The 255,323-nt window shown below is 36.0% G+C and overlaps 1 protein-coding gene across 2 annotated transcripts; it reads left to right on the top strand.

The window, feature by feature from the left end:
* The first annotated feature begins 31,108 nt into the window (after positions 1–31,108).
* On the top strand, positions 31,109–241,739 carry SEMA3D (semaphorin 3D). Of its 2 annotated transcripts, XM_081244740.1 has the most exons (20): positions 31,109–31,541; positions 58,567–58,661; positions 101,770–101,795; positions 103,465–103,655; positions 126,276–126,436; positions 152,113–152,175; positions 160,956–161,075; positions 165,762–165,855; positions 168,457–168,585; positions 179,972–180,114; positions 194,493–194,607; positions 195,799–195,868; positions 198,870–199,014; positions 212,050–212,272; positions 214,338–214,426; positions 216,265–216,306; positions 218,638–218,795; positions 221,559–221,623; positions 230,261–230,400; positions 237,374–241,739. In XM_081244740.1, exons 4-20 carry the CDS (start codon positions 103,505–103,507, stop codon positions 237,797–237,799), a joined length of 2,334 nt encoding a protein of 777 aa, XP_081100866.1. In that variant the 5' UTR covers positions 31,109–31,541; positions 58,567–58,661; positions 101,770–101,795; positions 103,465–103,504; the 3' UTR covers positions 237,800–241,739. The 2 variants fall into 2 exon arrangements, with proteins under 2 accessions (XP_081100866.1, XP_081100867.1); XM_081244741.1 differs by lacking the exon at positions 101,770–101,795.
* The last annotated feature ends 13,584 nt before the right edge of the window (positions 241,740–255,323 follow it).

Genomic DNA, 255,323 nt, shown 5'->3' with positions numbered 1-255,323 from the left:
TCACCATAAAAGCCTGGATCTACAGAGGATGTGGCCTTCTAAGCTGTATACCCCTTGAGAAGTGAACGTGGACCCTATTCTACTTACAGTTATACAATTAATCATGATTAAGAAGTATAGAGGAGAATTTCCAAAGTAAGTGCATAGACAGTTCTAGAATCCATATATTCTACTTCTCAATTTCAAGTGTATTTTAGAATCACTTCATGAGTATTTTAAAAATGTACATCATGGGGTCCACCCAGGACCTATTGAATCAAATCTATCGTAGTGAGGGCCTGGGAATTCCCATATTTTAAACAAGTCTCCTGAGGGATAAAATCTTTAAAATCTCATATAGTCTCTAACTGCAGATGGTAAATAAAATTCTAGGACGTTGGTCTTTAAAGTAGGGTCCTTAAACCCTACTTGTTCATGACAGGAATACAGTATTCCAACTTTTATGTATATCTAAAGTAAATTGACCATTAAATTATTTCTTTAAAGCTGATTTTGAAGATTATAGCACTAATAGAAACACAAAATGAAATACAGAAAATGTAGCAAAGCTGACATAACTTCCCCAAGTGTAAAACCTTTGAACTGCAAATCATGAAGTAAAATCAATGATGATCTCATCAGATATGTCAAGGAATCATATAAAAGTATCCAAAATTTTCAAGACTATGTGAAATATGGAGTCAAATCATAGAGAGTTAATGGTATGCTTCCAATGAAAAAGTAAAAATTACATTAAAATGTTTAATAATTATTTTATTCCTAATTCCTATTTTATGAATGTTTTATTCATACTGCATAGTGTATTAATACAGTAGTAAATGTATATCATTTATTAATATATATGTGTTGGGATATTTTCAGATTGTCTTTACTCAGAAGTATGCAGTATCATCATCAAAAAGCCTGCAAACAATAAATGCTGGAGAGGGTGTGGAGAAAAGTTAACACTTCTATACTGTTGGTGGGAATGTAAATTGGTACAACCACTATGGAGAACAGTATGGAGGGTCCTTAAAAAACTAAAAATAGAACTACTATATGATCCAGCAATCTCACTTCTGGGTATATAATCTGAAAAACCATAATCCAAAAGGCTACATGTACCCCAATGTTCATTGCAGCACTGTTTACAATAGCCAAGACATGGAAGCCACCTAAATGTCCATTGACAGAGGAATGGATAAAGAAGATGTGGTACATACATAAATAAAATGGAATATTACTCAGCCATAAAAAATGAAATAATGACATCTGCAGCAACATGGATGGACCTAGGGATTATCATACTAAGTGAAGTGAAGTAAGGTAGGGAAAGCCAAATATCATATGATATCGCTTATAGAATCTAAAAAAAATGGTACAATGTACTTATTTACAAAACAGAAGTAGAGTCACAGATGTAGAAAACAAACTTGTGATTATCAGGGGGGACAAAGGGAGAAGGGATAAATTGGGAGATTGGGATTGACATATACACACTACTATATATAAAATAAATAACTAATAAGGACATATTGTATACCACAGGGAATTCTATTCAATACTCTGTAATGATCTATATGGGAAAAGAATCTAAAAAAGTGGATATATGTATATGTATAACTGATTCACTTTGCTGTACAGCAGAAACTAACACTACATTGTAAACAAACTATACTCCAATAAAAATTAAAAATAAATACCTTACGTTTCAATTTAAAAAAAAAAGTGTGCAGTCAGAAAAGTCTAAAGACCAAATCTATAGACCTCTTCATTTATCCAATTAAAGGATTTTTTTTTTCACAAACTCTCCACTTTTCATGCAGGAAAGTCAATCAAAGGAGAATCTCTGAATGCCCTTTTACTGTAAGTGAAAACTTTGTCTTTCTTTGGGACTCCTACCCAGGTGGCACTATTTGGGCACTCAGCCATGCCCAGGAATGGCTTCTTTTTTCGTGGACAAATCTGTAAATGGCAAAATAATTAGCTAACTAACGATTATTATTAAAGCATACAATGCTATGAATGATATGGCTTATTGCTGAAAATGGTGAGACCACAGATTAGTAGTAGTAAATGATAACAATAATAATTAATGACAGCTTTATGGAAGTCATTTCCTCCATGTATAAATGAAGAAACACCTATATCAGGGAAACTAATTGCTTGGCAGAGTTATAAGAGACTTCGTAAGAGATAATATTTTTACTGGTCCTTGGCAAATAAATGGGTATTTGCTTAGGCACCTCTTGGCAAAGGACATTTCTGGGTAAAGTACCACCACAACAAAAGAGTCCTCACATATTAGTTCCTGGGAGTTAGAACACTCTCATTCACCCATCCTCTATTTTACTGGCTAGGTCTTACCCTTCTTTATGATATTAACTTTTCTCCACTTATCAGATTTCCTTGTCTACTAAATTCTCTGTTGAATTCAGTGTCCCAGAACACATATTGTAATTTCTCATTTAATTATTTGTCTGTAATCTCCAAACATTATTATTATTTTTTTTATTGTTCCCATATCCCCTCCCTTTTGGGTCTCCCTCCCACCCTCCCTATCCCACTCCTCCAGGCGGTCACAAAGCAACGAGCTGATCTCCCTGTGCTATGCGGCTGTTTCCCACTAGCTATCTACCTTACGTTTGGTAGTGTATATATGTCCATGCCACTCTTTCACTTTGTCACAGCTTACACTTCCCCCTCCCCATATCCTCAAGTCCATTCTCTAGTAGGTCTGTGTCTTTATTCCTGTCTTACCCCTATGCTCTTCATGACATTTTTTTTTCTTAAACTCCATATATATGTGTCAGCATACAGTATTTGTCTTTCTCTTTCTGACTTACTTCACTCTGTATGACAGACTCTAGGTCCATCCACCTCATTACAAAGAGCTCAATTTCATTTCTTTTTATGGCTGAGTAATATTCCATTGTATATATGTGCCACATCTTCTTTACCCATTCATCCGATGATGGACACTTAGGTTGTTTCCATCTTCGGGCTATTGTAAATAGGGCTGCTATGACCATTTTGGTACATGTCTCCTTTTGAATTATAGTTTTCTCAGGGTATATGCCCAGTAGTGGGATTGCTGGGTCATATGGTAGTTCTATTTGTAGTTTTTTAAGGAACCTCCATACCGTTCTCCATAGTGGTGGTACCAATTCACATTCCCACCAGCAGTGCAAGAGTGTTCCCTTTTTCCACACCCTCTCCAGCATTTACTGTTTCTAGATTTTTTGATGATGGCCATTCTGACCGGTGTGAGATGATATCTCATTGTAGTTTTGATTTGCATTTCTCTAATGAGTAAAGATGTTGAGCATCCTTTCATGTGTTTGTTGCCAGTCTGTATATCTTCTGTGGAGAAATGTCTATTTAGGTCTTCTGCCCATTTTTGGATTGGGTTGTTTGTTTTTTTGTTATTGAGCTGCATGAGCTGCTTATAAATTTTGGAAATTAATCCTTTGTCAGTTGCTTCACTTGTAAATACTTTATCCCATTCTGAGGGTTGTCTTTTGGTCTTGTTTATGGTTTCCTTTGCTGTGCAAAAGCTTTTAAGTTTCATTAGGTCCCATGTGTTTATTTTTGTCTTTATTTCCATTTCTCTAGGAGGTGGGTCAAAAAGGATCTTGCTGTGATTTATGTCATAGGGTGTTCTGCCTATGTTTTCCTCTAAGGGTTTGATAGTGTCTGGCCTTACATTTAGGTCTTTAATCCATTTTGAGCTTATTTTTGTGTATGGTGTTAGGGAGTGATCTAATCTCATACTTTTACAAGTCCCTATCCAGTTTTCCCAGCACCACTTATTGAAGAGACTGTCCTTTCTCCACTGTACATTCCTGCCTCCTTTATCAAAGATAAGGTGACCATATGTGCATGGGTTTATCTCTGGGCTTTCTATCCTGTTTCATTGATCTATCTTTCTGTTTTTGTACCAGTATCATACTGTCTTGATTACTGTAGCTTTGTAGTATAGTCTGAAGTCAGGGAGCCTGATTCCTCCAGCTCCATTTTTCGTTCTCAAGATTGCTTTGGCTATTCGGGGTCTTTTGTGTTTCCATACAAATTGTGAAATTTTTTGTTCTAGTTCTGTGAAAAATGCCAGTGGTAGTTTGATAGGGATTGCATTGGATCTGTAGATTGCTTTGGGTAGTAGAGTCATTTTCACAATGTTGATTCTTCCAATCCAAGAACATGGTACATCTCTCCATCTATTTGTATCATCTTTAATTTCTTTCATGAATGTCTTATACATTTCTGCATACAGGTCTTTTGTCTCCTTAGGTAGGTTTATTCCTAGATATTTTATTATTTTTGTTGCAATGGTAAATGGGAGTGTTTCCTTGATTTCACTTTCAGATTTTTCATCATTAGTATATAGGAATGCCAGAGATTTCTGTGCATTAATTTTGTATCCTGCTACTTTACCAAATTCATTGATTAGCTCTAGCAGTTTTCTGGTAGCATCTTTAGGATTCTCTATGTATAGTATCATGTCATCTGCAAACAGTGACAGCTTTACTTCTTTTTTTCTGATTTGGATTCCTTTTATTTCGTTTTCTTCTCTGATTGCTGTGGCTAAAACTTCCAAAACTATGCTGAATGATAGTGGTGAGAGTGGGCAACCTTGTCTTGTTCCTGATCTTAGCGGAAATGATTTCAGTTTTTCACCATTGAGGACGATGCTGGCTGTGGGTTTGTCATATATGGCCTTTATTATGTTGAGGAAAGTTCCCTCTATGCCTACTTTCTGCAGGGTTTTTATCATAAATGAGTGTTGAATTTTGTCGAAAGCATTCTCTGCATCTATTGAGATGATCATATGGTTTTTCTCATTCAATTTGTTAATATGGTGTATCACATTGATTGATGTGTGTATATTGAAGAATCCTTGCATTCCTGGAATAAACCCCACTTGATCATGGTGTATGATCCTTTTAATGTGCTGTTGGATTCTGTTTGCTAGTATTTTGTTGAGGATTTTTGCATCTATGTTCATAGTGATATTGGCCTGTAGTTTTCTTTCTTTGTGACATCCTTGTCTGGCTTTGGTATCAATGTGATGGTGGCCTCGTAGAATGAGTTTGGGAGTGTTCCTCCCTCTGCTATATTTTGGAAGAGTTTGAGAAGGATAGGTGTTAGCTTTTCTCTAAATGCTTGATAGAATTCGCCTGTGAAGCCATCTGGTCCTGGGCTTCTGTTTGTTGGAAGATTTTTTGTCACAGTTTCAATTTCAGTGCTTGTGATTGGTCTGTTCATATGTTCTATTTCTTCCTGAGTCAGTCTTGGCAGGTTGTGCATTTCTAAGAATGTGTCCATTTCTTCCAGGTTGTCCATTTTATTGGCATAGAGTTGCTTATAGTAATCTCTCATGATCTTTTGTATTTCTGCAGTGTCAGTTGTTATTTCTCCTTTTTCATTTCTAATTCTATTGATTTGAGTCTTCTCCCTTTTTTTCTTGATGAGTCTGGCTAATGGTTTATCAATTTTGTTTATCTACTCAAAGAACCAGCTTTTAGTTTTATTGATCTTTGCTATCGTTTCCTTCATTTCTTTTTCATTTATTTCTGATCTGATTTTTATGATTTCTTTCCTTCTGCTAACTTTGGGATGTTTTTGTCCTTCTTTCTCTAATTGCTTTAGGTGCAAGGTTAGGTTGTTTATTCGAGATGTTTCCTGTTTCTTAAGGTGGGATTGTATTGCTATAAACTTCCCTCTTAGAACTGTTTTGCTGCATCCCATAGGTTTTGGGTCGTCGTGTCTCCATTGTCATTTGTTTCTAGGTATTTTTTAATTTCATCTTTGATTTCTTCAGTGATCACTTCGTTATTATGTAGTGTATTGTTTAGCCTCCATGTGTTTGTATTTTTTACAGATCTTTTCCTGTAATTGATATCTAGTCTCATAGTGTTGTGGTCGGAAAAGATACTTGATACAATTTCAATTTTCTTAAATTTACCAAGGCTTGATTTGTGACCAAGATATGATCTATCCTGGAGAATGTTCCATGAGCACTTGAGAAAAATGTGTATTCTGTTGTTTTTGGATGGAATGTCCTATAAATATCAATTAAGTCCATCTTGTTTAATGTATCATTTAAAGCTTGTGTTTCCTTATTTATTTTCATTTTGGATGATCTGTCCATTGGTGAAAGTGGGGTGTTAAAGTCCCCTACTATGATTGTGTTACTGTCGATTTCTCCTTTTATGGCTGTTAGTATTCGCCTTATGTATTGAGGTGCTCCTATGTTGGGTGCATAAATATTTACAATTGTTATATCTTCTTCTTGGATCGATCCCTTGATCATTATGTAGTGTCCTTCTTTGTCTCTTCTAGTAGTCTTTATTTTAAAGTCTCTTTTGTCTGACATGAGAATTGCTACTCCAGCTTTCTTTTGGTTTCCATTTGCATGGAATATCTTTTTCCATCCCCTTACTTTCAGTCTGTATGTGTCTCTAGGTCTGAAGTGGGTCTCTTGTAGACAGCATATATATGGGTCTTGTTTTTGTATCCATTCAGCCAATCTGTGTCTTTTGGTGGGAGCATTTAGTCCATTTACATTTAAGGTAATTATCGATATGTATGTTCCTATTCCCATTTTCTTAATTGTTTTGGGTTCGTTATTGTAGGTCTTTTCCTTCTGTTGTGTTTCTTGCCTAGAGAAGTTCCTTTAGCATTTGTTGTAAAGCTGGTTTGGTGGTGCTGAACTCTCTCAGCTTTTGCTTGTCTGTAAACGTTTTAATTTCTCCATCAAATCTGAATGAGATCCTTGCTGGGTAAAGTAATCTTGGTTGCAGGTTTTTCTTCTTCATCACTTTAATTATGTCCTGCCACTCCCTTTTGGCTTGTAGAGTTTCTGCTGAGAGATCAGCTGTTATCCTGATGGGGATTCCCTTGTGTGTTATTTGTTGTTTTTGCCTTGCTGCTTTTAATATGATTTCTTTGTGTTTAATTTTTGACAGTTTGATTAATATGTGTCTTGGCGTATTTCTCCTTGGATTTATTCTGTATGGGACTCTCTGTGCCTCCTGGACTTGATTAACTATTTCCTTTCCCATATTAGGGAAGTTTTCAACTATAATCTCTTCAAATATTTTCTCAGTCCCTTTCTTTCTCTCTTCTTCTTCTCGAACCCCTATAATTCGAATGTTGGTGCGTTTAATGTTGTCCCAGAGGTCTCTGAGACTGTCCTCTGTTCTTTTCATTCTTTTTTCTTTATTTTGCTCTGCAGCAGTTATTTCCACTATTTTATCTTCCACCTCACTTATCCGTTCTTCTGCCTCAGTTATTCTGCTATTGATCCCATCTAGAGTATTTTTTATTTCATTTATTGTGTTTTTAATCGATGCTTGATTCATCTTTAGTTCTTCTAGGTCCTTGTTAACTGTTTCTTGCATTTTGTCTATTCTATTTCCAAGATTTTAGATCTGGGAAATAGAATCTTGGATCATCTTTACCATCATTATTCTGAATTCTTTTTCAGGTAGACTGCCTATTACCTCTTCATTTGTTAGGTCTGGTGGGTTTTTATCTTGCTCCTTCTCCTGCTGTGTGTTTTTCTGTCTTCTCATTTTGCTTATGCTACTGGGTTGGGGGGTCTCCTTTTTGCAGGCTGCAGGTTCGTAGTTCCCGTTGTTTTTGGTGTCTGTCCCCAGTGGCTAAGGTTGGTTTAGTGGGTTGTGTAGGCTTCCTGATGGAGGGGACTAGTGCCTGTGTTCTGGTGGATGAGGCTGGATCTTGTCTTTCTGGTGGGCAGGTCCACGTCTGGTGGTGTGTTTTGGGGTGTCTGCGGACTTTTTATGATTTTAGGCCACCTCTCTGCTAATGGGTGGCGTTGTGTTCCTGTCTTGCTAGTTGTTTGGCATAGGGTGTCCAGCACTGTAGCTTGCTGGTCGTTGAGTGAAGCTGGGTGCTGGTGTTGAGATGGAGATCTCTGGAGATTTTTGCCGTTTGATATTATGTGGAGCTGGGAGGTCTCTTGTGGACCAGTGTCCTGAAGTTGGCTCTCCCACCTCTGAGGCACAGCACTGACTCCTGGCTCCTCAATTTGGGATGATGTGTTGTCTATTCATGTATTCCACAGATGCAGGGTACATCAAGTTGATTGTGGAGCTTTAATCCGCTGCTTCTGAGGCTGCTGGGAGAGGTTTCCCTTTCTCTTCTTTTTTCTCACAGCTCCTGGGTCTCAGCTTTGGATTTGGCCCCGCCTCTGCGTGTAGGTCGCCGGAGGGCGTCTGTTCTTCACTCAGACAGGACAGGGTTAAAGGAGCAGCCTCTTCGGGGACTCTGGCTCACTCAGGCTGGGCGGGAGGGAGGGGCACAGAGTGCGGGGCGAGCCTTTTGGGAGGTCTCGGGTCTTCTGCTAGCGCTCAGTAGGTGTTCTGTAGGAGTTGTTCCACGTGTAGCTGTATTTCTGGTGTATCCGTGTGGAGTAAGGTGATCTCCGCGTCTTACTCTTCCGCCATCTTACCCGGAAGTCTCCAAACATTATTTTCACTAGGCTATAAGATCTGTGAGAACAAGGACCATATCTCTCTCACTCATTTTTTATCTCTCCACGGCCTAGGAGTATGTAAACATATAGTAAGTATCAAATATATTTGATGAATGAATTACTGAATATATTAGTCTGGCTTGATAACTATCTCCTAGTGGTATCTAGACAGAGTAAAAATAAATACTAGTTTGGCCTAAGTTTTAAAGGCCTGTAAGTAAACAGGAATCACAGCACTATGGCTAAAGAGTATAGATAACTGGGGGAGAATAAAAAGATACATATCAGATTAAACAAATTGGCCCTGAATCCAAGATGCTCCATGTTACTTGATCTGTGATAGTAGCAGGCAATTTCTTATGCTTCTAAACCTCAGTGTCTTTATTTCTAATATGTGAATAACAATAACATCCCTTTCATGGGATCTTCACAGAGGTAGATGTAATATGAAATTAATGAAGCTTATGCTTCAAGGCCTATGATTTGCACAGGTACCTTTCAAGCTCTAGTTAATGAGTGTAGGACAATTGGGAATAGTTACTATTCACTGTTAAAGAAAATCTGAAATGTCCTAAAACCTTACAGCTTTTATATGAAAAAAAATTTCGTAGAATTTCCTGCAATAATCCGAAATGTTTATATGACCTTGGCTATAAAAAGTTAGAAAGCTAAAAGGATCTTTCCTAAATTATCAATAACATACAAATTTTAATAACCTCGATAGAGAAAAGACTGATTTTTTTCATTCTTTCCATTGAAAAAATTACAAAATTATTGTCATATGAACAGGCCCAAAAAGAATCATAGGAAGGGACTTCCCTGGTGGTCCAGTGGGTAAGACTCCATACTCATAATGCAGGGGCCCCGGGTTCAATCCCTGGTCAGGGAACTAGATCCCACAAGCCTGCTGCAACTTAGACTCCACATGCCAAAACTAAGAAGCCCGCATGCCACAGCTAAGACCCGGTGTGGCCAAAATAAATAAATATATATAAAAAAAAATCATAGGAAAATGTGTATATGTGCATTGTCTGACCAGTTCTTAGAATGCTGTATTTGGGTTTATATGCAGAAATAACTATTTAAATCATGATTATTAAAAAATAGATGTTAAATTGAAAGAATTTAACAGAGGAACAATCATCTTATTCTCACCAGACTAAAATTAAATAACATCTTTCTCTTTATTTGTCATTTGTTTCTTCCCATCCCTAACAAATGATACTAGAGAAGTCACCCTAGGTACACTTAACAAAACAGTGCAAACATTTTATTATAAAATGTATACAACTAAAGCATATTTACCAATGATGACCAATGTTGGAATGTGAAAAATGTCCTGTTGTTATCAATCTACAATGCTGAATCAGTGATTTTACTGTAAAGAGCTGATCATGTTTGTTAGAGGAAGAAAGTGCCAACTAACCGAAACAATGTGTGTATTCTATTACTCTTCCCATTTGATGTTTGACAAAATAAAATGGTACCTACCCAAACCACAATATCAGGGTTATGTATCCAACCGAGTTTTGTTTATTTGAATCAATATACAGGATTATGCACGTTTATGGGTTTATATTACCACAGCCACAGATGGTAGCCACTGAATGTATGACATTTTTACATGGATGCACATGTTTTCAATGATGTTAAACTTAATAATTTATGTATTTTTTTATATAGCCCATGAGACTGAAAGGCAGCCAAAGAGAGCCACATCTAGAAATGTTGCTGATGTAAACTAAATTAAGTTGAGCATAATGTTGTGCAAAACAAAATGAAAATTAAAAATAAAACATATGTATCGTATGCAATTTTAGTACTAATCAAGTACTATGGGTCAAAAGGTGATAGACATCATGTGCTTATATTAAATGATTAAAGGGAGAACATCTTCTGTTTAATGCCCCAGAATACTGTCCTCTCTGGCCTTCTTAAAACATTACACAGCACTAAAGGGAAGAACATTCTTTATCCATCTGTGAAGAAATACAGACTGTGGCGGATGCTGGGGAGCCTGAATACATTGAATAATTAGAAAATAGTTCCCTAGAGATACAGAATTTAAAGGGTTACTGTTTAAAAAACAAACACATGCTCTGGAAGTAAAATAAAAATAAAAAACCTTACCTGAAACTTATTGGAAAGTAATTTTTTTCTTGCAATTAATATTTAGGTCAGCTGATAGCATATAAGTGAAGTGAAAAATGTCATATTGGAATTTAGCAGACTATACTTTCAAAGGAATTTCAACTGTTAAAGCTTAGTATCTCCTTGGTTACTTTCAGCATTTGTAGAAATTATTCAAAAGTCTGGTAAAGTCTTTTCCCATGCTACTATTGCTAACAAAAACACTTTTTAATTATTTATATGTATGTTTATAAATTAAGCACACTATGTAAATGTATTCTAATATGTTTTGCTATAAACTGATAATTTATAACTTCTAGGATAAATTTGCAAGAATAGAAAACAGTTCTTTTAATAGTTCACAAAATAAGCTTTCTTATGGGCAAAATTTAGGCAAGTCATGATTCTGCCTAATACACTGTACACACCATTATTTCATGAAGTTTCATTTAACAGATATTTTGCCTGAAATGCAATCATATGGTATAAATTTGATATAAATTGAGTGGAAATGAAAAATACCTAAGAACTAATAATAAATAGTGAATGTTTGAAAGTAATAATACAAATTTATGATTAGGTTTTGGAAGAAAATCTTGTTAACAAAGCTGAAGTTTTAAAATCAAAAATGTTATCTTTGATAAATCATTGAACAAAGGTTAATTTACTCCAAATGTACAAATTTTGATATTAAAAGGAGGGATATTTTTCAAATGTGTAATTACACAAACACACTCACACATGCACATACATACAATTCACAGACTTTTCTTTGTCTTTTAAAGCTTAGCCCATAACAAAGCTGAAAAGTGGAAGAGACCACACAGGTACCATATTTCTAGAAGAAGAAACAATTAGCTCCGAAGTCTGCTTCAGGAAAAGTACTAGTTTAATAGGTACACACTGCTGGTCTGAGGCTGGGGGTTTTCCAGCAAACACCGTTTTTGCTCTTTTGAAGTGTTTTGATGTTAAAAATCCATCTATTGGGCTTCCCTGCTGGTGTAGTGGTTAAGAATCTGCCTGCCAATGCAGGGGGCACGGGTTCAAGCCCTGGTCCGGGAAGATCCCACATGCCACGGAGCGGCTAGGCCCGTGAGCCACAACTACTGAGCCTGCGCGTCTGGAGCCTGTGCTCTGCGACGTAAGGCCGCGACAGTGAGAGGCCCGCGCACCACGATGAAGAGTGGCCCCCACTCGCCGCAACTGGAGAAAGCCCTCGCATAGAAACGAAGACTCAACACAGCTATAAATAAATAAATAAATAAATAAATAAATAAATAAAAATAGAATCCATCTATTATATGAAAGTAAATGCTCAGGCTTTCTATCTTCACCTAAAGGTGTGGGCTACATGAATCCTCTCTATAAAGATATCAACAAAGAAAAAGATAGAGGGAAAATTGTGAATTCAATCCGAAAAGGCCTTCAAAAGAGATTAGCAAGCAGCGGCGGAGAATTAGATAATAGAAACAGTCTAACAGATGTTTAGAATTGGGTCCCATTTCTCTTTATATTTTCATCCATTTTTAGAAACTCATCTTAGTGGTTCAATTTTTCAGAAATTCCTTAAACTTGCTTTAAGCCTATTCATCCTCCTTGGTTGAACAGCACTGATGATTGCTGTGCATAAGATTCTGAGAGGGGACAGTAGAGAATCATGGAATCCCATACTTAATTTTTCTTAGCATCATAAACCTTGCTTCCCAACACTTATCACAGTTCTAGTTTTACATTTATTTGAGAGGTAATTTGATAGTATCTGTCTCTCAACTAAACCAACTGTTGGGAAATTGTTTTAACTCACCATTTATCTCTAGCATATGCAGTACTGTCTGAGTCATAGTAGGCATTCAACATAACATTTGATGAATGAATAAGTAAATAAAAGTGGAGGTGACTCTCGTAAAAATCCTTTGGTCTAATCCTACTGAAGACCACGGTAAGCAGTAAGCCTAATAGCTCTGCAGATCATATGTTGATGCATAACTTACAGTATTGGCAGAGCAAACAAATTAGATGGAGTAACGCTAGGCATAAGTTAAATTAGCAGCTTTTTAAAAAAAAATTTTTGCCCTCTGTTATTTTAGGAAAATTTTCCATCTCTAAATACGGTTTCTTTCAAAATAATCTTTAATCCTATTGAATGTTTATTTTTGTATCTATTGTAGATGTTCTAATTAACTCCTCAAACTGGTTACTAATGTAAAAGAAGGTATAGTCAATGATATAATTTTATTCATTTCAGACTTATGCTTTGCATCTACTTACCTGGAATCTTTCATCACTGTACCTTTCCTGTGTGAACTCTTAATGATCCTAAAATACTTATGCACATATGGATGATTTCCAATTAATTTTGGAATGTCATATGACAGTGATTTGAGGAATTTACTAAAAGCATAAACTGAATAAAAGAGGAGTAAGCCTATCTTGTATAGTTAAGGTAGTTTAAAAATAAATTTTCGTTTTAGAAATCATATATGTTATAACCACATAATTATTATTATTTTTTTTTAAATTATTTAATTAATTAATTAATTTATGGCTGTGTTGGGTCTTCATTGCTGCGCGCGGGCTTTCTCTAGTTGCAGTGAGCGGGGGCTACCCTTTGTTGTGGTGTGCAGGCTTCTCATTGCAGTGGCTTCTCTTGTTGCGGAGCACGGGCTCTAGGCGCATGGACTTCAGTAGTTGTGGCACACGGGCTCTAGAGCGCAGGCTCAGTGGTTGTGGCACACGGGCTTAGTTGCTCCACGGCCTGTGGGATCTTCCCGGACCAGGGCTCGAACCTATGTCCCCTGCATTGGCAGGCGGATTCTTAACCACTGCACCACCAGGGAAGCCCAACCACATAATTATTAACCAATGTTTTGATAGATGAAATAAAGGAGAATTATTTTCCTATGTGTAGAAATATATGTTTTATTGTCAAAAGAAAAGTTTATGAAGATATTAATCAGCATTTACTAAGAGAGGTTGTGGTATGTGATAGCATTAGCACAAAATGGATTCTAGTTCAAGATCATCCAATTAGCTAATGGTGCAACCTTGGGCAAACCATTCTGACCCTCAGTTTATTGTCCATAAATAAGCAGCTTGGATCAATAAATGCCAAACCTAAAGTTCCACAATTTTCTATAGCAACCTCAAGAGTTATCATTCTAGTTCTGATATTCTTGCAAATTTTTGAATGGAGAATTTGAATACATTGTAAATAGCTTGCCAGGTTTCATAACTAAGACAAAGATTGAGAAACTCAGCAAAGAGTAGTTTTTTGTTGTTTTAAAGAAAACATATTTTAGTTGACCTTGATGAGGATTAAGTATGTAGACACTGCATGAAAAATGTTTAGAGCCTTAGAGCTCAAAAAGTAGTTGAGCATTTATTATTGAAAAGAATCTTAACATATTGAATTGAACAGTGAGTTTTAGAGTGTGTACTGGTTGGTAGTTTGATATTAAATTTTTATTTTGGGGAAAAAAGGAGTAAGTCATTAGAAAATGTCAAAGGAGAGGTGGGATAAGGAAAATAAGATGGAGAGACGATCAATAAAGAATGAGAACTCTTTTTGCTCATAAAATCTTTTCAATAATTGGTTGGTGTGAAACAGCGCATATACTCAGCGGCGACGCATTCTGATGTGTCCGCCTCTCCCGCTTCCTCTCCCTCCTCCTTTCAGAGGCCTTCTCCTCCTCCTGATTGACAAATGCCTAACTAGCACCTACCCAGGGGACAGAACGTGTATGTAAACTATGATGACTGTAATGTGCCCAAAGCTTTAGTACCATCACACCAGTTGTACGTATGTACAGTGTACTTAACGTGTGTGTGTATTATACTTAAAATCTACTTTTATACAGTACACTTTTACACAGTACAAAAAATAAGTGGTATTCTCACAGGCTCAGTTTTGCCATCAATCATATCAGCAGATATATTTTGAGTTCGTTCTGTTAAAGAAAGGTAATGCTCAGACTACTCTATACACTCATTGATTGATATATTTTGTTGTTACTACTTATTAAATTGAAAAGTGGACCACATATAGTGTTGCTCTGGGGTTAAATAAGACTAGCAGAGTATAAAGAAGTCTGATGGAGAGAAATAGTCCGGTAGGGGTGTAAAAGAGTCAATTGCCCTTGACTATATTCGATTAGTATGTTCACATAACTTATACTTGTCTTTCCTCAGATGAACTGATCTCCCAAAGTCCAAAACAAAATTTCCCTCTTCCAAGTAACGTATCTACGTGTTGTAATGATGTGTGGATTTTCTTTGCTGGTTAAAGCTGTGTGTGTGTGTGTGTGTGTGTGTGAGAGAGAGAGAGAGAGAGAAGGATATAGTTTATAAGTGCCTTGGCTTACTTACTTTCTTTGCCACCCTTCTCTTCTCACATTTCCCAGTGGCAGTATAGGGTGAGACGTGATGGAATAGGTGAGAGTAAGGGGAGGTTATCACCTTCTCAAAGTCACCACTGTTGTTTCTCCAGGCTCAGATTTCCAATGTTTTTTTTTTTTTTTTTTTGCTGTACGCGGGCCTCTCACTGCTGTGGCCTCTCCCGTTGCGGAGCACAGGCTCCGGACACACAGGCTCCGCGGCCATGGCTCGCGGGCCCAGCCGCTGCGCGGCATGTGGGATCTTCCGGGATAGGGGCACGAACCCGTGTCCCCTGCATCGGCAGGCAGACTCTCAACCACTGCGCCACCAGGGAAGCCCCGATTTCCAATGTTTTTGATCCTGTACAAAGGATATGCTGAAATTATATTTTGGAAAATGCCAAATAAACAAGTAGCAAAACCAAAATTAGGCCTAACCTAAGGCAAATCCAAATCTCACCATCATAGAATGAACTAGAAAACAAGAAAAACTGAAACATTTAAAAATTAATTATTTACCCCCTCAAAATGTTTAATTTTTTTTTAAAGTTTGGCATTATAATGTACTACTTTTTAAGCATGGTCTATAACTTCTTTGTGCCAGTATTCTATCATAAGTTTGCAATATCATATGGATGCTCAAATATGACACTTGTTTGGTTGCTATGATGATCATAATACAATGATTAAAGCAAGGAGGGTCTCAACTTGTTTTGACATATCTATACGTTAAATTTTTTAAATTAAGTGATGTTTTACAATTGCTGTAGTTACTTGGTAAATGTAATTATGTGAATTAAATATTTATGATGTTTTGTAATTAATACTTACCAAACTTTCTTTTATAAGTTAGTGTGTGTAAGTTTGAAAATTGAATCTGAGTAAATTAGTATTCATTTAGCATATTACTTAAATAAATGAAACTTCAATTTTGAAAGACAAAATACTCATTCTATTCTGAGGTCAGTGAAAGATGCAAAGATATTTTCATCTAACTCAGATGGTGATGCTATGACTAAGTTATTATTTTCCTTCCTGTAGTGAATGACCGAGATAAAGACCTATCTCCATGTTAGTTCCAGAACTCAAAGACTGGTAAAGATGAATTTCATTGAGGCAATCCACAACCTAAATAATTTTTTTTTTTTTCGATATGCGGGCCTCTCACTGTTGTGGCCTCTCCCACTGCGGAGCACAGGCTCCGGACGTGCAGGCCCAGTGGCCATGGCTCACAGGCCCAGCCACTCCACGGCATGTGGGATCCTCCTGGACCGGAGCACGAACCCATGTCCCCTGCATCGGTAGGCAGACTCTCAACCACTGTGCCACCAGGGAAGCCTCTTAAATAATTTTTTAATGCTTAAAGAAAATACTTACTGAATATTTTCACAAAATTAACATGATTGCCCTAACTTGTGTTTTTATTTATAAATGCACGTGTCTGCTGCTTCACAAAGTCACCTGAAAACAAATCCTTAATCCTTGGATCTACATTTGGGCAAAAAATCAATGTAATTGGTAGGCAAAACAAAAATAACATTTCTGGGGCTTCCCTGGTGGCACAGTGGTTGAGAGTCCGCCTGCCGATGCAGGGGACACAGGTTCGTGCCCCGGTCCGGGAAGATCCCACATGCCACGGAGCGGCTGGGCCCATGAGCCATGGCCACTGGGCCTGTGCGTCCAGAGCCTGTGCTCCGCAAAGGGAGAGGCCACAACAGTCAGAGGCCTGCGTACCAAAAAAAAAAAAAAATTTCTGAATTTTCACCTGGATCTCTACTTTCACTGAATATACACTTTGTTCAAGACCTTTCTTGGAACAGAATGTTTAGTAGAGTCTTCACAGCAGATAACACAAGAAACATTTGCATTCTGAAAGAATACAATTTGGATTTCTTCTACAGCTGGTTTCAGCTAACTATTTTCTCTGCAAGCAATCATTGGATGTTATTAAGTATAGGTTATCTGAAAAGTACTGCATTAAAACATTCATTGCAGCAGTCTTTTCAACATGAGAGCTGCTATTCTACCTTGTTGGAACATCTTGCATAAATAAATGCCAAGGAAGTTATAAAACCTCTCCTCTTTTATGGAATTTGGGTGAAGGAGAATGATAAAAACATGCCATTATCTTTCTGCTTATGACCAGTAATTATGTCATGTCACTTTAACCACTTTCTAAACATATAAAGAATGTGAAAAAAAATGGTTAAAGGAAGAAAATACTGAGTGAGACTTGGGGGCTGAACCTGGTTCCCATGATCTCCTTACTTTCAAAAGCCTCTATTCAGGACACAGCCTCCTCTTAGCCTCACCCCTGTGCACAAAGCCTCTTCTCCCAGATCATATTAACAATCAACCATATGGAAGGGAGAAATGACTGGAACCCATCACTGCTAGGAGCCCTCTCCTTATACCATAGTGAGAGAGCTAAATATGCCTTCTCCATAGAAATGTTATATATTACACAGTAGGTTTAGGTTACATTGCACTGGCTTAGGTCTGGGGGCTACTTCTAGGAAAAATTAACTTCTAAATCTAACCAAATCAATAAATGACTTTAGAAGGCGATTTTTTTTTTTTTTTTTTTGCGTTACTCGGGCCTCTCACTGCTGTGGCCTCTCCCCTGCAGAGCACAGGCTCAGCGGCCATGGCTCACGGGCCCAGCCGCTCCACGGCATGTGGGATCTTCCCAGACCGGGGCACGAACCCATGTCCCCTGCGTTGGCAGGCAGACTATCAACCACTGCGCCACCAGGGAAGCCCTAGAAGGCGATTTTGAAGTGGCTGACAGTCTGTTTTTTTATCATAGTAGATCTATAGCTGTCATTTGAAAGGGGTATTCATTCAAGTGCTTTGGAGTAATAGTTTCAAATGCCTTTAGCAAGTTGGAAAAGTCACTGCTCTCGGATGACTAACACAGGAAAGGTCAATTAAGTAATAGTCTGTTCTAATCTACCAAGCTTCTTCCCCGCCAATGCCAAAATATAAATTTATTTTTCAAGAGCTCAAAGGTTTTAAGAAGTGTTCTGTATTATGTATTAGTTATATTTTTAAAGCTACTTTTTCTGTTTAATCTAGATTACATAAGGCATATAATTTTCACCTATTTCTCACACCTGAACCTTCTTCCCTTGATTCTATGGGTCATTCCTTGAGTTCTGATCCTTATTATCCTGGAATATTGTAATTATCTTTCAGAAGGACTTTTGGCTTCTAGTTTTCCCCACTTCTAACACACGCTATTGGCAGACTAGGTTTCTCAATTTAAGGAGAACTGATTATCACTACTGTGTTCAAAGATTTTTATTTGTTTGTTTGATTTGTTTTGTTTTTTTTCCAGTATCTTTCCTGTTCAATTTGTGAAGTCCTAACTTTCTTAGTCGGGCATCCAAAACCTGCTTTGGTATCTTGCATATCTACGTTTTCATTCTCGTTTCTTACTTTCCAGTTTTATAGATACTTATTTCAGGAAAGTTGGACATTTTCATATTCTCCTTTACACGCTGCCCACATTCCCACGTCAGGACTTTGTTAACATGGTTTCCTCATGAAACAGACTCACTTTGCAGCCTCTCCCACTTACAGCCCCACACTTTCCAGGTGCTTATGTTCTGCTCCACCTGGAAAGACCTTTCTCAAAAGCTATCTTAACTACAGTCTATCCATACGCTTAATTTATAATCTCTTCTGCATAATTTTAGGCTGTATCTTTTCTCTGAACTCCAATAAAACTTTTTTAGTCTTTTTTTAAAAAAGTATTTGTTTTATTTACTTATTTGGTTGTGCCGGGTCTTAGTTGTGGCTTGTGGGCTCCTTAGTTGCGGCATGTGTGTGGGATCTAGTTCCCTGATCAGGGATTGAACCCAGGTCCCCTGCATTGGGAGCATGGAGTCTTAAGCACTGCACCACCAGGGAAGTCCCCTAGAACTCTTTTAGTCTTTTTTGAAACATCCCTTTCTGTCTTCAAAGTGTTAGGCAAAACTACAGTTTTGGTTCATTTAATCAGCCCATGAAAACAAATGTTATATGAACATATTCATATTTCCAAAATAAATTAAGCTAAAACATACACCATGCTGTTTTTCTAACTAGCACACTCCCACTCTTCTGGGTATCTATTGCATACTTTCACTCTCTCCTCATTATACCCACCCCAATCTTCACTTCAGCTACTGGTCTTAGTCCTACATTACTAAGAAGAGAGGCAATAAGAAAACTTCCTTCCAGCAACATAGATAGACCTAGAAATTATCACACTAAGTGAAGTAAGTGAAAGACAAATATCACATGATATAGCTCACATGTGGAATCTAAAAAAAATTATACAAATAAACTTATTTACAAAACAGAATCAGACTTACAGACATGGAAAACAAATTTATGGTTACCAAAGGGGAAAGGGGGGAGGGATAAATTAGGAATTTGGGATTAACAGATATACACTACCAGGGCTTCCCTGATGGCGCAGTGGTTAGGAATCCACCTGCAATTGCAGGGGACACGGGTTTGAGCCCTGGTCTGGGAAGAGCCTACACGCCGTGGAGAAACTAAGCCTGTGCTCCGCAACAAGAGAAGCCACCACAATGAGAAGCCCACGCACCGAAACGAAGAGTAGCTCCCGCTTGTTGCAACTAGAGAAAGCCCGTGCACAGCAATGAAGACCCAACGCAGCCAATAAATTAATTAATAAATTAATTTTAAAAACAGATATACACTACCATATATAAAATAGAGAAACAAGGTCCTACTGTATAGCACAGGCAACCATATTCAATACCTTCTAATAACCTATAATGGAAAAGAATCTGAAAAAGAATATATATATATTCTTTATATATATATATATATATATATATATATATATATATCTACACATATATATAAAACTGAATCGCTCTGCTGTACATCAGAAACTAACACAATATTTTAGATCAACTAAACTTCAATGAAAATAAGAAGAGACTTCCACAAGCTCACAACAAGTCTTCTGCCCATTAACCTGCTTCTCAGTATACAGAACTCTGCCCTGTCTCATTTCACCACAAACTCTCCTTGCTCTTATTAAGAGTAACTTTTTACCGTGGGTACTAGACCTAATTCCCTCTTGCCTCTATGCCAGGATATCATTCCAAAGGTCTCTCCTAATTCTTTCTATCTATACTATATAATTTCAATTGGTATAAAACCATAATGTAATTGATTTTTATGAAAAAAAGGAAAACCTTCTGGGTTTCTGTAGAATAATGACAACCACCTACACTGGAATCTTTCCTCACAGTCTCTAGAAAACCCATATAGAACAAGAAGGAACGCACATGAAACCACCCTTAACTCATTCCTAGATGTTAACTAGGAGACAGAAAATACCATGATCCTTAATTTACATAGAAGTAAGGAAACAAACATCCAAAAATAAGTAGGGCCAGATCTGTAAGCCAAGAGTGGGGAGGAGACTGAACAGAAACAAGGAGAAGGTGGTAGAGGCCAAGCAATGGCAGAAAACGTAAAAGGACCCCTGAGAGAGAGAGTTCTACACTTAGATACTGAGAAGAGGTCACAGCATGGACATAAAAGGATCCCTGAGAGAGACAGTTCTACACTTACATACTGAGAAGAGGTCACAGCATGGACATAAAGGGACCCCTGAGAGAGAGTTCTACACTTAGATACTGAGAAGAGGTCACATCATGGACATAACAGGACCCCTGAGAGAGAGATTTCTACACTTAGATACTGAGAAGAGGTCACAGCATGGACATAACAGGACCCCTGAGAGAGAGATTTCTACACTTAGATACTGAGAAGAGGTCACAGCATGGATATAAAAGGACCCCTGAGAGAGAGAGTTCTACACTTAGATACTGAGAAGAGGTCACAGCACGGACATAAAAGGACCCCCGAGAGAGAGAGTTCTATACTTACATACTGAGAAGAGGTCACAGCATGGACATAAAAGGACCCCTGAGAGAGAGAGTTCTACACTTAGATACTGAGAATAGGTCACAGCATGGACTGCTGGGGAATTATAAAGGACTTAAAAATGCAGGATCAAAACTAGCAGTTTTAGAAAGGCAAGGCATAGCTTCTGGGAGAAAGGGAGGCATTCCTTGGGGCATTGGTGCTGGTGGGAGAGAACAAACAAGTGGTAGAAACTAAGCATTCTATGGAAAGAGAATTCAAAATCAGACTTACCAACCCTTCTCTTCCCCTGAATTAAAAGGAGACATCTATGAATAAAACTGCCTTTAATTGTACCAAAATAATTTAGAAACTAAGTAACTTAAGAATCCACACCCAAACTCCTCATAGAGAATTACCTGTTTTTTGTTGGTCTAGGAAAATCTGTTCTTTCAGAAGGAACAGACATTAGCAAAAAAGTACATATATAACTTAGTGAAAAAAAAGCAGAAAATGAGAATCAAAAACATTTCAGCTGATGAAAATTACTCTCATTTAAAATAAAAATATCAAAAGAAATAAAAGGAAGGGCAAAACAAAGTTAGACAATATAAAGAAAAAAACTACAAATATGTAACTATATATATAGTGCATGACACACAAAATAATATGAGTTTTGTCAAAATAAATTAATCATATTAAATATAATGAACTTAATCCACCTATTAAAAGATAAACATTTTCAAACTGACTTACAAAGTAAAAGTCAACTATATGCTGAATTAAGGAAATAAACCTAAAATGATGTTATTCAGAAAGCTAAAAGTGAAAGGATATGCAAAGATGTATCAGAAAATATAAATAATAAGAAAGCATGGGTTGTAATCCTGGTAAACAAGGTAGAGTAGGTAAAAAAAGCATTAAAGGAGACAGTTTATAATACTAAAGACCACAATACACGATGGAGATGTTATGGTTATCTATGGACCAAATATCACTTTATAAAGTAGAAACTACAGGTAAGGCAGAGGAAACAGACAGAAAACCACTAAAAGCAAGCAATTACCACTCTCAGTGCAACAGAAATCAACTGGATGAAAAACAAATTAAGGCTAAAGAAGAATTAAGCAACATCATGTAGAGGATAGACCATATGAAAATATACAGAATAACAGAGAAAGTGACTTCAAGTCAAGTGCACAAAAAACAGTCATGAAAACTGACCATATATTTGGTCCCTCAAATGCCCCAAATTTCTGTAAAGTATAAATATTATAAACAACATTATCTTACATGGATATGATAGTTTTAGAAAATAACACAATTTAAAACTAAGCAAGAACAACAATAACAATATCTCTTCATCCTAGAATTAAAAAAAAAAACAACTCTATTAATTCATTGGAGAAAGAGGAAATAGGAAATTATATGATAATAATGATAATTCAACACTGCATATCAGACACTCTTGGCTCTAATTAAAGTGATAATCAAAAGAAAATGTATAGCTTTATCTATTTATATTAATAAAAATCAAAGAGTGAAAATAATTTAATTAAATTCTCAAAGCAAAAGTTAAAAAAAAAAAGGAAACCCTAAAAAAACAGCAGGAAGCAAATAATTAATGCATGGAAAAAATTAATGAATTTAAAAATAGAAAACAGTAAAACCAATTAATAAAGGAAAAAGTTGTTTTTTGACAAAAATGAAGATAATAACTAGCCCATCTAATCAAAACATAAAAGAAAGAAAGCATAAACACAACAATAAATTATAACTGGTAAAAATCATTGAAATAAAAAAAATTAAAAATTAAGTGACTATTGGCCCAGCTCTATGCAGATAAATTTGTAAACTTAAATGAAATAGATAACATTCTAGGAAAATACAATTTACCTATATTTAACCCAGTAGAGATAAAGGTTAAATTTCTATAGAAGAAAAATGTCATTACAGATATCCACCAAACCTTCATAGACCAGATATTAAGAATTATATGACAGTATTCATGAATAATCTGAGATAACCCATGATGAAACTTAAGGAAACAATAAAAAATTCAGAAAATTAGCAAAATATAAAATTAATATACAGAGAGCAATAGTTTCTACATATATTAACAATACCCAGTTAAAAGATTTAATGAAAGGGAAACCTAATTTACAATATCAGCAATAATATAAAATATTTAGGAGTAACATTAAGGAATGTACTTGGCAGTTCCCTGGCAGTCCATTGGTTAGAACTTGGCACTTTCACTGCCCCGGGTTCAATCCCTGGTTGGAGAACTAAGATTCTGCAAGCCGTGAGTGAGGCCAAAAACAAAAAAACAAAAAAACAAAAAAAAAAAGAAAGAAACAAATGTACAAAACCATTATGAGAAAAGCTGTAAAACATTATGGAAAGACAAAGAAGTAAACCTGAATGGATAAAATGATGTTGTTTGTTATTGGTTTGCAAGAGTCAAGATCATAAATAGTCAATTCTCCTCATCTTGCATGATTATTTTCTATATGAATCTTAAAATCAATTTGTTTAACTCTATGAAAAAAAGATTAACTATGAATCATACTATGTGTGTCTGTCTTCTTTCACTAATTATTGGTTTTCTGAAGCTAATGTACATTGCTGCTATAGTTGTAGTTTACTTTATTGCTGTATAGCCTTCCTTTGTGTGAATTGTCCACAGTATATTATCCATCCTATTGTTGAGGATAGTTTGCATGGTTTCCAATGTAAGACATTAATTCAAATAATTTTGCCATGAATATTATTGTACATTTACTTTGATTAACATATTTATACATTTTTCTTGGGCTCAGTCTATGCATATAATTGCTGGTCATAGAGTATGCATACATTTAGTGTTTGGTAGATAATGCTAAAGACTTTTCCAATGTGGTTGTAAAAATTTACACTTCCACCCACAGTGTATGAGAGTTCTGATCCTTCCATCTTTAGCAACTATTGGCATTTTGTCCTTTCATTTTGGTCATTCTGGTAGGTACGTAGTGGAATTACATTGTGATTTTAATTTGCATTTCCCTCGTAGCTACAGAAGTTATTGGTCCTCTTTTATGAAAAGTCTGCTCAAGTCGTTAGACCATTTCATACTACTTTGCCATCTGGCCCTTGGTTAGAATAAGTCAAGAGAAAAATTTGCAGAAGATCAATAGCCGAGAAAAGGAAATGCTTTATGCTTCTGCATCTCAAAAGGAAGCAGGTCCTGGTAGTTTCTGGTAGTTGCAGGTGAAAAAATAACAGGATCAAAGTGTTTCTAACTCCAGCTTTGCAGAGATAACACCTTTCAGCAGCCCGGTCCTGGTCAAGGCAGCACATCTTATCAGATCCAATATGTACCAGAAGATCACGCCCAAAAGAGATTGCAGCTTTGGAGCATTAGTATCTAATCTCTGATTATCATTCTTCTTTTCCTTTTACTCTTCCAGACCCTCTCCTTCTCTCTTTTGCTGCTCCTTCCAACGTTTTCAACCATTTCCCTATATTCCAGTTCCCTATCTTAAATGCCTTTGGCTTGACAATTAAATGCTTGGATTGGTTTCTGTGTTCATAACTGGCTCATAAAGGGCCTGAGAAACAGAAAAATCAAGTGATATATTCAAGCATGTTCATGAAGCATTGTTTGTAATAGTAAAATACTAGAAAAAAACTCAACTGGCTATCAATATGAGAATGGATAACTCATGATGTATTCACAATATAATTCAAAGCAATGAAAATGAACAAAGCAACAGCATACATAATAGGGAAGATGAATCTTAGATACTGCTAAGTAAAGAAAGTCACAGAAAATTACTATTTTTAGGAAGCTGTTATTATTTATATAAAGTTAGTAAGAACAATACATCATATTATATGTTGTTTAGAGCCATATACATAAGTGCATCAAAAAGACAGAGAAAATGGAATCAGGGAGGAACACAAAGAAAACTTCAAAGATAGCTGTAATTTTCTAATTCTTAGGTTGGGTGGCGTATTCTTCAACGTGAGTTCCATTTTATTGTGTCTATGTGTGTATGCTATTTGTTTTGTATTTCAAGTGCCACAAAACAAAAGTAATTTTTAGAAAAGAAGGCATTTATTGTCCACTCAAGTTTGGAGCCAGAAAACAAAATTCTCATTATATACATAATTATATAACTAAGCCTATTTTCTGGACTTCTAATTTGTTTATTTATTTGTTTATCTGTTCTCTAACTAATACCTTACTATTTTAATATCATGTTTACAATGTTTTTATAGCTAATATTTGCAGGTCACCATTTTTAATGTTAGACATGCTATCAATCATATCATACTTACAATAATGACCTTCATTATTGTGGACCACTTGTCTTTTATTCTTAACTAGTGAAATACTACTTTCTTGATACATTTTTAAATGGTCAAATTTTTGTCTTTTAAAATTAGCTCCATTCTTAGAACTGGAAATTTTAAATATAGTAAAATTAGAGATAATTTTTAAAATACACATATTATCATAGACTTTTAATGTATTGATAGACTCTTTTGGCAAACACATGAATAAACTTTGGAAAGTAAAACTTTGCTTGACATAGGGAAAGATAATTTTATTGAAATGTCAAGTATAAAGAGAATGCGATTTGTTAATAATATTATAGTGGTTCATTATTATTCACTAAATAGACAAAATTTAAAACCTTCAACTATTTTATGAATGAATTTTCCTTGCAACTGACAATTCCAATAAAGTATATCTGTGCTTCAAAGGTCAGAATGATCATTGAACTAGATAAACTTAAAGCTATTTTAAGCTTGTAATTTAGAAAAACAATAGCTCCATGTTAAACTGGGCATTTTGGAAAACTGTATTTATTCCTTCTGGTAAGTGAGATGCAATTCAGTCTATTTCAGCAGCAACTTGCTAAAGTAAGCCTGCAGATTAGGAAATGGTCCGCCGGCCTACTTAATACACAAGCAGATCCAGTCAAATGGAAAATGTGTGATTTAAGTCATTTTTTGTATATAAAATAATAACAGTGTTAATCATAATTATTAATATTATTATTATAAGGTTGGACTAAGGATTTAGCATTCTGACCTGTTTTAAACCTTTGACATTCACTTAGTTACTAAGTTATTTAAATGACAGTTACATGAAAGTCACTCTCTTGATCAGCAGAGGTCATTTCCCATTAAGCCTATCTCCACCGTGCTGTTTTAGGACAACTTGGTGGGCATTTTTTTTTTGTAGTGAAATTAATTATATCTGTAAATCATCGGATGTAACACATTTGTGCTATTTTTATTTCTGAAGAAACAAGAGGAAAGGAGAGAAAAAATATGCAGAGAATGAAAATCAGGATTCTATTAACTGCTTTATTATACATTTTACTTTTTTAATGGAAAAATAAGCATCATCCCACAGCTAAAGAAATCTTAGAGGCATAAATACAGTAGGAAAGGAAATCATGAATTTTCTCCTATTTGTGGAAACTGATGGTTTAAGTTTGTCCAACATAAACCTCACTATTTAGGAAAGAAATTCTATCTAATGCATTTATTTGGAAGGTATTTTTATAATATCTGTAAGAATCTGTGGGTTATTTTGGAAAATCTTCCCCCGTTTTTAGGGATACTGATTTTGTTGTGGCTAAGCTGCTGCTTATTACCTTGAACAAAGCAGAAGTCTTGGAATGCCTTCCTGCTGTCTGCACAGACCTGTTCTCTCTAGTTACTGCACAAAGGAATAGTTTAATTCCACTCGGAATATAGGTATGTTTGAGTTTCAGGAAATAATGGAGCACTGTTGATTAGTTGTGAACTAGAACAAATAAGCCACAAGAGGGCATATTTTTCTTGGTTTCATCACCCTTAAATAAATAAGGCTTGCCTCGATTAGGTACCATAGGAATCCCTCCCCCTCCCATTTTCTTAGAAGAATACACTGTGTCTAAAACACGTTCTAAGGGTGGCGTGGTGGTACGAGGTATTAAGAAAAGCAAATTTAAAGATTTTTTCTCTTATATGATATATAGAAAAGTTGTTTATTTTTCCTTAAAATCTTTCCTTGGGGATGGTTTGTTGCTATAAGAACATTGTTAAAAATAAGAAACAGAGTCATTTATTTGATTTTAAACTCCCCCATTCTGCAATAACTCTGTGGAGTCCTATATCAGACACAAAAAGCCTTTCCAGCCTCTAGTGAATGTTCATAGTCAAGGAGGTGCTCTCTTCTGAGGTCTCAGGACTTGGGCCAAAGGGGTTGGGCTATGTTTTTATTTTTATTTTGAAGTGCATTCCTGCTGAATTTAATTATTCACCACACCCCAACACAGCTAAGTAAATATAACCTTAAGATTCTGGCTTGGAAAGGTTTTGAAAAATAGCTGATTTTTTTTCAAAAAAAGGCTCTATAGCAGGGTGCTATTTTGCAGAGGGCATTGAGGCAGGAGTCTGAAGGAGCTAGGTGATCACTCCACCTTCTTGGCCTTCTTTTCCTCATGTATAACATGAGGGCTAGAAGGGCTTTGAGGTCTCTCCTAACTGAAAGTTTATGATTATTTATGATGTTATAAGAGTTTAAAACACAAAGACATTACAATTTCACATTCCGGTTAACTAACCTAAACTATCTTCTGTCTTTATTTGATGATGAGAAACAGGGATCCATTTACTTCTAAGAGTTCTATGCATGTATAATTAATACTGCATTAAAGATAGAAGTCAGGAGTGTTCTTTTCCACTACTAAACATGATATAATGATGCTAATATGTAACTAGCTAGTGATCAAGTGATGAGTGAATTGTCATGATCAAATGAATCAGATGGGAAAAACAAAATCTGCAGTTTATAAGGGAAAATATCTGATAGAAGAGTAGGAGGTGGGTAGGCTGATTTCACCTCATGCCATCACTTGTTTCAGTCAGACATAAACTAACATATATCCCAGTTTTCTCATATGAGTATAACAACATTTTTATCTGTTGGTACTGATATGTTAATATGTGGGAAAACATTCATAAGGCAGTATTTATTATAAGGCAGAGAGGTTTTATGTCTGACCAAGGTATGATTAGTTTTATAGAAGTGAACACTAAATGGCTTGGGCTTCATTTCCATTTTCTTGTCTCTGTGCACAGAACTTTGCAATCTCTTTTATCTGTCTTTTTTTTCCTTTCAAATTCACCAAATTTCCATATGCTTTGTGAATAGAAGACTGCACAGAAAAGCACCTTCTGCAGAAAGTGTAGTCAAATCCTCTGAGATCCTGCTAGATTTAAATTCTGGACCCAGTAATTATCTTTCTCCTGTCTTCTGGGCAGAGGTAGCTATATGTGGAGTTGGAAAAGCCTAGAATATAACTATTCTACTCTTTCCCATCCCTGCTACCTTCCTTTATGCCTCCCAACATAGATTGATGATTCTTGAAATTCTACAATTAGAACTTTATTCCTTGGTTTCACTCAGTATAACAATGTAATCCTTTGAGAAACAGTGTATTTCATATTATCTAACATAAATCTACTACCATACAGTAAGAATGACTTACATTCAATCTGTGAGCCCTAATGAAGATGAGTGAGGGGTGGTATGCCACAGAGGAAGAACCTGGACCCTCAAGACAAGTTTACTTATTCAACAATGTTTCCAAGCACCTGGAAAGTATTTTGTGTTTCCCTTTTCTTTCTTTTTTCCCCCTCAGACCAGAACAGGCAGAGCAGCAACAATTAGGTAGTTCTAACTGATGATACACACATCTCTTTCAGTGTAATTAAGGATCATTTACTGAATCTTGAATAGTCACCCTTGAAGATAAGCTACACTATATAATACACATTACATTTTAACAAAACTTAAAGTAAAATAGACTTTTCCTACTGGGTGTTATTTCAAGGATTCAGATAGGGTATTAAGCAACACTATAAGACAGATTACCGAATTGCTTTTGGTAACAGTAAATTTCAAACACTTAAAAAGGGTTATAAAACCATACTGGTGGGATCCTGTAGAGTTAGCCGAAATTTCAGAAATAATTCAGTGACTAATTATTGTCATCAGATCCACTGTTTTCATTAATTCATTTAACCCCCAAATATTTGTTAAACACCCACCATATGCAAGACACTCAGAGAAGTATCGTGAGGATTACAAAGCCCTGAACACAGCTGAGGCCATTCATCACAACTGAGCTGTGTGGTTGACTCTGCCTGCTGCGTGCTCAGAGTAATTAAAAGGAAAGAAAGCACAGAACCCAGTTTCCAGATGTTCTTCTCATGGTATGTTCAGGATGCCCTAGTAAATACAGTCTAAATTTGAAGTCAGGGTACTTCAAACCAAATCAGTTCAATACAAATTCATAGGCACTGTTTTAGGAGCTGGGGAAACAAGAACACAAAACAGGCAATACGCCTGTATGGGATGCAGACCAATGCATAATTTATTATGATATAACATGAAAGGGACTTATTTAGTAGTGAAATCAAAGTGCTTTGGAAAAACAGGAGGGAGTGATTAATCCTGTGGGGGCTTTGTGGAAAAGGCTGAGACAGTAGCAAAAGGGAGATGTCATTTCCCTTGAGTATATTAAGTTAGGATTTTAGGAAGGAAAAAGGGAAAATCCAGAGTTAACCACAACTCTAATTAAATACAATATTCTGGCCAATAAACTGACAAAATTATTAGAAAATTAATAAATAGGGTAAAAATCTAAAAGTACTTATCATGAACCCACCATGTGCAAAACCCTAAGCTATATTCTGGGAGACAAAAGAGGTATTTTGTCCTCACAATGAACTTGCAATTTGGACTGGGGGCAATGGCATAAACAAAAATAATATAAAAATATTTCAAAATGCAACAAACACATCACGTGTGTGGTTAATTATAAAATGAGTGGTATAACACTGAATATAAAGCATTCAGAAAAAATGTGGCTATAGATTGGAATAGTCTGTAGGGCTTTAAATTGTCCTGTATCCAAAGAGGAAAATTATGGGGTTGGTTGGTTGACAGTCAAAACCAAGGTTACAGCGATGGGGCAGTATGAGACACAGGAAAGAAACTTGGTCAGAGTTAGGAAACTTGAGTCCCTCCTGAGCTGGCTCTGCTACCAACCATCTGTAACTTAAAATGACTCATTTAGCTTTGGTGGCCCTCAGCTCTCTGCTGCAGAGGGAAGGCTGAATGAAGAGCCTCCTCCCCCAGACCAGTTCTTCCACTGTTGCCACTGTCTGCTCACTGTCCCCAAACCAACCCCCCCCTGGTCATTTGCCAAGGGAACTCTGGGACCTTACGAGCACAGCTCTGAAGTCAACCTGACAAATGCAGGACCCCATGGCTGCTTTTTTCTATGGCTCCACCCCAAGTTAGTTTTATGTTTGGGACTAATAAGTGCAAGGTGTGTGACCACAGACCTAGAGTTCCAATCATAGAAGGATTTACCATGTAGCCAATAAGGCTCCAGTTCAGGACTCATCCCTTGCAGAGGCCCTTTCCATGTCCCTGTGGTCAGCCAATGAGTTCATATGTCATATGTTTTTCTAAAATCTGCATATTTAAGCTATTTCTGTATTAGTTTTCTTCAAGAGGGTCCCACTTCCAAATAGTGTGAGTTCCAGGCTCCACAAAATGTGAATCCACCCTGGTCCCCATACACTTCCAAGTTTTCTATTGCGTGAGCAAGGTGTGTACAAATCTACAAGGAAATCTAGCACAGGAATAAGTGATGTAACCCTGCTGGCCTGGTATGAGGTAGAGAGGGAAAAAAGACTTACATCGTGTGTGTGTGTGTGTGTGTGTGTGTGTGTGTGTGTGTGTTTGTTTTTTGTTTACCTCCTGCTTGGTCCTTCCTCGGTGCCAGCCCCGTAGTGGAGGGCTGATTGTCGCTCATCCTCCACACCTGCTCTTTCGAGGCCAGTAACAGTGGATAGGGGTTTTACGTACTGGAACACAGCTCCTCTTTTTGAGGCTTAGAGTTTTTGAGACAGTGTTCGTCCTGTTTTTTTCGGCAGGGAGTCCTTGGAGACGTTATGGTATAGAATAAACAGGCCCAAAAGCCACCCGGGCGCGGGCTCAAACGTCAGAAATTCCTTTACATACAGAGTGCCCTGTCCGGAAAAACATCCCCCAGCGCGGCCGGAGCTACATTTAATCCACGCTGCTGACAGCCTGCGCGCCGACTGGGATGGACTTTTGCACGCTGGGGAGGACTGGCGTGCGCACAGGGAAGGGGGGCCGAGGGCTGGGGGAGGAGATCGGAAGGGGAGAGGTAATCCCCGGCGTTCTGAGCATCCCCTTTTTAGAAAGACTGAGTCTCTCTCGGGACAGCTGCTGCGGTCACACCACAAACTTAAAAGCCGCCCTCCCGCTCCGAGCGTGCCTTTCCTCGCCACGCTCGCCTCCCCACAGCTCCAGCTGGTGCCTGGCTCCGCGCCGCTCCCGGCAGGGCGCTCGGGGGGCAGCAGCGCCCCCTGCCTCCCGGCCTGGCCTCTGCGGCCGCAGCCTCCACGCTCCGTCAGGGCCGCCGGCGGCTCCGCGGCTCAGCCAGGGCTGCCGCTCAGAGGAGGTCGCGCCAGTGTCCCGGGTCGCCGTCTCGCAAGCCCACCGCCTGCATCCCCTTCCTCTCTCCCGGAAAAGACAGCGGGCACAGAGAGAGGGCCAGAAGAGTTCGAGGCAGGTAAGGCTGGTTTCGGGTCACCTGCTGCTCCGGTGGGAGGACCGCGGTGGCCAGTAGGGGTGACTGGATTTGGGGGTGGTAATGGGTCCGAAGTGAGGATGCCGAGCGGCCGGGAGATAAGGCAACGTTCTGGGGCGGAAAGAGCGCTCCGGAGGTGACGGGAGTGGGCACGCGGGGGGGCCAGACGGGGAACGGGGCGCCGAGGCGCTGACGGTCCGGGCGCGCGGCGCGGGGACAGCGTGGCGGCGGGCGCAGTCTCCGCTCGCCGCCGCCGCTTCCTCAGCACGAGCTTTCCGCGCCGCGCAAAGTTTTCCTCCCGAGACGCGCCCGGGAACTTCGCTCTCTCTCTCGCCCCCTCCAGGGCCCCGGCGGCCGCGAGCGCGTCTGAACGTGCCCCGTGGCTCCTCTGGCTGCAGGTTCATTCGCAGACGCGTCGGTGGGGACAATCTGACGAGGATTTGACAAGGGCGTCTGCGCCCTCACTCGCTCCTTTTCCCGACGGGCTGGGGGGAGGGGACGGGGAGACCGTGGCGGCTGTTTGTGTTGTGGTGCTTTTGGGGAGGGATGGGCAACGCCTTTTTCCCTGTGAGGGAACCGCGACGCTCCGTCTGACGGGAGCGTGCATCCTCCCAGACTCTGAGGGCAAAGTTGGAAGCAGACACCAGCCTCAGAGCTGGCTGACTGGGGAAGGCGGCTCCTGCAAAACGTACTCTTGTGGGAGCCGGGCATCCCTCCGTAGCCTCGGCTTGGCTCGCTCCGAAAAGGCCCGGATTTGACTCCTGTTGGGAATTTAACCGGGTGGATTTAACCCCGCCGGTGTTTTCCCCCTGCTCCCTCATCACGCGCCTGGAGTTGACGCGTTAATGGGCCGCCCTGGCAGCGCCCGGGCCGTTTTCGGCACCGGCTCATTTTCCTTCCCTCACGACTTGAGTTCAACCTCGTGGGCTGAGTTGCTTTGCTTCCGTCCCAGCGCGCGGGGGGTACTTGACAGGAGGAGGAGGCGCCGCGCTCCCGCCACCAGGCCGGACTCGAGGGGACTGGACGGGAGCTGCGCAGCCAGCAGCTGGGGCCGCTGAGGTCCCCAATTCCGAGTTACGGAGATTGGAGTTAAGTAGGCGAACTTTTCGCCGTTTAGCCCCGAGCGAAGCCGTAATGAAAGGCAAATGTCTCTCCGAGAGCTCTTCTTTCCCCACCAAAGCCCCTCCCATCCTCCCTTAGCTTGTCAGTGCCGTCTGCAAGAGAAGAAGAGGGGGCGGGAACTGAAAGTCTCAAATTTAGCTGAAAAGGTTCTCCTCCCCTGGGGGGGGGCGCGGCGGGGGGGCGTGCTCATTAAAGGATGGAAAGGGTTGAGGGGGAGGTAGAGGAGACGGGACGAGACCCCTCCTGAGTCTGGTGCTGCTGTTGTGTAACCATGGCAACCGCCAGGGCAAGAGCGGTCAGAGGCTTCCGGGTTCTGCACGTGGAAAGAAAAATGTGAGGGGTGGGGAAGGGAGAGAATCACATGTCATCACTCCAGTGTTGCCGTCGCTTTTCCCCCTGTTCTGAGGCCAGAGAGCCAAGAGGATGAGCAGGAATGGTCTGGGCTGGATGTGAGCAGCCCCAGACAGGAGTTGCTTTAACTCTGTCCCGCCTCCGAGTCACTGAGGCTCAACCGAGTAGTTAAGCTGGCCAGAGGGACATCGTTGATAGGCTACAAAGTGATGGTTCAGGTCAGGAAGATGGGAAAAGGCCTTGGCCTTTGAAAGAGAAGAGGCCAGGAAATACAGGAAGGTAATGTGGGAAGAGATATGAATAGCGTCAAGAGGTAGCTGAGAGACAGTAAAATGGTACTGATTTGGACTGCCAACATTTCAAATGGAATTTGCCCATTATGAAATGAAAAATTGGTGGAGAAGGGAAGGGACATTTATCAAATACTTATTGCATCCTAGGTACTTTGTACATTATCATGATTAATATTCTCAGCAACACGATATGAAGTTTCATTATTTTTTGTTTGTTTTTTAGATTGAAAAAAAAAAAGCAGAGACAGAGTTAGAAATGTGTGCTGTTCCATTTTGGCTTTTGCAATTTTAAGAAAAATCATAGTTCTTAAAAGTGGTATCGGTGGTTACGGGAGTAGACAAAGCAATTATTCTCATTTTAGAGGTGAGAATAATGAGATGTAAAGGTGTTAGCTGATGTGTTCAAATATAAGCTAGTAAGGGGCAGAGCTGAGACTGGAACTGTTTTACCTGGATTCAGGTCACCTTTTAAGGACTTCAGGCAGCTTTCCATGACCCCACTTAAAGGGAGGACCTTTCTAAGATCAGTTGATGAATTATCTGTATATTATAATTTACAGGGTAAGAACCCCGAGAATTTAAATGGGAGCCAGGGTTGAGGATGGGTATGGGTCACATCAAGTCTGTAGGTCAAGGATCTTATGTACATGATATTAGTAATCTATATTTTTAAAGGTCTTATTGTACCTATAGGAATTATTAGTGGCTTTGATAATGTTTATAAATGAAAACAAAAGAAACATTTTTCAAATAGTAACTCCATGGCCGAGTTGAGAAAATTTCCTGAGATTAGTGAAGTTTTCCTTAGTCTACTTACTGCCTTCATGACCTGAATATCTACGAAGTTACTTCATCTTTTGGCACCACTATTTCACCTTTGTAAGAGTCTGTGGCCCATTCACTTGGGAGGAGAAATAATTTGACTCCTGTTACCCTCCTGCTGACTCTCTGAGAGGGGAGGTCAAGGAAAAAATGTCTGGCAGTGCAAAGTGTTTTGGAATTATCAGGAAACTATAACCAACACTAGCAGAAACTAAGGGTAAAAGGTAAAGAAATAATTATGTATCCTTTCTTTTACCTTTTTGCAGAATTTGCCTTTATAGTTACATCTTAGTTAATGAATTTGCTTTACAATTTTGCATGGGAAAAATGCACAAAGTTAAACTGTATTTTTAATCTCTTTTGTGTGTGTGTGGGGAAGGGCTGGTAAGGGTGGGAGTGTGAATTATTTTTGGTGTCAGGGAAGGTCAGGAATATAAACAATTACAAAGGCAGAGGAAGCACATGTACTGTTTCCAGTGACAGGGTAACAGATCAAATATAGGTTTGAACTTGAGTCACCAAGCTGAATTACTCTCACATCTTTTCTTTTCCAAAGCTAGGAAATATATTGTTTGGGGTTGGAGTTAAATTAAGACAGGATGTTTCGTGGTGCTCAGTTCTTATTCCTCATACTGTGTTCTCGTTCCATTGGATGGGTATTTGTTAACTATCAAAAGGTTTATCACAGACCTGAAAGTGTCTCTGAAGGTGTCCTCCGGAATTGGTAGGTATCTCTGTGGCCCAGTGTTTGTTTTCTGCTTAGACAGAGTACTGGGTGAAGTCATCCCCATTTTTATTAGGTATTTGGAATATCAACTTCTCAGTCTCAAGGGGAAAACATTCCAGTTGGTGCCGACTTAATGAATATTAGTATGTCTTCAGACTGTTTGTTATAGCTTCATTATTTTAGAAAAAAATAAAAAACGTGACTGAACTTTACTGTTCTGTCTGGGAGTTGTAATGCTTTGATGACATATGTTCTTTGGGGAATATTCTTATCAATTAATAAACGATTTATTTAATAAACATGAGTAGCCATAGTTCTGTTTGAAAAGTTATTCTTTCTGTGTATACCTGGAGCTATATAGATAACCTAGGTAAAGTAGTAAATATTTCGACTCAATAACATAGTCCTTAAAGGAAAAAGAAACATTCGCATTTGTGAAATAAGTAGTAATAACAACAATAGCAATGACTGACCGTCGTGGGCAACACTTGTTAATCACATACCTTGCTACCTCAAAGCTTAGTTAAAAAATACTTTCTTACTCTGGGAAATCTTGGCCAAAATTCCTTTCTATTTTTATATCTTCATCCTGCCTTTCAAGCTAATATTCTAAGTTTTCAGTCATTTGCTTTCTTATATTGTTGTTTATGATTCCTAACTAGATCTTAAGAGCCTTGAAGGAAGGACTTGTCTTCTCTAACTTTTTACACCTTCAAGTTAGTACAATGCTAAACATATTTAGATACCTAACAAATATTGAGGTCTAATTACTTACCAAGCAGTTAAGAGAGTGATTTTGAGTCTCTTTGTTGCCTATCAAAGATCAGCTTAAAGACCTTTGGTTTTATACTTTACTTTCTCTGAGATTTTAGAAAGGAGAGTTTTTTCTCTTATATGAGTTTTACCCTTTCATAGAAAAAAATGTTGAGAAGCTGACTGTTTTATCATGATGCATAACATAGAGCAATGTAATGATCATGTGAAATAGGGTTTATAGGAATACATAGTAAAAAGAGGCATATTACAAAAAGTTACATTTTATTTTTGAATTTCTTGTATTTTTTAGAAGGATCTAAATTAAGAAATGAGAATCTGCATCATCTGTGTCTGCATTGTTTCACCTTAACTTTAAGTACCTAAATAATAATTAGAAAGAAGCATAAAGCTAAATTAAATTCACTGCAAGCAAGAAATACACTGAGAAGAAACTGCAACACCTTGAAATTATTTTGAAATTTAAGTAATAATAATGAGGTGTACTTAAATTATTAGACATTTACAAATATAAATTATTAAAGACAGTTAAGTGCTTGAAAAAGTTGCAGTATGTAATAAGATATACTGTTTAGATTTTAAATGATTTTGGTGAACTTTAATCTATCATCATTAATATTTGATCATTTATTTCCATGTTAATGATGATATTTAATAATTTCTAATAGTCATATCTTTAACTAGCCTGCTAATCTTTTGCTGATAAATTTTGACAGTTTGCTCATTCTTTTGCCATACTCAATAAGCCACAAATATTACCCTCCCATAGAAATGTATAAAATAAATAGAATTAAGTTACCAAGTGTTCACAGAAGAGTTTGTGTCTCTCTGAATCTGGTATCCTTTTAAATGTATGGTGTCTTCTGCTTCAGAGATTAGAAATGACATACTTTATGTCCCTTGTTTCTTCTATAGGGCATTTAACAATATAACTTCAACATTTTATGTTTTTAAGTATGTTCTACTAGAAAATCACAGGAAAAATGGGAACATTTGCTGTATTTTTCTAATTAAATAGAATCAAGCATTATTAAATGGGACTATAACTACAAAGAACAAAGTCAAATAAAAAAAAGCAAAAAAGTCTAGATTATTGAGCATCTTAAAAGAAATACAGTATTATTACTTTCACGGAAAATAAATTAAATTGTATAGACATATAGATGTGACATTATTAATCTACCATCAGGTAAATGTCCAATTTATTTTTCCTATACTAATTATGCATTTTACTTGGTCTTTTGTATATCTTAAACTGCTTTTAAGGATTATATTGTTATATTTGGTCCTGAAATGAGCCTATATAGCTGGTACCTAATAACTGAGTTAAATATATAGAGTTTCAAGCACATTATATTAGCAGAAATTAGACTAATAAAATTGCTCAGTAGAGATATTGTCTGGATTTACGTTAGTGAAGAGACAGAGAAGTAGTATAGTCTATGCATTTAATATCAGCATGTATGAACTGCTTAAAAACAATGTCCACAAAAAAGTACCCTCTTAAGTTGCTTACATAGTCCCATAGAAGCCTTTTTAAAAACATGTCATATTGACCGCTGAAGCCATGCCTCATGATGTCATAATCTCAAGTTATGTCTAAATAATCTGTTGGCTTTTTTTTTTTTGATGGAATGTATAAAATCAGTGTTAGGCTTTTACTCCTCCTTTTTTTGTTTTTTATACTTATCACAAAAAGCAGTCCATACATATGACATTCAGGCATTTCTTGTGTTTTGGTATTTGCTGTTGTTGCTTTCAGATAAATCTTTGCTTTTTACATCTGAAATGGTTGTTCTATGAAAGAAAGAAGTGTTTTCTAAGGTAAAAAATGAATATCATTTTTACTTGGAGGAACACTTTCAATTTTGAAATATAACACTTCATTTCAAAGATAACTACTTGGAACTCTCAGAATTCTCAGTTTACTTGTAATACTAAATATGAGGTCAGTAGAAGTTGATACCATTGGGTGGGCCAAAACGTTTGTTCGTTTTTTCCCATAAGATGGCTCTAGTAGCACTTAGTTGTCTTTAACTTCATTCAAAACAATTTTGTTAGATTGTATGTGACAGCTGTCATATCAGCGTGCATTTAGAAAAAGACATCAAAATTGGTGAATTTTGCGTAGCTATTTTAATATTGAAGACGGAAGAAGAAAAGCAACATTTTTGGCATATTATTCTTTACCATTTTAAGAAAGGTAAAAACGCAACTGAAACGCACAAAAAGATTTGTGCAGTGTATGGAGAAGGTGCTGTGACTGATCGTGTCAAAAGTGGTTTGCGAAGTTGCGTGCTGGAGATTTCTTGCTGGACAATGCTCCATGGTCGGGTAGCCCAGTTGAAGTTAATAGTGATCAAATCGAAACAATAATTGAGAACAATCAACGTTATACCACGCTGGAGATAGCCGACATGCTCAAAATATCCAAATCAAGCGTTGAAAATCATTTGCACCAGCTTGGTTATGTGAATCTCTTTGATGTCTGGGTTCCACATTAAGCTGAGCGAAAAAAACCTTCTTGACCATATTTTTGCATGTGATTCTCTACTGAAACGTAATGAAAACATTCCGTTTTTAAAACAAATTGTGACGGGTGATGGAAAGTAGATACTGTACAACAATGTGGAATGGAAGAGATCATGGGACAAGTGAAATGAACCACCACCAACTACACCAAAGCCTGGTCTTCATCCAAAGAAGGCAATGTTGTGTATATGGTGGGATTGGAAGGGAGTCCTCTATTGTGAGCTGCTTCCGGAAAACCAAATGGTTAATTTCAACAAGTACTGCTCCCAATTAGACCAACTGAAAGCGGCATTTGACGAAAAGCATCCAGAATTAGTCAACAGAAAATGCATAATCTTGCATCAGGAGAATGCAAGACTGCATGTTTCTTTTATGACCAGACAAAAACTGTTACAGCTTGGCTGGGAAGTTCTGATTCATCTGCCATATTCACCAGACATTGCACCTTCAGATTTCCATTTATTTAGCTCTTTACAAAATTTTCTTAATGGAAAAAATTTCAATTCCCTGGAAGACTGTAAAAGGGACCAGAAACAGTTCTTTGCTCAAAAAGATAAAAAGTTTTGGGAAGATGGAATTATGAAGTTGCCTGAAAAATGGCAGAAGGTAGTGGAACAAAAGGGTGAATACGTTGTTCAATAAAGTTCTTGGTGAAAATGAAAAATGTGTCTTTTATTTTTACTTAAAAAGCCGAAGGCACTTTTTGGCCCACCAAATAATTTGCATTTTCTTGTTGAAATGGGGTGTACATTCTTTTAGAGCTTTTATTTTTATAGTAATGATTTTCATTACAGATATAATTCATGATCATTGCTGAAAAACTAGTAAACACAGATAAGCATGGAGTAAGGGTTAGTAAGAATTTATCCATAAATGTACTACACACATATATATATATTAATTCTTAGCTTTAACATGAAATTTATTTTAAAAATAAGTTTTGTATGTGACAGCTAGTGCCTAGATCTCATTTTCTAACATTATTCTCCAGTGAAAGGAACCAGGGGTCCTCAGAGAAAAGGCTGATTCTAGGACTGGGGCAGGAAATGTATGTGAGCCTGGATCATCTTGTGCCAAAAAATAAGTGTTCCAAACACCCACATACACTCAGCACACCACATATGCACAATGACAGAGGTATGTCAAAGTGTCATAGGAGCCAATTGAAAAAAGCTCCCAATGGCCAAAGCTGGAATAATTTGAGCAAAAAAAAAAAAAGTATTATTGATTATAACCCAAGATATAAAATAAATATCCACGAGACCATGCTGCTATAAATAAATGATGAATAAATTAATAAACAAAGGAGAAGAGACAAATCTCCCATCCAGTAGAATTTCAAACAATTTATGTAGATACTCTGCCCTCAAGGAAGGGGAACATAAAACTCCTTACTTTTGAAATGAGTTGAGCATGGTCGCTTCCTCCAAAGAGTACTCAGTATGGTAAGGAGGGAGAGAATACTTTACAGTGAATAAACCTAGCAGAGACTGTCTCAGCCAGGTGATCAGGGTCAACCTCAATAGTCCTAAAGCATGTTGATAATATGTGCCCTTGATATGAGGGATGAAAAGAACACTCTCCCTCTCAATCTCTCTCCCAAAAACTTATAACCCCCATAAAACCATGTGAAAAACATCAGACAAATTCCAGTAGAGGGACAGTCTATAATACACTTGACCAGTACTCCTCAAACCTATCAAGATCATCAAAACCAAAGTGAGTCTGAGGAACTGTTGGAAGCAAGAAGGAGCCAGAGAGACACGAACTAAATGTAATATGGTGTCCTGGATGGTATCCATGAAAAGAAAAAGAACATTAGATAAACACTAAGGAAATCAGAATAAATTATGGAGTTTAGTTAATAATAAAATGTCAATATTGGTTTATTCAGTGTAACAAATGTCCATACTAATGTAAGATGTAAAAATAATAGGGGAAACTGGATGTGGGTTCTCGGGGAGCTCTTTGTACTATCTTCTCAATGTTTTTGTAAATCTAAAACTGTTCTGAAAAATAGTCTATTTTTAAAACTTGTATGTGAAAGCATGTAGATTAACCATGGTGAGAAACTATATAAAAGGTGAACCATTCTCTGGTCAGAAAGGTTAATGTCATTCAATTTATTCTCCTAGTTCAAGGTGCAACTATCTTACCTTTTTTTTTTCTGTTGATACTAAACATAATAGTTCTCATTATAATAAACATGTATTTTGAATGAGTTGTTCTCATAATTACTTATTTTTCAAAGTAAAATGTATTACTTGGATTAATAAAAATTTTCAGATCACCACTGTGGTACGTTCTCATGCAAAGAAAGCTATGTATCAGTCATGTCTTATAAATCAATCTTAAATATTAAAAGAGAAGGCACACTTTTTTTTACTTCAGTCTTTGCTATTTTATTGATATTGACAAGATCCATCCTCTGCGCCAGATGTCTTCAGTTCTACATGATGATTGTGCTTTCAAAATTCTTGCCAAAATGGCTCAATGACTATGTATTCTTGTTTCTCCTCTTTGAATCCCAAGGACATCTACATTAAGTATGTTAAAGATTATTTCCTATCAAATGTTATATGTATAACACACTTATCATTGCTATTTTGAAAATTAAAAATATACCTAGGAGGCTTCTACATCCCCTCAAATTCCTAGAAGCTGAGACTTAGATGTGTTCTAGAAAGGTAGATACGGGCTGCCATTTCCCTTTCTACGTGTGTGTGTGTATGTGTGTGTGTGTGTGTGTGTGTGTTTTCAATGCTTTCCCTCACTTTATGTATATACTTTCTCTCTATATATAAAAATCACATATTATTCCTTCTATTCCCTGTGTTACAAATCGTTGCATATTTTTTTTAAATCTGAGTTTTATTCTCTTTTAGTAATAAGCTCTCTTGCTTACTGTTGGACCAAAAGTCCTGTCATTTCACCTTTCTTATTGAAGCTTTTATACATGCTGATGTCATTTTTTTACTGTAATCTCATACTGTTATCTCATATTTATAATTATTTAACAATTATCTGACTCTGTGCTTTACACTTAACTGCTTTTTGTTGAATTTGTGCTGTACTGTGGCAGTTGTTGAAAAGTTTAAACTTGCTTCCCCCCCAATCTCCGTTTTTAGTTTGTGAATCATAGCACACAAAAAACACATTTCAACAACTTGTTCGGGAAAAGCCATGGAATTCAATCCCAGAATATGTGACTAAAGGCCCTCTTTTTTGGTGATACCCCAGTGACCTTCCTGAAATAACAAGTGTAATAATAATAATAATAAGTATCTTAAAAAGACTCAGATCAATACAACTAATATGTTCTGGGCTGTCATTGGAATCTTAGATACAAGGTTTTCATTTTCGTTACACAGGAGAATTGAGTACAATTTTGAAAAGAGAGATCCTGCCTGTGATAATTTAATTCATTCAAAAAAAGGAACGAAGAAATATAAAATTCTGACCAAAACCTTTAGAAATGCACATACCTAATTTGTATAGTAGAGATACGTGTGATTTACATTTTTGCAGGGACTACCATTGTCTCCTTTTTTACTTCATATCAACATATTTTCAAGTAATTGATGACTTATGAATACATAATTATAACTAGAGTATTATTTTTTTAAAATCGTTTCAGATGAAAATAATCATCTCAAATCTCATCAGTTTTGAGGTTTGACTCTCCTTATCAGGAGACAAGTTTAAAATAGTAGTGAAATTGTATACCTATTAACTTTACCCTTGACGTATGTTCTGATTCAAAATTCATTCTTTTGGCCACACTAGCTTCTGTCTTGTAGCTTCAGATATTTCCTTATCATAATCAAATTAGGGTGTTATAAGTTGCTTTCCGAGCAGGTTGGTAGAAGGTTAAAGTAGTCAGACTATTCTGTCTGCAAAAGTATTTTCATGATGAAATAGCATAAGATGAGTTATGTATAATTTTAAAATGGAAAATTGATATAAATCAAGAAATTATTGTATCAACTTATGAAGACTTTTATCACCTGCAAAGTAGCTGTTCAAAAGCATTTGTACTGGATATACAGATGAGAGAATAACATTTCCCTTTCTTTGACTTGATTCACATTTCACAGAGCCCTGGGGATTGTTGTCAGAGACTACACTGTGATGAGGTTTGGCAGAGAGTGTTCACTGTTCAGGTTTTAAAAAGGGCAAGTTGGACTTCCCTGGGGGCACAGTGGTTAAGAATCCACCTGCCAATGCAGGGGACATGGGTTCAAGCCCTGGTCCGGGAAGATCCCACATGCCGTGGAGCAACTGAGTCCGCGAGCCACAACTACTGAAGCCCGTGCACCTAGAGCCAGTGCTCTGCAACAAAGAGAAGCTACCTCAGTGAGAAGCCCGCACACAGCAACGAAGACCCAATGCAGCCCAAAATAAATAAATTAATTAAATAAATTTAAAAAGGGCAAGTTTTTGGCAGAAGTAACTTACATAGAAGAGGAATGCTATGTTTACACATGTGCACTCAATAAAACCCTTCAAAGAGCTTGGGCTGAGATATTAGGATTCCTCACTTGACCCTACTCCCAGTCTCTGAGTGTTGATTGTTTGGAGCCCTTCTTTGGTTGTGTCATTATCACATAGCCTTTTCATATTCCAGAAAATGGTACTTTTGATCCATATATCAAAAGTTATTAGAGTACAGTGAATAGTCATTCATATCCTGTGCACTTTCACTTGAGACTTATTAAGAATAAGAATTGCATTCAGGTCTGCTTTCCCCTAGTATTTATCGAACACATAACCATCATCTTCATGATAGCCACCAATCATTCTTTTATATATTTGTAATCCTTGGTTACATCTGTTAATCGGAAATGACAATTTAGACTTTCCCTTTTTTCATTTATTGTGTACAAGTGGTGTTAAAAAGTGTGCTTTAAGTGGATAATGTATTAGGATGAGCCAAAACTAAGTCTCATAAATTCCCCAAATTAATAAACAGGACAAACTAGCATCGACCACATGGGCCTACCATTTCTGTACTCTTTCCTCATGGGGCTTTGCAGTGATTTCTCCTTTCACTTGGATAGTTTTGTCTTTTACTGCCATCACTTCTCCTGGCCCCCAACCAATGCCCACTCCCCTAGCCACCCTCACATATGTCCACTAAATCTTGCTTGGAAAAGTGTTTTTCACTCAAATTCTGCCCTCCTCTTTGTAAGATCTTTTTCAGTTTCAATAACTATTACTCTCTCTCTCTTAGTTAGACTAAGTTTCTCAAGAATAAGGATCAAATGGTTGCTACCTTGACAGCTTTCTTCATACTTCCATGCATATCACCTAATCTTGTATATAATAAGTACACCATCTCTAATACATGAATATAAATTAACCTGTTCAGTATCCCTTACCTGTGTTTTCCTCTTGTAACTACTTTAGATGTGTAATTCATCATAAAGTTTATTTTGCATGTGCATTCCTTTTTTGTAAATGTTATTTCACACATATTCATCTTATTCTTGATGCCTTCCTATCCTGAATTCCCTTTTCATTTTTTCTTTAATTCATGAAGTATTTGTTGAGTGCCTGCCATGTACTGGGCACTGTAAGAGTCACTGACGACATACAGATGAGAAACCTTGGCTGCAATCATGAAGTAGATGATTGTAAAGGAACTCATTATCATCCTGGGTCAAATCAAATCTCTTTAAAGCCAAAAACAAAGGGTCCTATTCATAGTCTTGGCCTTTTCTCTCTGCAGCCTTTCCATTATGTCATCTTCTTCCCTAACCTCTACTTTTATCTATGTGGAGATTATGCTTAGAGTATTGTCTCCATCCCTGACTTCTCTCTTGGGTCCCAGGTATGTCACCACACCACTACAACCCCTGTGGGCTAGTGTTCATTGCTCAACAATGTATACTTATAAAAGAGGTCACTCTGGTAACTGAAAGAATCTTTGATTACTGTAACTTTAAACTGAGGCTTTCAAGTGCGGGGGGAAATGTGGTACAATGGTTAAGACTATGACATACACACCCTACTATATATAAAATAGATGACTAACAAGGACCTACTGTATAGCACAGGAACTCTACTCAATACTCTGTAATGACCTATGTAGGAAAAGAATATAAAGAAGAGTGGATATATGTATATGTGTAACTGATTCACTTTGCTGTACACCTGAAACTAACAACATTGTAAATCAAGTATACTCCAATCAAAATTAACGAAAAAAAAAAAAAAGACTATGCCCTAAGAAAGAAGACAGCTTGGATTCAGATCCTAGCTCTGTCACCTCTGAGCTGTGTGGTTTAGACAAGTTACTTGACCTTTCTATATCTGTCTCCTGTGTTTTAACTGGGGGTTCATGAAGGCACTAACCTCATAGGGTTATTGTGAGAAATAAATAGGTTAATATAGGTTAACAATCAAAATCTGTGGGGCGCGTTACATTATCTGTGTGTTATCTTTCTGTTATCCTTTACACAGACGATGCAAATTACACATAGGTCAGATTCTCACACCACCTACCCACTGTTCTACTGCCTTCTTTATCTGCTGAGTTACATTCACCTCATTCAAAAAAACTCTTTTGGTGACCTCCTTCAGGTATATTCCTGGGTAAGAGAATGACATTTTAGGATTGGCTATTACCACCTTTTAAAGATACATCATTTGGGGGCACAGTGCAACAGACCATGCTATAGGGACGTGAGGGACAATACAGGACAAAGGAACCCTTCAATACCAGCTGTCTCAGAAGCAGCAGCTACTTATAGAGGCTAAACAGCAAGTAATAAAATCCTTTGAGGCCCCATCTAAATTTCCAGGTTTATTTGGTAGCATCCCACCGTTCCTTAGCTATCTACTACTGGATTTGTAACACTGCATATTTCCTTAATGAAGTTCTCTGTCCCCAAATAAACCATACAGATATGTTCAACAGCTTGCACATCCCCCTGCCCCTGACTTTTTTCACCCAATGCACAAATACTTCTCTAGCCCTCCAGTGTGGGCCTACTGTCCTTCTAATCCCCTTGCCCACAGATTACTTCCACTGTTTGATCACCACCTTGTCCCTGTACCTCTGCTAACCAGTTATTGCTCTTGAAACCTCTTATTAAATGCTCTCACTATTGTGTGGTTTCAGAATATTCTATGTTGGTCCCATTTATAAGGAGTGAAGGGAAACACAGTGACATGATTTGCTATCCATCCACTAGAGGATGTGGAAATTGGCCCAGTGACAGTCTCTTGTAGTGCAGTCTCATGCCCAGGGACTACACTTTTTCTAGACTCTATACCAGTGCTGAACTTGGTGCCCTCATCCAGCTACAAAGAGGTCCCTGGATTTTTGCTCCCTAAATGTTGTGCTTCAGGGGACCTTGCAGGAACCTGCAGTACAGCACTTATGGAATCAAGTTCCATAAGTGAGGCATCTCTCAAGGAGGAAATTTTGGAAGAGCCCAGAGATAAATGGGTAGCTCCTTCATCTAGATATAAGCAATCTAATACACAAAGAACACCTTTGTCCCATGCTGCCTCACCTTCTCGGCAGTTCTCTGCAATATAACTAGTGGCAGCAGAAAGTATGTTAATCAGTGATATTTTCCAGAAATTGAACTTAAAGGTCACTTCAGCTTCTGAGCAAGTGGAAGTGAAACTGAATAATCTTCTAGTTATTTTATGGGAAAATACTTTTCTAATGCCATTCTTGGTATTGTTTCAAATTAGTCTGTTCCCGTAATCGCCACTTTTGCTTATGAATGTTCATCAATATACTTTATATGAATAATAATTTACAAATTGTTTTATATATCTTAAATTAATTATGTATGTTATATATATCATATTAATAACAATATGTAATACCCTATGTCTATTTCACAGAAAGTGAAATGTTTCAGAAACAGGATAAATAAGATTTACTTGAAATAATTTCTAAATATTTTCTAAATAATTATAAAGCCTCTCACAGTGCTCATCCCCGGAATATTAAATATTTTCCTATGGTTGCAAATAGATTGATGTAAATGGATGTAAAATGTTTCATCTCTACCTATCTGTCTATATAGATAGATAGATATATCTTTAGTATGTGGCATTTTCTATTCCATGAGTTCTTAAGGATGATTTTATTAGAGCACATTAAGAGAAGGAAACAATTTTAAAAACTAGAACCCAGAGTCAATTTAGTTTGTTTGTTTTGCTTTTGTCAATTCACTCTTACTCCTGTCGGTTTTTTATTTCTTTCGTGAGTATTTATAAATCTCCTGGCTTGTCTCTTGATGAGATTTTAAGTAAGGGAGATTATTTATATTACTTTTCTAAATAAGTATTTTGCTGGGGCAGGGGAGCCTTTTTTTCAAATGATTGCTTTTAAGTGTCATTTATGGGGACCAGCCAGGCTAATTTTTTGGTTTTCTGGGTAGATCCAAGGTCATTAAAAAAGTGTGACCCGGGCCAAGGTAGCACCTCCTCTTCCAGGTCCGTAGCTCAGGACTGAAGACAGGGAAGGTGGAACAGTCCTGAGGTTCTCGTGCGTGTTCTTCTTTGGGGGCCCCTATAATTCCTGGGTTGTATCTGATGGCTTGCTCCTTCTCTAGCTCCGTCACTTGTTCCCCTTTCTCTTCCTCCCACTAATTGCAGTTTGCCTACAGTTCTGTTCTTTTCTCTCTACAGACTTTCCTCCCTGATCTATTCGCTGTCCTCATTTTCGTTATTATTTAAATGAGAAAGACGCATAAATTATTAATCCTGACCTCTCTCATGGTCTTGATCCCTCTGCCAGTGCTTTTTCCAGTAAACCCCAGTCTAAGGCAATTGATCATCCACTTAACAAGCAGTTTAAATTCTTATTATGATCTCATCATGTACTTTCTTCTATTATGGATGTGATTTTATACACACAAGTGTTTACACTATCTCGTGGTGGAAAAGGAGCACACTTTGGAGTCACAATTTATTATTTGGGAAAATTCGTTGTTATTTAACTCTATCAGCTTTGGTATACTCATATATTGAAGTGGGGTAAATGACAGCGTTGTATTCAAAACACATGTGAGTATTAAATGAGAAAATGTAAATAAAGAATCTCTCCCAGTGCCTGACACCATTGTTATTTAATAAATCAACACTAATAGTTTTATTTCTTCTCACCAATATTCATTAAGCGTGTTTTACTGTTTACAAAAGCCTTGAAATGCCAGGATACAGACTTTGGATTTTATTCTGCAGGCAACTGGGAGCCACTAAAAGTTTTTGAACCATGAAATAACCCAAGAATTAATATTTTAAGAAGATGAACTTAGGAATAATTTCCAGGGAGACCAGCTAAGAGACTCTTTATACATAAAATAAGGTCTGGACTAACACGCCGGTGATGAGAATAGAAAATAAGGGTACTAGAGAAATACAAGGCTATCATATCAGACTTTTACTGTTTGTTATTTATGTATTTCACGATTTTTCCCTGTATAGTCAAAGCATTATTATTATGATGGGAAATTTGCTCTCAGCCTGACTCAGGACTGTTTTATATTCCTCTCAGAGCATAGATGTGTTAGCATTAAAACTTTCTCATTGATGTTATGCTTTTTGAAACCAATGTATATTGTTTCCAGAATTCACAATATCTTCCCACGTATAAGGTCTGAGGTCACACTTGATCTCAGCAGGATATAAAATATCTCATGAATTTTTTCCTGCTAAAGGAAGTTTTAAATATTTCAGGTTGCGAAAATAGTCTTTAGATACAGAGGATGGAGAGTTTGTGTAGACAGCAACTTTCAGGCAGATATCACGGAACTGGAAATATAAGCCAATGACTATCTTAACTAAATATTTAGTTTGTGAAATAAAATAGTGAATCCTTATTTTGTTGTCATGTATATTTAACATTTAGCATCCGGTATTTCTCATGCTGTTCATCCTTTTGTCTTTTTTTTTTTTTTTTTAGTCTTTTGGTATCCTGTCTCTTTTTCGAAAGCTAATGCAAATCTCACGTTCTTCATCAGAATAACAATTCATGAAACATAAATCAGTTCGGTAACTTATTTTCCCTGTCACACATATTCACATTTTATAATAAATTATTTTAATTTAAAATACATTTTGTACCTCTAGCAAACCATCCACTCCTAGGGTGGAGATGTATGTCCACATCTGGTTCATTCTCCTTGACACCTAGCATAGCAATCAGTCTTTGTTGATTTGTAACTATAAGTGAAAAAAAAAATCAAAGTAGACCTGTGAGAGTCAAAAATAAGATCCTGAGTCAGATGTAGCATCAGCAAACTATTATTTTGTTTAAATAAATAATGAAATAGATACTTCAGCTATTCTTTTTAGTTTTAGAAAGAATCTGAAAATCATAGAATGATTATTCTTCTCTTAATCAAAGACATCTAAAATAAGTCTCGTAGATAGCAGTAGTTATTTAATTAAAAAAATGTTAGGTAGTAGTTGAACTTTGTGTACCATTTAGTCAATAAGCTATGGAAATGGTTTAAGTACTCTATTTTGCCTCCCTACTATCTGTTTATTTTGGCTTTAGATTACCTGCATTTTAAAGACTGTTAAGAACAAAAATTACTATGTGAAAGTAGCAGAGAACCTGTTAGTTTAGGAAATAGTACTCCTAAAGTTCAGTTTTACCTTCTAATAAGTATATTGAATTTGTGCATATCCAATACGGAATTTTGGAATTTCTGCAATATGGGTGTATTTTGTTAAAACGTATTTAAGAGAACTAGTACCTGAGGGCTTTTGTTTGTTTGTGTGTTTGTTTGTTTTAATTCCAGCCTGGGGAATAGAGGGTAAGCCTGATAAATGGTCAGTCTCAGGATACCTATTTTGAAATGCCTGTAATTAAAAAAATGATAAATAGTAAAATAATTTTTTGTCTCATAGACTTGTGATATTTCAGAATAAAAAAAAAACAACTTGAGAGAATGTCTAGTCCAACTGTTTAATTTTACAGAGAGGACTGAGGATGAAGTAATGTGAGTTCTTCCTTCCCTCCCTCTCTCCCTTCCTTCCTTCCTTAAACATGAAAGAACAACTTCTATATTCAAAATTGGTGCTGAATGTTTGGAGAGGAATGGCCCCAGGCTTGAGTAATTCATGGTCCACATCTATAAGACACTGGTTGTAGTGTGTTCAGAGGCACACAACCGAGTCATCACAAAGCTGAGTTTATAGCTGACGTCTCTTGGCTCCTAGAGGAGCAGACATCCTACTTTTTACAGATGTCGACAGATGATTTGGAAAATAAATTTAATGCGTTCTGTGCGAGTTGTCGACACTTAGATCCAGGCAAGGTGATGACTGCTAGTCATATAATGATGACCATTTCTGAAAGAATATATTAATTTTCTTATGTGATAATCAAAAGCTCTGTTCTGGTTATGATCACCAATGCTATAGAGCTGCTCTTGACCTGATCTCTGTCTACTTTCATTATTTAAAAAAGGGTACATTTATCAATGTACGCCTTATATTAGCACTATAGAATTTTTAAGCTATATATTCATGTATACACACTCTTATATATACATATATATGCATATATCTGAAGGGGCGCAAATATGTCACCCTCTGAAACTGCCTCTTTAGCATAAGGCTTATCTTGCTCTGGTTCTTTTTAAGAGACAACGGGTGTAAGAGAAGCTCTGAAAATCTAGTAGAATTTACCCTCTTGTAAGAGAAATTTACATTTATGAAGGAAATATCCATTTGTAAGGGTGTCTTTCACTCCTACCAGGAAGAGGAGGATAACCGAATCTTAAACTCTTTTTGCTGGAGAAGGCCACAGACTTATATCTGCATAACAACCACGCCCTTGTTTGTTAAGGACTGGTGTCTAACTGCACATACCCCTTCCCCCCACCAAAATGCTAAGTAATAGGTAGATTATGCTGGCAGAGATGGGTCTTTTCCACATTTTTAAAATATGAAACTCTGGTACAAAATTCTGTCAAGCCATTCAACTGTAGTGTAGACTTTAATCCAAAATAAATGTCCTTATCAAAAGTATTCATGTTAATAGTATCCTCTGTAGTTACTGGTTTGTTGTTTATAGTTCTTTGTCTGTAGGAGGTAACCTTATGTAAAATGTTGCCACTTTCCAGTCATCATTTGGGTGTGAACGAAGAAAAAGAGATAACATTTTTACACAATATCATGCTTTCTGGATGTGGTCACCTTTAATAATAGAAACCAAAAGAAACATTTCCCAATGTATTCATCAAAGTTCTACCAGGAAGCAGATGTGCAGTCTTATTTTTCTCTTAATCATGTATTTATTTATTGCGTTACATCTTTCAGTTGTGGATATTTTCCTGTAGAGGGAAATTCCATCCTTCCTGGAATAATAATTCCCCAATTTTTATATGTATTTTTTTTTAACTGATGAGTTGATGTGAAAATACAGTCTCCCTTCTTAAATGTATTGGTCTTTTGATCATATCTCTATATAGGGAGAGCTTGAGTGCTTATAACTCTTTCTGAGGATATTTCTGTGGTATCAAAAAAAAAATTCAGGGAATTTTAGAGGAAAGTAATCATATTTCTACTAAAATTCAAACAAATGGCTCTCCAACAATAGAAGCAGTTTCATGGAAAATTTTAGTAACATCTAAAGGTGAAAATTTATAGTAACTCAACCTCCTATCATTCTAGCTTTTTCACTTCTTTTCTTCACTCCTGCTGAAATGATTTGTGTCCATCAGAACATCCCAGCCTTGGTTGTCCTCCATCTTTCCAGAATCCTTGGTTTCACTTATCTATGTATCCAGCCTAGATCTCCAGATCAGGCATTTCAAACAAAAAATTTCAGCCTACTGTAACATCTCATATGCTGATGTAGTTGATGTAGTTTCCTACATAATGATGCATATACTTGTCTGAGCTCTTTGATCTTCACATGGGTTTCTATTCGTCTGGGTCTAATGAATTACCTGCTGCTTCACCAGCCCATCCTTACTGGTGGATCTTACTCTGGACCAAATAATTTGTGTTGATCTCAGAACAGTGTTCAGACAACTTTTGACAAATTTGATAATTTATACTCACCTTTGCAACACCTATACACCATCATTCAGACTACTGTTTGATCACTTGTTGTGGCCACAGTCTGTTATGTGTTACACCCTCCTGTATAAAACCTCCAACTCATGTTTCTTTATATCTTCCTGGCCTTCAAACATAAAATGTGTAAAATAAAACAGGATTTTGTTTTCTTAACCTCTTTATTTCTTTTGTCACAATTCAACTAGTAATCTGAATTTAATTAACAATCATCCCTAGTGCAATGTAGAGCATGTGTTTTGGGCTTAGTCTACCTGGGTTCCCATCCTGACTGTGTCACTTATTGAATTGTAGCTTTGGGCATCTAATTTCATCTTTCTGTTTTAGTTTCCAGAACTGTAAAATGGAGTAATAAGAATATTTAACAGGTTAATGTGGAGATTAAATAAATCAATGAGTTCTCAGCTTAGAATAGTGTCTGTTCTTTAGTTATCCCTGCATAAATGTTAGCTGCTGTTATTATCACGTTCCTTTGCTCTTTATTTCCAGTTAGTTCAGCAAGTTTTCTTAAAATTTCCCTTCTTTTTATTCTCACTGCCTACACCATGATTCAAACCTTCATGGTCTTTTGCCTGTATTATTTTAATAGTCTCCTAATTCATATTCCTGTTCTCATTTAATCATAAGCTCTAACTAACTTAGAATGTTGCATTCTGAAACCTTTATCTTGGTTAGGAACACTGTATTTGGCAAGGTAAAGGTTTTATAGAAAAACACATAATCGAAGCAAAACTAAAAATGGCATTAAGTATCATGAGTATGTATATACATGTGTGTGTATGTGTAAGAAACCTTGTACTAAATAAAAGTGAAAGCAGCCTCCTTCTAACCAAATTAGATACTCATGGTTATTAAACCTCCTGTGTTGCTAATCATCTTGTTGGTACCTTCCTTGTTGATTAAAAAACTACTGAGGGGGCTTCCCTGGTGGCGCAGTGGTTGAGAGTCCGCCTGCCGATGCAGGGGACACGCGTTTGTGCCCCGGTCCGGGAAGATCCCACATGCCGCAGGGCGGCTGGGCCCGTGAGTCATGGCCATTGAGCCTATGCGTCCGGAGCCTGTGCTCCGCAACGGGGGAGGCCACAACAGTGAGAGGCCCGTGTACCGCAAAAAAAAAAAAAAACCCAAAAAACAAACAAACAAATAAACTACTGAAGCATGTGATATGCTTGGGTATATATTTATATAATTTTCTGTTAGGGAGACCATATAACTTTGAAAATTTGTGAAGCAGTTTGTATTTTCTCTTGATTTATATATCTATTTTCTCTACCATATCTTCTCTCCATAAAATGGGACTCCTTATAACACACTTATTCCTGTTTTATATGAGAGAGATCAGGAATAGTTGATGCTCTTTTGTTTAAAGGGAATGACTAGAAGTGGACTTAAATGTGAATTTTAAAAAATTGTTGTACATATGCATCAAGTTACTGAAAAATCACAAGTAATGAAACCATTGTGGGTAAGGCACGATTTTCTCTGATAATCGTGTTCCTTTCATCATCAACTGTACTCTAACGCCACTGTTGTCATCCATTCCCTGTCCAGAGTGATGGCAGAATCCAGTTTAAGTGCTTTAAATTGGTATGACCTGGGTTTAATCTAACTTTGCAGCTTAGATCACACTTATTTTACCCACACGAAATAATAACATCACCTCTTTTCTCATACCATATCTTTTGTTTTGTTTTGTTTTTGCGGTACGCAGGGCTCTTCTGTTGCGGAGCACAGGCTCTGGACACGCAGGCTCAGCGGCCATGGCTCACGGGCCTAGCCGCTCCGCGGTATGTGCGATCTTCCCGGACAGGGGCACGAACCCGTGTCCCCTGCCTCGGTAGAAGGACTCTCAACCACTACGCCACCAGGGAAGCCCCTCTCATACCATATCTTATGTGTCTCTTGAAATATTACCCACTCTCAAATTCCAGCTTAAATGCTATCCCGACTATGAAATTTCCACTCCATTCCCCTCCCATCTCAATCAAGAAATAATTTTTAACAATTTAGTTCATATTTTATACCTCTTTTATAGCACTTACATTATGTCTAAATTATAGCTGTTTGTATACATGTTTTTTTTAAGTACACTGTTATCCCCTTTAGTAAAGGACCACATTTTGTTGACCAACTACAAACAGAGTACAGTGGAGTTGAATCTTATACAGGTTCTAAGTTCAATATTTAAAGTTAAAATTTCATCTTTTTAATATTATCCTGAAAAGTCACTAAAGTAATAGATAAAATGTATTATACAGCATTTGTGTGCCAGGTTAGGAGCTGACATTCAGTATCTCAAAAATACATAGCAGTGAAAGTTTTCCTTCTACATTGAATCAAGTCACTGTCTTTTTACTTCAGCACAGATGAAGTAATTGGCTTGTATTTAGAGGCTGTGTTGTATGAAAAAAATCCATGCCTCTTTAAACATGCAAATCAAATACAGCTTGAGGAGATGTTTAGACTGTGAGAACTGAGAATGCCTAAATGGATTTCTTTTTTTTCCCCTCAAAATTATTTTTAGAAAGCTAAGTGGTCTAAAAATTCTTTCTATCTTCTTGGTTTTCATGAAATTTGGTTACCTACTTTCAAAAGGGTTTGGATAAGTAAGTAGGTAGATAGATCAACAGATAGATGGATAGAGAGGTAGAGGTTTGGGTAAACATATACTAGTTTGGAGGACTATATCAAATTTTAAAACTTCTGTGCATCAGAACCAACAACAGAGTGAAAAGACAACTTATGACATAGAAGAAATAATTGCAAATCATATATCTGAAAAGGGTTAATATCCAGAATATATAAAGGACTCCTACAACTCAATAACGTCAACAACAACAAAAAACTGATTGAAAAATGAGCAAAGGATTAAATAGATATTTATTCAAAGAACACTTAAAAATAGCCAATAAGCATATGAAAAGATGCTCAATATCACTAATCATTAGAGAAATGCAAATCAAAACCACGATGAGTTATATCACTTCACGTCTATTAAGATGGCTACTGTCCAAACAATAGAAAATAATAAGGGTTGGTGAGGATACAGAGAAATTGAAATCCTTGTGCACTGTTAATGGGAATGTAAAATGATCCACCCGCTTAGGAAAACAGTCCGGAGTTTCCATTAAAAAATCGAAAATAGGGCTTCCCTGGTGGCGCAGTGGTTGAGAGTCCGCCTGCCGATGCAGGGGACACTGGTTCGTGCCCCGGTCCGGGAAGATCCCACACGCCACGGAGCGGCTGGGCCCGTGAGCCATGGCCGCTGAGCCTGCGCGTCCGGAGCCTGTGCTCCGCAACGGGAGAGGCCACAACAGTGAGAGGCCCGCGTACCGCAAAAAAAAAAAAAAAAAAAAAAAAAAATCGAAAATATAATTACCACATGATCCAGCAATGCCACTTCTGGGTATATATCCCAAAGACCTGAAAGCAGGCTATCAAAGAAATATTTGCACACCCAAATTTATTGTGGCATTATTCATAATAGCCATGAGATGGAAACCACCGAAATGTCTATCAGTGGATAAATGGACAAACAAAATATGGTGTGTATATACAGTGGAAAGTGATTCAGCCTTAAAAAAGAAGGAAATCCTGTCACATGCCACAGCATGGATAAACCTTGAAGACATTATGTTAAGTGAAATAATCCAGTCACAAAAAAACACATGGTGTATGATTTCACTTCTATGAGGTGTTTAAGTAGCCAAACTCATAGAAATAAGAAATTAGAATGGTGGTTTCAGGGACTGAGGGGAGGGAGAAATGGGGGGTTATTCAATGAGTGTAGAGTTTCAGTTTTGTAAGATGAGAAAGTTCTGGAGATCTGTTGCACAACAATGTGAATATACACAACAATACTAAGTTGCACACTTAAAAATGGTTAAGATGATAAATTTCATGTTACATGGGTTTTTGTTTACCAAAATTAAAAATGATTTAAGAACACTAGTTGAGGGCTTCCCTGGTGGTGCACTGGTTAAGAATCCGCCTGCCAATTCAGGGGACATGGGTTTGAGCCCTGGTCTGCGAAGATCCCACATGCCACAGAGCAACTAAGCCCGCGCACCACAACTGCACTCTAGAGCCCATGTGCCATAACTACTGAGGCCATGTGCCACAACTGCTGAAGCCCACGCACCTAGAGCCTGTGCTCTGCAACAAGAGAAGCCACAGCAGTGAGAAGCACGAGCACCGCAACGAAGAGTAGCCCCCGTTTGCAGCAACTAGAGAAAGCCCGCGTGCATCAATGAAGACCCAACACAGCCAAAAATAAATTAAATAAATTTTTTTTAAAAAAGGAATACTAGTTTAAATAACTAGTTTAAATCTAGGATGCGTGGCATTATACAATGTAGTTGCTCAGTTCAAATTATCATTCAAGAAAGGCTTTGCAATAGAAACATTGTTAAAAGAGCAAACTTTTACTCAGAGAGACCTTCGTTCAAATCCATGCTCTGCTACTGACTGACTATGTGACCTGAAACACTAGTTTAACTTTTCTGAGCATCAGTTTCATCACAAGCTAATTTGGATTAAAAATATCTACCTGCAGCAGCTTGAAATGAAAATCATTGAGTTTAGCACATAGTAAGCGTGCAAAAAAGGTTGTTTATTATCATTACTATTGATGGTTCCATTTAAAAAAGGTTTATAACTTATAGTGCAAGTTCAAACCTTCTTTGTTAGAACAGGCATCTGTGACTTTACTCATTTCAATTTATATTTGGAAGATAGGCAGGACTTACTTTTTTTTTCCTACTGTTTTTGAAAGGGCATTCAGACATGAAATGCTTGATTATTTACTTGAATCAGGATTGAAACACTTGGCTAGTTGAAGGCAATTCTGGGAATTAGAAAAAAGGGCCCCTCTCTGAATGACTGAAGCTGGATTTCTGAATTGGGTCTTTCAAACATAATAGGGTTCTTTGCCCATTTTCCATGAATTTACATTTCTCATAGAACATTGCTTTGGATCAGATAAAATTTAAGTAACATCTCTCATTTTTTTCATTACTTTATTAATCGTTCTCACTCTCCTTACATCCTTTCTGTTGGACACTGGACTCTTTCTTTCCTTATTTATTTTCCTATCATGTGTACTCTCTTTATATAGCCTTTGTTTTTTTCAGATTCCAGTTCTTATTTTTCAAGTGTGACAAATATACTCTCATGAATTTTTAGAAATTTAGCTTTATTTTACTCTTCACTTTCTCACAAGCACTAAGTTCTTTGCTTTGCAAGAGTTTTCTTACTAAATTATGATTCTGTTGTGTGGTGAGTGATATTATTTTCTACCTTACACAGATGAGGAAACTGAGGCACAGAGAGATTACATAACTTGCCCAAGTTCCCGCCTACTAAGTGTGAAGAGTGGGATGTGGACCCAGGAGGTTTGATTCCAAGGCTCAGGCTCTCCAGTGCTACACAAATATTACCTCATTTTCTTGAAGAGGCACTTTCAAAGACTGCCTTTTTTTCCCTTTCCTTTACTCTCTCTATGTTTTACATTCCTACTCATTTCTTTTAGGAATTTCCCCCTTCCCTTCAAAATGTAGATTAACATTTTAGAATATAGTGCTTTCCCTCTCTTGTTCTGCCTTTCTTACCGCACCTCTGTCCTTCCAGGTCACTAGCGCACTGCTGGGGATGTCCTTGGCCTCTGAACCTTTGCCCTGTGACATTCATTTGCTGACTCAGTTCCTTTACTTCTGTCTTCCAAGGACTCTGAGCATTTTAAATGTTACTTTCCTCTCAGTCAGTTCCAAGATGATGTTTGCCTCTGCTAAGTGTATTTCCTCTAAGCTACTGGGACCTTCTGTTCTGCAGATTGCTTTTTGGTGCAATTTGGAATGAAGTTGCCAAGTTTCTTTTTGTGCATATGCTCGCTTTTCACTTCCTGGAACCTTGACAGAGCTTCCACTCTTTTTCTACATTGTTCTCTCTTCACTCTGCTAGTATACCTCTGCCATATTGTTTTCTCTCCACCCCAGTTCCCTTCAGAATCCCTTGTCCTGAATGCTTCAATCTACCAGAAACTTCCACTGTCTTTTTTATTGTGGCAAGAGTTGTATTTTAATTAACTACAATATGTCAGTCTGTGAAAACAAATGGCTATACATTCTGGAAACTTCAGCAACTAAGTTTTGTTATTATATTTTTACCTGATCTACTCCATCTGCTTCTTTCATTTCTCTTATAAGAATTGTGCTTTAATGATTCCCAAGAAACTCATAATGAGGATGTGGCTTTACACAGTAATCACTGTATGTGAACTATGAGTGCTTATTGGTGCTGTGATTGAGGACACAAATCATGTAAGAAATCCAGGGCAGTGGAAAGACCACAGGGCATGCAGTCAGAAGATGCCAGTTCTTGCTGTTAGTGGTTCTTAATGTCAACTTTATTTTAGCTTCTACAGTATCTCCTCTTATTCTCAGCTTTGTTATTTGTAAAATGGAGGATTAATAATACCTAACTCCAAAGGTGAGGTTCAAATGAGACAAAAAGCACACGTGTTTTCCAGTTTGGAAATAGCTATACAACAGGTACAGATTATTATTAGATTGACTCTCAAAGCACAGAGATGAAAGTTTGTCAAGCACATAAAAATTTAAATGAAAACCAGTGGAAAATATGACCAGAAATGTATAAGAATTTGATTTATTTAGTTTTCTATCGAGTATCAGGAGTTTTCTTAAAATATTGAAATCTGCACTTTGGGTTTTATTTAATGGAAGAAAACTTCAGCATAACCCTATAAATATTTGAGTATGTGAGGGTGATGGTAACATGTTTTTCTGACCCAAATATCATAATCCAAAAATGATACTATGTGGGTAGTTCACAGTTTCTTCATATGATAAGGTGGCTATTCCAGTGTGATTCATAGGGAGAACACAGCCTACAAAGACATGGAGCAGCATGTGTTATGATGGCTGAAGTTCCACCTGAGAATCCTTTGCTTCCTTCTGTGAGGAGTCATGTCACTCCCACAGGAATGGTGATTTCAGGGTTTTATATCTCCCCACATGTCTAGTTACATAAGTGATTCATTTACATTTTAATCTTTAAAAATACCATATTGCAAGTGAACACATAGAATCACTGGAAGCCACATTAAAAGGATTTATTATCCCATTTTATTCCCTTCTGAAAACTGCTGAATTACTATACCATTTCAAGCCATTAATTAATGAAGACATTTGTATGAACAAAATATGGAGGATAAAGCTAAATTTTTCAGTTCTTTTGAAAATTGAGCTTGAACTGTTAACATGATTCCAATTTTTTTTATTCTGTTGATTGCTTTGTCCTCTAGAATCGTGGTAACCATCTGAGTGGTCAAGTTGCTTGTATCTTGTGTGTACAGACTGATACCAGCTGTTTCCCAGGACGTGCCTCGCTCCATACCAGGTGAAGAGATTTTTCACTTGTATGTTTATACTTCCCTTCCTAATTCTAGGGTTGTCTTCTTTTCTGCCTTATTGCAATTATTCTCTATAAACCTCTCCCCTTGGTACCAGATTAAATAATAATGTTTTTCCTCTAGATTATTTATGTCCTTTGCCTATTTGTAGATAGCTACTTTGCCCATCCACTTGTTGCTCTGCCAAGATGTGCTCGTTCAGTGCTTTAATCTTGTATCATCAGTCATTTTTCTCTGCATCTTAATCCTGTTCCATCGTGTCCCTGAACTCCTTCCAGCTTCTCTGCACCTTTTAGGTAATGAGGTACCTGGATCTGAGCACCGGGTACGGTCCCATCAGTCCTGTCTAGGAGGGTCCCATTGCCTCCAGGCTGCTGTGATGCCTTCTTGTTCCCTGAGGTGCTCATTAGAAAGACGATGCCTGTCTGTACAGGCAGAGTCAAGCATGGCTTCATCGCCCCCGTTCTCCTGTAGCTCCCTTCTGGCTAATCCTTTTTTCAGAGTGACAATTCCAATTTCTCTCCTCCCCCCTCATTTTCTTGCTCTCTAGCTCTCACTGTAAGTTTGTCCCTGTTGCTCTCTACTGCTTTTATTTTACTTATCCTGCCTGACTCATGATCTAATTCATCTGTTTATCTCCCCATTTCTCTCTTTTTCTTGATCTAACGCAACATCTTGCCAGTTCCACCATTTTCTACTTGGTGCTGGTAACAATCTCTGCCACTCTGATTGTACACGCATCTATCTCTTAACCAAATCGACTTCTTTCACTCCTCCATGGGAAAAGATACTCTTATTCCCTTATGTTTATCTAATATATTACCTTGTCATTTTTTAATGAAACAATAACTAGTTTGACATTATTCTGTTAGGCTTGAAAATTTAGTTTTATCGCAGTTCCTTAGAGAAATGAGCTATACATTATGTTTAATACTACTGTTTGCAACTTAATAAAATGACATTTAGTTCAGTTTTTAATCCATAAATTATATATTTTGGGGAAAGACATGGTAGGTATAATGTCTCTGAAATAGTTACAATGTAAATCATGGTTTGTGTTTCTTAAATACTTGTTAATTTCTTCCTTCTTTCACTCCATTCTTTCTTCCTTCACTCCATTCTTCCCTGTCTTTCCTGCTGCCTTCCTCCCATCACATAATGGTCCTGAAATCCTGGCACCTGCAGGATAGTGTGAGGGAGAGAATGCAGCATCTGTGATCCTAGACCCTGCTCTAAAAGTGACGAACTGTGCAGCTACATCAAATCACTTATATTGTCACTTGTGTTCTCATACATAACAAGAGCTGGCTTCAAAAAAGTGATGATTAAGTGAGAATAAGACAGCATTTTATTCACAATTTATAGGAATATGAGAGATAACTCCTAAGTAAGTTTTGGGTCAAATTAAGGAGGATCTTGACAACTGGAAAAGTTTTATGTGAAACAACAGAAGGCTTCCCATTGCTTGTCAAATGAATTTTATCAAAACCTTCAAGAGTATGAATGTGGTTTGAGTAAAAATGGAGAACTGAAGTGAGGGAGGCTGGAAAAGTTGCTAGGAAAATGTTATAACAGTTCAGGAATTAGGTAGTAAAGACAGATAAAGATTAGAGCTTGGAGGAAAAGTTGAATCTAGTATTATGGATTTGGGAACCAACTTTAAAATCAGTGGCTGGTCAAAAGTGGTTGGATTGAGTCCTACCACCTGGAGTGTTTTTTATTTATTAATTTATTATTATTATTATTTTTAACATCTTTATTGGAGCATAATTGATTTACAATGGTGTGTTAGTTTCTGCTTTATAACAAAATGAATCAGCTATACATATACATATATTCCCATGTCTCCTTCCTCTTGCTTCTCCCTCCCTCCCTCCCTCCCTATCCCACCCCTCTAGGTGGTCACAAAGCATGGAGCTGATCTCCCTGTGCTATGTGGCTGCTTCCCACTAGCTATCTATTTTACATTTGGTAGTGTATATATGTTCGTGCCACTCTCTCGCTTTGTCACAGCTTACCCTTCCCCCTCCCCGTGTCCTGAAGTCCATTCTCTAAGTCTGCCTCTTTATTCCTGTCCTGCCTGAGCCATTTTTTCTTTTCTTTTTTTTTAGATTCCATATATATGTGTTAGCATACGATATTTGTTTTTCTCTATCTGACTTACTTCACTCTGTATGACAGACTCTAGGTCCATCCACCTCACTACAAATAACTAAATTTTGTTTCTTTTTATGGCTGAGTAATATTCTATTGTATCTATGTGCCACATCTTCTTTATCCATTCATCTGTCAATGGACACTTAGGTTGCTTCCATGTCCTGGCTATTGTAAATAGAGCTGTAGTGAATATTTTGGTACATGACTCTTTTTGAATTATGCTTTTCTCAGGGTATATGCCCAGTAGTGGGATTGCTGGGTCACATGGCAGTTCTATTTTTAGTATTTTAAGTAACCTCCATTATGTTCTCCACAGTGGCTCTATCAGTTTACATTCCCACCAACAGTGCAAGAGGGTTCCCTTTCCTCTACACCCTCTCCAGCATTTATTGTTTGTAGATTTTATGATGATGGCCATTCTGACTGGTGTGAGGTGATACCTCATTGTAGTTTTGATTTGCATTTCTCTAATGATTAGTGATGTTGAGCATTCTTTCATGTGTTTGTTGGCAATCTGTATATCTTCTTTGGAGAAATGTCTATTTAGGTCTTCTGCCCATTTTTGGATTGGGTTGTTTGTTTTTTTGTTATTGAGCTGCATGAGCTGCTTGTAAATTTTGGAGATTAATCCTTTGTCAGTTGCTTCATTGGCAAATATTTTCTCCCATTCTGAGGGTTGTCTTTTCATCTTGTTTATGGTTTCCTTTGCTCTGCAAAAACTTTTGAGTTTCATTAGGTCCCATTTGTTTATTTTTGTTTTTATTTCCATTTCTCTAGGAGGTGGGTCAAAAAGGATCTTGCTGTGATTTATGTCATAGAGTGTTCTGCCTATGTTTTCCTCTAAGAGTTTGATGGTGTCTGGCCTTACATTTAGGTTGTTAATCCATTTTGAGTTTATTTTTGTGTATGGTGTTAGGGAGTGTTCTAATTTCAATCTTTTACATGTCGCTGTCCAGTTTTCCCAGCACCGCTTATTGAAGAGGCTGTCTTTTCTCCATTGTGTATTCTTGCCTCCTTTATCAAAGAAAGGGTGACCATATGTGTGTGGGTTTATCTCTGAGCTTTCTGTCCTGTTCCATCACCTGGAGTGTATTCATGGCTAATCCAGACTCCAGAATACCCCTCTGTGGCTTGCTGAAATGGAGCATTTGGAGATGGCGGCATGGAAACTGTAATTGTTACAAGCCCCTCAGTTACTTCGTATGCTCATAACTGGTTACAGAATTTTCAGAGAAAAGAGTTGTCACTGTCACAATAAGTTAATTTTAGGGTCTAGTGTGATGAGGAAAAGAAGGAGAAACTAAAGGGGGTTAATGGACCAAGAGACTAGGATCATGGAGGGAAAAACCTGGGCCTGCAATGAGGGAGTGATGTGGTTAACCAATCAGGTAGACACGATAGGCACTGTTGGTGGGAATGGGTGAGGAAGTTCAATTGAGAAATTTGTGAGACACCTAGGAATTCTGATCTTTTGTTCTTAGTAGAATAGAAAAACTTCCGAATGGTATTGCAAATCAGTGTGCTTTAGGTGACTAAAGTGAAAAGTTGAGAACAGAATATTGTTGGGGAAGGGAACCACACCTCTGGCCAGCAGAGATTTGGTTGTTTAGTTCTCTTTTGTTTTCCCCAAATAGTGGTGATGCATGTGAAGCTATAAATTAATGCTTTTCATTTACTTATATGTATTGGGAAAGCAAAATTAAAAAGTAAATGGCTAATCATCTTCGGGCACAGTGCATAGGACCCAGACATCAGAGTGTTAGTGTGAGCACTTAAGATAAAATGTATAGAGTTTAGGAAAGGGTCAAATAGTGGAGAAAAGATGCATAAATTGTACAGTGGGGGCCTGTTTAGGGATACCAAATTGTAACTTCTTTGTAGAAGCATTTTTTAGGAACTTAGTCTAACTTGGGAAAATGAATGAAAAAATCTTTCTGTTAATATTTTGAAAATAACCAGTCTTTTATTCAAGTTATCTTCATTTAGTATACTACACCAGTATTTCAACATTAACATCAAAATTGTTACCTTGTTTGAGATTAGTGTTCTTTATTTACTGCCACGTTTTTAGTATTGACTTTCTTTAGCCATCGAAGCAAATAAGAATGAATCTTTATTTCATAAAATGAAGAAAGAGAATCAAAACACAGATCTTTGTAAAAAAAAAAATCTGACTTAAAAAAGTAGGCTTGTGTTGGAGATAGTAAGACTTTCTATATCTGAAAGTGGCATTTATTTCTGAAGCATGTCAGCCTCCCTGCACAGTGACTTACTGTGTTTATCTATAGAGAGAAAAGTAAACTATTATGCAAACTCACTTCCATTTGGAAACTGTAGTGCCAAGCGTTAATGGCATCATTATTTCAAACAAAATCTGTTAGAACCATTACTTTTTGTCATAGGTTTCATGTAGGAATTTCCATGAAGAGTTTGTAGTCTACAAGATATTCACATGGCATAACTATTTTCTTCTTACTATCTATTATGCTAATGATTTTCTGGGTAGACAGAGTGGTCCTTTTATTTTAAAAAAAGTCAATTTCTTAGCCTTTGCTAGCTGTCTTTCTGAATGTATCCCTTATACCAATTGAATATGGGTGATATATTGGTGATATCTTTGGAGGGAAATATAAACAACACATGAGGGGATGGAGTTTGCCCATAAGTTGGTAAGCATCTTAAAATTTTTCAATATTGAATTAAAATGTCATCAAGATCATAAGGATTAAAGAGAGACTTGTTTCTCTCAAGAGAGAATTTTGGAACTTTGTTAGCTCTTGAAAGTACACTTGTTCTTTCAGGTTGGTAGAATCAAGCTCTAGCATTCTATGAAATACATAAAAGTTGAAGGCTGCTTTGTTATATTAAGAGTTACTTATCTTATGGCATAATATAAGATATAAATATAGTAACACCTTATTTTGTCTACATGTAGCACTTCTAAGCTAATATAGATAAAATATACATGTCAGAAGTAGGTGATTAAAAACTACCAATTTTCAGAAGAAAAATCACCATAATTGAATAAATGCAGATAAATTTGGACTTAAAAGCATATCAGGTAAAATAAAGGGAATTGTATACATGTGATGAGTCATATTGTTTTTTCATGATTTCAAAAGCTCAGTGTTAAATTGTTGTTGATTAAGGTACCTCAATGACTGAGAAATCAAAGACTGTTTACTTGTTGTTCTATGATAGGTGCAAAGTCCACTATGGTAATATAAGATGCTTTAATAATTTGCATTCTATTAAAGAGCTAACCTTCATTAGAAATAAATATCTAAAATAAAATAAGGCATTCATATATGTAAATGTGATACACCTAGAAGGTAAAAAAAGCTATAATTATATTATTATGCTTTTTCAAATGATAAATGTTTCACAGTCACTAAATATATAAATGAATCATTTATGAAGTGTCTTTAATAAGCACCATCACTAGGGGCTGCTCACTGATTTGTCTATAATTAAGGATTCATGTACTCTTTCATATTACCTCCTTGTTGAAAACACATTAAGTTTCGCTATGACCACGTGTTACCAGAGATTTAATATGTACCCATGGAAAAGAAATAACTAGTTGACCCATCAGGGAGATTAAAACTAACGCCATTGCCTCATGAGTACTAAGCTCTAATGGACAAGTTAACTAGCCTCCTAGTGATTTAGTGCACAGTAAGAAATGTATTTTATTAAGTATTACTATCTCTTAGGAACATTTTTTAAATTACAAGAGAAAATAAAAATATTTATATCATGCTTAAGTGTTTAGAGGTTAAGTGTATTGATAGCGTCATCTCACATTTAAAAATATTTTTTAAAAAAGTCAGATGGATTGGCAGGATGTATAGATAAAGTGAATTTAGAAAACTGTTAATCATTGAATCCGGGTGTGAGTATATGGATGTTTGCTGTATACTTTATGTTTTATAAATATTAAAAATATTAAAATATTAAAAAAATTTATAATAAAAGTTTGGAAAAACATTTGCAACATAGACTATTACATCATTTTTGAAAGCAATCAATGTGATAAAATATGAAAGGAGCTGCCAATAATAACATGATATAATTCCTTATAAGTAGAAAGACAAGCTATGCTATATTTTAAAATATGAAGTATATTTTTAAAGTAAATTTGAACTTTCGCTAAATTCCTTTCAGATGTATGTATTTTTTGAAAAAGGATTTTACTCTTTTCTCTTTAGATTATGTGTTTAAACCTAATTATTTTTTATGGTTGTTTATTATTCAGAGATAAACTAAAGTTATCACCTTGTGTTGTATTTTCATCAATGGGCTTATTCAGTTTTATGGTCCTCTCTGGTACATTTACAAAGTGCACTTTATGCTGCACTTCTACTTTACTATAAACAAGGAAACAATCTGTACTACTGTATTTCAAATCATTGCCATCCCAGCCATTACTTCATTTGCAGTGAAAAGCACAAATAAACTGGGCAAGTACATTTTATACATGTTCATTTCTAAAGTGTTAATAAGTAAATGCCTGTCAGCCTTTGCACAGAGGAAGTGGGACCCCCCACACACACATGGTGGGATTTGTGTACTTCTCTGTCCATTCACCTCACATCTATTAGTCCTTCTGGGTTTTGTTCCATCTTTTTAAAAATAAAATATTTAAGCAGTCTATTAAAATGTACGTGTTGTCAGCCCCTATGAGTTACGGATATCTGAGCTTTAATTACTGTATATCCTAGACAGTCCTAAGAAAATGGGGCATAGGGAGAGTTTGGAACTTAGACATTCTCTGATGTCAGTAACATCTGAACATTTCTCAGTTTAGCAGGCACGGGAGTAAGAGGCCAGGCAGGCAGGAGCAAGCTAAGACACTGTGTGGTAGAGAACAGGAGCAAGATAGGGCCTCTTTGGGCTGAGCTGAAGAGGGAGAGGAGACAGTCTGCGTGATGGTTTGCCAGGACTAGCAGTCTTTGGATAATCTATGTCCATACCACGTGCAATGTTCTTTATAGATATGATCAGTACAAAAAGACCATGGATTACTAATGATGATTGAATCTCTGGCATATAATTTTACTGATATTTTTCATTGAAACAAATACAGTGTAAAGTCATTATGATGCCTCCGGTCCTACTAGTCATTTACTTTTGAATGTCGTCAAGATTAGAAATTACCTGCCAATAGTTATTTATCTCTCTCAGAGTCAGGGTCACAGGTTTCTGTTAATTGCCGGTAGGAACAAGTGCACGTGTCCCAGTTTCTAGGCTACTTGCATTTGATATGCATGGGTGCCAGGAGCAAAAGATTGACAACTATGCTAGGGCTTTCAACTATCTTATTAGATTTACAGAATAACAAAATTTACCATATGGGTGACAAGCAGTTTTTCAATTTCTCATCTGGATCAATATTTGTATTTGTTTTCTAAACTATACTTTTTATAGAAATTATTTTGATAATGAGGTTATCAATATGTATTTGAAGGCATATCACTAGTACTAATCTTAGCAATGCTCTTTTGTTATTAAATTATTACTAGCTCTGTTAATGCTCTTATTGTTCCACTGTTTTCCAAGCATTATCAATAGCTCTGTTTTCTTTTACTATAAGATGTTACTAACCTTTTACACCCTTGTTCAGTCTGAGGTCGTTTTCATCCTTACCAACTTCTCTTCTCCACAACCCAACGTAGGTTTATGTTGTGCACTTATTGCGCTACTACTACTTTTTAGGCAAGAATACAGATGTCTTTGGGCTACCAAACCATCTAATTTGTTCATCTGAGATCAAATTTAGTTGTAAATGTTGATAGCTCTTTCACTTGCTTATGATTAACAATGATCCTTCCATACGCAGCTTTGGCTTAGCTTAATTATCAGCAAGAGGTCGATCCAGTCATTACTTACTTGCACATTTCAGTGAAGTTTGTCCAGCAGGTGTTTGAAATAATCAAAGCCTATGATCAAAAAGCATCCTCTCTGTAAACAAATACTTTTCTGCAAGTAAGTGTAGGTGTAAAATAAAACATTAAATTGTATCAAGGAAGAAGTCAAGGTGAGAGAAGCAGGAAATTTTACAGTGATGATATTTTCCTATAAATCAGGCCATAGCAAACATAAAATAATGAACATTTGATATAATTAGAAAGTAAATAAAACCATTCTGGACATATAACACATCTGTAACAGATCTTCCTTGCAAATTAGTTTTCTGGACGTTTTCGTTGTTTTAATCCAAGTGGGCTTAGAAAACTTGACTCTTTTTAGATAGGATCTATAATTTGTGAATATATAATATGAATTACAAGTTATGTAATATCTTTTAGGAAAAGGCTAACATAAAACCTCGAGATGGCCTAGAACCTTCAGTTCAATATAATCGAATATGAAATACTAATGCAAAAAGCATGTGAGATGCTTTGAGGATGTAGAAAGAATGGTATTCCAATAAACTATAATAATTAAATTAAAAACTGCATGCTTGAATGATCATCACACATACACACAAATCGATAGTAAAGCTTAATTTTAACCAATATTGAAATATATTCTAGTCTGATTATTAAATCTTCTGATGAAGAACTACATACTTTCTGGAGTTGATTTTGAAAATAATCTATTACTGTTTGTTAAGAACATCACACTGTTTTGTTTGTTGTATGTTTGCTTTGTCCAGTTTTCCTTTTGTTTGGGATTGGAAGATTTCCAGAAATTGTTTATATGTGTGTAAACATAGAGAAGTTTACCTAGTTTTATTGAAGATTTCTGAAGTTAAGAATGAAGGAAGGAAAGAAGACAGACTGTTCAGAACTAAGAGAGGGAAGGAGAAAATGAACAAACTTCATAAATAGTCATTTATTTTCTGTATTCAGTTTTTGCATAGGTTTTCTGCGGCAAATCCCTTATGTTGCTTTACTTGCCTTTTAGTCTCAGTAATATCAGATAACTTCTAATTTCCTGGTGTGGTGTGTGTGTGTGTGTGTGTGTATTTCTTTGTGTGCAGGTAACAGTGCTATTTATTTATTTTTTAATTTTTATTTTATATTGGAGTATAGTTGGTTAATAATGTGTTAGTTTCAGGTGTAGAGCAAAGTGATTCAGTTATATACATATATAAAGAATATATATATTCCTTTTCAAATTCTTTTCCTATTTAGGTTATTACAGAATATTAAGCAGAGTTCCCTGTGCTATACAGTAGGTCCTATATCTATTATAAATATAGCAGTGTGTACATGTCAATTCCAAACTCCCAGTCTATCCCCTGGTAACCATAAATTTGTTCTCTAAGTCTGTGAATCTGTTTCTGTTTTGTAAGTCAGTTCATTTGTATCATTTTTTTTTTTTTAGATTCCACATGTAAGTGGTATCACATGGTATTTGTCTTTCTCTGTCTGACTTCACTTATATGATAATCTCCAGGTCCATCCATGTTGCTGCAAATGGAGTTATTTCATTCTTTTTAATGGCTGAGTAATATTGCATTGTATACATGTACCACATCTTCTTTATCCATTCATCTGTCGATGGACATTTAGGTTGCTTCCATGTCTTGGCTGTTGTAAACAGCGCTGCAATGGAGGTTTCTTAAAAAAACTAAAAATAGGGGGCTTCCCTGGTGGCGCAGTGGTTGAGGGTCCGCCTGCCGATGCAGGGGACTTGGGTTCGTGCCCCGGTCCAGGAAGATCTCACATGCCCAGAGCAGCTAGGCCCGTGAGCCATGGCCATTGAGCCTGCGCGTCCAGAGCCTGTGCTTCGCAACAGGAGAGGCCACAACAGTGAGAGGCCCACATACCGCAAAAAAAAAGAAAAAAAAAAAACCTAAAAATAGAGATACCATATGATCCAGCAATCCCACTCCTTGGCATGTATCTGGAGAAAAACATGGTTCGAAAGGATACGTGCACCCCAATGTTCATTGCAGCAGTGCTATTTATTTTTTATTTTTAAAAAATATTTATTTATTTATTTGGCTGCACCTGGTCTTAGTTGTGGCATGAGGAATCTTTGTTGCCACGGGAGGGATCTTTGTTGTGGCATGCGGGCTCCTTTAGTTGCAGCATGCAGGATCTAGTTCCCAGACCAGGGATCGAACCCAGGCCCCCTGCATTGGGAGCATGGAGTCTTAACCACTGGACCACCAGCCAAGTCCCAACAGTTCTATTTTTTATATTGCTTAGCATTTGAAGAAAGTTCAAGGTGATATTAAGCATTTAAATATTATAACTAGGTTAAATTATTTTTAAAACTCTAGAACATTGTAAAGCAATTATACTCCAATAAAGGTGTTTAAGAAAAAAACACAAAACTCTAGAAACACTGTTTTGAAATATTATTTTGTTTTTCCCACATTTACAATGAAAGAAACTCACAGGAAACAAAAAAATAACACACAGGGAAGTCAGTGTGAAGAAATTCAGCTTTGGACTGTCTCCAGCGGGGCTTGATTTTGGTATCACAATGAAGATGTTGTTATACCAGGCTTCTACCTACTTGGTGAACTTAGACATAAACTCGGAAGACAGAAACATAGAAAAGCTTCAGTGACTGTAGTCTTCTGGCTATAAATCTGGAAGAGCTGGAAAAGACAGAAGAGTGAAGGAGATATTAAAATGAAGCTTGAAGAGTCAAGCAGTAAATTGATTAGTATGTTGCATTAGCAAATTCTCCTGCAGATATGATTTGGTGGGTGATGCTACTTGCATTGATACATTTTTAAATTTCCTAGAAAAGCACTTAGAATGGAAATTTCCAAAGCTTTTCAGTACCTTAGCTCAGTAACATTTCCATGGTACCACTAGGCCAACAAATAAACAAAAACCAAGAATTCTCTTTAATAAATAATTGTAGCCAAACAGCTTATTAGTTCCAGCTGAACAACTTAATAAGTATTTATGTCCTGACGGCCTAAATTGAAAGAAAAAATAAAATTAGTATTTTTATTTTATTCTAAAATAACCGCAATTACTTCTTGGTGGGTGTGTGAGTGTACGTTGGGCACTGCACAACTTCTCAAACCTTGGAAACAGATCGAACACTGCCATCTTTGTTACCTGTTCCACATGCATTTTCAGGAGGTACTTGCTTTTGATCTCACGACCTGATGAAAACCCAGCTTGGCGCAGCTATGATGCCATTGAAAGGAATGTTGCACTCTCTAATGTTGAAACTGTGAAATACCTTGACTAGTAATTTGTAACGATACAACATCTGTGTCTGACAGATGTTGAATACAGTTGTGTTTACCTTGACATTTTAAAATATCCCACAGAATGCCCTGTGAGTTCACTTAGCACTCCAGGGTGCCTTGGCACACGGTCTTGGAATCATGTAAACTATTAGTTGCTAAAGTGAATCATAGACCCTGAATCTTAAAACTGAGAAGTCAAAAAGCCTCTGCCAGAGTGAAAGTAAATGGAAAGCACTGTAAAGCAAGTATTCTTTATTCTTTAACATGTCTTATTCTTTAATCTCAGTGTTTTCTAGTTTTCTCAGTCTAGTTATTGCAAATATTTATCAGGATTCACAGTATAATTTTCTGTGGCTTTGGAAATTTGATGTTAGCATACACAGTGGTTGTTTGACACAAATGTTAGTTGTATATTTTAAGAAAATAATATTATCACTGTCTATTAGGACATTTTCAATTTTGACATGGCATTTTAAGAGTTGGACTGTTTTTCAAAGTTTCCAACTATACGTTTTTCCAACTACCTTTTTTCAACGGTCCATGAGATGTACGAGAGGAGACTTTCTATCTTCTCATGTGTATATCCTAACTGCAAATAAACCCTGGGGTGCTGTAAGTCAGGGGATTTGAACTAATTTTCCATTTTATCTAATTTTGCATTTCAGTAACCCAGTTAACTCTATAAACATTGTTTCCTTTTAAAAACAAATATATTATAGAAATGTGTATTTACTCTCAGCTAAGGAACTCAGTGGATCTTATCTGGATTATTAGAAGAAACCAAATATGAGAATTTTTAAACTAGATGATGTTATTCATTTCCTGAACAATAAACTATGAGAACCATCAGTGTCCCCAACTGAAGGCTCAGAACCAAAAACTAAAGCAAGTTATGTTAAAGTGAATCATTAAGAATATAAATCAATTTTTAAGTGAAAAGTAAAACAGAAAATATAATAATGTAGAGCTCTTCTTACATATCTCAGGCAGGGCTAAGTAATATTGATCATTCGTGGGGATACCTCATTCCTGTCACTGACATTCTTATGATTTTGAATTAAAATTTTGAGTCATTTATTTTTTTCCCATCTGTTCAGTTTTAATCTTAATTTCCCTACCACCTACTTTGTTAATAAAGTTTCCGTACCTTTAAATAGATAAAGTCATCATAATCTCTGGCTGTGGTAACAAATTAGCTGACTTTCATAACAGGGATAACTGGTTTAAATTTTACTCACTGATTGAAATCATTTCTCATCTACTAGACAACCGGTGTTTGAAGGAATGAAGCCCAGAACTGGTGCTGGTCAGGCTGGTTGATCTGGGATCTTGTGAATTCTCTCAGCTAAAAAACTCTTAAAAATCCAAAGGGAGAAGTAGCAGGGAGTTGGTCATATGAATGAAGCCTGTATGGAGGTAACGGGAAGGGCATTTCACCTATGTTGTATGTGCAAGATTGACTCTGGTTGTTTCATATCCAACTACAAGAGCAGAAACCAATAACTTAGCCTATGTTGTGATGGGCAATATCTAGTAAGTGAAACATTAGGAGAAAATAATAATATGTAAATAATATGGTACTACAAGAAAAATAATTTGATTTTTTTTTTTTTTTTTTTTGCGGTACACGGGCCTCTCACTGTTGTGGGCTCTCCCCTTGCGGAGCACAGGCTCTGGACGCACAGGCTCAGAGGCCATGGCTCACGGACCCAGATGCTCCATGGCATGTGGGATCTTCCCGGACCGGGGCACGAACCCATGTCCCCTGCATCAGCAGGCAGACTCTCAACCACTGCGCCACCAGGGAAGCCCAATAATTTGATATTTTTAAATTCATAAAATCCTATCACCTAAGTGTTAGAAATATGTGTGTATATGTATATGTACATACACGTGTGTGTGTGTGTGCATGTGTGTTTTTGGATGTTGCCTGTAAATAGATTGTGATGTTATGTTTTTCATGATTGGTATTGAATTGCTTTCTAGCCAGATAGCTAGTCACAGGTCTGTAGATAGAGGCATATTTACAGGTAGTTAGAAATAAGGATGATTAGAAAGATGGACAGAAACTCTACCCCTGTGCCTACTACTGTGAGTGAATAATGTTTAAATTGTGGCACGCAACATAATAAACCTCTTCCCTGAAGGAATGAAAATGTTTGCCTAGTTCACTCACTTCATCCTAATTGCTATACCAAAGTGCCTTCTTCTGGACTTACTATTCCTGAGGCTCTTTCCTTGCAGTATGCATGTTAAATTTGCTACTCCTCTGAGCACCCATACTGATTTGCAGCATACTTTTTTAGCCTGCTTCAAAAGTCTGCTGCCATGTTATCAAAAGTATCTGGAGATTTTGCTGTGCAAATATATATGTATATATGCACATATATATTATATATATTTATATATACACATACACAAATGTACAACACGTGAAGAGACTGGTTCTTGCCACTCCTCCATTTCTTTTATCTATGAAACCAGCCACTATGCTATTTTTTCTTTTGAAAATATGACTAATTTCTTTTTATAAATACAATGACATGCTATCTTAAATGCAAAATTAAGTAAAGGATTTAAAAATAGTATGTGTGAAATGTGATGTCTTGTGTGTGTACATATATATATTGCAAAATGAGAAAATACTATACAAATATAAGGTGTATTGAATTGTCCTTTTATACCAACAAGTTTTTCTTTATGTGTATATGTTTTGAGTCTCTCTTTAAGTTTTGTATTTGAGTCATCGAAAATAAGTTTTTTTTAATTGGAGTATAATTGCTTTACAATGTTGTGTTAGTTTCTGCTGTACAACGAAGTGAATCAGCTATATGCATACATATAGCCCCATATCCCCTCCCTCTGTGACCTACCTCCCACCCCTCCCCATCCCACCCCTCTGGGTCATCACAGAGCACTGAGCTGAGCTCCCTGTGCTATATGGCAGGTTCCCACTATCTGTTTTACACATGGCAGTGTATATATGTCAACCCTAATCTCCCAATTCGTCCCACCCTCCCCATTCCCCCCACCATGTCCACATGTCCATTCTCTATGTCTACATTTCTATTCCTGCCCTGGAGACAGGTTCATCTGTACCATTTTTCTAGATTCCACATATATGCATTAATATATGATATTTGTTTTCCTCTTTCTGACTTACTTCACTCTGTATGACAGACTCTAGGTCCATCAACATCTCTACAAATGACCTAATTTCATTCCTTTTTTTGGCTCAGTAATATTCCATTGTACATATGTACCACGTCTTCTTTATCCATTTATCTGTCGTTGAATATTTAGGTTGTTTCCATGTCCTGGCTATTGTAAATAGTGCTGCAATGAACATTGGGGTACATGCGTCATTTTGAATTATGGTTTTCTCAGGGTATATGCCCAGTAGTGGGATTGCTGGGTCATATGGTAGTTCTATTTTTAGTTTTTTAAGGAACGTCCATACTGTCCTCCACATTGGCTGTATCAATTTACATTCTCACCAACAGTGCAAGAGGGTTCCCTTTTCTCCACACCCTCTCCAGCATTTACTGTAGATTTTTTAATGGTGGACATTCTGACTGGTGTGAGGTGATATACCTCATTGTAGTTTTGATTTGTATTTCTCTAATAATTTGTGATGTTGAGCATCTTTTCTTGTGACTCTTGGCCATCTGTATGTCTCCTTTGGAGAAATGTCTATTAAAGTCTTCCACCTATTTTTTGATTGGGTTGTTTGTTTCTTTGATATTTAGCTCCATGAGCTGTCTGTATAATTTGGAGAAATGTCTATTAAAGTCTTCCACCTATTTTTTGATTGGGTTGTTTGTTTCTTTGATATTTAGCTCCATGAGCTGTCTGTATAATTTGGAGAAATGTCTATTAAAGTCTTCCACCTATTTTTTTATTGGGTTGGGGTTTTTTGTTCTTTTGTTTGTTTTGCGGTATGCGGGTCTCCCACTGTTGTGGCCTCTCCCGTTGTGGAGCACAGGCTCTGGACGCACAGGCTCAGTGGCCATGGCTCACGGGCCCAGTGCTCTGCGGTATGTGGAATCTTCCCAGACCGGGGCACGAACTCGTGTCCCCTGCATCGGCAGGCGGACTCTCAACCACTTCGCCACCAGGGAAGCCCTGTTTTTTTTTTTTTTTAATTAATTAATTTATTTTTGGCTGTGTTGGGCCTTCGTTTCTGTGCGAGGGCTTTCTCCAATTGCGGTGAGCGGGGCCACTCTTCATCATGGTGCATGGGCCTCTCACTGTCACGGCCTCTCCCGTTGTGGAGCACAGGCTCCAGATGCACAGGCTCAGTAGTTGTGGCTCACGGGCTTATTTGCTCCGAGTCATGTGGGATCTTCCCAGACCAGGGCTCAAACCTGTGTCCCCTGCATTGTCAGGCAGATTCTTAACCACTGCACCACCAGGGAAGCCCAGGTGTTTTTTTTTGATATTTAGCTCCATGAGCTGTCTGTATATTTTGGAGATTAATCCTTTGTCTGTTGCTTCATTGCAAATATTTTCTCCCATTCTGAGGGTTGTCGTTTCCTCTTATTTATGGTGTTCCTTTGCTGTGCAAAAGCTTTTAAGTTTCATTAGGTCCCATTTGTTTATTTTTGTTTTTATTTTCATTACTCTAGGAGGTGGGTCAAAAAAAGATCTTGCTGTGGTTTATGTCAAAGAGTGTTTTCTTGTGTTTTCCTCTAAGAGTTTGATAGTGTCTGCCCTTACATTTTGATCTTTAATCTATTTTGAGTTTATTTGTGTGTATGGTGTTACGGAGTGTGCTAATTTCACTCTTTTACATGTAGCTGTCCACTTTTCCCAGCACCACTTATTGAAGAGACTGTCTTTTCTCCCCTGTATATTCTTATGTCCTTTGTCATATATTAGGTGACCATAGGTACATGGGTTTACTTCTGGGCTTTCTATCCTGTACCATTGATCTATATTTCTGTTTTTGTGCCAGTACCATACTGTCTTGATTAATGTAGCTTTGTAGTATAGTCTCCCCAGTATAGGTCCTTCTCTCTAGCAGATATTTTATGATTTTTTATTATTAAACACACTGTATTATCTTGCTTAGTGTGAAGGTTGAGTCATGATAATTTCCTGTTCCTTTTATTCGAGTTCTTTCCTATGAGTTGTATTTTCAGTACTCTAAGTGTCCAGCAAGGTAGCCAAGGTAGTTTTTGCAATGCCAAGTTTCTCTGATATTTTGGATAGATTGAGTTTAAAAGTGTCTGTAAAATGGTGGGGGAGAAATGCAGTTTCTTAACTTGTCATTCAGTTCTTAAATACCTTTAGAACTAAAAATTAAATAACAACAGCAGCATAAAATATATCAATATCTTCTGATTATATTATTATTTGATTTAAGAAATGTACTTTTTTCTATCCCCTCCAAAAACAATAATATGTTGTTTAGATCATCACATCTATGTCAATACTTCACAATTTATATTTGGCTTCATCATTCACTTACTCATGGTTTCTTTCATTCTCCATAATAAGTTGAACATGTATTATATACTAAGCATTATGCCAGAATAAAATAAAGGATAAATAGTAAAAGTCTCTATCCTCATGATTCCTATACTTAAATGGAACCATTCCAGGAAGAGGTTAAAAATTCAGAAGATAGGTTAGAGTGATACTGTCATTTATATTCAACAATTCAGAGTCTTGAAGACTCCTAATGAGGTTTCAAGGATTATATTTTTCCTCCTTGCCTTATAAACAAATAAACCAAACTAAACACTACTAAAAGCCAAGTTAGAACTGTGTATATTATCCAGCTGCTCCAGGATTTCCCTCCAAAACTGATTTGTTCTCCTTAGTTAAGTACAGTGGCCACCAAAGCCAGATTGATTTGTAGTGACAATTTGCCCATCTTTGGGATGTTAATCAATGGATTGGCATTAAAGTAAGAATCCATGGTAAATCCTAAGCAAATTCTGTAAGGTATTAATATATGCTTTATATTAATCAGATGTTTCAAAGTAGTGGTGAAGGGCATAAGGACGATAAGAACAAGCACAGTTTAATTTTGGGCTCTAGACTCACTTTAAAGTGTTGGATATTGCAGACTAGCTCTTAAAAAAAAAAGTCTCTGTATAAATGCTTGGAAATCTTGCTAAAGATCCTCACAGAAATTCTGGTGTTTCTGTAAATTGTGTGCATTTTTCTGTCACGTCAAGTCTGAGGTGAAAAATATATCTCCACGCCAGGAATCCCTTCCCCTCTGTCTCACAGCAAAGTATGATGTTTTCTACCTCTGGGGACAAGAATAAAAGGTTCAGATTTCTGCATCTTACAGAAGTTTCAAAGCTAGTTTTAATTTCACCTTTTATTTTGTGTAATTTTAATTAATCTAAATTTTAAAAGTGGTACTCGATACAGTTATTGGAAAACTTTTAAGTTTGTCTGAAACATCTATGGTATATTCAGTCTCCTTTTGCAATTGTAAATTTTATGAAATCTGAATACAGACCAAGTATTTTGAATGAAAATCTAACATTCAAATAGAGAAATGCTGAAAGTGTAAATTGCGCAGCTGATTTGGAAGACTTAGAATGAAAAGCATAAAGCGTCTGACTAGTACTTTATCTATTGATCAAATGTTAAAATGATGGTATTTTAATATATTGGATTAAATAGAATATAAAAATTGGTTTCGGGCTTCCCTGGTAGTGCAGTGGTTGAGAGTCCGCCTGCCGATGCAGGGGACACGGGCTCGTGCCCCAGTCCAGGAAGATCCCACATGCTGCGGAGCGGCTGGGCCCGTGAGCCATGGCCACTGAGCCTGCACGTCCGGAGCCTGTGCTCCGCAACGGGAGAGGCCGCGACAGTGAGAGGCCCGCGTACCGCAAAAAAAAAAATGAAAAAAAAAATTGGTTTCACCTGTTACTTTCTACTTATGTGGCTACAAAAATTTTTTAAAGTGTGTGTCTTGCATTATATTTCTATTGGACAGAACTAGTATATATTTTAGAAATGATATTAAATATAATATTACATACTTTTATGTTATTATATGTAATAACATACTTTTATGTTATTTTTATCTCTGATCATTTTGAATTACTGTGATAATAAAATTATGAACATTTACCTTAGAACTTATATGTCAGGTACTCTAGTAATCATTTCACTTCTCTAGCTGACTGTATATGAGTGTGCCATGTCATCTCATTTCCATATCTAATTACATGTAGCATCATGATTGGTATGTAGTGCGTATCCATTATCATTCTTGTAAATTTTAAGATGCTCTTATTGGAAGTAATTTTTGCCTCATGGTTAAAGGTATGAGAGGCAGGGTTATTGAAGAGAGAAGAAAAGTTTTAGCAAACTGTTTGAGGTAGACTTCCTCTTGATGTTACTTTTCCTAATTAAGGTGGCAATGTCTTAGCATTTGGAATTCCCAGAGAAGCTCTTTCACTTCATGGCTCAAGAGAGAGATATTCAGGAAAAAAATGTATAAGATGGGTTATATTTATTTTGAGAAACTATCACTCAGCCAAAAAGAGAAAAGGTTATTACATTCACATCATATTGCTTGTCTGGGAATCTTTCTAGTGAGAAAATGAACGGAGCCATAAAATTAAAGAAAATATTGACAGGGTTTTCAGACACTAGGAAATGGCAGCCCCTCTTTCCTTTCTTATGAAAAATCTCTTTCTGGGATCTCTGAAACCAAACAAATATCAAAGGGTCTTATTCTTCTTTCTAAAAGTTGTCTACATCCTGTTCTCTGAGATCCATGGCGAATGCAAATTGGGAAAATGCTGTATTACCATGGAGAACGATTAAATAAAAATAGGACCACCATGAGACAGTTAGATTCCTTATTCCCTGATGTAGTCTGTGTCTTTTATAAATAAATTACAACATCTTCAGAAAGTTTTTATTGTGGAGTTTTAAATAAGGTTGTAATTTCATGTCTTGAAATAAATTTTGACTTTTAAAATAATAAAATTCATATGAAAGTAACTCTAGCTGCTACTGAAGTTGTAGATGAAACTAACCACTTTCTCAACATTTTACTAGGCGTTTTTGGCTCAAAAGTCTGTTATGATGGTAAAGAAATGACTCCTTAAGCTTTAACTAAACCATTGAATAATTTAAAAATTGGGGGAGAAACACCCAGCAAATTGTGTTTTTTAGTGATATTGATATCTCATTGCTTAGAAATTCTTATACACCCAAACCAACTAAAATTCATTGCCAACTTCCATATAGTTCACAGAAACACATTGTTTTTCTTTTCTTTCTTTTGGGGGAGTGGGTGTTAAATTTAAATAGTACATTAATGTATTAAAGCTCTGTTTAAATGCATTTTTTAACTCTTTTCCTATTCTCTGTTTTTGAGTGCAAAGTGCATTGCACACATCATAAATTAATACTGAGAAACCCAAATTTACCCCAATAGGGTCTCTCAGTGACGACTTTATAAACTAGGCCCTTGTTTATTCTGTGTGTGGCCACTTTGGTTATTAGTAGGAGTTACACTGACTGCCTTTTTGCAGATTTATGAGACTTGGCAAAAACCTTGAGAAAACAGAGCCCTGCTTCTCTCAATAGAAAACATTATTAGATACTAAATAAACATTAATTTAGGTAAACTGGTACTACTCAGTCCAACAGGAATACAGTCTTAGTTAGATTTCATTGTAATGGGTGAAAGTATACAGGAGGGGAAATTTCTCTATAGCGATCGCAAAGAAGGGACGTTTATTTAAGTGATGGCTAAGACATTGTTCTTAGAACACCTTCATGCTCATTCATGAGGGCCAGTGCTCCTCTGTCCGGGAGGCATGCATCATGTCCTGCTCCCACTGGAGAAGAATCAGGAGAACACTCAGTCTTTTTAAAATTAGCTCAGAATCCCTGATAACACAGTGTTTAATTTTCTCTGAATTCCAACAAAAGCTTTGGGAAATAGGCATCCTGTGTAGTTAGTTAACACGTGGTTTTCCAATAATAACTCTTGAAAACACTGAAGTTTATGAAGAGGTTAAAGCATTTTTAAAAGGATAACTTGAACCTATCTCTATCTTTTGTCAATAAGTTAATGTCATGAAAAAAAGGGATGATTTGTATGCTAGATTAAAAATGAGAGCAACACAACTAGGTACAATATGTCACACTGAATTGGATCCTGAGTTGGACAAACCAATTGTAAAGAACAATTTGGGGACAATCGTGAAAAATTTAATATGGACTGGATATTAAATAAAATGAAAATTTATTGACAGGCAAAATAGAGGTAATTAACTTATAAATATACAAAATAGAATATTTGATATGATCCTGTGATAAGAAAATATATATGGAAGAATATGGAAAGATAAGCAAGATTTTAACAGTGGTAATCTCTGAGTGGAGTGTGAATAGAAGTTTGATGTTTTTATTTTCTTCTTTTTGCTTGTCTGTGGTTTAACTGTGCAGAGTGCAAATATACTACTTCTATAATAATTACAATCTATTATTAATAAAATAATTAACCAGTGGTAAAATTTACTTTGACGTTTACACTAAAATATTGTATATTGTGAAAGAATGTAAAGAACCGCTAGACTTTATTCAGTGCATTGGGTTATGTCTTTGTTTTGTGGTGTAGAATCCCATAGATTGTTTTTTTTTGTTTTTGTTTTTGTGTGTGGTATGCCGGCCTCTCACTGTTGTGGCCTCTCCCGTTGTGGAGCACAGGCTCCGGACGCGCAGGCTCAGCGGCCATGGCTCACTGGCCCAGCCGCTCCGCGGCAGCATGTGGGATCTTCCCAGACCAGGGCACGAACCCGTGTCCCCTGCATCGGCAGGCGGACTCTCAACCACTGCGCCACCAGGGAAGCCCCCATAGGTTGTTTTAATGATACTAAATTTGTTTTTCTTGATAATAAACTAGTTGGTACAAAAACAACACTGGAACTTTGCTAAGAAATATCAAGTCTCGCTACAATAAGAAGATTAAAGCAGATTTTTCTTCTTTTGAGAATTCTAAATGCATTTTGAAGTTTTAGGGTAACAAAACAGAGAATATTGCTCTAATAAAAGAGTTTTTCAAACTCCTTTCACTCCCATCACTTGTCATGTTATGCATTCATTCATTCATTCAGCATGAGGCCATTCCCTCACAAAAATTTCTGGAAACTTGGATTAAGCAGTCCTTATTCTCTTAATAAGGACTCTGTGGTAATCAGAAACTGTTAATAATGTGTTCATGTCTTGCAAGTTGCAGACTATAGATTATACAGAGTAAATGACATATGACAGAGTCAGGAAATAATAAATAAGAAGAACTCTAACAGGTAGGACTGAATTGTGTGTGCTGATGTTTGGAATAACATCATGATGAAGAATGTCTCAACTTTTTTCTTATAATGTAAGTGATCTTGTACACATTAGAACAGTAAGACACCTTAAAGACCATCTTCACTAATCCCTTCATTTAAAGATGAGGAAACCGCAATTCACAAAGATAGAATAATTTGCCAACAGTCACACTGAGATTTATTGGCAGAGCTGAAACCAGAACTTAAGTTATGTGATTTCTAATATTGTGCATTTTTACTCTGTCACATTAAAAAGTTCTCCCTATTTGAGGAAGGAGAGAAAATGCAGAAGTCTTATTTAATAAATTAATATGCATTATAGAAAATCATATTGAACTTAAAAATGAAAGCTTGATGTTAAGCTGATTTCTCTTAGATGACCAAATATCACCCTCTAAAATTTAAGAACAGTAATCTTAAACACATTGGTTCATTTCCATTGATTCTATGTGTTTATTTTAGCCCAATATATAATATATAGTATCATATAATATCATTCAATTTAATTAGTTCTTATGTTCAGAGAACATGTAACTATGGTAAGAATTACAAGTCCAAGAAGTCACATATTACTCATCTCAAGATTGATTGAATATGAGTAGGCTGATTATATTTTTACTCTGATTTGGATTTCAAAAAGGAGCAATTCTGTTATATTGTTCAAAAACTTGTTTTGAACTTCTCTCTTCAGTTTTCATGTCAACTGAGATGTTAACAGTTTGCAACCACATCATGAAAATACATTTGGACATTTTTACTATCGTACCTGGTATGTCTAGAGAGGAAGAATACCAGGTAAAAAAGAGAGGTCAGAGGCTATTGCTTTACAGTTCAGAAAGAAAATCATTCTCCTTCTAGTTAAGGTGGAGGAAACAAGACATTTTTGTAACCCTCTATGCCCAGTAAGTACAAAGCTCCAAATGAGAATTGTCATTGCTTTGAATGCAGTAACTGTTTAAAGAGTAGAAATGTTTGAAATGTTCACAGTAAGCATACTTAATGTCACTTAAGTAAGTTGTCCTATTTAGATGGCAGCTTCCCCATCCCACCTTTTAATCTTGTCCGTTTTATTCCATAGCAGTTTCCACATTCTGACACATTATATTTCCTTTGTGTTTGGTTTCTGTTCCTTTTTCTAAAATACAAGCTGCTTGAAAAGATTCTTTTTTCTGTGTTCACTCAGTATGTGCAGTGCCTGGAAAGGTGCTTGACACTTTGACATTTAGAAGGTGCTCAGTAAATATTCTCTTGAATGAATAAATCAATTAATAGTCATCCACAGTTCTGGTTCAATTATTATCTTAAATCAGATAAAATAAGAATATTTGTCTCCTTATGTTAACAAAGATTATATTTTAGAAATGTTGTCTTATAAATCATCTTACAAATTTAATTTTACTAATATATCAGAAATATTTTTCATATATATACATTAAAAATTATAGGACACATTAATAGTAGCATGTAGTAATATTTTAAGTACTCAATAATTTCAGCGTACACAGAGAGTTTAACTCTGTGGCTTTGACCTTTACCCCGGGAGGAAAAAAAGGTAGTGATTAAGTGTGTTTGTTATTATTATTCCATTGTGGGAATAATTGCTTATTCTGCAAAAGTACTATAAGTTACAGTGTTTACTGTCTTATTTTTTGATAAAGAAATAGAATGTGTGTCTTAGTCTAGCCACAAAAAGGGGATGATTCTGTAGCATTTCCTGAATTCAAAGATGAGTATTTTTTCCTGTTTTAACATCTGTGAAAATAGGATGGATCTTACAAACAATGGTATATCATGGTTTGGCGACATTTTTTTCTTGGTGAGACCTAACATGAGTATGTACAGGATAATATATTAGCATCTTAGGTTAGCTTAAATAAGGTATAATAAATATTAACTCACTTTCTTAGAAATGTTTTCACAATATACTTAAAAGCTTTATTCTTAAAAAACAGCAGTCATCTACAGACTCTGTGGGAAATTTCGGCAGAAATATTGTCTTGTTACATTGATTTCAGGTTGCTTTAAGCCTTAGATTTAAAGCATTTGCTGAGGTAAAAATGATATTTTCATTATTAAAAGCATATAAATAAATATCTGTTTGGATTACAGTTGACATTTTTATGTGTTGCCTTACTCTTAGTACCATTTACATCTAATAGTTAATTCTCAGATCTCACTTGTTGCCATATTTAACACAGTGGCTCTCTTGATCACTCATCTTCCTCTAAGGATCACACGTGGATCCAGAGCCCCACACACTTTGCTTTTCCTCCCCTCTCACTAGCAGCTTTTTCCTAGTCTTAGTTGGTGATTCTGCCTCATCTCCCTGACTTTTGAACATGGAACATGCCTGGGATCAGTGCGTGCACCTGTCCTTTCCTCTACCTGCACTCCCGCCCTTGGCGATATCATCTCTCATAAATGCCATGTACATGTTGGAGACTATTAAAGGTGTACTTCTACCCCTGACTGCTCCCCTCACCTTCTGACTTTAATTCGCTCTTGTCTTCTCAGTGTTGCCAGGTGGATGTCCAGTAGGCAAATTTAACGTATTCAACACCCAAATCTGGGTCTCCCAGCAAGCCTCCTCTTGAGCACCCTCTCTCACATTCTGTATCTAGTCTCTCCGTTAATGGTGTTAGCTCCATTTCAGGTCGCATGCAGAATCCGACCATCACTTTTTGCCACCTCCACAGCTAAAATTCTGTGTGTTTCATTCACCGAATTTTGACCTTTTCCAGATCTTTGCTTCAGTTTAACTTTTCTTTGAGGCCTTCTGTAAGCATCCTCTTTAAAACTGCAAACCTCAACCAGGGGCATTCTCCATTCTTCTCTTTTTCATATTTTTTTTTTTCTGTAGCCCTTGTCATGGCCTGTGTGATATGTGTATTGACTACTCTCTGTCACTCTGTACCCATTCATCCTTAATAGAATGTAAGCTCCATTGGGAGAAGGAACATATCTATTTGTTTCTGTGTTTGAGCCCCAACACCTAGAAGAGCATCTGTCACATTGCAGATGCTCTATAAGTAATAACTGAATGAATTTAAAACTATCAGCATTACCACCATAGGAAATACTCCTTCATTCTGGCTCTCTTCCCCTCCCTCCCTCCCTCCCTCCCTCCCTCTCTCTCTCTCTCCCTTCCAGGAAAACATATCACTTGATGTATGTTTCATACCTATGACTCATAGAGCATACACTTTAGTTAGCTGTGCATCCAAACTTAGGACAGCTCTTTATAAAAAACAATTTTTTAATTCTCTTTGCTCATATTATAGTTCAGCAGTTTTTCCACAAATATGAATTATTATATAGAAAATTATTGTATATTATGTTGAATACTTTTTAAAGTAATTTAATATATTGTTTATACAAATCAATTAAATGACAATGGCTACAAAGTAGTTCTTTAATAATGTAAAACTATCCCCTTAAGAAAAAATATTTAAACCTAAATTTCCTTTCATTCTTGAAATTCTAAAGACTCCAAAGAAATTCTGCACTTTCAGAGAAAGTGGAGATTTGCAATAACTATTAATTATATAACAAAAAGCTTGTAAAATAGTTGCTCATCTGAACTTAAGTAAATTTAATTAATGTTGAAATTTTTATACATATTTTGCATTGTCTAAGCCCTTCTTGATTTTCCTCTTCTTTATATTTCGCCAAATAAGCTATGGTGAAAACATTAATGTGTATAACGTTATTACTACATTGCTATTTATGATAATATCAGAATATTATTTACTTATAACAGTATAATTGATAAATACTGTGAACAAATATAATCCATTTTTAAAATATAGTCCTGATCATTTTGCTAATGGTTTCTCAGATTGACAAAAATGATAAATCATGTTAGATATTATGTCTAACTTTTTAAGGAATGAAACTCCAATTACTTAGATTAATAAATTTCTTTCTCTTATTCATTTCACAATTGCTTAATGTCCTCTAACAGAAATATACCACGTTTGAGCATATCATTTTCTGGTAACTAGATTTTCTAATAACTGACACTGCTGTATTACTAAATTCTATTGTTCATTTCAATTACACGTTTATGTTGTGGCATTTAATAATGTCAAACAAATAAATATATTCCCTTGCCATAAATAAATTTATTACAAATTTCTCTAACATTCTTGTTTATATTTATGGTATGTTTCAACCAAAGCAGCCTAGCTATTTCAAGATGTACTTTCATCTTCTTTTCTACAAATGTCCAACCATTTCATATGATTAGAGATTTTGCTGACAATAGTAATTATAAAAATGAATTGCTATATTTTGACTTTGCATCCTATAGTCTTTCTTTGCAAGAAAAACAAAAATATTTTCAAAATGCAAGTAATATAGATATCTTGTTATATCAGTGTCATGTCTCTGTAGCTTTAAGTTTAAAGCATTTGGTGAAGTAAAATGTTTTCATTTTTTAAAATTTTAAAGAAAAGCAGTTAAGTTGAATAGCAGTTTTTCATATTTTATACATCTGTATTGAAACTTTTCATGGGCCTTTGTTCCTACCTGTCTTGGAATTCTGGAATGATTATGTCTGTGATACTCTTGGTTTTTCTTGAGTAAACCTGATTGTTTAAATCACTCTGAATCATTTTTGCAAAATCAAACTCAATACTATACTTAGTATATGTTATGAATATGGGGGTAAAATCTAAAAATAAAGGTTAGCACTCTTATTGCTAATATTATACTTAGAAAAGACCTTAAAGTTGCAATAGTTCGAGCTTTCATGTTTTAAAGGAAAGGACAGTAAAACCTAGAGAGGTCTTGAACCGCTATAACAAAATGCTACCAACTGTGTAACTTATAAATAACAGAAATTTATTGCTCACCGTTTTGGAGGCTTGAAGTCCAGGATCAAGGCGTCAACATGGTTGTCTTCTGGTGAGAGCCTTCTTCCTGGTTCGTAGCTAGTGCCTTCTTCTTGTGTCCTTACATGGTGGAAAGAGCTAGGGGGTCTCTCTGGAGCCTCTTTTTATAAGGTGCTAATCCTATTCATGTTGGTTCACGCTCATGACTTAACCATCTATCAAAGGCTCCATCTACGAATGCCATCATCTTTGGACGTGAAGATTTCAACATATGAATTTTAGGTGGGTGGGAGGCGGAAACATTCAGACCATAGCAAAGCCACATAAATTATCTGAGGCAAAAAAGCTTGCTGGTGGCAGAAGCTGGCCTCAAATTAGTATCGGGAATCCATGATGATACTACTTTCTTCCAAATGGTAGTCAAATATTTGTTTATATCATGATGTTTTCCATTAAAGACCAATCCATTATTACAAGAAGATGTTGCTCAGTTATGGTTGCTGTTAAAAAGAATGAAAAATTCTAGGAGGCTGAAAATGAAGTATGTTGGTTTTGCCCTTTGTATGAGGACTGTGTTGATTACACTAAGTATAATTTAAAGTAATGGAGTCATTCAAAGAATGTGAGTGTTACCATATAGTTGATATTAACTTCCCATATATTTCATTGTTAAACGCTTTATACATCAGTTTACGTATTTACTCCATATTCTTTACATATTACATAGGTCTTCTAACCTGATATCATCTGTATAAATAAGTGAACATGAAATGAAAATACTATAACTGCTGTGATATCCTGTATTTTTAAGAACATGAGTATTGTTATCTCAAGTTAACTCATAAAATAACTCCATGATGTACTTTTCTTGTGCCTGAGTAGAGTTACGCTGCATTTGTCATGTTTACAGATACATTGTCTGTCAGCCATGAAATGAAATCATGTTTTATGTTGGCCCATTCTTTCTTTTTTAACTTCTAATCAATTCCATGTTGATTATCATTATCAGACTTTTCATCCACCTTTGTTAACAGCTTATTAACTAGTACTTAAGGGGTAGCATTATGTTTCTTCATCTACACCTCAATATTTTCTTTTATTCATAAAGCATAACCTAGCTACCTTTCTAATTCCTTACAATATTGGGTTGGCAAAAAAGTTCGTTCGGGTTCTTGGTACGATATGGGGGAACCCGAACGAATTTTTTGGCCAGCCCAATACTTAGGTTCTCTATCACAAATTTACATGTGATTTTCAAGTTATTAAAGAATCTCATTTATTTCTTTTAGAAAATTTATAGAGCGTCGTACTGCCCAAATTCATTTAGAGTTTAATAAGTCAGAAGCTCCAGAGAATAAGTTTTCTATGTGTAGGAAGACAATAATCTTATAACACCTGCTATTAATCAGGTCACTGAGCTACTAATACATTATATCACGATTTATTTTCACACTGAGTTTTCCACTTCAACAAAGTACAAGTAGTTGTTATCATACCAATTCTGAGTACTTAATCATTCCTGAAACAAGGAACCATCTTCATATTAATATTTCTTTGTTATGGTGTTTAGTCTTGATATCATTAAGCACAATGAATTTTACTTAATGAATATGGATGAATTAAGGCAAAAGGACATAACCTAGTCCCCTCAATAAGTTATCCTCTACCTTTTAAAAAACTGTTGTTGAGGCTATACAAATTACAGATCTACTGGCTGGAAAGACACAACTTCTCCCTTAGACCAACATTCAGTATTTTGAACACGAGGTTAAAGTCATGGTGTTCATGGCATGTTCCCTTGTTCTACCATTATGGCCGTTCCTCACCTGTACCCACAATACTGATTTTCAAATGATACTGTTCACTTCCTATGCGTCCTGGCTGTAGATTATTTTCCTTGATTAAAAATATTTAATAATTGGGCAAAAAAAGAAAGTAAGTCAGAAGAACAGATTTTTTTTAATGTTTTCCCTTTAATTTGTTCATTTCTTACCTATCTAAAAAACATTTATTAGACTTCTACTTTGAGCCTAGTCAACTTCTATGGGCTATTTAAGGGAGATTTAAAAGAATATACGTTTTCTATGTTTAATCACCTTCCAATATTTTTGGAGAGACAGGAGGCATGTACAGTTCAGGCAATATACAAGATAATTTGACTGTAAGTTAGTGTGGTAGATAAAAATGTGATCATGATAGAGAGTGAATATTTTGAATTGGAATTTATCCATAAATGCTTTTTGGATGCGATTGGATCTGGGAGAGTAAGATGTCATGCACAGGGAGAAGGAACTGAACATGATTTGGATGGCATGTGTTAGTTGACCATCTTGACTGGAACAGGGAGCACACACTGAGGAATAGAGAGAGAAAGTAATTTATGTGAGGAAGGAACTGGCATACCATACAAGGGAGTTTATATTTTAATTAGAGATGGCATTATGAAAGCAAACACTTTATGAAAACAAACAAATCTGGAAACATCAGGCACTCCCCAAGATTGTAGTCTACAGCTGGAGTCCAGAATACCAATTGTACTAACCCAGGCATATAGTAACAGCCACTCAAGGCTCCCTTAGTGACCTTGAAAATGAAGTAAAAAAATTAATCCTACACATAAAGTAACATGTATATTACTAAATGACATGACTGACACAGATGACAGCCTTGTTTAGTAGTTAAAGAAGAGATACCGCCTTTTCTTCCCATACGTATGTTACTTCTCTATTTGATAGAGAGAAATAAGAATAGATCTGAAAGCAGGCTTTCTGATAACTGACTCTGCACTAGATACGATCCCATAACACTGATCCTTTAGAAAGCAAGATTGAAGTAAGTTGAAAAAATTAACCTCTTTTAAGAAATAGGTTTATGTATGTTGCCTGTTAATTATTTTCAGAATATTTATGTGCACTTTACTAGAACTACATAATATCCCTGTTAGGTTGATGACATATTAACATACTAAATTTACATAAAAGAACTCTAACACTCTGAGTGGTTAATTAAATTCCTGAAGATAAGATGTCCTGTAGGAGGCAAAGCCAGGACTTCCATCAAGCCTTAGGGCTTTATTGCTCTTTCCACTACAGCATGATTCTTCCCTGTTCATATTTCTCTGTGTCCTTTATAAAATAATTGCTGGAGAAGTTGACATATATTAAAAAGTCAGATTTTAATAGTAGAAGTTATATGACAGAAATCTACAAATAGCAAAATATCAAAAGTGTTTCCCCCAGTTGAAAATCTTCTCCCAGTTGATGCACATTCATTTTTAGCAACGATAAGGCATAATTTATCTTCCAATGGTAATTATTTTAATCCTTTTTACAGATTTGAAGTTAAAAACATTATAGACAGTTGTATAATTTAATTGCTTTAAACCTTATCATAAAATACCATTTATAGAATATAATAAGTTTTCTTAAAATATATGAATTTACAAATTTTCCCTAGGTGGGTGGATGATATATGTGCCTGTTTCAAATGGTTCAAATGCAATATCTGAGAAATCAAATTTGCATGCCTACTTTACACTGATGCTTATCACAGTCCCTGGCAGTCATCCCTTTTTGAGTGAGTAAGTAAAATAGTACTTATTTCACTTAAACTTAAAATAGTAAGTTACATAGTAACGTTCAAAAAGAGAACCCTTTATTAGAGTAATGCAATACAAGAATTTTATTGAAGAGTGCCTGAAAAACGGATTTTTTTGAAGTTCCAAGGATAGGAAGATATCTTTTTCTCTCATCATTTTATAATCAAGAATTTTTTCCTGTTGTTTGACATTCCAAAATATGCATGCATGCACTATTACAATTGAACTTCACATTCTTTCTTGGCCAAGACAGCAATAACCTTTACATTTCTACTTTTCTCTAAGTGGCTTGCATATTTTACCACTTCGACACTGCTCTCCTACCCCGTTTGAATCCGGGTATGTGTTTACTTAGGAAAACATTTGTGCTGTGAATGTTTTAGGACTATGGTGGTTGTAAAGACAGGATGAGTATTTAAATATGTGCTTAATTTCTGCTAAGTTCAATTTTGTACTTTGTCTTCTAGATAAAAGTCAGCAATTAACAGAAGGAGACAAAGGGGAAGTATAAAGAAAGAATCACATTAAAATATTTTCTTATTATAAAACTTTCTTATTATAAAAAACTTTCTTATTATAAAACTTATAAAACTTTCTTATAAAACTTTCTTATTATAAAACTTTCTCCACTGAGACCAACGGGGATATAGGGAGAGTGAAACTTAACAAAATTTCCCAAATTACTGATGGGCATTCGCTCAGTTCCCAATAGGTACCAACAGGATTCGTTGGCAGATGACACCCAGTTGGGGGAACGGAACTATCTTAATCTGTATTAAGGAATAATCATCGTAATGGCTAATGTTTATTTTACACATACTATGTGGAGAGGGAATTTAATGTGTACTATTTCAAATCAAATAACATATCAAATTTGCCTTTTTTCCTAAATTTTGAAGAAATTCTTGTCTAGAAAGTGGTAAAACTAGAGCTCATGCCCAAGCCCACCTGACTCCAGATTTCAAACTTTTTATGATTTCATGGCCCCTCTACATACAGGGGTTTTCTGCAACATTCTCAAGTGAGGTGAGAAAAATGTGATTCTGAAAACTCTTGGAAAAAGATACCCAGAAATACCAAGAATGTTCCTGACCCACTCAGTCATTCCTCCTATTTTCTGTGGATATGAATCTTTGTAGCAGATATGGGGTCATTCTATTTTGATCCAAAGTTTCCCTATGTTTCTGGTAGTCTTAAGGCTACACAGGCTTTTAAAGTCTTCATGATAGCACACAGAGGTGACATATGGAGATTTTTGGCTGCTTCATCACCATACATCATATAAGTGGGCTGGTGAAGGAAAAAGGAAGAGATCAACTGCTTCTTTCATTTATTTAACACATATATGCTCATTGCCTACTCCATGCCAGACACTGTGCTAGACTTTGGGGATACAGTGGTGAATGTGATTCATGTCTGCTTTCATGTGGTTTAAAAGAAGTACATGTGTCTGCAGATGGAGACTACACTTGTTCTGGAAGGTACAAATGAAAATCTTATGAGGTGTAGGGAATAGCCTAAATATTATTTGGAAACATCTTTTAAACTGTGATTTTACCATACTATAACAATTTACTCTTTTGAATACTTTGAAAAAGCACAGCAGTTATAATTTAAAGCTACAGTTCTTTATGTGTATAAAGTCTTTTGGCTCTTACAATATCCAAATAAGCTTTCAGAAGTAACTTTAGGTTGGCTTACCCTCAAAACTGTTTCTAAATATTAATCTCAGTTCCAAGACTTTTGTCAAACACATTTAGTAACCCCAAATTGAATATTCTAATATAAAAAGCATTTGTTTTTCACTTGGCCTTTATTATTATTTTTTAACAATTTCCATGTCCAATAAAGCAAGTGTATTCTTTTGGTTAGGATTTCATTTTGGCAGCTCATGTTGCAGTGCTCAACAAACTGGAGGTACAGAGAAAATAATGTATTATTATTCCTGCAGCATGGGATCTTATCTTATCTACTTGTGCGTGGAAAAAACTTACATTGTGGGATGAAAGTTGGGAACTTTAATGCCAAATTACACAAACACATTTGCAAGCATGATAGGAGAACATGGGAGTTTCCAGGTTTCCTTTTAAGTTTCATACCCACTTAATATCTTTGGAAAAATAGTTGCTATCATAATTCATGGAAAAATGGCAGAATGTTAAGTTAACATTTTTTGAGAGCTACCTATATGCCACACCAGGTCGTAAGTGCTTTCCATGCATTATCTCATTTTATTCTTGTAACAACCATATTTAATAAGAACTGACAATCCTGTTTTACAGATGAGGAAACTAGACTTAGAGAAATTAAGTGAATTCTTTCAGGATGTAAAGCTGATAAGTAGCAAAACGGGGATTACAATCCAAACCATCGCAGAGCCAGCGCCTAAGCCCTTAAGGCTGTGTTACCCCTGGGAGATTCAAGAATTTTATAGTAGTTGCTATAACACATGGTAAAAATAAATGAGGTTAATTATTGAGGATTTTGAGAGATTACCTAAAGTGAATTCTGTATTTTAAAATCCAGACCACAGTGCTAGTTTCACTTATGAGTTAACTTCAGAGGTTATATCGTAGGAAGTGATATGATATTTTCTCTAAGAGAGAAATATGTAAAAAATAAAAATGAGCACACATCTGTAGCTGCGTGCTCAACTCAGGAATCTCCTGCTTATTCTAATTGAGGGAGAAAGATTTGGGATGGTCATTTATTTTTTATCTCTTTACTTATTTATTTATATACAGTCAGCAGTCTTTTATTTGTGTACAAGGTGTTCTGCCACTAATTTCTGTGAGATCTCAGGGAATCACTGCGCTTGGTTGCTTAAGCTTAAAAATGAATGGGTTGCAAATGAGGAACATTCTACAAAATAAGGAATCAGTACAATTAAAAAATATCAGCATCGTGAAGGACAAAGAAACTGAGGAACTGCCCCCAATTAAAGAAGGTTTTAGAAACAAGGAGACAAAAGGTGTGATCCTGGATTGGATCCTAAACCAGGAAAAAGACATTAGTGGATCAGTTGGCAAAATATAAATAAGGTCTATAAATCGGTTGACAGTATTATATCACATTTAATTTTCTGGGATGGGCATTTAAATCCACTTTTTCAGATACAGCTAGTAAGGATGGGATTAAACACAACCCAGAAACTGATATTAAATTTACACAATGCTATATGTCAATTATATCTCAATAAAAAAGAAAAAGAAAAAAAGAAACTGATACTGGTAGCTAAGGAACTAGATAAGGATGGCAAGGAGGGTGGAAGGGAAAATTGGATAGCCAAATATTCAGCACACGACTTTAACAGAACAATCATCCAAAAAAAAAAAAAAAAAGCAAAATATATTTACATAAGAAAGAGTTTTAGAAATAACAGGCTACCTGATATAGAGGTTGAAATTTCTGGTACCTTATCAGTCTCACTTCATAAGACAGCAGCCCAGTCCATTCTTCACACAGCCATATGGCTCATGCCCTGGGCAATTGCAAGTTACTTTTAAAATATAAATGTGTTAGTCTAGGACCTACTCTCTTATATGTATTAAGAGAATGTAGGTAAAAGGGATGAATTCACCTTTACCCATGAGCTTGTTAACAAGGTCCACACTATACTTCCATATTGCATATCTGGTATAACTAATAGTGTTTCTGAAAGAAAGTGTTATAGAGTGATATTCGAAAATATGATATCTTTATATGAAGGTATATATAAAGTTTAAAACTTGTGTTAATTATAAAACAATACTCTATCATTTTACAATAATGCTATTTGGTGTATACATTATATTTATTTTTAGTTTTATTAGTGTCTGACCCACATGAATTGAAATATGCATTTTGAAGACAGTAAAGCTTATGTTATACAAACATTAAATGCTTATGCAAATATGTATTTGAATAATAATTGAATATGGAAGGAATTTTTTAATATATGCTTTTAATATTCCATCTTAGGGCTAGTAGATATATGAAGATGTTCTAACATGCACGATAGCTCTTTGAATATGTGGGAGAGATAACCTCAAATCTGGTATGCTATAAATACAGCAATTTTGTAAGCTGTTGTAAATAATACTTGGCATGTTTGCAGATCTGGAATGGTTTAAATGTAATTGATTTTTTAACTTTTTAACTTACCTAAACCTAATTCAGTATTAACATAAGATCTAATTTTGTTCTGCTTTCAGTCAAGAGATATTGCTTTCCTATTTTCTGGGTTATTATACTCAATAAGCTAAAAATTATTTTTGAGCTCCTGCTATATATCAATGTTTTGCTGTGTTATGATAATCATAGGACATTAATAATGAAGTTAGATCAACCACATTTTGTAAGCTGTTATGAATTTCAAAATATACTTTATAATAAAATAACAATTTTAAGGTTAGTAAAAAAATGTAAAAAATTGAGCTTGGATAAAATATAACTTTTTAAACATGACTATTTTTTCATGCAAGAAAATTCTTTTAATTAATGATTTAATACTTTACATATGTCAAAGGATGTCAGCAACTTATAAAATATAAAGTACGTAAACTTCTTAAGTAGCATCATAACTAGAAAGGGTAATTTGTTTAAAGAAAGTGAAATGTAAAGAACACTGATAAGAGTTTGTGAAAGATCTTTTTACACATTTTAAAAATAAAGGTGAGGGGTAGGAATGGAAACAGTACACTGAATTAAATAGGATAGATGGATAGGATAGATGCAAAAAAATTAAAATGTGTATGTAATGTATTACGATCCAATATAAAGGATATATTGAATTGTAGCATATGTCATTACTATATTTTGAATACACCATTGAGTATAGTATATCCTTCAATTCTACATAGCCCGCAAGGTTATTTAAAATTCCCTGTTTTCCCCTTTGAAGCTAGTATCCTTTCTGGAAAAGACACCAAAAGAAGCCTGATCCTTTTAATCTTTTAATACAAGTGAAAATCTTAAAGTCAAGCATTATACATATTCACCAGTGTTTATTCTATTTTGATTCTATTTCTTATATTAAGTTGTTATTTGATTGGATATTTAGTTATTTTCTCTTTCTTAAAGAACTACATCATTTAATTTATTTTTTCATTGAAGTATAGTTGATTTACAATGTTGTGTTAATTACTGCTGTACAGCAAAGTGATTCAGTTATACATATATATATATATATATATATACATTTTAAAAAATATTATTTTCCATTATGATTTATCATAGGATATTGAATATAATTCTCTGTGCTGTACAGCAGGACCTTGTTGTTTATCCATTCTATATATAATAGCTTACATCTGCTGACCCCAACCTCCTACTCCACCCCTCCCAAATCCCCTCCCCCTTGGCAACCACCAGTCTATTCTCTATGTCTGTGATTCTGTTTCTGTTTCATAGATAGATTCATTTGTGTCATATTTTAGATTCCACATATAAATGATATAATATGGTATTTATCTTTCTATTTCTGACTTACTTCACTTAGTATGATAATCTCTAGTTGCATCCATGTTGCTGCAAATGGCATTATTTCATTCTTTTTTATGGCTGAGTAGTATTCCATGGTATATATATACCACATCTTCTTTATCTGTTCATCTGTTGATAGACATTTAGGTTGTTTCCATGTCTTGGCTATTGTGAATAGTGCTGCTATGAACATAGGGGCACATGTATCTTTTTGAATTACAGTTCTGTCCAGTCATATGCCCAGGAGTGAGATTGTTGGATCATATGGTAGTTCTATTTTTAGTTTTGTGAGGAACCTCCATACTGTTCTCCATAGTGGCTCTATCAATTTACATTCCCACCAACAGTGTAGGAGGGTTCCCTTTTCTCCACATCCTCTCCAGCATTTGTTATTTGTAGACTTTTTGATGATGGCCATTCTGACTGGTGTGAGGTGATACCTCATTGTAGTTTTGTACATCATTTAATTTGAATGAGTAGCACTGGAAGCACTCCAGATACAATTGTATCTTATCCTTCATGACAAAATTCAGACCATCACTGATTGTCCCAGCTTAAGCCATAGAAATGGAGTTTGTTTATTTACTTGCATGGTCATTTGTTTGTTTTGGTGGTAACCTGTGATTATTTTCTTCATTTATCTTCATACTTCTGGAAATCATATAATAGTTCCCTGAGAACTCTTTATTTTACAGCCCTTATAAACTCTAGGCATATGTTCAGGTCATTATTAAATGTCTTTAAAACCATAATTTGCTTTTGTACTTAAAGAGAATCTTAATAGAAAATTAAATCAAATGCAGTAATTAAAAAATGGCTAATACACATTGATCACTTACTATGTATTGGGCATGGTGTAGTGCTTTACCTCATGGTTTATAATCCTTACAACAAATGAGTTAAATACTGGTATAATCTACTATTTCAGATGTGATAAGTGAGACACAGTGAAGTTAAGTAACTTTCCCATCAATAAACAGGAGGTCAGCGGCAGACCTGGGCTTTGTGCCTGCGTGCTCAAGCATCATGCCACTCTACTTCTGACATGTCCTGGAGGAGTTATGGAAGGTATAACTGGGCATGTTTAGAAGTATAGGTAGAAGAAATTTAACAATGCAATCATATAAGTGTACAAAAATGAAAATTATAATATTAGTTTATATATAATAGTTACAACTTTATTTTCAAATTATTTTTAGTGTTTTTATAGCAGAACTAAACCAAATGTGAGAGTATTGACTGGGTTATAGTCTTGAGAACTTTTGAATTTCTGGTAATAGCTGGTAGATCATCTGTGACAAAATTCAGAGTTCTATTACAGATGACTGTCTTCAGAGACCCAGCCCTTTTCTGGGCTAGCAGCCCCTACAAAGAGCACGTGCAAACTTATCTTGTAATATTTGCCTAAGAAAGACAATAGTCATCAGTTGTTGAATTCCATTTGCTAAAGATAAATTTTAAAATATTAATGACCTTCACATTTAATTACATTAAAATTATTTTATTTATTTATCTATCTATTTACTTATCTATTTAATTTATTTATAGCAGAGTAGGGTCGATTATCATAAAATTCAAATCTGATGTGAAGACTGAGTTTCTAAATTCTGCATATGACACTTACTTCCCTTCACATGCTGCCTATTTTTATTACCAGATAGTTTTATGTTTATGAAGTGAATTATTTAAACTCTTCTTGCTATGCATATGGAATCCTTACATTGCTAGAAATGTTTATTTCCCTTAGGCATTTCATTAAATAGTGAAGAAAGAAATAAATTGTGTTCATGTGTTTTAGCACATCCTTTTGCTTTTTAAAAAAGTCATTTAACTTATCATAAGTGTTTTGGTCTCAGAAGTACCTGCATTCCTGGAGAATTTATGGGAATATGAAGTTCAGGGTCACATTTTTTCTGCTCTATGCTGTTTTTCAGATTAAGAAGTTTGCTTTTAGATACTGGAGTTGCTGGTAATTTGATTGGATTTCTTGGTCTGTTGATTTAAAAGTGTTAGGAGTTTTAAAGAGAATCCTTATAATTTTTCTATATCACATGCCTTAAAAACGTAATTTAATTAGTTCATTATTATTTACTAGTTTCCAATAGTTACAACCTTTAGATCTTAAGTTAAATATAGTGTGAACCCATGTTATAATTTAGTTTTACTATAGGAACTTACTTTACTATTTCCTATACATAAGTAGTTTTATACAATAGGTTGATATCATTTTTATAGCTTGGCAACTAATAACCTCTGTATATTGTTTTTGAGGATATGATGAATCTCTTATCTTACAGTCCTGTGAAGTATCCACTAAGCAATAAAAAAAAACTTTGTTTCCTTCTTGTAGCGTAACTAATCTTTTCAATAAATATTTTTAATTGGAAAAGATAACATACATGTGAAAATTGTAAAAAACAGCACCACCACACAGGTCAGGAAATAAAAAGAAATTCTTAACTGTACATGCTTGTCTATCATTCCTATGCTGGTGCTGTGCTCTTCTCTTTGCATGTCTTTGCACTGCTCCATCCTTGTTGTAAGCACTGCCGAAGTAAAAGCACCATGAGAATATCTTTAAGTGTAATAAGATACCTATGTTGCTTTGAAAGACAAGCTACATGAGGTGCACAATTATTTCTGCTGATACAGAGACCATGGGGCCAATAAATTAATTTGTATATAGAAAATTTGTATATTCGATCACTGAAGAGTCAATTTTTTTAAAGATGTAAATCCATTTATTGCCCACATAACAGAAATAGTAGATCAGTATTATAAAGTCTGGGAAAATTTTTATTGGGCATATAACTCAATGTCTAAATTAATAGCTAAATGTGTGCTTTAGGAAAGAAAGTTAAAACTTTTGGATATTTACCAGAACATGATTCTCTTTTGATGCTAATGATATTCCTAAAAGATAAAAGGAATAAAATAGAGAAACTTCTCAATAACAGACACATGGTTAACTCTTTTTATTTCAAGAAAATATGATTGTTCTGCCTTCTTAATTACAGTAATTCCTACTCTGCTTTATTCAACATTTCATTGACTTAAAAATCTCTTTTTAAACTGCAGAGGGCACGTATTTGAATATTTGAGTGTAGGATGTTAAGTTTTAAAAAACAATCAGTTTAAATAATATACATTTATATTTTGAATACAAAAGGCAGACATTAAAATTTGACAAGATATAATTCTCAAAAAGTATATCAGAATTCCAAAGCGTGAAGGATAAGATTATCTTGGTCATGAAAAGATGCATGGATCAAAATGCTCTCTAAAAAATGAGAATTTGGAAAGAAAAACCTTAAACCTTTGAATTGTGGATTAATCAAATTTAAAGAGAAACAAACTATGATTATGCTGTTGTTGCTTTCTCTGACCCAACAAATTGATAACCATTAGTGATCTGCTTTGAGTAGCCAATTAATATGAGATATAGGCAAAAGAAGATGGCTAGAAAAGTCATTTATAGTCATGTCTTATTAATTTTTTCTAACTGTATTAATTATTTGAGCAGTTTGGGCTTCGGAGGCACTTGATTTCTTTAGGACTTCTTTACAATGTAAGCATGGTTTTGCTGTTACTGTCATGTTCAGGAAAAAAATGTAACCCACGATATTAAATCTAATATGTTACACATGTATGTTCTGAAATCTCATTATTCTATTATTTTTTATTGAGCTGGATTCATTAGAGGTAAGATCGTGGATAATTTGATCTGACTCTAAGTACAAGGCTATAAGTCTTCCAAACTCAAGTAACATGTAACAGTGGTTCTTTGGTGAGCAGGGATTTATACAACAATATACTTTCAGTGTATTTTAGAAATACAAACGTGTTTAAACCACTGCGAAATAAAAATGGACTTACTGTAATTTATTCTTACTGACATAGAGTTTAGCATGTAAGTCTCTTTTTTCATGATCTCTGAAAAATCAGATGGTCTGACAGACTCCTTTGGAATATATCAATTGATGAAGAATTCATGACATCTGAAGGCAATGAAGTCTATTAATGGACAGTTAAAATTCATCAACCAAAAGTTCCTACCCTATAAATTCCATCCATTGGTAATAATACTGTACACTTGAGCAGTGATTGCATACCCTCGATGGTACTAAAGTAGTAGAATATCATGTGTATTAGAAAACACAGAAAGAAAAATTGGAAAAGGATGACATAAAATAAATGTAAATGACAATTTTAGTGTTCCAAGCACCATTCCAGTGAGCCTTCATTCATCCCACTTGCATTCTGCTTTGATGTCACTGCACTTGATCAATGGAATATAAGATATCTCTCTGCAAACATAAAGTTTCTCCTTGTTTGCCTATGTTGTCTCTTTGTTGTTCAAGTTTATTCTATAATTTCTGTTTGGTTCTTTGTTGCAATGTTCCATATCCCTGCCAGGAAATAATGTTACTAAATTGATCAGTCTATGTACTCTATAGGAAAACCAACTGATCAAACAATAACTCAAAAATATGAGTTACAGTTAGGCTAAAGTGAGTTTATACTGGTAGTACCTTTAATTTGGGGATGGTCATAGCTCTTTGTGTCTCGTGAGTTAGATAAAAAATTCTCGAGTGACCTAATGTGCACCAAAAAGCTATGAAGAACAAGTAACTCTTTATAAATTAAGAAATCAAGGATTCTTTTTCTCCCTTCTCCAACCTACACACACACACACACACACACACACACAAGCACACACATACCTGAGAAATGATCCTACGTCTAAGTTCAAGGTTTTCAGGTGTGAAGACTTATCATGTATTTTCTTTTCCTATGCATATGGTCTATTTTTTTCACTATAATTATACGTTCTTGCAACAAATAGATATAAATAAGAGAAATCAATGAAGTTCACATGTAAAATTTTATATTCCTTGCTCCTCAAATAATATTTTTGATGATTTACCATCCATCTAATAAGTTCTGGACTCTTTGTATTCCTTTGGGAAATGGCACAAGGCCTTGAGTGTGAGATTATGCATTTGGAGCTCTGATTTAGTGGAACAGTGTGTAAAAATCTCTCATAATCACAACACTCCCTATTGGCTCCACATCTGAAGATCCCCAAGGGTGCTGTTTGTCCCAGTGAACATGTGGAACAGATTATGTGCAGTTAATTGGCTCCAGGTCGAGCTTGTTACAGACAGTAGCATGCAGTATAACCTATGCAATTCACCAAATCCACCCACTTTAGGTTAAATCACACCTACTTCTCTCTATAATTCCTCCCAGATGCGGAACACACACACGTGTAGGTACAAAAAACACACACAGACACACACACCCACTGACGTGCACTGGAAGATAGCAAAATACCAATAGATTATTGGAGAGGTTGTGGGCAATACATTTAACCCATAAATTATCTCAATTAAAAGATTAACTGTTGAATTCAAAGGATTGTTGGGAGGAAAAACAAAGAATCAGGAGCAGCAGGTTATAGAGTGATTGTTTTATAGGAGAAAAATACATAAAGTTTAAAAAAAAGTTCCAGGAGTTTCAGAATTTTTGTTTTATTTTGTCCCTCACCCTTAACACATGGTTCAGCACGTGTGGACACTTATCGGAATGTCATACGAGCAAGGAAAGCAGTGCTTTGATTTTTAAGTTATTTAACAATATTAATGAGTTAGGTAACAAGGAACAGTGTGACTACTGTTCATTGGAAACCAAAACATCAATCTTCTTAACTTATAGTGTTGGACCACAGGGCATGTCTTAGCGATTAATGACCAGTTGGAGGAGTAGATATCTCAATATATAGCTAAGGGCCATTAACCTCAACTGGTCATTAATTCACAGGAAATGTCCTGTACTGAGGTCATTATTGCTAATAAAATGAACACACGGAAAGTTTCCTCTCTTTTGCATGTGTACCTAAACATACATTCACATTACATGCATTGTTACATGTCATAAAAAAAGTAGTATTACATATGTCCAGAAGCTCAGAAAAACTAAACCTAATGAGAAATTTAATATACTTAATCTCTATATTCAACTAACCTTTCACTCGTTTTGGAGGGTATGGGTAGGTGGAAGGATACATGTTTGTGTGGCAAAGCTGTGGAGCTGCTGTGATCAGATACCCATTTTCTGCTAACATGTGGACATAGGGAAAAGTAAAAGAAACAGGCAAGTGGGATTAGAGAAGCACTGATGAATATGGATGCAACTAGCACATATGATCTAAGACCAAAGGCAGTGTGGAATAACAGCATCGTTTGAGTCCTAATATTGTATATTAGCTACCAGAACAGGCATGAGGCACATTTAAGCATTAGTCCGAATCCCTCTTTGGTTTCCTCTCTCTTTCACTCCACTGGATTATGCTACATTGTCTCGCCCTTTCCAGGCCTATCATGCTTCCATCTTTTCAGGAACCCTTAACTAGGTATCGTTGTTACCTGGAAATGTCTCTTTTTGCTTCTTATTCTCCTTTCTCTGTCCTCTATGAAGCTATCCTTGTCTTATTTAAACCTATATGATACTCCTTTGAGCTGCCTTCCATAGCATCTTAGAAATATCTCGATTTTAGCAATTATTTCATGATACTTTATTTGTGTATAATCAACTGCTCCTTTCAAATAAGAATCTTATCTTTCTTCTCACTTTAATAAATCATTGGAGATGAGTTATGTTGTTAATGACCATAAGTATATGTGTATTATATATTCTTAAATGCATATTCTTATTTGCAAAAAAACAGTAAGTTTTTAAGGAGAATCTGTAACTCAAAGAATGCATCTGTGTTTTACTGGTGTAAATGTAAAATTGAAAATTTGCAAACATGCATTTCTTAAGACAATGAGTAAATTAAAACTCACATAACTTAAAACTAATCCTGATAAATTTTTCTGTAGACCAGTTAAGTGACTCTGTTTTTTGCCAATAGCATATGCGTTTTCCTACTAGTTTTGAAATAATACAACTCTTTATTTTTTAAGAGTTTGTTTTAAATATGTTATTTACAGAAGGGTTTTATTAGTGTTTTATTTTAAAGTATATATTACTGAACTTTTTAAAACTAGAATTTCCATTAAGGACTGCTAATAGTGTAGATCTTTTTGGTCAGACAGACATTCCTGTTTTCTCTTAAATTATGTCATTAGGTGAAATCATCAAGAAATGTCAAGTAAATGTGAATAAAATACGTTATATGTGGCAAATGTGAATAAAATATGTTATGTGTGACACATTCACATATGTCAAGTAAATGTGAATGAAATATGTTATGTGTGGCCTACGATATTCTTAAATGAGTACCTAAATCAACTTGATTCTTTTCATTTGTAGTAATCTTCTAAATCAAAGAAGTAAATATGCATGGATTACACACAAAGAGAATAGTTTGGTACTTTCTACGGGTAATTAAAGTAACTGAGAAAATATACTTTATTAAGCATTCATATTCAACGTTTCATGAAGAAACAACATACAATTTATAGTCTATTCTTAGAATGTTTGTCTTGTATAAAAAATTAATACATCCTTATATTTTATTTTATTTTACATTCCCAGATTGATCTTAACTTCTGAGATTTAAGGTAAGTTTAAGGAACCTTGATTCAAAGTCATTGAGGCATTTTAGTAAAGAGTTGATCTACCATAAGAAAAATACTCTTATTTAGACATTCTCTTAAAACTAAGCCATATAGACATAAAATATTTATTTTGATATTAAATAATTACAAAAATACTAAAGTATAATACTTTTTTATTATGGCTAAAGCTGTTACCAAGGAATTATTGGCACTTGAAGCAGGTACCACATCTGGAATCCTCCCAGAAAGTACTCATAGCAAGATACTTTCTGTGGGATATTTATTAGAAGATGTCGAGGAGAAAGAAGAGAAGTTGAAGACTGCATCAAGAGTTGAAGGTCACTTGATTCTGCCATAATGAAAAGCACCTAAAGACTTAAGGGCTAAGGAGGCTGATTCAAGCTGAAGTCCAGAACAAATGTTTTAAGCCATCTCTTATTTGCCGCATGATCTTGAGAGAATTATCAAACCCTGTACCTCCGTTTCCACATCTGTAAAATGAGGAAAATAATTACCTATCTTTCTTGACTGTCATTAGAATTGATTAAAAAATAAACGGAGGCATATTAAAATTTTTAAGAGTTTATTTGAGCAAAACTCAGTTTGAATTGCGTGGCACCAAACTGGAAGTTGTTAGGAGCACTCCACTGATAGGATATTAGGGGGAAGACTTACACAAAGAAAATTTTGGAGACAAAGAAAGGAAATTATTTTATTAGCTATAGCTTAAAGCCTAGTTAACTGGTTGTTCTTAGAGTTCTGAGTTCATAGCTTTGAGGCATTTATAGGCTGAGATTCTGTTTTATTAGGTAGGCTACCATGGCATTAGAGCCACCTCAGTCTAATGACCTACTTGTTTAATTAATTTAACAGCATTAAGTGATTTAATTTATGTAACACACTTCTTAAAAAGTATCTGGTTCATGTAAATACTCAACGAATATTATTTGTAATTATTATTACCAGGCTTAGTTTGAAATATGTGTGTTTTGATTTACTCCGTGTCTTAACAAAGACAACCAAGGCAGCTTGTTTATGGCAACCTAGTTAAAAACCGCCTCCTCTTATAAACCCTTTTATTTTACAGTTTGTTTTTATATTCAGTGCTGCCCTGTGTGGAGTAGTATAGGGTGCAGGTAAAATTGCCTTGTCCCAGGCCTAAAATCTATACTGGTGGCCCTGACCTGATATGTCCAGTTGTCCCAATTTTAGGTGAACTGTTAAAATATTTTTTTGTCAGAAACGAACTCTCTCAAAATGACAGCTTTTATTAAATTTTGCTTAAGGATCTTTTCCTTTGAGGATGGTATGGGGAAAGTGTAGGCTTCTACCAGTATTCTTATCTGATCAAGAATTCATCAAGTTACAGAAAGAATTGGTCACTCCTATATTTGCATGAAACAAAACAAAACAAAAACTTTAGTAGAAGAATAGTTGCTAATTAACATAAGTAGTTGAATTTTTAGTTCTGTACTCATGTCCTCTGAGTAAAGCCAGATCTGAATTTTACTACTCAGTTCTGATTCGTTTCCCTTGCAACAATTTCTAAGAGCAGAACAAGAGAGAAGGAGCAAGTATTTTTTTAAATCTACATACATTCAGAAAATTATCATTTAGTAAGTGTAGGAAAATCTGCAAACTGCTATATTAATAGTTCTTTTCTTCTTTTTAGATTAAATTAACGCTGTTTGGAACAGAACATTGTTTTCATCATGATTGTTACTAAAGATGAGAGACCAAAGTCCAGAAACCATGATTTTTACCTTTTTCGTGCCCTGATGATGCTAAGCATGACCATGCTGTTTCTTCCAGTCATTGGAACGTCTAAGCAAAATATTCCACGACTCAAGCTAACCTACAAAGGTAAATGTGTCAGTGTTTTTCAGGTTGCCTTCTTTTATTTAGAAATGCATACTGACTTCAGTGAAATGTTTGTAGTATTGGCATCAGTTAATAATAAGATTATTATAGAATGCAAAGCCCACTGGTTCATTATTCTTGGTGAAGAAGATAGACACCAAAACTGTTCATGTGTGCTTTTCAGTTCATTATTTACAATTTTTAACTACTGATTAGCATAATTAGGAAATTTTGGTCAGCAAGTTGTAGTCAGTTTTTTTGGGCTATGCTGCGCAGCATGTGGGATCTTAGCTCCTCCACCGCAGATGGAACCCACGCCCCCTGCATTGGAAGCATGGAGTCTTAACCACTGGACTGCCAGGGAAGTCCCTGTAGTCAGTTTTATATTAAAATAAATCAATACCTATGTATGGTCAGGCCACTCAAGATAGCTGTTCTCTTGCTCTCTGTAAGTCGCGAGTTCAACCTGTGCCTGCTTCACCTATACCGTACTCACCTGACAGACCTTCCTACGTGCTTGCCCCATGCCCCAGCTAATGATTGTTCTAATTTTAGCCACCATGATAGCCTATCAAAGGGGCAGTTAGGGGCGGGCCCCTCTGCTGGTTTCCCTGGTAACTGATGAGCCAAACTGCCGTCAATTTCCCTTATAAGTGGTAACCTCCCCCTGCCCGTGGGAGTGAAGCCTGCCCGCTTTGTCCTGCTTCTCCATGAGCCGCATACGTCGTGGGGTGTTGCTCCAGAACCTTGCTTCAGACATGTAAGATTTCCCATCCATTAAACCTTTGATGTCTCTGTCGCTGACTCTGGGCTCTTTGGTCTTGAAGCTGGACAAGCACAAGCCTTGTAGGCCTGTGGTGTGCAGCTCAACAGCCTAAAAATAGAAAAATCGTTAATTCTATACAGCTGCTACTAATTTGTTGATCCTTAGTATTTTTTAAAACAGTAAGCTATCTTCAAAAATATTAAAAAACTAAAATACCTTTAATATCTCAAGCATATACATATTTTATTGTTTAAAAAATAGTCTGTGTGAAAAGCTTAAAATACAGAGGAGAAAACATTTAAGAAATGAAATCTACTAAGCTAATTGTTTTTAAATGTTTAAATTAGTATGAAAGCAAAGTTTATATGCTAATATGTGTTTATATGTAAGTGTAATATATCTATATATATCGAGAGAGAGAGAACAAGCCAAATTTCATGCTCAAAGATTTCTTTTTTTTTTCTTTCTGTAATATCCCCTTGGTTTCTTTAATACCTAAATAATGAGAGGAATGTAGGGGACTCAAACTCCTTTATTCTGAACTTGGCGGGTAAAAATTATGCTGGCAGTTTTAATCTTTAAGACAACTTATTTTCAGCTCAAATTAAATATAAAAAATAAAAGCAAATTTGATGTCTAATGTAAGCTTAAGTGGAATTGTCTTACTTGACTCATTACACATTTCATGTTGGTATTTGTTTGGAATTTCTACCTCATGAATTAAAGAGTTAAGGTAACATTATTTTTGAGTTTTTATATTCTCGAATTTCTAGAGCAGAGACAACTAATCTATGGTTAAAAAAATTCAGGACATTGCCTTTGTGCAGTTGAGGGAAGGATCGAAAGGAAAGGGATATGAGAGGAAACTTTCTGGGCTTATGGAAATGTTCTCTATCCTGATAGAGATATGGATCACCCAAGTATATAATATGGACTTTTCACAACCCATCATATTACACAAGTCAGATTTGTTTGCCTGTTTTCAAAATTTATCTTAAGAACAGAACAGAAAACAAGTATGAAAAGCCAAACAATAAAAAAAAAAAAAAGAGAGAAAGTTTGAAAATAGATTGAACGGAAAAAAAAGGAAATACTACCTGGTTTCTGTGATATAGTGAATAACACAAGAGCATTGCATTGATGAGGGTGGACAATGCAAAATAAATTAGACTTGGAAAAAAAGTTTAATCATAGTTAATCATTACTCACTGAGGATTCATCATGAGCAAAGCATTGGTATAAGGAATGTGTGTGAATTATGTCCTTTTACCCTCATCACCACCCTGTGAGGTGGGGATTATTATCACCTGCCTATAAATGAGGTTAATGAGGTACTGAGAAATTAAGAAATTAAGGTCTCAAATTAGTTGGTGGCTCAGCTCCTGAGTCAGCCCCATGTTTTGGAGAGCCTGGGTGCCTAATCATATTTCTCACACCGTAGACAAGAGCAGCAGTTCTTCCCTGAGGCACTTACCTACGGAAGTGAACTTTAAAGTTGACAGAAGCATCATGCTGATATTTGACTAACTGATTATATGATTTCAGTTGTCAAAATTAAATGGAGTTGAAGAAGACCACACGCTTTTGGTAGCCAAAAGAGATTTACAGATTTTGATAATCTTATGGGAAAAAGGAAGATTGTCATTGTGCTAATTTGTGTTCATAATCAAAATTTTATATGAGTGACTGTAAAATATTAACTCAAATGTGATAACTTGATCATTAGAAAATAACAAATCAGTTCCTAAAAATAAAAAAATTAAAAAACTAATTGTATGTAGCTGCTGCTAATTAGTTTATCCCTAGTTAGAGGGGTTTTTATTGGTATGAATCTAGGTTTTTGTATTAATACTTGGAATCAACCATATAAGAGTTCAAAATCCTGTTTTATTTATCTCTATAGATTTTCACTCTTTCTAGCACCTAGTACTTATATAAAAGGAGAACTGGTATAAATGTTGGATTAAATGCAATAAGAACTATTTTTGGATGGTTCTTATATTTAGTATACTTTCCAAATGTTATATTTTTTAGACATTTATCTACACGTAGATTATCTACTGATACCTGTCAAAAGTAGTAACAAAGACTGAATGCAGGGAAGGAATTTTAAAAATCTCTCAACTCACCCTCAGTACACACACACACACACGCGCGCGCGCGCACACACACACACACACGCGCGCGCGCACACACTCACTCCCTCCTCACCCCCTCTACCCCTTGTCTCCCCTTTCTCCTCTCCTCCCTCCTCCTCCCTTTCTCCTATAGCGTCCTGTGGCTGCTGTTAGCCATTCATTGCCAGATTGTATGCTAATAATAGAGTAACGATCTTGGCTAGGAGAATTACTGACAATGCTTACAGAATATTTCTCTTTCCACCTATAAGAATTTGGGGGCTTTTCTTCGGAAATCATCAGTTCAGCACTATGAAGTAAGTATGCATTAACCATACACTTGGGAGAATTTCAGCAGTTTCCCTAGCCACCTGTTCTCTGCCATATCTGAGAGCGTTAAAGGAAAGTAGTTCAAATCCTGATGTAATAGTTTTTAAAAGTAGCCTATTCCTGAATAAATGAAGTTATAGCATAAAAATCACTGCTAACTTGGGGTTATGATGAGGAAAATTCTTACCTCTGTGAGTTAGGAATTATTACCCTGTGAGGTAATAATCACAACTCTCCTTTGGCATTTTCTCTTCCTCTTATGACTGACTAATGAGTGAAGATCACCTAGTATCACCCATTGCTTAGTTTTGAGGGAGTCTAAAACTTCATGCTTGGCATTAAAATACTGCCAGAATGTGAGGTTAGAAAAATCAGTCAAAATGAAAAATTAACTGTATTTTCAAAAATAATTCATTTTTATGGGCACAAAATCAGCTTTGCTTTCCATAACTCAAGCTTCCTTAGGTGCAGACCAGAGACACAGCCAGTATCAGTAGAGTTAGCTACTTTAAACAGCTGCAAGATTATTTTGAGGGATTTCTTAAAGGCCAACAGAAATATAATAACCATTTTATCCAAAGAATGCTCTTTGATAAAGACTTAGCTTTGAACCTCTGAATCCACAGGAGCTTGTTTGGTTCTATTGTTGTGTAAAGAGATTTCCCCTCAGTTGCATATTTTGAATTCTTGCACATTTATGCATACTAAATCAGTTTCTTGAGTAACAAGTAAGGAAACTTAGAGGTCAGGATGTTCTGTATTTCTGGGTTTTGTTTTATAAGGGTAATATGTATATACGGCCTTACAAGGTGAGCTTCTCACAGTGACTTGTATGTTTTATACTGCAGATGTAGTAAATACAACTTTTGAAAAATGACCAACTTCAGTCTTGCAATTACTGTAAACATTTTTTTGTATTATAAATCATCATGAAGGAACTCATGAGGGTTAAGGATATTTATACTCAGGAATCATTAGTACCTGCAATGGTATTTGTTTGGAAAACTCCTAAAGATGAGATAGGTAACATAGCTAAAGAGGGAATGGGCAAAAACTTTGAAAAAGGAAGAGAAAAGTCACTGTCCCCCTTGAATCTCTTTACCAGATAAGGAGGCAAACAATAAACAGGTAAACAGATGAAGGTTATTTCAAATAGTGGGAAGTTCTATCAGGAACATCAAACAGGAGACTGCATCCAGGACCCTACTTAGACTTTAGGACACTATGAAGAACCATCATTTTTATACCCATTTTATAGATAAGAAACATGAGGTTAGAACCTGAAGGCCTTGCCCCAAAGCTAGAAGCTGTTAAGTGGCAGAACTAACTTGTGTGTTTTCATCTCTCTAGTTCCAGGCCCATGTTCTTGTCACCTTGTGCCCTTGAGGGAGACATTGCATGTTCAGGAACACAAATATCAAGATATATATAAAAAAAAAAATACAAGGTTTCATTATTACATCTTTGGCAGTATGCTCTTCTCAGTAACTACCAATAGTACTAATTATTTTTTGCTCCTCCAAAACTTACATCTTTTCGTAGAAAACTGGAAATCATCTTTAAAATTTTTATCTGTTATTGTATAACTAAACATTAGTGCATTTGATAGAATAGTTCTTTATCTTGTTTGAGTCTTCTGAGGAATGAGTGGATAAGTCTATATATTTTTCATTATTTACAAATGACTCTATTTAGCTGTGAAATGTGGCATGCCTCAAGTAGAGATTCATGGCAATGTGACTCATCTAACTTGTTTGATTTGACTAGTTTTGTATAAGTTCTGTTATCTCGATTGAGTATAGCAGTGAAGAAGGCAGGTTCTGAAGCCAAACTGCTTATTAGGTCTTACCTGCTGTTACTAGTTGTGGGATATACGGATGTTTATTTTATGTACTGCAGTTTTCCAAGTGCATTAATTTATTTAATTCTAATGAGGTAGTTGTGAAGATGTCTTGATCCGTGTAAAGCACGTAAAACAGTGTTTGGCATAGTAAACATTTAATAAATGCTGTCAGTTATTAATTTTTGTGAAACACTATTATCTTGCTAGATATTAATGGTTGTTCCCAGACCAGAGTTTCCCCTATATAACCAAGTTTGAAAAATATTACATAGTTTCCTCCTGGGGATTTACAACATATATTAAAATTGCTTCTGTTTACTCTCAAACATTTTCTACTAGGGTTAGTTTCCCTCAGTCCAGTACCACCCACAGATTGTGAATTTATTGAAGGTACTTTCCAGTATTTTTATCTTCATGGTCTTCTAGTAGTTAACAAGCCATTAGGTCGTTATTGACTTTGATAAGAGTAGTGTCTTTGAGTGGTTGGTAGCCTTCAGGGTGGGTTAAAAGGAATCATAAAATCATTCATTCAGGAGTTCCTTTCTAAAGTGGACATTTTTGTTGTCAAATCAATGAGAAAAGAAGATGACTTGCTCTGAATATCTCTCCTTAAGTACATAGTAAAGAAGCATTATCAATCTAATAGTAAGAATTCCCATATATTTTCTTCTATAGAGAAAGTCATTGCTGATTTAATTTTTAATGGACTCACTTGTTTTCCCAGATGTATTTTCTCTAAACTGAGGCTGTGTGTGGGACTGGGCCTTCGTAGGTTTAAGAGCTCAAGGATAATATTATTGTGTATTTGATATTCAGCTCTCAGTGGTTAATCACAATAGTTTCTGATGCCCACTGTTTCCAGCCCCATGCTGGCAACAAGGGGATATATTAGCAAGTAGAAGAGGCAAAACTCCCTGGCATCATGTAGTTTATATTCTGATACAGAAAGGTAGACCATACATAAGTACGTTACACAGCAAGATGGAAGATGATATGTGCTATGGAGAAAAATGAATCAGGAAAGTTGATTGGTGGGGGTGTAGTAGTCAAATATGGTGCTCAAGAAAGAGCTCACCCAGAGAGTGATGTTTTCACAGATACTTCAAGAAATTTTTGTTGCAAGTCATGCAGCTACTCAGGAAAGGAATATTTTTGGCAAAAGGAATAGCAAGTGCAAAAGTCCTGAGGTGGAAAGGTGTCTGGCATGTTCAAGGATCTTAAAGAAGACAGTATGGCAAAAAAAAACAATGGAATGGGAGAAAGAAGAAAATTGATTAAATCAGAGAGTTAATAGGAGGGAAGAAGGATTAGATCCTGTCACTGTTGCCATTGTTAAAACGTTGGTTTTTAGTCTGAGTATTATGGGAATTCATTGGAGAATTTTGAGCACAGAGGTGACATGGTCTGACTTTCATTACTATAGGATCACTCTGGTTTCTGTACTGTGTGTGCACTGAAAGGGAGAGATCAGGGAAATAGGGAGCCAGATCTGAGAGGACTGTAATAATCCAGGTGAGAAATGATGGTCTATGAGCCAGACTAGTTGCAGTGGAGGTAGGAGAAGATATGAAGGTAGAGCCAACAGAATTTGTTGATGGATTGGATATGAAGTAAGAGAGAAGTCAAATCTGACTCCATGGTTTTTTTGTTTGTTTGTTTTTGATCTAAGGATGGGGTTACTATTAATTGAGATGGCAGAGATTGTGAAAGAATGTTGTGTGGGAAGATCAAGTAGACATATTCATTTGAGAAGGCTATTAGATATCTAAGTAAGATGCCTAGAAAGCACTGGAGTATATCATTTTTGGAGTTTATAGGTGATGTCAATTGGAGATATGAATTTGGCAGTTAGCATAGAGAAAATTTTAAATCCGTGAAATTCTGTGAGATGACTAAGGGATATAGAAAATTTAGAGGATTGAGTTCTGGGATACTCTTAAGTCAGGAAATTAGTGAAAGGAGGACTGAGCATCTAAGTGAACTAAGAGAGGTGCCCAGGTATGTAGGAGAAAAATCAGAAGTTGTGGTGTAGAGAAAGTTAAATGAAGAAAGTAAGGAAAGGGACTATCAGCAGTGTCATATTCAGCTAAAGTGTCACGAAAGATAAGGAAAAATTAACATTAAATTTAACAACAGAAGTCTATTGTTGACCTTGATAAGAGCAGTGTCTTTAAGCGTGGGAGCCAGAGCACAACTAGGATGGATTCTGAAGAGCATGGGCTCGGGGGAACTGGAGGCAAGTGTAGACAATTCTTTCAAGGAGTTTTCCCATAATAGAGACATGGGCAGTAGTAGCTGGAAGGACAATGAGATCAAGAGACTTGTTTTTTTCATGAGCTAAACAACAGCATATTTATTTGTTAATTGAAATAATCTAGGAGAGGAATAATTAATGATTCAGGAGAAATAATTCATACACTCTTGAAGAAAATAATGATTTTTTCCCCTCTAAAATCAGACTACTTTTAGAACATATGTTAATAAAACTGGCTTATTTTGCATAATAAACTATTGTCTGGTTCATTATCAGTGTCAACTGTTGTGTAGGTGGAAAGAGAGGTTAAACAGATATAAAAATATATTCAGTTTGATATATTGATATAGGTTTGTAAGTACTACCTATGTTTAGAAAATTGTTATGTAAGGATTTAGAAATAAAACTTCAGAAAGATTAAATAATAACCTCAGAGTCACATAAGTAGATAATTAAAAAGCTGATCCAAGCCTTCTGCATTTCAGTACAATAGTGTTTGTACTACAACTTGCCTGTATCCAACACTGTGATTTAGTAATGATTAAAATCTATTTAACACTATGTAGAGCATTCTTCTAAACATGATTGATCTGTAGAGGTTTACAGAGTGGTAGAAGTTACCTAATGATATATGGTAACATATGATGTAATATTGCCATACAAAAGTATAATATAAAAAGTGTCCCTGGAATTAGGAACATACATAAAAATCACTGAGGCCTATGTGGTCAGCAGTGTCCTCCTGGCAGGGTGAAGGAGAGCTACATCATGAGACACTTGAATTGCATCCTTGTTACGCATAAATATGGAAGGAACTTATAAGGGCATAATTTAAGTAAAGGCAGATTTTTCTGGGATTAAACCCAGTCCACTATTTTTTGGTTAAAATAGGTTTCTTTGGATAGGTCATATATTGTATATAGTTGGTTTACTATTCTGTAAATTATTGAGGAGATAAAATTTTTTATATACAATTTCTTGTTCTATGACTTCACTTACCTAAAATTTGGCTCTAATTTCTTGGGTCTTATTAAAGGAATTTTTACAGTGAGATTCTTTCAGTATAAATGTAAAAGTATAAGTTTACAGATATTTTTAAAATGAATGTCATTGGGTCTTTTTAACAGAAAATTTGGCAAATGCCTCTCTCTTAAGAACTTGTAATATACATTTTGCATATTTCTGAGTCCTTTCAACATGCTGTTTTAATCCTATTAATTCAAAAGAGGCATAAATTAAAGCTAAAGTGCTTTTTACTTAGAAAGAAAGATACTCATAAAGAGGTTTATTTCACTAAAGCCAAAGTGAGCCAGACACAGTCTAGAAAATAAGATAAATATTTCAGTAATCCCAATGGAATGGTAAAGTGGAGGAAGCAATAGAAGTGAACTTGTCTGTGGGTATGTTCCATAAAAACAGTAAGTAGAATTGTTTTGAAAAAAAAAACCCTTGCTTTTCTAAGTAATGGTAAATCTTAAAATATAAAATACAGCTGTAATGGGTGATAGGGCTTAGAGTTAGAAGACCTCGATAGGTTTTAGCTTTCTCTGCCATGTACTGTTCTTGTACCATTAGAACAGTTGTTTGCCCTTTCTGAATCTAGGTTTTCTCATCTGGAAATTAATGCTAATCCTTTGGTTAAGGATCAAATGAAATAATACAGAAAAAGCTCCTTGGAAGTTATAAAGCACAAATGGATATTATGATAGGCTTCAAAGAGAGACCAGACATAATATATTACTGAATTAATTGAAGTAGGATGTGAAGAAAATTCAAGGTCTTTAAAAATATATTTAGGCATCTTGGATACAATTTCTCCTGCCACACATAACAGGACATTTACTTGAAAGTCAATTAATAAATCATAACTTGTCATCTTTACATTTTCCTTCCAGGTTAATGCATATTAAATGAATGTACTTCTCTTCTTTGTATGAGAAAATGGAGGGGAAAATGTTTTATATGTCATTGGTTGAAACTAAGTAGGTTATTTATCACTTACAGCAATTAAGTTAGTTATAAGTTAATCACATTGGTCACAGCTGTACATCCCTAACTTATTCTAACAATGTAGTATTGTAGAGGAAAAATAATAATAATTTGGCTATTTTTCATAAATTAACACATCATCATATAAGGGTTTGAGATAAACTGTAGTGTGGAGAAGAAAGAGAGTGCAGCACTTCAAGGCAATTGGGGCCACAGTGTTCTTTAGCTTTTCTACTCCAGCTTTGGTTCAAGGACCAGTAGCACCAGCATAATTTGAGAGCTTGTTAGAAATGCAGAATCTCAGGCCCCCTCACAGACTTCTCAGTGAGAGTCCATTTTTTAGCAAGAATCCCAGCTGATCTGAATGCATGTTAATCCTGAGAAGCACTGCTTTTAGAGTGTTTTATTTCCAACTCCCTCCTCTTCCCACCGCCCTCTCCTCCATCCTCCCACCCCTAACACACACAGGAGCATTTGGATATCACAACAGGAATCTCTTATGATTGCAAAGCATTAGAGCCACGATTGGGTCTCCAAATGGCACATTAACCTCTCTGAATTATTAATAAGCCTGTAATAAATCCTGGCTTAGATGGAAGGTAGATAAACCAACATAAACAAGAATCACTAGAGTTTGAAAAATCATCAGTTAAATGTTTGTTAGACTTCTTATGTGAAAGAAGAGATGATGAATTTCAGCAATGATTTAGACATTATTCTTGTCTGCAAGGGCTTCTAGTCTTTTTAAGGGACAAAATAACTACAAAAAGATTGATGCCATAGGATTAGGGTAAATAAAACCATACATTTCAAAGAATTTTGGAGGAGGATGGGTGTGAAATTGAACTTTGAACATTGGAAGAAATTTAGAGTTTATTGAATAAAGTATATGTTGGCATTGGAGGATTTTGATCATGAAATTCTATCTTAATTCTAATTTAAGGGAAAAAAACAGAATAGATAGCATCATGTGGGAGAGATTGGGGGAGCAGGGAACAAGGTTGTTTAGGAGCCTGTTATAGTAGTTTTGAGAAGCAGTAATATGGCTCTTAGCCTGGCTGATGATAAGAATAAATGTTTGAGGAAAAAGAATAGATAGTTTGCAGAGGAAATCTATAAGGCTTTAAATTTACCTGGAAGTTGATGTGAGGAAAATGCAATATACTTACAGGTAGCAATTATTTAAATAGGGGAATAAAGGGTAAGGAAATAGGGAAGATGAACTAAAAACGATTCTGTTATCTTGAGCCTGGGAACTAGGTCATGTCATTAAAGTCATTATAGTCAGTAGGACCAGGTGGTTGGGGGGAAAATGAGAGTACCAAGCAGGCTACTGGAAATTCTGAGCTGTGACTTGCGAGAGGCAGTGGGGTTTTAGGTGTCTATTTTGAATTCATCAGCAGAGAACCAACAATTTATAGGAAACTATAAATGGAAAACATGACCTCATTGTTTATGCCCTGTAATGCTGACTGAAATTAAGGAAGACATTATTCTGTGACTGTATTTTGAATATCCCTCTTGGAAGTCCATAAGCATATTCTGATGCAAATTCTCTGCACACCTCTACAGCATTATCTTCCTTGGGTAAGCTAGAGGACCCTTTCTGGAGAAAACCTAGAGAAAAGTTGCACAGATAACTGACATCTGTTTGTTCTGAATGAAAAGCCAAAAGGAAATTTTCCTGAATCAGTGGAAATTAATTTTCAGCTCAGATGTCACACTGAGTGCCCAGCATGATAAGTGAAAAACAAAACAAGACATATTCAGGCCAATTATTTTAAGTTTTATAATAGCAAGAGTGAGGAGGTAAAAGGAAAAACAGAAGACATTCAAAAGCTTGGGACACTGATGGCATGAGACTTCTAAAGCATAACTTTGGAAGCCGGAGGATAGTATATAAATGCCTCAGCTCTCTGAGGGTGAAAGCTGTTCAGCCCAGAATTCTATAGTTAGCCCAATTATCAACAAAGGTAAATTAAAGACATTTTCACACATGGAAAATTTCAAAAATATGTCACAGTCACTCTTTTTTAGGAAACTTCTGGAGATGTGCTCACCAAAATAAGAAAATAAATCAAAGAGGAAAGACATGGGATCCAGGAAAAGTGAGTTTCATACAAGGAGAGTGGTAGAAGGAAGTTTGAGGAAGCTATTCCTCAGGCCAGAGAATAGACAGTCCAGATTGGAGCAGGAGGAAGAAAGGGCCAAGAGGGGATGTTTCCTGGAGGAAAACAAAAAACAATCTGACAGAATTTGATTTGAAAATTTTATGGAGGCATTTTTCAGAAGGTGTGGATAGTTTTGATCATGATCTTAAGGAAGTCTAAGCAAATGTCACAATTGGGAAATTATTAACAAAAGCAACATTTTTTTTCAAGAAAGTATAATCAGAGAACAATTACTTTTTTTTAACATCTTTATTGGAGTATAATTGCTTTACCATGGTGTGTTAGTTTCTGCTTTATAGCAAAGTGAATCAGCTATACATATACATATATCCCCATATCTCTTCCCTCTTGCATCTCCCTCCCTCCTACCCGACCCCTCTAGGTGGTCACAAAGCACCGAGCTAATCTCCCTGTGCTATGTGGCTGCTTCCCACTAGCTATCAATTTTACATTTGGTAGTGTATATATGTCCATGCCAATCTCTCACTTTGTCCCAGCTTACCCTTCCCCCTCCCTGTGTCCTCAAGTCCATTCTCTAGTAGGTCTGTGTCTCTATTCCCATCTTGCCCCTAGGTTCTTCATGACCATTTTTTTTTTTGATTCCATATATATGTGTTAGCATATGGTATTTTTTTTTTTTTTCTAACTCTGTATGACAGACTCTAGGTCTATCCACCTCACTACAAATAACTCAATTTCATTTCTTTTTATGGCTGAGTAATATTCCATTGTATATATGTGTCACATCTTCTTTATCCATTCATCTGTCGATGGACACTTAGGTTGCTTCCATATCCTGGCTATTGTAAATAGAGCTGCAATGAACATTGTGGTACATGTCTCTTTTTGAATTATGGTTTTCTCAGGGTATATGCCCAGTAGTGGGATTGCTGCGTCATATGGTAGTTCTATTTTTAGTTTTTTCAGGAACCTCCCTACTGTTCTCCATAGTGGCTGTATCAATTTACATTCCCACCAACAGTGCAAAGTCCATCTGGTCCTGGGCTTTTGTTGTTAGAAGATTTTTAATCACGGTTTCAGTTTCAGTGCTTGTGATTGGTCTGTTCATATTTTCTATTTCTTTCTGGTTCAGTCTTGGAAGGTTGTGCATTTCTAAGAATTTGTCCATTTCTTCCAGGTTGTCCATTTTATTGGCATAGAGTTGCTTGTAGTAATCTCTCATGATCTTTTGTATTTCTGCAGTGTCAGTTGTTACTTCTCCTGTTTCATTTCTAATCCTATTGATTTGAGTCTTCTCCCTTTTTTTCTTGATGAGTCTGGCTAATGGTTTATCAATTTTGTTTACCTTCTCAAAGAACCAGCTTTTAGTTTGATTGATCTTTGCTATCATTTCCTTCATTTCTTTTTCATTTGTTCCTGATCTGATCTTTATGATTTCTTTCCTTTTGCTAACTTTGGGGTTTCTTTGTTCTTCTTTCTCTAATTGCTTTAGGTGTAAGGTTAGATTGTTTATTTGAGATGTTTCTTGTTTCTTAAGGTAGGATCGTATTGCTATAAACTTCCCTTTTAGAACTGATTTTGCTGCATCCCATAGGTTTTTGGTTGTCGTGTTTTCATTGTCAGTTGTTTCTAGGTATTTTTTGATTTCCTCTTTGATTTCTTCAGTGATCTCTTGGTTATTAAGTGGCTTATTGTTTAGCCTCCCTGTGTTTGTATTTTTTACAGATTTTTTCCTGTAATTGATGTCTAGTCTCATAGCGTTGTGATCGGAAAAGATACTTCATACCATTTCAATTTTCTTAAATTTACCAAGGCTTGATTTGTGAAACAAGATATGATCTATCCTGGAGAATGTTCCATGAACACTTGAGATGAAAGTGTATTCTGCTGTTTTTGGATAGAATGTCCTATAAATATCAATTAACTCCATCTTGTTTAATGTATCATTTAAAGCTTGTGTTTCATTTTTTATTTTCATTTTGGATGATCTGTCCATTGGTGAAAGTGGGGTGTTAAAGTCCTCTACTATGATTGTGTTATTGTCGATTTCCCCTTTTATGGCTGTTAGTGTTTGCCTTATGTATTGAGGTGTTCCTATGTTGGGTGCATAAATATGTACAATTGTTATATCTCCTTCTTGGATTGATCCCTTGATCATTATGTAGTGTCCTTCTTTGTCTCTTGTAATAGTCTTTGTTTAGAGAACACTACTTTTCAAAGTAGGGAAGAATATTTACCTTGTGATAGTAATGGAATGATTAAATATTGCTTTTATAAGAATGGACATATCGTAATGTTAGGAGCTTGGTTGGAGGGAAAGAGTTGGCATAAGAAAGCTAGAACTCTCAACTTCTATAAACAGGAATTCAGTGGAAATGTCTGAAAATGATGTTTTAAAAGGTAGTAGTACATACATATTATTTGTATATATGAAAATAAATAGCAAATAAACTACTAAATGTGTTAATATGGAGTCTAGATTAGAAGTGGACAGAGGATCGGAGAAGAGGCAGATAGACTTATATACACCTTTTAACTTTGCTTTTTGATATGTGTATATTTAACTTCAATTAATATAGTTAATTTAAAAAGTAATATCGTTATAAACTATTGTTTTATTTTAAGTTATTGTCACAACTCCTTGCCCCGTACATTAACTTGTGGTGATCTTAGCTTGAGGAATTATTTGCTCTTGTCATATTTGTCTTGCTATTTAGAATCAGTAATAGATGGTGTATTAAGGTATGACTTTTCTAAGTTTTTTAAAACTTAAATACACATACTAGATTGAAAACAAACTCATATTCACTTGTGACATGGTGTTTTGATTTTAAATATACCTTGAAATTTGAAAAGGGAGGAATTCTCAATACCTTGAAGGGAATTAAGAAAATAATTGTCAAAGTAGAATCTGTCTTTCCCAGAATTACCCTCTCAACTATTTCTGAGGCAGTTTATTCTATTATTGAATTGTACTTCTGGAAATGTATCAGTTGTTTATAATGTTAGCCATTTTATAGGTCAGTAGGAAAATTTATCATGGCCAAGCTTTTGAGAATTTAAAACAATTCATTCTTACTCAAAGTAAGAATTTAAAAGGGACCCATAATTGTAAATTATGAATCTCACATGTGATGGATTATATAAAGTGTCTACTGTTGAAAGCTAGCCAAAGAAGAAGAAACCTGTGAGTTAACTGCATGGATGTAGTTGAAAATGTGATGGTGTAAAATTACCACACTCCTATTCCATCCACATCCTGTCCTGGAAAGAATGTAGCTTGATGATTAATAGGCTTTATTTGTTCCTAATTTATGTTTCCCTATGTGGCATCATCTGATTTATTATTGATATAGATAATGTTCTGTCTAAGACCTAATGAATAGAATGATTTCCAACATTCCATTGCAGATGAGCAAATGAGAATTTCATTTTTTTTTTCTTTCTGATTTGAACTTGCATTTGCAAGGTAGGGTTAGACTTTTCACCTAGGAAAATATAACGATAATATAATATACGCCTATAATTTAGTCTTTTGTCGGCAGTTTAGCTTTGAATAACATTCTTTATACATTTGATATTGTTTGAGCAGTTAGCTATGGAGACTAAAGGTACTTAAATAGAGAATAAGTGGTATGTTTGATAGGTGGAAGTGAGCCATCTTGGTGACCAAGGTCTTTTCATATGATCTCAAACCTCAGAAAACCAATTGAAAGTCAGGTAGGGCCAATTTAAGATGAGTTCACTTTCCAAAGGTTAAATCCAAGAAAGAATTCTTCCCTTGCCTCAGACCAAAAGCGGGAGAGACAAATACAGGTTCACAGAGAGCCAAAGGGACTCAGTGAGCCACAGCATTAGGGACTAATTTTCATTTTGCGATGAGCAGTTTGCTCCCTTTACTCAATTCCGGACCCAAACTGAGAACAGACTTTGGGAGTTGGGGGATGGTAAGGGTGTTTTGGTAGCCAAAACATTTATGGGAACTATGGGATGAAGGAGTTCCTTAGAAAGAATCTTGGGAGACTGACGGTTGGCATGGAAGCCCAGGGAATTCAGAGATCAAGGGGGAGAAGCTGAATTTATGGGGAAGGCAGGAAAAAAAACTCCTTTCCTTCTTTTGTTTTTTTTTTGCGGGGGGGGTTCGTCTTTGTTTTTGGGTGGTTCGCGGGCCTCTCACTGTTGTAGCCTCTCCCGTTGCGGAGCACAGGCTCCGGACGCGCAGGCTCAGCGGCCATGGCTCACGGGTCCAGCCGCTCCACGGCATGTGGGATCTTCCTGGAATGGGGCACAAACCCGTGTCCCCTGCATCGGCAGGCGGACTCTCAACCACTGCACCACCAGGGAAGCCCTCTTTTCCTTCTTTATTTAGACAGTTTTGCAGAGAAAACACTGGAGATGTGACTCTATTCAAGAACCCTCAGAACAGCCCTACTGATATAATGGCTATTTCCTTGAGGAAAAAGGGGGGGCAGGTGGGGCAAGAATTTGTGCTTTTGTGCTGAATATTCTGAGATGGTAGAGAAAGGTGACAGGGTATTTTTTTTGGGGGGGGTTGTTTGTTTCTTTTGCTTTGTTTTTTTTTTTTTGGCAAGTGCCGAGTCCTAACCACTGGACCACCAGGGAATCCCCAAGGTGACAGGGTTTTGGTCGGATTCATTGTTGGTTGTAAACTTTCTCTGCTGAGAAATTCTACTGGAAATTGACTTTTCTCAAAGGTGATTTTATTTTTACCCCATGAAATTGTGCCTTTAATAACTTTGATTTTCTTCTTTAAAAAAAGGTCTTCCTGTGAAGTGTTCTTTAAAGGATGTGGGAAGCCATTTTTTAGCTATGTAGTCTTCTTGTGAGAGAGATTGTCAACTCCACCCAGTTTAGAATTTCTGTCAATAAATGCAGGAATTCAAGGGTTTGGGATTTTATTCATTTAACAGTGAAACATTGAGGAAGTCTGTGCTGCTTAATCCTAAATTTATTAGATTCAGTGTGACTGACCACTCCTTTCCTCTCTGGGGTAGCGAGGAAGACTGTAGAGCATCAGGTCAAATGTTTCTTCAGGCTGAATGAACAATTATATGAAGGGACACTAAAAGGGAGATACAAAGAATTCTTTTCAGAACAAGCACTTATTTCAAATAGGAGCAGGAACTGTGGGATCTTCAGCCTTGCCCTCACATGGAAGGGCATGTGGCTGTAGGTGAGGGGATTCATTGCTGCTGTATTTTGCCATGAAGAGAAAACTGGTTTTGTGAAGCCCACTTAACCATTTTGGACTTCACTGAATTGGTAACAGAGGAGTCAAACAGGTTTATTGAGAAGATCTCCCTTTAGCTCTAATTGCTGTATACCCTATTTCTGTTCTTCCCAAAGGTTAGAGACTACCTGCTCCAAAGAACAGAGCAATGGCCTGGAGTCAATACATGAATGACAGTTTGTTACTTGATACGTTGTCCATTTTAACAAAGTTCAATGTTAGGTTCTAATGCCCTAGAACTCCAGGATTGGAAGGTGATCAGGGACCATTTAGTTTCTCTACCCACTGTACTGGCGAGAATTATGTTATTTGGCTTTTGCTAATGGAGACACAGAGAGGAAGTTCTTTCTATTTTACTATTAAAAATATTTAACAGTCTACTACTTTAAGTACTGTTGTCCTTTGTCACAAGTATATTCTTGGGACTTCCCTGGTGGTCTAGTGGTTAAGACTCTGTGCTCCCAATGCACGGAATTAACCCCAGGGCATGGGTTTGATCCCTGGTCTCGGAACTAGGTCCTGCATCCCGCGTGCCACAAGGCTTGGCCTAAATAAATAAATAACTAGATAAAGTCTCCAGCCACTGGAAAAAAATGTATATTCTCATTTTTGTTGTGAATGAGCATATTCTCTCCACTAGGCTGTGAGGTCCACGAGAGTGGAACTTGTTATCAGTCGTTGGAGCATGTGCACAGTACCCGGCGATCTTAGATGAGTCAGTTGTTTGCTTTCAAAAATCTAGTTTTATGAGGGTAGAGACTTACTTTGTTGTATTAGAAATGAGAAATTATTCTAAATATGTTATTAACTGTATGTGGGAGACATAATTTACCTGTGACTTCTGGTAAGATAGCAGGAGATGTTGATGAACTCTGGACATACTCTACAGCAATGAACACATACATACAAATATAGGAAAATACCATGCTGTTTATAGGAGTTTTGAACCTCAGAACCGTCCCATTGCTCTGCAGTGGTTTATTGATCATGGATTATGAACATCTGGTCTGTGTCATCCTTCAATTAAAATCCATGATGTGAATGATTTCCATAGTTAAACTAGTGGAGTAAATGATGAATCATAACTTTGCTGCGTTTATTTCAGAAATAATCAGCTGTAGATTTTTCAAGAATGTATTGAGAAAAAGAGTGGGAATTTGAGGGCCTGGGTGGTTGAGTGAGATTACAAACTGAGAACAAGGTGATAGGACAATGAATTGCTAAAAGAACAGCTAGAAGGAGTGATTATGGTAGTTTTGGTCAAAGGTTTAGGTAGATAGAACAAAGAATGCATTTAGGACCTAGAAGTCTGAGGAAAGGTGGGGCTGGGTAAGTAAGTACAGAGCAGGCCCTATCTGAATGGCATTTGTGAAGCCATTCACCCCACCACCAAAGGGGGAAAAAAAACAAGACGGAATTTCTGTTTAAAAGGATTATAAACTGTGGACAGTCTTAAAAATCACGTGCCTGAGACTTGCCAGTTTAAGAAAAGAAAAAATAAAGCTTTGAAATATATTGCCAAATTGTTAGTCTTTAACTTGCATGAGTTTGCAGCCTGCACAGCTAGTATCCATATCTGGTTCCTGAAACCCTGGGAGTGTATCAGCTTTAGGTGTTAAGATTCAGACTCTGGATTTAACTTTCTTTTTCTAGGCTTTTGTTGATGATCCCGTGGAAACAAAAATGACTTTGCTTGGTTTGGCAGAAATGCAAGAAAGATAAACTGTTGGGGGAAGAGGGAACCTGTTCCAATCCCTGTCCCAAGGTCTTTTCAGAATGTGTGCATCAGCCTGAGAAATTTTCATATGTAATGCCTAAGTCTAGTTATTTAGTTTGGCTACAAAGCATCTGGGAAGAATGCTTTAATCGTTCTGATGCTAACATTGTTACAAGGCAACGTTAAATCATTTTGAAGTGATAATGCTTCAGGTTAGTCACTATTTTTGCAGCTGTTTTTCCTTGTCAAATTTGTTTGAAACTAAAACCAATAGAATTAATTACGGTAAAAGAAAATAAAGCAAATGATGACCTCAACTTTATTTTTCTCACTGTTTGCATAGAGACGGAAAATGAGACACAAGATTCTTAAATGTCGTCCTCTTCCCGTTAGCACTGCCATAATTCAGGGACTCACCACGTTTCAGAAACTTCTGGGGAGCCTCTCTGCCCCCATCTTTCCTGATTCTCATCCATCCTGAACACTGCAGCCAGACTTATTTTTGTAATACTCAGCTATAGTCTCTGTCACTTTTCCTGCACAAAATACTTTAGTGGCTTTCAGTTACCTACATAATACCCGACCTCCGCAGCCTGCCATCTTATGCCCTAATTACCTGGAGGCATCCTCACTTCTCACCACCGCTACCACTTCTCTCTGTTCCAGCATACTGAACTACTGCATTTCCCCAAATTTATTAAAGTGCTTAATTTGTCTCAGACTCTGAGATACGTGCTGGGGTTTCCAAGATAAGTAAGGCCTGGTCTTGGCCCTGAAGGAACTCATACCCCATAGTAGGAGATAGCATTAAACATTCAGTATGTAAGTATAATATATGATGGTGTGTACCCTTGTACATTCTTGTACTCTTCTGCTTGGAATAAACTTTTCTTTATGTTTTTCCTGTAAAGCTTCTGTCTGTCCTTCAAGACTGTTCACAAGTATCACCTTTTGTAAGGTGATGCACGATCAATTACATGAAAGATTTGTTAACATTTTGTATACACTTGTATTATAATTTATTGTGCTTATGTTGTATCGTCTATGCATAAGTTGTATTGTCTATGCGTATCTATTTTCTCAGGGATCTGTGAGCTCCTTGATGGTAGGACTCAGCCATTCCACAACCTTAAGCAGCATGTTCAATACTTGACACGTACTAGAAGTTTATAAATATTTGTGGACAGAGTAGCTTTTTAATGTTATTCCAATATTACTTTAAAAAAACATAGAGCTGTTCTAATCTTCATAAGTCAGATTTAATGGAAGATGAGAATACTTGTTAATAGAACTCATTTGGCCCAAACCAGAGTTTAATATTCAAAGTAACTGTTAATTTGTTGTTGTTATTGTTTTTTGTGGTACACGGGCCTCTCACTGTTGTGGACTCTCCTGTTGCGGAGCACAGGCTCCGGACGCGCAGGCTCAGCGGCCATGGCTCACAGGCCCAGCCGCTCCGCGGCATGTGGGATCCTCCCAGACTGGGGCACGAACCCATGTCCCCTGCATCGGCAGGTGGACTCTCAACCACTGCGCCACCAGGGAAGCCCACAGTTAATGTTTTTTGAACTTTTCCTATTTTCAAGGCATTGTTCTAAGAACTTTATATAAATTACCTCCTTTAATCATCATGAGAATTATGAGTTGGAAAATATGACTTCTTTTTATAGACTTTAAATAGAGTTTAAAAAATACATCATTATTATAATAGCTGATAGTTACATAGCACTTCCTTTGTGCTAGGCACTATTCTAATGCCTATGTTTACTCATTATTCCTCACACCTATGTGATTTATTACATAGTTTCTATTAATTATTATCCCCACTTTATACATGAGAAAACCAAGGCACAGAGAGTTTAAATTTGTTGTCCTCGATCACACAGCCAGAGTCGCAAAACTAGGATATGATGCAGCTGATCTGGGCCTAAAGCTCACACTCTCACTTATTAGGCTTAGCCATGTTTCATTTTGTAATTAACATTACAATGCATATTTCAAAATAGTTGATTATAGTCTATGGACACTTGAAATAGTATGGATTTATAACCTAAAACCTACTTTCCTCTATTAGTTGGGTCAAGATATCCTCTTGGAAATCCCTTTACATACTTTCCATTTTGCCCATTTCATTCTTAGTTAAACAAGGGAAAATCCCATGGACGATACAGAATTGCCTGATTGAATAAAGGTTTGTGTGAAATGTTTTCCCTTTTTAAGGCTTTACATCGTTTCTGTCTTGTCTGTTCTCTTGGTTCCATTCTTTTCCCTTCTGTTCTACTTTGCGATCAATATGGAATATTTACTGAATATCAGCCCTGCAAAAGTAGGCTTATTACTACATTTGAAGATGCTAAAATATATTATCCCATTGTGTCTCTGGTCTGAAAAACGATTAATGTTTTATTTAACTTTAGTAGAAAAATAATTCGTGTAGAGTTAAGACTTCGATCCAGGGTCCACAAAGCATGATTCATAAATATTAATAAGACATTTATGTTTGGTAAAGCCACACTCACTTGAGAATTCAAATAGTATCGTGTCTTCTTCAGCATATGACCTTTTAGTTTGTCAAAACTAAGACAAAAAATCTATCTCAGTGACTAAAAGAAGTAACATTTAACCATTGTAAATTAGAAAAGTAGAGTGACAGGAATTCTCAAAAACATGAAATAGTAATAAAGCCCACAGTTGATGGATGGAATATATAGGCTTTAAATTTAAGGGACTCAAATATCCATTTTACAGAGATTGAAAACTGCCATTACACATTTTGGAAGCATCTTGATGCCTATTTCTAAGACATCATCTCTTTTTACTTTTCTCATCAATTGATAATGAATTGCTTGAACGTAATGATTTAGTTTTAAAGTCCAGTAACATATAATGGACTTTAATAAAAGTGATGAGTGATATTATTATCTTATTGGTATTTAATAGTCTAGGGTTGTAGAAAATTAGAGGGTATGTTTTGTACTTGGGGTGAAACATATTGAAAAGATTTGGGCTCCTGTAAACTCAGACCTAAATTTATTTATTTATTTTGTTTGGTTTTTTTTGTTTGTTTGTTTGTTTTGGCCATGCCACATGGCTTGCGGGATCTTAGTTCCTTGACCAGAGATTGAACCTGGGCCCTCAGCAGTGAGAGTACGGAGTCCTAACCACTAACCCTCAGACCTAAATTTAAATAGGAATCTGTTCATATCACAATTATAACTGAAACAAAGAATTAGGCCTGGTAACAAACCAAAGATAAATGGAGACTGGGACTGAGGCTATTTTATCAGCTTTGCCACCATAGTTTTGTGACTTTAGGGCATGTGGCTTCATCTTGATGGAATTAAACACCTCCATTTATAACATCATGAATTTGCATTAATTGATTTTTAAGGTCCCTTCTTGCTTTATAATTCTGATTCCATCACTGGTTCAGGATCACATCTCCTTCAGAATCCATGGCTTCTTTGTTTACATCTTGCTGTATATGTGAAATAGGCACTGTGTAATCTTCCAGACACGGGGTCAATCTGAACACTATCAAAAGTAGAAGGGAAAAAAAAATGCCTGAGATTTATCACACACTTAGTTTGCTGCTTACTTTGCATACATTGATAATTTGATCACTTTGCAAATCTTACTGTAGGTAGGTAGATGCTTTAATTTATAACTTAAGAAGGCAGGGACTTCCCTGGTGGCACAGTGGTTAAGACTCTGCTTGCCAATACAGGGGACACAGGTTCAAGCCCTGGTCCAGGAAGATCCCACATTCCGTAGAGCAACTAAGCCCATGCACCACAGCTACCTGGACACCACAATGAAGAGTAGCCCCCGCTCACCTGCCACAACTAGAGAAAGCCCATGTGCAGCAATTGAAGACCCAATGCACCCAAAAATAGATATAGATTTACTTTAAAAAAAGGTATTTTGAAAAAAGGTAAACAGCGTTGTGAGAAATTTTGCATTTATGCTTTTGTATTAACATGTTTTATATTCATTTTTGATAATATAAACATTATGTCAATAAAATACAAATATGATAAGTTGAATCTCTTGCTAAATGAGTATGTGCTAAAAACTGTATATTGTTTTCATATACCGAAATTGGAGCTTTCATGCTGTGTATATGCATTTACAAAGTGGACCAGTGTGTGTATGGAGGCAAATAAAGATTTTGCTTATTCAGAATTTTTTATTTCTTTTTATCCTTCTTTTACTTCCCCGTAGACTTGCTGCTTTCAAATAGCTGTATTCCCTTTTTGGGCTCATCAGAAGGACTGGATTTCCAAACCACTTTGTTAGATGAGGAGAGGGGCAGGCTGCTGCTGGGAGCCAAGGACCACATCTTCCTGCTCAGTCTGGTTGACTTAAACAAAAATTTTAAGAAGGTCAGTTTATTTCTATATAGTTGACTGGATGCATTTATTTTCATTTATGCCCTTTTCCTTTTGTTTTAAATGATTCAGTGTCAAATGCAGTAGGTCATTTACATGTCAAAAAAGAACATGTTAGGGCTTCCCTGGTGGCGCAGTGGTTGGGAGTCCGCTTGCCGATGCGGGGGGCGCGGGTTCGTGCCCCGGTCCGGGAGGATCCCACGTGCCGCGGAGCGGCTGGGCCCGTGAGCCATGGCCGCTGGGCCTGTGCGTCCGGAGCCTGTGCTCTGCAGCGGGAGAGGCCACAGCGGTGAGAGGCTCGCGTACCGCAAAAAAAAAAAAAAAAAAAAAGAACATGTTAACAGGACTTATTGCCTCTGATGCCTGTTTTTGGATTTTTATGGATTTAAGTACAAGAGTGAGTGTAATACTAAAACCTTTGAAAATCTGAATGAAAGGCATAAAAAGTTAGTAAATGGATAATACTTTACATAACAGAAATGCAAGGTTTTGGATTTAAAAGCTGCAAAATGAGTTATTCATGAAATATTAACATTTATATCTATAGCAATTATTGTAAAATTAAATTTTTATTAATTTTCAGTGAATAAGCATACTTAATGATAGTGTGACTCTGGTAGCATTTTAGCACCACACTGGTTTCTCCACACTCTCCTTTTATATCTGAGCAAGTTTCTTCTATGGCCCAGTCACATTCAGATAGTGAAGATGAATAATGCCTCACTTGTGGGCTCATTAAGAACAATCTCAGCACTTAAAAGAAATATATACTAGTTATTCAAAACCGAAAAAGCAATTGCTGTTGTGTCCTACATTTCCAACTAGCACTGTGATACCCAAAGAAAAGACTGTCACACTGTTTTATCAATTATTGTTAGCCAGTAATTTAGTAAATATCAATATGTATGCAAACAAAAATGGATACCAAGACTAGAAGAGTTGAATGACTGATGAGAGGACATAATATATGACCTATTCTGCATCTATGAGGTATCTTTGATCGTTTTTTCTTTCTCTTCTTTGGCAGAAGGAATACTACTGCAAAAGAAATACTAGGAGCCATTTCAAGCTTTCAGGTCAATTAGTTCCCAACAGTGAGTTAATAGAGACTTCTTCCCATTCAGTTATTTGTAGGTCATTCTTGGACTTTGAAGCTTCATATGGCTTTCACCTACAATGACCACTTTAACTTAACCCTCTAATTTTGAGTTATTAAAATAACTAAATATCAGTTGTTCAGTTATTTGAATATTATCAGCACTCAGGGCTTCAGTCTACATAAGCAAAATATTTGTCACCATATGTGTTACTATCACTTAATGAACACATGCATTAGAAACAATGTTTTTGCTCTTCTAATCATTTAATTTTTAAGTAGTACTTCCACACATTTTTGAGGTCCACCAAAGGAAAAGGAATACTGTTTCATGAACGCTCAGGTATGATAAAGAAATAATCTTTGAATGCAAATGTATAGGCATGCATTCCATGTAATCTTTGTTTCTAGAAGAAGAAGAATGCGGACTAAGATATTCCCAGTAGTTGTTCTTGACTTATTGTGTTATTCCAAACACACAAACTCAAAAACTTATCTTATTTTTTTTGGAATTAATATTATTCTGCGGCCTAGATATTGTTTACAGTAAGGTGCAATAAACAGCTGATTATGTGCTAGAATTTGAAAAACTTGTCGTTTCATTCTGCCATTATAGCTCCATTCCATTTATTCTTTTTTTTTTAACATCTTTATTGGAGTATAATTGCTTTACAATGGTGTGTTAGTTTCTGCTTTATAACAAAGTGAATCAGTTATACATATGTTCCCATATCTCTTCCCTCTTTCATCTCCCTCCCTCCCACCCTCCCTATCCCACCCCTCTAGGTGGTTACAAAACACTGAGCTGCTCTCCCTGTGCTATGCAGCTGCTTCCCACTAGCTATCTATTTTACGTTTGGTAGTGTATATATGTCCATGACACTCTCTCACTTTGTCCCAGCTTACCCTTCCCCCTCCCCATATCCTCAAGTCCATTCTCTAGTAGGTCTGTGTCTTTATTCCCGTCTTGCCCCTAGGTTCTTCAAAATCTTTTTTTTTTCCTTCTTCTTAGATTCCATATATATGTGTTAGCATACGGTATTTGTTTTTCTTTCTCTTCTTTCACCTCACTACAAATAATTCAATTTTGTTTCTTTTTATGGCTGAGTAACATTCCATTGTATATATGTGCCACATCTTCTTTATCCATTCATCTGTCAGTGGACACTTAGGTTGCTTCCATGTAATGGCTATTGTAAATAGAGCTGCAATGAACATTTTGGCACATGACTCTTTTTGAATTATGGTTTTCTCAGGATATATGCCCAGTAGTGGGATTGCTGGGTTGTGTGGTAATTTTTTCACATTTTGAAGGAACCTCCATACTGTTCTCCATAGTGGCTGTATCAATTTACATTCCCACCAACAGTGCAAGAGGGTTCCCTTTTCTCCACACCCTCTCCAGCATTTATTGTTTGTAGATTTTTTGATGATGGCCATTCTGACTGGTGTGAGGTGATATCTCATTGTACTTTTTCTTTTTCTTTATTTTTTTTACATCTTTATTGGAGTATAATTGCTTTACAATGATGTGTTACTTTCTGCTTTATAACAAAGTGAATCAGTTATACATATACATATGTTCCCATATCTCTTCCCTCTTGCGTCTCCCTCCCTCCCACCCTCCCTATCCCACCACTCTAGGTGGTCACAAAGCACCGAGCTGATCTCCCTGTGCTAGGCGGCTGCTTCCCACTTGCTATCTGTTTTATGTTTGGTAGTGTATATATGTCCATGCCTCTCTCTCACTTTGTCCCAGCTTACCCTTCCCCCTCCCCATATCCTCAAGTCCATTCTCTAGTAGGTCTGTGTCTTTATTCCTGTCTTACTCCTAGGTTCTTCATGACATTTTTTCCCCTTAAATTCCATATATATGTGTTAGCATACGGTATTTGTCTTTCTCTTTCTGATTTACTTCACTCTGAATGACAGACTCTAGGTCTATCCACCTCATTACAAATAGCTCAATTTCGTTTCTTTTTATGGCTGAATAATATTCCATTGTATATATGTGCCACATCTTCTTTATCCATTCATCCAATGATGGATACTTAGGTTGTTTCCATCTCCGGGCTATTGTAAATAGAGTTGCAATGAACATTTTGGTACATGACTCTTTTTGAATTATGGTTTTCTCAGGGTATATGCCCAGTAGTGGGATTGCTGGGTCATATGGTAGCTCTATTTGCAGTTTTTTAAGGAACCTCCATACTGTTCTCCATAGTGGCTGTACCAATTCACATTCCCACCAGCAGTGCAAGAATGTTCCCTTTTTTCCACACCCTCTCCAGCATTTATTGTTTCTAGATTTTTTGATGATGGCCATTCTGACTGGTGTGAGATGATATCTCATTGTAGTTTTGATTTGCATTTCTCTAATGATTAATAATGTTGAGCATTCTTTCAAGAGTTTGTTGGCAATCTGTATATCTTCTTTGGAGAAAAGTCTATTTAGATCTTCTGCCCATTTTTGGATTGGGTTGTTTGTTTTTTTGATATTGAGCTGCATGAGCTGCTTGTAATTTTTGGAGATTAATCCTTTGTCAGTTGCTTCATTTGCAAATATTTTCTCCCATTCTGAGGGTTGTCTTTTGTTCTTGTTTATGGTTTCCTTTGCTGTGCAAAAGCTTTTAAGTTTCATTGGGTCCCATTTGTTTATATTTGATTTTATTTCCATTTCTCTAGGAGGTGGGTCAAAAAGGATCTTGCTGTGATTTATGTCAGAGTGTTCTGCCTATGTCTTCCTCTAAGAGTTTGATAGTATCTGGCCTTATATTTAGGTCTTTAATCCATTTTGAGATTATTTTTGTGTATGGTGTTAGGGAGTGTTCTAATTTCAATCTTTTACATGTAGCTGTCCAGTTTTCCCAGCACCACTTATTGAAGAGTCTGTCTTTTCTCCACTGTATATTCTTGCCTCCTTTATCAAAGATAAGGTGACCATATGTGCATGGGTTTATCTCTGGGCTTTCTATCCTGTTCCATTGTTCTATATTTCTGTTTTTGTGCCAGTACCATACTGCCTTGATTACTGTAGCATTGTTGTATAGTCTGAAGTCAGGGAGCCTGATTCCTCCAGCTCCGTTTTTCTTTCTCAAGATTGCTTTGGCTATTCAGGGTCTTTTGTGTTTCCATACAAATTGTGAACTTTTTTGTTCTAGTTCTGTGAAAAATGCCATTGATAGTTTGATAGGGATTGCATTGAATCTGTAGATTGCTTTGGGTAGTAGAGTCATTTTCACAATATTGATTCTTCCAATCCAAGAACATGGTATACCTCTCCATCTGTTTGTATCATCTTTAATTTCTTTCATCATTGTCTTATAATTTTCTGCATACAGGGGTTTTGTCTCCTTCAGTAGGTTTATTCCTAGATATTTTATTCTTTTTGTTGCAATCGTAAATGGGAGTGTTTTCTTAATTTCCCTTTCAGATTTTTCATCATTAGTGTATAGGAATGCCAGAGATTTCTGTGCATTAATTTTGTATTCTGCTACTTTACCAAATTCATTGATTAGCTCTAGTATTTTTCTGGTAGCATCTTTAGCATTCTCTATGCATAGTATCATGTCATCTGCAAATAGTGACAGCTTTACTTCTTCTTTTCTGATTTGGATTCCTTTTATTTCTGATTCTTCTCTGATTGCTGTGGCTAAAACTTCCAAAACTATGTTGAATAATAGTGGTGAGAGTAGGCAACCTTGTCTTGTTCCTGATCTTAGTGGAAAGGGTTTCAGTTTTTCACCATTGAGGACCATGTTGGGTGTGGGTTTTTCTCCTTCAGTTTGTTAATATGGTGTATCACATTGATTGATTGATTTGCATATACTGAAGAATCCTTGCATTCCTGGGATAAAACCCACTTGATCATGGTGTATGATCCTTTTAATGTGCTGTTGGATTCTGTTTGCTAGTATTTTGTTGAGGATTTTTGAATCTATGTTCATCAGTGATATTGTCCTGTAGTTTCCTTTCTTTCTGACATCTTTGTCTAGTTTTTGTATCAGGGTGATGGTGGCCTCGTAGAATGAGTTTGGGAGTGTTCCTCCCTCTGCTATATTTTGGAAGAGTTTGAGAAGGATAGGTGTTAGCTCTTCTCTAAATGTTTGACAGAATTCGCCTGTGAAGCCATCTGGTCCTGGGCTTTTGTTTGTTGGAAGATTTTTAATCACAGTTTCAGTTTCAGTGCTTTTATTGGTCTGTTCATATTTTCTATTTCTTCCTGATTCAGTCTCGGAAGGTTGTGCATTTCTAAGAATTTGTCCATTTCTTCCAGGTTGTCCATTTTATTGGCATAGAGTTGCTTGTAGTAATCTCTCATGATCTTTTGTATTTTTGCAGTGTCAGTTGTTACTTCTCCTGTTTCATTTCTAATTCTATTGATTTGAGTCTTCTCCCTTTTTTTCTTGATGAGTCTGGCTAATGGTTTATCAATTTTGTTTATCTCCTCAAAGAACCAGCTTTTAGTTTGATTGATCTTTGCTCTCATTTCCTTCATTTCTTTTTCATTTGTTTCTGATCTGATCTTTATGATTTCTTTCCTTCTGCTAACTTTGGGCGGTTTTTGTTCTTGTTTTTCTAATTGCTGTAGGTGTAAGGTTAGGTTGTTTATTTGAGATGGTTCTTGTTTTTTAAGGTAGGATTGTATTGCTATAAACGTCTGTCTTAGAACTGCTTTTGCTGCATCCCATAGGTTGTGGGTCGTCATGTTTTCATTGTCATTTGCTTCTAGGTATTTTTTGATTTCCTCTTTGATTTCTTCAGTGATCTCTTGGTTATTAAGTAGTGTATTATTTAGCCTCCATGTGTTTGTATTTTTTTACAGATTATTTCCTGTAATTGATATCTAGTCTCATAGTGTTGTGGTCGGAAAAGATACTTGATAAAATTTCAATTTTCTTAAATTTACCAAGGCTTGATTTGTGAACCAAGATATGATCTATCCTGGAGAATGTTCCATGAGCACTTGAGAAGAATGTGTATTCTGTTGTTTTTGGATGGAATGTCCTATAAATATCAATTAAGTCCATGTTGTTTAATGTATCATTTAAAGCTTGTGTTTCCTTATTTATTTTCATTTTGGATGATCTGTCCATTGGTGAAAGTGTAGTGTAAAGTACCCTAATATGATTGTGTTACTGTCGATTTCCCCTTTTATGGCTGTTAGTATTTGCCTTATATATTGAGGTGCTCATTGTTGGGTGCATAATTATTCATAATTGTTATATCTTCTTCTTGGATCAATCCCTTGATCATTATGTAATGTCCTTCTTTGTCTCTTGTCTTCTTTATTTTAAAGTCTATTTTGTCTGGTATGAGAATTGCTACTCCATCTTTCTTTTGATTTCCATTTGCATGGAATATCTTTTTCCATCCCCTCACTTTCAATCTGTATGTGTACCTAGGTCTGAAGTGGCTCTCTTGTAGAAAGCATATATACAGGTCTTGTTTTTGTATCCATTCAGCCAGTCTATGTCATTTGGTGGGAGCATTTAATCTATTTACATTTAAGGTAATTATCAATATGAATGCTCCTATTCCCATTTTCTTAATTGTTTTGGGTTTGTTATTGTAGGTCTTTTCCTTCTCTTGTGTTTCCTGCCTAGAGAAGTTCCTTTAGCATTTGTTGTAAAGCTGGTTTGGTGGTGCTGAATTCTCTTAGGTTTTGCTTGTCTGTAAAGGTTTTAATTTCTCCATCAAATCTTAATGAGGGCTTCCCTGGTGGCGCAGTGGTTGAGAGTCCGCCTGCCAATGCAGGGGACACGGGTTCGTGCCCCAGTCTGGGAAGATCCCACATGCCATGGAGCGGCTGGGCATGCGTTGGCTGGGCCCGAGTTGTTGAGCCTGCGCATACGGAGCCTGTGCTCAGCAACGGGAGAGCCCACAACAGTGAGAGGCCCGCGTATCAGAAAAAAAAAAAATCTGAATGAGATCCTTGCTGGGTAGAGTAATCTTGGTTGTAGGTTTTTCTCCTTCATCACTTTAAATTACTTTAAATATGTCCTTCATCACTTTAAATATGTCCCTCTGGGTTTCAGAGTTTCTGCTGTAAGATCAGCTGTTAACCTTATGGGGATTCCCATGTGTGTTATTTCTTGTTTTTCCCTTGCTGCTTTTAATATGTTTTCTTTGTATTCAATTTTTGACAGTTTGATTAATATGTGTCTTGGTGTGTTTGTCCTTGGATGTATCCTGTATGGGACTCTCTGTGCTTCCTGGCCTTGATTCACTATTTTCTTTCCCATATTAGGGAAGTTTTCAACTATAATCTCTTCAAATATTTTCTCAGTGCCTTTCTTTTTCTCTTCTTCTTCTGGGAGTCCTATAATTCGAATGTTTGTGTATTTAATGTTGTCCCAGAGGCCTCTGAGACTGTCCTCAGTTCTTTTCATTCTTTTTTCTTTATTGTGCTCTGCAGTAGTTATTTCCACTGTTTTAACTTCCAGGTCACTTATCCATTCTTCTGCCTCAGTTATTCTTCTATTGTTTCCTTCTAGAGAATTTTTAATTGCATTTATTGTGTTGTTCATCATTGTTTGTTTGCTCTTTAGTTCTTCTAGGTCCTTGTTAAACGTTTCTTATATTTTCTCTATACTATTTCCAAGATTTTTGATCATCTTTACTATCATTATTCTGAATTATTTTTCAGGTAGACTGCCTATTTCCTCTTCATTTGCTAGGTCTGGTGGGTTTTTACCTTGCTCCTTCATCTGCTGTGTGTTTCTCTGTCATCTCGTTTTGCTTAACTTACTGTGTTTGGGGTCTCCTTTTCGCAGGCTGCAGGTTCGTAGTTGCCGTTGTTTTTGGTGTCTGTCCCCAGTGGCTAAGGTTGGTTCAGCGGGTTGTGTAGGTTTCGTGGTGTAGGGGACTAGTGCCTGTGTTCTGGTGGATGAGGCTGGATCTTGTCTTTCTGGTGGACAGGTCCACATCTGGTGGTGTGTTTTGGGGTGTCTGTGGCCTTATTATGATTTTAGGCAGCCTCTCTGCTAATGGGTGGGGCTGTGTTCCTGTCTTGCTAGTTGTTTGGCATAGGGTGTCCAGCACTGTAGCTTGCTGGTCGTTGAGTGAAGCTGTGTCTTGGCGTTGAGATGGAGATCTCTGGGAGATTTTCACCGTTTGGTATTACGTGGAGCTGGGGGGTCTCTTGTGGACCAGTGTCCTGAAGTTGGCTCTCACACCTCAGAGGCACAGCACTGACTCCTGGCTGGAGCACCAAGAGCCTTTCAACCACACGGTTCAGAATAAAAGGGGAAAAAATAGAAAGAAAGAAAGAAAGAGGATAAAGTAAAATAAAGTAAAGTTATTAAAATAAAAAATTATTATTTAGAAAAAAAAATTTTAAAGTCAAAAAACAAAAAACAAACAAAGAAAAGGGACAGAACCCTAGGACAAATGGTAAAAGCAAAGCTATACAGACAAAATCACACACAGAAGCGTACATATACGCACTCACAAAAAGAGAGAAAGGGTACAAAAAATTGTATATATATAATAAAAGTCCACCTCCTCAATTTGGGTTGATTCACTGTCTCTTCAGGTATTCCACAGATGCAGGGTACATCAGGTTTATTGTGGAGATTTAATCCGCTGCTTCTGAGGCTGCTGGGAGAGATTTCCCTTTCTCTTCTTTATTCTCACAGCTCCCAGGGCTCAGCTTTGGATTTGGCTCCGCCTCTGCCTGTAGGTCGCTGGAGGGCGTCTGTTCTTCGCTCAGACAGGACGGGGTTAAAGGAGCCGCTGATTCGGGGACTCTTTCTCACTCAGGCCGGGGGGGAGGGAGGGGCATGGAGTGCGGGGCGAGCCTGCGGCGGCAGAGGCCGGCGTGACATTGCACCAGCCCGAGGTGCGCTGTGCGTTCTCCCAGGGAAGTTGTCCCTGGATCCCAGGACCCTGGCAGTGGCGGGCTGCACAGGCTCCCGGGAGGGGAGGTGTGGAGAGTGACCTGTGCTCGCACACAGCCTTCTTGGTGGCGGCAGCCACAGCCTTAGCGTCTCATGCCCGTCTCTGGGGTCCGCGCTGTTAGCCTTGGCTCGCGCCTGTCTCTGGAGCTCCTTTAAGCAGCGCTCTTAATCCCCTCTCCTTGCGCACCGGGCAACAAAGAGGCAAGAAAAAATCTGTTGCCTCTTCGGCAGCTCCAGACTTTTCCCCGGACTCCCTCCCAGCTAGCCGTGGTGCACTGACCCCCTGCACGCTGTGTTCACGCCGCCTACCTCAGTCCTCTCCCTGGGATCCGACCGAAGCCCGAGCCTCAGCTCCCAGCCCCGCCTGCCCCAGCCGGGTGAGCAGACAAGCCTCTCGGGCTGCTGAGTGCTGGTCGGCACCTATCCTCTGTGCGGGAATCTCTCCACTTTGCCCTCCGCACCCCTGTTGCTGCGCTCTCCTCCGCGGCTCCGAAGCTTCCCCCCGTCCGCCACCCGCAGTCTCTGCCCGCGAAGGGGCTTCCTAGTATGTGGACAGCTTTCCTCCTTCACAGCTCCCTCCCACTGGTGCAGGTCCCGTCCCAGTTCTTTTGTTTCTGTTTTTCCTTTTTTCTTTTGCGCTACCCAGGTACGTGGGGAGTTTCTTGCCGTTTGGGAGGTCTGAGGTCTTCTGCCAGTGTTCAGTAGGTGTTCTGTAGGAGCTGTTCCACATGTAGATGTATTTTTGATGTATCTGTGGGGAGGAAGGTGACCTCTATGTCTTACTCTTCCGCCATCTTGAAGCTCCTTCCCTTTTATTCTTAAGGGTGTATTTTTTCCTTAGGAATTTTTTTTTAAGTACTCATATTCCTAGTAGAGCCTCTAGATGGTATCAACTAATATCTTAATCATCAGTAAATATCTTAGTAGGGGATGACTCTTTTTATGAAAGAGGCCAAAGAAAATCCTATTCAACTTTTCAGTTTTGCTTTAAAAGACACTACATAGCTAACAAAGCATTTTTCCAAATATGCCTCAGTCTTAGAAAATAGCAAAAATCAATTCATACTTTTAAGGGAATTTATTCTTGTGCTGTTCTCTGCCTTCAGGGATTGGAAGAAAAAGTCCATTTATCTGAACTGAGTGTATTAGATCATTGCTTAAAATAAATTCTGATAGCTAACTTCCTTCTGTGGCTATTTTAAGCAAATCTCTCTTTGGCCATATTCCATGCTTGAAATGTGCTAATATTTAATAAAATAAATGTTTGTGAAATATTGGTTTCCCATATGATGTTATTGAAATAGATGGTCATTTGAACACATTATAAAATTAGGGTCTGTACTAGAGATTTTCTGCCTAACTGATTTTTCTTTATCTTTGTAAAATGAACCATTCATAAAGGGATTATGCAAGTAAAGGTAAGAATTTATGTTTATGTAGGTATCCACCTTTAAAATTGATATAAATCACACCAGTGCTAAAAGGTACTTACTCCACAGTAGCAAGTAAGTGTCAAGATGTAGTCGTTTAGCAGTGTTTAGACCTACGTGGTTTGCGTTGGCTCAGTGCCCCTCCGCAAAAATCCAGACTCCTCTGTGGAAGAAACCACACATGTTGGGACTCTGGGGCTGAAGGATGTCCGTTGTATTCTTTAGAGTTAAAGCAATCTACAACACATAATTGAGTTATGAGTGACTGGTTAGGAATTTTTTCCTCTGGGAAATTAAAAAATTCTGTAGAGAGTATTTGAAGTATCAAAATTTAGGATGTATGTTTATTTTAAATGCCTATTGAAAAATAGCCATTGTCATTTCATATTTGTCACAAGCCTTTAGAGTGGAATCACCAGAAGTAATAGCAAAATCGTTTACAAAAGTATTTTCATAATAAATATTTAATAATATCCTCGTTATTATCTTTACTCTGTTCAGACTAGATCTTGAGTCTTCTGAATGAATGGGGCAGGTATATGATCAATAAACTTTGATGAGTAAATGGCTGTCGAGGGAGAAAGTCAAAATTAGACCTTTCAGGGCATTTCTTCCATCTAGAAAGTAAAAATTAAGTAGACTGAATTTTTTTTTAACTCTCTGACATTTTGATAAGAGAGATAAGATTCTTATCTTTTTTAAAAACATATTTCTACAGGAACTTAATAGACCTAAGGGCAAGTATAAGCATCACCAGGGATGTGATGCCTCAGTATTTAAATAGGATTTTTCTAGAGTTGCTCCCTAAGGCCTCTCTTTAGTTCAGGTACCCTGTGGATTCCTCTCTGGGACAGGTTTGGGACAGATAATGCACATTGATTCAACATTCCGTTCCCGCAACACTAGATCAAAATGGAGTAATCAGATGCAGACATAAGTGATCCCATTTCAAGGACAAAGATCTGGAACTGTATTTAACCACTCCCAACAGTTTTATTGTAGGTTGAGTTCCCCCAGAGGCCAACTATGATATGAAGATAAGCTTATAGTAGTTTATTTGTAAGGGAGTGTTCTTGGGATCAGCGCTTGTGAGGGCATCACTAAGGAAGTAGCATTAGACAAGGGGAGAACCAAGCTGTGACGCAGTCCCAATAAAAGCCTCAGCCGATAGGCCACGCTGAGAAGGTGGCAAGCCCTTCAATATTTTTCTCTAGTATGAGCGATAATACCATTATTCATCTGGGTTTATCTTGTGAAAGAGAATCTCCTTTTTCTTCCCATCTCATCCATTAACCATGACCATCATATTATCTCTTAAAAAACAAAAATCTGATCATATTTCTTGCCTGTTTACACGCTTCTGGGAGTTCTTGATTTCCAAGGAACTTGAATAAACTTCAAGGCCCTTCCCACCCATTTCTGCTCTGTTTCCAGTCTATTGACTTTTAAGTCCCTTCCCACCCATTTCTGCTCTGTTTCCAGTCTCATTTTTATCCACTCTTCCTCGTTCCCTCACTAGTACTTTACTTTCTGCTTTCCTCTTTCTCTCTTTCTTTTACTCTAACTGCCATGTTACAAAATGAATAACTTTCAGGTTTTGTGCTTTTGCTACAACGTTGTGAAATTGACATTCACTTTCTTGCTCATCTCACTCTTTGTTTTTGAAGGCACTGACCTAATAATACTGCTCTTTTTTTTTTTTTTTTTTTTTTTGCGGTACGCGGGCCTCTCACTGTTGTGGCCTCTCCCGTTGCGGAGCACAGGCTCCGGACGCGCAGGCTCAGTGGCCATGGCTCACAGGCCCAGCCGTTCCACGGCATGTGGGATCTTCCCGGACCGGGGCGTGAACCCATGTCCCCTGTATCGGCAGGTGGACTCTCAACCACTGTGCCACCAGGGAAGCCCAATACTGCCTCTTGCTCCCCAAGACTTCCTTATCCTCAGGAGACATAACTACTCTTTGTGTTTACTAGAGCATTTTATATATTTATACCAGTGTCAGATGTCCTATCTGATAGAGCTATTATTATCCATTTGTGTAAATATATGACCTTCTTAATTATATACTCCATGAATAGGGGAACTATTTTTTCTGCACTTCTGATTCTCCTTTAGTACATAGTACAGTGTCTTACACATAAAGGATACTAAATAATGTTCATTTTTTTTTTGAGTTGGTAATTTTGTTATCTTTTCCTCTCTTGAGTGTGAGACCAATATACTACTCTTTAATCAATTAGTGTGCTGTCAGCTTAAAAGACATCTTACTTGGGCTGGTAAAAAATACGGAAATTTGTTATATTATAGAATAAGAATAATATACAGAGTTTGATTGGCTATGTAAATGGTAATATCATCTACTTAACAATGTTGTAAATGATCCAGTTCTTTCTGTCTCTTCTGTCTGCCATTGTTGGTGTTGGCATTATCCTTAGGTTGGTAGCAAAGTGGCTATAACAGTTTCATGGGTCACATCAGAGAAGGAAATGTAAAGGAATAAAAAGACCGTTACTCATCCTTAGGAGCAAGGAAGCCTTTTAAAGAACTCTCCCTCACACCTCATTGGCCAGAAACATGTCAATTCCAATTCTTATACTTACTTGAAAAAGTGGCGGGGAAACTATGATTTGCTTATATCAATCAACTGCTTTAGGTGGAAGAAGTGTTCAGGGATCAATCACGTTGATCACTACACTTAAAGAGAGTGAGTAGAAAACAAGTTTTCTGAAAAAAAATAATTTGCTTAGGGGACTTTTTTTTCTAATTAATGTAGATTTCCTGAGGCAATCATAAAAGTTTTCTCAGATAATCAAAAAGAAGAGTGTATATTTTCTCTTCACAGAAAATTATAAAGATTAGCTAGTTCTACAAGGAAATTATCTGGAAGGATTTATTTTTCTTTCAGGAGATATCTTGGAAAGTATTAATTGCAAGTAAAAATCCTTGAAATAATTTTTCTCCACACTGCATTGTGAAGATTGAAAAATCTGCTAACATGTACAAATATTTCTCTTGCTTATGTAAGAGTTCATTTGCCTCTATAAAACTTCTCTATGATTCTTTATTTAATCTAAGCTTTGTAAAATCTAATCTGCTACAGATTTCTTCACATTTGCTGATACTCTGTCAGTTTTCTCCCTTCAGTATTAACTGTTGTTGAGGGTGACATCGTCAGGAGGGAATACATTACAATTCAGAGAATTAAAGACTACATCATTATTCTGTAATACTAGTATTTAGCATTATCCACTAAATATTTAATGTACAGAGAACATATTTTAAAAAAATCAAATAACTAAATATGACTTAAGCATCATTGAAAGTATTTTCTAGAAGAATTATGTCTAAAATAATGCTGCTCTGAATGATTTCATTTTGTCAGTCTCTGGGATTGAAACTTATTGTATGTGTTTGTAGAAGTAAAACTTGGAATAGTTTTTAGTAACTGAAATTTGAATAATTTTCTTTATTTTGTCCTACTTTAGTCAGGGTTTTTTGTTTGTTTATTTTTTTCATAGAAAAATTTGAGTATCTACTCTTGGTGCTAAGAACGTCTAACAGAATATAAAACTCAGGTCTTGTCATTGCTCACACCCTACTTAGGAAGATAAGACATAACACAGTTAAAATAAGACAAGTCAGAAATTTTTTAAATGTCCAAAATAATGGGACAAATCACATAGTAGGAATTCAGGGAGGGGGAAAAAAGATCACATGTTGTACATGGGATTTTAATTAGTCCAAAATGGATGAGTAAATGTAAATTAACTAGTTTGTATTTGGATTTGGGCCACAAGGTTTATTATTCCCTTGTCCAGCTAGGATGGGGGAAAACATGTAGAAGAGAGTCATTTCTCCCCTCCATGTGTAAATTTCTCATAGTTTAAGTTAAAGAAACTAGGTTTCCCTGCCCTTAACCTACCCCATCTCTAGAGTCAGAGGAATTTTAGTAGTCCTTGAAAAATGTGGTCAACTGTAGACATTTATATCCATTTATCATTAATTTATAAGTGATGTATGAGAAACCTGTTCAGTGTAGACATCATAATAATGAAAGTGTTTGACACTTGTACAATATGATTTAAGGACCTATGGTTTCTAAACAAATTATCCTAAACTACATGGCATCTGTCACTGACTACAAGTGAACATTCTCCACCTCAGCTGGACTTAAGTAGTCCTAGCAATAACTCATGTAAATCCAGAGCCCTCTGTATGTAAACTTTAGGAGTAATACATGCAAGCTGAAAGTCTCTCCCTCTCTCCTTCTCTCCCTTTTTTTTTAGTGGAGTCCTGGTTGACAGTAAAAAAAAAAAAAAAAAAAAAAAAAAAAAAAAAAAAAAGTCCAATCCTCTCTGGTTATGCTACTTAGTTGGCTTCTTGAGTTAATGAATTGTTGGGATCCTTCCATCTGAAAATATTACTTATTTTGGAATCAGCTCAAACCATGCTTAGGTGGAGTGAGCCTCTAAACCAGGATGTAAGCAAACAGGTCACAAAGGGAATGATTTATTAAGCTAAGTACTGCTTTTGTATCTATTAATGAAGCATTTGTTTCTTGGTTTTCTTTCTTTTGTCTTCTCTTGTTTTTCAAGTGGGTTATAGAGGCAGATGAGTAGACCAGTGAGAAATAAACTTATTCTGAGACTACAGTTGTTATTTATTTTACCTACTAATCCAGCAGCAACTGTTATGTCAACTCATGGGGTATAATAATAAACAACTTTATTTTACCTCCCACAGTGCCTTTCAATCTGCTCTGTGGGACTGGGTCTTCTCCCTGGACCTGTTTGATGACTCCAGCAGACCCCATGGCTTTCAAGGTCACTCTTAGATAGTACAGACAGTTGTTTTCCAGCAATTAAAAGGTCCAGTCTAATGTAACAGAGTGTCCAACCTCAGTTAATATTGTCTACCTGTCCCCATTTGGGCACGCCATGGGAGGGAGGGCAGGTTCCTGAGAAGGGAGATGTTCAGAGGCTTCTTCTCTCCTGACCCTGACTGCGCTCCTCCTCTTCTCTAAGCTGTTACAGCCAGTGTCTGACCCTATGGTGTCGTATCAGGAGAAGAGAAGAGGAGAGGGGTTCAGGAAAATGTCTTTTGCCATTGTCAGAGGGACCTCACTTCTCAACTTTCTGGTCTTGTCAGACGTTTAAAGAAGGGTGACTTTTCTTTCATTGGCCTCTCTGTGAGTTTCTGGAATTTCCTCTTTCTGGAGTTCTTTCCCTTGCAATTTTCTGGATAAGCGTGACTGCATTTCTCCTCTGACTGGTGTGTCCTCATTCTTTATCTGAGACAGGTTGTAGTTCCACCAGGTGTTAACTTCTGAAGTCTTTTCACTCAGCCTTCTTGAACAGGACCTGAGGTGACCTCATGCCATCGCATTTTTGCGTGACCATGTCTCCCATCTGTTCCATAGGAAGCTGTCTTGTGTATTTTCCTGGATACACTCTAGAAATTCAGGTTGATATCAGTATAGCCACTGAGCCTGGCCTCTGTGTCCACTGAAACCTGTCAGTCTGTCTCACCCTTTAGACATTTGTCCACAATGTCCCACAAATGGCATGTTCAACAGTAAGTGCTTCTCGAGGTCCCATCGAAACCCCTTCCCTGGCACCTGCTTCTCACCCTGGGGCTTGTAAGATACATGACACAACTGTCTCAGACAAAATATCCTTCTCAAGGGAAAGGAAAAAACTTTGTAAGTTCCAGTGTCCAACTATTGTATAGCTTGAACATAGGTGAAATCATCTAAATGATTCTTGGCCACCTACTTTGAAGATTTTTGCATCCTCAGCTACCATCTCATTTTAAATTTTTTCCCAGCTAAAATTTCTTTTTTTAACATCTTGCTCTACTATCTAAGCCATAAAATGAGCTCTCAAAAGAATGTTGCTTTACCTCCAAATATAACAGGCAAGCTCATTGTATATCATTCCTGATGTATACACTCTAGAATCATAGGAGTAACCAAATGGGGAATGTCAGTATCCTTATTAGTATTATTTGCATTTTGGATATTAATAGCCTTATTCAAAACATTTGCTGTTTTACATCTTGTTTCCCATGTTTTTCAATAGTATTTCTGTTGGGTTCTAGCAAAGCTAAGCCATAACCGAGAATCTAATAAACAAGAGTGTAGGACATGCAATGATCCATTTTTAAATAATCTAACAATTAGTCTTCAAATAGTTTACTTTCATTTTGAGACAATACTTAATTATCTTTTTTCTTTTTATTTAATTAAAAATATTTTCTCTTGAAACTGATATGTGTCAAAATTAAATGTTTTACATGAAATGTTCAAAGAATTGCCATGTTAGCTACACAAAGGTGAAGATTATTAACAGGGCCCCAACAAAAACCTATTAGCTAAATTTACAGTGTTGAAGGCAAAAGCAGTATAATACTTAAAATTTTTATGTTTAATGTAATTGATGTTTGTTTTTAAGGTAAAAAGCACTAAATACGTTTCTGGCAGAAAACAAGGAAGTTTTCCTATGGGTTTTAAAATGAGAAAACAATGTATCAAAGCAATATAAACTTATAACCTACCTAAAAGAGAACTCCATATTTTTATGGAATAACTTGAGATAATTTCATTTCACCTTGCTAATAAAATTTAGGTCCTCACATTTACGAACTTTAATTCTTTTGTTTATTAACCAAAAACCAATCAGAACTATTTAAAAGGAAACATTGGTAAACTTAAAACACTTAAAAGCTAGAACTCAGACACTCTTAAGAAGATTGACTTTCTTTTTGAGCAGATTGTCACATTTATAAACATGGAATGACTATATTAACGTTTTTTTCTTCTTCCCAGCAATTGTAATGTAATTTCGTATTATTTTTCTCCTTATTTAACATGAAAATGAGGTATGTAATTATAAAAATTAGTCAGTTTACTTGAAATTCAAAATATTCTCTTATTTTAATCATTGTTATTAGAAAAATCACTAATCGAAATGAGTTTATAATTTTAACTATAATAATTTTCAGTGGCATATTTAAACACCCTTTTTTTGTGTAGCATGAAAAGGACTTTGTTATTTCCCTTTCCTTACGGAAGTCTAAAACAAGAGGGTTTTCATACACGGGGATCCTGTACTTGCTTGCTTTATATTGAGTATAAGCAGAAATGCTTTTATAAATCAGAATGACCTTCTGACTCTAGTTCATTAACTCATTTCATGGCTGCATAAGACGTTCTCATCTAACGCGTGACCCTGGAAGTCTATTATTTAGGCGAAAAGACTGAGAATAAATAACTTCTCATTTGAAATCAAGTTATTGATAAAGGAAAATTGCCACTCTTTATTCTTAGTTAATACTTGAAATAAAGAAAATATAAACCCTTGGAAACCCTGTGGGCTCCCCAATAAATTAAGTTTTGGTATAAGGCACCCTGCTTAGTTTCACGGTGATTAATCTGCTCCTATTGTCTGCGGAGCACATGCTGTCTAGTAATCACAGAGGTGAAACAATTGCCTCGTTCATGGATGGGCGGGCTCCCCCGCCCGGGTGCTGATGTGCAGGTCCCATCTGGTCACTGTAATGGACTGTCAGGATGTTGTCAGACTGCTCAGACTTCTGCCGGAACTCGACAAGGACTCTGTCTCTGTCTCCAGTTTTAAAGGAAACTTTGCAGATCACTTTTCAATAATTTCCGAGTACTTTTTATGTATGTGGGCTGTTCCAGGTGCTAAAGAGGGTAGGAAGAAAACATAATGTCCCTTGTCACTTAGTATCAGTGGCCACTCAGCTTCAATGAGTCATATACTTCCTGTAAGAAGAGAAGGGAGACTGTGACTTGTATTCCTCACAAAATTTTGAAATTTATCCACAAGTGTAATTGCACCACAAGTTCAAAATCACCAACCCATTTGTGGATTTCTTAAATTTCATTTTAATTTGCATGATACAGTAGCATTTCTCTCATTTTCATGCAGTATGTTTATTGAGCTCCTGCCATTCCAGGTAGAACAAGCTCATTCTGCGGATAATGCTAAGATGATATCTGGCAGTGCAGCATTCGCTGCTAACAAGTGGTGCAGTAGAGACTCGAACCCACGTCTTCCAGTTCCACTGCAGTTCATTGCGCTTTATGCCAGGAAAAGGTCCCATACTAAATCTACTTGCAAAAAGAAGGGAGCAGATGGTTGTGGTAGACGCGAATGTACTGGAATTCGGAGCTGGTTGACGGAAGAAAGCTAAATGTCAAAGAGGCTTTGGGCTGAGTCCTAAAACAGGAACGGGAGAGACAGTTCTCACCCAAGACTTCATGAACGAAGCTATGTGGGCGATTAGACGCAAACCTTGAGAACTGAAACTTCCCTTCTGTAAGTCTCTACCCCAGCCGCTTTCAGTTTTACCCGCTTTACCGCTGGCTCTCCTGTCCTTTTTCCCCAGTACTTCGGTCTTTGAGCTTAGATCTCCTACCTCTCTCTGTCCTTGGAACTGAGACTCTGGAGTAGTCACTGCTCCCTTTGTTGTTCAAATCCTTGTATCATATTGCATCTAGAGCAGCATTTTCCCAACCTTTTTACAACCAGTCAAAAACTTGAATCCTGTTTGTTGACAGAGATGGCCACTTGCATTTTTAAGTCTGTGAGTTTCTGTCTTAGGTTTTATGAACAAGTTGTAACTTCCTCTTGTGTATTCCATTCAGTTGTCTTGGCATCTCTGAATTAGGCCAAAGGGCATTTGACTGACCTTGCACTTGTTAACTTGAGTCAATTAAATTGCTTTTCCAAAGATGAAACAAAGAGCAGATATAATTAGAATTTCCTTAGGATGTTGTTATAAGGCCTTATCATTATTTGAATGTTTCTGTAACTTGCCTAAGATTAAATAATTAAAAATAAAGTGCCTGACATTTCACATTATGAAATGATAACTGTTAATGAATTATATAACTTATAAATGAAACAGTAATTGTTAGAGACATTGCAGCATTTTACTGTGAGTTCCTCCTGCCTATTTGTCTTCAAAGTGAAGTAAATATGCTTCAAAAAACAAATCATTTTGGATTTTGGATAGAGATAAGCAAATAAAATCAATATAAGATAACTAGATCATAGGTTGTATTTTTTTTTTTTTTTTTTTTTTTTTTTCTTTTTGCGGTACGTGGGCCTCTCACTGCTGTGGCCTCTCCCGTTGCGGAGCACAGGCTCCGGACGTGCAGGCTCAGCGGCTATGGCTCACGGGCCCAGCCGCTCCGCGGCATGTGGGATCCTCCCAGACCGGGGCACGAACCCGCGTCCCCTGCATCGGCAGGCGGACTCTCAACCACTGCACCACCAGAGAGGCCCTTATAGGTTGTATTTTTAAATGCATACAGCTCCTGCTATCGTTTCATAAGGAAATTAATATTAAATCTCTTTTGAAAAATGTGCTTAAAATTTAACTTTATAGCATATAAGCTTATGTAAAGTGACAGTGAAGACAATGTTTATTTCATCAGAATGATCTCTTCATACTAGTAATCTACATTCTATAACTCTGAAGGAAACATATGTACATATTTTTACTCATTCTTTTTTTTTTAAATATGTAACCCTTTATGAATTTGCATGTCATCCTTGTGCAGGGGCCAGGCTAATCTTCTCTATGTCATTCCAATTTTAGTATAGGTGCTGCCAAAGTGAGCACTACATATATATTATTAGAGGTTAGTATTTGATCCTTCCAAGTGTAACAGGCAAAAATTAATTTTTTTGGAAATGATCAATTTCAATTATGAAATACTATGAAAACAACATAAACATACTAACATGGTTAAGTCAGTAAATTACTGAATATGGAAACTGACTTATCAGCCATACGTGTTTTAAAACTTTAACCCATAAATTATCATCTTCAAGTGGGGACATTTTGTAAACTTACTTCTCTTCTTTCCCATGTAGTTTTCTGTTACCAACTTGATTTCTAAAATTAGCACTCAAATTAAAACCAATTTGCAGCCCCTAATTATTTTTTAGTGGATCAACTAGTGGTTACACAGTAGATAACTATGTTGAGAGAAATTCTTGGGCTTATCAGGATCCACAGAAAGGATCTGTTTGATTTCTGATGTCTGTCCTACATGTGGGTGGAGAGAGCAGCTTTGTACATATTTGAGATCCTTGATGTCTAGGCTCCAAGGTCCTGAAGACTACTCCCACCAAAATGATAGCTTAAAAGCTGTATCTGGTACATCAGACAATGTTAAGAACCAGCATTCTGTGGGAATATTTCAGGACAATTAAAATATGGCAATTATGCAAGTAGCACCTCTGCTTCTGGTATGCCTCTCTTTGATAAGTGAAAGAAAAATGTCTGTGGGTAACTTTCTAAAGGAGTAATACGGCTGCATCAACTTTTAGAAATAGTGGTATGTGTTTTGCTTGTCTTGCTTAATGGAACTTTTAATATGGCGTGATGCTGTGTGTTCACAGCACCAAAGTGCAAGAAAATGTGTATGTCATCTTACTTTTGACAAATTCAGCAAGCAAAGAGAGTAGTAATAATCACTACCTCAAAACTTTCCTATTACCTAATTAATGTTCAAGAGGGCCTTTTATAGATATTGTGGACTTTGTATTTTTAAGTGTGGGGTGTGATTTCTGTCTGAGAGTGAGGCAGTCTCAAAGTGTACTACCTGGGCTACTAAATAATTTCAAGATCTCAGGTACCTCTTGGGCTTTTGTGTAAATGATGCTGAAACTTGATACTATATATGAAATACTCTATACCCAATCAGAGTTAACATCTCTCTCTCCCTCTATGTATCTGTCTATCTCTCTTTGTTTCTTACTCTTTTCCCCCTCTGTAACCATCTACACACGTACACACGTTTGACTAGAAATATATGGAAGTGGTGGAATGCTTTTATACAGATAGAGATAGAGATATATATATGTCACATTATATATGTCACTTCAAAAGATTATTGAAAAACAAGTATGTTACTTGAACATATTTCTGCCAATCCTATGTAAGTATAAGAGTGTGTGGAAATCTTGGTTGTTTTTTGTTTTGCTTTATTTTTAGATTGAGTTATGTGAAATTTTATCTTTTTACATTGTTTACCAAAAGGGATCAAAAGGAATATTTTTTAAAAAAAAAACCTTATTCTAGTGACTAGAATGGGCAAGTAAAAGAAAATCTCACCATAAATCATAATTAAAATGATAGCTTTTAAATATTGGCACAACTACAATGATTTTTTTTTCCTTTTAAGTAAATGTTTACAGTCTGGAAGACAATCAGATGTCTCCTACATTGTTATTATTATGATAATTCTATTTGTGATTCCTAAATTCTTGACAGCACTATGTCAAAATAAGCCAGTATATAACCTCAATAACTTTATTTTTAAGGCTTAAATGTTTCCTTAAGAAGTAAAATTGTCTTTGTGATACTATCTTAGAATTCCTATGCTATAACAATAATGATCCAAGGATAATTTTTGTTTTTAACAGGTTTTAGACTTTATGGGATTGAAGGTGAATGATGAAAAGTGAGATAACATTTTGGGGAAAAAAAATCTGCTTTGTAAACAGACATTAGAAGATATATTTAAATTGGTTTTTGGAGTCCAACAAATTCTCAGTGCTTGAATATCTTTGTATAACATTTACCCACTAATCAAAAACCCAGTTGTTGGAAGCTTGTCCTTTTAGTTTTATGGCTTCATATACTAGGATGACACAATTCAATTTACAGTTGTATGACTTAAAATTAATAACTGAAAATGTACAACAAAACCATTAAAACATCTTTTAGAAATTTATATCCCTTTGCAAAGAGAAAAAAGAATCTGCAATTACTATTGTAGTATCAAGTCTTTAAGACAAAATTAGAGTTGAAACTATTAAGCTAAGCTAAACTGTTACATTAGAGTTGAAACTATTAAAAGCAAGTAATTTAAAACAATGGCTCAGAAGTCAGGACTGGTAGGGACTTCATTTCCCACTCAGTGCTCCTTAGGGCTCCCTGAGCATAGTGGCTCCATCCTCTTTGCTCTCTTCTTATAGTGTTTATATCTCCTATGCAAGTGCACTTACCCTATCTGTTTACAGAACTGTCTTCCTGACTCACATCTTAGCATCTCAGTGCCACACCTTGCCAGGTATACAGAAGCCCTTTCATAATTATGTGTCTAATGAACAAATGGTTAATGAACAATAACTACTCTGTGCTAACCTTGGAACTTCCATTTAGGTTTCAAAAATGATAAAGACGATTGCTTCCACGTTTTATCAATCTTTAAATAACTCCCTCCATTTTGAAGCTCCTATAAATACATTCAAAATTAATTTTAGAAACATCATTCGTCTCATAATTTACTTCAACTCAAATCACCCAATACACTGGTTAAAGGTAAAAGAATAGAACCCAGTGGGCTTCCCTGGTGGCCCAGTGGTTGAGAGTCCGCCTGCCAATGCAGGGGACCCGGGTTCGTGTCCCGGTCCGGGAAGATCCCACATGCCACGGAGAGGCTAGGCCCGTGAGCCATGGCCACTGAGCCTGCACATCCGGAGCCTGTGCTCCGCAACGGGAGAGGCCACAACAGTGAGAGGCCCGTGTACCCCCCCCAAAAAAAAAAGAACCCAGTGATGTTCTTTTTTCTTTTTAAGTCACACTTCATGTGAAAGAGTCCTGTATTTCCTTTTCTTTCTTTTTTTGTATAGTACTAATACCAATAAAATATTCGTGTCTGAACAAATCTACAAATATTTATTCTAAATTTATTTCTGAAATGTGACTAAATCTGACCATCATATAAAACAGAAAAGAACAAATCTGACATATTGAAAGGATTCAAAGAAACATTAATCTAGAGTAGAGACCAAATAAAATGAACTAGTGATTAAACCAGTTGACACATCATGGACATGCTTTCTGTGTACCATTTATTTTCATTCCAATGATACAAAGTTATCCTTTGTAAAATCACTGTAATATTCAAGAATCAGCAAGTATAGAGTTGCAGTTTTGCAAAATGAAAGAATTCTTGAGATTGGTTGCACAAAATGAATATACTTAACAATACTGTAATGGCTAAGATGGTATTATGTTATGGATATTTTACCACAATTAAAAATAATTTAAAAAATCAGCAAGAAAAAAGTGAGAGGATACCTTGAGTTCATAAGTTCAAATATGAAGCAAAGTTTTCAAAAATTCAGGATGTTATTTTTAAAGGAGCAAAAAAGAACACTCAATTCAGTATTTTTGCTACCAGTGATTAAAAACAAAAACAAACAATAAAAAACAATGTGAAGAAACTGTCAAATTTCCTGACAGCTAAGGTATTTTATTTTTGCTATTCATATATTCATTTATTTAGGACTTCATGATTCCAGGTCGATGACCGACTAATATCATTTGGCCTGTGCATGGCCCATTTTGATTTATTTACTAACTTACATTACTTAGTTGTTTTTAATTATGTAGTAAACACTTGAAATTGCACCATCCAGAACAAAAGCTAAAAATCTGTTAAATAACCTGTTTATTACTGCTAGTATAATCTTTTTATCAGTCTTGGGTAACCATCTTTCTGAGTCCTGTATTCATCACTCTGTTGCTTTTCTTTTTACATATTTATTGTATCTACATATATACCTAAAAAGTGTCTTTTATCTTAGTTGTTTTAAACATTATTCTACGGAGATCATGCTGTTTGTCATTTTGGGAAATATACTTTTTTCACCTAATAATGAATTACTAAGGTCCATTCATATTGCTTTTCATTGCTGTAATCCATTCATGTTTTATTGCTGGCTACTATTCAAAATTATGTGAAAGTATAATTGCAGTGATTTAAACCATTCTTTATAAATAGCATCTTTAGGTCTTCATTGTGAACCACATCCAGGTTAGCTGGTCACCTGAGCCTGCTGTTGGCACTCAAAGACCCTATCTATGTACACCCTTTGATTGTAATTTATAGTTGTTAAAATGTGCTCTAAATGAACAACCTTACTTTATTTAAAAATCTCAGTAATTTAATCGTATTTGTCTGTTCAGAGACTGTAAGTGCTAGTCTATGTTCTTCTTTATTCAGAGACATAAAACCCTAAAATTTCACTATGAGAATAATATCATATAAACATTAGTGACTTCTAAATCATTTGTTCATTCCAGGTTTAACAAGTCTCTTTCAGTGTATTCCCTCAGGATATTTTCCTTTTCCCCCACCTATTAAAATATTTTCTGCTAACATTGGTGAGAAACATAATAAAGGTTTGTCAGGAACTCTTGGAACATGTAAGCTACTCAGAGCTTGACTTTCTTGTTGCTTCTTGTCTATAGCTTAACAAAGAGCATTTCTTTCTGTAAGCTAATGGAGTAATGCAACTGTTTGGGGCCTTATTTTGAAAAACTTCCTGGAAGAATTTCTAAAGTTTGTTAAAAAAACAAAACAATTTGTGATAAGTTCAAGACTGATAAAGCATGATTAAAAGTGACCAATCAAGGAGCCTTCTCCCTTTGTCCTTAATGCATTTGCCCTTAATGCATTTGCCCAAATGATATTTATTATGTAGTGGTTGAGACCCCCCCAGGTCAAGGGGCAGACTTTGGGTCATATTTTGGCTCTGTTGTGAACCAGCTTCATGGCCCTTGACTTGTTTAATGACTGTATGAAGAAATTTTCTGACCTGAAAACGGAGAGAGTAAGTACAGCTATCTCATAGGGTCATTGTGAGATTGAAATAAGATAATGCTTATTGTCTTACTTAATGTTTAACTAAATGACAGGTGCATCTCAACTCTATTTGTGTTAAATATTGTCAACAAGTCCACACTGGTCTTTGACTTGGAGTGATAACTTATGCTTGTGACAAAGAGCTGTTTCTCACACCTCATTGCACGTGTTTATAATGCACTACCACTCAGAGAAAACACAGAAAAACAGGGTAAAAAGAATCTCTTACCTAAGCAAATGCTAACCTGAAATTCCGTTGACATCACAATAAGAAGTTATGGCCTACTCAACATGGTTTATCTATTATTAAATACATTTAAAAAGAAGTTAGAAGATTAACAAGTGGACGATTCTGCCCAGTGTTTTCTTATAAGCTTTTTAGGGTGGCTTTGGAAAATATTTAAATCTCAAAATTCCTACATCCTATCTAACAGCATGCTTTTGTCTTGATAGCCACTCTTTAATTTCACACACTCACTTTCCTAATTAGAATTGTGTGGTGTTTTAGATATTCAGATTCTAACACACCTTGAAATGTTTTACAGATTTATTGGCCTGCTGCAAAGGAACGGGTGGAATTGTGTAAATTAGCTGGGAAAGATGCCAATGTAAGTATGAGACTTTAAAAAACATCTTTGTTAAACTGGTGCTGATATGATAGCAAATATTTATATTGGGATTTATTGAATTAATGACATTAGTATATTATTTTTAAGACTACACTAATATTCTGTGTAAAGATTAATATGGTATAAAATGTTTCTACCTTGCCAAAAGGAATGACATTATTCTCAGAAATTTAGAAATACTACCCTTTCTAAAGTGTTAATTCTAACTGTATTTTCTTCACAAAAAAAATCTCAGAAATACATTTAAAATATTTAAAAGTAAACCATCAGAAAATACTGTATTTCTAGGGTTGTGTGTTTTTCATCTAATGCATGTATTTTGTGAATGTACACAAAATCATCAGTGGTTTTAGCATTACAAACACACACTTGACATTTTACTTAATTTGGAGTGAACTTAAACTTAGAACATCTACAGGAATTTTTGCAAAAGTAGACATTATAGAGCTATTAAGAAACATTGGTTGAAAATGAATAATACAACATTCTGGAATAAGAACTAGAAATAATTTACTCCAAAATTTATGTAAGTATAACTATAGGAAATAACTTGTAAAGGATAAATAGTGGGGTCCTAGTATAAACTTCTAGTTTAAGCTCCCTTAAGGGCCAGAGAACCCCCTTTGACAGGTATAACTGCCCTCATCATCTTTGGGGTGTCTTGTCTGGATTGCTTTTGCACTGTCCAAGCTGTCTTACATGCTTCCCCAAATTGTGTTGCCTTTTTTTATCTCCAGCAATGCTGTGGCTCTAACTGCCTCTTCTCATCTGAATGTTCTGATTCAGGCCAGATGCTCTGTGTTCTGCCCTGACTTCTTGCCCTGTAATGATAGGGAGAATTGCTCTTCTTTGGCAAAAGAAATCACTTCCTGAATGTAACACAAGATGAAAAAGTTCTAACTTTGGGCAAAAGCATGGATATCATGAGGCTTCCTTTGCAGTATCTTGGAATGTTCCCTCTAACCACTATAACCCAGGAGTATTAAACTGAGCAGTGCCCTCATATTTAATAACAACAAATAGTATGTGTTGTATGAAAGCATAATTAGATTTAACAATTCTCACTTTATTATTGTGATAAAGGTAAAGCAACATGACATATGTTGCCTAATGAATTTAAGGGGAAGCTTAGAAGACTTTATTCACTCATTTGTTCATTCATTTATCCAACAAATATTTATTAAGAGCCTAAATATGTGCATTAATAGTGTATGGAAGCTCTCATGGATCTTTTAATCTAATGAGGGCTATAGATATTACACAAATGATTACTTATATGTAGCCACTGTACAGCTGGCCACAGGTTCTACGTCTATAAATTCAACCAACTGTGCATCAAAAATATTCCCAAAAAAAAAATTCCAGAAAGTTCAAAAAGCAAACTTGAACTTATTGCTTACTGGCAACTATTTACATAGTGTTTACATTGTATTTACAATTGTTTACATAGCATTTACATTGTATTAAGTATTAGAAGTAATCTAGAGATAAAGTATATGGGAGGCTGTGTGTTTGCCATTTTATATAAGGGACTTGAGCATCCTCAGATTTTGATATATGTCAAGGTCCTGGAACCAATCCGCCGAGGATACTGAAGGATGACTGTCCTGCAAAACAAAATAATCAAAACAAAGTAAAAGAAAGAAACTTTTGGTTATGCCTCATTCTGTATTCAGTTAGTGTTAAATGTGACTTTTGGGGCACATTTGTTAGCAGAAATATATCAGAGAGTGTATGCTTCAAATGCAACAGGAAAAAGTTTTTACATTTATTTTGCTAGAAATGAAAGAGTGTCAACTAATGTAGAATATATTCTTCCTTTCATGTCTCTAATCTCTCCACCCTGTTCAATGTCAGATGCCCTGTGAGCAGGTGCCCCAGTCTGCAAAAGCAACAGTACTTTTTTGAACTCATGGGAAAGAAAGATGCTTTGGTTGTGATTTTTCAAATTTACTTTGTTGCGTAACAGTAGAAGCATGTCATAAACAGTGTGAACACTTTTGTGTTTCATCAGTATTGAGTGTATGATAAGGAGGCAAGTAGGAAAAAGGTGTTTTAAATTTACTCCAACAGAGTAGTGTCAATTTTCCCATGGAATAGGTGAGGGATAAGCACTCAAGGTCAATCAATGAAGTTTTAATTGTGACAGTATTCTCATTTCAGTATGTTCACTAATTCCAGTTGTAGAGTAACTCAGTTGCCCCTCTTATCAAGCTAAAACAAAGGGTGATAAACTTGCTTGAAGGTGGTATCCCAGAGAGTACATAAGATCCAGTATATGGAACCTATTCTTCCAATTCAATTGTATTTGAGAGCTTGTAGTCACCTCTAACTTTAAGTACACTTTAAAGTACACTGTGTACTTTAAGTACACTGTTAACCTAGGATTAGAGATTTAGGGAGCTTCTCTCTTTTTACTGAAGTCTATCAAGTTTGCTGTTGAATTATGTAGGTATAATGCAAGTCTTTGTTTCTTTCTTTTCAATTTGCCCCTTTAAAATAATACTGTATTTTAGAGTTACTAAGAATAGCTAACATTTTTATAGCACTTACCATGTTCCAGGAACTGCTTTCAAAGCTTTATACCTATAATCTCGTTTAATCCTTACAACAATACGGTATGTTAGATTTTATTTTTATTGCTCATTTTCCAGATGAGAAGACTGAGGCCAGAACGATTAAATGACTTGCCCAATATTACATACCTAGTAAATATTGAAGCCAGGAATTGAATCCAGAAGGCTTGCCCCACGATCTATGCTCTTATAATACACTATAATCTACACATCAAGGTCTGAGTTCTATCTGTAAGGTCTACAAACTGTATCCCTCAAATCATTTCTCTCTTCACGATAACCATAATGCAGATCCTCATTTTACAGCATTACATAGATTTTGGCCAACAGAAAACTGAGGCAAGTGCGTGGTTTTATTAACATCTTTTATTGCCTTTGGCATTACCCTCTCTCCTCCCTTCTCTCTAGTAATTTTTACCTACTTCCCAAGAGTGTGTTTAGAATTAACAAGTGTTTGGAAAGACTGTCCCTTTACACAAAGGTACTATATAACTGAAAAATAGTGAATTATTTACCATAATGAAAGTTAGCTAATTGGTGTGGGAAGGGAGTGGAAGGAGAGGAAACAAAAGAGAGCTATTCCACTTTCTTGAGCACCATCCCCAGTTTAACCCAAGGAAGGGAAGAGGTGACAGGAAGCTATTTGGTTGCATTTTGTGTCTGCTTCGAATATTATTCAAAAGAAAGTCACTAAAGAAATGTCTGGTCCTGCTCTAAAAGAGTGGGGTAAACTGCTCAGTCCAGGCAAAAGAATGCACAGGGTGTGGGCAGCCTGAGTCGTCGGCTTAAGTGTAGGGGCGCACAACCTTGTCAATGGAGACATTACATAGGGTTAAAGGGTCTTCCATCTCTAAAGTTTTCTGATTACATTCTTTTTTTTAAAGAACATCTAAAGTAAAACAAAGTGTTCATTGTAGAAAGTTTGCAAATTATATAGAATTCATCTGTAAATAGTTCTTCCCCCATGAACATTACCCAGAGATAGCTGGTGACATTTTGATGTTTATTCTTCTATCTTATCTATTTACTATTTTTCAGAATGAAATCATTGTATACATAGTCCCTTAAAACATTTTTTTTCACTTCGCAGACTGCCATGAGCATTTTCCCATGTCATTAAATTCCTTTTTTATAACACTACTTTTAATAGCTGCACTGCATTCCTTTATATATTATTTCATCAATCTCCTATTGTTAGAGTTTTGGTAGATATCCAGTTTTTACTATTGTGAATGATGCTGCACATGAAAAGCCTTATATATAAATATTGTGAACATCTTAGGTTATTGAGTACAATTACTGGTCAAAGGATATAAAATCTTTTATATACATTGTAAAATGGCCCCCCAGAAAGTTTATGCTTCTTATGCTTTATCCAGCAGTGCATGCTCTTAAGAGGGTATATTTCCCCATACCCTTGCTAATGTTGGATACAATATATAGTTAATGTTTAATACTAATACATTAATGAATGAAATAAATATATTTAATTTTTGTCAACAAAAAGAAAATTATTTTTGTTGCTTTAGCTTGACATTCTTTCATTACTATAAATTCTAAATATTTTATATAGTTGTAAAATTAGGATTTATATTCGTATATTATTACTTTCTGATCCACTCACATAAAAAATATTCTTTCCTAGTTATCCTACTTGATATATAGATTTTTATAGGCATATCTCTCAATTTTTTCTTTTAAAATGTTTTTCTTTGCCCTTCTACCACAACTGGTTTTGCTCTGTAGAAATCCTCCCATGTGAGATGTTTGTTTGTTTGTTTATTTAGTGGTACGCGGGCCTCTAACTGTTGTAGCCCCTCCCGTTGCGGACGTGCTCCGGACGTTCAGGCTCAGCGGCCATGGCTCACGGGCCCAGCTGCTCCGTGGCATGTGGGATCTTCCCGGACAGGGGCACGAACCCGTGTCCCCTGCATCGGCAGATGGACTCTCAACCACTGCGCCCCCAGGGAAGCCCAGACCACATTCTTAATCATAAATGCCTTTTCATATATAACCTAAATAAATTAAAATTAGTGATTATAAGTCAGTTATCAGAAATACATATAAAGCTGTATTGGATTTAACTGTACTATATGTAACGTTAGAGAATTACAAGTAGTTCTGTTTTGCTAATATTTTTCTAGGTATTGGGGGAAACAAAAATTCTGAGTGTTGATATATAAACATATTTACTTGTCTTTTCTCTAAGTATTAATTGTTTCATATTTGTTTTATTTATTTCATTGTATATCTCTTTAGATATATGTAAGGATGTGTACGAGAGGTAAAAATTGAAACAAATAATCTTACTTGAGAGAATTAGAAAGTTGATACTTGTTTTGAGCTCTGTCTCTCTCTCTTTCTTCCAGTGGAGAGTTGGGGAGGTGGGAAGCATGGGGAAGGAAGGAGAAATTCAGTTCTTTTCCCAGGTTGAGTACGTTACTGGCTGAATTGAATTGTTTGGTGTCATGCCCCAACCCTTGCCATTGTGGGCAATAGCTGATAAATTAGCCAGCTTTCAGGGAAAGTTAAAACAGCTGCTTCCCGAATTTATCTTCTTTATGCCTCACAGAATTACACCACCATTAATAGCCATGTCGGTCACTAAGTGAATTAAATCAAGTTAATTATTGCTCGTGCTGTTGAAGCAAATCTTGGAACCTTTATAAATTAAAAGAGAAGTCATTGTAAAGGCTTTTGCTTTGCTTCCAGTGTTTGGCTGAAATGTCCACCCCAGGCAAAATTTAAAATGAGACCTTCTCTTTTAGAATCTCTGTCCCTGGTTTCTTCCCCTCACTGCCTGTCATTGCCTCCAGGCTTCCCAGAGAACTGCCCTCCATCAACTTCACCACAGAAAACTTTGAGCATAACTGACTTTTTTTGTAAACTGTGTCAGATAACTCGGGATACGTGGTTCTATTCCATGGCAGCCCAATCTGAGAGAAGAGAGGAATTTCAGAAATACATCCTTGGTGACATCTCACTAAAGTAAAAACTAGCATAATAGGTTACTTTCCAGGGCTGGCTGCATTTTAATAAAGTAACTCCCAGGAAAGTTAAAGGATGGGAAATGTTTTAGGTGTGATTCAGAGCTTTTTCTTTATCATCACTCAAATTTTATCTCCTATGTGTGTAAAACTTCACTCTGGGCCTTATTTGCCTTTTTAAACAGTGCTGTGTCTCTCACAGTCCCTAGTCTTTCTGACTTTATAATTTATAATCTGGAAAGGCAGTTGTTTTATTTCTTTATACAAATATTGAATTCAGAATCTTGTAAAATTACTGTGTTACTGGGCTTGGGCTACCATAACAAAATACCATAAACTAAGCTGCTTAAACAACAGATATTTATTTCTCACAGTTCTGGAGGCTGGGAAATCCAAGGTCAAAGTGCAGGCCGACTTGGTCTCTGGTGAAAATTCTCTTCTTGGCTTGCAGGTGGCTATCTTCCTGTGATATCTGCACAGGGCAGAGAGAGTGAGAGCAAGTGCCCTGGTCTCTTCTTAGAAAGGCACTAATCCTATCATGAGGATCTCACTCTCCAAACCTCTTCTAAAGCTAATTATCTCCTAAAGGCCTCACCTCCTAATACCATCACCCTGGGAGGTTTAGGGTTTCAACCCATGAATTTTGGGAGGACACAGATGTTCACTCCATAACAATTACCCTCTAAATTCTATGATTCTTTTGTAACACTGAGCTTTTGAAAAAATGGTGAAATCACTGGCAGTGAGTGAATCCCACCTTACTGCAGGCATATAACTCTACTCTTGCCCTCCCTGTGTACTGTTCCATGTGTAGATTTCACCCTGCATAAATCTCTTCATGGGGAAAAGACCAATAAATAAAAGTCCCTTCAGTGAGCATGAGTGAGCAAAATGAAAGCTAGAGGATATTGAAATCTCTTACCCTAGCAGTGAAGCCATCATTGCAATTTATCTGCTGATTGCATATATTTTTCCTCTTTTTTTGCCTTGGCTTATCTCATATTACTGTGTCATTTGTTCAAAACTATTAGTAGGGCATTTTACTCTTTGAATTAGGTTTTCATTTGCGATTGTCAAGCATAATATAAAAGAACATGAAACTAGTTCTCTACGGTGCCTTTGTGTCAATAGAAAATAAATTCTCTTCATCAAACACCTTGATGGAAGGGTGGAAAACACATAATATGATTTTGTTAAGCAAGATGATCTGACAGAAAATTGTCTTAATGAATATAAAATTTTCCTTTCTTAGGAGGCTACATATAATAATTATATGCGAACATATACTAAACATATGAAAATATTCAAGGTAACAAAGATGTCTTCAGTGTGATTTGCACTTTCTCAGATATGACTTTTTTCACAGCATACAACCTGTGTAACTATATGCAGTGGCCCTTCTGCTGTTAGAAAGTGCCCACTCTTCCTACCTGATAAAGAAACATCCTTCCCTTGCTTGGTTAACTGAGGGATTGGACTGTCCTTTCATATAGTCTTAAGCAACTGCTTTGTTTATAAGAAAGCAGAGAGCAGAAAACTCAAATAAGTAAGTTCTTTACAACATTTTTCTGCAGTAGAATGTGCAGATCTTATTCGCTGGGATCTACAAATTCTTGAGACATAAGATTGCCAGGCTAGCTGGACAGAGGAAGAAGTAGGTACTAGGAACTCTGTGCCACAGATATGGAGACATAGCTAGTCATTCTAAAATCAGAACAGCCACTGGGATATTGATTATTTTGTATAGATCAAAATCAGGGTAAGTGATAAACAATTATTAAATGTTATATTCTTTAGTCCACATAACAGTCATCATCCTATCAGCTAAGTTGTTGTCTGCCTTTTAAAAATTTTACTTAATTTAAAAAATCATCCTACCAGTTAGGTCATTATCTTTTTTATTTTTATTTATTTATTTATTTATTTGCGATACGCGGGCCTGTCACTGTTGTGGCCTCTCCAGTTGTGGAGCACAGGCTCTGGACGCGCAGGCCCAGCAGCCATGGCTCACGAGCCCAGCCGTTCCGTGGCATGTGGGATCTTCCCAGACTGGGGCACGAACCCGTGTCCCCTGTATCTGCAGGTGGACTTTCAACCACTGCGCCACCAGGGAAGCCCTATTTTTATTTTTTAATATTCTCCTCCTAACGACCCTAACAACAACAGTGACCTGACAGTTGAAGGACCTGTGGCCACTCAGGCAGGGAGAAAATGGACTTTTTCTCTGAATCTCAGTTGTTTCATAGATTTCCAACCTCCTTGGTAAACACTTGCCCACCTCCTGGGTAGAGTTGATCTAGAATAAAAGTAGACTACTGCCCAGTGTTTTCTCAGGATTCTTTGGGCCCGGGAATCATGAAGCCATGGTTAACAAATTGTTGCCAATAATTGTGTAAAGATAAGGGATGACTTACAGGAGATGAATTGAAAATAATATATAATAACAAGAATGACTACTCTGAAAAATTGAGTCACTATTTACAAGTAATTGGGGGATAGAAAATAATTAAGTTATAAAGATATACATTGGAAAGAAAAATTTTTAGGCTTAAGCATTTGCAAAAGAGGCAGAAATATGTCTCTTAAGATTTTGACTTGGTGTAAAAAAATATTTATGGAAAAAACAGAAGAGATTCTTGAAATAAGCAGGAATTAAGCTCAGTCTTAAAGGCTCTGTAACATTGAAAATAAATGGAAATAAAGTGGTAGGCAATTCTGGAAAATAAGAACGGGGTAATATATAGGAAGACACATCTGTGTTGAGTGTTTTGTTTAGTGTAGCTGAGACAGTTGAAGTTGCACACAGTAGGTTCTATATGGGATAGACAGTGTGGGAACATCAGAGCATTATGGGTTTGGTTCTGTAGGAAATCCTTGAAAGAAAGTATGGATACCTCATTCACATTATGTTCATTCTCTAGGCCCCATTGATTCCCACTATAGAGATGTGCATTCTAGCACTGTGATTAGTTCAAAGCCTTAAACCTTCAAAAAGCTTCAGTCACTCATTAAAGCCATAGTTTCTAATTTGTTTTGCCTCCTTTGCTAAGTCAGGTGTTAAACATTTCTCATGAGTCTTTTTTATTTTAGTTCTTATTTTTGATAATTAATCTACTTGGGAAACAGGTGGTATGAATGATAATCTTTCAAATACCTGAATTGTATGCTAATGCTTTTATTTTTTTATGCCCAATAGACAGAATGTGCAAATTTCATCCGGGTACTTCAACCCTATAACAAAACTCATGTTTATGTATGTGGAACTGGAGCATTTCATCCAATATGTGGATATATTGATCTTGGAATCTACAAGGAGGTAATATAATGAAATAGCACAAAAACAATTTATTATAATAACTTGTTACTTAATGCCTATGACATAAAATAGTTAGACTTGAATAGAAAGATTGAATCGTATTCTGTATGAACTGAATAAGAACTTACATTCCAAACCACTTTATGGATTGTCATTTTGATTGTACACTTTATCCACCTAATAAAAATTTCTTCTATTAAAAGTTTTTTTAGTGATATGATTAAAATAAATGGTATACAATGTTGAAAGTGCTTGTTTTCTAGGCTCTATATACAGCTTTATTTTCTCTTGAGTTTCCTTTATAACTAAATCTATTTAGTATGTTGCTGTTGGTAAAAATTTGTTTCCCATGAGACCTTGCAATGAAATGATACCTTATAAATAATTTAATTTTTCCCATCCAACAAATTTGACCTGTTACTTATGTTTACAATAGTAGACACTAAATACAGATAATTTTAATAATTTTCTTAAAATTGTATGCATAGTTGTTATCACACTGGACTTATTATTTCTGCCAGACCAAAGTGACATAGTGGAAATGTGGGATGTATTAATTAGGAGTAATGTATTCCAGCAATCAATGAGCATTTCAGTAAATGAGAAACATGCAGATTACAATAATTTAATCAACAACTAACACGTTAGCCTACTTTCTTTGTGTCATGGACTGTGCCAGGCACTTTACATGGATTGTTTTTGTAATTTCACAATACTGTTAATGAAGTTGGTATCTAAATAACTTCCAGTTTGCAAGTTAGTAAAAACTGAGTCTCAGTAGAATGAAATAACATTCCTAAGTCACCCAACTAATAAATGGTCTAGCAAGGAATTGAACCAAAGTAGTCTATCCCTAGAGCAAGTGTGCCCAACTGAGCTTTAGAATATGTACTCTAAATCATTCCTTTGTGTGGGTTGAGGGGTTACACTGTCATCCTTATGTTTATGTATATACTTCTTGTGAATAACCACACATATTTGCAGGGTAATTGGCTGCGTGTTTGAAAGTAAAGTCTGGGCTCATGGTACAGGTTTCTTTACACTGATTTAACTGATCCAAGCAGAGATCAAACCCACAACTGTGGCCGGATAAATTTTTCTCTCTAACCAACTTGTCTAACCAGCCCAGACTCAATGGTTTGAAAGTAAAGCAACCCTGATAGTTAAATCTCTGAACCACTAGGAGACTTGGCAACTTGAATCCATCATACTTTGTTGCTGGTGTAATGTTCTCTTGCCTAGCTTTGATGAAGGGTAATATATAACAGTGGCTTATAGCATAGGCTGCAATTACATGAGATAGCCCCACATCTTGGATGTGTTTTGAGGCCTGGGGCTAAAGGCCAAACTCACAACCTGCTGAGGGATGCAAATAGTGTTCCTTAACTCCTAAAAGTCACAAGTGCTGAAAGGGAATTTAGAAGGCGCTAATTACTTAGCTTGAGACTGTCAAAAAGCCCTGGGTCAGTCAAATTTACAAGTTCTGTGAATAAGAGAATTATGAGTGAACAGGGATATTGAGCCTTGTGAGTTTTCCACTAGTCAGGAGTACAGGTAATTGTATGGCAGCCCTGCTTGAAGATCCTTCTCTTCGAAAATGAATTATTAGTCCCAGCATTCACTGTCCATTCAGAGGGAAGGCACTTCCATTTTCAAATAGATAAGATTGCTTCTCAGGTGGCTGGGAAGAGGGAAGAGCAACAGATAACAGGGATGGAGGAGAGAAGTGTGCGAAGCCCTCTTCCTGGGGACCACTGTTCTGTGCCTGGGGCAATGGGGAGAAAGAGGAAACAGCTAAAATGAATCCCAGATTTCTATCTTTGGCAGTGAGTTGGAGAGGGGTGTTATTTATTGAGATGAGAAGAGTAACAGATTTGTGGGGGAAATGGTGAGTTAGTTTTGTACATTCTGCATTTGAGAAATGTTCCGTAGGTCATACCAAGTGGGCGGTTGGATCCGGATTTCAGGATAGAAGTCAGGGCTGTTGACAACAGCTAAGAGCTAAACAGGGGGAGCCAGAGTTTGAATTATGGCCCGGATCATTTACCATGGCTCCATGGTCTTCTGCATAAACTTTCTAAGCTTCTGTTTATTCAGCAAAATGATGACAATAATAATAGTAACTCAGAGTTATTTTAAGAATAAAATGAGAAAATGATCGTGCATAGGCTTTGGTATAGCCCTTGCTCTATTCCGGTCACTTAATTCGCAGCCGTATTAGGTAACAAGGACACAGAAAGGCAGAGGCAAATATTTCAAAAGTATGTATATAAACTTTATTTCAAAATAGTGTCTGCAGTCTCTATCTATCTATTAATCTATCTACCTGTGTATCTACTCTGCAATACTGGGGGTGCCTGATAGTTGTTTCATAATTAGATTAGAAGTATGTTCTTTCCTCTGGAATCTCCCTTCTGCTGCAAATCTCATCTTTAAATATTAATAGTATTAATAATATTCATAATAATTTTTCCTAATGTGATAGTTAAACATTTCCTACTCTTATCCTCTTATGTCTTTACTTCAACAGTATTTCTCTGTGTGCAGTTTAGACAGGTACTTTTTTGCATGATTAATTAGACTTAAGGAATTTAATGGGGAAAATCTTATAAAATTGAAGTTGTCCCAAAAGTTAAAGTGTCATGTCCTTCAGTTTGTCTCAGGAAGTCCATTTAATCAGCCATTATTTTTTACATCATTTTCCTGTTGGTATCCTTGACTCTGGCACAAGGAAACTTGCTTTCCTGCTGTCTCCTTTCTCCAGGAGATTATAAGGGAGACCTTGTCCTTAGCCTCTGCAAATACCAATTCTATGGGCTTCTCTTGAGAATTTAATGAAATGCTGCGTTTTGACAACAGAAGTCTGTACAATTATAAGGGTTTATCTAGGACTTTGTATCAACTATGACATTCTCCCAGATGTTTTCTTGGTTTTTCTTTTTTAGCTTTTCACTATAATCTTCTGGCACACCAGGATTCAGTTTACTTTTTCCCTTTACAACGTCCCATTATAGGCTTTAGAGTCAACAGTTCTGTTTGACCTGTGGAGAATAATGTGCCCTTAATATTTAAACATTCTTAAGAGCTGTGATCTGTAGGTGTTTTTTCCTGACATATCTCTAGCCCCATCCACAGTTGGGAAACATGCCCTAAATGTGTTCTCACTGGACTTTTTTCATGCCTAGGCGCCACTATCACAACTTGTCATTAGCTGAACTGTTCTAACTAAACATACTTGGGCTTGATCATGTTACATGGTCATGGTGAGTCTATAAATTAATTTCAACACATTTCTAAATCCATGAGTTTGAAATCCTGAGACTAGATTAGTTAAGAAAATGAACTTTGGAGACAGCCCTAAGTTCAACCTACTGCTCTCCCTCTTATTCACTATGTGATGCTGAACAAGATACTTACTCCCTTTTATGCTCAATATTCCTCTTGTAAAGCTGGAATTAAAGTAGCTACATCTTTAGGTTAGTGGTGAAGATTCAGTGAGACAATGTACATGAAGTTCCTGGCCCATGGTTAGTATGTATTAATTGTCAAGTACCATTACTCTTAGTATTAAAGTGCATTACTTAAAACTATAAAATGGCAAATGTTAATCATGCTATTTAAATTGGTATTACTATTTTTTAATAAGGTGGTAATTACTGTTGATCCTGTTAATAAGAAAAAGATCTGAAATGACACATCATACAATAATAATAATCCAAATAATCCAATTTCCTCTATCCCTTTTGCTTCTTTACTTGCTTTCTAGATAAGTGGCACTGAATGATCCCTTTTTATTGCATGTGTGCTCTGATATAACTTTGTAGGTATGCCATCTAGAGAGAATATCTGAAACTCTGAATTTCTCTAACTAGTGCATTTGCAGCCTGAGTCATCAGTCTTTTACTGGACGGTAGTGTTGTCATTGTTATGAAACACTCAAACTCATGGGGCCATATTCATTATACATTCATATTTTTCTTGGAAAGTTCAACTTAAGATGTTTTTTTTCCCTGAATGTTAAAAGTCTGCCAATGCCATTCTGTCTGTGGCCACTATTATAAAAATAGATGTTTCAGCCAAAATAACTATGTGGCTTTAATGTGCATAGTGTTTTTGTAATAGTGAAAATACTACAACAGGATTTTTTTTGCCCACATGTATCAACAGCTCTGAAAATGAACTGCCTGCCTTACAACGCTTTTAAGTCACTAAAATTACAAAATATCATGAAGCTTAAGTAATTTGGTATAGTTGTAGATGCTTAGGTAGATAGACCATAATAGTTATGAAAGTATAATTATTATAGTAAATTTTTTCCTTAGAGGAGGAACTTGACTTATTAGGCTCAGTAAATTAGTTATTAGGCTTAAGAAATAGGAGTGTTTGATGATGATTTTGATTATGATAGTGGTCCAGGCTAAATGAATCGAGGATATTGCTACTTCCAGCTGAAAAATTCATTCATTATTATCATCACTACTTTGGGCAAATGGAGACCAAAACATGGGAATTGAGTCTTGCCAGAAATAATATTTGTGGAAGAGTTAAGAAGCACAGCATGATGTGCATGCTATATGCTCAGGTTTTGTTGAATTAATGAATTAGAATTTCATTCTTATCTCCTACGTTCTTGCTGATTCGGACATTTAAAAAAAATCTCACTTGTGTTAATATTTCTCATAACAGGAAGTTATGTTCAAACTAGACACACATCATTTGGAGTCTGGCAGACTGAAATGTCCTTTTGATCCTCAGCAGCCTTTTGCTTCAGTAATGACAGGTAAGATCAGTGATGGATAGTTCTAGCTTTTAGGTGTTTTTCTAAAAAGGTGTGTGTAGATTCAACCACATTTTCTCAATGAGTTAAAGATTATTCTGGATTAATCATCCACTGGCTGTTTGGTTGTAGTTTTTTAGTGTCATGTCTCTCTATACTTAGCTCCTTATCCGTAAAGTGAGGCTCCAGTAATCCCTAACGTCAGCACAGTTACATTTTAAATGAACTTCAGGTTGAATTCTTTTTAATACAAATGACACACACGCAATTGTACTATAATTCTACATGTAGCTGTCCCAGATTTTCTTATATTTAGCTATGCCCCATTTGGTTCACTATGGCAGTTAAATTTAGCAATTCCTTGGACATAATATGTTACAAAATATTTTGAAGGTTTGAGTGGGGGGATTAATAATAAGATGTAAGTGGATAAATTAATAAAACAAATAAACTATAGAATACAGATAAAAGAATGGTATAACACCTCTCACCCCAGTTTCACCATAACCTGATTATAATAATGGCAATGTGAAAGTTTTGCTAGCACATTCAGTCTTCTCTTGCTTTGTATACATCTTAAATTCTCTTATGGGAGGGCCGTCCTGTTTAAAGAAGGCAGTACTGTGTGGTCTGAAGTCTTTTCTGAGGAATGTCGGCACGACCTCTGAATTTGAACCATTATAAGGACTCCTTTTGTCTTGGTTTGGTTCATGACTTCAGTCTCTTTTTATTTAACTTGTCCATCAGATGTTTGAATAGACTATCAGAGTGACGCACCATGACATTTTAATTTTCACTTAGTGAGAACTAGTGCTCTTCCTTTGAAGTGAAAGTGTGTGTGTTTTTTGAAAATTATGTGACTAATGTTCAGTCATTATCCTCAGAAAATGAGACTGATGATTTGTGATTCTGATCTGTCAAGTGGGGTTGACACACCCTTAATAAAAAAACAATAGATTGTAGGTGTTGGTGACCCCTCGTAGGAACCCCTGAGTAATTTAAATACAAAGAAGACAGTTTTAAAGCCTGGATATACAGATCCAACTTTTATGTTGAAATACACCATTTTTTTCTGGCAAAATGTTTGAATATTTGTAATTTTATGTTTCAAATTGATGGTGTGTTTCCTTTACTCTTACCAAACTTTTTTCATAATGTCTTTATGGATGTTGTTATTGTTATTCTTCTACTTTTTAAAACTTGCCCCATAATGAAATACTGCCTTCCACCATATATATTTAAGAGATGGAATCAGTACCACGTCTATATTTACTTTATGTAACTGGATTTCTCTCTTTTATATGTATGTGTGTGTGTTTCCCCCTTTTGGAAGTCGACTATTGTCATGAGTATTTAGGTTGGTTGTCTCAGATAGTTCAGGAAAAGTCTTATTTCAGTGGATGTAATCGGAGGGTTTTGAAAGTATCTGAATCATTTATGCAAAGGCAGAATTTTCAAGATATGTTTCTGAGGAAAATTGAATTTTAGTGATAAAACAGTGTCTGTAGTTGTTACTCTATTTAGGCATTTTAAAAATCTAAATGCTCTGTAGAGATTAGCTATTTTTTTAAAATTTTAGTCTATTAAGTGTAACCCCAAGTAGTTGAATATAAAGATTTCTTGAAACAGAGGCTTATCTCTCAAAGGGGTAATGCATGCTACTGTAGGGACCGTATTCTTCCTGCCTCAGCCCACTCTCCCACTACATGCTAACCAGCATTAGGGAACATGGACCACCATTCCCCTCTTTTCCAGCCCCCATCCTTTTCTCCCCCCGCCTCCCACTCCTCTCCCTTCTATCCTTTCTTCCTCTCCTCTCTCCCATCTTCCACTCCTCCCCTTTCCCTTCTTCCTCATTTCTTTCCTCCCTCCTTCCCCTTCTCCACCTCTTTCTACCTCTCTCACCCCCTTTCTCCTCTTTTCTTCTCTTCTCTCTCTCTCCTTCTGTCTCTGGTAAACATGGATATTCACTTTACATAAATAACAGGACAGAGAAGTTTGGTATGCAGTAATGGCAACATCTTTCCTTTTTCAGAAATGCCTGTTTATCAGAACTATTAGAGACATGATTAGCTACAAAGAATGCAACATGTTATAATTACAAAGTATGACTTCAGTGCTGAAAGCTCCCTTTCAGCAGAGGTTAGGCAAAGAAAAGTTGTGGTCACTGAGGTTGTGTCGGTTAAGTAAATACTAATTGCACAATTCATTCCTCATTATGGCGTTTACTTTCTAAATATTTTTTTTTGCGTTATTACAAAGAAAGACTCCTAATTATGATATGTCCTTGAATTATTTGTGGGGAGAAGGGAAAGAAGAGGAACTTATTCATAACAGAAGCTAAATGCATGTGCAATTATTAATTCGGAAGACATTGGCCTTTTTTATATTCAAGTAGTTAGCATTGGCTTACCAAAGTTCACTGAGTTATCTTTTCTTCAACTAAGCAGATTTTTCAAACTCTGAAGGGGAAATTTATGAAACAATATATTTCTGATGTTAAGCAATAAACATCATTGGTTTCATGCTGTGAAATTAGTCTATTTTCAGTAGTGTCTGCTGGTAAACTCTTAGAAGTCCTGGGTATTCGTTTCTCCCTTGCAGATGAGTACCTCTACTCTGGAACAGCTTCTGATTTCCTTGGCAAGGATACTGCATTCACGCGGTCCCTTGGGCCTACTCACGACCACCATTACATCAGAACTGATATTTCGGAGCACCACTGGCTCAACGGTTAGTGATTTTCACACTTTTGATCGTTTTGCCTTTGCTTTTGGGTAGATAAGAAACTCATGATTATTCATTCAGATGTGTTTTGGAAGTGACTTAGCTCAACATATAAAATACATTTAAAATAGTTCCTCAGTGCGTTAGACAAAATCTCCAGAACCTACTATGTATATAATAATAATAGTTGACATTTATTGTGTGTGTGTTATTGTCCTTGACATATTTCCATGCTCTACTTGATTTTTAAAATATTCACAATGATGTAATATGAGAGATGTGTTATTATTACTATGTGCTTTTTTTTTTTTTTTTTTTTTTTTTTTTTGCGGTACGCGGGCCTCTCACTGTTGTGGTCTCTCCCGTTGCGGAGCACAGGCTCTGGATGCGCAGGCTCAGCAGCCACAGCTCACGGGCCCAGCCACTCCGCGGCATGTGGGATCTTCCCTGACCGGGGCACGAACCAGTGTCCCCTGCATCGGCAGGTGGACTCTCAACCACTGCGCCACCAGGGAAGCCCTGTGCTTTTTAAAGATGAATAAACTGAGGTAGAGAGAAGTGGAGTAATTTGGTCAAGGCCTTACAACTTGTCAGTTGCAGAGCCGGGATTCAAGTTGGCAAGCTTTCTCCTGCAATCTGTTTTTTAATGACTAAGCCAAATACTGTCTGTGAGCATAATAGAAAGGGGTTATTGTAATGTTAACTTCTTTTATTTAAAAAATAATTCCTATTTTGGTTAAAACATGTCCCTTCAAAATTTTAAGCATATTGATATTGACATGAGTTTGTCTGATTACTTTTGTGTTTAGCGGTCATACAGTATTCCGAGTTTTCAACAACAATAAAAAGACTTCCTAAATGAATTTATTTAATGGAAGGAATAGCGAAAGGCTTTTTTTTTTCTTTTGCCCCACTGCCTTCCAACAGGTTAGGCTTCATCATGATTTTCTAAAGTTTTCTGATTAACATAGGACTTTAGTTCACCGCATGGCACACAGCATTTCTCATTCCCACCATAAATACTGGGTTTTAGTGGAGGAGGCCTGGGTAGAGATTTCCTAGGGGCTATCTCTGTATCTCTCAGTATCATTCAAGCAGTGACAACATAAACAAAAGGGAAAACCACTTTTAAAACATTTCTTTAGTCAAAACCTCCAGATCCATCTGTTTACACAACAATGCGATCTCTGTTGACCAAAAGAGAACCCTATTAACAGAGTAAACAAATTTAGAATATCCCCAACTAAGTGATTAGTGTTCATTTCTTAACATTTGTGCAAGGCAGGCCGATCTTGTGAATATTGTGAAGGTTTCGCAGGAATTACTTGGTTTGAGAGTGAATCCATAGATTTTACCAGTAGAAAAGCTTAGTTATCTGTTTAGGTAACAAGATATTATGGCTTTATTTTATTTATTTATTTTTTTAAAGAGTTTGCTGTTTTGAATAATGTTCAGTTCACTTTTTAATTAATTAATTAATTATTTTGGCTGCATTGGGTCTTCGTTGCTACGCGCGGGCATCCTCTCGTTGCGGTGAGCAGGGGCTACTCTTCGTCGTGGTGTGCGGGCTTCTCACTATGGTGGCTTCTCTTGTCGTGAAGCATGGGCTCTAGGTGCACAAACTGCAGTAGTTGTGGCTCACGGGCTCTAGAGTGCAGGCTCAGTAGTTGTGGTGCACGGGCTTAGTTACTCCGTGGCATGTGGGATCTTCCTGGACCAGCACTCGAACCTGTGTCCCCTGCGTTGGCAGGCAGATTTTTAGTCACTGTGCCACCAGGGAAGTCCCGATATTATCGCTTTAAAATGAAGTATAGATTTCATTTCCCAGTCTTGGGATGGCAAATATCATCATGTTGCCACTCATTTAAGAGATTAGTCTATTTTTTCCTTATCTGTGACATGTCCGAAAGAAGTCAACAGTATTGCTAAAACAGTAAATGTGGGAAATATTTATTCAACTATTATTTGCCTAACATGCTCTTCTTAGTGCTGTGTGAAGAGAATTACAATGTAAGAAACCTTTGCGTTGGTTTAGCATTCTCTTAATAAACAGCATTTAAGGGCCTGTGGCATACTGAATGCTCTTCTGTCCACTGGGCCTGCTGAGATTATAGGTGAGGGTCACTAACCTCATGGATGATAAATGCCTGGAGCATAGGAGAGTGGGTGATGGAGCCAGAAAGCTGTAAATATTTTCCTGAAACTACTGTGAAGTTATCTATTATTTAATTCTTTATTTTTATTTTATTGAAGTATAATTGATTTAGTGTTCTGTTAATTTCTGCTGTATAGCAAAATAACTCAGTTATATTATATATATATATATATATATATATATATATATATATTCTTTTTCATATTCTTTTCCATTACACTTTATCACAGGATATCACATGTATTTCCCTGTGCTATATAGTAGGACCTTGTCATTTATCCATCCTATATATACTGGTTTGCATCTGCTGATCCCAAACTCCCAGTCCTTTTCTCCCCCATCCCTCCTCCATCTTGGCAACCAGGGGTCTGTTCTCTATGTCTTGGAGTCTATTTCTGTTTCATGGATATGTTCATTTGTGTCATATTTTAGATTCCACATATAAGTGATATCATGTGGTATTTGTCTTTCTCTTTCTGGCTTACTGCGCTTAGTATGATAATCTCTAGGTCCATCCACCTTGCTGCAAATGACATTATTTCATTCTTTTTTATGGCTAATATTCCATTGTATATATTTATCACATCTTCTTTAGCCATTCATCTGTTAATGTATTTAATTCTTTTTTGTGTGTCTTTTTTTGTAAGGGATAATTGACATATAACATTATATTAGTTTCAGGTGTACAACATGATTTGATACTTGTATATATTGGAAAATGGTCATGACAATAAGTCTAGTTAACTTCCATCACCACATATAGTCATAGAATTTTTTTCTTGTGATGAGAACTTTTAAGATCCACTCTCTTAGCAACTTCCAAATATTCAATACAACATTATTAATTATAGTCACCATAATGTACATTACATCCCCAGGACTTATTTATTTTGTAATTTGAAATTTGTACCTTTTGGACCCCCTTCACCAATTCCCTAATTTTAACCAGAAAATCAGATCTATGTTGTTTATAGAGGTAACTGATAATAGCAGGAAGGGAAAACTAAAGGAGGAGGAGAACAGAGAGAGAAGGGACCATTGCACTAAAAAACAGGAAAATGAGGGTGGGACAGGAACAAAGGTAGTGGCAGTGGAGGTGGACATGAGAATATACAGCAACAAATAATTGAAATAGAAGATATCTGTTTGGGAATAGAGGAATCCAAGGATACGAGGAAAAATTCAAGAGAAGATTTTGGGTACTGGGAAAACTTTGCAATGAAAGAAGTCAGTAGAAAGGAAGAAACTGAAGGAGGGAGGCAGGATACACAGTAGAAGTCTCAGTGGATTGAATGCAGGAAAATGATTAAGAATTAGGAGACCTACTATTTATGGCTGTAGGACATTTAACGCAGATTGCTTAGTGGTTAATAACCAGAGGGACCATATAACCTGGTCTGCCCTGGACATTTCCAGTTTACCTTTGCTGTTCTTTAACTCTCTGAAGTGTCCCAATTTAGACAAAAATTACAGCTGTTTTTTGTGGAACTTAATTACCTAAGTTTAAATCCTGACTCTCACTTATTTGTGACCTTGGTGAAACCTTTCTGTGCATTTAAACTCTTTGTCTAAAAACATGGCATAATAATAGTATCTGTTCCCAGGGTGTTACAAGAATGAAATCTTATAGGAAAGTCTGATGGAAGGCAATTGTAAAAGCAGTTCAGTGTCAATATTATCATCACCATCATTATCCTTATTCCTGAAGGTGAGAGAGGTAACACGGTGGGACTAAAGCTCCGGATGCTCTGATTCTCTGACATCTACTTAGCATTTTTAAGTACTGACCACCTTTTCCTTCTCTCTCTCTACATTTCATAATTCTGTGAGCTCATCCATTCTAATAGTTTTCTGTGTTCTTGTTTCCTAAAACTGTATTTCCAACTTTTCCTGTAACTAAGTGACCTTAAAAATATTTATTTCTATGTCTTATATTGTCATCTCAGATTAAACAAAAGGAACTAGTTGCTTAATATGGGAGTAAAGATATCTAAGCCTTGGCCTTGATTGTACTACTAAAGTGCTTTGAGATTTATCCAAGTTGTCTAGTGATCTTTTGCTTTAGTTTCTTCAAATAGATATATAGATATAGATATATAAAATACTAATTGGATCTAAAATCTAAAATCCTGGAGTCTAACTCAAAATTATCTTGTTTCCCCTTTCTAACCTGCCCTTCAATACCCGTTTCCTGATTTTTATCTATCTTAACTTTCTTAACTTCATCCACTCAGTTACCTTGAAGTTATCTTTAATTTCTTCCTCTCCTTTATCTCCCTTTATCTGTCACAAAGAGCCTTTATTTCCTTCAGAATATCTGTTGACTTTGTTCTTTCCATGGCCACCATCTTTCTTTAGGTCTCCATCACCTTGTCTCTGGTTTACTGCTACGATTTTATTGTTTGTTAACTCACTTCCCTATGTCTGGTCTCTTCTACTTCAAATTTATTTTATATAGCATCCTTCCTAGTCACTGTATTAGGCACTTTTAGAGTATTATCTTATTTAGTGGTATAATTTTGAGAGAATTACTATTTCCACTTAATAGTTGGGGATAGATTAGAAGTCAGATAAATAGTCCCTGGTTAAACAGTTATTGGAAATGAGATTGAAATTCTGGTATGTCTCTCTAGCTCTACACACTTTATTCTTCTCATTGTATGCTACAGACCATCAACCTAAATTCTGTTATTGTGATTTCCCATCCTCTGCTCTTGCAGCCTCACTACAAATAGGGTCCACATCATAATGCCATTTTGAGCAACAGCAAACTGAGGATGTGGGTCTGGATATGGAGACCGTGGCAGACAGAGAAAGTGTGGTTAGGCAATCAATGTGGAAGACCTAGACAGTCAGCTGTAGTCATTATTGTGAACATTTGCTGAGGGATGGGCTGGCCAGAATCAGAATAGCATGATGCTTCAGGAGACCCAGTCAGTCAGGAGCTTCTTGGTCCATGGAAACTAGGGCAAAGCAAGGGAGAAATAATAGATACTACATGAGATTGTTATGAGGAAGTACCCAACATGCTAAGGGAAAAGATTGGCTTTTGGGGGGAGCATTTCTGTTCTCCACTCAGAGAAGTGGCCATTTTCCAGATATAGTTAGCCTAGGGTCCAAAGATAGAGGTCAAATAGGTCATCTGGCTAGTGTCAGGAATGTGGGGAGACAAAAAGCAGTGATTGCTGGGCTTCCCTGGTGGCGCAGTGGTTGGGAGTCCGCCTGCCGATGCAGGGGACACGGGTTCATGCCCTGGTCTGGGAAGATCCCACATTCCTCAGAGCAGCTGGGCCCGTGAGCCATGGCCGCTGAGAGCCTGCATGTCCGGAGCCTGTGCTCCACAACGGGAGAGGCCACAACAGTGAGAGGCCTGGGTACTGCAAAAAAAAAAAAAAAAAAAAAAAAAAAAAAAGCAGTGATTGCTAAAGGAACTGTGGTGATTTGGGGAATATTAGACATTATCTTATTTGACCTAACATTCCTCAAATTGAGACTCAGTATGAAGAAGGGACATGTTCAGGTCTCCTAACTGCCAGACCCATCCTTCCATTACAATACCAAACTTCTGACAAGAGTATCATACCATGTCTCCTGCATCTGGGAGCTTGACTGCCATTTTAGTGGCAATTATGGGGGTAAAGGCTCTGTTTCTTCCTTAAACTGGACCTGACACAGCACAGTAGCTGATGCAGGCTACTTGCTCTAAAGCTGCACTGTCCGATATGGTAGACACTAGCCACATGTGGCTATTTAAATTTAAATTAAGTAAAATTAAATAAACTTAAAATTTGGTTTCTCAGACACACTGATTATATTTCAAGTGCTCAAAAGCCACATGGTCTAGAGGCTACCTTATTGGACAGCACAGATATAAAACATTTCCATCTTCACAGAAATTTCTATTGGACAGCACTGGTCTGAAGTGTACTTTTTATTATTTACGTACAATAGCATAATCACACAGTATAATACATACTACATATCACAGTGCAATCCACAATCACATAATGCAACAGATGTAAATTTTCTTTACGGTAGCATGTAGATGTGAAGCTCACTCCCAGATTTTGTACAGTTATTGCCAGGTTGAAACAACTGACAGATACTTGATATTTCAAATAATGGGGTCAATGTCTAATTAATTTCTCCTATACATATTATTCCATCATTGTATTATTTATTTCTGGTTAGAGAGTTTGAGAATTTTTTTCTGTTAAATTTTTCTTTCTGTACTTTGATTTTTAGTTAAAAACCCTACTTTTCCATGTCTGTAATAAACTCTTGTAAATGTAAACAGATATTATGTTTAGATTAAGTGGGATACAAAAATTAAATTAAATTTGCAATTGAGTATTTAACTCTTAAGATGCAGGTTTTAAATAATTAACCTTTTAAAAAATATGATTCTACATGAATCATTTTTATCACTGAACCACTTAGGCAGTTTAAAATCTTTGATGCTTGTGTGTATGCCCTCTTTTGTTCTTTGCCCTGCCTGGATTTAACCGGTGAGATCAGCTAATCTCTTCAGTTACTAGCCCTAGGATCCTAGTCAGAGTTTCTGTGGGACTTTGTCTAACCCAGTGCCAAAAGACATAGAAGTATGAATCTTGATTTCTTCTTTGAGAAATTAACCCACCTATTAAATACCTCACCAAGAGAGACAAAAATTGCAAAGATGAAGTCCGATGGCAGTTTTAGACGAAGACTTAGATAGTTCCACACTTTTATCAGCTTAATCGTAGAATATAGCAGGAAATGGGAATACAGATACACGTCAGAGCAGTTACTCAAACACAGTTGAGCTTTTATGAGAATTTGGGGATAAAACTAAGAAGTATGACCATTTGGAAAATGAAAACAAACAATGATGCCTTAGATGCATATGTTTTTGTTTTCTTTCCTGGAGTAGATGAGAACTTTTGTTTCAAATTTTCATTTCTAACATGTGGAGGCAGTTTTCATTTGAAGTTTCTCTTGGAGTTCTGTTGTCTATAAATTCTTCTTCCACACAGAAGGATAACATTTTTCAAAAGTGGTAGAAAAAAGATATTACAAGAAGAAATAAATGAAAGTAAAGAACTCACTATGTATTAAGTCATGGTGTAGGTGTGCTCATCTGGGTGAAAAGAGGTTCTAAGGAGAAACGAAAGTGATGTGCATTTCAGGCCATGAGGATTTATGTCATTTTCATTTGGCAGTGTCTCCTGGGGTCATGCTAAAAGTTCATTTGTGAAAATGCACGATTTCAAACTCCATCCCTATTAAGTCGTGTGTTTCAAATGCCACAGGGGGAAAATGTGCTATAAATAAAGCCCAGGTGTCCCTTGGTATGATTTTAAATTACTTAATTCAACTATGCATGTCATATACTGATGAAATGATATCTATTTTTATACAAACTTGGCAGCAAGTCAAAAAGGAGTTTCTATCATAAAATACTAACATCAGTGTTCTAAGACACAGGACCACAGTTGAGTCTGGAAGAAAGAAAACTCTCTATTCCTGAAACAAGTATTTATTTTTAACTCAAAATTACTTATTATTTAAATCACAGAATAGAGTACTATGGGATACTCTATTTTTCATAATTAGATTCCTTCACATAATAAATATTTGTCTTAAACACTTCTACCATTTAATTTTCTTACAGTACTCCAGAATAATTTCCTTAGAGTACTTGAAAAAGAACCGACATTTAAAAAAGTGTCCAGTAAAACCAACAGTCACTGAATAAACACAAGACCATCTATGTTATGTATTAGTTGAAAGTTAAAAGAAATGTAACTTGGAAAAGTATTCTATTTTGCCCCACTGATATTATAATGAAATTCCTGGAATGGGGACTGGTGTCATACTCTAAGTTTTGACCATTTCAAATGGCAGTGCCTGGCAACAACACCTGGATAATGTTTCACGTAGCCAAAGTGGGGCTGTTCTGTGTATTTGTACAACAGACTGTGTATTACCATATTTATTTGTTTAACTTTTAGGCTGAGTACATTCTGCTGTGTAGTAGAGCTATGTTTCTCTTGTCGAACTCTGCAAGTGAGAGACCACCAATCAGTTCACGTAACTGCTTCTCCTATCTGTGTGTCTGAGAAAAGCTTTACAAGCAGCTCTCTCCCTCACACTGGAATCCTTTTTACCTGTAATGATTTTCTGTTTCAAATAACTGAGATCTTATTTTCTCTCTGGGGAGAGAAGACTGCAAATTTTGTACCACTATGTTATTTTTAAAAGTATAAATTCAACTTAATCATGAAGTAGTTCTGATACTAAAATTACAAGGGTCATTGTGCTCTGTGGATAACTTCTACTTAAGTTATATTTAAGTGCTGTGATAAATTCTACTTGTGTCACCCCCATTTTAAGCTCATATATTAAGATAAAACAAGGCAATCATATTCCTGTAATTTCTGTATAGTTTCAGTTTTATCCCTTTTTTGTCCCACTCTAATTATGAAGAATTTGTATTTATTATCAGTCTTCACTCCTCCTGTCCATACACACATCTGCATTACTGACCTAGCGTTAATGAGTCTTGTCTATGTCCTTTTCCCGTATACGAAATGGTAATCTATTGCAGTGACTCTTAAACTCAGATTCTTGTAAGAATCACCTATAAGGTTTTATTTCTTTATTTTTATTTATATATTTTAAAAATTCACATGCTAGTGCCACTGGAGATTTGCATCCAGGTCAATGGCATTGAATTCAGGCATCTGTAAATTCAAAAAACGTGCTATAGATTATTATTAATGCCTGATCTGTGTCGGTGGGAACCCACAGTTGTCTTTTTCTCTACTCATTGTTGGCAATCTCCTTTCAAGTCATTGGAAACATCAAGACTGGGACTTCTTCTTAGCCATATCTTGGCCATATGTTAATATTTTCTTAATCCAGATTGTAATTGGTTTGAAGCGAAGAGTCCATTCTTATTCACTTTTGTATTCTTTATCCTAGCAGTTTTCTTGTTCTAAGTGCCTTGAATATAGTAGTAATTAGATATATTCTTTGTTTTCATGAATTTGCTAAAATCCTAATGCTACATTTGTAGGAAATTTTATTTCCACAGAGAGTTTTTTTTTTTAAAGAAAACATGATATATTTAAGTCAAAAATTAGAAGTGTTAATTTGTGACTACAAAAGAATTTTAACCTTGCTTAGGGATTCAAAACTAAGTGATGTATAAACAATTTATAAGAGGGGCTGGGGGGAAAAACAAAAACAAAAACAAAAACAAAAAGCCTTGAGTGGAATTGTTAATAGACCTTACTAATTTAAGATTAATTAGAAAAGAACTTTTTAAAAATCCTGTATGATTTTCTAAAATTTAATTTTTATGTGATTTAGGACCATATCAAAATGAGATTATTGAGGGCATAAAAATCCACTGGAGTTCTAAGTTCCAGAGAAAGAACAGGGAAATAATAAAGAACAAAAAGGAAAAAGATCATGCACATATTTCCCCCCTCTCTTTTCCTCTTAAGGTTTCCCATTTAAGCAGAGAATAGACTGCATGAGAGACCCAGGGTTGACCCAGAGAGGCTGGGATGATAAAGACTGAACTACTCATCACTTGGAATCAAACATTAACTTTTCTCTATTGAAGAGTCTATTGTGAAGTCTTGTTTACTGGGCTACTGACCAACTGTTCTACATTTGCAGGGGAATAGTTGTCAGTACTCCTGGAGTATCCAGCAATCGGGGCCTTGGTCAAAACTCTAGAGAAGGCAATGTTAACTTTTTTTTCACCTCCTACTTATTATATTTATTTATTTTGGGGGAAACTTTTTGTCTTCTCTTGCTTCCTGCTTCTGCTTCCTAAAGAGTGCTCTGTGCTTTCTTTCAGGCGTCTTGTATTTTCTACTTAATTGAAGTCCTTCATTCCTCTATAACCACTCTTTGTCTTCTTTGCTTTAATCAAAATGATTGTTTCTGAACTAGTATCACCCAATTACAAATCTGTTACCTGATTAACTCCCAGTTATATAAAACCAAGACTTAAAAGGTCCAGTACTTTTTTTTTTTTTTTTTTTTTTTTTTGCGGTACGCGGGCCTCTCACTGTTGTGGCCTCTCCCGTTGCGGAGCACAGGCTCCAGACGCGCAGGCTCAGCGGCCATGGCTCACGGGCCCAGCCGCTCCACGGTATGTGGGATCTTCCCGGACCGGGGCATTAACCCACGTTCCCTGCATCAGCAGGCAGACTCTCAAATACTGCGCCACCAGGGAAGCCCGAGGTCCAATACTTTTTAAACAAGGCATTAGTAACCCAAATTGACTTGTCATTGATGCAATGCAAAGGAGTTAATTGTATTGTCATTATTTTTTCATTTGATTTGTATCATGGACATCTTCCCATGACAGTACATTTAGAACTACTTCATTTTTAATAACTACATATTATTGTAACAATTGTATGAATGTGCTCAGTTTTCCATCATTCTCTTGTTTGTGGTCCTAATAATTATTATTATCATCCCAGACATCCTTTTAATAATGAATAACATTTATTAAACCCTTATTATGTGTCAGGCACTACCAGATAGTAAGCGCATTACATATATCAATTCACTTATTATCATATCAGTTACCCTACTAGGTAGATGATATTGGTAGACTCATATTAGGTATGAGAAAATTGAGGCATAGAGAAGATAAACAATTTGCCCAAAGTCACTTTTCCAGTAAGCAGCAGAAACAGGATATCAAATTGGAAAGAGTGTCTTCAGAGCCAACACTGGACTTGACCCAAGCATTACTGGTTGTTTCAATTTTTTTTGGCAGTTACACAAAGTGCAACAAATAACATCATAATATATCAAAATTTGGGATATGTTTATAGTTTTTCCTAAGCTCTTCATAATGGACATTTTGGTTTAGAAGCAGTGACTGCAATCATAAAAAAGGAAAATATAAAATCATAGAATCTCCAGGTTTGAAAGAAGGACTTTTCTATGTAATTTAGTTGAATTGAAACAATTTTGAATCTCAGCCAGTCGTGTTCTCACCTGATGTCCAGAGTCCTAAAGAACTTGTTCAGGACCTCTTTGTGCTAATACATGTTCCTGCTTTGTGTCATGTTTACTTGTGTATATGTCTCATTTCCCCCATTTCATTCTTGTTTTTATTTCTAATTCTGCTGCTAATTGTTTTACATACAAAAGACACCAGTACTACTGTGGCTGAATTATTTCAGTATTTTAATGTATAGTTTCTTTTCTTCCAAACAGGAGCAAAATTTATTGGAACTTTCCCCATCCCAGACACCTATAATCCAGATGATGATAAAATATATTTCTTCTTTCGTGAATCATCTCAAGAAGGGAGTACTTCTGATAAGACCATCCTTTCTCGAGTTGGAAGAGTTTGTAAGGCAAGATATATTTATTCCACTTAAGGCATATGTGTATGTGTATGAATAATTAATCATGTAATGTTGAAGTTAATTCCATTATTCATAACTGGTAGAATAAATTCATATTATCTTACAAGTATAATTTTTGAGATCCAAAAGTAAAAAGAAAAAAGGATGCAAAATTTTCCAATATTACAAATTATTTTTTCCAATCCCTGAGCTATTCCCCAGGTTTGAGTTAGATCTCTTGGGCAGCTTGCTCCTTTTATTGGTGGGCTATCCCTCTGCCAGTTATTACTGTTCCCAGTAAGATCACTGCATTGTCCTGATTCAGGGAAGTTAAAATGTTTTGTACATTAAATAATTTTATTTTGAAATTGAAAGTAACTTAGCATACTCACTAGAGTTCCTTAAACACTAACAGAATCACATCCCATATTTTTATCAAAACACATCACATGTAAAATTATATATCTTTACATGAATCAAATAAGTTGAAAATGCAGTTATATAGTCTTATTATTAAAATACTTTCTAGAGCATTAACCTAGATTAGGTTCTGAGAGAAAAATGGGATAGGAAGGAAAAAAAAAATCCAAAAGGCAAAACATTTATCTTGAAGAACAATGAAATTTGCTTTTTAATATTGCCATTTTGTGTAAATTACAGGAAAAGAGCAACTCTATGAAACACTCCCATTTTTTTTTTTTTTTTTTTTTTTTTTTGCGGTATGCAGGCCTCTCACTGCTGTGGCCTCTCCCGCTGCGGAGCACAGGCTCCGGACGCGCAGGCCCAGCGGCCATGGCTCACGGGCCCAGCCACTCCGCGGCATGTGGGATCCTCCCAGACCGGGACACGAACCCGCGTCCCCTGCATCGGCAGGCGGACTCCCAACCACTGCACCACCAGGGAAGCCCAAACACTCCCATTTTGTGCCATCAAAGTTCTCATTTGAGTCAATACAAGCTTTATAGAATAAAAATGCTACTGGAATCATACTTTTCAGTATATTCTTTTGTTAGTTGGATTTATCTTCACTGAAATCACTTTTCTGAAATGGCCAGACACCTTCAGCATTAACTCAGTTATTAAGAGGAAGAGCTGTTAACTTAATAAATACTCTCAGCGGGACGCTTTCTTTGGTCTTGTACAAACTTTTCATTTTCTTCCATCTGAGCCTATCACTTTTTTTTTTTCTCAATCTGTGCCCTCAGGCTTTTGAACACTTCCAGGGACAGAAATATAAACCGTCATTGCACTTAAGAGTGCTAATGATAACATGGCTTTTGAATGAGACCAAACTTGTGAGCGCAGATCATTCTTTACCTAGTGTCCTAGCCAGTAATGCCGTCTCCCACTGATCCCTTCACCCCCAGGGGACAGATTCTCTAAAAAGCATCCTCATTCTTTCACAGTCTAAGAATTCACAGTCATTCCTCTTGAAGCCTCTCGCGGAGAGATGAATGGCCATTGCTTGGAGTAGTCGTAGCGTGTGAGTGTACTGAAGCATGCCTTAGAACAACAGTACGCCAGCCGGAAAGCTGTGCTGTGGATGGACATCATTTGTATAAATGAGCCACGTTAAGTATGTCAAAAGAGATTTACAATCAATTAAATGTATTTTAAGAGTCACTTTGTGATGAGCACATGTATAACAAGTGTGGGTTTTGTGAAGCAGTTCAATACTTATTTCTTGATAGGTCAAATCCATTTGATAGAAATTCATTTATAACAAAGTAATGTTTTTACGCTCATACTAAATATACTGAAAGTTAACTTTAGAGGTGGGGAAACATATTAAAGAAAAATTTAGCTGCCCCATTTATAAATTTGTGTCATAAAAATATAATCTAGATTTTAAGTATCAGCCATGGGATATTTTATTTATGAACAAACTCCTATAGAACTGAAAAGACAGAATTGTAGTGCATAAGTCTTCCCACCACAAAAAAACTCTGAGGCCACACAGCAAGATTTTGTCATGCTATTGTGTTTGGATAAAAAGCTAACAAATTGTGATATCAAATATGGACTTGTGATGGATGAATTTCCTTAAAAAAAAGAGATAATAGAGGTTCTTCTTAAATTGATGTATCTCTTTACTCAATCCCTGTCTTCAATTAGCACCCTCTTTAGCATTTCCCACTACACATATGATCCACTGGTCAATGTTTACAATATTTGGTTCTAAATGCATCTTTGTAATTTCTTAATTGCATCCCACCCTGCCCAAGTTACTAACTTTATTTATTAATTTAGGATTAAAGTGCGGTAAAAAGTGAGCACTCATAAGTGGAGATTTCACTGTCGAGATTAAAAATGACTTGAAGTCTTTAAAAAAAAATGTCCTGCAAAACAATAACAAGTTTAAATTAAAAAATAGCTTTTCAGCATCATTGCTGCTGTTATACATTATTTTCACATAAAAAATGTCCTTGTGACATTTGGGGGAACATATTTATTCCTCTCTGTTTCAATTTTTTTATCCCATGAGGTTATTATAATATTGTTTTTCTGTTTTCAACAGGTAGTAACGTAATGTACATCTATGCTGTGAAACAAAATTAAGTTCAGTAGATATAAACAAAGCTAAGAAGGAAGAGAGCATGCTAGAGAGAGTTAAGAGTAACTGTACTGAATTTACATAGCTTTTCAGTAACATGAGAGTCCTTTGTACTATTTGTTCCACCAGGATATTTCCACACTACCTATTTATTTGGAAATATTAAGGTTTTGTTGTTCTTGTTATTATTGTTTGTTTTCATTTTTACCTGATAACCTTCAGGCCAATGAAAAACTGTTGACAGTTTAAGAGCTCCCTATGTCTTCAGCTACTAAACTAAAGTAAAAGTTGTTTTATTGACCTGTCAAAGACATTACTGTTAGAGTGAGTAATATATAGTGATTGGTGGGGAGGAGCTTTTGGAAATAAGCAAAATTTACATAAAATGAACAAAGATTTTTTTACAGGATAAGGGTGAATCTCTTCAATTTTGTAACCCATTCCTTCATTATGTTATCATTTCATTATTTCAACAACAAGAAAATATAAGTTCTGTGCAAAGTGCAGTACACTAGACACTGGGAGGTAAGTAAACCACTGTCCCTTTTCTTTAAAACCTTAGAGTACAGTAAGGGTAATAGAGACGTAAACAGATAATCACAATATAATGTGATTGAGGTCAGACTGAGAACTCTGTGCATTCAGTGAAGGTCCAAAATTGAGTCCTACAGGGGTAGGAGGACTACACCAAGGACAGGAAAGGAGGATAGGCATTTCAGGCAGCATTGTGACAGCGTGTATTTTGTTTAAAAAACAGGGAAATCTTGTTGTCAGTGGAACCTGAGGGGTAGGGGGGAGCAATGTTATCCCATAAATTCTGGTAAATTGGAAGATAAGCAGTATTATTTTCATGTTAAGGAGTTTCAACTCTGTTGTGTAGACAATGAGAAGTTATAAATGTTTTTAGGAAGAGAAGTGACTTGATAGGTGTTTAGCAATTAATTATTTCAAGAATACATCTGGATTGAGAAATATGTGTGACTGGGAGACCTGTTAGGTTGTTCTCTAAAGAAAGTAGGAATGAAGAGATACATATAAGTTCAAGAGATATTTCTAAGATAGAATGTATGTGTCAATTTCTAAAAGGTCCTTAATTTATTACCACTCTTTTATTAATTGCTCGGTGTAGACAAGTGCTGTCTAAGATAGAATTTTCTGCAATGATGGGAATGTTCTGTGTCTGTTCTCTACAGCATAGTAGCCATGTTGACATGTTAGTGTTGACATATGACTAGTATGACTAAGGAACTGAATTTTTGATGTTATTTAACTTTAATTAATTGTAATTTAAGTAGCCTCGTGTGGCTAGTGGCTACATTATAAATATAGACTATCAAAACATTCATTTACTTAACACATCTATGGGTAACTAACCCTGTACATGGCATTGCTAAGCAGTAGTCTTATAGAAGTTTTTTTTTTAAAAAGACATCATACTTGTACTTACTGAGTTTATAACCTAGTGCATTATATATGCATTAAACAAGAAAGCACACAGATTAACATACAACTGGAAGGTGTGATAATTGCTATAATGGAAAAATCACAGGGTCAATTAGGAAGAATAGGTGGGCTTTAGACTGTATATGGAAGGTCTCTCTGAGAAAGTGACTTTTGAATCAGATGATAAAAATGATGAGGAAATTGCAGGGCAAAGGTGACAGGGATAGGGAAGAATATTCCAGGCAGAAGGAAAAGCACATGTGAAATCTCAGAGGTGGGAAAAAGCACTTAAGGAATAAAAAGAGGTTTACTGTGACTGGAGCAAAACAAACAAATGGAAAATTAGCAGGATAGTGATTGTTTCCTTTTAAAACATGCACGAAAGTTCAACGGAAGTCTTCAGAAGTCTTATCTCTCCTGTTCATAATTAGGACTGATTAATAACTGCAGGTATTGATTCCACGATGTACATAAAAGGCTGCAACAACTTCCTGTCCTATTACCTCCTCCATGCATTTTAATTCTCCCTCACTCCCATTCCAAAGACCTTGATACTATCCCTGTAGACAAAAGACTCCTATACTGTTAGTAACTGTGCTTTCCAGAAGATAAGGCAGAAATTAGGAAAATGCACAAAGAGATACATTCTGATATTTAAGAAACACCAGAAAAAGTTTATGGGCATAGATTTTATATTTGAACATATTGAACTTGATGTAGTTCTGGATTATGCTGTCATAATAACCAGTTAAAAATATAAACCTGAGACTCAATAGGGTCTAGACTCAGGAATGTAGAAATCACCAGTGTATTGGTAGTTCTTGAAGTCATGGAAATGTCTGAAATTGCCCAGGAAGATGTGTAGTACAAGATCAAACAGCAAAGACAGAATCCTGAGGGACAATGACGTTTAAGAAAAAGCAGAGGAAAATGTCCACAAAGGCAATTGAGAAGAAATAGTTTGATAGCAGGTAGAGACCTGGATGAGAGTACTGTCACAAGTCAGGGATAAAAACGGTTTCAAGAAGAAGGCAGTTATCAGTAATGTCACACACCAAAAGGAAGTCAGGTAAGATTATGACTAAAAGTCACATATTAGTTTTGGCAGTAAGGATATAATCAACAACTTTTGCCCAAATGATATGAATGTTAACTTGAAGTCAAATCTAGACTTACATCTCTGCTTTACTTTTTTTTTTTTAACATCTTTATTGGAGTATAATTGCTTTACAATGGTGTGTTAGTTTCTGCTTTATAACAAAGTGAATCAGCTATACATATACATACATTCCCATATCTCCTCCCTCTTGTGTCTCCCTCCCACCCTCCCTATCCCACCTCCCCTATCCCACCCCTCTAGATGGTCACAAAGCACCGAGCTGATCTCCCTGTGCTATGCGGCTGCTTCCCACTAGCTATCTATTTTATGTTTGGTAGTGTATACATGTCCATGCCACTCTCTCACTTTGTCCCAGCTTACCCTTCCCTGTGTCCTCAAGTCCATTCTCTAGTAGGTCTGCATCTTTATTCCCGTCCTGCCCCTAAGCTCTTCATAAACTTTTTTTTTTTTTTTAGATTCCATATATATGTGTTAGCATACAGTATTTGTTTTTCTCTTTCTGACTTATTTCATTCTGTATGACAGACTCTAGGTCCATCCACCTCACTACAAATAACTCAATTTTGTTTCTTTTTATGGCTGAGTAATATTCCATTGTATATATATATGCCACATGTTCATAATTCATTCATCTGTCGATGGACACTTAGTTTGCTTCCATGTCCTGGCTATTTTAAATAAAGCTGCAGTGAACATTGTGGTACATGACTAGGATTAATCTCCAAAACTTACAAGCAGCTCATGCAGCTCAATATCAAAAGAACAAACAACCCAATCCAAAAATGGGCAGAAGTCCTAAATAGACATTTCTCCAAAGAAGATATACAGATTGCCAACAAACACATGAAACTAATGTGATGTTTCAACATCACTAATCATTAGTGAAATGCAAATCAAAAGTACAGTGAGGTATCACCTCACACCAGTCAGAAAGGCCATCATCAAAAAGTCTACAAACAATAAATGCTGGAGAGGGTGTGGAGAAGGGGGAACCCTCTTGCACTGTTGGTGGGAATGTAAATTGATAGAGCCACTATGGAGAACAGTATGGAGGTTCCTTAAAAAACTAAAAATACAACTACCATATGACCCAGCAATCCCACTACTGGGCATATACCCTGAGAAAACCATAATTCAAAAAGAGACATGTATCTGCTTTACTTTTTTCTAGCTCAGTTTCTCAACCTAGAAAATGTGGACACCCATCTCTTCTATGACTATTTTACCAGGCAAATGAAAGGCTTAAATGAGATCATATGAATTTGGATATTGACAGATACAGAGGAAAGTACTGGAAAACAAGGGCTACTTAGATAGATTTCTGTTTTCAAGCAGTTAACCATCTAAGAGATTGACATGTGAATAATGTGAGTATGTGATCATACCACCCTAAGTTACATGGCAAAAATCATGTCCACACATATACACGTCATACGTACACACTTTTGGAGTCAGCTCAATTAACTGCTTAGGAGTAAAAGAGTGGTAGTATGTGTATATTTGGGGAGCTGGGGGGTGGTGAGAGGCAGGTTAGTTACCAAAGTTTACTGAGAAGAGATGGTATTTCATTCGTTTTAAAGGTTAAAATGATTATTATTACTTTGCCCTCATTTTTAGCGATATTTGTACTTTGAGGATAGAACTTATTTCTGGATAGAGTCAGAAGAATTTGGAGACATCTCTGGTGAAAATTATGTGAACAATTTGAACAATGCAAATTTTGGACAAGAGATAGGAACAGAGAGATTCACTAAATAGTAAAGAAACTGACCTAGAAGATAATTGACAGCCTCAGGATAATAAGTGCCTTCATCCAAAGAATCTCTTTCAAACTCAGTGTGTTTATCATTACAAATGGGAGAACACATTTACTAATGAATTATTTTTCAGTAGTGTCACTACTTTCCCGTCAAACAACTTCTTCAATTTTCTCATTTTTAAAATAAGGTGTTTAGCCTAGAATGCTTTCTAAAGTCTTTGCCAGGCTATATAATTCTTTGAACAGTCAATATTTTCAAGCACTAAATGGTGCACCTTACACCCTGGACTGCTCTCATAGATGGTAAATTACACAAGTCTTCGTGGAGAGGTAATAAATGCTGACTGAAAGGGTAGGTGAAACAGCATGAAATAAGCCCTCTGAAAAGATTTGTGTCTATTTATTTTGCAAGTTAGTCCTTTCTGATACTATTATTTATGATTGTGTGATGTTTATTACTGTGTGTGTGTGTCTGTGTGTATTTCCTTTCAAAACCCACCCCGTAAGTTAATGTGTGTAAATACCAGTCACTTCAGTGGGGCTTGCTTGCAACTTTCTGCCTCAAGTTTGTTTTGCATTATTTTTGGATTCTATTCATTTTTGGAAGCATTGTCCATTAGGTTACTTATGCTAGCCCACTCCAGATTACAGCTGCAGGTTATGCCTGTTCTCTTTTTGTTCTGCAGTATTTCCTTTTGTCTATGCCAGGAATTCAGTTTGGTTGGACCTTTCACATAACTTGCCTGGGGATCTAATTAATAGCCCTTTGCTTTGATTCTACTTGCACTGTCTATTTTGATATATGATCCTATTTGGACAATTACTGCCTTTGAAGATTTGTGTTTTTAGGCTGATGACACTTTCCGTATTTATTGATTTCGCCCGAGTTGTGTTTTTTTTGCTTGCTTTCAGCTTGTTGCTTACAACCTAAATGAGAGATTTAGAGCCCACAAGTTACAGATGTGCTTTTGCTTCACTTCCATCTGTTTTCCTGTCAGAAATTCCTAGGCAAGGATTAATACTGTTGGCCGTAGATTTTAAAACTTTTTTTTAATTTAATGAACTCTGATCCTACCTGAAAAAGACCACTGAATATGTCTAGATTTGCCTAAATTTAATCTGTTAAATCTTAGACACTGAATTCTTTAGCACAGTGTATTACCCAAGTCCTCCATTTCTAATAATCTTTACAAGTTTTTGAAGAAGTTAGAAAAACATGTTCTCCATTTCGATTCTCCAGTGGCAAATCAAAAACAGTCATGTCTAAACACTAGAGTTCTTTTTAAGAAAAAAAAAATTTTTGCCTTGAAAGTCTATTCAGAAATTATCCCTTAAAAACCACTGTGTGCAATACCTGCCATACAAGCTTTTTGTTTGTTTTTTCTTCTCCCTTTTGAGATGTTTGAGTTTGCCTAGTTTTGTTTCTTCTACTGCTAAGGTATTTCAAGATTATTAATAGATAAGTAGAAGACTCGTTATTATTTTCCTTTTATGTTTTTATTTTTAGTGATCATCTTTTTTTTGCATCTCAAAGAATTAAATGAAATATAGTTATGACGTATTGCTGAAGAAGATTCATAGGCTGAAAAAGAAAGTACAACATAGTTCTCTCGTTTGATTCAGTGGGTTTAACTTCACTGTCTTTCATGAGTTCATTTAATGTATTAAAATATCCTCACTTAAGCTCTCCCTCTCAGTATAACAGCATATTATATATATATATATATATATATATATATATATATATATATATATATATATATGACTTTTATTTTAATATATATACATGTCCTTCTAATGAGCCTCCTGGGAATCTTATTCTGGGTTTGACTTTTTGTTTCTACCACATGATGATAATAGTTTCAAGCTTCTAAATAGGCCATCCTGCATTTGGATTATCCTTATCATTATTATTGACTTATACAGCCCATATAGACCATCTGTATTAAGTTTACAGAGTTTCTAAATTCTGTCCCTAGAAATAACTCAGTGAAAATTGAGGCAGAGAGAAGAAGTACATTGAACAATTGCTCTGAAATGTCAGTTGCTGTGATCTTACTTCAGAATTTCCTGGTGCAAATGGGTCTTTAGGTGATTTGAAGATATATTTCAACACAAGATTATTTAAAACCTGCAAGGTACAGCAGTTATTCTAAATAACAAATCAGATAAAGAGTATGAATGATGTATTGAAATACAACAGGCATTAAATCAAAGAAAAGTATTTAATTGCCCTAATCTTTTTTTAATTTGTAAAAAAGATCAGTAGAAAGCCTGTGTGTTTGTCTCATGTGATAGCTTCAGTTATGGAAAAACAAATGTTTTGTATTGTGATATTTGGATCACACTTCACAAGAAAGTGGGTAGTGTTAGTTCAAGATAAAATCTTTGAGATTAAATGTTATTGATGGTTAGAATGTGGGAGAGGGGTGCACAAACATGCATAGATTATGGTTTCTAAAGTGCTTCAGGGAATTCCCTTCTCTTGTCTGCACAAAGATGCAGAAGAGCTCCATTAGGCAAAATAACTAAATTTCAAGCAAAAGAGAATTTGTAACCTCTGACTTCACCATCAAGCTTTTTTTCTTTTTATAAGTGCTTAAGGTGTACTTATTTATTTGAAAAGCCTGGTGTCCTTCGACTTAAACTAATTAATATGGCTACAAATTTCTGAACGCACATCTCTATTTTAATAGAATATACCAAGTTCACAAATGTCTTAGAGGTTTCATTGATTTATAAAATGTTCATGATTTAAGAGCATAGGAGCTAAATGTCAATTATTACACTTCCAAGACCTTCTGTTTCTCAATATAAAGGTGAAAATGACAATATTTATAAAGTGCTGAGAGATCCTTGGAGAGGATGGTATATAGAGATAAAATCACATTTAACAGATGAACTCAGCATAGTGACCCAAAGGTCAAAAGATACACTCAATAAAAGTTCACGTGTCACAGCTTGTAGCTACTCTACATGTCTCTGTAAGATTTATAAGGACTTGAGTTTGCTATGACAGTAGAAGGAAAATGGAATCACCATTAACCTGCCTCCTGACTGATCGCCCCATTAGGAGATAGCAGGATTAGAAGATCACAGTATTTCATAATATGTTACCATCACCCAATCCAATGATTCACAGTTAACTCTATTTTAAAGCTGCACAAAGATTTTAACTTGTGTTTTGTTTTTCATTTTAAAAATTTTCTGTTTTCATTAATCACTTAAAAATGAAGAAATATTGCAAACATATAAAAAGCTATAAAGAATGGGAAAACAGGCACCCTCTGCACTCACCACCCAGATTGCACACATGTGGTCGGGCTTGTTTACATTTAATTTCTTTGCTACTTTCATCTGCATCTTTGTGTAGAGGATGGCAAGGCTTTTGGCAATCTGACCACAAAGAAGCTGTGATAAAGTGGAGACACACAAAAGTGACCAGTGACTAAAAGCTGCTGATTTTGACATCTCAATAATAAATCTATAGTGTTAGTGAGACAGTTGTGTTCTTTAGAATTTCACAAAAATAAGCAAGGAGGTGAGAGTTTAGTACAAAAGTGGTTACTTCCCTTTCAGCCCTCTTCTGGGCTTAAAGTACTCAGGGGGGATTTTGTGGATTTGCAAACAAATCCAGGGACTGAGAGCTGGTCCACAAAGTCAGTCAACTGACACTTCCCTGCAGGAGAAATACAACTCCTTGTGAATTGAACTTTGCCATCCCAGGTCATGCTTCTGGATGTCTGTAAGAGTTACTATCCAGTCATTAAATGCTTATAATCCATTCCTGAGAGCTATTATCCCAGAAACTATACTTGTTTTCCTGTTGACAGCAGGTGGCTTTCATCTTTGACCTGGATTTTTGTGCTTGTTTTTATCTTTTTATTTCTTGAGAGGCCACGCACAGCAGCTAGATGGGTAGGTGAGAGCATTTAAAGATTCTTTTGTTCAAAGGATTGCAACTTCCATTTGTCAGGCTGAAAAAAATATGCAGGTACAGTATAAACCTCTTTTCAGCAAATTTGGAGCTAATAGAATAGAGTTTTTTCATGGTTTGTCTTAAATATGGTGATAATTGCAAATAGAAAGAGGGACGGTGTTTGAAAATGAGCCATTTCTTGTCACTTTTATCTAATAATGTGTTGAAAAGAGAATGTGATTGTTCGTTTTTATGATGAAGTAGTAATATGTACAATCGTTAAAGGGATGTTATGGAGCAAATATTTGATATTATCTGTTTATTCACTTAGCAAAATAATTTGAATAACTGCTCTGTGCTAGGGGTAAAGCAGTAAAACAAACATGGGCCCTGGTATTATATTCATGATAGTTGATATATTTCTTTATGAATATTGAATCAACACTATTTTTTAGTATTTATTACTGACTCAAAATATACAAATATAAGCAATGAAAATTTTATAAATATTATAAATACGTAAGAAGATGCCTTAAAATAGACTTTAGAGTTCTGCTTAGTACAACTAGGGCTCTGCTAAAATAAAAACATATAGAGGCTAGGTATGATAATTTAAAAAGATATAAATGAAGGGTCAAGAGAAAGATGAGGAGATAACTTATCTTGTATTTTTAAATTTATTTAAAAATCTCTTTCTTTCTGAATAATACCAGATAACACATTTTGTTACTGGGATCTTTCTGTACATTAACATAGAATTCATGATTACATTAGGAGGAAGCATCAGTATTAACATCTGGATTTATATTTATTAACTGATCTGAGGATATTAGCAGTAGAAATAAAAGTCATGTCTAGAAAAGTCTGCCTTTTGCATTTGCAGACATAGGAAATCATTTAATAGCTAGCTGAAATATTATTTTTATTATTGAGCAATGATAAATAATAGAGGCACCATATACAAAATATAAATTTAAGAGCAGTTACAGACATGTTTGTTTCTAAAGGGTTATTATATAAAATATATATTCATTTTCTTCACTTCTTTGCTAATTACTAAATCTTTTAGTAATTCTTCATTGTGTACTAAATTACATGCAGACACTTTGACCTGGTATCAAACCCTTCCTTGATCTTACCCCAGTTTACTTTTCTGAATTGTTTCACCAGTTGTTCTTTCCCCAGTCTTTCAAGCGTCTAGAATATTTCCTGAACCAATTTCTGCATGTGTGAATCCACCTGTAATTTTAGACAGTATTAAACCTTGTAGGTCTGTCCTCATTTTCCCAACAAAGAAATTTCAGAGAAGACTCAGTTTATTGGGCATTTATCTATACTTTTATCTATATTTTTCTAAAGACTTTTGTCAATTTTATTTTGCATTTTTAGCTATTCATTAATTATTAAATATGATCTTAATAAATACCTGACAAGCAGGATGTTAGTGGCATATCTGAAGTAGATTCTGCATAAAAGGAATAAGAATGCATTTTCTGCTAAGAATTGAAAACTATTAGAAATCCAACTAGATGTTACTTTGCTTTCTATTATCACCATGTATTAGCAATTCTAAACAGTATCCCTGACAGAGTACTACTGCCAGAAAAGTCTTTTGTTTATCCAAGTTCTAAACAATTGCTGTGGTTACCATTGTGTTTCTATTATGTATATTTATGTGTACATGTATATATATAGTCAGTCTTCAACACACATGAACTCAGCTACACAGGTTTCAAGGGTAAGTTCACATTGAGTTGGAGTTATTTAAAACTTGCAACACTGAGACATAGTGCAAATTATGAGGTGTGATTATTTTGTTCGTTAAATGCAAATGTGAGTTCGTGCTAATTATTGAATTTGAATGTATTTAAAATTTTAAATTATTCTTCTATTTAAATTGTTTGTTATAAACCTAAAGAACAACTCAAGCAAGTAATAATTATTACTCATTTATACAGAGCTATTACTTAAAATACTTCTGTTGTTTAGCAGAGAGGGATGTTAAACACCATTCACTCTGGGTGTCACGGTACACCCTTGGTGTGAGGTGTTAAGGCTATAAAGACAGCTATGGTCTCCATTCTCAATGACCTTGCATGCCCTCCCTTCTCTCTCCTCCTCCCCATTTCTTTCTTCAAGAGCCACTATTTATACGACTTTGAATTCTCCTGTCTTGAGTGGTCATGTAGATGCTTTTCTTTAATTTTCATAGATAAAAGAATCACAGGGAAGCTAGTCCCTAGATATTCAGACCTGAAATTTGACAGCAAACTGTTTATTAACTTTATGGAACACAGACTGCATGAAAGACAAAACTTTTTATAGAATTTAGATTTAAATGGAAATATATTAATGGAAATAGTGGCTTCGTACGTAATTTTTGAAAATCAAAATTAAGTACTTAATGTATTTATACCATGAAACATCCTTATTTATTTATCATAAGTATAGCAGATCTAGTTGAGTCAAACAGAAAATCGTATTAATTTAGTGTTCACAGGGACATATTAAATTAAAAATAAGAAAAATATCTCTTTATGGTGAATTATTGAACAGCATAACCCTGTTTATTCTACCTAATTGGTATAAATGCTTATGTTTTGCTAAATGTCTAAAGAATACCTTTTTTTTTTTCATTTTTTTAAGGTATAATGGGCATACAACATTAGTTACAGTTGTACACCATAATGATTTTATATTTGTATATATTGCAAAAGGGTCACCACAATGTCTAGTTAATGTCCATTACCATACATGGCTGCAAATTTATCTTTTTACTCTCTTAGCAACTTTCAAATATGCGATACAATATTATTTACTATACTCACCATGCTGTATGTTACATCTCCATGACTTATTTATTTTATGTATTTATTTTTTTAAATTTAATTAATTAATTAATTTTTATTCATTTATTTTTTTGCGGTACGTGGGCCTCTCACTGCTGTGGCCTCTCCCGTTGCGGAGCACAGGCTCTGGATGCGCAGGCTCAGCGGCCATGGCTCACGGGCCCAGCCTCTCCGCGGCATGTGGGATCTTCCTGGACCGGGGCACGAACCCGTGTCCCCTGCATCGGCAGGCGGACTCTCAACCACTGCGCCACCAGGGAAGCCCGTAACATTTTTTTTAACACAAGTTGCCTGGCCTTTGCTAAGCACTTGACAAAAATTTTCCATTTAATAATCAAAATACCCATATTTCAAGGCATTAATCATATTTTGTCAATAAGAAAACAGAGACTTGAAGAATTAAACAATCTTTTGTAAGTCATAGAGCAAAACTTGGCAGAAATGGGAGTCGATTCCAAGCCTGCCTTATTTACTGTTGGCTTGCACGCATCTGCTCATTCAGCAGAGCTATGGTGTTATACATTGCACATTTAACTGTGAGAAAAGCGTTTAATCTTGAAGGACAAAACTGCCTTTTCCCTCCTTCGAAAATTCAAGGACTTAAATATTCAAGCTCTCTGTCTTTGTAAAAGCAATGACATTAATAACACTGCCTTTGATAACCAGCAGTTTTAGTTGGTGATGGAATCATTGGTAAATCTGTATCTTTATTTTGTTTTCTTTCTTTTTTTTTCCCCCCCCAGAATGATGTAGGAGGACAACGCAGCCTGATAAACAAATGGACCACTTTTCTCAAGGCCAGACTGATTTGCTCAATTCCTGGAAGTGATGGGGCAGATACTCATTTTGATGAGCTTCGTAAGTCACGTTTCTTTTTTCTTAAAAAAGTCTTACTAATTAAGTAATTCAGCATTTAATTTATTTTAGCCCCAAATGCCTGATTATAAAGCCCAGGACAGTTTGCAGAAGTGGTGCTTACTAAGTTCCCACACGCAAAGAACTTGGAGGTGCTCTAGGTCTGGGTGTTAATCGTAATGAAGAAGTTCCGCTTTTGTGAGTGTCCTCAAAGTTACGAGGGAAACAAAACTGCAGCAAGAGACAGAAAGATACTAGCTCTGGGACTACAAATCCCATCCATTCTTCATGTGGTCTTTTATTTGGAAGGAGCCACTGGCTATAGGTAGCAAGAACTTGGGTTCCTTTTTCTGTAGAGGCCCTCTGCTGGATAGCCCTGGAGATCTGGTGAACTCTGTCGCTCTGACTCGTTAATAAAAAGAATACTCTGAGAAGCGTTAGATTCTCCTCTTTTGTTTCCCCTTTTTACTCCTCTCAAAGCTAATTCTAGAAGGAATTTTTCAGTTGTAAATAAAGTTAGTATCATTAGCTTTTACTTTTTGAACTTTTTTTTGGTTTTGCCATGCCGTATAAAAATGATGATATCATTGAATGATTTGTGTCAGTATTGTATTTGCAGTATTAAATTATATATTCAGTATTCATGGATGATTTCTCATGCTGTATATAAATATGCTCACCTCTTAAATGATGTTTTAAAGAATATTATTTACATATACTTTAGTATCAGTGTTGCACAAGTAATTAAATACACAATACCACACAAGGAATGAACTAGTCTAGCTATTTTCATATTATTACCAAATAGGTAATTGAATTACTAACAAGTTGACACAATTACAGGACAACACTTTTTTAACACTGGAGGGTAAAAATAACCTGTTTTTAGTTTCTGTTCTATATGAAATCACATACTCCTAATTGGAAACAGTCATGGAGATCATCAAGTGAACCATCCCATTTATAGGTGATTGAAGTAAACACCTTCGAGGGTGAATGTTCAATTCAGTGTCACACAGCTAGTGAGAACTTGTCTTTTCCCCTTACTTCTTATGTCATAGTGTAATGACTTTCACTGTTATCTTAATTTTATATACTGTTTAGAATCTCAGGAATATTTCATTATTAAAGAAAAAGCAAACGTGTTACTGAAAAATACAAATGTAGAATCATTTATTTTTTTCCCATTAATAGAAGACATTTACTTACTCCCCACAAGAGATGAAAGAAATCCTGTAGTATATGGAGTCTTTACCACAACCAGGTAAGTTAAAAAAAAATGCCTGTAATCCTTCTAGAGAATTGTTGTATCTATGTAAGAAAATACTTATATGTTCTTTTTGTCCCTTCCTTTTGTGTGAAAAACACACATTTAAAAAATTTTACTTTTTCATTGATTGGTTCCTAGAAATCTTTTAATATCAGTACATAAAAATGTCTCTGTTCTCTTTACACCAGCAAAGTATCCCCTATATGGATTAACACAATTTATTTAACTAGTCCTCTGTACCTAGGCATTTGCATCATTTCCAGTCCTTTGCTAGTACACATAATGCTTCAATGACTAACCTTGCACATACGCTGTTCCCTGTAGGAGTAAGTATATCTGTGAGCTAAATTCCTAGCCTACAATTACTGGATACAAGGGCACATACATATGTTATTCATAATAAATAGGTTGAGCTGCATGACAGAGAAGTAATACCAACAAAATACATGTCTTAGTCATTGTCTAGGCTGTAATCATGAGATGAGTCTTGACTTTTAAAATGTCTTCAAATGCTCTTATTTGCACTTCTCCATTACTCTGCAAAGATGGAAGTGTGACTGTTATTATCACCATATCACCACTGCTCTATTAACTTAGGCAAAGGAAGTTTGTATTACATGTACTTGTCCAAAGAAGAGTAGCCAATTAGTAGTAATACTGGGACTAGGACTAAAAGTATCTTCCTAATTTCTACGCCTGTATTCTTGTCTTCTTTCTGCATAATACTGTCCTGTACTTGTCACTGAGGCTCTGTGACTTCCTTAAAAGTTGTCCTAGCAGCCATGAAGCTTTCTCAAAGAATATTTGGACCCCCACTTAATCTTATTTAATATTAATTTTATTTAATTCATTAACTTACATTTGACTCTGTTCCAAGTGCACTTTTATTCTTTTTTTTCTTTTTCTTTTTCGTTTTTTTTTTTTTTTTTTTTTTTTTTTTTTTTTTTTTTTTGCGGTACGCGGGCCTCTCACTGTTGTGGCCTCTCCCATTGCGGAGCACAGGCTCCGGATGCGCAGGCTCAGCAGCCATGGCTCACAGGCCTAGCCGCTCCGCGGCATGTGGGATCTTCCCGGACCAGGGCACGAACCCGTGTCCCCTGCATCGGCAGGCAGACTCTCAGCCACTGTGCCACCAGGGAAGCCCTGCACTTTTATTCTTGTTACCTACTACTGCCTGTGTTACGTTCTTTGAAATACTTTTCACTTTTTCCATAGCGCTCCTATCGGTCATTATCAATGTATATTGCTATCAGTATTGGAGGAATTGGCAGTATTGGTATTAATATTAGACAAATGGTCTTACTGCCTCCTTTTGAATAAATTATTAAAATATTTTGTGGGAAAATTATAGTTCATTTTCTGAGATATTACTGTCACTTAGTTCACAATACCTTATGGATAAAGTCAAATGTACTATTGGTTCAGAATGTATCAAAAACAAAATATTATTTGGTTAAGTATAAAATTAGAGTGGAAATATTTAAATATGAGACTGGAGAAGATATCCTAAGAAGCTGCTATTTTGAACTCCATGTTTCTGCTCATTTATATCTGAACTAAAAAGGTGCAGGAAGAGCACGTGCCTGTAGTTACTCAAGTCAGGTATCTCAGCCCTGGTTCTCTTGGCATCTTTCCATTCACAGAATTTTCTTTAAAGTCACTGTGTGTTTCACTCACAAGACATAGATGTGTGCCAGAGAAATGTAGCCCCAAGATAGTTCTTTTTTTCTCTTATCGAGTTTTTGCCCACCCAGAGTGTGAAGTTACAAGTCAGCTCTTTGTTCTTGGTGTACTTTATTTTATTTTTTATGCTGCCCTGAAGACTGAGGTAATGTCAGGATGCAAGTCACATCCTTGGTCCAATGAGAAGATGTAATTAATCTGCAATAACACCATGATGCAATTAATCTGCAATAACACCATGATGCATCGTTCCTTTAAAGTATCATAGGCAGGTCATATGATTTTTATGGGGCCATCATTTCCCTTCTTAGCAGCTAGTTTTCTCCCAGCTGCCTATTTACCATCAGCTCCTGATGCTTTGCATTAATGTCATTCCAAGAATGATTAATGATTGAGTTACTCATGTTAGTGAATCCTAAACTCATTTGTGTAGTGTTAAGTCTCTTAGAGTGTAAAGTGTGATCTTGTTTTTAAGAACAGGAATCACTGAAAATTTTAGATTCAGAGAAAATGTCTTTTAATTTCTGGAAATAAAACCAAGATGAAATATCTGATGCTGCTGCTAACAATTTCCATCATTAGTTTGCAAAAATTTGTTGAATTCCCATGGAGCTTTGCTGCTTCTTAATTAGATGTGCCCCGTTCCTGTGTAATCATGATTAATTTTAAGCATCACATAAGTTATATACATAAACTCAGAAATTCATAAAGGAGCAAAAAGATTATTTCAGCGTTTTTAAAATTAATAAAAATTATATGAGGAAATCATTAATAGCCAATATTTATGGATATTCACTCACTTTAAGAAAACAGATAAATATTTATTATTTATATATCTAAATATTCCTTTTTTAAAAAAGTAGGTAATGTAACTTCTGATTTTGTAAGTTCTTTAGAAGGCATTATGCTATAATAACTTCAAATAAAATTCAAGAGCATGTGAATAAATATAATACTCTTTCCTGCATACTCCTGTCTATCCTCCAATTTTTCCAGGTAATTCCTATTTGTCTATCAGATGTCAATTTAGATGCTGCCTACTCCCTGAAAACTTACCAGACAGCCTTGTATTGGGTACCCATATGTGTGCTTGCTTAGTTTACTATAATTACCTGTAATATAAGTGTTATCAAAACTTATTCAAGATTACTTGGCTGTAAGCTCCTTGAGGACATACACACATTTTGTCTGCCGCACCTGTCAGATAGAATGTCCAGAATAAATGTGTCCACAGCACCTGGTTATAGCATGTGCTCAGTGAATGTCCACTAAATGGACCAGTGAATGACTGAATCATGTTGTTTTCTTTCAGCTCCATCTTCAAAGGCTCTGCTGTATGTGTGTATAGCATGGCCGACATCAGAGCAGTTTTCAATGGTCCATATGCGCATAAGGAAAGTGCAGATCATCGTTGGGTGCAGTATGATGGAAGAATTCCTTATCCCCGACCTGGTACAGTATGTATCCATACTTAGTAATCAAAGTATTTTAAGTCCATATTCTCTTCCTAATCCTATTATAATAAACTATGCTATTCACCACAGCAACATGCACTGTGGTTTTAAAATAACTGTTTATTTACAGTGATGTGTTAGTATGTCTGACCTTCACTGGAACTTAACATTTTTCATTTGAGTAAGAATTTTAAATACTACAGGAAACAATGGGCTATATCGTAAGGAACAGACTACTCTGAGAATATAGTGTTTATCCTCAACATGTCTATAGAATCATCAAAATGATTTAGTATCTAGAATGACAAATATTCCAAGTTAGAAGGAAATGCTAATAAGTATTTATTCATCACATACAGCTCTGCATGTAGTTAAGAGTCTTCTAGTCCCCACATCTACCTTTAAAAGACTACATCTGCTATAATCGTTCACTTAAATGATCTGTTCTCTTGTTCTGCATTTATCTTTTCTTTATTATGTTGCACCTTGGAATTATATGCATATTTTAGATGTGGAAAAGACATAGAAAGCTCTGAGTCCAAAATTCTATTCAAATAGCATAAGCCATGTTTAGAGCAGAAATGAAACAGTTAAGAAATGTGTTTCAGAGTTTCTGCATCTGTTTTGAAAGAACTTTGCAACTTAAAATCTGTATGTGCATTATAAATGGAAGCCTTTTGTTTTGTTGATGTGATTAAAACAGTTTGTTATTTAAATATTTTAGAATTAGTTAATTGGCCTAATATAAAGGTAAAATGCCTCTTTTAAAAAGTTAGGATTCATTATGAATATTTCTACTAAGAGCTCAAAATAGTCATCAAAATCCCAGAAAAATCGTTGATGTAACCCATCTAATTCTACTGAGTTTTATCTTATGTTTGTTCTTGAAGAGAAAACAGCTGGTAGCCAAGCTTTTTGAATTCTCTTTTCATCTTCCTGTTATGTAACCTAATTAAATTTGGGAACCACACTTAGCCATGAAATAGCCATGTCTATTTTCCCTTTCATAATTCCTCAATATGTTTCAGGGATGTTTCTGAACTGATTATAGGATAATCTCAACTTTGGTGGAAAAAACTTTCTGCAAGTAATATTATGATTTTCAATATTCACTTTTTAATTTTCTTTGAACATCAAAGCTGTACTTGCTTGTTCTGTTATTTTTTTTAAACAGTAACATAAGGTGTAGGTATTCTTCTAAAGGCCTTATGCATCTTAATGTAATCTTTATAATGACTCTATAAAGCAAATGCTATTATTATTAATGCCATTTTACAGATGAGCTATCTCAGGCACAGGTAAGTGCAGTAACTTGCCCATGGTCACAAAGCTAGTGAGTGATGCAACTGAGTTTTAAACCCAGATATCTTGTTGGTAGAGTCCAAGCTCTGAGTCCTTGTTCTTTGATACTACATTAAAAACTTTTTATGTTAAATTATATCTATTTTTCCCTTCCATGGAAGATTTTTTACTGAATATACACAGTATATATAATGATTATATATGTGAAGGTTGTTTGAGTTTCTTTTGTTTGTTTGTTTTTTGTTTGAGGAGGATGGTAAAACTTCAGAGGGCTCTCTAGCTAGGGAAATTTTACCATACTAGGATTCTGGGGTTAACTGTCAGAGACTATCATACTCTGAGTTGTTTCTACATATGTTTATTCTAAAAAATAAAGACTGTGACCATTCAGGCCATTAAAAACAAATCTTTAATTATCTGGATGTTACAGGAGAAAGAATTTGGGGTTGAAATCACCCACATTCATTACAGAAATTTATTTCCCTACCTATATACAGCAGTTGATTCTTATAATACTAGGAAGTTGATTATCATAATACTAGGAAGTTGATTATCAAAATGACCACCTGCTGATACATCCAGATCACATCTGACAGTGTAGACTGGAGATGCTGCAGAGGTGGCTGCTGTCACCACTTCCCTGCTTCTCCCTGAGAGACCTGTGAATTTCATGGGAGCCTAAAGGCAACTCCCACCTTACATGTCTCTGCTCAGAAGCACACCGGCACTTCTCTGATATGTGACCCCTGAATAGTAAAACATACATGTCAGTGAGGAGGGTTTTCATCAGTAAGGAAAGAAGCACCTCCTTATGTTAAACAGAGCAGCCTTTGCTGTGGGAGTACTCAAAATACAAAGTGTTTACACTGTAGATATTTTCTTGAAGAGTTCAGAATTATCTAGGGAATAAGTTGTATCCAAACTACGAAAAATACTTTTTTTTTCTTTTTAATAATTTAGATAAAAGGAAAAATATCATCAGGCATAAGGAAACGCCATTTAACAAAATGATTCTTTTATCCTTTCTAAACATCGTTATTTTCCTATGCTTTTGTAAATGTATAAACACATTCGCATCTGAAGCTAAGCTTTGAGAATTATACCTCGTAACTAATCTTTAGCCCATATTCGGGCCACTGTTGGTAACTGAGACAGAAAGACAAAGTCTCCCTTAGGAAGACTCTGTTAGAACACTCTCTTTGATCAGGTACATTATGTTCTTTTATAGAATTTAGGGGAAAAAATATATCCTAGTTACTGTCAGGGATTATTTATCTTGATTTATAGTTTCAGTTAAAAGCGGCATTCTTTCTTGTTCTGAACTAAACTCAGAATGTGTCTACACTGGTTTTAGATGGGGAGCAACCAGATAAGCCAGTTAAAAAAATTTATTTATGGAAAATAATATTACTGAGATATTAAAAATTTTTTTTATTTACCATCTTTTTCCAATTGATTCTCTGTCAGAATAATGATAACCACTCCCCCTGAAAGGTTTGCAAGAGTATCGAGAAAGCTACTGTAACTAAAGGGTATCAGTTATTTCAAAGTAACTAGCTACTTTTATACTCTCTTTGAAATCTCTGTGACCACATTTGAAAATGTCTAAAAGTGTATGTAAATGTGTAACCTTTGGCTTCCTTAATTCTTTGTTTATGTTTTCAGTGATATCTTACCTTTTAGTTGCATACAATGCTTAGTCAGATTTTCCACATTATATTTTATATTTGGCGGGCTGGTGTTGAAGTTAGGAATATCATCTATCTGATATGAAAATCTGCTATACAAGTAAGCTTTCCATAAACTAAGGTTACCATTTAAATAACTCTGTCATTTAATCATTGAAATTATATTTCACAGTGTATCAAGTAATGACTTGTTAAGTCTGAGAATCTAAGAACCGGAATGGATGAGAGACACAGCATAATTCACTCTCATTTTACAGAGGAGGAAACTTATGCCCATAATAATAATTTTCTCAATATCATATCACCAAACATGGCAGAGTGACTAGGGATGTTGAAGTTTTCTGACCAGTCTTTTTTCCTTTATTCTTTGATATTCTCTAATACTCACCTATCCCCTAAATTCACCTATTAATATGCTACTGAATGCTCTACCTAAAATTAACTGCATTTATTTTTACATATTCTCCTGACATACTTGCTCATTTGTTTTGTCTTTTTTAAGCAGCCTAATTGTAGTAATTTTTGTTTAAGTGAAGCTATGAGTCTTATTTTCTACAAACCTCCAGCTCAGAAATTTTAGTCAAAACCCATTATTGAACCCGTCTTATGATCCAGACGCAGTAATAAGGACTCATGTTATCCGTACATTCTTACAGACAACTTAATGGTGTAGATATTATTATCCCAACTTTATGGATAAGAAAAAGCCCAGTGAACCTAAATGTCCATCAACAGATGAATGGATATAGAAGATGTGGGATTTATATTATATGTATAGTGGAATATTACTCAGCCATAAAAAATGAAATAATGCCATTTGCAGCAACATGGATGGACCTAGAGATTATAATCCTAAGTGAAGTAAGTCAGACAGAGAAAGACAAATATCATATGATAACACTTGCATGTGGAATCTAAAGAAATGATACAAATGAACTTATTTACAAAACAGAAATAGACTCACAGACATAGAAAACAAATTTATAGTTACCGAAAGAGAAAGAGGGGGGAGGGATAAATTAGGAGTTTGGATTAACAGATACACACTACTATATATAAAATAGATAAACAATAAGGTACTACTGTATAGCATAGGGAACTATATTCAATATCTTGTAATAACCTATAATGGATTCTGAGAAAAGAATATATATATATATGAATATAAATGAATCTCTTTGCTGTACACCGGAAACAAACACAACATTGTAAATTAACTATTCTTCAATTTAAAAAAATAAATAGAAAAAGCCAGTGAGGGTAAGCACATGCTCATGGTCTCATAGTTTTTAAAGTGGTGAGACTAGGATTAAATTTAGAGCCATGTAACTCCAAATCAAATGCCATTAACCCCCATGCCATTCTGCCTTCAAAGTGATAAAATCAAACAACCAAACAGAACCTTACATTGTTTCTCCAGAAATCAGTCTGTTCTCTACAAAAGTAATAGTGAAGTGTTGAAGCCTTATTGCACTTGTCATTTCTTTTATTGTAATTCAGGGGAACACATCTTACTTTAATCAAAGCATTGCTGAATAATTGGCTTTCTATGAAATGTCAGGATCTTTACTCTAAAAGCCTCTTTCCACTTATGTTAAAAATTTTAAATAGATTATTTTAAAAACCACCTTTGCACTTACATTTTCTCAGCCATGTTGCTATTGAGGTTGAATTCTAAGTTGTTCTCCCAGCAGTGCCTTCTGTTGACATTATCACTCCGGTAAATAAACATTAGAACTTTCTGTGTGCCATAGCTACTTAATTTTTTTAGTTTGACAGACTGCTGTACTTCCTGTGATAAAAAGTCAAACCTAAACTCCTAGCCTTACAATGATATCACTATTCTACAATGTTAATAAGCCTGGAAATTCAAGAATGCACAAGATTCGCTTACAGAATTCCTTCACTTCAAGTGATTCTTCTGCCCTCTGGTGTCGAAATAGAGTCTCTGAACAAATTATATTTCGTTCAGATGGGCCTTACTGAACTGCTGGGTCTTGGTAATAAGTTCCAAGTGAAATGCAGTATAGAAGAATCTACCATACAATGAGTGATAACAGGTCAGATATAGAAACCAAACTGAAATCAGGCAAAAAAATCTAGGGAAGATTTGTAAAGGCAGAAGATTTTATTTTTGTCATTTGATTTATTATTAAAAATTTACTCTGTAGTTTCATTCTGTGTTGATAAGGAGTTTTTATGATTTGTGCATAAATGTAAATATTAATACATGTTTACTTGAAAGTGAGCTTTAGTTTTTAAACTATTCTCTTATCAGAAAGGTGAGAAGAGAGGACTTTTTGAAAAAAATTTATTGTGGTGAGGACACTTATCGTGAGATCTACCCACTTACCAGATTTCTAAGTGTACAGTAATGTATTATTATCTACAGGCTGTAATGTTGTATAGCAGCTCTCTAGAACTTACCCAGTGTAACTGAAATTTTATACCCACTGATTGATGACTTCCCATTTTCCACTCCCCCGAGCCCCTGGCAGCCACAGTTCTATTCTCTGCTTCTATGAGTTTGACTATGTTTTATATATATATAAGTGGAATTAAGCAGTTTTTGTCCTTCATGGCTGACTTATTTTACTTAGTGTATTGTCCTCTGGGTTTAACTATGTTGTCACAAGTGGTAGGGTTTCCTTTCTTTCAAGACTGAATAATATTCCACTATATGTATAGACACTTTTTTTTTTTTTTTTTTGGCTGTGCTGGGTCCCTGTTGCTGCACGCAGGCTCTCTCCAGTTGTGAAGAGCAGGGACTACTCCCCGTTGCGGTGCATAGGCTTCTCATTGTGGTGGCTTTTGCCGCAGAGCACACGCTCCAGGAACGCAGGCCTCAGCAGCCGTGGCGCATGGCCCTAGTTGCTCCGCATCATGTGGGATCCTCCTGGACCAGGGCTCGAACCCGTGTCCCCTGCACTGGCAGGCAGACCCTCAACCACTGTGCCACCTGGGAAGCCCTATAGACACTTTTTAAAATCCATTCATCAGTCAGTGAACATTTAGGTTGTTTCCACATATGGTATGAAGGGTTGTCAAGAAATTAAAAAGTAGAACTACCATATGATCCAGCAACCCTACTTCTGGATATCTGCCCAAATGGATTGAAATTCGGATCTTGAAGAGAGATTAGCACTCCCATGTTCATTTGCAGCACTATTCACAATAGCCAAAATGTGCAGTTCTTGAAGTTAAAACATTAAAGAAATGTATGTTTCGCTGCTCCTGAATCATTTTCCCATAGTTTTTAAACAATTTCTAAACCTCTCATTTTGTAAAAATAACAATTCATTTTTAAATTCCATTTCCTCCCAAATAGTTACTGCTTTTACTGTTAAATGTTTCACCTTTACTTTTAAAGATCAAAACTTACACATGAATTTCCCAACTAAGGCTTCATTTTTTTGGTAGGGAGCAAAAAGAGGTAGTTATAGGTACTGCTTTTTAATTTAATAACTTGTTTTTACTGTGTATATACTGGTGAATGATAAATACATTAAAATTCCCATTAATAGCTTAAACAACAGCAAAACGCATTCTTTTCGTGTGTATAGGTATTAGAAAGAGGTGATGCAAATGGTGACTCTGATAATACCTGTGAATTCCTTGGTTCAAACATTTGAAGCAAAGCCATAGTTCAAGGAACACCATGATACGGTGAAAAGCATCCTTGACTGTATACTAAAGACGTGATCTCTTACCCCAGCTCTGTCTCTTACACTGTCTGACACTGGACACATTGAATACATATGCTCATTTTCAGCTAGAACTTCCTAATTGTTTTTGTTGTTGTTGCTTTTCTTTTGTTTCCTGTTAAGTCTCATAAACTACCAAAACCACTAAGCTAGCCTCCTTCTTCATGTTTACTGACCTTCTATGGTGTATACCTGAGAATAGATAATATGCTCTTGTCCTTTTAGTGAGAAAAAGAGAAAAATACTGAAATGTGCTGTAAAAACTAAGAGTTGTTTTATCTCAAGTAATCCCTGAAAAAACATCTCCCCTCTCCAATTCTATTTTAGGAATTCAGATCTTTAGAAAAATTAAAATCCCTTTTCTGAAGTCACATTCATATATTAATCAGATCCTTGATTTAACTGACCCACTACAAAGACAATATTAAATGATTTTTCAGCTACCATTATATGTAAAGTAATGAAATATCGTCCTTTCTATAACATTTCAAGTCTTCATCTAAACAAGAAGCCCCACCATGTACAATTCCTCACATGGGTTTTTCTCTAGAGTAAATGAAAAATAAAGGTAAATAGATTCCCCTCTTTGCAATAGAGGCTTTACTGTCCCTTCTCTTCTCTGAGATAAAATCTCCCAAACTGTGATGTGGATGAGGTTATGTCTAACAGTCCTTATTTATTTCCCACCAAATTATTAAACTTTCCAACACGTAAAACACAGTGAAAAAAATCACAAAATTCTTTTCCAGGGCCACTGGAAACTTCATCTTACTAAAAATTCTGTCATGGACCAGGTGCGGGTCCTGGCATATCCACCTGTTCCAGAAAAGCGTTTTTTCCTCTGACATATCTAAGCAGCATTCATTGAGATTGACTTATGATTTTGCTTCAAAAAAAGAGCAAATCCTGGAGATATTGTATCATATCATAGGATAATAATACATAATGACAATAACTCCATTCTTATAGCAGACTGGATATGTGCAATTTTACTTCACTTCGAATTAGAATGACTGCTGAGAAATTCCAACTTTTACCTTGGCCCAGGTCCTCAACAGCAGGGTTTTGAAATAAAACATGAAATTCATGAGTTCCAAAACTCTTCAGACACCCTGTTTTCTCTTCCTGATCTACCTAAAATATTTGGCTTGAGCAATGACATATTCCTGTAACACACTGTTTTTATAGAGCTGATGACTCTTAGAATTGTATGTCTTCATGAATCCCCTAAATTAGATCTGAGTTGTAACCTAGACTGGCCCCATTAAGTAAGGATTTTCTTGATTATATTTCTAGAAAAAAAAAGATGTTTTAAGATTGATTCAAAAATAACGGTGCAAAAAGAGAGTCCAAAAGTCATATCCTAAACTTCCTTTTGATTTGTATAGTGTTAGACTGTGAGAGATCCAAATGGGATGGAAAAAAATAATGGAAGAATTCCCTCACAGTGTCACACTGTCTTCTCATTTATGCATCTGAAGAATATGTCTAAAATTTCATTGGTGTTTCTTTTGTTTCAACTAAAGTTCCTAATTAATTTAAAGTAGATGGAAATCTTTGGGAAAATCTCATTTTATGTATTACTAGCTCATAGATGCCTATCATTAAATTCACGTTTTTTTTTTTTTTCACCAACATTTGTTCACTGCATGGCTTTCCACTTATTGGATAGGATATCTTTAATTCTAACCCTTCTAGGGTTTTTTTTTGTTTGTTTGTTTGCGGTACACGGGCCTCTCACTGTTGTGGCCCCTCCCATTGCGGAGCACAGGCTCTGGATGCACAGGCTTAGTGGCCATGGCTCACAGGCCCAGCTGCTCCGCGCGCATGTGGGATATTCCTGGACTGGGGCACAAACCCGTGTCCCCTGCATCGGCAGGCGGACTCTCAACCACTGCGCCACCAGGGAAGTCCCTCTTCTAGGTTTTTTATTCTAGAGAGGAGAAGCAGAGGCAGGACTAGAATCTGGGCCTCCTGACTCCAGGTTCCTAAGGGTGTATGACAACATCTCTGCCATTTTCCTTTAACTGTATATAGGCTGTGTTTCTCACAAATGGTGAAAGGCAGCTGATTCAAATAACAAATCAATCTCTTCAACTGGCTTTCAGCTTTCTTTTCCATAGGGCCAACATTCGCTTTTAAAATGAGGTTCTCCAAATCCCAGGCTACTTACTCCATTCAATCATGTTTTCATTTTTCTGGTATAGAAATCCTTCTAAAAAAAAGAGAACCTTCAAAAAAAGATAGATTTACCTGTATATTTTTATCTCTGGCCCTTCTATCTCATATTGAATATAGCATCTCTCTTTGCCCATATATGTTATAAACTGACTCTTAGAGGAATAAGTAGGGGGATAGGATGGCACCTATTAAATTTGCATGTTTTACTTTATAAATAAAAATGAGACTTCTTTATACATTTAGCTTATTTTTCCCATTTTGCTGAAAATGAAAGCCCGGTTCAGTTGTGCTTCATGCCATGTCTTCCCTCGCACTGATCATCCCTCTGATTTGTTTAAAAGGAAACTGCAACCTGTAGAGAATAGCCTGAAGCAGCAGGGGGAGAAAACTTGTAACAGCTGTCTGGGGCCTTGCCAAGGGGCAAAGTTCTCTCATTGGATAAAACCCATTTTTCTCCTCTTATCCATTGCTTCCCACTGCACGACTGAAGGCCCTCTGCAAACATGCAGACGTGCCAAGCATAACACGATCACACCTAGTCAGGGTGGCAGCCAGCCCTGGGCGATAGGCATGCAACCAGGGCTTATTGCCACTGGGTTTACCTTTTCATCTCAGAGCTGCCTAGGCAGGTCCTTTTCTCTTCTGCTCTTGTGCTGGTATTGTTTCTAGCAACATACGGACATTTTAGAGTTTTGGTAATAGCTCGCTTTTTTTTTTTTTTTCCTCTCTTCATATTTTAAACTGTCTTAGAGTTTTTTGAAACAGTAGGTGGAGACACAGATAAGTTCCCTGATTTATTTCTTACAGTCACAGGAGCTAAAGTGATGGAAGTCAGACAAATGTTAGAAAGCTGGAAGCAGAAATAAATTGCCCTCTACAGTATATTCAGATGGACTGAGTCGGCAGGTAAAACTTAAAGTACATACATACAGAGAAAAATTCGTTTGATTTTTAATACCTGTGATGTATAGCTGCAATAGAAAAGTTTTCTAGGATTTGTGGAAGGAAAATAATTGAATATGGTTATTTAGATGTAGCATTTCCCCACGCTTTCTCTTTTTCCTTTATGGAATTTTTCTCTCCTACTTCCCATTTACCTGCATAAGACACTTGGCATCCCAAGTTATTTTTAGATCTGTGTGAGATGCAGCTATGATATCAAAGGAAAAATTCCACTGGTTTTTAATATTTGGTTCAAACTGTACTATCTTAAACCTCAGGGAGTATGTCTACCAAATCACTTTCATTTGTGAAAGCAGAGTGGAGACGCAGACCAGAGAGATCTCACACAGCAACCTAGAGGATAAAGATCTTATCCAAACACTGGCAGCACGCCATGAGGAAAAGCTGCCATATGAAAAAAAATACATTTTCAAAGATCATTTTATAAGCCAATAGAAGCCAGGTTTCCCTTCTCTTTTTGTTAGATTTTATTACACTTAAACTTCTTTGTCAGAGGTGAACAATGAGGAAAATTATCACGTTTGTTTCTTTGATGAATGTTCCTAGCTTCATTCACCTATCCTTTCTCACATTAAAATTTCTTACGGTTTGAAAATTTGATATAAAAAACTGACTTGAATGGCACGATGTTATTTCCTTTGAAATATTGGCTACTGCATGATTATAGCTACAAAGTCAAAAGAGATGTTTTTCTTAACTTGGAGGGCTGTTTCAAAAATGTAATGCAGGCAGAAATCTTGCATTTGCTTTGATTTTAATAATAGACCCACCAGATAGTACCACAGGCATTATAAGCTATAAGCCCACTATGAATGGCCTTTGACTGAGTCTCAAACATGCAGCCTGTAATTGGGCAAGAGCTTTGTATCATTTGAGCTCCGTATCCATTTTGAGTTACAGCTTAATCTACTTAATATAGGGTTCCTTGCATTATTGAGTTGACAGATTTCACTTGGCTGAAAGCAAAGTGCTAGAAACAATGACTGAAGATACAGACTTAGATCTTTAGACCAACATCCAGCTAGGAATATAATCAGTAAGTACCAAATGGCTAACATTCTAGGACATTTCTTACCATTTTGGTACAGACCTGGCACAAGTCAATAAAACTGATCAAGAAAATATCAGTTTCTTTTCACATGCAAGATTCTTATGAAAGATAAATATATTCTCAAGCTATTTATAGCAAATTATTAACAGATTTTTTTTAAAGTACAACTTCTTTGCTATTTCTTGTAATTTAGTGAGCTATTATGATTTTATTGCTGTAAATTTGAGGTCACGGTCATTTATTGTGACTAACTCCAGTATCTTTAGTTCCTTGAGAATGACGCTCATGAATGCTTTGAGAAGTACAATTTCGAGCCTTGACAAGATTCTAATTAGTGTTGGGTATAAGTGGCTCAGTTCAGTGGAGATTATGTTTCAACTTGTCTAAAAACTGAAACAGGGAGAAAGCAGCACTTTCTTATAAACTTTCCTTAATATTACTCATTTTCTTTTCTATGCCTGCATCATACAGCTAAAACTTTTCCATTCCAAAATAATGTATTAGCCAATTAAGAATTCAAATGTGGTAACAGCATTGTTCTCTCTGAGATAACTTACTAAATTACAATACACTAAAATCATAAATAGATTCAGTATGTCGGAGGGGAGATATTTGAAGTAATATTTTGAAGGGATTTATGAAGTAATTCCCTGTTCATGTTTTTGGATAGAGGCACATTGAATTCATACCAGTGTGAAGTTTTTACTTTTACCACCAGGGGGCAGGGTATGCTAACTATTGAATAAGTGGATGTCAAAAGGCTCACAGGAAGCGGATTTTAGACAGAAGTGAAAAATTCCCTGATGGTTTCCCCACAGATCCTTTAGGGGAAGAGTTGTTGACTTGCTCACAGTAAATTTTCACGCCAGTTATGAAAAACTAGATAATTATGATATTAAACTATTAAAGTTCTTTTACAAGTAATTTTATGACATGTTGATTTGTTCCGTTTTATTAACAATCATGGTTTTAAGACTGAAATTTTACATTAATTAAAGGAAGTTGAAAATAATAATGTTTATAGATCACTCTCTTAATTATTTCAACTCAAATTTCATGTACCTTTGCAAGAAAAGAGCTCACTTTGGAAACTTTAGAAAATACAGGTAAATGGATATAATTCAGAAATCTTTTTGGAGAAACATTGAGAAGCTTTAATAAGCATGATAATTTGTTTCATAAGGTTCTCTTTGATGATCATTAGCCATTCCATCTGCCAACAAGCAAAGACAGTTGTCTTTTGATATCTGAGGCTAATTCAAGAAAAGAATAGTTCAAAAGACAATAGAAATATCTAGCATGGGGGTTTTGTATTTGGTTTTCTGAAGTCATACTTCTTGGAAGAAAAGATATGGATTGGAATTATAAATGTTTACTTGTGCTTATGCAACTGAAAAGTATTTCAAAAGCAAGAGCCCACTGGACATTGATAAAAGATTTAAAATATGTGCACAATTAAGGTTTTATTGAGGTATCAATGACATATAACATTAGTTTCAGGTGTACAACATAATTCGATATTTGTACATATTGAAAAATAATCACAATAAGTCCAGTTAACATCAGTCACCATATATAGTTACAATTTTTTTTCTTGTGATGAGAACTTTTAAGATCTACTCTTAGCAACTTTCAAATATGGAATACAATGTTAGTAACTGTAGCCACCATACTGTACATTACATCCTCAGGATTTATAACTGGAAGTTTGTACCCTTTGACCCACTTTGCCCATCCTGCACCCTCTACATCTGGCAACCACCAATCTGTTCTCTGTATCTTTGAGCTCTTTTGTTTGATTCCACACATAAGTGAGATCATACAGTATTTGTCTTTCTCTGTCTGACTTACTTCACTTAGCATAATGCCCTCAAGGTCCATCTATGTTGCAAATAGTAAGATTTCATTTTTTGTGTGGCTGGATAATATTTCATTGTAATAATTAAGAATATTTTTGAAAGCAAAAAACTGGATTTATATACACTCCAGGTAAGCCGCATTTATTTACATCTGTCAATACATGTGATTTCATATTGATTCTGGTGACCATTCCTTTAATATTATCAATGATAAGGCTTAAAAACTTTATTATAAGTGAAAATTTCTCAGATGTGTGAACAATGCCTTTACTCCCCTCCTCATTTTTCAGTGTCCAAGCAAAACCTATGACCCACTGATTAAATCCACCCGAGATTTTCCAGACGATGTCATCAGTTTCATAAAGCGGCACCCTGTGATGTATAAACCAGTATATCCAGTTGTGGGAGGACCAACATTCAAGCGCATCAATGTGGATTACAGACTGACACAGATTGTGGTGGATCACGTTGTCGCAGAAGATGGCCAGTACGATGTGATGTTTCTTGGAACAGGTATGCTAGAGCCAAGTTATGCCTTCTTTCAAATGAATTTTTCATTATTAGACAAATAAAACAAAAACTTCAAAAAAGTTTACCGGCCAAAATCAAAATGAGTAACCATTAGCTAATACCCAGTGTTTTTTTTTTAACTTGCATAACATGTGCTTTTAATGGATGATCATACATATCTCCCAGCCTCCATTAGTGTTATGCGAGCTTTCAAAATATACTACTATATTACGACTGCAATGTGCCTGCTGCAAATGAGGTGCTCAATACATATTTGTTGAATGACTATGGACTAAAACAAGTAGGTAAAGCAAAGCTTCTCTATTTTCAAACTTCACATTTCCCTCTCTCTACAGAGATATTTGATAATCTTACCCCAAAGGATCCCTTCACCCAATTTTTAGAATCACTGACTTAGTTGGCTTATGGTGTTTTCAGAAAAGTTAATCATTACTTAAAGTAGAAACTACTTGGTGATTATTTTTCCTGTCCTTGAATTTTGTGGATTAAGTATCACTTTCATTATTAGAACCCACTTTATTTATTTGTTTGACTGCCAACTCAGTAATTATTAAATGATTACCTTTTTTTCCAAGGGAAAGAAATATTGCTTATTTGGTGCATCTCAAAAAAATATCTAATTATGTCCTGTGAATTGTATTGGCAGTAAAGATAATATGTATCATTAAAACAAAAGCACTACATCCTAGATAATGTTATGTAATTTGATGGATCACGCATTGCATAAAGAAATAGAAATTTGATTAGTTTTTAAGAAATGGACATTTTTATTGAAATGTTTTTAGGACTATAAAAAATTTTAGAATAATTTTATTTTTTAAAATACATTGGTTTTACAAAAGTTAGGTTTATTAGGAAGCGTCTGTGTGACAGACTCAGAGGACTTTCAAGAACACCAGTTGTCAAACCTGATTATGTTGCAGACGGCAGTACCAAGGCCCAGGGAAAAAAGTAAAACTTTCAAGACTACAGAGATTACTAATGAAGCATCAAAACATGAAATAATTAGTTTGTCATTAATTCTAATGAGCTTGCCCCTTAATTGCACTGCCCACCCAAAGCTCATACCTAGTTCTTCAACATTTCAGGGTCAGAAAAGCCATTTAGCCACTAGGTGGTACTACCTAACTTTTACTTAGAAAATTATGAGGATACTAAGATAGATTGATTTTCAATTATGACATTCAGAGAATATATATTTAATATTTTTCAAAGATCCTAGAGTCATTTAAAAACAAATAATCCAGACTACTTTGTACAAATAGGATATTACCATACATGTTAACCTACTTCAACCTCTGTGCTCAGAAGTTTAAAAGCAACTATTTTAAATTTATTTTTATGTGTAAGTCAGTCTATACATTAATTTCCAAATGGGATCTTTTTCTAAAATGTTCTTTTGATCATCTTTCTGTAATAACATGCCACCTTGTGGACTGCAATATATGATTAATCTTGTGATGTTTAGTTCTTTTAAATTGAACTAAAATAATTTGACAAAATTTTATTTTCTAGCCCATTAATTATATTTCTGTAAGTAAAATACATTTTATGGGTGAGCTACTACTTCCCCCATGTAGATAGCTTCAATGATTTCTCTTCCATTTGTTAAGATTATTAAAAATATATATATCTATCTTTCATGGTGAACTGGATAAGCACTGAATAAATATTTCTTACATTGAGAGAGAAAATTTGTTAATATATTTTAACCTTTTAAATTAAGTTCCAAAAATGTTGTTCCTCTTTTGTTACCCTTTCAACTAATTTTTAAAGGAGACATCTCTATTCCTTGTGTTAGGAATACACTGTGAATGTGTGTCTTTTAATATTTTCTTTATAAATGTGTTTTATGAGCTGAAAGCTATAGTATTTCAAAAGGGGAGAATCATATACATTAAGCTTCACTTCTCGCTTGCCTTGTTTAACCTGATTGCTTGAAAGGCATTGAAAAAAAATGAGGGGAGCCATGTGAAGGTTGCTAGGAAAATGCTTAACTAAACATTGAAGTAGAAACAACAGGATCATGTGTAATGTATTTTTTCAGACGTTGGAATAGTCCTAAAAGTTGTCAGCATTTCAAAGGAGAAGTGGAAAATGGAAGAGGTAGTACTGGAGGAGTTACACATATTCAAGGTAAGACTTAGGCCAGAGTTCCGGGAGAAGTGATGGCGAACTTGAGCAGTTCTTATATAGGACATGTTCGTGTCAGCACGTCACCACTCTTTCTGAAGAAGTCTTTGCAAATAGCTTCTTTATTTTTCTTTTCCTTAAGCGAAAGAAAAAGTTTTAAAAGCAACTAAGAATGGGACTCATTTTCCCCTGCAGAAGTATCACTGAACTTGGGGCTCCTGGGTTGCCCCTCATGACTGAGTTCTCTAAGCATATGTTCAGACAAATCACCACAGTAGATGAAGGCCTAGGGTCTCTTTTACTATCCAGATGCTTTTCTACTTTATAAATTTTACTTTTCAATTTTTCCTCAGTTGAATTTAAGGAAACTGGAAGAGTGTATAAATCATGTGTCCCTGCATTTCTGTAAGGAATTTTTTTTTTAAGTTGCTTGATAGTAAGTCTTTATGTATGCTAAATTCCCCTCAACCACCAAAAGAGTTAATAGATCTAAAATAATAGTTCTCCAGATTAGGGGAATGTCCTTAGACTTTTAACAGTAGTAAATTTGAATTGTGGCATTCTTTGTAGACCTTCAATGAAATTCAATTTAGAGTTATTTTCTAAAATGAAATTAGAAATAAAATTGCATTTCTTAGAAGAGCTTTTTAAAAATATGCTGTCTTTTATACCATTTTTGTTGAGACAGTTTATTAAAATAGACTGTTTCCATGTAAACTTCTATTGCCTTAAAAGAGAGTAGAGCTCTCTACTGTGAGGGGCTCAAGTTAATTAACAGGCTGGTTCCGCGGGATCCTGTTTACATTGTGATGATAGTAGTGGTCCAGGAGTTAACAAGAACAAGACCTGCCCTCTGGAATCTACCAGAAACAAAGCTGTGGGTAGTGCCTGAGGGAAAAGCCTATGTCAAATGTAAGTGCGAACCCAGAGGGCAAAAATAAAGTCTCCATAATACACAGAGGCAGATTAGACTAAGTCTACTCAGTGGTTCTAACTGACCAAGAGGAATTGTTTGGATTCCACTGTTAAGATTAAATAATGACCCTGTTTGCTTAATTCATAAAAAAAAGTTATTGGATAGAACTTTCTCATTTAACATTTCATTTTTTTTTCATATATTTTCTTAAAGTTTTAATATCTGCTTGTGTTTACTGCTTAGTAAATATTGGCTGGTGAGAAATGAATAGTCATATATATAGAGAGAGAGACATAGACGATAGATAAAAAAAATGTTTAAACATTCCATCCTTTTTAGTTTGGTAGCTTTTGTGTTCATGTTTTAGATTTTGTATTGGACGCATAGAGGCATGTTTTCTACACATAAAACTTTCATGTCGTGAAACCATGTGCATCGTATCTTGCAGTGTTTTATAAAGAATATGCTCATCCACAAGAAGCACTATAACTTTTTAGAATTTTACTACTTGAACAAGTTTTTGAACTACTGATCTAAGTAAGAGCAGAAAGAGGCAATAAATAATTATGGAGATGTTCTTGTCAACACTAGTTTGAATTATATGGAAGCAGTTAAGATAAGCAGAGTCAGAAGAGGCAGAAACCTTGTGGGTAACCGGGAACAATTTTCAATGCAGAGTGTCTCCTCATACATTTAGGTAATTTTTCTTTAATAAGATTTAAAAATAACTATTTTGATAATTTTTATTAAGGTTGAATCACTACACATGGGAAGGAAATAGCAAATATTAAGATCTTTTTCTCCTCTATATAACAGAGCCTTGAAGTTTACTCCAATTATCCTTGGTACAAGATAAAACAAAATATTGGCTACTCTAAAAGATTGTTCATGATTATCTTTATTAATAGCTAAATTTTATTTTCAGCATTCATCAGTCATCTTGAACATGGAGTTGTCTCTGAAGCAGGTACTTTCTAATTTTTGTATAAAAATTAGCCACAAAAGAAAGATTGTTTGCATCAAACTTTATTTTAGGGAAAATCCATTGAAACTAGAAGTTAAATTATAAATAGTGTAAAAAGCTTTAGCTTATTTGTTTCTTTTATAACTAATTATAGGGCATTGTTTCAGCCTTGCCTTAGGAGACAGGGGACTCAATTTCATTAATTGAATAATACATTCTCCCCTTCCTTTGGCTCTTGAAAATTGAGCTCACTTTCCTAGTCTCATGAGAATGTCATTCTGTCAAGGCTGTAAAGTAATTCATGTAGAATACTAGCCCCAAACATTAAAGATGGTTTTTAATCAGCGAGTCTAGGAGTTAGACTATGGACTGCAATGGCAAACAGCCCAATAGTCACATGGAGCTGGAAGGCAAAGGAGTGTGCTAACAAAGTAGAGCAAGAATGGAACCACGTTCTGGGGAAACAGAGAGGAGAGGAATTGGTGTAAAAGGGAGCCAGAGGAGCAGGGAGAGACCAGCAACTCAAGCTATAAAGGATGCTGCAGGTAACCAGATAAATAAAAAGAAGGCTGGGACGGGGAAGCATATGCCGAGTAAAAGAGAGGGCCCTTTGAAAAGGCATGAAGAGTGAAAGACTAGAACTTATTCTAATAAATTTGTGTACAACTGGAGCAGAGAGCATAGCTGCACTCAAGGGGCAAGGAGGCTAGAAAGGAATCTGGGGAAGTAAGACAGAAGAAGAGTAGACACATCCTTGCATGGATGCCCTCCTGAGAAGTTTAACAAGTTTATCCAAGACAATGAAGGCCTTTAAAGATGTTAAGCAGGAGGGTGTCATGATAAGGCTTTCCTCTTAGAGAGAGCGGCCTGTCGTGGCAGTGTGTGGAAGAGGGATTGAGCCCTGGGGTGGAGGTGAGGGTTGCTGGAAAACAAGGGTGAAGCCAGCTGAAACAGTAAGGACACTTACAGGTCATCCAGGAAGGAGATGATAAGGACTGAGACAAAGGCAAGGGGCAGTGCAGAGGGAGGAGGAAATGGATCTGAGAGCACCCATGTAAGAGAACGGAGAGATAAGGTGGCCGACCTAGTGAGAGTGAAAGAAGATTCAAAGACAACTCCCAGATTCGTGATGGGGGTGACTGGGATGGTGTCTCTTGGTCAAGGTAGGATAGGAAGACTAGATTTAGGGGAATCAGTGTGCGTGTTTATGTTGTTTTCAAAATAACTCTGAGCCTTTGTACAGGAAGAAGAGTAAAGATGAGAATCGCAAAGAGGGAAACCCAATGTTCAATTCAAAGAAAGGAATCATCAAAGGAAACAGAAGTCTTAGGCAGAAATAAAGAGGGAGAACAGGAGAAAGAGAAGAGACTTTCAAGGAGGCTTTAGTCTTACTGGTATCAAACGCTAGAGAATTATATAGTAAAATGCTAAACAAAGTCCACATTTAGCCACCAGGAGGTCTTAAGTGGGTGGTAGGGGTATAAGACAGATTTTTATAGGCGGAGTTCATGTATGGTATTTGTGCCAATATCTATTTCTCAGATTTTTTCCCCCTCCATTTAAAGCTTGGCATGTCCACTAGACTTGACCGTAAATTACTTGAAGGCACAGACTATGGCTTAGTCACTTGTTATCATCCCTCCCTCTGCCTCCACCACATACCCTCAAGTGACTACATGTTGGGAGCAGTGCATTATTTTCAGGACTTATTTTCAAAATGTGATTCTATTTGCTGAGTTTGTCAGTATCCTGCAGGCTTTCACGTGTGATACAGCATCCCACAAACCTCCTTAATACTTTATTCACAGTGATAGCAAATACTTTCTCTCTCACTTATCACTCAACTTCGTTCAGGGATCCGTACTTCATTAACAAATGAAACGGTTAGTTAAAATCACGGGAAAGTTTTTCATAAACCTCTTTTCAGTCAACTCTTATATAAGAAGCCATGGCAGGAGAAGACCCATCAGTGTTGCCTGTAGCATCTGTGCTTGATATAATCTACCAGAGTGTATTTTCAACTACTAAGAAAGAATCTGACATCTTAATTCCTCAGTCTCGCAGCTGGTTTTTGACCTTCTTAAATTACTGCCAAGGTTACTCTAGCTCTCTAGAATGCTGTCCAATTCTATTTCATCATCTTCAAACCACCATCCAACCAGGGATAGAAGACTGACTTATGTTACTCTTCCTTATGTTGCTGTGCAAGTGTTTATAACGGGCAGGGCATCCGAGGAGAGAGATTTAGGTCTGTGATGTGGTATTCAAGAAAGGGAAGTTCTTAAGACTCGTCTGAAAGATGCTTCTAATGCATTTGTTTTGCCTGATTTGCAGCAACAGTTGTACATTGGTTCCCGAGATGGACTGGCTCAGCTCTCCTTGCACAGATGTGACACTTATGGGAAAGCTTGTGCAGACTGTTGTCTTGCCAGAGACCCCTACTGTGCCTGGGATGGAAATGCATGCTCTCGCTATGCACCCACTTCAAAAAGGTGAGAGGCACATCAAATTAAGATGAAGCCTTGCTTTTCACACAATGAATATCTCACACGAATACCTTCTCTTGTAGTTTAAAGAGAAAACATATAGAGAACATGGTCTGCGGTAGGAATATTACCATCTAAATGTTTTAGAGTTTTTCATACAGCTAAATTTTGAAGGAGGATAAAACAATGTTCTGAAATCCGGAAATGTGGAAGTCTAACCAAACCAGTTTTGTTTGATGCACAGCAAGCCAAATGTGGAGATGCCAAGATGTGCAGCAGGGAACGGGTTTATTCACAAAGCAGTCAAGCGGGGAGATGGGAAAAACAAGTCTCAAATTTGCCTCCCCAAAGGCGAGGGACTGAGGATACTTATGCGAGAAAGTTGAGGCGTGGGGAGCCTGGGGAAGGTTAATTGGAGATAAGAAAAAGGTGACGTAATCATCGTTCTGCGCAGATGAAACTAAGCTACAAGTTTCTTCCTGGGATGCCTGCTCTGAGCGTGGAGTTTTTGGCCTCTGATGTCAGAAGGTCACTGGACACTCCCACATGCCCAGAGGGACGGTCAGTGGTCCTAACCAGTCTTAGCCGGCTAGAACTCAAACTGAACACAGTTGACTCCAAGTTCCTAAACAACTTGGGCAAACATCCTGTTTAGGTTACCTGAGGCTTGGAGGACACGCATGTTTTTATAGCAACAATTAAAGCAAGCTTGATTAATGAAGGCAGTTTACAGGTTTCATGGATTTAACTGATGATAACCCTCGGTTTCAGAGCTTTAAAAAATTCTGAAAAATTGTTTATATCCTTTTTCTTCATCTTTGTCAAAAAGCATGAAAAGTTTGCTTTCTTTACTACTCTACACTTTGTATATTCTTCCCTTATTTATAAATATGTATATACTCGTAGCTACTGTTTTACAAATAATGTATAAATATATTTTTTAACAGTGTAGATTATATACAGCCCACAGCACATCCCAGTGATTCTGTATAATTTTGCTTTTACTCCAATTTCTGCCACCAATTTCTGCCACCCAGATATGCTTAAATATCCAACTACATCCTGCTGTTTGTAGTTTATTGCTTTATGTGCTCTTAAAAATAATGCTATTCTGGGCCAACAGTACCCATCTAGGAATTTATTTTACACACATGGGCAAAAAAGTACCACAAATTATATGTTTGATGTTCATTTCAGCACAGTTTTCAATAGCAAAATTATTGGAAACACCCTGAATGCTCATTAATATGACTGATGGTGGCTGAGTTTATTAAAATATCATTATTTTAAAGTGTGGTTTATAGTAACACTATTTTCTAAAGTATTGCCCAAAGTATATTTTATTCTACATAAAATGTCAGCAAATTGTATATGGTATTTTTTTTCACCTTTAGGTCTTAACAAAATAAGGTAACATGTGAGCATATGTTAGTCCCGCTACTACATATGCACTTTTAGTTTTTTGAAAGTTTACTGATTTGTCAAATTGCAAATTCTAGTGATCACAGATTGAGTGTATAGTACAAAACACAGATACTATTCCAAGACCTTTTTATATTCCCTGAAATCTCTGAATTAAATGTAAGTGGGGAGATACCATTATTTCAAGTTTAAAGTAAAAAGTCACAACATTTTTATTATAGTTTTTGACAAAGAATATACTCGTCCTAGTTAGTCTTTGGGGAGTGCTTTTCTTCTCAAGAACCTAAAAAACAAGAATGCTCATTAGTTGGTAATGAACCTTCAGTTTGATAAATTGATCCTGTTCCTTAAGAAGCCAAGATTTAAGAACATTCCTGACCTTATGTAGCTTATACCATCATAATTTTTTCTTCTTGTATTTCTCAAGACTGTATCTCTGATCTTGCAGACAAGCCACTGTGATGTTCTCCCTTACCTAACAATGTCCATGTGAGCCAGAAAATGTGTATGATAAATGAATCTTCCACAGGGCTGTCATCTGGTCAGCATTCCCCTTAAGGAACACCCTACATATCACAGAATGTTTACTGTGACATCTAGGATCTCTGATGTGGCAACATAAAATAACCAAAGCAAATGAAACTGTACTCCGAGTGTAAGACTTATTTAACTTAGATGTGGCAGATTTTTACTTTTTTTATGCAGTAGTTACTATTTTCTGTTAAGGAAAATATGGGACAATAATGTACAAGCCCATTATTTTATTATTATCATTATCACTACTCTCAGAGAAACAATGTGAACTATGTGTCAGTAGGTAGAAATAACATCTAGCCATTATGCCATATCAAACTTGTACTTCTGTTTCAAATGATATTTATCTTGTTTAATCACGTCAGTATAATAATGAATATTCATATGATAAGGCAATTTGTATTTGTGTGTACTTTCTTACCCACTAACTAAAGCTCTTTTATATCTTATTACTTTTCCGTTGGCTGACTGAAAAAAAGAAGATACAAATAGTTACCCCCATAGGAAGTATATAATAACTGGATTGTATTTATATTCAACCTGTTGTGTTGAATAATTTGTCAAAAGTCAGAGAACAAGAAAATTGTGGTAGTTAAGTGAAATTCAGATCATCTTATTACCAAAACAGGATTTATGTTAGGATTCTACCACTAGTATTATTTGAATTAATGTTAGAGTGATTGGAATATTGACCTGCATTTAAGTTGAGCAGTAAAGCATAATTCTGCTTCTGCTACTGTTATGAGTGTTAGATGTAGACTTTGTATATCTCAGATATCATGCTTGAAGTTCTGTTTAATTCCTTTTGCATAGGCGAGCTAGACGCCAAGATGTGAAGTATGGGGACCCAATCACCCAGTGCTGGGACATAGAAGACAGTAAGTATAGGTTTAATATGCTTTCCTCCCACTGAAAATTTTAAGCCTGGTCTTTGTGTGTCTTTTTTATTATACGAGTTAAAACACCTACTCATTTTGTGTAATGCTTGTGTTCTGGAAAAGCAATAGGTTTTATAAATCAACCCCCTGTTCACGTGCCTAAGTGGTAATTCTTTGTTATATTGTTATTTGCTTCATATGGCTTTTAAAATTCCTATACCTTTTTTTTTTTCTTTTTTAATGCCTTATCCATCCTTGTAAAGTTTGAAACTGCTATTAGAGATAAAGCAGAATATAGTCCAAAACATATGGACATTTAGAGTAAACTCAAAGAGACCCTCCTAGAAAAGTTTGATAAAAGTGTTGGACTTACTAGAAAGAAATTTTTGGTAGCCTGTGCATTATTTGTATTCACTTATTAATTTGTGTACCCATTCAATCAGTAAATATTTATTAAGTGACTTCCACGTGCATGTAATTGTCCCGGATCTACTTTGAGAGAAAAAGATCCTTAGAGAACCTACAATTCTTTGGGGAAATGTCATAAGGCACAATTAGTGATGTGGGAGTTTAGCAAAAAAAGTGCTCACAAGAGGCTGTATTGTTCAGAGAAAATGTCATAGAATGGAAGATCTTGAAAGTCTGAGTGTGAGAAGGGCAGAGTGGAGAATTGAGAGGAAGTCTGTTGAGTGACTCTGATAACAGAGAAAAACATCTGTAGAAGTATACATTCCAGAGCTTTAGTTACTTTCCACTCCCAAGCTCTGCCTTCAGATAGAAAATATATGCACACGCACACACACACACACACACACACAACTGGAAGAAGAAATGAACTGCCTTTCCATCATCATATTGTTAGTAACCACCTACCATTGAATAAACAACCCAGATTTCATAGTCTATAACTGCTGGTCTGGCAGAGTTTTCTTTTTTAAAAACAAAAGAATTATTTCTGGTTTATAATATCATTCTTCTGAAAAATAAGCTCTAGTCCAAAACAGTATGTTTGTCTTCTTGTTCAAATGTGTAGGTGACTCACTGTTATGTACGGTGTTTTATTTAGCCATCATTACTGTATGCTATGCACAGAGTTTTTCACATGTGCACATGAGATCAGGAGGGACTATTTTAGGTATTGAGGATATACTAATGAACATAAAAGAAAACAATCTGTGCATTCATGAATCTTACATTTAAATGTGTGTTAGGGGAGGGAGCAGGCAACAAACATAAAAACAAGTAAAATATATGCCATGTCATATAATGATAAATGTTATAAGGACTTATAAAACACCATTGCTTACTAAGGCACTCACAATTATCGTGTCCACTTCATCACAGCCCATGCTTGTTATAGCCCATTGCACATCTCCTTTTCATCATCACCACTCTAACCCAATATATTTTTTGTCAAGATCACCAGCAGTTTCCTCCTTGCCAAATCCAGTGGCCACTTTTCCGTTCCCATTTTTACTTACTCTCTAGCTCCCTCCTCCGTGGAACACTTTCTTCACTTGGCTCCATGCAGTGATGTGCTGGAGCCAGCTCTTACGGCCCCATGAGAGCTGACTGTGTATTACGTAGGAATTTTGTGAGCTGAGTTTTAAACCATTGGTAGCTTGAATCAGCCGTGGCAGGAGTGCTTACACCAGGAAAATCGGCAAGCACTACAAATAAGTGCTTTTTGTTTTCAAAGATGGTCTCCCCAGCACCCCTCTGCTTCATGGCACCACAGGGAAAACTTCTGGTTTTTCTCTTACCTTACAGGTTTCTCCTTCTGAGTGTTCTTAACTTTCCTTTTCATCCTACTATCTAAACATCCAATCTCTGTATATTCACTCCTGAACGCCATCCATTTCAATACTATCAGAGGCAATTTTTTTTTTTAGTTTCTTTTTTTTAATTTAAGTACAATGTTGATTTACAATGTTGTGTTACTTTCTGGTGTACAGCAAAGTGATTCAGTTATACATACATATTTATTCTTTTTCATATTCTTTTCCATTATGGTTTATTACAGGATATTGAATATAGTTCCCTGTGCTATACAATAGGACCTTGCTATTTATCCATTCTATATATCATCATCATCATTTGCATCTGCTAATCCCAAACTCTCAATCCATCCCTTTGCTGTTCCCCTCCCCCTCAGCAACCCCAAGTCTGTTCTCTGTGTGTGTCTGTTTCTGTTTCATAGATAAGTTCATTTCTGTCGTATTTTAAATTCTACATATAAGTGATATCATATGGTATTTGTCTTTCTCTTTCTGACTTACTTTGCTTAGGATGATAATCTCTAGGTCCATCCATGTAGCTGCCAATGGCATTATTTCATTCCTTTTTATGGCTGAGTACTATTCCATTATATATATACACCACATCTTCTTTATCCATTCATCTGTTGATGGACATTTAGGTTGCTTCTGTGTCTTGGCTATTGTAAATAGTCCTGCTGTGAACTTTGGGGTGTGTGTATCTTTTCAAATTATAGTTTCATCCAGATATATGCCCAGGAGTGGGACTGTAGGATCATATGCCAACTCTATTTTTAGTTTTTTGAGGAACCTCCATTCTGTTCTCCATAGAGGCTGTACCAATTTACATTCCCACCAACAGTGCAGGAGGGTGCCCTTTTTCTACAGCCTCTCCCACATTTGTTATTTGTAGACTTTTTAATGATGGCCATCATGACTGCTGTTAGGCGGTACCTCATTGTAGTTTCAATTTGAATTTCTCTACAATTAGCAATGTTGAGCATCTTTTCATGTGTTTATTGGCCATCTGTACGTCTTTGGAGAAATGTCTATTTAGATCTTCTGCACATTTTTTGATTGGGTTGTTTTTTTGGTTTGTTTGTTTTTGTTATTGAGTTGTATGGGCTGTTTGTATATTTTGGAAATTAAGCCCTTGTTGGTCGCATAATTTGCAAATATCTTCTCCCAGTCCATCGGTTGTCTTTTTGTTTTGTTTTTGGTTTTCTTTGCTGTGTAAAAGCTTGTAAGTTTGATTAGGTCCCACTTGTTTATTTTTGCTTTTATTTCTATTGGCTTGGTAGACTGACCTAAGAAAATATTGGTACAATTTATATCAGATAAATATTTTGCCTACATTCTCTTGTAGGAGTGTTATGGTTTCATGTCTTATACTTAAGTCTTTAAGCCATTTTGAGCTTATTTTTGTGTATGGTGTGAGGGTGTGTTCTAACTTCACTTGATTTACAGGTGGCTGTCCAACATTCCCAACAACACTTGCTGAAGAGACTGTCTTTTCTCCAGTGTATATTCTTGCCTCCTTTGTCAAAGATTAATTGACCATACGTGTGTGGGTTTATTTCTAAGCTCTTTATTCTGTTCCATTGATCCATATGTCTGCGTTTATGACAATATCATGCTGTTTTGATTACTGTAGCTTTGCAGTATTGTCTGAAGGCTGGGAGGATTATGCCTCCTGCTTTGTTCTTTTTCCTCAGGATTGCTTTGGCAATTCTGGGTCTTTTAAGGTTCCATATAAATTTTAGGATTATTGGTTCTATTTCTGTGAAAAATGTCAGGGGTAATTTAAAAGGGATCTCATTAAATCTGTAGATTGCTTTGTGTAATATGGCCATTTTAACAATATTAATTCTTCCAATCCAAGAGCATGGAATGTTTTTCCATTTCTTTAAATTGTCTTCCGTTTCCTTTATCAGTGTTTTATAGTTCTCAGTGTATATGTCTTTCACCTCCTCGGTCAGGTTTATTCCTAAGTTTTTTTTTTTTTTTGGATGAGATTTTAAAAGGGATTCTTTTTCTTTTCTTTTTTTTTTTACTTTCTTTTTCTGATGCAACCAATTTCTGTATGTTGATCTTGTATACTGTTACCTGGCTGAGTTTGTTTATCAAGTCTAGTAGTTTTTGTATGAAGTCTTTAGGGTTTTCTATATATAGTATCATGTCATCTGCATACAATGACAATTTTACCTCTTCTCTTCCAACTTGGATATCTTTTTTTTTCTTTTTCTTGTCTGCTTGCTGTGGCTAGGACTTCCAGTGCTATGTTGAACAGGAGTGGTGAGAGTGGGCATCCTTGTCTGGTCTGGATTTCAGCAGGAAGTCTTTCAGCTTTTCACTGTTGAGTGTTATGTTGGCTGTTGGTTTGTCATAAATAGCTTTTGTTATGTTGAGGTATGTTCCCTCTAAACTCACCTTGATAAAGAGTTTTTATCATGAATGGATGTTGAATTTTATCAAATGCTTTTTCTGCATCTGTTGAGATGTGGTTTTTTTGATCATGTGGTTTTTGTCTTTCTCTTGTTGATTTGGTGTATCACATTGATTTGCATATGTTGAACCATCCTTGTGACCCTGGGATGAATCCAATTTGGTCATGGTGTGTGATCTTTTTTACGTGTTGTTGGATTTGCTTTGCTAATATTTTGTTGGGGATTTTTGCATCTGTATTCATCAAAGATACTGGCCTGTAATTTTCTTTTTTGGTAGTGTCTTTGTCTCGTTTTGGTGTTCAGGGTAATGGTGGCTTCATAGAATGACTTTGGGAGTGTTCCCTCTTCCTCAATCTTTTGGAAGAGTTTGAGAAGGATTGGTATAGTTTCTTCTCTTATTGTTTGGTAGAATTCCCCAGTGAAGCCTTCTGGTCCTGGACTTCTGTTTGCAGGGAGTTATATTATTTCAGATTCTATTTCACTTCTAGTGATCGGTCTGTTCAAATTGCCTGTTTCCTTTTGATTCAGTTTTGGTAGGCTGTATGTTTCTAGAAACATGCCCATTTCTTCTGGGTTGTCCAGTTTGTTGGCATATAATTTTTCATAGTATTCTCTATCAGAGGCAATTTGACTCCCAGATTCATTGTCCAGTTCTGAACTCTTGCCTGTGTGCAAGACTTTGTATGCTCTGTGCCTGCTCAAGAACCCCTCTCATATGCCTCATAAGAATCTCAAATTATACCTGGGAAAGAATTCTTGTCATTTTCTCTAAAACTTATTTGTTCTGCAGACTTCCCCATATTAATAAATAGCACCACCACTCACCCAGCTGCTTTGTCAAAAAGCAGCTAGGAGTCATCTTTTTATTCTTCTCTTTCTTTTACATCTTATCACCAGCCTCTCAGTACAGACCTTTGGCTCAGTGGTCACAACTGCTACTTCTCATCACCTCTACAGATGCCATCCTAACCAGACGCACCAGAACTCTTCAGTAGCTGCTAAACTAGTCTTCCTGCTTCCATGCTTGCCTCCCTTCAGTCTAGATCCCACTCAGTAGCCAGAGTTACCTCTTTATAAACTTCAGTCATGGGGCTTCCCTGGTGGCACAGTGCTTAAGAATCTGCCTGCCAATGCAGGGGACACGGGTTTGATCCCTGGTCCAGGAAGATCCCACATGCCACGGGGCATCGGAGCCCGTGCACCACAACTACTGAGCCTGCGCTCTTGAGCCCACGAGCCACAACTACTGAAGCCCGCGTGCCTAGAGCCCGTGCTCTGCAATAAGAGAAGCCACCGCAATGAGAAGTCCTCGCACCGTGGCTAAGAGTAGCCCCTGCTCGCCACAACTAGAGAAAGCCCACGCTCAGCAATGAAGACCCAACGCAGCCAAAAAAACCCACACTTTAATCAGATCTTGTCACTCCCTTACTCAGAATCTTTCACGAGCATCTTAGAGCAATTAGTAAAAACTCCACAGCCTTTACCATGACCTGCAAGATTCTACCTGATCTGGTTCCTAACACCTTGTCTGATCCTTGCATCACTGTGGCATAGCTTGCTCACAGGCTTTCTCTTTTTCAAAAGCACCAGTCTGGTTCCTGCCTCAGCCCTGTTTGCATTTGTTTCCTCTGTACCTGAAGAACTCTTCACTTCAGGTGTCCACGTGGCTCCATCTTCACATCATTTAATCCCGTGATTGAAATGTTAATTTCTCAGAGACACCCTTCCTGACTAACCTACCTGAAATACCTTTCTTTCCTTCTAGCCCTAATTATTCCCTAATCTGCTTTATTTTTACTTGTAATGCGTAACACAGCCAGATACTATATTCTTTATTTATTCATTCACTTGATTATTTTGTCCCTGTCACTGGAATATAAAGGTGGTGAATTTGCCTGTCATAGTCATCAGTATATTTCCTGCACTGAAAGCAATGCCAGTATGGTAGGCATGAAAGAATCTTTGCATAATGCATAGGTAAAAGGAAGGATACCCAGATGGAGAGCACTTGAGCTGTGCCTTAAAGAAACAATCAAATTTTACTAAGTAGATGAAGTAACAATTATTAAAATCAGAAAGAGTTCACATAGGTTTTGTTAAGTTTGTGATGATCCCTCTGTTATTGTCTAGAGTTTACTCTATAGGTGCTAAGGAGCTATTTCATATTACTAAGAAAAGTTGTTTTTAAAAATAAAAGTAATTTATACCTGTTTGGTGACTGACTGGAATAGGAGAAGCCAGAGACAGAGAATCAATTGTGAGAATTAAAGTAGAGATTATGAGGGTATTTACAAACTAAGCCTTTTCGATCTTAGGGGAGAGAAAGGGTCACATTTGAACACTTGTTTCTGGTAAAGAAGAAAGGAGATGACTTGCTTATAACCCACCATAAATATGTGTTGCATTGACTTGGTCAAGTCTTGAATAACTGGCAAATAGCTGTTTTGTTTCTTCCTTCCTTCCTTTGTTCATTAATTGTTATATACTGTGATACTGCATGATTATTAATGATATAAAATCAGTAATTCATGTAGACGAACTGTGTTTAACAATGTTAAACACATATAATCTTGCTGCAGTGACTTCAGTAACATGTCATATGTGTATTCTAAAGAAGTATTCCAGATATTTCTCTATGAAAAAAAATTTTTGCCTGCAATCTGGAAGATTAAAATATTATCTTTAAAATTATTTTATACTCAATGAGAAGATATTCTGCTATTTAAAAACATTATTGTATACAACTTTTGCACTTTTAAAAATGGATAGTAACAGAACATTATATATAGTATGTATTTATATATGTGTGTATGTGTATATATATACATACATACATACAGGTTTAAATTTAAAAATAGAAAATTTTAAACTCAGAAATAAAACAAACATTATTGGATGAAACAATAAATTAATTTCCAGTCAAACTGATGTAGGGATGACTTTGTTTCAAAGGGTCACTCTTTCTACTGATTTGAAAATGGGTTTCTTATAATCAGCTCACTATTTCACTTTTCCAGTTGATTTCACTAATTTATCTTTCACTGAATTGACCAATTCTTTGGTTGAATCCATCTAATTGAGTTTCTCCCAAGCCCTTGCCCCGTCACCTAAACAATCAGCCTGCATCCTCCCTGCTTTGTTCATGAACTCCCTTTGCTCAGGAAAATGGTATCTGTTACTATGAAGTGATGCATGTCTTTCTCTTCTGTGATCGGCACTGGTGATCTTCCTGTGCATTCGGAAGTTATTAGCTGTGAAAATCGTGGCTATAATCTGTTAAATTGCCAGAAGAGAGTGGATAGATTACAGATTTCAAGTGGAATCCACACATTTTGAAGGTTAGGTAAGGTTAATTCATAATGGGGTCAGCATGTTTGACTTAATCACTGCTGGTAAGACACAAATAAGTTCCAAAGAAGTTTCTTGAAAAGAAGCCTAACTATTGGATGCATGTGCATTCATGCCATTTGCTGATAATTCTGCATGCTTAGGTTTAGGATTCACTTAGGCCCCTTAAGCCTTACTCTGGTTTATGCCTGAAATGCTAAGTAGGCCCATCTGCAGAATTGAGACATCTGAATATACGATGAAAAAGTGCATGTTTGGGCCAGGTTGAGAAGCCGCCATTCTTTATTTGATCAAATCTGAGCTACAGATCTTAGATCACACATGGGACACAGCCTTTGGCTACTCTGGAAGGAATGTATTTCAGATGGTGCTGTTGATTTATGAGAATAAGGTGTCTGAGACACTGATCCTTTAGCCTACCATTAACTATCTTATAGCAAATGCAGGTTGGGCTATAATATCCCTCTTTGAATAAAAGAGAACATTTTTTAGTAGATAATACAGATAAGGTCCTCATTCTGAGTATTAGAGCATCTAACTTATTAGCATCATCATAGAGTTTCATTAAGTATAGAGCACTGCACTTACTTTTCTGAGATCAAAATGTCATATGGTCATAACATATGGTTATATGTTATATGGTCAGCTCTGTGGACCAAATCATAATAGAATTTCTCTTTAGAGGTAAGATAAATTGCTATTCAGAAATAGCTGCAGAATTAGTTATATTTTATATAAATTAAAAGGCATTAAAGCATTAAAAGATGTTGAAGTTTATTCAGTTCAGCTCAGAGAGGCTCAGTGTTTAAAATTAGATCTTGTGAATTCTTATTTAAAAAAAGAAATTGCAAAAAGTTAATATATTGATGAAGGAGTAAAAATTGCAGTGCAGGGATAGAGTTTTAAAAATCAATCTATTAGATAGTATTTTACTCTCAGGTTACAACATTATAACATGAATTTCCTTTCTCTTTAATAATGTGTATGAATCTTTCCTCCATGGCATCTGTTCTAAATCAGTCTATTTTCCCATTGCTTTTAAAATCGTGTCAAGGTTAATCTCCTATTCCATGTTTGCTTTCCAGGCATTAGTCATGAAGCTGCTGATGAAAAGGTGATTTTTGGCATTGAATTTAATTCAACCTTTCTGGAATGTATACCTAAATCCCAACAAGCATCTATCAAGTGGTATATCCAGCGGTCAGGAGATGAATATCGAGAGGAGGTAAGTTATAGTCATCAAAGAATGCTCACCTTGAGGGAAACAGTGTAAAACTTAAATCAAGTTTAGGTTGTGAGAGGAGATTTTCAACTTTTAGTGCCAAGTGGAGCTCTTATCACTACTTGATAACAAGGAAAATAAAATTTTATACTCTCTAGCACCCAAGGTAACAATGCCTTTGAGATATGAATAGGCCAATTACTGCAAATGTGTTAACAAATACATTTAAAAGCAAATTGAATTAAAAAAATTACAGGATTCTTCTTCTACTTTTTACTTTTCATTGATGGTCTATATTTTAGAATAATTCCCTGATCAAGAACAAGACTTTCCCCCCACAATAGCACAATGATTAAATTCTAACTCTCATTGTGTTCAGTTTAGATCATAAAACATGTCAAGTTTGTACAGAAATGGAAATATCTATCTTATCATATCATAGGAGCAAGTTGGATAAGTATCTGGACATCTGTACCTTTCCACTCTAGTGTATTACAATTAAATCCACAGAGGGAAAAGTAATATGGATGCTCTACTCATCTTTTGACTTTTTTCTGTTTCAGTTTTTTTCTAACACATACATGTGATTAAAACATATCACAAAGATTTTGTGAGATATGTAGGTTATATATGTTACTGAATTTAATGAGATGAGTTTGGGTAGTCTAAGAAATCCTGTATTATTATTATTATTCAAATGTCATGTAACAAAGTTAAATGACAGAATTTTTATATTTCTATTCTAATGCCTATGAGAAACCAGTGATACTCAATCTAGAGTTCTAAAAGCCCCAATATTAAACTAAGGACACTGTAATGGTAATGGAGTGAACTCAGAATTAGATGCATTGATCTTTGGTAATATTACTGAGGACTGTGGGCTGGAATTTTCTAAGGTAAATAAAATCAATGCAAAAGTTACTGTCAAAATTAAATGAGAAAACACATACGAGAATGTGAATTTCAAAGCAGAGGATTACTCACAAGTATAAAGTATGCATATAAAATTGCAGACACTCTCTACTGGGAGGACGTGTGAAATACGAAAGAGCACTGATGATGCGTTCACCCTGACTGCTGAGGGTTCGTAAGCAGGTGGTGACTTCTCTAGCACTCAGTTTCTCTGCCATATAAGCAGGTGGACCAGATATTCTCTAAAATATCAGCCTCCTTGTGAAGTCTATAAACATTTAAATAGTATATGCAATCGGTCAAACATTACTGTGTAATAGTGGTTCTCAACCTCAGGTAGTTTTGCTCCCAAGGTATTCACATTTAGCAATACCTGGAGACATTTTTGGTTGTCACGACTGGGTGGATGGAGGATGCTACTGGCATCTAGTGGGTCGAGGTAAAGGATGATGCTAACCATCCTGCAATGCACAATACCTCACAATAAATAACCATCCATCTCACCCAAATGTCAGTTGTGCTAAGGTTGAGAAACCTTGGAGTCAAAGAACCAAATTTTATGATAAGTGATTATTAATGTAAAGATATGTTCCACTGTTACATTAAGAAATTATCATTCTCTTCATCTGAGAATAATTTCTCTATCAAAATACTGACCCTTCACATAACACTAAGGGGATAACTTCCTTCTTTATATCAGATTTCTCTGGTAAAACTTGATTCTTCACTGTTTCTGACATCCATAAGTTCTAAGAATATGACAAATCCATACTTATACTAAATATTTATTTTAAGAGTCTCACTGTTTACCAATACATATTGAAGTTTTACCTGACATAGAGGTGATTGAATTTCAAGACATAAAGCATTTATTGTTTATCCATGAAATATTGCAAGGACATTATCTGAATTTTTGTAACATGCAGATTTTCTTTTAGATATATTGCAGTATTTTACTTTTGAATATCCCAAATGACTTTTTTTTTTTTTCTGTGATACGCGGGCCTCTCACTGTTGTGGCCTCTCCCGTTGCGGAGCACAGGCTCCGGATGTGCAGGCTCAGCAGCCATGGCTCACGGGCCCAGCTGCTCTGAGGCATGTGGGATCTTCCCGGACCGGGGCACGAACCCGTGTTCCCTGCATCGGCAGGCGGACTCTCAACCACTGTACCACCAGGGAAGCCCCCAAATGACTATTTTTAATTTTATAGTTAATAAAGTTTGATAATTTCTTTTCATTTAAATATAATTTTTTAATGATTTTTTTTCCATGACAAATTTAATCTGACTTTTAAAAACATGTGGAACTCTGCTTGGGGTACTCTCCCACTTATAGATATGTACGTTTGCCTATGCATGTTTGCACTCACATCTTTCATGTTTCCTGAAAATGCTATGCACTACTTTAATGTACGTTTTAAGTATATCAGACAGTCATGGTGGTAGCATGCTCCATAAATTTCAATGGAGCAGAAATAGTGTATTTATTGATTTATACTTTAAAATATTTTAGCTGTAATGTTTCAACTGGTATTTTCATCTACCTTTGTAAATAGTTATACATTGTCCAGGATATGCAGTACTGCTTCCTGAACTGAGGAAAGGGGCAAAATCCAGACTAGATTTGAAGCATTTTTCCCAGCAGGATACCTTCTGCTCTTTACCAAGAAGGTCACAGTTTGAAATCTTTCCTCCACTCAAAAAAAGAAAAAAAAAAAAAAGCCCGAGGGAAGGCCCAGGATCTCCTGTGGCACAGAGGCTGTCACCAGGTTATTCTCTGCCAGGAGGAGAACATTTCCTTACTGAGTTGTTTCACAGTTGGGTGCTGTTGGGGAGGTCATGAGTCAGTTATTCACTGACTTTCTTATAAAGCTGTTCTTGAAATTGATGATGTTTGTGCTGTAACTAGCAAGTTAATCGGCAGTCCCCAAGCTTCTGTTGAACTTCTGAGATCTGAATAAGTAAAAGAGGCAGTACCTTATACCATTTGTGATAGTAATTTCTCTGTGGGTTTTTAAAACATTTAAAAAAACAACTTCAAACATTTGTATTTTTCTATCTGTAGGTCTTCGTTTTATTTTTGTTGCTTTTATTATAAAAGCAATATAAATGGCTTTGAAAATAAACAACTATGAGACCACTAAGTGTAGATAAGCACAAATACTATTCTGATGTCTATTCCACCTCTTTTTTTTCCTACTTACCATTACACTATAAGCATTTTCCCCTGCCATTCAATTTTAATACCATGTTTCCTGTCCCACATCCCTGCCATCCTGATGACACAGTCATCCACAGATGTTCCATGTTTTATTAAGTTCACATAACCTCTTAAAAAAGCAATCAACTTTCCTATAGCTAAATCTTTCTCTACTTGTCTATTTTCTTAGGACAAATTCTTAAAGGTAAAATAAGTGAGTTAAAGACTTTAATTATCTTACAGCTTTGGATAAACAACTGCATATTGCTAATTTCTCATCAAAATCACCATATCGGTAAATTGCCTTACGTATCATTTGCTTGGTTTATGTTGATGTATTCATTTAAAAATTATTTTAACAAACGCTTTTATATTATAGATATTACCATTTTAATGTTATGCATATTATATGTAACTTTTTATTGTTTTCTATCTCTAAAAAATTTTGTGTGTCCCTAACACACACAAGTTTTATGTTTTATATAGACAAATCTATTGATTTATATCTATATTTCTCACTTGTGCTTAGAATTTCCTTCCCCAATGAAACAGCAAATATATCTTTTCTAGTCATTTTATGATTTTATTTTTACAATTAGTTTACATTTTATATTTACATTTAATTAAAGATATTAAGTGAGTCTAGGAGTGAGTTGTGTATTCATTCGATTTTTTTTTTCTTTTAAATAATGAGCCAGTTGCCTCGGCACTATTTTTAAATAAGTCTTCTCCTATATTTGTTGAAGAAGGGAGATATTCTTGAATCCCTAGTCACTTCCAAGACACGTGCAGTGCTTTAGATATGAAAGACCTGACAGGTGAATTACATGCAAAGGAATTACCATTAGGCTGCTATTACCAGAGAAGGAAGTCACTGACCTTTACCTGCTGCTTAGTACCTAACTGTCCTTTGTCCCTTACCATGTTTCTCTTTTCACTTTAAATGAATTGCCCTTCACTGAAGATCTACATTGAATCATGCCAAATATATTATCCTTGCTCACATTAAGCAAATGGATAGTTGACCCCGGTTCAAGCATGGTTTTGATATGTAAGGCTGAGCAGTTTTTACTTATCACTTCTAGAGTAAAGAAAATTCCATGAGTTTAAATCACTGGCCAGAGATTACATTATCTCTTTGTAGAGGAGCTGAATTTTCTAAATTGACTGTGCTGACATTTCACTGTCGAGATGCAGTCTGCATAATGCATCCTATTCCAGCATGGAATGAAAGCACTACAGAGAATGGGAATGTAAAGTAGGCAAATGTTAATCAACCACTTAATTTCCGGGTCACAGATTTCTATCTCTAGACTGCAAAAATCCTATGAAAATACATCAATTCAAAATGTGTTTTATTAGAGATACCATTTCATGAAAGGCATATTTTTGAAATTTAGGAAGAGAAAAAAATCACTTAAATGATCTAATAGACCTTCTGATCTAATAAATCCAGAAAGAAATTCATTAAAGCAAACTTTTTATCTGTAGGTCAAAAACCAAAAGAAAAAGTAAGCATTCCATCAAAGAAAGGAAAGGTGAAGGACCACGGTGGGGTAATGAAATGTCAGGTGTTTATGAAACCCTGAGTCCTGTAGGGACAGAAGTAGACTGGAAAGGAGGGAAGGGGGCCAGACTTCAGAGTAAAATAACATAAATGGGACACAAAGAGAGAACAGCAAAAATAATGACGAAGTGTTGCATAATATGTGTGAAATCACAAAGTAATTCCTTCCTGTCAGAAGCTTAAAAAGAACAATAAAAAATAGTGACTCAGAGCTGTGACAGTCTCTAAAAGCCACATTAAATGCAGTTTAAACATTAGCAAGAATACCAGCTAGGAAAGAATATCCAGAGATGAAACGGAACTGAAGTCACGCACTTTGGTCATCATGCTAGTAACCACAGGCCATTTTCCGTTAAAGAATTACAGAAGTAATGGCTTCAGAACATCACCTCTCCAGCAATATGGCAGTAGTCTATGATGTTGCTAATAATACTTCACACTTAACCTTCAAAGAGCTTTACTTTTAACACCCCAAATACACTGTATGCTGTGTCACCAACTTGATAAATAGGACACCAATTGGGGAAGATAAATGAGTAGTCATGGGAAGCAGAGCAGATAGGGACCAGAACCTCGGCTGTGGAGTCAGAGTTTCAATTTCATGTTCTAAGGTATATTTAAATGAAAAACAATAATTCCTACAATAAAATTATTTAAAGGAAGATATATAGTATGTGTTAAATTTGAGATTGATATTATTGTTTAAGACTGATCCTTTAGAGCCCTACCAATTCAAATTCCCTTTTATTTTTGGCAGCAGATTCCTATAGTTTCTGAGAATGTAAGTTACTTCAACCTTAGTTTGTATTACAGTAGCATTTAAAAATATCTGGGCCTTTAGATAAATCCATTAGGAAAAAAAAAAATCTACTACACACCAGTTCACCAAATGGGCAAAGTAAGGGAAACAAACAAACCCCTGATGGTGTGGATTCATTGTAGAGCAAAGGCAGGGCTGGAGACCATTCAGCCTCATTAACCAGGGATCTGAGCTGTGACCTGCCTTTGGCCTTGTGTGATACCCCGCCAGCTGCACTTCTCTGGCATAGAAGGTGGTTGGCCATATACTGGTTAGTTAACTGGGCTGGTAGCCAGAGATGTTTCTTTGCCTTTTCTCATATTTCCAGAATTGGAGGGATTTTTCCTACATATTTTTCACATAAAGATGCAAAGTATAGTCCACCCACTGTGAATAAATTTAATTTAGCCGTCTTTATGCCTCCTTGATTTCCATCAACTCTAAGTCTACAATACAGGGGCAGATGTGTAAACTGGGAAATCTTCCAGACTTCTTTGTTGTTATTCTACTTAATGCTGAGCAGCTCAACAATACTCCACATTAAACAGGGCTCTTGTGTCGGTAAACATGCCTGTAGTTTATTGAAGATAGGTTCTCTATTCACACCAGATTGGAGGCCAGGCAAGCTTAAATGTTTGAATTGTCTTTCAGTACTATTGCTTCAAAGGGCAAAGAGCGTCACATTTCAGTGGAGGTTCTTTTTGTTCATTGAGCTTTCTCACACTTGAAATCACATTACCATGTTATAGTATACTGAGGTATGGCAAATATTTCCACAAATGACATAGTCTAAAGTATCATATAGACATAAAGTATCAAAATTCAATACATAGTAAAAAGAGAAATTCAGCTTTCAGTGTTGCTAAGCTTTTGACTGTATGGTCCTATTCAGTACAGCTCTAACATCCCAAAGGCTGTATCCTCCATGCCTTTCCACTTGACTTTTAACAAGTCACCACTTACAGTTTCCATAAGCTACTCAGATCATTTATTTGGCAATATCTAGCAAACATTAAATTCCTTTTGGAATAATTGCTCTCTTCCACATTACAGGTAGTAGTGTGCACTAAAGCTCTTTTTCTACACAATGACTGTCAGAGTCACATTCTAGCTCTGAAATTCAGAAACAAATTGGTGTTCTTAGTACACCAACTAGTATCTGAAATCTTTGTAAAGATGGTCAGTTGATAGTTTCCAGGTTTACTTAATTAATTTTCAGTTTTTTATTCCTATCTGTAGACTGGGAGAAAAACTAACTATATTCCAAAGGCTCAGTTAGATGTAATAAGATGCAACCATACATCTTTGTGGGCTGTTACTTTAGTTGAAAGAGAGTTTAGTCACTATCTTCGACTATGGCTGACAATACTATGCTTAATGACAGAGAGACAGGGACTGTATCTTTTTGGTTCATCTAAGTAAAACTATGTAGCCTCTTTGCATTTGCTCATAGCCCTCTCTGTTTCTCATTTATTGCCTACATTTTTCCAATTCTGCAGTTGAAACCCGATGAAAGGATCATCAAAACAGAATACGGGCTACTGATTCGAAGTCTGCAGAAGAAGGACTCTGGGATGTATTACTGCAAAGCACAGGAGCACACTTTTATCCACACCATAGTGAAGCTGACTTTGAATGTCATTGAGAATGAACAGATGGAAAATACCCAGAGGGCAGAGCACGAGGAGGGGCGGGTCAAGGATCTGTTGGCTGAGTCACGGTTGAGATACAAAGACTATATCCAAATCCTTAGCAGCCCAAACTTCAGCCTCGACCAGTACTGCGAACAGATGTGGCACAGGGAGAAGCGGAGACAGCGAAACAAGGGCGGCCCAAAGTGGAAGCACATGCAGGAAATGAAGAAGAAACGAAATCGAAGACATCACAGAGACCTAGAAGAGCTTCCTAGAGCCGTGGCTTCATAGTTTTCTATTTAATTTAAAGAAAAAGAATTCTTCACCTGCAAAAATACTGTCTTCTGTTTTATTCATCCTTATATGAACTCATAAGAGCTTCCCATGGAGTTTTGCTAAAGCACAAGAACAGTAATATGAATAAGACTGTATCTGGTGGATATGGCATTAGTAAGGGCAAACCATTCATCTGAACCAATTTGCCAAGGACTAAACTTATACCTGCAAAGTATCAGAATTATCTCAAAAGAGGGGCTTTACATTTGTAAATGTTTTACACTGAGTTTTTGAATTCATTATGTTACATAAATAACTGAGCTAAGAAAGCGTCAAATTTGACATTGTAATAAGGTGCTTTATTTCCCTTGCACGGCCTTTAAGCATGGAGTTTACCATGCAATTGTGCTATATGTTCTTATGAACAGATACATCATTCCCCTCTAGAACTGGCTACCTGGTGGTAGGATGGGAGGGAAGACATAAGATACAGCTCACATTATCAACAGGAACTTTTCCAGTGAGCCATTCACTCTTGGTGCATGGTTTAGGAATTTGGAGAGGTGCATTACTCCTTTCAGACTCCAGGGGTTACATTTAGTGTCCTGGAGCATTGATTTACTGAAGGGCATAAATGTTCCTCCCAGGATTCCTTATGACTTGTCAGGATAACAGGTTCACAGAGAGAAGGTGATGCTCAGTTATGTGTCTTTAGAATATATGCTGAGCTTTACAGGGACAGAATGCTTAATAAATATTTTAATAGGATATGGGAAAGCATTTTAATAAAAATAAGGGAGACATCATGATGTATACTGCATCCTAATGGGAAAGCACGCAGCTGGGATTTGTTAAGAGAAAGAAAGAAAGACAGCCATAAATTCTGGCTTTGGGGAAAACTCACATCCCCATAAAAAGGAAGAACAATCACAAATACAGTGCGTGAAATGTACTGTAGCTTTACTCACTGGAATATAAGTAGCTGCCAATTTGTAATCCATCTGTTAAAAAAAAAAAAAAAAACCTGTAGATTATAACAAACTGCTAGCAAAAGTCTGAGGAAAAGTAAATTTTCTAAAGGATCATGGGAAAAATGAATACAAATTTATTTACAATCAATGGGATTTCAGTATGTACTTCCTCTCTTTTTTCTAAAAACGCATCATGCTCTATAAATTATTTCTATTTACTGCCTTTATGCTCTCCCAAATATTGGATTATTAGATTTTATTTGAGTGAATAGGAAAAAACTATATATACATATATAGAGAGATAGAATTAGGTAGACAACAGTGGTGGGGAGTGGGAATACTATATATTTGTTGAATAACAGAACAAATGCAAAATTTTTGACAACGGAAAGGGTTAAATTAACTCTTTGACATCTTTTCTTCACACAATCTTTTTGCGTTTCTGAGATTATATGCTGTAATTCAAGTAGCATTGTTTTAGTAATTTAATAATAAATAAGCCTACTGCATGTAAAGAAAACAAACTCACATTAACATAAACATTTTTTTCACATTTTGTTAGCACTTTCAAATGTTTCCAATTTGTCCTTTCCTCTGAATATGTATGGTATGTTTCCTGCCTGTTTAAGAAGGACTCACCTTTCCTTCGTATAACACAAAACCCTTAGCGTTCTTCTGTTTTGCCTTTTCACGCCGTTTTTAGTGTGAAATGAAAAATTAGTCACTTCCTCACATGGAAGGCAGCTTTTCAGAAAACTAAATAGCAGACATAGCTCGTTTCTCATGCATTCTACGTGTCTTGAAAATAAAAGCCTGTGAGAACCCTGTGATTATAGGGCAACTTATTACAGAGTTCAGTATCATGTCTATGACTGGCATTATACTCAAAACGTTCTATCTTATATTCATTGTGTTTGCATTGTTTACCTACTCAAAGTAGCCACACTGATCTATGAGGTTAAGTCGCCTTTTGATACAATACTCATAAATATTTGTAGATGTTTTACTGTAAGGAAAACTTAAGGAAGATAGTTTTTTTTTTTAAGTGAACCAGAACAAATCACTCTGTTAAAAAGTAATTCAAAAGAATAGTTGTAGCAAGATCAGACTGCTAACAAGTGTTTGTAACTTGATTTGCTGGCTCAAAATGTTCTAGAAACTCATAGTAAGCTCAAAGTAGGAGCATGTTTTTTAAAGATTTCCAAACATTTGTATGTCAGACAGTAGTGATCAAATTATGAATGGCTTTGGGAAAATTTCATGAAGCTCAAATGTTAGGATTGACTTGTGAAAATAAATTTGGTTTTCATCAAAATATGAATGTCCAAGCCATTTTTTAATTAATTCTTTCTAATCTTAGTTATTCAGAAAAAATTGTGGGGGGGGACATTTTAATTTACAGCTAATATTCTGGCTGCTTTGGATCTAAAACTATTAATTTATGATAATTAAAATATATTTGAAATATTGTTCGTAAAATAAAAAGTCATATAATAAATAAACCATATGGTCAAGGATTTATGTGTATTTATAAAGACAGAAGACATCTAAGCTACTATGTTTAATTTTTTAATCTTTTAATTGCCTCAAACGCTTAGAAGAACAGTGTGAATATATTAAATCTACAGATGAGATACAATATATACTTCCTCACCACTGAAAGTTTTTACCAAATTTTCTTTGAAATAATGAAAAATGAAATTATAGTTAATAGTTTCAAACACATTTGCTAAGAAATCAGCTCTTTATGGAGAGGTCTTAAAATGTCTATTTTTATTCTTGGTTTTATATTTTTTCCCCTGTTTTGAATACGTATGGCTCTGACTTGCATATTCTCATCTGCATTTCATTCCAGCTATTTATGCTGCTAAATGGAATCCTGACTGTCTGCATTCATTTACATTCAATTTATTGGGAATTTTAAGGGTTTGTTTAGAAATGGATAGTCTAAATAATTAATTTATATATAAACTGTTTCTTCCACAAAGAGCTCAAAACACTTACATTCACATTATTGAATAAACATTTCTGAAAACCAACCAAATTATTTAAGAAATGGAAAACTGTCACAGAGAAATTTAGAAATTTGCAAAAGCCACAACAGTAGTGAAAAAATTATAATTCACACCATATCTCATCCATCCGCTGACTAAATAACGCTTATTTACAACATGCTGTCTGCAAAATGGTCTTACTCTTGAATTTTTCCTTTGGTCTATGTTTTGGTTCTTTATATGCTATTAATTTTTGTTTCTGCTGAATTGTGTAGACTCAACTAAAAAATAAGTTTACAGTTGTCGGTGCCTGTTTTTCCACATTACATTGAAAATTAAATTTTCAAGAACAGTTTGGTAGCATCCAGATGTCTACGAAATACTAAATTGAACAAGAGCATTAATTAAACATTGATATTTTAAATTTAAATATGATATTTCATATATATCATAAATGAAAGTGGAAATCAAAACTGAAATAGCTTCCCTTTAGAATTTGTCTTGGACAACATGTTGGAACTCATTAACCTTATTGGGAATGGATAATTTAGTAAAAAGATATTTGAAATGTTTTTATAGAAAGAAATAATTTTTCTCACAGTAAAATGACCACAATATTTAAATAATTTAATTTGCATGTGAGATTAAAAAACGATATCTAAAATTCCAACATTGTATACATTGACGACAGTGCAAAGACAGGAACATGCACATGACTTATACCTCTCATTTAAATATTTTGTCCTATAAAATATTTATGGTAAGTTTGATATAGGTGATTTGGGGGTGAAGGGCAAAAATCTGTCAGTTAATTGTGTAATTTAATTCTTAATAATTGTAAGTGGTTAGCAATCTATTTTGAATTTGTAGTTTTGCTATTTTAAAAGAAATGTAGTCTTGTAATCTAAAATAATGGAAAGTTGTTAAATGTATATTTTGGTTGTATTATAATAAAATACAAACAGTAGTGTTCTATGGTTATAAACAGAATGTTGGTTTGTGTGCAATTTTGTTTTCAAACCCTAAACATGGTAACCGGATTTTATACATAGAATCGCACTAAATCAAATACCAAGGAAAGTATTTCCTGACAATTTTTAGTGGATATAGTTTGCACTGTAAGTATGCAGTAATTTCCCTTATGAAAGAAAAGAATAAGTTTCTCTCCCCAATTAATACAAGTATTACAGTTAAGTTTTACTGTGATTTAAATTTAGACTTTGGTAGACTGAATTAATTTACTACTCCAAGTAACTACTTTTAAGATTTCCAATTACCATTCTATAAGTGAAATTTAAAAATACTCATCTATATGTTTAGTACTGTATGAGTATAATTTTTTAAAGGCAGAAGCTGAGGTTTTTGTTTTTGCTTTATAAAGACCTTTCTTGAATTTCTTTTAGAGAAAATTATATTTCTTGTTAATTTGGTACACACATAAAGGATATTTTATGTTTACAAAGAGATATTATGATATCCCCTCCAACCTTGGAATGAAATAAATTGTAGGGATGTTGTATAGAGAAATGTCAAGTTTTCTGAGTGCTCTGACAAGCTTCGAACATAAGAATTTATAGTAGTGTATATACATAACATTTTTAAAAGAAAAAAATGTATATAGGGCACTCTTAGGTGGATCATGTCCAAGCTGTTACTATAAATAAAATACAACAGAAGATTAATAATTGAAAAAATTCCAGTTGTATTTGTTTGAATATAGAATGACACGTTAGTGATTCTCAAGACAAAAGAAACAAAAGTTTAGCATTTGAGAATCAAAAGCATCTATAACCACACAACTTATCCTCTTTAACATGATTTGCTAGTCCAGGAAACGCCTGCCTAGGAAGATGAAGCTGCGAATAACTTTATTGTTTGTTTCAGAAGCTCATATACTTTTCATTTGTGTATATACTGGTACAAACACATCTTGGACAGGGATTTGGCAATATCCAATGAAGCGTAAAATGCACATTACTCCAAGAACCAGCTTTTCGCAATTAAGTATATACCCTTGAGAACCCTCTCCACATGTGCAGTAATAGACATTTTTTAAACATTTATTGTAAGATTAATTATAATAGAAAAAAGAGAACAATCTATATGTTCTACAAAAGGAGAACGGATAAATTGAAGTATAGTCACTAAATGGATACAGAAGTTTAAATGGGAAAAAGAAAGAGCTACATGCATCAACATAGAAAAATCTCAGAAACAATGTTAAAGGAATAGAATCAAGGAGGACAGGAAAGCAAAAGGAATTATACTAGGTATATCAAGTTGAAAGAAGCAAACAATACTGCTTATGGATACATTCATTCATATGTAAGCAGTAAACATATAAAAAACTTTCTGGAAAAGTTAAGCACCATATTCAGAATATGTTTTTCTCTAAGAAATAAGAGAACGAGGACACAGGGAGCTATGACTGTTTCAATAATTTTTTTAAAAAATCTAAACACAATATTATATTACATATATTTGTAGGAACTAGTATATTTAAGTGTTAATATTTCACAAAGTTGGGCGTTGGATTATAATTTAAATATATTACTCTCAACATAATTCTGTGTGCTTAAAATATTTCATAATAAAAAAGCAGATGAAAGCTCTAAATCTCAATAAAAGAACAAGTTAGCAGTAAAATCTGAAAAGAGAAAGAAAAAGACAGGGAAAGCGAGGAAAGAATAACATGTAGAAATATTAGATATGCAGCCATCATAACAGATGCAACCTTCCAGTTCCCCTGACTCTTACATTATGGACTTCCTTAGACACCGTGATTATTTTTAAAATGTGACAGCTAGGACTTTGTTTGTTTTCAGGGACCCTGGAATAATGCCTATTTTTCAAAGCAATGCCTTATTGTTATGGAAATGCCTAAGGCATGTAGGATATGGAACTATGTACTTAACATGGCAAAGGGCTCCAAACAGCTGAGTTGGCCTTTCTTGGATTGAACAGTGTTCAAGATTGATATTTCAAATAGAGAGTTTCTTCTTTCTGGCTTAACATATCAAATTGATAAGCCACCTTATGCTCTTTAGGTAAGCTGAAGAGGGAAGAGAAATATTTATATCTTGTAAAATGTCTTTAAATGATCCCATGAATCATTATTTTCTATTGGAAAGATTTTATATAAATATAATTCACAGTTTTCATTTACTGTGGATGTTTTGCTCATGTGTAGAGGTAGGTCAAAATTTAGCCCAACATTTTTGCATTTTGCAAATTCTTAATTTTATTGGGTCCTGTTAATGAGGGGCTAGTACATTTAAATACACATTGTATGAGTAGAAGGGGGCATATTCAGAGAGTATTAATTTAAAGTACATAAACTTGGATAAGAAGAAAATGAAACCAACTTACCAGATAGGAAGTTATCATTTAGAGTCAGGAAAGGGGTTGTTTAATGGGCCATATCCCTCTAAGCTTTTAATATATTGAAACAAATTACTATTAGGTAATTATCTCCAATTATTGAATTGTGTTATAATTGCAGCCCTTTCCTACAGGTCATTTTTACTATTGGAAAACAAATAAAAACTTAAAATCTCCTGTGGTAATTTGTGTTGTTACGGTTAGTCTTTATAGACATTTGGAAGTAGTCTTAGGTTTCAGTGCCCACAGGCAAAGTTAAGTGTGAGAATAACCATATCTTACTCAGGTGTGGAAATCATAGAAAGCTGGCCAAGAAGTCAAGGGTCTGATTGTTAGGAACTTTATGATTCAGACTAGATAGAGATTTAATCCTGCAGACAGGGGGAGACATTTTGGTATTTTTAAGCAGAGACATGATATAATGAGATTTTCATCAAATTTGCATTTGAGAAATAAACATAAAGTGAAAAATGACCCCTTAATTTCTATGTTTTGCAACTGGATGGATGACAGTTAAAAAAAAAAAAAAAGAGGAATTATAGTGGGGAAAAAAGGAGGTTAGGGTGGGAAGATCATAGTTTCTTTGGGATGATTTGAGGAGTTTGGGATGTGAGTTTGGGATGATTTGAGGAGTGTCTGGTAGACAGTTTGATATACGGGTGTGATGCTCAGGAGAAATGAAAGCTGGGATTATTTTATGGTCACTGGTATAAATGACAGAAGTAACGTAGTAGGGGATGCAGTGAATACAAGCAAGTTGGGTGGTCATTTTAGCCTATATTAGTGTGTCTCCTGATGTGCGTTATCATTCATTTCTCTGTACCTCAATGAGATGTCTCTAAGGTACCAAACAACTTTAAAATCTATGAATTTTTCTTATATCTTCCACCAGAAACTAAATTTCTGGAAGACAAAATCTCTAAATATCTAGTGCAGTCTCTGGCAACTAAAAACCAGTTAAACCTGTGTTGTCAAACGACAAGTTTTCCTCAAAACTGTATGATTCATTACTTAAGGAACTAGTAAGAAAAAATTCCCCCAAATGGAAGCATTTTCTAAAATTCCTACCCCATGTTCTGCTTTTTAAATCAAATTGGTAAACTGATGAAGGTCTATTTTCATTTTGAATGTTCATCCGTTTTAAACAGAACGATTACAAACTGGTGTTTTGTTTTTTTTTTCCTTTGATTCAGGTGGTCTCAGTGCCATAATCTACAAGGTTTAAACTGGTAGAAAGAAGGTCCATATCATTTGTAATGGATGGTTTGTTGAAACACAAGGACTTTGAAGAGGTCTTTGAAGAAAACTTTAAACATTTAAATTCATAGCACAGTCAAGAATATAGATTTCTCAGGCTTCCCTGGTGGCGCAGTGGTTGAGAATCTGCCTGCTAATGCAGGGGACACGGCTTCGAGCCCTGGTCTGGGAAGATCCCACATGCCATGGAGTAATTAGGCCCATGAGTCACAACTACTGAGCCTGCGCGTCTGGAGCCTGTGCTCCGCAACAGGAGAGGCCGCGATAGTGAGAGGCCCGCGCACCGCGATGAAGAGTGGCCCCCACTTGCCACAACTAGAGAAAGCCCTCGCACAGAAATGAAGACCAACACAGCCCTAAATAACTAAATTAAAAAAAAAAGAATATAGATTTCTCTAATAGATATTCTTTGGTTAATAATATTTTAAATTATTCTATTTGTGCCATAGCATTTCCCTGTTCAATTTACATTAAAGAGCACATAACTCTTAAATGGAATCTTCTTGGAGAAACATTCTACTAGACCTTTAAAGTCCAGTGCTAAATGAGAGTAAACCAAAGTTATAAACCGGTTTTTATCCATTTTCAACACTGTTTATGTTGTCTCAAAAATGCAGTTGAATTAGGCATATTGGTTACATTTACACATTTTATCAATCAAATAGCAAAAGTTAATTTCTCTCACTGACTTAGAACTATTAAGATGTATTACTTAAGATGCATCATATATTTTAAAAATGGAAATATTGACATATGAGAGTTTCCATTTTTATTTAAACTCAGGATGATATATGTAACTAAAGCAGAAATCAGCTTTTCAAGGTCCTGCTCCTGAAAAACAAGCATTCCTAGCCACTGGCAAAGCTTAGAACTACCTGCTTTCTTTGTTATTATATAACAAACAACAATCCTTTCTTTTGGACACTTAATAATCATTAAAGCTACACATAACTGCATTTATATAGCAGTGTTTTACATTTCTAGTGAACAAATTTAATTAACAAAAAATGATCATTCTTTTTGAGTATATGGAGAGTTGTCCGAAATTTATATGATGCAGATGTATATCTGGGGAATCTCAGTAGGAACTCCACACCAAACACATTTAGAAACTCTCCTTTGTTTTCCACTTTATCTCACCAAGGGAGTGACTAATATGAAGTGGTTTTTTGCATCTCATGAAAAGATGGCAAATTGGATAAGTTTTGATTCATGCTTCTCAATGTCAATATTATGGTGTGATGGATGATGGGGACCAAAGGGAAATAAAAGTGCACTCAATTCTTGTATTACTGGTAGGAAATAAAAATTCTGGTAAATATAAGGAATCAGTAACAATGAATTAATTGGAGTATATGGCTTAAGGACAACCTCCATAAATATTAAAAAAAAAAAAAAAAAAGAATGGGGCTCCATTCCAAGGCAACATAAACAAGTGGGGATTTATAGCTAAGAAACAGAGTTGGGGTCAGTGGATGGAAAATACTAAGACAAAAACATCAGTGGTAAGGAGAGTCTGCCTAAACTGACTTGACAGGATTCTTGCTAAAACTGGGTGATACAGGCCCAACAAAGACGGACACTGAGGTCCAAGATCAAATTAGTTGAGAAGAGGCCTTAAAGAAGCCTAAGGTTTGGTCAAGGGAAGAGTCTTTGTCAGGGTGGCATCCCCAAGCCCAGGAAGTGGGGTAGTGGAGGAAGCTGGAATACACATGTGTACCCTGGGGTATTCACATGCATCTGCTTGAGGCCCCTTGAAGTTCAGGAAGCAGAGAGAGTCATGGGCCTGAGGCCTCCATTTATACTCTTGCCCCAGCCCTGCAAATATAATGGGCTAGCCTAGAAATGGGGATAAAATAAACAAGCAAATAAGCAAAGAAAAAGGATTTGCATGATCCGATGATAACAATGTGTGATGAACTGTGGACTATAATCTACTCAAACCTCTGTAGCTGAGGTTACCAAGGGAGAGAAAGAGTGTTGCATTTGGGCAGACCAACAGGAGAGGACAGTTACTTAATTACTGGTCCATGGAACACCTACCACTTCATGGACAAAAACATCCCACCATGAATGTGACTGTAAGAAGAGGGCTCCCTCCTGTGAAGGTAGCCATAGTCCAGATTTCCTTAGTGGGTACTTCAGATTGCTATGTTCTCATTGGAATATTGCTTTTATTTTAGTTAATCTTTCAGTGAAATATTTTTACCTAGACTTTTCCAAGATACTGGCCACAATGTGAAATATAGTTTCTCGGGGAAAACGTGATTTGAGTTTCAAACCGTGGAACCCAATAAACACGAAAGTTGCTAACACCCACCAATTATTGAATGCATACTAGGTGCCAGCTACTTTACAGACATGGTCTCAGCTAATGCTCACAACAACACTTAGACATAGGGATTATTATCCACATTTTTCAAAAGAAGAAGCTGAGACTGGCAGAGAATAAAATTGTGACCTGATGTCATTACAGGTATTACAAAGCTGCTAAGTGGCAGAACAAAAATTTACATCCAGTCTGTCTGATCCTAAATTCCAAGGTGTTAACAGTAACTGTGCTGTCTCTCAGCCCATTTCTAAATTGAAAGCGTCTATAATAAATATTCTCATTACTGCTATATGGAGATTTCATTTTCTTTCTATTTATTAATAGCTAATAATTATAAAAACTAATATTTATGTAATGAAATCTGCATTAAATTCTCTTAACAATCTAATAAAGTAAATACTATTTTAATTTATATTTATTAACAAAAAAACCTCAATATTCCAGAGATTAAATACATGTTCCAATGATATTTATTTTATACATACTAATATAGGCATAGTTGGTGCCAGTTCTAAGGTCTTTAGAAATATTGATTTATTTGTTTCCCACAACCTCACGTGAACTAGGACTATTTTCATCTAGATTTTACAGATAAGGAAATTTAAGGCACAGAGAAGTGAAATAACTTGCCCAAGGCCCCCCAAGGGGCAGAGGTAGGGTTTAAAGCTAAAGGGGTTGGGTCTGAATCATTCTGTGTTGCCTTAGATCTGCAAATTGATAAAAGCAAGGAAGCAATGGCACTCAAGCCCAACCCTTAAGCTCTGTTCTATGAACATCTATATTACATTATTAGAGTGAAGAAATTATATGTAGGATAATTTAGGTGACAAAAATTGTATAGTCATACTAATTTTCCAGGGTGCAACATAAGAATTCTTATTAACTGAATGTGTTCTTTTTCTTCTGAGATGATGTCCATCCTTCTCATTCTCTGAATTAATATATTCCCATAGATTTGGAAAATGCCATCAAAGAGTTAGGAAATGGCACTGAATTAACTGGGTAGTAGTTGAGGCACAGGTTAAAATACATGTTCATAAATTCAGTGAGTAGCATTATAGTTATTTATTTGTACTTGCAAAATTCAAGACTTTTTATAAACATTTAGTTACTTTGTATTTTAACATTACCCTTTCAGCTAAGATCAACTGTGGTTTCTAGGGTGAGTATCAAATAAGTTTCTTTGTTACCTCTGCGAGGGTCTGTTGGTCAAAAGTTACTGCTCTTCTGCTTAGAAGTAGGGTGATAGTGTCTGTAGAATTTAAGTGAATTATGGCCCCATTTTAGGAGGCATATTAGACAGAAAACCTCCTCTGGAAGCTCAGAGGACTTAATTCCATTTTTCCTTTTGGCACAGATTGCTGTTTCTCCATGGAGCCAAGTCTGTAATCGGGACATATGTCAGGTAACACTATCAGTAGGAACAAGCTGTGCTTTTCTGCAGAACAGCATTTGTATATATTCTGTGCTAACCAAGGTGCAGGGACTGGTTACGCCCAAATGATTCACACAGGAGAGTGGAGTGGATTCCAAAAGAAAGTTGCAGGCAATTACTATAATGGGTATTTATAAAAACAATGAGCTAGAGAGAACACCTTGTCCTAAGACTTTGAGTGACTAGGAACAAAATACAGAAAAAAATAAAAGATAAGGGAGAGGTGATTAATAATGTACTAAATTGTAAGTTTCTGGTGGGTGGAGGCCTGGCAATTTTCCACCAATATTTTATTTTTTATTTCAAACTGTCCCCTGTCAATTTTTTTTAATTTAAGGAGGGTTTATTATGTGAACACACTGTGAATTAATATGCACTACATGATTATCCAATATTACAGAGAGTGAAGCAACGCAGGTTTATGAAACTATCTTTATTTCCCCCTTGGACCTCACTTTTGAACTGGAGATATCCCTAGAGCAAAGGGATTAGGCATATTTCATCAGAACAATAATCTCTCCAGAAGCAGAATCTAAGCTCTTCAGATTTGGGGTGTGTGTGTGTGTGTGTGTGTGTGTGTGTGTGTGTGTGTGTGTGTGAAACCTTTGCTCATCATTCTGACTTTTTTTGCTCTGAAGATATGTGAGGTAAGAAATTAATCTGGCCAGGGAATAGAAAGGGAAAAGTGCTTTAAAAAGTCAATGTTTTTCTAAGAGGATCTTAGTATTCTAGGAGGTTAACAGAGGCTTATCTCTTCCCCTTCCTGAAATCATCTCCCATATGATTTCCATAGTCTTTTCCAGCCAAGTAAAACTCTACAATATCCTTCCTGGCTATCTGTCCACAGGTTAGCCAGTCACACATGTTCAACCACATACATCTTTGACTTAATACACGCCCTTCTTAAGTAGACATAAAGACATGTACTGAGTAGTAGGTATCAAGTATATGTTCAGTTGCACATTACACCCATTTATATACACATACAACATGCCCACATCTAACAGATGTTATGAGATTCTGATACAACAAGAATTAAAAGAAGTGAAGTGAAGGCTAGTGACCAGAAGAAGGGCATTGGGATAAGATAAAAAAGGAATATGGAAATGGTGAGACAAATAGTAGTAGAAAATTAACAGGGAATAAGACCTGGATGAGAAACCAAGTGTAAGGCCTAAAAGAGGCTCATAAGGTGGCCCTTAAGTTCTGAGACTGATTTGGAAGTGATATAAACATCAGAATCTGGGGTTTTAGATGCAAGATAGGGAGAATTACATGAACTATAGTGGAGTTATAGTGAGCAAAGGCTTCTACTCCAGGGGAAAAAAAATAATCCTCAGGTAGAAGGATCCCAGGGATGAAAGACAATATGTAAATTAAATGATGTTATTTCTTACATTCAGGGAACAGGGCTTGGGTGATTGTGCTGAAGAAGGAAGGAAGGGGCTACAGCCACGTAGATGACAGAGACCCTCATTTCTCTCCTTCATCACTGTTAGATTAAGACTCAGCTTTTCTAGGAAAAGCAATTGAAACATCCCTAGAAACTTCCCTACCACAGACTTTTTTTTTTTTTCTGCAAAAGAACTTAAGTTGTAGTCAAGTTTCTACTCATTTCCAGGTGCAGTTGACAGTCTCTTTGACAGTGTGATATGGAGTTGTTAAATAAATATATTTTATTTTTTACTTCTCAAAGCAAAGAGACTCCATCAGTTGCAAATTTCTTCAACTTCCCCTTATCTATATTACACTTGTACCTATTCTTATCCATTTAAAACTGTACCTTAGAATTTGAAGCTCACATGTCCACTTATGCTCTTGACCTCATCTACTTCTGTCTTCACCAAGAATTTATTGCATCAATTATTTTTTTCTATTTTCAACATTACTTCTTCCTTGGCTATACTCTCTGGTTGCATCTCTTCAACTCTCCTTCCTTTTACAGTCATGGTTCAAGATGATGTTGCTACCATTACTGCATATATTTCTTCTCTTTCCTCATATCCTCAAATCACTGAGTTTTGCTAAGATAACCAGTCATCTAGGAGGTGACAATTCCAATATGCACTTATTCTTTTTTCTTACTTGATCTCTCTACCAACTCTGACGCTGATGATTAATAGTGAATTCTTCTTGAATTAATTTCATCTTTGAATTCTATTGCATAAGTCTCTTATTTTTTAGAGAAGATTTAGGTTTATAGTAAGATTGAAAGGAAGGTATAGAGATTTCGTGTATACCTCCTGCCCCCCCCCACATGCATAGCCTCCCCCGTTACTAACATCACTCAATGGAATGGCATATTTTCTACCAAGGATGAAGCTATTTAATACATCAACACATTATAATCACCCAAAGTCCATAGTGTACCTTAGGGTTTACACTTGGTGCTGCACATTCTATGAGTTTGGGCAAATATATAATGACATAGATATTACTGTATTATACAGAATATTTTCACTGCTCAAACATTCTGTGTTCTGCCTATTCTTTTCTCCTTCCCACAACTGGCAACTGTTGATCATTTTATTGGAGTCAGAGTTTTGCTGTTTCCAGAATGTCATATAGTTGGAATCATATGGTATTTAGCCTTCTCAGACTGGTTTTCTTTCACTTAGTAATATGCATTTAAGGTTCCTCCATGTTTTCTCAAGGCTTCATAACTCATTTCTTTTAGTGTTGAATAATATTCCACTGCCTGGTTGTATTATACTATAGTTTATTTATCCATTCACCTACTGAAGGACATCCTGGTTGTTTCTACATTTTAGCAATCATGAATAAAGCTGCTATAAATATCTGTGTGCAGGTTTTTGTGTGGACCTAAGTTTTAAACTCCTTCGCATGAATACCAAGGAGTGTAACTGCTGGATCATACAGTAAAAGTATGTTTAGTTTTGTAAGAAATTGCCAAACTGTCTTCCAAAGTGTCTGCACCATTTTGTATTTCCACCAGCAATGAATGAGATTTCCTGCTGCTTCACATCTTTACCAGCATTTGGTGTCAGTGTTCCACATTTTGGCCATTCTAAACAGTGTGTAGTGACCTCATTGTTGGGTTCTTCACAGGGCTGAATAACCAAAGACTGATTCCAGAGAAGAGGAATATGTAAAGGCTAGAGCTAGTTTTATGTTGTACTTAGGTGGGACTTAGGTGGGAACTTGAAGAAAGAAAGATCTTGACAATATAAAAAGGAGAAACATGCTAAGGAGTAACATACATAGGGAAAGATGGAAGAAAGCTTCTGTTTCTTTATACTGACTGTTATCAGGTTTTTTGAGGACCCAGAAATCCATGCTTGTGAATCAAAAGCAAGAAAAGTAAATAGGTTTCTTTTATGAACAGCTAACTATTCACTAGAATTTGGTCATTTCTTTCTAGAATAAGTGTTTGTGATACTAAAATCAAAAATTCTTTTTTTTGTAATAAATAGTCATGAATGCATTCCTTGTGAAAGCACTATAATAATGTAATTATTGCACAAGATGGTAAAATTAATCCAAATTTTATCTTGGTTTAAAAATAATAATTCTTACTAATGGCAATAATCAGATTTTTAGGTAAATTTTACTTTCTGAGTTATCTCCAGTTTGGTAAAATTATATTTATGATTCACTGTACCACATAGTTTAAAAGACCTCAGAGGAAAGTTCCAAAAGACCTTTGCCTAAAAACTCTATTATTTTTTCCCCTGACTCAATCTTTAACAGTTACAATCCCACCTAGTTTTGTTTACTGAGCTAAGGGCTCCCATAATAGTTTTACCACCAATACTTTCCTCCAAGAAAATAATATATTTTGTATATTATTGAAATGTTTAACTTGATTAATAGCATAACTGCTTATTTATAAAAGGGGCTTCAATCAGTGCTTTATTCTGACTATGCAGTAGATATATAAACATTGGATTCAGATTAAATTTGCAATTGCAGCAATGAAGAGAAACATATTATAGGCTAACTTGAGCTATTTGGCTATCTTTTGCTGACTGTAATCAAAGATTTAAACAAAATCACCCAGTTTATATTGATTCCTATCACTCTATCATTTGGCTTATACTAAAAGTATATGTATTTGGCAAGAGAGTCAAATACAAGGAATAAAACACAGCAGCTTTGGCAGTTTTGGATTATTTACTTGATTAGAAGTTCATTAGACAACGAAACAACTCTTTAATATATTCTAAAATAGCAAAGATACAATATAATTGTATACAGATAAGTGTGTTCAACAATGATTATCCAGTGTTGATATGTATACATCTTTGAAGTGTGTGATGTAGTGGGAAATGAGTCTGGAAATCATGATCCTGGGTGCTATTCTGGGAATTGACACTAATAGATGAACTCTGCCAGGTTTCTTTTATAAAAATGAGAAAGTGTGGATAAATGTGAGTTTTCCAAACAGTGCTTTTTGAAATATTCTTCCAGAAAATATTAACTGGTATGAAATTGAAAGAGGGTGATTGATCACATAAGTTTGGGAAATACTGTATTTTATATCCTGTCTTGAAAATTCATAGTGTATATTTATAAATGAGACTCTAAATAAAGGCTGCAATTTAACTTTCAGGGGGACATGGGTTTAACGAGGTTAGTTGAAAATGGGACACTTTTTTTTTTTTTTTTTTTTTTTTTTTTGCGGTATGCGGGCCTCTCACTGTTGTGGCCTCTCCCGTTGTGGAGCACAGGCTCCGGACACGCAGGCTCAGCGGCCATGGCTCACGGGCCCAGCCGCTCCGCGGCATGTGGGATCCTCCCGGACCGGGGCACGAACCCGTGTCCCCTGTATCGGCAGGCGGACTCTCAACCACTGCGCCACCAGGGAAGCCCGGGACACGGTTTTTATGCTATTTTTAGACCCATTTATAAGCCAGATGACTTCCAAAGTTTTTCTCAGTTTTCAAAGTGCATGATTTTATTTCTGAAAGCATTTAAATAACATGCCAGTTAAAAAGAAATCGATCTTTATCAATGGTATCCAAATCCGTGAGCAATGACAGAAATAAAAATGATTTTAAGGTATATTGCTTTTTTTTTTTTTTTTTTTTTCGGTACACGGGCCTCTCACTGTTGTGGCCTCTCCCATTGCGGAGCACGGTCTCCGGACGCTCAGGCTCAGCAGCCATGGCCCACGGGCCCAGCTGCTCTGCGGCATGTGGGATCTTCCCAGACCGAGGCACGAACCCGTATCCCCTGCATCGGCAGGCGGACTCTCAACCACTGAGCCACCAGGGAAGCCCAAGGTATATTGCTTTTATCAGGCACTGATGGATGCAGAAATTGCAGACTCCCTATTTCACTTGTAAACCATGTTTTTCTGAGCACATTATCAAAATGCCTACATTCCTGTACTATGCATCCACTGGGATCAAGGATCAGTGATTAGAATTTTCCGGGTGAGAGGAGGGAGGCAGTTTGAAGTATAACATTAGATTAATTTCTATTGATAAACAGGTCATCAGGTTTGTCAGTCGGCTAAATGGTCATCTCTTAGCTATGTGTATGTCTGAAATGCTGGGCTACACGGCAGAAGGACACCTGAGGCTTCCCTAAGGGAACTGAGAGCATCCTTAAGTCGATTTACTACAATCGGTTTCTCTCTCATCTGGAAAGGGACATTTTGCCTGAGAAGTTTGGGTGATGAAATTTTGTAGCAACTACAACCATTTGCAAGTAAAAAAAAAAAAAATTACTCATGGAAAACATAGCTTTTCTCTTTCAGTCTTTCGAAATCACATACATTTCTCTAGATAGGAGAGCGAAATGACTACCTCACAAAGCAATTACTCTTCTCTTCCCACCAGCTCCCATGGAAATTACCAACAGAATATAAAAATAAGGAAAAGCCACATCAGTACAGAAAACTAAAGAAATCTATTACTGAAGACCTCCCAGAAATTTCAAAAGGTTTGTTATATCTAGACAGATGGCATAAGTTAAGGGACAGCGTGGAAAAAACACTTGGGATTTTCCCTATATTACTGCATCTTGGACATAATTCTGACGAAACCCCACTAATATCCCACACACAAAATGGAAACGACAAAGACAAGTTAAAGTGTGTAGGATCATCAATCCAAAAATAAGATACTTGGGGAATATCCTTGACTTGTGTGGCCAAGCCAGGCAGAGTGCAAACACCTACAAGGCTCATTTATGCCACAGG

Source organism: Mesoplodon bidens, assembly GCF_964165515.1.
Source record: "Mesoplodon bidens genome assembly, chromosome: 9".
Lineage (NCBI taxonomy): Eukaryota > Metazoa > Chordata > Mammalia > Artiodactyla > Ziphiidae > Mesoplodon > Mesoplodon bidens.
Note: the sequence above shows the minus strand (reverse complement) of the source record. Positions and strands in the feature narration are given on the sequence as shown.

Bases quoted from the DNA above. Each gene is read 5' to 3' on its own strand.
- SEMA3D (XM_081244741.1), top strand. From the start codon at position 103,505: ATGATTGTTACTAAAGATGAGAGACCAAAGTCCAGAAACCATGATTTT. The intron at 161,076-165,761 runs GTAATATAATGA...TTCTCATAACAG, and splicing joins ATCTTGGAATCTACAAGGAG to GAAGTTATGTTCAAACTAGA. The intron at 230,401-237,373 runs GTAAGTTATAGT...CCAATTCTGCAG, and splicing joins GAGATGAATATCGAGAGGAG to TTGAAACCCGATGAAAGGAT.